This window comes from Vipera berus (assembly GCF_964194415.1).
Source record: "Vipera berus genome assembly, chromosome: 4".
NCBI classification, from domain to species: domain Eukaryota; kingdom Metazoa; phylum Chordata; class Lepidosauria; order Squamata; family Viperidae; genus Vipera; species Vipera berus.
In genome coordinates this window covers 69,153,470-69,434,405 of record NC_138206.1, presented here as the reverse complement: position 1 = coordinate 69,434,405, position 280,936 = coordinate 69,153,470, and the positions used below count along the sequence as shown (strand labels likewise).

The 280,936-nt window shown below is 39.5% G+C and overlaps 3 protein-coding genes across 15 annotated transcripts; 1 reads left to right on the top strand and 2 right to left on the bottom strand.

Moving 5' to 3' along the window:
- Positions 1-37,580: 37,580 nt before the first annotated feature.
- PPEF1 (protein phosphatase with EF-hand domain 1) lies at positions 37,581-85,389 on the top strand (the record flags this gene model as incomplete). The annotated part of the gene is made up of 16 exons (XM_081326370.1): positions 37,581-37,632; positions 41,288-41,415; positions 49,536-49,596; positions 54,467-54,648; positions 56,228-56,342; positions 60,002-60,048; positions 62,951-63,117; positions 65,347-65,383; positions 65,613-65,762; positions 70,018-70,335; positions 70,961-71,146; positions 71,913-72,055; positions 74,107-74,213; positions 82,068-82,231; positions 83,681-83,765; positions 85,036-85,389. 16 exons carry the CDS (start codon positions 37,581-37,583, stop codon positions 85,224-85,226), a joined length of 2,133 nt encoding a protein of 710 aa, XP_081182496.1. The 3' UTR covers positions 85,227-85,389.
- PHKA2 (phosphorylase kinase regulatory subunit alpha 2) lies at positions 82,276-174,354 on the bottom strand. Of its 13 annotated transcripts, XR_014026407.1 has the most exons (37): positions 173,700-174,349; positions 168,894-169,114; positions 163,598-163,756; positions 162,901-162,948; positions 161,763-161,931; positions 161,238-161,320; positions 158,974-159,054; positions 157,351-157,449; positions 156,233-156,379; positions 156,015-156,068; positions 154,482-154,604; positions 153,385-153,480; positions 152,713-152,820; positions 152,171-152,249; positions 149,753-149,887; positions 148,030-148,139; positions 144,380-144,524; positions 142,299-142,377; positions 141,539-141,705; positions 139,403-139,576; positions 134,633-134,721; positions 133,490-133,623; positions 131,105-131,261; positions 129,720-129,799; positions 128,249-128,327; positions 128,007-128,136; positions 118,702-118,803; positions 118,443-118,561; positions 117,266-117,295; positions 114,424-114,477; positions 106,178-106,351; positions 104,810-104,863; positions 101,331-101,531; positions 98,135-98,569; positions 86,108-86,195; positions 85,520-85,698; positions 82,276-83,497 (listed from the first exon to the last, which is right to left on the bottom strand). XR_014026407.1 is itself a non-coding variant. In XM_081327442.1 (34 exons), exons 2-34 carry the CDS (start codon positions 168,969-168,971, stop codon positions 98,396-98,398), a joined length of 3,711 nt encoding a protein of 1,236 aa, XP_081183568.1. In that variant the 5' UTR covers positions 168,972-169,147; positions 173,700-174,350; the 3' UTR covers positions 94,081-98,395. The 13 variants fall into 13 exon arrangements, 4 of the variants coding, with proteins under 4 accessions (XP_081183568.1, XP_081183566.1, XP_081183569.1 ...); XR_014026408.1 differs by lacking the exon at positions 86,108-86,195; XR_014026409.1 differs by lacking the exons at positions 85,520-85,698; positions 86,108-86,195.
- Positions 174,355-185,094: 10,740 nt separating this feature from the next.
- Positions 185,095-269,509, bottom strand: ADGRG2 (adhesion G protein-coupled receptor G2; the record flags this gene model as incomplete). The annotated part of the gene is made up of 27 exons (XM_081326369.1): positions 185,095-185,279; positions 186,000-186,152; positions 187,384-187,485; positions 188,835-189,118; positions 190,274-190,373; positions 191,606-191,874; positions 193,062-193,186; positions 194,495-194,598; positions 194,698-194,737; positions 195,467-195,589; positions 195,681-195,824; positions 197,474-197,630; positions 197,959-198,148; positions 200,721-201,184; positions 202,191-202,257; positions 203,295-203,392; positions 203,511-203,545; positions 204,043-204,082; positions 213,103-213,167; positions 213,553-213,623; positions 214,021-214,077; positions 217,269-217,310; positions 218,717-218,749; positions 218,851-218,898; positions 222,264-222,317; positions 231,452-231,567; positions 269,451-269,509. The coding sequence occupies 27 exons, from the start codon at positions 269,507-269,509 to the stop codon at positions 185,095-185,097; spliced, it is 3,225 nt and encodes a 1,074-aa protein (XP_081182495.1).
- Between the last annotated feature and the right edge of the window lie 11,427 nt (positions 269,510-280,936).

Sequence of the window (280,936 nt, the reverse complement as noted above, 5' to 3'; positions counted from 1 at the left end):
TGCAGCTCCAGTTGACTCCTCCTGTTCCTCCCAAGGCTGTGTCTTTTTTTTCCTCTCCCTCTCCCACCCAAACTGCCTCCTTTTATATCCCTTCCTGTCTCTGCCCCCCCTCCTCCTCCTTTCTCTTCTGGGTGTGCTGGAAGTGCCCATCCTGGGGCCTTTGGCTTGACCCAGCAGCCCTGCAGCTCCTGAAGACTTGGTCACGGAAAGTCCTGCACTCCGCCACTTCGGCTTGTTCCCTCCCCCCGCTACACTTGGCTAGGCTGGGCAGGGTCACGTACCACCTGCCAGGTACCACCAGTTGAAAAGCCCTGACTAGAAGACCTCCAAGGTCCCTTCCAGCTCTATTCTATTCTATGTGCATTGTGTGTGCAATACATATAAAACTAGATCACTGATTGTGTGGCCACAGCCACCATCATAAAATTTTGACACTGCCCTCCTTCAGATATCTCTACTTGTTGGAGTTCCATCTACTCCAGATAAAGAACATATGCTCTTTGTTTTGTGAAGTAAGCAGAAAATGCTGCTACATAGGAACAAGTTTGGCAATTATGGAAAATTTTAGATTATACATTCTTAGAACCTGTAAGATCAAGAAATACATTTTTGACAGCATTTTTATATGTGTAATTCAGCCAGATGCAGTAATGCTGCTGGAATGTACATAAGCAAACATGCTACACTAAATAAAGCAAGATGGAGATTTAACTCATGTAGGCCCAGCTTTGTATCTGAAATTAGACCATGGGTTAAACTGTGATTAAAGCAGATCACCACAGCCTTTTAAAGGCATGCATGGGAATTTATCTTTCCTTGACAATTTTTTCTTCCAACCAGGCATTTTCCATGTATTTCCCTTCTATTTCCATGCTCCCTTCCAGATACATTATTGTTCTCTGATTTATGAAGATGCTTTATAATTGGTTGTACAAGTCTGAGTAATATGGGTTAATAAATTAACTTTATTTATTTATTTATTTATTTATTTATTTATTTATTTATTTATTTATTTATTTATTTATTTGATTTTATATACCGCCCTTCTCCCGAGGGACTCGGGGCGGTGTACAGAGTAAGGTAGGTATACAGTTGAACAATAGTAAAAAACAGTAGTAAAAACAACTGAGACCCCAAGAGCTATCAGGCCAGGCCGGACTGCTGGAACAGGTAAGTTTTTAAGTCGCGCCGGAAGGTGCGGAGGTCGGGGGCCATCCGGATTTCGGTAGGCAAGCAGTTCCAGAGGGTTGGCGCACCCACTGAGAATGCCCTCCCCCTGGGGGCCATTAGCCGACATTCTTTGATCGGTGGCACCCTGAGGAGGCCCTCTCTGTGGGAGCGCACAGGACGGAGGGGTGTTGACGTTGGCAGAAGGTGCTCCCGTAGGTAGTCCGGACCCATGCCATGAAGGGCTTTGTATGTCATTGTTAGCACCTTGAATTTCACTCGGAAGGCAACCGGAAGCCAGTGCAGCTCACGGAGGAGAGGTGTGATATGGGAGTATCGGGAGGCCCCCAAAAGTGTCCGTGCAGCTGCACTCTGCACCAGTTGAAGCTTCCGAGTGGCTCTCAAGGGCAGCCCCATGTAGAGAGCGTTACAGTAGTCAAGGCGAGAGGTCACAAGTGCATGGGTGACTGTACGTAAGGCATCCAGGTCCAGATAAGGTCGTAGTTGGCGCACCAGTCGAACCCGGGAGAAGGCCCCCTTGGTCACAGCTCCTATGTGATCTTCCAAGGATAGCTGTGAGTCTAGGAGGACACCCAGGTTGCGGGCCCTATCAACAGGGGGTAATAACTCATCCCCGATGTTAAGGGATGGAATGTTCTGAGTATCCTGGCTTGCCGGTATGTACAGCCATTCAGTCTTGTCCGGGTTGAGTTGAAGCCTGTTCCTCCCCATCCATTCCTGGACTGCTTTCAGGCAACGGGACATCACGTCGAGGGCATCACTGATGCTGTTTGGAGTTGAGATGAAAAGCTGGGTGTCATCAGCATACTGATGGTACCCTACTCCAAAACCACGAATGATCTCACCCAGCGGTTTCATGTAGATGTTGAACAGGAGAGGCGAGAGAACCGACCCCTGAGGGACTCCGCAAACGAGAGGCCTCGGAGTCGATCTCTGCCCCCCTGCCAGCACCGACTGCAAGCGACCCAGGAGAAAGGAGGAGAACCACCGCAGAACCGTGCCTCCCACTCCCAGTCCCCTGAGGCGCCGCAGCAAGATACCATGGTCGATGGTATCGAAAGCCGCCGAAAGGTCTAATAGGACTAGGACAGAGGAATGGCCTCTGTCCCGGGCCCTCCAGAGATCATTCATCAGAGCGACCAATGCCGTCTCCGTGCTGTAGCCCGGCCTGAAGCCCGATTGGCACGGGTCAAGATAAACCGCTTCATCCAGGACCTGAGGAAGTTGATGCGCCACCACACTCTCAACAACCTTCGCAAGGAAGCGAAGGTTGGAGACTGGACGAAAGCTATTCAATGAGGTTGGGTCCAAGGTGGGCTTCTTGAGGAGAGGTCTCACCACCGCCTCCTTCAAGGAGGCGGGGAAGTGACCCTCACTCAGAGAAGCAGAGATGACCGCCTGAAACCAGCCTCGTGTCCCCTCTCGAGCTGCATAAGCCAGCCAGGAAGGGCATGGGTCCAGTAAGCATGTGGAGGAGCTCAACCTCCTCATAATCCTGTCCACTTCCTTTGGAGTCACAGGATCAAATTCCTCCCAGGTGACGTCGACAAGACTGTCCATGTCCTGTTCCTCCAACTCTGCCCAGTTGGAGTCCAGGCCGGTTCGGATCCGAGCGATTTTATCCAACAGATATTGACCAAATTCCTCGGCTCGACCCTGTAAGGGTTCCTCCCTCACCTCTTGGTTCAGTAGGGAGCGAGTCACTCTGAACAAGGCAGCCGGGCGATTATCTGCGGACGCGATGAGGGTGGAAAAGTAGTTGGATTTCGCCACCCTTATCGCTGCGAGATAAGACCTGGTGAGGATTCTTAGTCGCAATCGGTCGGATTCGGATCGACTGGATCTCCAACGGCTCTCTAGGCCCCGTCTCCGACGCTTCATCTCCCGGAGCTCCGCGGTGAACCATGGGGCTCTCTGGGATCTGCGCCGGGTCAGGGGCCGCAGGGGTACAACTCGGTCCAGAGCCTCCGTGGCTGCCCTTTCCCAGGCTTCCACTAAGGCGTCCACCGAGCTGTGAGCAGGGAGTGCAGGTGGGTTCCCAAGTGCTGCCTGGAACCTGTCAGGGTCCATTAGGCGCCTGGGGCGGTACCATCTGGTTGGCACCGTGCACCCACGGCAGGGGGTGGCAAAGGAGAAGTCTAGCCGTAGGAGGTGATGATCGGTCCATGACAGGGGTGTAACGGTCGTGGAGCCCCCACCGATATCATCACGCCACCGTCCAGATAAGAACACCAAGTCGGGGGTGTGGCCTCCGTCATGAGTCGGTCCAGAAATTATTTGCGACAGGTCCATGGCCGCCATGGAAGCCATGAACTCCCGAGCTAGTTCGGACGATCCTCCCAGGGACGGTAGGTTAAAGTCGCCCAAGACCATGAGTTTGGGGAATTCAACCACCAACCCTGAGAGGACATCGAGTAGCTTAGGCAGGGCTGCCGCTGCACGATTAGGTGGAAGGTATGCCAGCAGCAGGCCCAACTGCGCCCCCAGACCGTATCTCAGAAAGAGAGACTCACACCCGACTATCTGAGGGACGGTGGTCTCCCGCGGGCTAAGGATCTCCCTGATGATTACTGCCACTCCTCCGCCCCTACCATGGGCCCGAGGCTGGTGCAGCACCTGGAAACCAGGCGGGCAGAGGTCAACCAGAGGGACACCACCCTCTGGGCCCAGCCAGGTTTCTGTGATGCAAGCCAGGTCCGCGTGCTCACTCTCCACTAGGTCACGAACAAGGTGAGCCTTGTTAGCAACGGACCTGGCATTTAGGTAGACCAGCCTGAGCTTAGGAGGCTGCACATCTTCGCTCCCGGGTCCTCGGGGGAAGTACAGAGGGTCGGAGCGTCTCACCGCTTTATACATTTTCTATTCAGATACTACCATTTCTGAATTTCAGCAGCCCGGAACTGGTATCCCTAGTTAAACAGCCAAAGAAAACATTTGTCTTTTTGCTAAACAGTACTGCCAAATAACAGATGGAAAGGGAAAACCCAGTAGGAAAAAAAAGTATTGAAATAAATCACATTGCATTGATAGTGTGGTCTCCAACAAGCAGCTGTAGCAGTTGCAAAGAAAATAAAAGAATTTATGAGCCACAGTTAAAGTGTGAATGTTAATTGAAAGTACAGAGCTTTTGCTCCATATATAACCTTTGTAAAATATCAATCTGGATACATGGAAGCAAGAATAATGCTATGTACTATATTAGGAATTACTGATCTATCTGTAAACCATGTGTAAGCTACATTAATTAGAGAACCCTGCAACCAGAATATTAATACCAGTATATGATGATTATTATACATCATTCAAGGGCAAGGTATGGTAGTTTTAAGGCAGATATTTGTACAAATTGACATGCATTTAAGATGGAAAATGTGAGATCTAATCAAAGCAGGTCAAGACAGAAATGTTTATTTAGGAAAATTTTATCTTACAAAGTACTTTGTAGAACATACAACAAGTTGTGAAAAATTTAGAGCAAAAAATGGTTTTCCAAACAAGCGATGGTTCCCATGTGAACTAAATGAGACAACTGTGATCTGATGGACAAATTCCAAAAGATATGGGGAAAGTGCAAAGATGAGAGTGGCTAGCATCTTTAATGGAGTGCTCAAGCCTTGTTGGAAATATAAAAAAGTATGGAAATTGTTGTCATTGGCAATCATCACAGAATGAGGTATTCTGTTGTAGTGTCAACTCTACAACGATCCTAGCTGAAGCCATCTTGCTCATTCTAGGTTGCCACAAAAAAGGGAGGGGGTGCGGAGTATTTTTGCTAGTCTAAACAATTCTGGCTCCCGTGGGAACTCATTCTATTATTTAGCTCGTGGGTTGGGCGTTTTGTTAGAAAGCCCACCAAATTATTTTATTGGGGAATGTAGCTGATTGCATAGTGCTGGGGTGGGAAGTTTGACTTTGTAATAGTGTGATTCTTTGGTGGGAATTTCAGACTTGGTTTCACTTTTGACCGTGCCGATATTTTGTAAGCAATAAACATGTTCTTTGAGGAAATCTCTAGCCTTGGAGTCCTGATTTTGTTGGTCTTATCATCAGAACCATGACATATAGTTGGGAATCTGAACTGATTCTTTTTAAACTCAAACTTAGCTTGGTTTCAGACCCCAAAAATAGACTAGGCCAAGAAATCAATTTCATAGTGTTGAAAGAAAAATCTTCAGCTCCAGTCCAAGCCGGAAATAAGAAAATGGAGCCTGCTTTAGGAAAGACGGTCCAGGTTATTGAGTTGCCAGAAACATCAGTGACACAGCATGTGTTTCTGGGGTGGCTGACAAAATGGAGCTGGGAGTGGGAACTTTTACCTGAGGTTCAGTGTGCCCTTTTGGTATTCTAATGGCAGTGGGTTAATCCTATTATGTCCTAAAGTTCATGTCCTGCTTCTCTGGGACTGTGGCTGATGATTATGTCCTGTGTTGGATTTTTGGATGAGGGGTTGCTGGTTCTAATCCTATCACTCTGCTGTTGTTAGCTATCAAATCTTGCTCCAAGGGATTTTGAAAGTTCCTGTCTTGAATGGGCTTCTGCCAGGTAGTATTTGCTCATGAATGGGGCCTCAGTCTTTCTGAATGGGATTATCAAATCTGCATTTCTAGAGAGCTGGCCTGCTTAGTTTCTGCTTGGATCTATTAAGAAAAACTGGGCCTGCTTTTCTGCCTTTAAGATCCTTTGGGGAAATATAATATTCTGCCTTTTTAATATTCCCCAAAATATTTCCTTCTCTGGAGGGGGGCTGACTTCCCACAATAGGAAAGCTAAAATTCCTGAAGTGTGAGGAGAGTTATCAACACCCTAAAGCAGCTGCCTCAATCTTTTTATCCTGGAGGAACTATTGAAATAATTTTCAGGGTACCCTACATAAAAATCACAAAATAGATGAAAATTCCACAACTCCTACAAACCGTTTTTACAGTGTTTATAACATCAGCAAAATGGCAGGCTGGCAACTGAGTTGTGGTGTGTAAAAAATACCTTCATAGAACATAGAATAATAGAAGTTGGAAGGGATCTTGGAGGTCTTCTAGTCCAGGAGACCCTATACTATTTCAGACAAATAGTTGTCCAGTCTCTTTTTGAAGAGACCAGTGCTTTTTTGTAAAAAAAAAAAAAGATGCTGGAACTCACAAACATCATACAACCCGCCTTGCCTACCCTACAAGGTTTACCTTTCTGGTTGAAAAAAAAACCCTTCAATTTTTAGTGTATCTAAAAGACTAGGATTTTGTTCAAGGTAAGTTAATACTATTAATGTTACCATGCACTGTGTGGCTTTAAATCACAAGAAGGCATTTTATTAATCTTTTGAGACATTTACCACTGGCATACCCATTTAGTTTAATGAGTAGAAATATCAGCTTTCTATGTGGAATGAAATTGGCCCAATAAAACAAAATTTGGTTGCTTGTAAAAGATTGAATTATTTTTAAGAAGTTGTCAAACAAGGTGGAAAAATTTACATTTGGAGTTTAATATGGATATTGACTTGAAACAAATTAAAGTTGAAATTTTGTCAGTGAACAGATTACTTTTAATTTACCTTTAAGTTAAACCCAATTTAATAAATAGGTCTAATTAAACCTCATACTGTAGGTCTATCTTTACATCTGACCAATACATAATTAATATACATTATTATTAATAATAATACCTCCAAATCACAAGACATTGGCTTTATTCTTATTCTTCCCATCTGAAGTTTGAATATAAAGTATAAAAGACTAAAATGAGATTTTCGTAGACATCCCAGCCAAGGAACTGAAACAGCAACGTTTTGCTGTCAGGCAAGCTTCCACACCAACCATGTTTCTTTCCTCTTGCTTTGCCTCTTTTTAACCTCACACCCCACCTTCTGTAAGGGAAGACAAAGGCTCGCTCACCCTCTCGTAAAAGATGGCCTCCATGTGTCTCCCACCACCACCATCGGCTTCCACACCACATGGTCCGACCCAGCCAATCAAGCCACGCTCTGGCTGTGGTACTCTGGCGCCTCATGTCTCCTCCTAGAGGAGGCAGACAGCGCCGGAAGGGACCCCGCTCACACTGTACCGCCAGTGGGGCATTTTCAAAAACAATCAAGGATAGGAAGGGAAACAATAGGAAAAGAATGCAACACTGGAAAATCCATTGAAAAAAGGTGCCGGAACTCTGTTCCAGTGTGTTCTATGACAAAAAAAGCCCTGGAAAAGACTGTGAAATTCATGTAAAATTTCCCCCATTGCAGGTGCTAGCACTCATTCTCTGAACCAGTTAAAGATGGCTGCTCTAAAGTTTGGCAAAGTCCCTGGTAGTAACCACATTTCACCTGAAATGTTAACATCTAATATCAGCTTGTGGGCCTTTGTCTTGGTCTTTCTTTTATAATAGGCTAGACGCGACCCTTGCATCATTATTTCAAATATATTTCCTTATTAGATTCCTGAATGCCTTCAATAATGGCAATATTTCCAATGTATTTGAAAAGTTCTTAAAGCTTCAAGAAGATATTCAGCTGTTACTTTCAGATTGATAGTAGTTCATGTTGAACTGTATAGTACAGTCAAACATCAGAAGATATTCATGTTTTATAACATTTTGTATTATGTCATAAAATGCTTTATGATAATGTTTATGATAAAATGTTTTATAAAATTTGCCAAACTTAAATTCCATGGGAGTTATGGGTCCTGGAGTTTGGATGCATTCTGTAAGTGAGCCCATTTGTCAGGACCCCCCAAAAAATTATTGTTTCTCTATACCTGTTTCTGAATCTGTAACCTTTCTTTGAGGCCTGCCATTCTGTTGGGAGGGGGGAATGCCTTGGGGATGCTTTGCACTGTCTTGCTGTTGTGCCCTTCCCCTAGGGGTTGGAATGTATCACCTTTATCTGAGAGATGGTTGTGCTTGGAGCCAGAAAGAAATGAAAGTGAGAGAGACCTTGAAAGAACATACCAAAGAACCCAGTTACCAAAACAGTACACCATCTGTGGATTGGCTGGAATTCAAATGAACACTGGAATTCTAGGGGGGAGGAGGATTGAATATTGCTTTTAATATACTGCTTTTGGTGGTTTTCCTCAGACCTCGCCTTGTTTTCCCTGCTAGCACTACCCCCTAATAAAAGTTCCTTTTGAGACAATGCCTGTTTCAAGAGTTCTGCTTTCTTGGGTGGCTTAGCTGAGGTAGGTCCTTACATAAGGAGAGGTCTGCATAGTGCCCAGACCAGAGAGGCAGCTGCCCTACTGAGGTGGGTTGCAACCGACATGCCCCTTCCTAACAGCAAAATGAAATGGAGAGCTGGAGTTGAGATATTGCTCTGGCAGACCCTGGGGAAAGCACTTCCAGGTGCGGGGGTTCATCCAGCCTGCCAGAACCCGGGTGGCTGCCCCCGTGCTATTCAGAGAAAAGAATGATGGGTCACTTCATCTCTGCATTGATTATAGGGGTCTGAACACAGTGTGCATGGAGAATATGTACCCCCTCCCCCTAATGAGAGACAAGCTAGCGCACCTGTCAAACGGGAACATTTTCTCTAAATTAGACTTGCGGGAAGTGTACTGTCAAATACGGATATGCGAGGGGGATGAATGGAAGACCGCTTTCAACTGTCCTGTGGGCTGTTTCCAATTCAAGGTGCTACCATTTGGACTGCAGGGGAGGGGGGCTGCTGTGTTTATGCAACTAATCAATGAGGTACTTCATGAGCACCTGTATAAGGGGGTCTTGGTTTAACTTGATGACATCTTAATGTACACCAAGACTAAGGCAGAGCACATTAAACTAGTCAGAGTGGTATTAAATAAATTGTGCTCTGCTAAATATGCCAAGCTCTCAAAGTGCAAATTTCACAAAGACCACATTGATTATTTGGGCTATCAAATCTCAAGCAAAGGGGTGGAGATGGACCTGATGAAAGTGCGAGCTGTACTGGAGTGGGCTCCCCCTTGTACTAGGAAGCAATTACAGAGCTTTTTAGGCTTTGCAAATTTTTACCAGCAGTTTGTTCCTTCACTCCCCATCACAAGTCTCCTAAAAAGCAAAGGCAGGGATAAACCCAAACCCAGCCAGCTGCTGAAATGGACGGGGGAGTGTCAAGTGGTATTTGAGAAACTAAAAAGGCTTTTCTCGGCAGAGCCAGTACTGAAGCACCCGGACACGGAGAAAGCTTTTGTTATTCAGGCTGATGCTAGCGACGTGAATGTGGGAGCGATTCTCCTCCAGAGAAACAAGGAGGGCCAACTGCAGCCCTGTGTTTACACCTCTAGAAAACTGTCTGAGCAGCGGTGGCAGCCTGGAAGAAGGAAGCCTATGCTGTGTGATGGGCTCTCCTGACCTGGAGGCACTTTTTTAGAGGGGAGTAAAATACCATTTCAGGTGTGGACTGAACACAAAAACCTCGAAGCTATGAAAACTCCTACAAAGCTGTCCCCTAAACAAGCACGATGGTCTCAGCATTTCCACCGATTCAATTTTACAATTCATTACCTCTCTGTGGGAAATAATTTTCTGGCAGATGCTCTGTCTAGGATGCCACAATACAATAGTGCTAAATCGGAAATAAATAAACCATTCTTAACTCCCAAACAGTTAGCGGCACCTATCACTACTCGAGCACAAACAAAGGTGAAGGTGCCCATACACCCAGTGGTGATCGAGGAGTTCAAGAAAGCTCTGGAAGCCGATGAGTGGTTTCAAAGTCATAAGAACTTGTGTCTGATAAAAGACATTCTGGCCTGGGTTGGGGAGAAAATATACATTCCAGCAGCTCTAAGGCTGAGAGTAATGCAAGTTGGGCATGATTTGAAAATTGCGGGACATTTGGGGTTCGTCAAAACCCTACATCTGCTTAAAAGGCAATTTTGGTGGCCTTCTTTGAAAAAGGACATAGAAAGCTATGTAGCTAGCTGCCCCACATGCACTGCAGCTAAGTAGAAGCAAGGAAAAGCCCCAGGACTATTGCAGCTGGTAGCGAGCCCTTCAGCACTCTGGAGAGAGAACGTTATGAACTTTATTGTGGAGCTGCCTGAAAGTGTGGGAAATACAGTCATTTGGGTGGTTACGGACCTGTTCTCCAGGCAGGCCCATTTTTTTCCCGTGCCCAAAGATCTCAACAGTCAAAATGATGGCTAAACTTTTTGTGCAGCACATTACCAATTTCACAGTGCCCCACAACATATAACTTTGGACAGGGGGCTTCAATTCACCTCCAAGTTCTGAAGAGCCTTTTTGGACCTCTTGAGTTCTAGTCAAGGGTTATCATCTAGTCTCATCCTCAAAAGAATAGGGGGACAGAAAAATTGAACTCAATTCTACAACAGTATCTAAGATGTTTTATCAACTAACAACAGGACAACTAGACTGAATTGTTGCCTTTTGCTGAGGTTGCTTACAATAATGCTGTGCATTCCAGTACTGGTTGTAACCCTTTTCAGGTTGCAAATGGTTAAACATTTATTCCCATACCAGAATTACCCACTAAGGAACCAATGCGCCAGCAATGTGCTGCAGCTGCCAAAAAAGCCAACACAGTGCTAGGCTGCATTAACAGAGGGATAGAATCAAGATCACATGAAGTACTAATACCACTTTACAATGCCTCGGTAAGGCCAAACTTGGAATACTGCATCTAGTTTTGGTCACCACGATGTAAAAAGATGTTGAGACTCTAGAAAGAATACAGAGAAGAGCAACAAAGATGATTAGGGGGCTGGAGGCTAAAAAATATAAAGAATGGTGTAGTTTAATGAACAGAAGGGCGAGGGGTGACATGATAGCAGTGTTCCAATATCTCAGGGGCTGCCACAAAGAAGGGGGAGTCAAGCTATTCTCCAAAGCACCTGAAGGCAGGACAAGAAGCAACGGATGGAAACTAGTCAAGGAGAGAAGCAACCTAGAACTAAGGAGAAACTTCCTGACAGTTAGAACAATTAACCAGTGGAGCAACCTGCCTCCAGGAGTGGTGAATGTTCCAACACTGGAAGTTTTTAAGAAGAGACTGGACAGTCATTTGTCTGAAATGGTATAGGGTTTCCTGCCTGAGCAGGGGTTTGGACTAGATGACCACCAAGGTCCCTTCCATTATTATTATTATAAAACTTTTATTTATAAAACATGAAACTCAGTCAACTGAACACTCAAATTGACTGGCACCAATGGCTGACACGGGTTGCTGCCAGCATCCTAGGTATCAACCAGGTATCTCCTTAAAATGTAAGATGTTCCGAGTAGCGCAGTTTTTTGTAGCTTTGATGGAGTTATTGCAGGAAGCTGCAGTTTCTTGATGTATTTTGCAAAGTTTTTGGACATAGTTCCCAGTGCCCCAATGACAATGAGAATCACTGTTACACATTTCATCCATAATCACGCAGTTCCAATGGCCAGGCTGCGGTATTTCATAATTTTTTCCAGTTCTTTTTCTTCGACTCTGGCATCTCCTGGTACAGTGATATCAATCAACCGTATGCTTTGGTTCTCTATGAATGCGATATCTGGCGTGTTGTGTTCCAAATGGCGATCTGTCTGTATTCAGAAGTCCCACAAGATCTTCACCCTCTCATTCTTGACAACTTTTTCCACCCTATGTTCCCACAACTTTTCGGACACAGGCAAGTTGTATTTTTTACACAATGCCCAGTGGATTAGTATAGCAACTAAACTAATTAGTCTAGCTTTGTAATCAGTTTGCGTGATTTTGCTGCACTCACATATTAAATGTGAAACAGTTTCAACTTTGTCGTTTCAAAGTCAGCAATTTGGATTGTCAGTAGATTTTTGTATCTTCGCTTTAATGGCATTAGTTTGTAGTGCTTGTTCTTGAGCAGCCAGTATTAAGCCTTCTGTTTCTTTCTTGATGGTTCCCATCTTAAGCCATGCCCATGTCAAGTTGTTATCACATTTTCCTTCAATATTTTTCAAATGCTGTCCATGCAAAGCTTTGGTTTTCCATCTATTTAATCTGTCATCCAGCCGTTTTTCCTTATATTCTGCCTTTGCTTCTGTTATTTTTATAATGCTCTCTGTTTTTACAGCCTGCAGCAATTTTTCTGTACTTTGATTTACATAGTCATTCAAACTTTGTTTTTCTTCTTCTATAGTTTGGTGGATTTGCAGTAGCCGTCTGCCCCCTATTCTTCTTGGCAGGTACAACCTGTCGATGTCACTTCATGGATGTAGAGCGTGGTGCATATTCAAAAGTTTACACGTTTTCCGGTCTAGGTGTTCCTATTATTATTATTATTATTATTATTATTATTATTATTATTATTATTATTATTATTATTATTATTATTATTATTCCCTCCTTGCAAGAGCTATGGATGGCAAGAGCCATGTTTTGAGACTGCCTGTTTCAAGAGTTCTGCTTTCTTGGGTGGCTTAGCTGACGTAGGTCCTTACAACATTTGAGGAATCTTGCTTCAAAAGATTTTGCCCTATGATGCACTGTTTCATCCAGTTAAAGGTTACAGACGCAAGAATTTTAGTATTATATAGATAAACTACCCTGGAAGCATATCCTCACACTAAGGTATGGCCATAATTGTCCACATAGCTCCTGAAGAGATCAAGTTTTAGTTCTACATCACCTGATAGAAATATCGACAAGAATGCCAAAATTTGCTATTTTCCTTGAAAACTGAGTTACAGGAGGCTGAATTCTAGGGAATGGAGTATAAAAGGTTTCCTGTTCAGAAGATATAATAGAGCCAAAAAACTTATTGAAAACAGAAGAAATTCTCAATATTGTAGCAATACAAAATACATTATTCATTCTGGATTTTTATTTCAACTATATCAAAAAGATTCCAAAATTGCTAGTTTTTGGGAGAAAAACCTAGAAAAAGGGAAGAAAAAAGGCTCAAAGTATATTTAACCACATGAAATATTTGTTTCTTATAGTAATGTATATGCCACCTACTCATAGACTCTAGGTAGCTGAAAGCATTACCATGCTGAAAGCATTCAAATCTTGTGACATATAAGATTAACATATGAAAATCCATTTAGCCGCATTCTGTTAAACATCTTCTCCGAAAGCCCTGAAAAAAGGATTGTCTTCTAAAGAACATCAGTGAGGGCTAATAACAGAAGCAAACTATTCCAAAGTGAGGGAATTAATATTGAAAAGGACACTTTTTGGGCCCCAACTCCGATTCTCTAGAAAGTATGTACTTCTCCCTGGTTGAATCGTAAATTCCATCTGAAATAAACCACACCAAAGACAACAAATACTTGAAAGATGTAAGGTTTCACAGGAAACTAACAGTAACTTGACTTGGGCCTATTGTCAACTAATGTTCCCATTTAGGATTAATTTCCTTAATCAGTTGATGACGTTTCATCCAGGATCCTCTGTAGAAATACCTTCTCAAGAACCTTACTAATAAATCCAATCATTAAATATCTAGGACACGTGATGGATTTTTGAGGACGGGATCAAAAATATATCTTCCTCTCTGAAGGATTCACTACCTTCTGTACCCATGATATCTCTGGCCACATATATAACCAGGAGGTGCATAGTCTCACTTTATATCAGTAGTCCCCAACGTTTGCGGCTTGGTGGCCTGGCCTTGGGGGAGGGGAACCAGGCTGCACAAGTAGCGGGTGGGTGTGCACGTGCACATCTTCATTCGCAGAAGTGGTGGGCCGGCAGGCATGTGTGTGTGTGCTGGCCTGCCACTTGCATGTGTGGAGCTGCAATCACACGTGTGCCGGCCCACTTCTTATGCGGCCCGGTTCTGAATAGGCCATAGCTCAGTAGTGGGCCACTGGTCGGGGATTGGGGACCCAATTTACATCGTTATCATCATACAGAGGACTCTGATTGTGTCACAGGCTTGAAAGAAACAAAGATCATCTCACAAAATGCCATCCATGCCATTGTATTATGTCTTGCCCATTGAGCATCCAATACATAGTGACTTTGTTCTCCAAGGGCCTGTCAAATTATCTAAATTGGCCAGGAAAATCTTTCAGGTACATAAAAATTGGTTGTTTTAAGCATTCAAACATAGCCTTAAAATACTATTAAGAGTTCTTTATTTTTTGTTACACTATTTACAAGTACTTCTGAAAACTGCAGATTCATCTTTCTCTTCCTTTTACATATCAGTTTATTTATTGTTTTGATATGAGGGAAGAAGTCTACCATTTTTATGTTTTTTACTGCCTGAGAAGTCCTATGCAAAACATAGATGTCATAGCAATGTAGATTTTGGCTGATGCTTTTTACATACCATTTTAAAATTATCACATAAGGCTACAAGCCAGTATCCACCTTATTTTCCAACTCTGATTAATAAGAAAATTGCACAAAAAATTATCTGCATGATTATTACTTTGATCTATGGTGAATCCTCAGAAAGTGGTTGTGAGCCCTTTCAAGTAAACCAGACAGGAAATGCAACATGAAGCATTAATTCTACTTTATTGAAAGGGTACGTTAACAGAATCTTGCAAGTCTGAAAGTACAAATTTCCCACTACCACTTTTAATTGCTCGATCCATTAGAGTAGATGCATTCTAAATTTCCTTCTCTGACAATTAAGCCACTGGAGTCTCCTGTCTCTCTTGTCTGATTATTTCCTAGGCAGGGCTTCTTCTTCTCTTTCCCCAAGGTCATTCACACATTCCATTATAGTGGTTCATCCATTAATGTTTTCAGTATGTTACTTTGATCTAATAAGCCCCTAAGCATATTCACAAAACAAATGAAAAGACTTATTTACATAAATACTTCATGATTGTATTTAATATTCTTCAGCGTTAGGAATGAAAATATATATCATATGATCCAGGAGACAGACACATGCACGCTTTCCTATTTAAATCAATTCAGTCAAAAGCTTATCTGTAGGTTTTGTATATTAAAACTTGTTATTTTATTTGTCCATTCCCTCATTACATACGTAATGATAGGACTTGATACAACATGTTTCAAATGAACAATAGTTAGTGTTCAGGCTTGGCATTTGGGCACACAACAGAAACAGCACACAATATTGCATTCCATGGTATTGTGACCTTGGTTTTTAATTACTTCAGATCAAAGTTTTCGTAGCTGAGTATGCAGTATCAGCTATTCTTCCATATAGCACAATCAGATTGTAGGCCAAGAATTAATCAAGGGAGATAATTAGGAGAAGGACTCCTCCCTGAGTTACATGCCAAATTTAACTGAAAGCATGAGCAGGCAACTACAAAGAATAAGAGAATTGCCTTCAGCTTATATAAATGACCTGAAAGACTTACTGGGATGCAAAGTTAATACAGGGAGTGATGGGAATGTAGAAAATTATTGCATTACTATAATAAAAGAGTAGTATGCCAATAAGCAATTAAAATAGTTTTTTTTAGCAATGAATGATGAGATAAGACATGACGGGATATTAGGACAGCATTCAGAGCATTACTAGAATTACATGAAAGTAAAGAAAGTACCAGAATAAATTTTAGGGGGGGGAAATTCCCAAATGTTTTGACAGAGGATACCATTAATTTCAGACAAAAGGTTTTGTAATCAAGTACCCAAAGGAAAAAATGTTTAGGCATCGGATCATTAAGGAATAGAATGCTTAGACACTGGAATTAAGATTTTGGATATGTGTCTGTATTTATATGTAATGCATCAGTGATAAACAGTATAAATTTCAACTATATGACATCTAAACTGATTTTTAGAGACCCTGTATTGGTGCTGACCAGTATAAGTAGCCTTGGGGCAAGATTTTGGTAAATGTCACTATTGCACAAAAGGGTGAATTAAGATCAGGAAATGCTTCCAAAATTGAAATGTTTAACAACTTTCTTGAGAATTTTAAAAAAATAAATTCTGCTTTCTATATGTACATGATTTTTTTAAAAAAAAATGTCCTGAAGATGTCTGAAATAAGCCTTAAAAATATAAAACAGAATGTTTAGCTTAGGGATCCCAGCCAGCCCTCTGTGAATGATAAATGTATAATTACTCTGCTAGCTGAAAATGCAAATGATCTGAAAGTTCTATAATCAAAATCAATGAGCAGATTAAAAATGGGACTAAGATTTAATATAAAGTAGAAAGGGCAAAGTGATGTCAACAGCTACAACAACCAACCTTCGGACTGGCAATAAAAATCTGAAGTAGTAGATAGCTTCAGCCTTTTAGGATTATCAAAAGTACAGGGTCCAGCAAATAAGAAAAAACACCACAAATAAGCACTTGGTGCGGTATCAGTGAAGAGCTTGGAAAAAAACATATTCAGACACTGTGACTTTGTCTATAGCTAAAAAGATCAGAACAGTGATGGCATATTTTTTTTCCTGTGACACTCCATTGTAGCAAAAGTTGAGCTTTGAAGAACAGGACAGAAAGTATTTTGACCTTTTTGAACAGTAGTGTTTGGAAGACTCCTGAGAATACAACTGACAGTCATGAATACGAATAAAGGATCATTGAACAAAACAATCCAGAATTAACCTGGTCTTTTATGGTTACTTTACAAAACACAGTTAAAAATGAGAATTCCAAGGTCTAAGAAAAAGTCTTCTGGTCCACCAATGAAAAATGTAAAACTTTGTGTCTAACCAAGGAACGGAACAGGATCATGGATAAGAAGTGGTATAAATGACAATTAGTGACAAGTAAAAATTACACTAAATAATAGAATGCATTCTGTACTGCTTACCTTCAAACCAGAAAAGACACAGAGCTACATTTTTTAGCTGGAAATACATTTTTGCTTGATCTCACCTTCCAGCAGTACCTGCTCACTGAATCGTATAGCTTTCTGAACAGAAGGAAGATTAACTTAAACATAGAGCCATTAAGCACCTTATCCATGTTATCTCTTAGAGGTTTAATTGACTATGGTAAGCCAAGTTCATTTTTGAAGGAATTTCCAAGGGCAATGCTCTTTAAAATGATCTAAACATAAACATGTATACATTGTATTCATCTATTGTAAAAAGAAAAAATATCCACCAATAACAGCCAGACTTATATTTCTTTAGCTTTATTTTAATCTTTCTTGATGTCTTTTCCTAAATGGACACTGCTGTGTACATGATAAAAAGAAACAACTGAAATGACCACGGTGGAATAATCCAATCAATTCATTTAAAAATACATGAAAGACTGATATCATCTGGAACAGGTTAGCAGTTAATATACGTTAAGAAAAAAATTGTCTTCAAATGGCCACAGCATTCATTTGATATGACAAGAGTTACACAGAGACAAAGCAGCTAGTACTTGAATGGGAAATCATCAGGAAATCCAAGGTTGGAAGTTAGAGTGGAAGTTGTAAAATATTCCAAAAGAAAGCACTACTTTGGTAGTGTTACCAAATGACTATATGGACACTTAAGGTTCCCCCGTCATTTCCAACTCTAGGGGCCAGTGTTCATCTCCGTTTCAAAGCCGAAGAGCCAGCGCTTGTCCAAGGACGTCTCCGTGGTCATGTGGCCGGTATGACTAGACGCCAAAGGCACACGGAACGCTGTTACCTTCCCACCATAGTGGTCCCTATTTTTCTACTTGCATTTTTACGTGCTTTCGAACTGCTAGGTTGGCAGATGAGTAACAGGCGCGCCCACTCTGTTATGCGGCACTCAGGATTCGACCCGCCAAACTGCCGACCTTCTGATCGACAAAAGCTCAGCATCCTAACCCACTGAGCCACCATGTCCCTCATATGGACACTTAGGTCAAGCTTAATTAAGAGCATCCTTGCCCTAACCTTATATTCAGTATGTCAGCTCTCCATCAGGCTGGAAAAGAATACACATACATATAACTGCTTCTGTATACAGTTACTGTATATTTTCTAACCAATAATTTGTTTCATTAAACTATGATTTGTGTTATGCCCCAAGAGCCTGGTGTTATTCTGCATATTACTCCAGTCCTTTCAGTCAGTTCTCCTCTACTGAGCACCCTATTCATGTTAATGACTGTAACCATGTACTTCACACTCACATGAACATCCCTACAATCCTCTGGCACTGAATCAGAAATCCAAGTGACAATGGTCTTAGGAATCTTCCATTACAAAATGTTATTGCCTCCTTTTTGAATACAATGGAGCTTCATGTTCGTTTCTACTGTATCATGAGTCAACCATCTAAGAGTTGCCCTTACTTGAAACACAAACATTATTTTAGACCAAAAAGCCTGCCTTGGAATGGTGAGTCAAGTTGCATATTCAATGGCACTCAAATATTTATTTCTCATAAAATTTATTTAATAGTTTTTATTATAAACTACAGTTGACACATATTAAGACATGATTTAGAAGTCACAGAGACTATGTACATCTTATACCAAGGCAAAACAAATATTTAAGAAAACTTTAGCACCTGAATAATTTATAGGGGTATCCAATTTATCATGATTTACTTGCAAAAAATTCTGATGTAAATATTTCAGGGAGCAAAATATGATTGAAATTTCAAGTGAAATCAAACTGAACAACCAAACCTGCTGATTCAAAGGCCCTGTTTATCATAGTAATGCACGTTTACTCAAGAAACAGCTTCAGGGTAGCAAGAAGAACAAATCAGTCAATTCCCAGGTCCCTGATTATTGCAATTATTACAAGGAGAAACTGTTTCAGGCATGGGAGGCAAGCAAGAGATGGATTAGGAAAAAACGGTGTAATTAATCCCTTTGGCAAATCTGAGATGAATGGGAAGACAAGGGATAGGGTGGATGGAAAGGATCAGATCACCAGAATGTCCTTTAGGGAATTGCAAGCTATTGCCAGAGATAGGAAACTCAGTAACCCTGTCCATTTGGTCAGCACTCGACTGGGTGACCCCTAAACTTCTCTAACAACAGGGGGCATCTTTCCAATAGAAGAGAATATCTGTAGCTCAGGGTTAAACTGTGGAATCCTTGATCCTCTCTGTGCCTGGTTGCTTGCTTGCAAACATTTCGTTACCCAACCAGGTAACATCATTAATGGACTGTTGCACATTAGCAAAGCACTGATGGTGCTACTCAACCAAACAACCAGGCTGAGAGCACCAAGGCTTCCACTGGGAGGTCTCCATTCCCTCCAGTAAAGCACGGAATTGTAGCCTCTTTCAGCCTCGAGCACATGTAGCGATCTGCAGAAATCGGTTCCCCACCTCCACCCCCGCATTTGAAATATTGCGTTCCTGGGGGAAAGACCCTTTTTCCGCCTCTGCGCCCCTCAGACGGATAAACTGAGAGGCCGCGAAAGCCATGCAGCGCGCGACTCCCCCGTCCCGCCCAGCACCCCGCCTCCCTGCGCTTTTTTGGACGCGGCGTCCGAGCGCGTGGGCGGCTGCGCGCGTGGGCGGGCGCGTCAGGAAGGCATCTGCCTCCTCGCTCCCGCGTGGCAAACTGCAGCTTCTTTCTCGCGCGCTCGCGGGGAAAGCGACTGCTTTGCGCCGCACCCGACTGGCCCGTTTGTCAGCAGATACTGTCCGGTGCTGCCACGGTTCCGTGCAAGCCACCCCCTTCCGTTCTGCGATACGCCCAGAGCGAAGAACTGGTAGCTTACAAATTCGCACGTTGCGATTGTCATACGTTTGCATATCTCCAGAGGCAAATCCTGGAAGGAAGGCGGAAAGACGACAGCCGTTCAATGCAGGGCTTCTTCCGCCGTCAGGCCTTCTCAACCCGTATTTGCTCCCCCCCCACCTCCCCCGGTCTTTGTAAACGTCTGTCTGAAACGCGAGTCGTAGTGCAAAGATCGTCCATGTTTTGTTGCCTCGGCTCTTCTGGGAGCATAAACTGAGAATGAGCGCTTTGGCCATAAATCAGCAGCCCTCGAACCTCGATGCAATAGATCAGCCGGAATAAAAATGCAATAGTACCAGTTAAATTTGTTGGTGAGCGTGTGTAGAATTCCTACCACTGCCTTAGTGCTTTGACTGGTTTGTGCATAAATTTTGAATGAATGACCGATGATTATTCGTTGCTTCGATCGCAAAAATTTAAGGAAAGGCGGTGCTGGGTGACAAGATTTCTAGAGGAGTAACCGGATGTTGATCGGTTGCCGCTATGGTTTTACTAATCAGATTTCAGGATCCAGGACTATTATTGACGATGCTGAACATCGTGGAGATTGATAAACCTGTGTATGATCCAGCAAGCGAAATATTAGTTCCCTATGGGTAGCGCCGTAAGCAGCCCTTGATCGCTTATGCAGAAAATCTGAGATGGTGGTATGCATTACTAGTTTATTTATAAATGGAATTTGTGTAACTTGTGAACTGCAATATTAGGTTAGATGTTAGAACTGAATTGTACTTGGAACTTAAAAAAAAAAAGGTGGTTCCACTGGGGCTCGAACCCAGGACCTTCTGCGTGTAAAGCAGACGTGATAACCACTACACTATGGAACCTGCACAAAATGTCAGCTTACTTTAAGTCTCCCTATTCTAGGTTTTAAAGGCTTCCCAGTTTGACGTGCTATCTGTTCTAATTTGTACTCTGCACAGCGTTGCTAGCAGCTCTTGAACTTATCTGAGACAATGTTATTCTTAAACAGCAGTCAAAAATTACGTTTAGTCCAAAATGCAGCAGCCTCTATGTTTTGAGGCTTTCAGAATTGGGAGTACATAGCACAGGTTGTGCAGAAGCTGCATTGGTTGCCAATAAATTGATTGGTCCGATTTAAGGTGCTCTTAGGTAGAATTCTTTATTGGCCAAACGTGATTGGACGCACAAGGAATTTGTCTGCGGTGCATAAACTCTTATTGTACATACAAGCAATGGTAATAAAATACAACCATCTTGTTATAGGATCGTTCTTTTTCATAGCAACGCCAACACAGTGGAAAAACCTCCCAGTTTTGAGACGGTCAGCTCCCTCTGTATGGTTTTTCAAAAACTGAAGAATGAGCTACTGTGGAGAGTTTCCTTAATGTGATGTTATTGTATTATTATTGTTGTTATTGTTATTATTACAGATTGCGCAGTTGGAGCTTTTATTTATTTTTTTAGAACAAATGTTTTGAATTGTATTTTCAATGAAAAGCTGGTGAGAATCTCTTTGATTGTGGCAGCACAGAAATATGTTTAAAATATGTATAAAATACTTTATGTACAGAATAAAAATCAAAATGTCTTATTTTTATTTTGCTTTAGATCTATATTTTGCTAATGTTGTATAAGCTGCAGCTTTCCTTTTCTACCCTAATTAGTTGTCTGACTAAAGTAAAGTAAAGGTAAAGGTTCCCCCGCACATGCGTGCTAGTCGTTTCCGACTCTAGGGGCCGGTGCTCATCTCCGTTTCATAGCCGAAGAGCCAGCGCTTGTCCGGGGACGTCTCCGTGGTCATGTGGCCGGCATGACTAGACGCCAGAGGCGCACAGAACGCTGTTACCTTCCCACCGGAGTGGTCCCTATTTTTCTACTTGCATTTTTACGTGCTTTCGAACTGCTAGGTGGGCAGAAGCTGGGACGAGTAACAGGTGCTCACTCTGCTACGCGGCACTCGGGATTCGACCCGCCAAACTGCCGACCTTCCGATCGACAAGTTCAGCGTCCTAACCCACTGAGCCACCGCGTCCCTTTGTCTGACTAAAGAGGTTTATAAATATAATAATCTCTCAATTGCAGAGTAGTTTGTTCCTTCTAACTTCCTTTGAAGTAAGCATAGGGAGGGAGGAAGAGTAAATCTATGCCCATTAGCTTAATTCCATTTGCTTAGCTAGGTGACCAAAATAAACAGGTTTTCAATGAAATGAATAGAATAGAATAATAACTTTATTGTCACTTTGTATGTATACTAATCGGCATACATTAAAATGAAATTTCATTCCATACAGCTGTCAAAGGGTCACCACCTCTGATATACACTACATAAATATGGCAAAAATAAATAAATAAATAAATGATGCATATACCTGCATATATTACATGACACAGAGAAACAACAGTCTAGTTCGGGTTATGTATACATGTGTGTGACGAGAAAAACGAATCTTGCAAGTTCACCAGACGGATGGCATAGGGAACAAAGCTATTACAGAATCGGTTAGTCCTGCTAGAAATACTTCGAAACCTCCTCCCAGAGGGGAGCAACAGAAACAAACTGTGAAGTGGGTGTGTAGGGTCTCTAATAATGCTTTGAGCTCTAAGCACATAGCGCTTATAAGCAACATCCTGAATACCAGGAAGCGAGCTTCCTATGATCTTCTCGGCTGTCCTTAACAATCTCTGTATGGACTTTCTATCTGAGGCACCAGATAGACAGTGATGCAGTTTGTTAAAATGCTTTCAATCACACCTCTGTAAAAAGTGGCCGGGACAGATGGAGAAAGATGTGCAGGAAATGCAGATGCTGGTTTGCACCCTTCACTAAGGACGACGTGTGGAGAGACCAATTCAAACTGTTAGTTATCTGTGCCTCCAGATACTTAATACTGTTGACCACCTCTACAGCTGCATCCTTGGTACTGAGTGGAGTATGACTATGCCAGCTCTTTCTAAAATCTACAATGATCTCCTTTGTTTTATCAACATTTAGAACCAGGTTACTTTATTGCACCAGTCCACCAGAGCCTTCACCTCTTCCCTATGAACATCTTCATTGTCATCCCAGATAAGACCCACCACTGCCGTGTCTTCTGCATACTTCACAATATGATTCGTAGCAGATTTGGCAAGGCAGTTGTGGGTCACCAAGGTAAACAGTAGCTGACTCAGGACACAGCCCTGTGGAGAACCTGTACTCAGGGAGGTGGAATTGGAAACTTTCTTTCCAACTTGCACAACCTGGGGCCTATCAATAAGGAAATCAAGTATCCAATTACATAAAAGAATATTAAAACCTAATAGGCCAGTTTGTTCACCAGATACTGAGGGATGATTGTGTTGAATGCTGAACTAAAGTCCACAAACAGCATTTGCACCTGAGTATTCTTCCCTTCCAGGTGCGTCAAGCTAAGATGAAGCACTGAGGAAAGTGCATCTTCTACAGAGTGGTTCTTCCAATAGGCAAACTCTAATGAGTCAAATGTAAGGGGAAGGCATGAACCATGTAGTCCTTTACCAATCTCTCAAAACACTTCATCATAATGGAAGTGAGTGCAACTGGACGGTAATCGTTAAGGCATGTGACTGCAGTTTTAATATATGATGGAACCACGGCCTGATGCAACGAGAGATTGAAGATGTCTGTGAGAACAGTTGCCAGCTGGTCAGCACACTCCTTAAGTACTCGCCCAGGGATATTATCAGGACCTGCAGCTTTCCAAGTGTTGACTTTTCGCAGGATGTTCTGAACAGCACTTGTATCAAACCTGAACACCTGTTCATCAAGAAGGGGAACAGTCTTCCTTGCTGGTACATTGCATAGGATCTTGAAAGAAATTCTGCACTTTCTGACTATAGGCCCACTTTGTTGATTGTATAGCACACCTCAAATCAGCTCTTGCTATTCTAAGTGCTGCCGCATCACCTGATTTAAAATCTGTGTTTCTCATCTTCAACATTGCACAGACCTTTCGTGACATCCAAAGTTTCTCATTTGCTCGCATGATAATAGACTTAAGAGCACTGACATCCTCCATACACTTTTGGATATAAGCAGACACAGTAGAAGTACACTCGTTCACATCAGTACGTTGTCTATTCGTTGCAGCCTCTTTAAATATGATCCAATTTGTGCACCCAAAACAGTCTTGTAGAGCTTCCATAGCTCCTACAGGCCACACACTCACTTGTTTCTAAGTGATCTCTCTCTAATTAAAAAAAAGGCTTATATGCTGGCATAAGCTTCACAGAGAGAAGATATGAGGAGCCAAAATGAAGGCGAGGGGCAACCTTAAATCCTTTCTCGAGTAAGCTAAATCCAGAGAATTCACACTTCTGGTAGAAAAATCCATGTATTGATGGAAATTAGGGAGGACTGCTTTCAAGCCAGTCTGATTGAAATCCCCTACCACAATAAAATTATGACTGATAAGAATGGTTTGGATACAGAGGGGAAATTAAGCTTAAATAAAAATCTTGAAAACAGGACATATGTGACTTAATAAGATGACTTTTATAAACACAACTGAAATATAAACTGATAAGAAAAGATGCTGTATGATGATGTTACTGTTATTTGTATAAACACAAGAAAAAGTTTATATTTAACTTTATATGTATTGAATTTTAAGAAATTTTTTTGTTTAATCTTGACAAAAGGAGAATATTATTGGATGAAGAGAAGATCAAAGAAATATACAGTCCTGTGAGCAGCGAAGCAGTCGAGGGATTCAGGATGCCGAGCCTTCCAGCTGAGTTTCTTCCTGTTTGGGGACCTTAAATGGGCCAGAAGCTGCCCCGGAGAGGTGGCAATGAAGGAAGGTAGTCCCAGGGATCTAGGACAGATGGCGGTCTCCCCAATTGGTCCAGGAGAAGCCTTCCAAAACCAACAGGAGAAAGGCTAGCTAACGCCATTGTCTAGCCCCAGCTGCAAGCAACGGAAGTCAAAAGCTCTACTTTAAGCTGATTGTAAACAGCGCATTTGAATCTGGGTAAGAATATTGATTTTCTCTATCCTACCTACTTTCCTGAAGAGGAGAATTCCCAAGAAGCAAAAATAAACCTCCAAGAGTGAAGAAGGGAGGGGTTCCCCCCACCTTTTGGCTATTGGAAGCGGCCATCTAATTGCCAAATATGCCTATAAGAGGAGACCCCTGTTTGCTGCTTTCATAGACCTTACAGCAGCATTTGATATCGTAAATAGAGAAATTCTATGGAGTAAATTGACATCTCTTAAAATAGAACCCAGACTCCTAGCTTTGATTAAAGCCCTTTACACAAGTAACTGTTTGAGGGTGTGGTATGGGGTTAATGGGGCTCTGACTAACAGGATTCACACAAATAAAGGGATAAGGCAAGGGTGTATCCTGGCCCCAATATTATTTAGTTTATACATCAATGACTTGCCAGGGTTAATGAAGGATCCCATGGTACACATGCCGATGATCCTAAATACTTACTGTAACAGCTTGCTTTATGCTGATGATATGATTTTATTATCATACTCACAAGTAGGATTACGTAGGCTATTAAGAAGATTCAGCTCTTATTGCTAGGATAACTCCCTAATTAGCAAATCTAAATCAAAAATAAAGATGTTTGGAAGACACCATCAGAGACATAAGTGGCAATTAGAAGGTGAACCAATTGAACACATTAACACCTTTGTATATTTGGGCATAACTTTTTCCAAGACTGGATCTTGGGCCTGCCATCATCAACATACATTTAGAGCAAAAGCCCATTTGAATTTACTGCTCAAACTAAAGAACCATAGTTACCCAGGGTCCCTAGCCCCATTAATTAAGGTTTGTAAGGCTACGGTTAGCACAATGCTCTTGTATGGAGCAGAAATTTGGGGACTTTACTCAACCACAGTCCTAGAACAAAAACAGTCCCAGCATTTGAGATGTATCTTGGGTGTAGATCCAAGAACATCTGCTGCAGCAGTTAGAGCTGAATTGGGAATTCATACAATTCATGCATTATCTAAAATTAGAGCTTATAACTACTGGTGCAAAGTTAATGAAATGGAGACTGATAGACTCCCCAAGTTATGCCTACTAGAGCAAATAAAACTACAATCACAAATCTCCTGGATCACCAAACTAACAAATTTTGTAAGAAGCTGTGGCCTTCCTGTCTCTTGCGTAACAGGAGAACAATCCAAAAAAAGAGTTGCCCAAATAATTAAGGATATAGAAGCACAAACTGATATAGCTATCCTTGGTAAGGTGGGTAACTTGAACTGGCTGAGTAAATACAAACGTACTTTTCAAGTAGACAGTTATTTGAAGTTACAACTGCCAAAACATCTTAGGGAGATATTTACACAAGCGAAATTTAAACAGCTTGACACAATGGCCAGATATGGGAGATTTCATGTTATACCCTACAATGAGCATCTCTGCATTTGCGGAGCGGCAGAGGTAGAAGACCTGGCTCACATCCTATTTGACTGTTGCCTGTATAAGAGGGTGAGAGACAGGTATCTTGGTCTATATACCAAATGAATGACCCATTGGGATCCCCATATCAAAACAACTTACCTTATGTCTGGCCAGAACTTGAAAATAACATTTAACACAGCACAGTCCTTAAACAAAATGGTTCGGTTGAGATCTGCATATGTGGGACTGATTGGGGTAGATTGCAAGGGCAACTCCAAAATATAATTTTATCATATTTTATGTATATTTTAAATTATTGTACACTATTACAATTTCATTTTAGATTGTATTTTATTCCCATTTCATTTTAAATTGTAATTTATTCTAATTCCATTTTAAATTGTATTTTACCAAATTCCGTTTTAAATTGTTTTTATCAAATTTTAGTAACAATTTGTTGCTGGAACTTTGCATTTTGATATGGCCCAAGGGCTAATCAATAAAGACTTATTATTGGCTATTGGAAGCATGGAGGAAAAAGATCAGAAAGATCTGAAAAATGAACCAATGCTGACACCTACTGGTGGATGAGAATTATGATAGTCATGGTAAAATCCAGGGACAAATCTGCCTATGACCTTCAAGGTTTTAATAAAAAACAGCTGTTTAGATAAAGTGAGACATACAAATCTGAGGGAACAGAAACAAAGGGGAAAAAGACCTTTTTTATGATATTTATTTACTTTCTATATCTACAGCAATACCTATGATCATACGGAAAAACCCTTTGATTCAGCAAAGTACATTGATTAAGAACGATACTGGGCAAAAAAAAAAGATTAAGATGGAAACTAAGAAAATAGATGATGGGACCTATCAGAGAGAATACTTAAAAAAGAAGCATTTGTTCAAATATGGTTAAAGAAATAGAAAAATTTTGGAATATACCACTCTAAGTGGGATGAATTATTCAAATAATATAGTATGCTTTTTTCTTTTCTGTAAAAAAAAAGCTGAAATGGCTTAAATAAAGCAAATGTTGTAGATACTTAAATGTATCTAAAGTATAGATAGAAAAGTATTAAAAAATGTTTTGAATCAGAGTCAAGGGATTAGATAACTTAAACCTATTGAGTGGAATGTTTAAAGATTAAATATATTCTTAACTATGGTTAAAAAGAATAAGAAATTGAGGAAATAAATATATATTAACCTAGGAGGGATATATATTTTAAGTAGTATGTTATTTCTTATGTTTCGTTGCTCTTGCTTTCTTTTCTTCTTTTTTGTTTTTCTTTTTCTTCTTCTCTCTTTTCATTCTTTTATCTATTTCTTAAGAAATGTAAAAGTGTGAGATGGCTTACGGTATATGGAAAAAATAGAATTAAATCTGTCAATGTAAATGTAATCAATCGTTGAGAAAATTTTCACTAGTAAGAATATCTAGAATCTGGTGGGAGAAATAAACTAAAATAAGGATTGTAACAGGACTTGTGATAAGGCAACCAAAATGACTGAAAAGAAAAGAAATATTATACTAATATAATTATTATTATTTAGGAATATTGGAAAAAATTATATACTCAATTGTTATTTATCAGAACAATAAGAATTGTATTAACTCAATGTTTGCAAAAAAGGATATTTTGGGGAAAGAGGAAATCAACTGAAATTAATATATGGAATACAGATTATAGAAATTAATTGTTAAGGATTATTTTACAAATGTAACCCAGACAACACATTGTTTACCAATTATTGAGTGATTTATGCTTTGTTAAAAAATCAATAAAATATATTATAAAAAAGAAATATACAGTTAATTAATATATTGATTATGGAATTGTAGAAGTTAATTATGATTGATTGTTTTTTCAACATAGGAACCCAGACAATATTCTCCTAATAAAAGGTCCTTTGGAAGAAACTGCTTCCACGAGTTCTGCTTTCTTAGGATGAGGTATTGAAGTGGGCTTGATGACCAAAAAAGAAAAAAAGGAAAAAAATTGATAAAATACAGGTAGTCCTTGACTTACAACAGTTCACTTGGTGACTGTTCAAAGTTACAAAGGCAGTGAAAAAAATAACATGATCATTTTTCACACTACTGTTTCAGCATTCCCAGGGTCATGTGATTTACATTCGGATGCTTGGCAACTGATTCATATTAATGATGGCTTCAGTGTTTCAAGGTCATGTGATCTCCTTTCGCAACCTTTTGACAAGCAAATTCAATGTGGAAACCAGATTCACTTAACAATCTTTTATATCAGGGGTGTCAAACTCAATTTCATTGAGGGCCACATTAGCATGATGGTTACCATTGGGGGGGGTTTCCTTCCTTTTTCCCTCCCTCCCTGCCTCCTTCCTTCTCATTCCCATCTCATTCCTGCCTTCCTTCCTCCCCTCCCTCTTTCCCTCCTCATTCCCATCTTCCTTCCTTCCTCCCTCCCTCCCTTCCTTCCAGTGATGGCACTTTTGCAGAGCCCTGCAGAATCACCATGATCAGCACCGAGCTCCAGCTGATCAGCGCTTCTGGGTGGCTCAGCAGAAGCACCAGGTTCAGCGCCAGGCTCCAGCTGATTGGTGCTTCGGGTGGCTTAGCAGAAGCACCAGGTTCAGTCCCAGGCTGGAGCTGATCGGTGATTCTGCTGGGATCAGCAGAAGTGCCAGGATCAGTACCTAGCTCCAGCTGATCGGTGATTCTGTGGGGCTCAGCAGAAGCACCAGGATCAGCACTGGGTTCCAGCTGATCAATGGTTCTGCGGGGCTCAGCAGAAGCGCCATGATGACCGTTGGTCTCCAGCTGATCAGTGATTCTGTGGGGCTCAGCAGAAGCACTAGGATTAGCTCCAGTTGATCAGTACTTCTACAGAATTCAGCAGAAGCACCAGGATCAGCGCCAGGCTCCAGCTGATCAGTGCTTCTGGGCGGCTTAGCAGAAGCGCCAGGATCAGCGCCAGGGTGCAACTGATCAGCGCTTCTGGGTGGCTCAGCGGAAACACCAGGATCAGTGCCAGGCTCCAGCTGATCGGTGATTCTGTAGGGTTCAGCAGAAGTGTCAGGATCAGCAACGGGTTCCAGCTGATCAGCGATTCTGCAGGGCTCAGCAGAAGCGCCAGGATCAGAGGCGAGCTCCAGCTGATCGGTGCTTCTGGGCAGCTCAGCAAAAGCTCCAGGATCAGGTTTATACTGAACTAATTTGGGTGTGGTCTCTGAGATTGTACTTGCCAAGATCCACCAGCCTTTGCAAAACTTCAATAAAACCTGTTTTGTTTTCCAACACCTTTGAAGTGGAATTTATTTTATTCCTCACAGTTTTAAAAGGGTTAACATTAAAAGTCACAAACACAGTTTTTTCTACTGCTACCCCTTCCCAGGAACATCATCTCCCTTAAAATCAGATGATTACCAAGGGTATTTGGGATAGGATTGAAATTTGGATTTCCTCTCTGCAGTAAGTGAAGTAGCAAATTATTGACTCAACAATACTTAAATCCAAGTTAGTTACTATTTAGAATCAAACCAATATTGTGGCAAAGATGCAACAAAATGGGGTACTTTATAGCTCTTTCATTACTATACTAAATTGGAGCAATCCTAATTATTTTCATTCTAGAGCTAAAGCTTTGCAAAGCTATGGTTCCAAATATACTTCCTGTTTATTTTCTCTCTGATTTCACTGTTCCCAAATTCTTTGTCTGTATATTTGCAGTCGGGTAAACATCTAATAAGGGACACGGTGGCTCAGTGGGTTAGGACGCTGAGCTTGTCGATCGGAAGGTCGGCAGTTTGGCGGGTCGAATCCCGAGTGCCGCGTAGCAGAGTGAGCGCCTGTTACTCGTCCCAGCTTCTGCCAACCTAGCAGTTCGAAAGCACGTAAAAATGCAAGTAGAAAAATAGGGACCACTCCGGTGGGAAGGTAACAGCGTTCCGTGCGCCTTTGGCGTCTAGTCATGCCGGCCACATGACCACGGAGACGTCCTCGGACAAGCGCTGGCTCTTCGGCTTTGAAACGGAGATGAGCACCGGCCCCTAGAGTCGGAAACGACTAGCACGCAAGTGCGGGGGAACCTTTACCTTTACCTTTAAACATCTAATAAAGTATACTGCAATTCACAAGTGTTCACAAATGTCTTTTAAAGGGCTTTGAGATACTTGCTATTGTTGCTTGCATCAAGCTAAGATAGCATTGTCTCTTCCCTAGAAAATACATTTTTTCTGTTCTTTACTTTGCTAATGTTGTGCTTCTTTTCATAATTAAGCCTCATCTCATACTTTAGCTTATTCTGTGGTTTTTGCAAAGCCCATTTGTGCAGTATCATTGGAACAATGGCCGTGCTGCTGGGAAAAGGCCATTTGGATAGGAAGCAGAGCTTTCTCTCTGAGATTCAGGAAGCTTGGTAACAGAAGTACATTAGTGTGCCTGGCTATCTGAGCTGCTCTTCCTATCCGCGGTACAGAGCCCTTTTTTCACGACTGGATGAGGGAGAGGAGTTGTTTACCTATTCTCTTCTACTGTGCAAAATCTGAACGTGAGATCTTTCAGTATAAATACAAAAGGAGTAGAAGTACACCCGTGAGGAGGCAATTGAAGGGTCGGTTGATTTCATGCCATATTCTATGCACTCTGCCTGGAAAGAAGATTTGTTTACAAAACCTGCTGATGCATTGAAAGAAAGCAGGTAATTTCTGGGTGATGGGTGGGTGGGGGGCAAGAATCTGTTAATGTCTGCTTTTGTGTGGAGGTGGATGGGTTTTATTTTTCCAAACATATCAGCCTATGTTGAGAGAAGAAATATACAGTCCGATAAAACTATGATGCTACACATCAGTCCTAATTCTCTTGCAGCTGAAATTTATGGCTAAATAAATGTTTCTGGGATATGATTTGGATCAATAGAAATCTTGATAGAAGACGATCTCGGTGATGGTGAAAGAAGTAATTATTGTTGCTTTTAATAGGATCTTAAAATTTAGTTGTTAATCATCCCAAATTTGAGATTCCTTTGCATTTCTAAGATGTTATTAGCTTATATATTCAGCTGCATATGCAGGGATTTATCTGCCCACTTGGGCCCACAGAATGCTGTATATTTCATGGCTGTGTTCTGCAGAGGAAGGAATGATAACAGATGCTGCAACTAATAGCACAGAGCAGAAGTTGTGAAAGGGAGTACACCTGCCAGGATGCCCTCTTGTTTGTCACTATTAAAAGACACACCTTTTTCTCTGTTGCATCTGATCATGCTACTCAGAAGAGATCTGGCTTGCAATACAGTACTGCCTCTTTCACTTTCTTTGTTTGAAATCTGACAATTTTTGATTCTCATTCCACACTCTAGGATTCTAGAACTACCATAGAAGGGATTTTGGATCCTTCAAATAATTCTGCCAAGGCAAATGGTTGATTTTTCATGTCTCACAAATCAAGCTATTCTTGAAAACCAAGCAAGAGTCACTGAATTTTAATTCTAGATTTTCTGTGCAAAAAGATGGCGTTCATTAGAACAATAATTAACTAATCTCTTCTCAAAATCAGTGGCATATTTTTTCCTTCCTTCAAGATAAAATTCAATTTGAATTATATTAGTGCTAATATTTTAAAATATGAATATCAGTAGAATAATGTACCTCCAGATTTGCATTTAATTTGCTTTTATTTCAAATTTCATTATGCTTGCTCTCAGGAGCCCTCTCGGGCATAGTCAAAAAAAGTCAAGATGGTGCATAGATGATAGGATTAAATCCAGCTGTTTTACATGTGTCTCATATTTTTAAAAAGAGGCAGGGCTTCAGCTGAGACATTCAGCCTCATTCTAAATTTTATCCCCTTAGAATGTTAACTAATCAATTTCACAGTGAATATCTTTACACATTTCAAAACTAAGTAATCCTTGGCATAACCCAAACTGTTTTGCCCTCATGGTATTTGAGTAGTTGCAGATGAGGTAGATCCAGTATGGAATTCTCTCTCTCTCTCTCTCTCAGTCCAACTTACCTCAAAGGGTTGTTACTGTGGAGAAATTAGGAAGAGGAAAGAGTATTAGGTATGCTTGCCACTCTGGATTATTTATAAAAATAATAAAGGCAGAATATATATTTATTATATAAATAATACGGTAAGTCATGTGAAACAACTGCAATGACACTTTGCACAATTCTTCCCAGAGTTTTAACCCAGTTCCATCATTTCCAGGACCTCCTATGACCCTCAATTTTTAAAGAAATTCTATGTTTGATAGAGATACAAAATATATGAGCATCAGAGGTGAATGCTTGACTATTCTTTGAAAGCCTATAAATTGTGTTTTAGCATTCAGCCTCAATATTTTTTCTTGCCTTGATTATTAATTCATTTCCTTTGTTACCTTTTTTCTAGATAGCTTAAAATCATTGCCTTCCCTTCCTGCAAAAATCTTTTTCCACTCAATAAATAAATTTATAACATTGTTAATTATGGAATTTGGCCTCTCCCTTTGTTTTAATCCATGATGCCTAATCCTGTATCATGTCAGCTTTTTTCTCACCATTGAAAACAATGTATTTTCTATCCTCTATCAATCAAGCAACTTCTTCTGCTATTGACATATTTCACTACAGCCTATGTGTATGTAGTTCTCAAGTATTACTAGAAAGAAAAAAGTATTTCAAAATCATTACAGAAACTTCTAGTCACAAAACATTAAATACCTTTACCTTTACCTTTTATATGTATTGCAATGTATGTAATTTATTATTGTTTTTTCTATTTTGTCTTTAAGAAGGTCATCTGTTTGGAATGGAGTCTGTTTTATTTTGATTTACAAATAAACAGTTTTGGGGGAATACTTATATTAATGTATAGATATAATTGCTTCAAGTAAAAGAATTCTACCAAGCTCAATATACTCATCATATATATATTAGCAGAACTATAACTGGAAATTATTTTTGTTTAAATTAATTAGAAAATAATTGTTTAGCTAAAAGTAGGTAGCTCAAGCCAACTGAAGTTATTTTTAAAACATTATATAATAACTTAATATCCAGAGAGAGAATGAGACAAAATGTTAAATTATTAATTGTATTTATGAATTTATTGAAATTAAAATTTTATTTAAATTTTAAAGCTGCCATTTCATAAGTATAGCATTGCAGTGATTGATCTACAAATCCTTAGTTGCTGAGCAACCTTGTTTGCTGAGACTGGGAGCGCAGCTAGGCATTATTTTATACACGGCAGATTTCTTTGCATTTCTTTTTTGTACATTTAATTTCAAAAATCAACAAACAATTGATTTTAAACATGTTTATCCCACTGATTTTAATTAGTGGAAATGTTTAATATTTCAAGTGGCAAAGTTCTCTATGGAAATAAGGACAGGTTCTGGTTTTCAACAGGAATTCAGTAGGCAGCAGGGCATTGATAACAAAGCTTCCCAATTTAGTTTGGACCATCACTACAGAGCATACTGTATGCTGGGATAATAAATTTGCTCAAAGGGTTTTTAGATACTAGACAACGATTGTCATAAAATATAATTTGAATTCAATTTCCAGGGGGAGCAAGGATTTCTTTCCTTACCTGCCCCGCTTGTTCTGAGGCCGCTTTCTGCTCAACTGCATTGCTCTTGCCAATGGCCCGACCACCCACTTCAGCACCCTCCCTCCCCGAGCCTCCAGTGCTCCACCTGCTGCTTTGATGGCTCTGTTAGAGAAGAGAACTTCACAGCTCTGCCTACAGAGCCACCAAAACTATAGCTGAATGGGCAGATGAGGGGGGAACCTGCCCCACTTGTTCCACGGCATTGCAGTGGTATTGGGTGCAATACACAAGGCAGCAAACAGCCGCATCACACTGAAACCAGCCATTTGCTGCCTCCTGCCCAATGATGCTGCCATGATGCTGCAGAACAAGCCAGGTGGTAAGAAACCGGTATACTGGTTCCTTACCTCTACCCAGCTTGTTCTGTGGCCTCATAGTAGCGGCATTGGGTGAGATGCTCAAGGCGGCAAATTGCCACAGCTGGTGGCAAACGCCACATTGCGCCAAAACAGGCCATTTGCCACCTCACGTATTGTGCCCAATGCCGCTGCCATGAGGCCACAGAACAAGCCAGGAGGAGGTAAGGAACCACTATGCCAGATCCCCCCTCCCCTATTCTGCCTGCCGCTGGAGGGTTGGCCCAGTATTCGCAGCAGGCTGCGAAACCCCAGAGTGTACTGGTTGAGGGGCTGGCAGGCTGCGGCTGCTGACGGACATAGTTGGCCCCCATGCGCTCACTGTGTGCAGGGCTGATGGTGTCAGACAGCCGCCGCCCCGGCCCCTGCCTTGCCTTGCCCTGCTGCATTGACACCCCTGCCCTGCCCCCTGCCTTGCCTCACCTCACCTCACAGAATGAGCCTCCTGCCCACCATCTCACCTGCCAGAGACCCCCTGGATCTCCCCCAACCCTGCCCAGCCCCCACAAGCAATATTGAGTTGGCCACACCCATCCTGGCCATGACCACCCAATCTGCCATGACCACTGCAGCCACGCCCACCCAGTGGGCCATGCCCACCCAGCACCCGATGATAAATAAGTGGGGTTTGGTTGCAGTTTGGCACTCGGTCTCTAAAAGTTTTGCCGTCACTGATCGATGGGAAACAACAATGAAATAACAATATCCCAACTTCCTTTGCAATTTCTACAACAACAACAAAAATCACAATGATTGATCCAGTTAATCTAGATCAGCAGTACCCAGCCTTTTTTGGCATCAGGGACCGATTTTGTGGAAGACCATTTTTCCATGGACTGGGGGGATGATTTCAGTTTTGCTCACTTGCCCATTGCTCACTTCCAGCTGTGCAGCCCGGTTCCTAACAGGCCACAGACTGGTACTAATCTTTGGCCTGGGGGTTAAAGACACCTGGTCTAGATCATGCACCATATATGTATAGAGGAAAATCAGTTGCCTAAAAGAGATGACGGAGCCAATCATGGCTAGGAAGTAGCTCCTATTGCCCATAAAGCAATTCTTAATGCCTCATGATAAATGCAGAGAGTTTTTATAACCAAAAGATTTCTATATCTATGTCATGATTTTCACTTAAGGAGTAGGTTTTATACATTGAACAATAATAAGCTTATTAAATATTGTTGAAAGAAAAATCTTCAGGTGCAGTCCAAGCCGGGAATAAGAAAATGGAGACTACTTTAGGAAAGAAGGTCCAGTTTATTGAGTTGCCAGAAACCTCAGTGACACTGCATGTGTTTCTGGGGTGGCTGACAAAATGGAGCTGGGAGAGGTGGTTTTTATAGCTTCTTGGGCTTTTGTGTTTGGAGTTGTTCCTGTTCCTGTGGCATTGTATTTGAGGCTCTTCCTGTTCCTGCGAATGGAACTTTAACCTGAGGTTCAGTGTGCCCTTTTGGAATTCTAGTGGTGGTAGATTAATCCTATTATGTCCTAAAGGTCACGTCTTTAGATTTTGGGTGGGGGATGTACATTTTTAGAGGTCTTTGTCTTTCTAATCCCATCAGCTCCAAGCTTCCTGGCTCCAGTCTTTTTGAAAGGATTATCAAATCTGCATTTCTACAGAGCTGGCCTGCTGAGTTTTTGCTTGAGGGAGAGGGAGAAGTTTCTGCCTTTTAAGATTTTCTCCCATTATTTCTTTGGGAAATATAATATTCTGCCTTTTTAAATATGCCCCCAAAATATTTCCTTCTCTGGGGGGGGAGTGCTGACTTCCTACAAAATATTAGGACATTCTAATTGATAGTACTGATTTGGTTCTGTCATCTATACAGCAGGAATATATTTCACATTTTTGTTAAGTGATTTTTTTTTAAAATTTTTTATCACAATCACATTAGTTCTAGCAAGACTTGTTTATTGTAACTTATTGACTACCACAGAAAAGCATCAATTAAGCTTCCCCATCTTTAAGAGGTGAGGAATTCAGAAGGCCTCTTGGGTCCTAGAGTACACAAACACCACCTTTAGATGAAGCTGTAAACGTAGTATATGATGACTGCTTTCCAATCCATATACGGTACCTAGTTGCTTATTAATTCCTTCTTCCTGAATCTATTTTGCCTACTGCTTCATTATTTTTCTTAAGGGTTTTGGTAGCATGGCAAAAAAAATAGGACCTCAAACCTTGTTAGATGAAATCCTTTTTTTATTTACATTGTGATGTAATAAGTATGCATGTATAACATGACTGATAATTGTTATGAAGTTTTTTGAGGAACAGAGAAGCTTTGGGAAGGAAACAGTTGATCTTATGTTATTTTGCCGTCTGTGGAAGTGGGAAAAATGTTTTTGTGCTTTAGAAGTGGGGGGGGGGAAAGTAAGGGAAAGTGAGTAACTCAGACAAAGAAAAATATTATTTTTTTAAAAAAATGTTTAGATTCAGCCTCAAAGCAGCAACGCGCTATTTTCAGAACAGGTGTAAAAACCAGTGGACTATTATACAATGTGCTACTACATTATGCTATGGTAAAGGTAGCTTTAAAAATACTAGAGACAATGATAAGTAGTGATTTAGTTGAAGGTACATCCTTACCTTTGCAAAGTAACTAATTAACTTCTTATTGCAGCACTCTTAAATAGACAGGAATTCTCAAGGCAAATTACAGGAGAAACTGAATTTCAGAAGTAGACCAGAAAAATGAGCTTTGAGGTTGCTTCCATTGTCCATAGGTAATTACTAAATTGTGGTGTTGTCTGTTCCTGCTACTGGTCTGATCTGGCAATAGGGTAGCCAGGCAATGTCTATAAACCCTAAATTTGATATTGGTGAGGGGTTTCTGTCCAGCTGTGGAAAAAGCTTAATATTGGGGAGGGGGGGATATGAGGCTTATAAAACAGATGGCAAATGGTATCAGCAAACAGTATGGGCATATCTGAAATTTCTGGAGCTTAAAAAAAAGAAATTGTGAAATGCCCGCATTACAAAATGGTAGGAAACTGCTATCAGATTTCAGCAGTTATAGTCAAAGGGTCTCTGAGCACAGAAAAATAGGACTCTGAGGTCCATATGGTTCTGGGACCACAGGTTGCTCATTCCTGCTTTTATGTGCCTTGGTCACATTTCTCCATTAGTGATCCTATTGAAATACCTCATTTTAGAGATAGACGGGGGGGGGGGGGAATTGAGAAAGCAATCCATTGCCTATATGTATATAATTGTATTGAACTACTACAATATAATTCCATTGAACTTTTTTCCCCTCAATAATTACATGACAATTCTCTGCTTGCCGGATTCTGATCCTGGGATGTAAAGAGACTCATCCATGCTAAACTGACAGGACAATAGCTACAGAACAGTGAGCCCTCCTACTTTCACTGGTGTATGGATGACTCAGGTAATTATGGTCCATTGTGCCTTAGCAGCTGACAATACGAAATCAATGTTCATTGCATTCTTTTTATTAGGGAAAATAAAGAACTGATTCATTACAGCATATTGTTGGATCGCTTTCAGCTAAAGAATTCATCCAGAATGAGGATACTTTAAACCAGCAATCCAGCCTTTACTTTACTGAGTCATGGGATGTGGCACTTCTGGTACAAAAAGCCAAACAAGTAAATCAGAAAAAGGTAAAACTTGCTTGCGCGATACAATGTTCTGTGGCAACAAGTAATACTATTGCACTTTCTTAATTTGTAAGTTTGTGGTTGTACGATTTGCATATGTTTTGTCATTTGTTTTATATTCTGTGTGTAAATATATAACTATCTAGGTAGACCCATCTCTCTATTTTCATACCTTATTGTTTTGAGTGGGATCCAGCATTTCTACAAAGTGATTGGTGGGATGTGAGATATAAAAGATTGAGAATCACTGGCATGTAAGGCACATTAAGATCAAAAAACAGGAGCTTTTACCCAAAGTCCAACTGACCCTGGCTGCTTCGTTAGACAGGTCCACTCCATATGCTTGCATGTAGTCTACATGGGTGACGAAAAATCCCACTTGCTTTGGGTCTCTTCCGTACTTCAAGCACAGGGCTGGGGCCTCAACGCCCCCTGGAGGACGGACCCCCTTGTGGCAAGGGCTATGCTGCCTGAGCGGCTGGTGGTGGGGCTGCCTGGGCGTGAGCAGGTCCAGGTGAGATTGCTGCCCCTCTGGCCTTGGCCAGTTGCATCGTGGTGCCATCTCACACTGGTTCCAGGACCGTTCAAGGCTTGGTTAACTGGGTGAGAAGTTTGCAAGGTATCTCTCAGTACTCTTCAGGCTTGCTCCACTATGTTCTCCTGCTCGGCCAGCTCCCCTTGGATTTCTTCTTCACCCCAATCGACACGCCGTTCGGGCTCCATGGCTTCCCCTTGTGTACATTACCCTGAGGGGTTTTCCCTCTATCTTTTGTCCCCAGGGTGAGCGACCACCAGGGCTTTGGCGCCTCCTCACTGATGCACATGTTCCCCAGCCATTTGCTCCTCTTTTGGGCGATGTAGTTTGGTGGGGGATGGGCACAAGCTCCAGCCTCTTGCAAGCCACTTTCATGGCTTGTCATTTTTTGGCTCAGTCCCCTCAGTAGACATTGGTCTCCTGGTTGACTGTTACAGCAGAGCTTGCCTACTGTCAGATTGGCCACAGCCTGCTCCCTAGGAAAGAACATCTCTTGCCTCCATAGATGCTAGAGAAAAGGTTCTTTCACTAGAGTTGCTGAGTGCAGCACGAGTGAGGCAAGCTCGGAAGAAAAGCCATGTGAAAATCATATATTGAAAGCAATCCCCAATGTCAAAAACCCTCCACCCAGTGAGAGTAGTCCAATCAGGCTCTGTTCTGATGTTTTGGGAACCTGGTGCTGTAATACTGTAATACTTTACATTGGAGCTGTGTTTGTTTTATTCATATAACAAATTAAATATATCATAATAATATCACTTCACTATTCCAAAGGAAAATGTTTTGCAAATGTACTCATCAATACAATGAAAACAGATCCCGTATGCACAGCTGATGACTCTAAAGCTATTGGAAAGGGAGTGGGGAAAAACAAAGAAGACTTCAATGGAATCTCTTCTCATGCTAAAAGTATATATAAGGATTTTCTGTGATTGCCTAATCTAGTCATTCTAAGGTTGCTTGGTACCTGTATGAAGGAAAAGCATGCATGATGTAGTCCATAAGGGTTTTGTAGGAAGTTGCTGTAACTAAATGTGTTTGCTCACCTGGACACCAAATGTAGAAGGAAGGAAAAGGAGGGAGGGAGGGAGGGAGGAAGGAAGATTAATTTTCTCTTTGAAGCCTTTATGTTATCACTCTAACATTAATTTGGATTCTTTCGTTGATTAAATGTTCAGTTATAGCACTTCCATATAGCTCTGAAGAAATTTTCTTTTAATTTAAGAGATATTGTTATTATTTTATTTTTATTTCTTTTACACTGTGTTTTTATTTTCTGTGTTAATGTCAGGACCCACTTCAAACCCACATCTTAAGAAAGCAGAACTCTTGGAAGCAATTTCTCCCAACAGGAACTTTTATTAAGAGCAGTTGATAGCAGGCATACTAGACAGGATCTGAGATTTCCCACGCAGAACGATAGGTTAAAGTATCCCGAAGCAAGACCCCACCCTATAGTTCGTCCGGTCAGTGTGGGACGGCCAATCCCCAGGTGTTAAGTCCATTGTGGGAAAAGGGGAGATAACATTGGCCCGTCTCTGGTTCACACAGCGATGTTCGGGCGGCTCTTCAAACCTTCTTCTGAGAGCGTAGAAATAAGCCAGGCACTGGAGTTTACAATCCTTGTTCCCTCCCTTTTTCTAGCTGACAGTTTAGGGAGAGAAAGTTCAGAGAGAGATATAATGCAGGAAAGCAAAATGTTGCATTGTAGCAGATAGAGGACGCAGAGGCAATAAACCCGCAGGCACATCCCCCCTCCCCCTTGGGAGTATGGCAGAACCCAGGGAGAGGTGAGATTTGATATAGAAATGAAATAGGAATGGGTTCTGACATCTTTATTTCTTTGAGTCACCTTGTGCAAGTAGGTGGCAATATAAATTTTCCAAATAAATAAGTAAATAAAAATTCAAGGTGAACATTAAAACAGAAAAGTCCTCCCAATGACATTACAGGCTGTGTGATTACTTGTTAATGGTTTCCACCCCAGGTGGCTTCTGGATGGAAGAATGCGGCTTGTAGAGTATATTAGAAGAAAAGTGATTGTAACATCTCAACTGAGTTGAGCACAGATAAGACAGGAAAGCTTTAATATTCAAAGAAAATAACAAAATCAAAGGATAGAAAAGCAAAAGGATCATGAGATTAATATATTTTAAAAAGAGGGACAGGATACTAGTCACTGAGTATTGGAAGAGGTGAAAGCAAGGTGTGTGTCACATTCAAATATTTTAGAATTTCATTCTCTAACTTACAGATACTTCAGATCATATCATATGTGATCACAATATTTCCCTTCAACACCAGATGTTTATATGAATTCTTGGAAAGTTCAGCAATAGATACCTGCTGTCTTCTGAATCTTTCAGTTTGCTCCTTCAGGCATATTGAATATGGGCAATTCCTCTTGGGAATTGCTCTGGTGGGCATCATTGATAAGATACCTTGATTTATCATCTTAATAACAAAGCAGTATTTCTATCTGAATGAGAATTGGAATAATGAAATTATGAGCAATGATAAGAGCAATGCTCCAAGGACAACACATTCCTCTGCCAAGAATGTCATAGTAAAGGCAGGTTATAACTTGTTTGATGTGATATGTATGCCTCTTAACAACTTAGTTTGTTCTACACATAGCAACATTTAGTTTTGCTAGCGTTGAATTTAATGATACCTACAGTATATTTAGCTAAGTATTTCTATAACTGTTAGCACCTTTTAAAACGTATAGTACACATTGTCTAGGTTACTAATGTCTTCAGGTTTGAAAAATTAGGAGCATTCATTTACAAAAAGTCAGGTCAATGAAAGCCTTAAGATTCTGTGTCACAGAATTCAGTACTATCTGCTAATCTGTGTATGTACTTTTTACAATGATACAAAGGATCTCAAACGTTATCCTATAAATTATAATAAAATTACCATTGCATTTGAGTTGCAGTGATATTTATAACCTTATTGTTTACCCTTCTGTATTTTACAAGAAACCATGTAATAGAAATAAATGTGAAATACAGGGCTCCATGAATTTCATTCATTTTAAAACTCTAGAGCCAAAAATCTGCAGAAATAATTAGTTGTCGCCAATTAATCTTATTTTGGGGGCACATCCTGTTTTGACAGCTATTAAAGCAGCTATCCTTATTCAAAGATGGTATCGGTCTTACATGGCCCAGCTAGAAATGAAGCGTCGATATTCCCTGACTATTTTCCAATCAATTGAATATGCAGATGAACAAGCACAAATGCAGGTTTGTATTCTACATTTCTTTGCCACAAACAGTTAAATCAAGTATGCCATGTTTTCAGAGGAAGTTCTCTATAGTTCTTTTGTCTCTTAGTTTTGTGTATATTTACACATTAGAAATTGTAGAGAATATTCATAGTTCAGGTTGTTGATTTAGGCAGATGTTACTAGTTTGGTAATGAAACCTCCGGGAGTCAAGCAGTAAGCTTGGAGGACAAACCTCTGCCTAAATACTTCATATTGTTTAAGGCTTGCAAAATAATGCCATATTGTTGGCTTTGTAACTGGTATCTCAGGACAATAATAATACAGTAGAAATATAAATATATAAGTTCATAAATATAACTGTATTTCTACTGTATTATTATATACCAGTCTTTTTTCAAGTGGATTTTAAACAATGCTAGTTTTCATACGACTGAAAACATTTGCCTCTTCCTAAAAGCTGACTTTTTAAAAATGCACACTGGATCCAGGTTTTTCTAGTATTTAATCAATGCAAATGTTAAGGAACTTGGAGCTGGTCTTAAATCAAGTTATGACACTGGCACATATAGCACAGTATTGGGGATGGTTTGCAAGGTTTCAGAAAGGATTTTTTCAGCTCTAATGGATAATGCTGAAGATATAGACTTGGATCTTCTGCATGTGCAGTTCTATCACTGTTGTAAAGATTTAGCGCAAATAAACCTTTTGTTCTTATATATGTTACAGTACTTAAATAATGGAACATTTTAGAGCACAGTTTTAAGTACATGGTAGAATGTTATATTGTATCTGCAATGTGCTTAGAGTTGCACTGTAAAATCTTAGACTGTTTAAAACATGAAGAAAAAATACTGTTGAATTGCCTGGATGGGACACACACTGTCTTTGGACTTGCTCACTTATCTTTTGGCATACATGTACATAGCTCTTCTCCCCGCACCCCCAATCCCCTTTTTTTCCTTTCAAATACAACTTGGGGGTTGTGACTAGACTATGGCAAAGTGAAAACTTGTATTTAGATCTCCCTAGTCCTAATCTTCATTTGTAGGAAGTTGCTGTAAGAATGTAGAATGTTGCTCATTCTACACTCTGGCAGCAATATGAGTTTTCTTTGGGACACAGGAGGCAGAGAGAGAAAGCCCAGAGAAAGAAACATGTCTTTGCTTTATCCTTTTCTCTTCCTGCCACTATTGACCTCCCTTGTAACAAGCAAGCCAATACAGATAGTCCTGGACTTACAACTGTTCATTTAGATCATTAGAAGTTACAACATACTGAAAAAAGTGACTTATGAGCATTTTTATACTTACTACCTGTAGCACCACCCCTGAAGGGACTGCTGAAGTCCGGGTTCTCCTGGCCCTCTTGGTCTGGCTGCTTGGACACCTCTGCTTGACAGAGACACGTGGTGCGGTGGTGCTCTGTCTCTGTTGGCACCAACTCACGTGAGATAATGGCGGTCAGTCTCTCAGCAGGCAGCTCGTGTGAGGTGATGGCGGTCAGTCTCTCTCTCAGCAACAGCTCACATGAGATGATGATGGTCAGTCTCTGGCAACAGCAGCTCATATGAGATGATGGCCAGTCTCTGGCAACAGCAGCTCACGTGAGGTGAAGATGGTGGTCAGTCTCTGTCAACAAGCAGCTCCCATCTCTGGCAGCAACAGCTCATGTAAGATCATGATGGTCAGTCTCTTGCAGGCAGCTCACGTGAGGTGATGATGGTCAGTCTCTCAGCAGCTCATAGGAACACCCCCCCTTATTCTATCTCCTCTACTCTCTCTGACCTTTCCCCACTGAAACCTCCCCTTCTCTCTTCCCTTCTCTCTCTCAAGCTTGCTCTACAGAAACCTCTCTATCTCTATTCCCCACTTCTCCATCCGGCTTGCCTCACCAAAAAGAATAAAAACAAAACCCAGCCAACCTCCTCCCTTGTTCTCCCTCCGTTTGGCTTGCCCCCCTGGAAAAAGGGACAAAAGCTTCTTTTCCTTCAGTCAATCTCCTCTTCCTCTTTAAAAATCCCTCCCCAAGAGCCACGCCCCACCACCAGCCACTGTGGAGACCACCGGAGCTCCCGACCTTTCCACCGAATCCGCAGAGCTCCAGCAAAGCCTCCCAGCCAGCGCTGATCCCAGCCAGCACCAATCCCACCCCAACTCCCCTCTCCACTACACACTCCCCCCCCCAAAAAAATTCTTTGGTCCCCCAAAGAGTGAGAAATGCTTACCAAGAGTCTGGGATGTCCGGGGGTGGATCAGAATTTCATCTGGCAGTAAATACTGCCTCTTCTGTGCTGTGGCTCAGAGCATCATATGTCAGTCTTCTAATTGGGTGTAACACTGTACTTTGGGTTCAGCTGTAATGAATGAGATCCTCCTGGGGCTTTCCACACCCAAAGGTCACTGGGACTGGAAGCCCATTCTCTGGTTCTGGCTGTTGTGGGGCATGTGGAAAGTTACAACTGTCTCCATAAACTTCTCCAGCCCAGGAGCCTCTGGAGCTGGTGGCACTCTCTCCAGTTCTGGCAGCTCCTCAGACTGCTCGTCAGCCTTCCACTAAGGTTCTCTAAGAATTTCTCCCCATTCCCAAGCTTTAGATACAAATTCAGGGGCATCTGGCCTGAGCTGCTCAAGCCCCATCTCAGTGTCTGATATGGGGGGAGCTGTTGCAATATTTTCCAATGACCATAACCAGTTCATACAACTCTCTTCCTCTTCTGTGTCCTCCTCTTCTCCTTCCACGGATGAATCAGGTTGTGCTCGAGTCGCTGGTCTTCTCATTGGACGGAGTTCAGTTGCTTTTGGAGTATATGGCTGAGAGGCTTGTATTGCCTCATTTAGAGGCAATAGATGATTTCAGTGCCATGTGTTCAGAGACCGTGAACTCCCTTTTGGTCGAATCTGGTACACTGGCAATCCATGTAGCTTCTCACTGACATTGTATAACTAAGAATTCCATCAGTCTGCTAGTTTATGCTTCCTAGGAATGCCCAGATTTCTTAGTAATACCCAATTGCTAGGTTTCAAATCTTGAACCCTCACCTTCAGGTCATAATTCTTCCTGTTTCTCTGTTCTCGAACCTCCGAAATGGCTAAAGTCTTCTCATATGCCATTTTCAGATTGCTCCTCAATCTGTCTACATAATTGTGATGTGAACTGAATGAGATTTCGTCCATTGAGATGCCAAATGCTATATCTACTGGCAGTCGAGCCTCCCTGCCAAACATCAGTCGATATGGAATATACCCAGTAGCATCATTTTTCATGCTATAATATGCATGCACAACGGTAGAAATGTGTTGTGTCCAACGTTGCATCTTCTTTGCAATCAGTATCCCTAACATGTTAAGAAGGGTACCATTGAATCTCTCAGGCTGTGGGTTTCCATGTGAGTGATAAGGAGTGGTGTGTGGCTTTCGAATGCCCAGTATGTCCAGCAGGTGTTTGACAAGCCTGCTTTTGAAATCTCTGCCTTGATCGGAATGTATGCGCCAAGGTAGCCCATAGTGTACAAAGAACTTTTCTACAAGAACCTTGGCTACTGTGGTGGCACGCTGATCCTTTGTTGGAAAGGCTTGTGCATAGCAAGTGAAATGATCAGTTACAACCAATACATTTCCCTGTCCACTTGTATCTGGTTCCAGACAGAGGAAGTCAGTGCAAACCAGATCCAGGGGCCCATGACTTTGCAGGTGGCCCATCAGTGCAGTCCTGGACAGTAAGGTCTTTCTTTGGATACAGCGCAGGCAGGATTGACAGAAGTCTCCAACCTCCATCTTCATACAGGACCAGTAAAACTGATCCCTCACTAATTTGGGTTATTGTCTGTCTTAACCTCAAACTCTGCTCGATATAGGTAGTCCTTTAACTTATCTACTACCACCCACTTAAGCACCAGAAACTCCAACTTATGGGTGGGATAGTTCTTTTCGGATGAAGTTAGCCCCTGCTGATATATGCAATGGGCTTCAGGTATTTATCATGTTCCTGATACAGTATCCCCCCCCAAGACCATCTCGACTAGCATCAACATGTAGGGTCTGCATAGGCCAAGACAGGGCATTTGTGAGTCTCTGCTTTAGCTGGTCAAAAGCTTTCTTGAACTGCCTAGTCCACTCTGCCTGAATGGATTCTTGAGACTTCCTGGGTCCCTTATTCTGATGGACCTGGTTCGAATGACCAGACACATCCTCTACCTCTTCATTCTTCAACAGATCATTGAGAGAACAGGCTATCTTCACAAACCCTTCAACAAACCTCTGATAATATGAACAGAACCCTAGAAACAATTGCAGTTCAGCCACATTTTGAGGTCTGGGCCAAGAAGTAACAGCCTCAACCTTTGTGGGGTCAGTTGATACCACTTCTGCAGAGACAACATGACCCAGATATGTGACAGATGGTTGGTAAAATTGGCATTTCTCCAATGACAGCTTCAATTCTTCTTCATGGAGCCTTGTCAGTACCTTCTCCAAGTGCTCCTCATGTTGTTCAAGAGTCTCACCAAAGACAATAATATCATCTAGATAGACTAACACTTCTATCAAGTTCATGTCTCCCACAGTCTGCTCCATGAGTCTCTGAAAGGTTGCCAGGGCACCTGACAACCCTTGGGGCATTTGATTGAATTCATAGAACCCCAAGGGGCAGATGAAAGCAGTTTTCTCCCTATCATCGGGATGCATGGGAATCTGGTGATAACCACTCCTTAAATCCAGCACACTAAAGCACTTTGTTCCCGATAAACAATGCAGTGTATCTTCGATTCGAGGAGTTGTGTACTGATCTGGAATGGTCCTCCGATTGAGGGTATGGTAATCTATACACAGTCTGAGGGATCCATTCTTCTTCCAGACTACAGCTATGGGAGAGGTGTAGGGACTTCGAGATTCTCGGATGATCCCAGTCCTCTTCAATTCTGCTAAGTGCTCTCTAAGGTCATCTAAGTCACTTAAGGGAAACTGCCAAGTCCTCTCTCATAAAGTCTTGTCTCCCTGTCATACTCTATTGCGCAACTGGGCTGAGCAGATGCCTAACTAAATTGGTGTTCATCCCCACTATCAGTGAGCCCTGGCTAGCTCCTGGGGGACGGGTACAGACAATAGCTAGAGTATCAAAGGTTTCTGTGTATCCAGCAACTGAGGGCCCAAATGTCAGCTGGATAGGCAGATACCCATTGTATGGGAACTTCTCTGTTCCAATGCCCCAAATCTTCAAATCGCTCAACTTTCATATGGGTATATGCGTCAGGTGCCTATCATAGAAATCCCGATACAATAATGTCACTTGTGCACCTGAGTCAAGGAGGGCCCTTGTGTAAATGCCTTCCACTTATACTGGCACCATAGAAAAAGGGCCCACTAACTGTTTAGGAATTTTGGCAGTAAGAGATACAGCATCTGGTTTGACAGCCCATGCTTGAGTCGCTGAAGGCTGTTGCTGGAGTCTTGTCACTCTTACTTCAGTAGGCTCTAGGATATGGGAGTCCCTTGCTAAGGGTGATGCTCCCATCACTCCTATCACTGACAGGGGCCTTGGGGGAGCTCTGCTCATGAAAGGTGATGCCCAAGTCTGCCCTTGGTCACCCTTTGATTGGAGCTAGCTAGTATTGCTAGGCACCCAGTTGGCTCCCTCACTGGGACCCTCTGTAGTTTCCCGACTGAGTGGAATTTCCTGGTTTGCGTGACTTTGTACAAGTATGCCTGTAATCTCCTGCACCCCCACAGTTATAGCAGATCACTGACCTTGTTGAGTTGTCAGCTGCAGTGGAAAGGCCCATCCCCCTGCTGACTGCTCTAGCCCAACCTCCATTAAAGGGTGAACCACCCATTGCTGTCCACAAGGCCATCATGTTGGTTAAGTTTGATATCTGAGTTTGCATAGTTGTCAGCTGGGCCTCCTCACCTCCACCTTTCCTCGCTCCTGTGCCTGAGGGCCATTCTGGTGGTGAATCGGCTGTAGCCTCTTTGGCCTCCTCTACCACTTCTGTTTCCCTAACTCTTCTTATGAGCTTGTGATACCCCAGATGTTTCCTTTGGCTTCAGTTTTTATTTTGTTCCAGACTGGATCTGAGACTAAAGCACCCCGTGAAAGTTGCTCCATCTGGGCTCGTTCCACTTCAGCTGGATCTAGCCCCCCCCTTCACAATCTGATATAGTATCTTGTTCAATCATCTTATGTACTCAGACAACCTTTCACCTCTCTTCCGGTACATATGCTCAAAGCAAAACAGTAGGCTAGAAACTGTTTTGGCAGATCCAAATTCATCATGCAATAAAGAGAGGTAATCACGCACAGTGAAATACCCTCGGCTCAGCATTAGGCTTCTGATGGCTTCCACAGCAGGGCCCTTTAAACTTTCTTTGACCCCCTGCTTCTTTTGAGCATCTGGTATATCTCACTCTTCAACTGTCTGTACTGCCTGCTCCATCCAAGTTTCATAATCTTCCTCCCCCTCTGGCACTGGTTGTATCCCTGAAAAGATACGTAATTTCTTGTACCCAGCCCCCGCACAATAGTTGCCAGTCAGGGTTTGGATGGGTGTCAGGCTACCCCCTGGCCTGGGCCGACCCTGCCTCTGCTGCCCCCTGTCTCCTTTTGTAGGTTCAATGTTTTTGCTGAAGGCATGATCCATGTGGTCAGGAATATCACCTTTGCCCTGGTATACTCAGTCAATTGAAGGCTCTCAACCTGACTCTGGAACCCTTTTCTTCCACTCCAAGAGCACATAAGAGTGGGAAGAGTCTCGGTCCACCTTTGTGTCTATCACGTATACCCTCTGGTCAGAGACAAGAGCCCTCAGTGCCTGAAGAATTCTCTCTTCTGGCCAAGCATCCCCAGGAACGTCAATTACTATGCTTGATTACCGGTCAGTCTCTCTCTCAGCAGCAGCTCACATCAGGTGATGATGGTCACTCTCTCTCAGCAGCTCACAGGACACCCCCCCTTATTCTATCTCCACTTCTCTCTCTGACCTTTCCCCATTGAATCCTCTTCTTCTCTCTTCCCTTCTCTCTCTCAAGCTTGCTCTACAGAAACCTCTCTATCTCTATTCCCCCCTCTTCGTCTGGCTTGCCCCTCCAGAAAAAGGGATAAAAGGTTCTTCTCCAACCTCCTACCTTGCTCTCCCTCTGTCTGACTTGACCCTCCAGAAAAACGGACAAAAGCTTCTTTTCCCTCAGTCAGTCTCCTGTTCCCCTTTAAAAAATCCCTCCACAAGAGCCACGGCCTGCCACCAGCCACTGCTGAAACTGCCGGAGCTCCCAACCTCTCCACCGAATCCGCAGAGCTCCAACAAAGCCTCCCAGCCAGTGCTGATTCCAGCCAGTGCTGATTCCACCCCAACTCCCCTCTCCGCTACACACCATTTCAGCATCCCCATGGTCACATGATCAAAATTTAGGCATTTGGCAACTGACTCATATTTATAACAGTTGCAGTGTCCCAGGGTCATATGATCATCCTTTGCGCTCTTCTGACAAACAAGGTTAATGGGGAAGCCAAATTCACTTAACAACCGTGTTACTAACTTAACAAATGCAGTGATTCACTTAATAACTGTGGCAGGAAAGGTTGTAAAATGGGGCAAAAGTCACTTAACAACTATATCACTTAACAACAGAAATTTTGGGCTCCATTGTGATTGTAAGTCGAGGACTACCTGTACAGTGTGTTCTTGCCATACATCTGAAATGACTGCCTGAAGAAACTTTTGAAATGGGGCCAATGGCTACAGGAAATTAGGTGGTGGGGGTGCTGTAGTGCAAGGGCCAAGAGTTGCTTACTCCTGATCTAACATCTGCTCTGTACATTAATCAGGAACAGGGAGGAGTGATAGAGAAGTAGACCAGTTTTTATGCACAGAGTAGGAGTTATTTATATTTACGTCTTTTGAGCTGGAAAAGGTTTCATGCATGCAAGGGGTAGCATTAAAACTAAGTATGATGCTTGGGATTTTGTCAAGCATTCTTCTAGTACAGGGGTGGGGAACATGGCTGGCTCAGGAATTCTGGGAGTTGAAGTCCACAAGTCATAAAAAGGACATGGTTCCCCACCTCTGTTCTAGTAGCTAGATCCCTGGTAAATGTGTAATAGATCAATGATTTTGATTTACAAACTAACAGATGCTTTCTTACTCAGCTCTCCAAATTCTTCACATTTATGCTGGACCATTTTACTCAGACCAATAAGACAGATCCAGGTGAGAATTTTAGAAAAATACTTAATTTTTAATAAACTGCATGGACATATTTTGCTTAGAAAAATGGCAATCTGCCACAGAAAAGTCTATAGGTATTGATACTATTTTTTGTGAGTATCTTCAAAGCCACTTTAGGATCCACACATGCAGATGAAAACTTTGTTTTCCAAGAGTAAAAATCTAAGAATTGGATAAGCACCTGTGCTGTTCCAATTAAATGGTCAATTAAAGTAGGAATCGATTATTCATAACCACAGTGGTATAGCAGAAGAACTAGCACCTTTGCTATCCTGCTCAATGTATTTTTTATATTGATATTCAAAAATTCTAGCTGTTATAAAAGACTTCATTAATCTTAGAATCAATAGCATGTAGAAAATAACAAATATTTTATTTTCATATTCATGCTAAAATATTTTCATGATTATCTAATTTTGAATATGCCTAATGTTCCTGTGAAAAGTTATATTTGGCAATGTTTGTAATTCTGGTTTTAAATATTTTTTCCTCTTAAAAATTATTATTAATGAGTTTTTCTATGTAAACTAGTTATTTTTTCATGCAGAAGAGAACACGCTCACCAAAATTTGAAATGCAACTCCCACTAGTTACAGCTAACGAGACTAATGGAGGGATGCTAGAAATGGTGGCTCACTAACATTTATAGTTTTAGTAAGTTTAGTTTGTGCACTGTAACGGAAATAGGTGTTCTGTAGTGGAAGAAAAAATACTGATCTTGAGAATAATCCTTTTTGCAGTTTCTACAATTAGGGGCAATTCCTGGCAAATAGATGGGGCAGAAATGGAGGTAGTGACAGATTTTATTTTCCTGGGCTCCAAGATCACTGCAGATGGGGACTGTAGCCAAGAAATTGAAAGACGCTTGCTCCTCGGGATGAAAGCAATGGCAAATCTAGACAGTACACTAAAAAGCAGAGACATCACCCTGCCAGCAAAAGTGCGTATAATCAAGGCTATGGTCTTCCCAGTCGCAATGTATGGCAGTGAAAGCTGGACCATAAAAAAGGCTGAGCGCCAAAGAATTGAGGCCTTTGCTGGAGAAGATTCCTGTGAGTCCCTTGGTCTACAAGGCGATCAAACTGGTCAGTCCTAGAGGAGATCAACCCTGACTGCTCTTTAGAAGGCCAGATCCTGAAGCTAAAACTCAAATACTTTGGCCACCTAATGAGAAGGAAGGACTCACTGGAGAAGAGCCTAATGCTGGGAAAGATTGAGGGCAATAGAAGAAGGGGACGACAGAGAATGAGGTGGCTGGATGGAGTCACTGAAGCAGTAGGCGTGAGCTTAAATGGACTCCAGAAGACGGTAGAGGACAGGAAGGCCTGGAGGAACATTGTCCATAGGGTCACGATGGGTCAGACACGACTTTGCAGCTAACAACAAAGGGAGGGAAAAATGGAGGGGGAACAAAGAAAAATCTGGCTGCACAATTGTGAATCTTTGCAAGGTTTCTCAACCTTGGTATAGGTGGGCTTCAACAACCAGATTTCCGAAGGCATCCATGCTTAGCATTGAAGCCCACCTATCTTAGAGTTGCCAGGATTGAGAAACATTAATATATAGCTCTGAACATGCTATAAACAAATATTTTTTGTGATTATATCCATGAAAAAGAATATACATAGTTTATAGTTTATTGAATCTATGTTACCATACAACAATTGAAAAAAGCTGTGCTAGAAGGTTTTCCGGTTTACGTGCATGGTGCTTCCGAACGTGCAGGAACAGTCTGCTTCCTGCCATCCATTTCTTTCTTTTTTGGAGGACCCTGAAAAGGGTCAAAAATCGTCCTGGAGGGGCGATTACCGAGAGGAGGACTTCCCTGCGATTACAGAATGGCGGCAACCCTCCGCTGGAATCCAGGATCATCTCCTTTGGCCTAAAGAAGAGACCAGCCATAAAGATGGCCGATCACTAAGCCTCTCCCTGCCAAAAGCCAAAAGTACTACCTAGCACTAAGAAGCAATCTGGAGGACTTGCGTGAGCTTTTGCCTTTCCTATTCCCTTAACCATCTTCTTGTGGGACTTTTCTGAAAATCTCCTTCCCCATTTTTTGAGAAAACGGTGAATATCTACTTTTGGAACAAATCTAAAAGCCTCAAAGCTACAAAAGAAATTCAATTAATTCAGCAAAGAATTTAAGCAATTTCATCTGTATTTACTAAAAAGCTTCCATTTGTTGCTGGGATCCACTATCATATCCTCTCTCTAAGCTGTAAATTAAAGAAAAAATTTGAACTAATCCTACAAAAGTTCTATATTAATTTTTGGGGGGAAAAGAAAAAGAAAAAAATTCTTACATTGCATGTCATATGTTATTGATGACATCTTGTGGCGAAACCTGGTACAGCAAGTAAATTTCCTTTTTCTGTTGTGAGAGCTGACTGAATAACAGAGCTGTCCTTGAAACAATGCTTAAAGATAAGTGTGGGAACACCTGGCACTGAATACAACTCTTCAGGAGGTGGAAAATCTTTGACTATTATTAAAACAGCCTCCATGGAAGATTTAACTGCAAACAATAATGAAATGGATGAATATATCCCACCACTTGATTATAAACTGATACTGGACACGATCTTGGCAATGACAGAGCAAATTAAATTCTGACTGTAAATGAGGAAATGATAACCCAAAACCAAATAGAAGAAGTGGAAACTAACACTAAAATAGGAGATTTCAAAGAACAACAAAAGCAACCTACAGAAAACCTTAAAGTCCAAACTTTAATGGCAACTACAAAACTTACAAGCCAAAAAGCAACAGCACCTGAAGAAAGCAATACCAAGAGTCAAGACACTAAAGGCCTTCAAATACACTATATTGAGAATTCAACTAATCAAATGACAACCATAATACCAACTACTACTTACTACCTAAGCCAGATAGAATTGGAAGAACAAAAAGATTTGACTGATTTAATGACAATTATATTATATCAACCATCAAAAACTGAATTATCAAAGCAAAAATGCAATGGTTACAAAGGGGACATTTTCCTTGCAAAACTGACATTTGGATACACTCCCTGGATTCAAATAAGGGGTATAGGAAGAAAGGAAGATACATTTGAGAATTTAAAGATGCCAAGAGGGAAGCATGATTGACACAAAAGGAAGGCAATAGTTAGATTTAAAAAAATTGAACTTGTTTATCTTTTGGGATCTTTCTATAGATTAAGGGGAATCTCTAAAAAATATCACTGATTTTACATTTAGCTTTTAGATCTGTAAAGGAAAACAAAAGTAAGCTTTTAGAATATAACTCCGAACTATATTATAGAATTTGGAATGACATATCAAAAGATATGTCATTTTAATAATTGATGTATGGTCAAGATGACTTATAGAATGTTCAGTGGTTACTTTTGAACTATAGTATAGAATCTAGAACTTTATATATAAAATATAGCATTTTAATAATTGTTGAACTGTTAAGACAAAAAATATATTTCTAATAACTGGTGATTTGTTAACATGAAAACTAGACTTTAATGGTAAAACATAAGAATGTTTTGTAATGAACAATATAAGTTTTGTAGACAAAACAATTATTCTTTATTGAAATAGGGAATTGTGGGTTATCCAAAATTAAGCTTTTTCCTATATACTATAGGCTATGCTAGAATATCTTATTGCAATTAGATAAAACTTAAAAACAGGATATTGATATGTATTAGTGAAAATATATTTTGAATTTTGTTGATTGACTAGGTCAGGGGTAGGCAACCTCAGCTCAGCCGGCTCAGGAATTCTGGGAGTTGAAGTCCATGAGTTATAAAAGAGCCGAGGTTGCCTACCCCTGGACTAGGTGATAACTAGAAGTGTACTAACTTGCTTATTTTAACTATGTAATCACTAAGGGAATTAGAGAGGGCATTTCTGTGGATGTAACCTGAACTATTTACAACTGGTTATTTCTTATTTTAACTACCCAACTACCATATTGTTTCACAAATACATGTTTATGTAAATATTAAAAAATCAATAAAACTTGTTTATAAAAAAAAGCAAAAAGAAAAAAAAGCTGTGCTTGACAAGGTAGCATGGAGAGCACTTGCCTATAAAGTCACCAAGAGTTGGACTCAACAAAGTGGTTAAAAACAACATAGTTTATTGAAAGCAGCATTAATTACATCTTGCAATTGCTCTTGCAAAACAACACACTTTTAAAAGACTGAAAAAGAGAACTTTGCATTTCCATTCTTAAGTGCAGTTTAGCCCAACATGCAAAGCAATACAGTACTATAGCTGCTGAATATCCCAAAAGTGCTTTTTCAGGAGGCAACTGGACTCTCTTGTTTTTTCTTTGAAGATGTTTCGCTTCTCATTCAAGAAGCTCCTTGAGCTCTGACTGGATTTATATTCCTTGCATGAAAATGACCAGTTGTCTGCAAGGAATATAAATCCTTCCATTCCCCACCATCCAGTCAGAGCTGAAGAAGCTTCTTGGATGAGAAGCGAAACATCTTCAAAGGAAAAACAAAGAAAGTCCAGTTGCCTCCTGAAAAAGCACCTTTGGGACAATTATGACCTGAATGACTGAGAATCTCCATAGACATTTAGTTAAGATGGCACCCCACTTCCTCTGGCTTAGCCTAGAGCAGGGGTAGGCAACCTCGGCTCTTTTATGACTAATGGACTTCAACTCCCAGAATTCCTGAGTCAGCTATGCTGACTCAGGAATTCTGGGAGTTGAAGTCCATGAGTCATAAAGAGCCGAGGTTGCCTACCCCTGGCCTAGAGTCTGCTCAGAGTAGGAATAAATGCTACATCTAAGCCATTATCTGTGGACATGATTATTAACAAGATAAAATATTTATTAGCTGCATTTTCTGCTTCCTTTATAGAAATCAACTCCCACTTTTTCTCTACTAGTAGTGATTTTGATGCCATATCAATCTCAGATCATGCCATGACAGAGCACGAAAGAATAATACAAATACCAACCTCTTATCCTGGGCCTCACCTTTCTTTTCCTCTCACTGTCACCGATACTGAAGTACTTCTTCAGGCTTTCAAAGATCAACAGGCAAGTTAAGACCAGTGGTTTAATAATTTTAATGCTTTATTTTATAATGTATCATTATAATTACAAAATGGGAAAATGAGGTATCTCTTATGATAGTCTTTAAAGAAATACATCTACCTAGATGGGGTCAAATCAAAGGTAGCTCTAGTACAGGAGTCGGGAACTATGGGCCTTTTATGACTTGTGGATTTCAACTCCCAGAATTCCAATAATAATAATAATAATAATAATAATAATAATAATAATAATAATAATAATAATAATAATAATAATAATAATGGTAGTGGTAGTGGTAGTAGTAGAGTTGGAAGGGACCTTTGAGGTCTTCTAGTCCAACCCTCTGCTCAGGCAGGAAACTCTATCTATATCATTTCAGACAAATGGTTGTCCAGTCTCTTCTTAAAAATTTCCAGTGTTGGAGCATTCATAACTTCTGGAGGCAGGTTCTGGGAGTTGAAGTCCACAAGTCATAAAGTGGCCATAGTTCCCCATCTTTACTCTAGTACATCATAATTTGTGGATTTTTTTCTTTTTCATTTCTTTAGTTCGTTTTAAATCCAAACCATGGACTTTGGATACCTTGATAACCAAGCTGAGACTATTTAGCACTTCATTTTTTTAAAGGAGTGGCTTTTCAACCAGTGGTACGGGTACCACCTGTGGTACATTGGCACCTGGCAGGTGGTACATGACCATCCTAGAAAAGTGGTAGCGGAGGAGGGGAATGAACTGAACCGATGGCAGCACCACACAAGCCTAAGCGAGAGATGGCTGGAGCTGCAGGGGTGTCAGGACTCAGTGGAAGTGCCAGGATCAGCGCCAGGCTCCAGTTGGAGCTTGGCGCTGATCCTGGCACTTCTGCTGAGCCCAGAGGAAGTGCCAATCAGCTGGAATGTTGTAGCGTCTCCAGGGTCTTGTGATTTACATTCAGATGCTTGGCAACTGATTCATATTTATGACGGTCATAGTGTCCCAGGGTCACGTGAAGTGACCAAAACCTGCTGCAACCACCCAGCAGACGTGGGGAATAAAAACCAAACACACCTCCCCACCCTCCACCCCCCGCTGCCAATCCTCCACAAAAGTGCTCACAACAATGAAAATCTCAGGCAGGAGGAAGAGCGCCTCCAGGTGGGCAGGCAGGTGTCTTGCTCATCTGTGGGTTGGGCACTTTTTTCAGTGCCATTGAACAGTCACTAAGCAAACTGTTGTAAGTCGAGGACTACCTGTACATCATCACTTTTTTCCTTTTTTTTTTTTGGTCAAGTTTTTGACATCTTGCTAGGCAACTGGTGGTACTCGGATGTTGCCATATCCTAAAAGTGGTACAATGGGTGAAAAGGTTGAAAAGCCCTGGTACAATACACTGGTTGCAACCAGTATTGCCCAAGTACAGTTCAGAGATCTTTATTAGAATAGCGTTAAAGATCTTGTCCACTTGTTCTTCGAGTGAGCAGGGCCTCTAAATGTCCTCTAAATGTTAAATTTTCTCTCAGACAGACAACATCTTTCTTGCTTAGCTTTAGTGAATGGATGCCAGTAACGTGCTGTTTTTGTCTTCATATATGATACTCTGCAGCAGTTACATGCTCAATATGTGCTTCAGCTGTTTCATGAGACCAAGAAAGTCCTTCAACAAATGCCAAACATCACTTATCTCTCAACTTCTTATGCCAAAGAAGTAACCATCTGTGGTAAGCTAGCAACATCTTTCTTCTGTGAAGCATAGTATCAGGGCGATATAGAATCTGAAATATCTCTTGAATTGGGAGGGCTGTGCAATATTTTTAGCTATCAGTGCCTTTGAGATGATAGCTCCTTCCCCCTAGTACAAATCCTTCCCAATTTGTCTTTATCATTCCAAAAAAGGATTGGTGACTCACACTCCAGAACATATTTTAAGTAAACCAAACAACTTCCTCCCAGTTTTTTTCTGTCAGATGTTACTGAATGAGTCAGTGATCCCACCAGGCAAGCTTTTATGAAAAGAGCTGCAATTTCCATCTGTAAAAAGTTCTTTTGTGCAGTAAATAATTAATTTCAACTCTAACCTTCTCCAGTCTTCAAGAAATGGTTCTGATACATTGTTACCAATTTGAAGGTACCAAATCTGGGCTGCAAAATTCAAGATGAATACTAGATGGGACCAAAGAGTTAGATATCTGCCCCCTAAAGGTTGTCCAGATTTTTGCCATCCACATCTGATCATCCTATTATAATAGAAGGAATGCCTATTAAGAAATGCTTTTTTCCAGAGCTATTAAAATTATGAAAATATATAAAATATTAGGAATTGTAATGTATAAGCTATATTTTAATGTATAGCTAAGAGAAAGGGAAAGTAAAAAGGAGAAAAAGTAAAATTTTCCACCCTTGCCTTCTTTAAATTTTTGAAAAGGCATTGTTTAAGACTTGGGAATTTTCTGGGTCAAAATAGCACTGTTTGGTGACCATAGGCCAATGGTGGTGAACCTATGGCACGGGTGCCAGAGACGGCACTCAGAGCTCTCTCTGTGGGCACCCGCGCCATGCCCCGGAGGTGGCAACTGTTCCTCTTCAACCAGCCACCTGCTAATTCACCGAGGTCCCACATGGCTGAATGCATCCCAGCACGGCTGGTTTTCCTCCCCCCCATCCCATCCCTCCTGGCCTTGCATGCTCTCCTTTTCCCAGGCACGACCCACTGCATCACCTCCTCAGCTGTTGGCCGACCATCCATCTTGGAGGCGGCTTCTTTGAACTGCTGGCGATGGGCTGCGGAGCCCCAGAGTGCACTGGTTGAGGGGCCAGGAGGCTGTGGCTACTGACGGACACTGTTGGCCCCCATGTGCTCGCTGGCCTCTGTGTGCGCGGGCCGATGGTGTCAGGCAGCAGCTTCCCCAGCCCTTGCCTTGCCCCAAGGCAATGGCACCCCTACTCTGCCTCACCTCACCCCACAGAATGAGTCTCCTGTCTACCGCCCCACCTGCCACAGACCTCCTGGAGCTCCCCCAACCCTGCCCACCCCCCAAGTGTCCCTCTCCACAAGCAACATTGAGGTAACCACACCCACCTCGGCCACACCCACCCAATCTTCCATGACCACCACAGCCACACCCACCCAGTAGGCCACACCTACCTGGCACCCAGCAATAAATAAGTGGGTTTTGGGCTGCAGTTTGGGCACTTGGTCTCTAAAAGGTTCGCCACCACTGCCATAGGCCATCCGTGTCTTCTCATTATCATAAATATTATTATATCAGTAAAGATGTAAACATTTCAAGTTTCCTAATCATTTTTACTTGATTACATTGACATAATGTGGTTAAAGTGGTATAAGTACACAGCATTATTGTAGCACACAAATCAATCAAAGCTCTCCAAAACAACTTAAGTAAATCAAAGTAGGTCAAGTAGAAAAAACAGGGCTCATCATGCAACATACAATATAAGCACTGTAACAGCAATTATGTAGGACAGACAAGCAAAAGACTAGCAGGGTATACTTTAAACAACTAGCAGTCAGACACAATGAACATTGAACATTCCTAATCTCACAACCCACAGACAGACTCAATCACAGTTTAAGGGGGAAACTGTGAGCATCCTAGACCAAGCTTAATCCAAAATTGATAGGGAATTCCTGGAACTTTAGCATTTAGACAAATCAACTATCAATAGACACATAGAAATAAACCATATTTACACACCATTCAAATGAGACAATAAAAACGCCCAGAAGGAAAAAAAAATACTAGAGCACATCCTCTCCAGCAGCCAACAACCAGATAAGCAGGGATTAAAATCAGGCAAACAATCTAGCAGAAAACAATACCCAAACAATACTCTAATCAAAGAATTAGTAAGGAGAAAACCACACCACCAAAGTAATTAGAAAGGCAAGCAACTGTATATAAATAGGGAGCAAATTCCCCACTCATTCACAGATATTACTGTTGAAAGAAAAATCTTGATCAGGGTCCAGTCCAAGCTGGGAATAAACAAAATGGAGACTGCTTTGAAAGAAGGTTGTAGTTTATTGAAGAGCAGAACCACAAGACATGTGGCTCTAGAGCATCTGACCACATGGTGCAGGGAGTGGTGGGTTTTTATACCTTCTTGGGCTTTTGTGTCTGGAGTTGTTCTTGTGGCATGAACTTTGACCTGAGGTTCAGTGTACCTTTCTGGTATTCTAATAATGGTGGATGTTAACCCTATTATGTCCCAAAGGTCATGTTCTGCTTCCTTGGGGCTGTGGCTGATGGCTATGTCCTGTGTTGGATTTTTTGGGTGAGGGGTTGTTGGTTCTAGGGATCTTTGTCTTTCTAATCCCATCAGCTTTAAGTTTCCTGGTGCCAGTCTTTCTGAAAGGATTATCAAATCTGCATTTCTACAGATCTGGTTTCCTTTGGGGAAATATATTCTGTTTTTTTTAATATCCCCCAAAATTTCTTTCTCTTGGGGTTGCTGTCTTCCTACATTACCTAGTTGGGTAATGAGATATCTGCAAACAAAAAACAAGCTCAGAAACCACCAAGGACTCCACAATTCAAGCTTACATATACTCTTTTGTTAGAGCAGTGATATATATTATGGATGAACTCCCCAAGTCTGCTTGAGGAAGTTCAACAACTGCAAAGAAGAATAATTATTTTGTTATAACTCTCAGACTCAGCACTGTATCTCCCAATCACAGGAGCAGCTAGCAGACTGAATTCATTGTACTCATGCAATATAAGAATGTTTTACTCAGCTTTTAATCCACTCATTGCAAAGCCACATAAGGAAGCTTCTATTTATATTTTATACAATTCAGTGAGTTCTATTCAGTGACTGCTGTGCATAAGAAAATACCATTATATTTCCTCAAAATGTGAGCCTCTTAAATAGGATGAAATTACAATTGTTCTTGCAAGCAAGCCTGTCCTTGCTAATCCATATGTACTTCATCTAACCGGTGTCCTCATTTGCACAATTATAAGAATATCTGAGAGAGATTACGACCTGCTCTTCAAGCAAATAATAGTTTCCATGGCTGAAATCTAATTAGTGACAAATGAAAGCATCATTTTTATTGAAGCTCAAGCCAAATTTCTGATTAGAAGTAAATGAGACATATCCTACTTCCAGCAAATCCTTTTTAGCTCTCTGAGTTGGCATTGAAATATTCATGTAGTGAGTTTCTTTATGTTGGTTCTTTCCCTTTTGGCTTCCAATTCAAAATCTATTAAAATACACTTGAGTGCCTACATTTGTTCCTTCACATATATATTTCTTAAATATCAGAGAGTTATGATTTCTAATTCTGGCAGCTGATAAGTTTCATCTGAAAGCTTTGTACTATATACAGTACTAAAACTGTTTTTCTTTCTAGGTGATTTACATGGAAAGTTAGATGATCTTCTGCTGATATTCTACAAAGTAAGTAACTAAAACATCGTTGAGTTTTTAAGATAGTGCTTAGCTCAAATGACCTACATACAGATGATCAGCACTTTTATGGTATCAATTATTAAGCTTTGGGCATATTTCCACTGGCACACTGTTAATTATAATTGGAGGCTGATTGAAAGCACTACTAAAGGATATTGGAAAATGTGAAACTTAAAAACAAGGAGACTTTGGGATTCTTTACAAAATGTAAACGGAAGTTGAAATAGCTTAGAAGTTTTCTTCTTGAAAAGAAAAGCAGTTAGAAGCTTGGATGTTGTGAAGCATTTTGTTAAAAGAATTCAGAGTATTTGAACTTATGGGTGGGGTTGTTCTTTTTTGAAAGACATAAATATATAAAGTGGAGGGGCTATTGCTAGATGGATAGGTAAACGCTGTGTCCAGGGCCTTTTGCTCAGTTTTGGGTAATGTGCCAGTTGCAGGCTTACCTGAACCTTAAGGATCTTTGTGCAATAGTCTGTGAGAATGTCCTTGAGAGAAAGGAGAAAAATCCACAGATTAGACACCAGTCAGATAAGAGACATCTTAGCTCACAGAAGCAAGGGAGGCATGGCAAACATCTCGGAAGGGGCTATCCCTACTTTCTTGGACTGTAAAACAAAGTGGGAAGAGATGTACTTTCAGGCTTGCAAGGTTCTGCTTCTTTAATCTTACATAAAGCTAGTATTAATACAGTGTAAGAGTCGTGGTGGTGCAGTGCTTAGAATGCAGTACTGTGGACTAATTCTGCTGACTGCTGACTGCCAGCAGTTTGGCAGTTCGATTCCCATTGGCTCAAGGTTGACTCAGCCTTCCATCCTTCCGAGGTCAGTAAAATGAGGACCCAGTTTGTTGGGGGCATTATATTCACTCTGTAAACTGCTTAGAGAGAGCCTGTAAAGCACTGTGAAGCGGTATATAAGTCTAAGTGCTATTGCTATTGCTATTACTGGTTGGTGCTCTTTGATTGGACTATCTTGAAGGACTGATATCATGCAAAAATAACTAATGTTTTCATTACCATGCACACTGACTACTACAATGTGTTCTACATGGGGCTGCCTTTGAAGAATACCTGGAAACTATGCTTGGTACAAAATGCGGCAGCCTGGTTGCTAGCAAGTGTTAACTAACAAGAAAATATTAGACTTGTGCTCAAGTTCCTTTATGAATGATAGTAAACTTCTGTCTGCAGTTCCAAGTGTTGCTTTTTATCTGAAAAGACCAAAGTATCATCATAGCTACGTTTTCCACTCAGAACCATTCTATCTGGTGTGTACACCATGGGAAAAACTGTTGGTTCTTCCATATGTTTGTAAGCTAAGAGGAGGCTGGAGCAAGGAAACAATGTTGAGGAACAGCCTTCCTTTTCACATTAGATTAGTCCCCCCTGAGGAAGCCTTTTTGCGAACAATTAAGACCCATTTTTCTTTGGTAGTTCAATGATACCTTGCTTTTTCTTGTTTAATGATGGGCTGTTGTACCGTATCTAAAGAATATTAAATTGCATATCCTATTTTATTAGGACAGTAAGGTATTATTTAGGACAGTAGATTATTATAATATTTATTGTGTTTGTGAATATTTTAATATTTATTATTACCCTACAACTTAATATATTTATATGTACCATGGATGTTTTATTTATTTGGTGGTGACACAGCCTTCCATCCTTCCGAGGTCGATAAAATGAGGACTCAGATTGTTGGGGGCAAGATGCTGACTCTGTAAACCACTTAGAGAGGGCTGTAAAGCACTATGAAGAAGTACATAAGTCTAAGTGCTATTGCTATTATTTGATTTTTTATTATTTTTATCTAATGAAATAGGAGCAATCTTAGCTCCACAAACAAGCTGTATTTTGCTGCAAAGGATTTCATTTTCATTCCATTTACAAAGGACAGTAACTAAAGCTAAAGCTGTTACACACTTAAGAAAAGGAAATGGAGACAGGAAAGTCTTATTATAATTTAAAATGGATGGGATGTTTTGCATTTACAATTTAAATTTAATGGCAGATTTAAAGATACTTTAAAAACTAATATTACAACACACATACACACCCCAAAAAACAACAGCTTTTCCAGCCTGGATAAATGTAACTTGCATATATTTTCAGAATATGCTTCATTTGTTATTGAGGACACTTTTAATTCACTGCTCCAATAAGTGTGTTCTGAAAAGTTTGTGGCTTTTTGTACTACAAACATATTCCTAATTACATGGTCAGGTGGGAGCTGACACATGCGTGAGAATGGAAGTATATATCTATCACAAAATATTATTATATTTATATAAAAGTAAAATGCCTCGTATTGGAGAAAAGAAAATTTTAAAATGTCTTCAGTTTCTTGTTGGTAAAGCAGATTCTAAATGTAACGAATTATTGTCATAATAATTTCACTGTAATGACAACACAGGCAATAATATATAAAACATGTTTTAACACTGATTTATATTAGAGTTACTTGCCAAAATTGGCTCAGCTAGGACTGTATTGTCCTATACAGAAGTTGATCCGTGTGCTGAAGTAGGTTGGTGATGGATGTTAATTTATTTTTTATTTGTATGTTTTCAGTTGATTTGTTTTATTTTAATTGTAATGGAGTATTTTATATTATCATTTTTCTTGAATGATCTTGAGTGCTATTTGGAGGGATATATGGATGTAAAAATATTGAATTATCCATTATATTGACATAGAATCTCAAAAGTTAGATAAGGCTATAATGCCTTCATGATTGATATAGCCCTCCTATTATGAGCTCTGGCAGAATTGGAAAAGTATTGCTAGGAAAGAATATTATATAGTATTCTGGTAATTATTGCAGGGATATTTCTATAATATTGCATTGCGATGTTAGCTACTCTGCTGTTTTCTTTTCTTCTGCAGAATGGCCTTCCTTCAGAAGAAAACCCTTACGTTTTTAATGGTGATTTTGTTGACAGAGGGAACAATTCCATGGAAATACTTATAATCCTGTTTGCATTTCTCCTTGTTTACCCTAACCATTTACATCTGAACAGAGGGAATCATGAGGACTACCTGATGAATCTTAGGTATGGCCATTTTTATTCTTTCTCCAGCCTGAGCTCTTAAATATGCTTTCTTTCTGAGAGTTTGATATTAATGTTTTTGACCTAACCATGATTTTCTTGTGTTGGTATTTGAAATTGTATTTTACTATACTTTCCTCATCCCATAAATCTGGCTTTGGTTTTAATGATATGCAGGCAACATAAGACAGACATTTAGCTGGGATGTCTTTATTGCTTCTGGTGGATCTCCTGATTGAAACCTCTTCTGGGCTGATTTCTTCTTTTATTCCACTTGGACAGTCTTTCTCAGTTAATTTCTTTATTATATCAGGACCTCTGTGTCCAAGTCATCTGTCCCATGTGTGAATGCAGTTTGAATGTTTCTCCCTTTAGGCAGTATTAACCACCTGATTTCAATTCAGCTGATATAATTCATCATTGCTTAGATTAGCCCTTTCATGAAATTTTTGTTGTCTTTCCCACATTTCTTTAGCAGTTTCATACTTACATGTATGATTTGATCATCTTATATACTAAGAGAGATGGTGCTCTGAATTTTCTGATCTTTGTCTATCAACTCATCTGAAGGTTGTTCTGGCCTAACTTCATTTATACCAGGGGTGTCAAACTCAATTTCATTGAGGGCCGCATCAGCACTGCAGTTACCCTCAGGGGGCCGGGTGGGTGTGGCCTGGGTGGGCATGGCCTACTGGGTGGGCGTGGCTAGAGTGCATATGGCCTACTGGGTGGGCATGGCCAGCTCTACATTGTTCGCATCAAGGGTGCCTATGGGGGCCTGGGCAGGAGTGGGACAGATCTGAGGGTCTCTGGCAGAAGGAGGGTCTCTGGGCCAGTGCCAAGGCAGCGGGGGCCGGTCCCTCACTGTTTCCAGGATGGCTTTGTGGGCCGCATGAAACCAATTTGCGGGCCGGATCTGGCCCCCAGGCCTTGTGTTTGACATGTCTGATTTATACATTGCCGCATATCTTCACTTATTAGCACACTGGTGTCAAACTCGCTGCATCATGTGATGTGCCATGACAGATCGTGACTTCTTTTTGCATTGCCTGAGCTGGGGTGGGGGCGGCCTCAGTATGATGCAACCGGCCCACGGGCCGACAGTCTGTATTAGCAGAATTTTCATCTTGAATTTCCAAGAGTGGTAATTCTGGTTTGTCAGATTTGCAAATGAAATCTTTGTTCCAGCTTTGTTACAGGCCATTTTCTTTTATTTATTTATTCTGTTGCAGTCTTCTTTCTATTGCTGTATCTTGCACTTATTTCCCGTAGCTGACTATGACTGGTTTGCTCCATTCAGTGCTGAACTTTATATTTCTCCTCTAATCTGGATTTAACCTGGGTTTATACTGGGCTTACCTCTGATTTACCTCTGAGTTCTGGGTTACTTTAGGTCAAAGCTGATTTACCTGGATTTATCTCTGGGTTAAAGATGGTTTATTTTGGTTTACTTGGGGTTTCATCTCTGAGTACTGGGTTTATCTCTGGTTTATCTCTATGTTGAAGCTGGGCCCATAACTTAGAAAATTCTGTTTTATTCTATAGAAATTCTATTTTATTCTATAGAAATTGTACCAGAAGATTACAGGTAGTCCTCAACTTACAACAGTTTGTTTAATGACCATTCAAAATAACAATGGCACTGAAAAAGGTGACATGACCATTTTTCACACTTATGACTGTTGCTGCATCCCCATGGTCATGTGATCTAAATTCAGATGCCTGGTAGCTGACTCATATTTATGACGGTTGCAATGTCTCAAAGTCATGTGATCACCTTTTCCAACCTTCTGACAAGCAAAGTCAATGGAGAAGCCAGATTCATATAACTACTGTGTTACTAACTTATCAACTGCAATGATTAACAACAACTATGGCAAGAAAGGCTGTAAAATGGGGCAAAATTCATTAACAAATGTCTCATTTAGCAACAGAAATGTTGGGCTCAATTATGGTCATAACTCGAGCTCTACCTGTATTATACAGCCATGCAGATTGGTAACAGATGATGGTTACATAGCCATATAGATCAAATAAAATGTACAGTGTACAGTCACCATGAGCTTTGATGGTGTCAACTGTCACAGGAAACTCTCCTCAGAACATAAAGAACCATAGATTATAACCATAGATGCAAACTAAACACTGCCATCTACTGACTGAATAAATTTGTAGTTGTTGCAATGTAAAATGCATTCTAACATGTATTGCAACAATTATTTTTCATTTCAGATATGGTTTCACAAAAGAAATTATGAAGAAATATAAGGTTAGTATTTTATCTCCTTTTGATAAAGGCCATCAAGTTAACAAAGTGACAGAACAGATTGTGCTGTTTTACAAAAATGATCAGGCCATTAGCAATTACTGGCCTACATATGTCCTAAAAATACTTGCTTTCAAATTTGTTCTTGTTTTATTGTAAAACCAAAATGAAGCTGTCCATAGATTCCTAAGGAATAGTTCAAGAGTGTCTAACCCAGTATTTCATTTGACAGACCTATGGGAAAACAATTTTGCATCTTCTACAAGATGTCTACAGTTGGCTTCCTCTTGCTACTATTATTGACAATCAAGTTCTTATTTTACATGGTGGAATATCAGATACTACAGATTTGAATTTCCTAAATTCATTCCACAGAAACAAGGTAGGAATTATACATATAAAAGTATGTTGTTATCTTATTGGTTTTAGCTACAGTCTTGCTCACAAGAAGTAAAATTCTAAATTCAGTGAGCATTAAGCCTACTATTTTGTATGATTAAAGTACTAAAGATAATATATATAATATTAGGATAGGTACATTATTAGCAATTCTATAATTGTATGGATTATTTGTTGTATTATATACACATTAATCTTTGCATTTCATCTTAAAGTGGTTGAAGTCATGTTTTCAATATAAATACTTTCTATTTTTTAATGTAAAGCAAAAATTGTGAGGATGGTGTTAGATTATTACATTATACATATATGTTGTTGTTGTTGTTCTTAGTTGCGAAGTCATGTCCGACCCATCATGACCCCATGGACAATGTTCCTCCAGGTCTTCCTGTCCTCTACCATCTTCTGGAGTCCATTTAGGCTCACACCTACTGCTTCAGTGACTCCATCCAGCACCTCATTCTCTGTCGCCCCTTCTTCTCTTGCCCTCAATCTTCCCCAGCATTAGTCTCTTCTCATTAGGTGGCCAAAGTATTTGAGTTTCAACTTCAGGATCTGGCCTTCTAAAGAGCAGTCAGGGTTGACCTCCTCTAGGACTGACCAGTTTGATCACCTTGCAGTCCAAGGGACTCGCAGGCGTCTTCTCCAGCACCATAGTTCAAAGGCCTCAATTCTTTGGTGCTCAGCCTTTCTTATGATCCAACTTTCACAGCCATACATTGCAATTGGGAAAACCATGGCCTTGACTATATGCACTTTTGTTGACAGGATGATGTCTCTGCTTTTTAGTGTGCTGTCTAGATTTGCCATTGCTTTCCTCCCCAGGAGCAAGCGTCTTTTAATTTCTTGGCTGCAGTCCCCATCTACGGTGATCTTGGAGCCCAGGAAAATAAAATCTGTCACTACCTCAATTTCTTCCCCATCTATTTGCCAGGAATTGAGAGGGCTGGATGCCATGATCTTGGTTTTCTTAATGTTAAGTTTTAAGCCAACTTTTGCACTCTCCTTCTTCACCCGCAACAAGAGGCTCTTTAGTTCCTCTTCACTTTCTGCCATTAGAGTGGTAGCATCTGCATACCTTAGGTTGTTGATATTTCTCCAGGCAATCTTAATTCCAACTTTTGATTCATCTAGCCCTGCCTTTCTCATGATGTGCTCTGCATTTAAGTTAAATAGGCAGGGCGACAGTATACAGCCTTGCCGGACTCCTTTCCCAATTTTGAACCAATCAGTGGTTCCGTGTCCAGTTCTCACTGTTGCTTCTTGACCCGCATATAGGTTTGTCAAGAGACAAATAAGATGGTCTGGTACGCCCATCTCTTTAAGAACTTGCCACAGTTTGTTGTGATCCACACAATCAAATGCTTTAGCATAGTAAATGAAGCAGAAGTAGATGTTTTTCTGGAACTCCCTAGCTTTCTCCATGATCTAGTGTATTTTGGCAATTTGATCTCTAGTTCCTCTGCCTCTTCGAAATCCTGCCTGTACTTCTGGTAGTTCTTGATCCACATACTGCTGGAGTCTAGCTTGTAGGATTTTAAGCATAACTTTACTAGCATGTGAAATGAGTGCAATGGTGTGATAGTTTGAACATTCTTTGACACTACCTTTCTTTGGAATTGGAATGTAAACTGATCTTTTCCAATCCTGTGGCCACTGTTGAGTTTTCCAAATTTGCTGGCAAATTGCGTGTAGCACTTTTACTGCATCATCTTTTAAGATTTTGAATAGCTCAGCTGGAATACTGTCACCTCCACTAGCTTTGTTGTTGCTCACTTCACATTCTAGGATATCTGGCTCAAGGTCAGTGACCACCTCATTGCGGTTATCAGGGACGTTAAGCTCATTCTTGCATAGTTCTTCTGTGTAATTTTTCCACCTCTTCTTAATCTCTTCTGCCTCTGTTAGGTCCTTGCCATTTTGGTCCTTTATCATGCCCATTTTTGCATGAAACGTTCCCTTCACCTCTCCAATTTTCTTGAAGAGATCTCTGGTCCTCCCTATTCTATTGTTTTCTTCTATTTCTTTGCACTGTTCATTTAAGAAGGCATTCTTATCTCTTCTAGCTATTCTCTGGAATTCTGCATTCAATTAGGCATATCTTTCTTTTTCTCCCTTGCCTTTCGCTTCCCTTCTTTCCTCAGCTATTTGCAAAGCTTCCTCAGACAGCCATTTGGCTTTCTTGCATTTCTTTTTCTTTGGGATGGTTTTGGTTGCTACTTTGTTGTACAATGTTGCGAACCTCCATCCATAGTTCTTCAGGCACTCTGTGTATCAGATCTAATTCCTTAAATCTATTTGTCACCTCTACTGTATATTCATCAGGGATATCATTTAGTTCATACCTGAGTGGCCTTGTGCTTTTCCCTACTTTCTTCAGTTTAAGCCTAAATTTTGCAATGAGAAGCTCATGGTCTGAGCCACAGTCAGCTCCTGGTCTTGTTTTTACTGAGTGTATAGAGCTTCTCCATCTTTGGCTGCAGAGCACATAGTCAATCTGACTTCTGTGTTGACCGTCTGGTGATGTCCATGTGTAGAGCCGTCTCTTGGGTTGTTGGAAAAGTGTTTGCTATGACCATCGTATTCTCTTGACAAAATTCTGTCAGCATTTGCCCTGCTTCATTTTGTACTCCAGGGCCAAACTTGCCTGTTATTCCGGTTATCTTTTGGCTTCCTACTTTAGCATTCCAATCCCCATGATAATAAGGACATTATTTTTTGGTGTTAGTTCTATAAGGTGCTGTAGGGCTTCATAGAACCAGTCAATTTCATCCTCTTCAGCACCGGAGGTACTTGGACTACCGTGATATTGAATGGTTTGCCTTGGATTCGAACTGAGATCATTCTGTCATTTTGGGGATTGTATCCCAGTATTGCTTTTCCTACTTTTTTAATTGACTATGAAGGCTACTCCATTTCTTCTGAGGGATTCTTGCCCGCAGTAGTATACCTGATGGTCATCTGAATTAAATTCATCCATTCCTGTCCATTTTAGTTTGCTGATTCCTAAGATGTTGATATTCAGTCTTGTCATCTCTTAGGTTTAGGTTTATTAAATTAAATTAGGTTTAGGTTTATTAAATTTATATGCCGCCCTTCTCCCTGAGGACTCTTGTTTGACCACATCCAGCTTTCCTTGATTCATGGATCTTACATTCCAGGTTCCTATGGAGAAAAAAATCTTTACAGCATTAGACTTTCCTTTCACCACCAAATACATCCACAGCTGAGCATCCTTTCGGCTTTGGCCCAGTTGCTTCATTCTTTCTGGCGCTACTAGTACTAGCCCTCTGCTCTTCCCTAGTAGCATATTGGATGCCTTCCGACTTGAGGGGCTCATCTTCCAGCATCATATCTTTTTGCCTTTTGGTATTGTCCATGGGGTTTTCATGGCAAAGATACTGGAGTGGGTTGCCATTTCCTTCTCCAGTGGATCACGTTTTGTCAGAACTCTCTGCTATGACCTGTCCATCTTGGGTGGCCCTGCATGGCATAGCTCATAGCTTCATTGAATTACGCAAGCCCCTTCGCCATGACAAGGCAGTAATCCATGAAGGGATATACATATATAATGCACATATGTACCCACATATCTATATACAGCATATATGTACATACTCTATACCAGGGGTAGGCAATCTTGCCTCTTTTATGACTCCTGGACTTCAACTCCCAGAATTCCTGAGCCAGCATGGCTGGTTCAGGAATTCTGTGTATTGAAGTCCACAAGTCATAAAAGAGTCAAGGTTGCCTACCTTTGCTGTATACATATCTGTTTATGTACTTTATATATACTGTACATACATATATCAAGTATTGTCTTAAGCAAGTTCTTCAGAAAAGAAAAAAAATCTTTTTAGATGGTGCTTTCCAATTGTTTAGATTAAACTGATGACAAACAAGTTTGAAAGAAATGTTACTGAAAGAACAACTGCAGGTAATTCTATGCAATATAATTCTTTGACATTTCTTTGTCAAAACATAAGAGGGTACATTCCAAAGGTTTGTCTTCATAGTCACATGCATGCATACATACATACATACATACATACATACATACATACATACATACCCTTTAAGTATGCTTTTTTTCTTTGTGTCTCCACTTACATTTGGAATGGGCTCCCAGCATACACTGAAAGAGAGATTAATCTATTGCTGACCAAACAGCATTTGCATATCAATATATATCAATTTATTTGCTCTGAGGATAATGATCATAAATTTTATCTTCATAGTTGAAGTCTTTGCTGAGACCAGTCAAGTCAAATAAGGAAGCAATCCATGAGCCACAGAGAACAAATCTTACAAATCTCACAGAAACAAAAAAATGCAATTCAGGGCAAGACATATCCAAGAAAAATGTAGTAAGTTCTACATTAGCATCCTGTGAGAGAAGACAATATGCCAAGGAAGTGAGTGATGTTAAAGGCAATCTTGATGGCATCCATGACAGAACCCGTTCTAGCCCATTTCAGAATGCACAGTGTCTTAAGCCTTACAACTTGACTACCACAAATGCATCTCCAGAATTAACAGCAAAAGAAAAGGAACAAGTATGCTGAAACTTTATACATAGTCTCTTTTTCCAAAATATGAGTTATAAGGATGTTCGAACTGGTAACAAAATAAAATAAAGCTTTAATTGGGTAACCAACTGCAAGCTGAATAAATGATTTCTACTAGAAATTTGCCACCCCAAATTTGTCTTGTTTGTTTATAACAAATACTTGCATGCTAACAAAAAATGTGGGGTAATGTGCAGCTCCTGTCTTCTAGAGATTCCATTTTTGTGATGATAAAAAGGCCTTATATTCTTATTAATATATCAATAATTGGGCGTCTATACTGTAATTGTCTCCCATTTGGGGAAGTTCCCTCTAGGCACTTTATTTAAACTTTATTTACCACCAGATGTTAGAATCAACTGCTAGAAGATGGGCAGAGTGTGTCAGCATGGGTCTATTTCACTGAAGCTAGAGAGATAATTTTCTCAACTGCAATTATCAAAACCAGACTGCATTGTGATTTAACTTTCTTACCATTCTAATTAGTCCATCAGTATCATAAGTTTCACTGTCATACATATCATGTGTGGGAATCAGTAAAGACATGAGTTCCAGTATTTCAAATACTAGAAGATAATAGGATTGTTTTATGTTCATTCATTTGCATGGAAAGGTGATGGATATTCTCTGGAGTGATCCTAAGCATCAGAATGGTTGTTCACCAAATAAAATTCGAGGAGGAGGTTGTTACTTTGGTCCAGATATTACTGCCAGATTGCTGCGGCGTTATAATTTGAAATTGCTCATCAGGTCTCACCAGTGCAAACAGGAAGGTTATGAGATCAGTCATAATGGAAAGGTAATTGATACTTTAAAGTTCAAATTTCACAAAAATGTTCACCAGCTAGAAAGATTTTACCAGATTGTACTAGAAAAACAGCTCCAACTCAGTATTGATATGGCAATCATTATCCACCAAAAGAGTACCTAATCATATGACAGTGTAATTTCTTGTGTTTTAATCACAATTTCATTTTCCCCCCAATGCAAAATAGAATAAGGAGGAATCAGTACTCCATATTTAGATGGAAAGACTAGCTGAAAAAGAGAAAAATATAGTTATGTTAGTTTTCTGCTTCTGTAGGAAATTGCTATAACTCTATTTGCCATTTTTGTTTTATCCTCTTCCATACATTGGAAAACATCATGACTGCCAGAAGCTTGGATGACTTAATTTTCTTGCCCTTCTTTCAAAACACACAAAATCTCTTCCATATTTGAGAATGTAGAATGTTTGATGAGGGAGAAGCTTTAGATACAAGGAAATGGATATCTATAGTTATTCCATTCTTGATCTGTAGGAGTGAGCTATAATATGTGTACATCAAAACACATTAAAAGATGTGTTCAGAACTAGATTATTTTCACTTTTTAGATACAGAGAGCCATAGCTATGAAAACTTCTTTTTCATTGTTTTTCCAACAAAGGAAAAAGCTACTTATATAGTGCTCACAGTACATAGAATTATAGCATAATGCTTCATTAATTCTGTCATTTGTTCACCTGTCAGTCTGGTTTGAAGCATAGTGTATTTCAAGTGACAGCTGTGTTCTTTTTCAAATAGGTCATCACTATTTTTTCCGCCTCAAACTACTATGAAGAAGGAAGCAATCGTGGGGCCTATATCAAACTAAATCCAGATTTGATTCCTCGTTTTGTTCAGTATCAAGTCAGCAAATCTACACGTAAGCAGACACTTCATCAAAGGTAAGACTAAAAAAGCATGCCTATTGCTTAAAACAACACACATATTTGGAAACAGAATGCTAAACTATCCATTGGTATATATTACAGGTAATCCCTGAGTTATGAGCGTTCATTTAACGCTCATTCAACATTACGTGATGAGTGTCCCCTAGTGCTTACGAGCAAGTCCCAAAGTTATGAATATTGCAGCACCACAGCAGTCGTTTGCTCTTATGAGTGACTGCAGTGGCTCTACAACACACACCCTGGTTATTCCCTTCTTCCCCACTCCTGCCCTGGGTCTCCCTAAGCACCAGGCCATCAATACTCAACCTACAAAGATTGAGATCCTTCACTTTCTTGGCTGCTCCAGGCCTTCGGTGCATTTGCAGAGAATGGAAGCCTAAAGTAACGCAAGATCACGTGAGATCAGTGGGGCGAGATCTCATGCTACTGAACTTGCGTGATCTCATGGTAATTTAGGCCTCTGCTCTCTGCCACAGAGAATAGAACCGAAGCTGGGGGACACTTCCATGTGCCTCCAGGAGCCTGGATTGGGTTGGGAGGCATGGAAGTGTTCCCCAGTCTCAAATCTGGGTGGCAGCAGCCTGGAAAAGGCCTTTGGAGCCTGGATCGGGCCGCCGGGGGCTGTGGAAGCATCCCCCAGCCTCAGATCTTGGTGGCAGCAGGAACTGTGGCAGAGAGGAGACGGATCTTTTCCAGCTGAGTCCAGTGTGACAGGAGGGTAGGGGGAAGCATGCAGTATCTTAGTGGGTCGGGAAGGCCTTGGGGGCCTGTTCCATCACTAGGCCCTCTATGGCCTTCCCCACCCTGAGATATCTCACGTTCACTTAACGAGCGCTTGCGATTTAATGAGCAAGGGACTAATCTGGTTCAAGGTATGAGATTCACTCTACAAGTTTTCAAGTTATGAGTGGAATGGGCAGGCTCCATTACACTTGTAACTCGAGGACTACATGTACTTGATGTCTGGCTATCTTGGAATTAAGGGCCAACCTATGATTTTAATTCACTGATAGCCCAGTGATAGCCCAGAGCTCCTTTAGCTTGTGCCAGAGGCAATTTGGCCCTCCTGCTACCTTTTTTCAAACCTAACTGGCAACCATGGCTAAGAGTTTTGCTTGCATCTGCTTCTATTCCACAAAACTAGCTGTTGATCAGCATTATCAGTATGAAGGTAAAATGCTGTTTGTAGGACTGCCAGAAAAGTTGAAATGTAGGATAGTAATGCTAATAACCATCAAACTCAATTTGTACTTAATCCAGTATAGCCCTTAACTTATTTATGCTTTGTTTCATCCTTATTATCATGGTTCTGCTGCATGTATGTAAATGTGGTAAGCATCTGTCTGTTGAATGTACATGCTTTCTTGATTGGCCACTTTGCTTAGATTTCCTCACTTTTTCAACTTTTTTTTAGTTTATATCTAAAGAAAAAAATATAAATTTATAACATAAAATCTCTGATTACAAGAACTATTGAGGTTATTTTTTAAAAAATAAAATAAAATAAAGAACAGTTAGAATATTATAAAATTTCGAATAAATTTTACCTATGGTGGGAACAGAAAGTAAGTTCTTAATAGAGGTATACAAGATTATGAACTTAAGTAATATTAGAATAAGGTGGATGATAAGATTGAAGAAATTTATTGGCATATATAAATATGTTTAGTGCACAATTGTATATAAATGATATGTATATAAAATGTATATCACACACAAAAAATGATATAAGACAAGAGGTATGTTAGACCGATAACACCATGTCCAAAGTTTTAAAATATTTTAAATAATAAAATTTGTTAATTTTTTTTAAAGAACTATTGAGGTTATATTGCCACTCATGCAGTTGTTTTCCTAAATGCAAGTTTATTTTTTTCAATTTTTCTAACTGGATATGTAGCACTACTCAAGTTTACCACTATGTTTAAGTATTTTGTTTGTTCTCCATATGGGAGTTTCAGAACTCCTAAAATTCTGTACTCTAACATGGACCTGTAAAGAGATTTTGTTGTTCTAATTGCCAGGTTTAATAATTTTCTTTGTAGAGTGACTGCCATTGAGCTTTCTGCTTTAAAGTGTTTGAAAGAGAAACTTTATACCCACAAATCAGACCTCATTGCAGCTTTTACCCAGTATGATCCAATTTGCACAGGTAATGTGATTTGAAAAAGTGTTTCATTTTGTTTGTCAGTATTGTGTTTCCTTTTATGTACAAGCAATTTCATATGTTGCAAGTTACAGGAAGGAAATGTGACAAAGAGCTGTAAAAGTAGCAAATTGTATAACAGAAGAATAGAAGCAATAGATTCTAGATTTGTATGGGACAGATGCTACTATGAATCATTCATAAATGAGGCTGGATTGAGTAAAGATGCAATTTATGGGTGATATCAAATTATTTAGAATAATGGACACTCCTGCCCCAAAAATAGTGCATGAGCTTGGAGGCTGATCAAAATGACTCATGCAATCTTTTCCAGCTCTGTAATTCTTGTTTTTTAAGAATTCCAGTGACAATGTTTCCAGTGTGCAATGTCTTTTCCAGACCATTAGAGAACAGTTAATGCCTAGCAGTAGAATTTAGTATCTCATTACTTGTATTAACATAAGTATATTTACCAAACCAAGGGAAATAATTGTTCCAATTTATTCTGAGAGTTCTGGGGATCACCCTTTAAAAGGGATGCAGACACATTAGAACATATTCAAAAAATGATGGCAAGGAAATCAAGGGACTGAAAACCAAGTCCTATGAAAAGGGATTGAAGGATATTTAGTTTTGAAAAAGCCTAACTGAATATAATGGTGGTCTTCAAACACTTGAAATATTGTCATAGAGAACTTTAAGACCTGTTCTCTCTTGTCCCATAGTGCAGAATATGAAATGATGTAAGTTACAGAAAATCAGATTTCAATTCAATGTTAGAAAAAATTCCCTAACAATAAGAGCAATTCAATAGCATACAACCAATTCCCTGGAAAAGCAGTGGTCTTGTGTTCGTTGGGTGTTTTCAGGACAGGATTAGAGAGATACCTGACTGTCTGGGGAGCTTTAAGTTGGATCCCTGAGTAGAGGACTCTATCTAATGGCTTAAATGGTTATTTCCAGCCTTGTGATTCTAGTAACAATCTGAATAAAATCAGATGAGAGGTAGAGATTCTCCTTCAAAAGAATTAGGAAATATTTTGAGGACAGGATATACCAACAAAACAGCTATTGTGAAAGAGTTACCTGATCAAAAGTTGACTATAATGTAATGTGCTGTAGACAAATACATCTGTGGGCGTATTTGTCTGTGGAGAGAATAGCCTTGCAGGACAGGAAGCCAGGCAACAGTCAGACAAAACCGAACTAAGCCTGGCCCAAGAAAAAAAATTGAGAAAAAATCTCAGACAAGCCTCTCTTTAGTTCACATGAAGATAAAAGGGAGGGAAGAAAAGCACATTCAGATTTGCAAGATACTGTTACAGTAAAAGTGGTACCTCAGTCTGTTTTCCCTTGTAAGGGGCAATACATATCCAGTCCCAAACAGCCATTTATAAGACGCTGAAATAATCCTCTATAGTGCTCTCTCCCACCCAAGCAAGATCTTTCTGGGGCTTCAAGGTATGCAAATACCTATAATTTTAGAGCCTGCCTGTTTTTTAAAAAAAGGAGTCAGGAAGCCTAGTAAGTACTAAGAGACTCAGAGCGCAGTTGAAATAATAGCTTCCCCTAGAACCGTGGTGGCAAACCTATGGCACGCATGCCGCAGCTGACATACAGACCCCTCTCTGTGGGTATGTGTGACATTGCCCCACTCCTAAGCCTTCAGCTGGGTTTTATAAAACCTTTTCGCTTTAGGCCTCTGCCATGTGCAAAAAAAAACAACAACCAAGGTTCAATCAATCAATTTCAACTTCTTACGGGGAAAAAAAATCTTGCCAAGTTGGAATTGATAGAGCTTTTTAGTCCTGCCCAGTCTGCCGTTACCAACACAGCCACACCCACCCAATTGCCCAACCCATCCAATGGGCTACGCCCACCCGGCACCCGACGATACCCGGCACTCGATGATACATAAGTGGGTTTTGGGTTGCAGTTTGGGCACTCAGTCTCTAAAGGTTTTGCCATCACTGCACTAGAAAATAATGAGAAATCAATAAATTATAAGTATCTCCTCCTATCTTCTGTCCAAATTTTGTAAATTGACATATCATATAGTAAAAGTAGCCTGAAATCTTAGACAATTTAGATAAGTTGAAGATCCTCAATAGCTCAGAAGTATCGGCCACACTTGAATTAATTATGCTTCTCCCACTAAGGAGAAACATCTTGCTGTAGAAATGAGATGCCAGTTTCCCTTCCTTCCTTTTCACATTCATGGCCAGGGATATCATTGGAAGAGAGTACAAAGAATCAAGATGTTGCCCATGACTGCAAGATTCATGCTGTGCCCAAAAAGCATGGGGCTGCCACCTTGACCTTTCAAATCCTGCTCTTGGTTGCTCCTGGCTTGGTATTACCAAAGGAAAATTGCTTCATCCTACTTTGTAACCGTTGATGGGGGACAAAAGATCAAAGATAAATACATTATCTCAATATGAACAAAAAAAGAAAAAGCATATGTTGCAGCCCTCTTGAGACTGCAATTAAAGAATTATACGACTCAAAACTCCAATTACCACATAAGAAAAAAACCCTCTGATAATTAACAGCTGCATTTGAAGTCTAATTCTTCCATAGATAAGGAATGTTGAAAGTGCAGAAGAGATATTCTGGAACAATGGTATTGCCAATATGTATTTGCAGGAGGAGCTACCGTATTTCTGTTGAGCATATAGCTAACCAGGTTCTTCTTCTGTGCTCCAATTTTGGTGTAACACTACCCTGAGATAAGTTTTTTTCTCAGACATGTGCTTGCCCCTGATTTTAAATGAAGATTGCTATTGTTGCATTAGTATCTTAAAGAATCCACATATGCCAGTATTGGCTAATTAGGAAAGCATGCAGATGGCATCATAAATATAGATTGTCCACTAACTGGTGATTATTTGCAAAGCCCAATTATGTGAACATACTAATGAACTTAGTAAACTTACAAATGAACTCCTAGATGTACAGAACACCAATCAGTATCCATGAAAAATAGCAGTATTTGCAGGGAGCTCTCTGCAGGTTTCACAGTCCAACAGAGAAGACAATGGTATATGAAATAATATTGTTTTTGTTAAAGGGCTTCTGTTTTTGAGCAGTAGTGCAGCAGCCGATGGATTGTGGGGTTCTGCACCCTACAGCTGATTTCTGCCTGCTAGGGGACCCTAAATGGGCCTGAAGTTGCCCTGTAGAGGCAACAAAGAAGGAAGGAAGTCCCACTGATTGCGGAAAGATGGTGGTTGATCCGATCGGTTTGGAAAAAGCCCTCCAGAAACCAGCAGGAGAAAGGCTAGCTTAACTTCAGAGTCCAGCCCAAGCTACGAGCAACCAAAGCCCAAAAGCACTACTTTAAGCTGACTGTAAACAACATGTTTGGAACTGGGTAAGAACAGTGATTTTTTCTTTTCTACTTGAAAATTGATTTCCTGGAAAGAAAAGAAAAGAAACACCCCAAGAAGCAAAAAGCCTCCAAAAGTAAGAAGGGGGGAAAATTTTGCCACACCCTCCTACAGATGGAAGCTGTGAATTAAACTTTTCAGGGGGAACAGAAATATACTGAAATGAAATGAATATAAGACTTAATTTGAATAAGTTTGAAATTGGTGGAATCTGTTAAGATTTTTTTTTAAAATCATGAAAATAGAAGTAAACAATTGTCTATTACTGACTCGTGCTGACATCTAGTGGTGGATGAAAATATACAACAGCAGTTGCTTTATTACAGGGACTGGCAAAGCCCAGGAAAAGATAACATGGTTTTTGTGACCTTCAATGTCTTAATAACAGATAACCGCTGTCACAAAAAAGAAAGAAAACATTTTGGGCTATCTACAAAGTGAGAATTATAAACTCTAAAAAAAAGAATTGACCTTTCTGGATTACAAATACCAACTCAACTGTGACTTTAAAGCTGTCTGCAGAGAAAGGAAAACCCTGATTTTTAGCTATCATGGAAAACCAGAGATCTGCAGAAAGAATATACCAAGAAAAAACGAATACTTTCTAGAAGATCTATGCTATGTTGCAACTAATCCAAACAACAATGATCTCAAACCAAGATGAAATTAAAAATAACTTTGAAAATATAAACGAACACATCTCCAATTTAACTTTACAACACAAAAAATCTCAGAAAATAAAAACAGAGAGTGAGCAGAAAAAACAGACAACTAAATATGAGACAGAGGAGAGAGATTTCAAGATGGAACTTATCAATAGAAGAAAGTAGGACTTAACCCTGATGGGGAAAAACTTACAGGAAATACTGGACGTGGAAAAGATAACCTATACCCTAAGACACAGGTCTGCAACCCGCGGCTCCGGAGCCGCATGCGGCTCTTTCAGCCGTCTCCTGCAGCTCCCAGTCCTCTGCCATGTGCAGTCCCCCCCCCAAAAAAAGTGGGACTAAAAAAGTTCAACCAATCAATTCAAATATGCAGGGTAGGTGCATATCTTGCCTTGGGTCCACTCTTCAGTCAAACCCTGTTCTGCGCATGCGCACACATTTTCTGCGGCTCCCAGTTTTTCCTTTTGTGAGGGAACCGGTTCAGAGTGGCTCTTTCACTGTTTCAGGTTGCTGACCCCTGCCCTAAGATTACAAAATAAGTTTGAAGACATGAATTTTTTTTTGACAAAATGGATTCTGCCAGGAGAACTACAAGAACTTGAGAGACAAAAAATGACAAATAAAATCAAGAAAGAAAGAAAGAAAGAAAGAAAGGAAAAGATTCTCAAAGAATACGAAGGGGCAAAACCTTCTTATAAAAACATCTTACCTGTTTTGCCTTTTGTACCTGCAACAACACTTTTAAGATTATGGAGTCTTTGATTCAGCGAAGCAATATTGATCAGGAAAGATGTTTGCAAAAAAAAAAGGTTAAAGTGAGAATTAAGACAATCTAATGTCTTAATTCTCACTTTAACCTTTTTTTTAGAATTATTAGAATTCTTCCTGAAAGAAATCACTTCCAATAACTGGCTAAATGGATGGATGGAGGAAAAGTGCTATAGAGAATCTGGGATTTACCAGAGAGAATATTTAAAAATTAAACATGTTTGAATATGGTTAAAGAAATAGAAAGATTTTGGATATAAATGAAGATTAAAGAGGGATGAAGCCCTCAAGTAACATAGTATTTCTTTCTTTCTTTTTTCTTTTGTGTTTTGTTTTTTGACATGAGAAATATAAAACTGTTGGGATGTTTTGTTTTTTTGTGTGTTTTTTAACATGTGAAAATGTAAAAGTGTTGGGACGGCTTGTATGAGAAAAAAGACTTAAATACTTAAAAGGTAAAGGTTCCCCCGCACATGCGTGCTAGTCGTTTCCAACTCTAGGGGCCGGTGCTCATCTCCGTTTCAAAGCCGAAGAGCCAGCACTTGTCCGAAGACGTCTCTGTGGTCATGTGGCCGGCATGACTAGACGCCAAAGGCACACGGAACGCTGTTACCTTCCAACCATAGTGGTCCCTATTTTTCTACTTGCATTTTTACGTGCTTTCGAACTGCTAGGTTGGCAGAAGCTGGGACGAGTAACAGGCACTCACTATTTTACGCGGCACTCAGGATTCGACCCGCCAAACTGCCGACCATCTGATCGACAAGCTCAGCATCCTAATTTTGAGAAAATCTTAACCAGTAAGAATGCTTTGAATATTGTGGGGAAAACAAATTTAAATAAGAATTCTGTAACCAGGATCTATGACAAGGCAATTAGAAAAGAAGCTTTATACTGATTTGGTCGGTGCTTTTTTTGTCATAGAATGCACTGGAACAGTGTTCCGGCACCTTTTTTTGAAGGGAAGAACCAGTTCTTTCTAAGTCACCAGTGCAAGTAAAGCTCTGGCTTGGTGAAAGGAAGCTGCCCGGGGAAATCAGGGGCATTGAAGGTCGACCTGGAAACACTTCCACGGCCCTGAAAGCAGACCCTCTTGTCTGCCTTGGTTCACAGGACTCTCCCCCGCCACCACCTGACCTCACCCCCACATTGGCTGCCAGGGACCAGGACTGGCTCCTGGAGCGAATTTCTTCAAGGGACCAGGTGCATTCCCAAAGCAGCAAAAGAGGTGGCAGAAGACATCCCAGCTCCAAATAAGCACTCTCTCAAAAGTCACGACAATGGCATCCATCAGCTGATGCTGCTCATGTGATATGTACCTTGGAAGCTCCCTAAAGTGATTTCCCCCCCCCCCCATTAAAGGGCTTTCAACTGGAGCTGGATGTGGGTTGCTAGAGGCTTCTGCCAGTCCACCAGAGCTGTGTGAGTTCTGGCACCTGTTTTTTTTTTACAAAAAATCACTGGATGTGGTTATTATTTGCAGAAACATGAGAAAAATGTCTATATTTAATAATAAGAACTGTATTAATTTATGGTTGGCAAAAGAGAATATTATTGGAAGAAGAGAAAATCAAGCAACTATAGACTATAGAATTATAGAAATTAATTGTTATTGTTTTTTAAATACTAACCAAGACAACATGCTGTTTACCAAATATTAAGGGGATTAAGTTAAAAATCAATAAAACATTTTTTTAAAAAAAAGTTTCCCTTGTTAAGAGCCATTCTGATGTTTTCATATTTCCCATCCCATATGAAATAATATTTTTTCAATGCTTCAGATTATGAAATTATATATCCACTATTTATGTTTTTTAAGTGCTGTTCTCCTGCCATTGTTACATTTATTACCCTTCAATATATAGAATCTCTTCAATTACAAATTATTTAGATCTAGAATACATAGGATGGAATTGATTCTGTTGTTATACCCAGGCTCACATTTCCAAAGCAGAAGAGGTTAAGACTTTGCCTAAGGCAAGGTTTTGCTTTTTCTCTTTCTTCTGTAGCCTCCAAGTAGAGGTTGGGGGACAAGACCAACAGAGGATGGAGCAGAGCAGACAGACAATAAAGATGAGCTGTGATTCTAAGAGGAGTAATTGTGAACTCATAATTATCAAAGTTTCTAATTTTTCTTCTCATTCCTCATACAATACCAGGAACAGGTAACATTTGAGAAGCCAGATTTTTGCCACCCTTCCCCCACTAATGGTTAACAGGAGGGAATGGGAAGACCGGAAGCTTAATGTTAAAATCCAATTAACATTCCCAACTTAAATCTTACCCCCAAGTTAGAAACCAGCCATTTTTTTCAAGGAGGGATGACTTTTAAGGAAAGATAGCTTATTGATTCATTAGTCTTACCAACATATCAAAAAGACTCTTAAGAATGGAAATAACCTTGTCTTTGAGATTTTAATTTTCCATTCTCCCCTTTAAGTCCTCCCCCACCCGACAATCAGACATAAACAGACAAGCTGAAACCTGCACACCTTTCATTTCATTTGAGAAATTTCTGATGTTTCATGTTGACAAGAAAAAAAAAGCAAAAGCAAATTAAAACTCAGTGCTGAAATGTAACTGTTTCCCTACCAGATTTCAGTGATGTGATGAGATGTGCTGCAAATAGCATACCAACAATCTGTAGGTTGGTCATCCTTCTCTATTCCCTATTCTACATAGTGTACTTCACAAGCTCTAGTGAAGCTGGTAGAATGTTTGTGTGTGAGAGAGAGGGTGTGTGTGTGTGTGTAGTGGTCCAGTCTTCAGAACAGTGATTTTCAACCTAGGTCAGTTTGATATATGTGGACTTCAACTCCCAGAATTCCCCAGCGAGCATGTCTGGCTGTGGAATTTTGGGAGTTGGTCCACATTTAGAAGTTAGGCACTATGCTTGGCCAGTTTTTATTAAAAAGTAGCCCTGTAATTTAGTTTATTGAAATCTCAATGCTACAATACCTCCTGCAATGATGTTTCAGTTGAAACTGGATAAGGAGCTTCCGTTGAAACATAAAATACTTTTCATTTTTTAACAGGAAGGATTTCCCTTAGCCAATGGGCTTCTGCCATGGAATCGGTTCTGCATCTTGACCTACCCTGGAGAACTCTCCGTTCTCAACTAGTTTGCCTGGCTCTGGATGGAAGTGTGGAATATCTTTCATGTTTTGACAATATAGAAATCATACTACCCATCAAAGAGGTGAGGTGATTTGGAACAAGGATGGTCAACTATTTTTCAGAGGGTCTGAACTTTATTTTGAACAACAGGCTGGACATTTCATAGAGAGGCAGGGCAGGCCAAAATAGTGTGCAGAGACAGAAGGAAAAAAATGTTATTATTCCATTTATTTATATTTAATTATAGTTATTTAAATATAGATATTAAATACAGTTACTGTGATCATGCCCTCTATTTTTATGTATATGCAAGAAAGAAAGGAAATTCAAACATACATGCTTCTCAAAACTGATAAAAACTGGTCTTGTTTTGTATGTTGCAACATGAAACATTAAATCAGCATTTAAATCAGTGTATTTAACAATAGCAAAACATGGGAATATATTAATATATACAGTCCAAATTTTAAAATGGTCCTTCAGTTGGAACTTTCAATAGTATATAATCCTTATTCAAGTACATGTTGAGTTTTCAGATCATTGCATGACTGACAGAAGATACATATTTTTCCAGGCCCTACATGCTCAATAGGTTTTTTTCCTGTCACTTTAGAAATTATAAAAATTCTATTTGGTGACAACCTTTGGATGGGATTTAAAGGGCAGAGTAGTGATCTCAGTCTTGAAGCTCTAGGTTGTAGACCTTAATGTAGGAAATGGCTGAATTAATAGCATTGTAACTTAAAACGGTTTGTATAATACTATTAATTTTATTTAGAAACTTGTAGACACAATTGTGCAATGTGACTCAGTGTACACATAGGGAAATAACTACTAGCATTACTAATCAATGGCATTCTATTAGTTTCTTCCTTAATGAATTTTCTTTTGAAGTATGAAGGATAAAAAGTGGCAAAGTTACCAATAAATAAACATCTGGAGTTATTCTACATTAGAAGTTTAATCTGGAAGCTTTCTTAGGATAATGCATATCTTCAATTAATTTTTAAATTAAAATCCTCCCTCACTCTTTGGTCAGCCTCACTTTCAACTGGTGTTTCTTCTTGTTTTTTGGATTCCGGACCATCTCTCTCCAGATAGGCTCTGTGACTGTCAAAGAACTCCATTGCTTTAAGTGGTGTATCCAGTCTGTATCTTTTAATCTACCCAGTAGATTAAAATCCCTTCTGGAATCAGCCATCTAAAGTTCACTCCTTTTTCAACAAGTTTCTTAGTTAAAAATTGGTAGTCTCTTCAGGCTTCTAGGGATTTGCTTGAGAACCACGATTTCTTTTTCTTTGTATTTCAACGATTCATCTCTTACTTCAGCTGACATCACCAGAAACTCCTAAATTAAAATCCTTTAGAGTTTAGAATTTGCATTCTGGATGTTGGTTTTGCATGAAATAAATTGCATTTTAGAATACATTTTTACAAGATATAAAATAGGTTGCAGTATTGTGATTTCAACCATAGACTCAGTATTGTATATTATTATTTCTAATCTCTCTCTATTTCTGTCTTACTTTAGGTTCAACCATATTTGGTGGAAACTCTGTGTAGATACAAAGCTGATTTGGAGATTATCTTTAATATGATTGACCAAGACCATTCTGGTATGTTAAAACTTTAGCTTTCCAAAAATGCCATAGTAGTGTATCTGAGCCTAGAAAAGAGAGTTACAGATACCATAGTAGGATGAATTAGGGGAAGACGGTCTTGTATTTATTAAATTATCTTAAAATACTTTAAGTTGGCTTTTTTTAATTAAAGGCACTCAAATATTGATTTTCAAGGATATGTGCAGCAGTTGTTTATTTCCACCTAGTGAACGAAGTTAAATCACAATACATAATTAAAAATACAAATTTTAGTTGATTTTTCTAGTCACTTAATTCTCTTAAAAAGTAGTGTCTCTTGATCATGTGATGCTACACTCCAGAGAAAAACTCATTAACATCTTCTTGTCAAATGCCTCCATTTCTCCTTTCCCTCTTTGCAGGTTGGATCCCCAAAATGATTTGGTTTCAACAATATGAAACATGATGCTCAAACAAGCCAAGACAATGGCAAAACAAAGTCTTGATGCAAAACAAACTCCCTGTGTCCTATGTCCCTATCCTGCATTTATAGCAATTTCCTTGACTGATGACTATTTTGACTATTGTGCTACTGATTAGCACAGCATTCGGAAAATAATGGATTGGATGTTTAAAAAAATCCACTGAATTTTTAAAAATAGAATAATAAGTAAACAGTGCCAATAGAGGGCATGTTAGTATGTTGTGGAGTCTATTCTGCACAGATGTTGCAGAACTGGCTCTTTACAGCCTGGACCTTCTCTGAACAGCAGCTATGGAATCTTTGCCTTGAGAGTCACATCAATTTTCTGTACCCATCCAGTCTTGGAAGTTACTGCCCAAAGTTATGAATCAGAATTCTTAGTAGAACAATAATCTCTTACAATCTAATAAAATAACAGGGGAAAAAACTTTTCAATAATTTGCAAAAACCAAACCAAGCCATGTTTTTAGGGTAAAGAATTCCATGTTATGATTACATGTGCAACCTTCCCCCTCAGCCTCAGCTTTCTTATTTTATGACATATTTAATTTCTAAAGGAAGAGATTCTAATCATTAACATGAATTACACAGATTCATGTGAACCTAGCCTGCATTTAGGTAGGAAGGTCCTATGCTTTTTAAAGTTTTTATAACCAGCTTTTGAAATCACACCAGACATAGATAGCAACATGTACAACTGATGTAGCTTGAAGTTCTACATTGTTTTCTAAGTGCATTCTCATATAGAAGTAACATATAGTATTTAAATTCTTTATGCAAATTTGTAGTGCATTTTGTAACACCAGATTTCCCTTTATTTAGGCCTTATTTCTGCTGATGAATTCCGCCAAACATGGAAACTCTTTAATGCACATGTGAAGAATGATGTGAGTGATGAATCCATTGACAGTTTAGTTCGCACCCTGGATTTTAATAAAGATGGTAGCATTGACTTCAATGAATTTCTGGAGGCTTTCCATGTGGTACATAAATTTAGAATTGGTACACAGTAATGAAGTTGGATTTTAGACTCAGTTTTTTTCTGTCATATTTTGTTATTAATGAATTGTGGTCTTAACGTTATGTTACAGTTATCAGCTTGAAGAGCCAACTAGTTGGAGAAAGCCCTTCTTTATATATTAATATTTTATAAAACATGGCAAATTTATTAATGAGAAACAATACAGACTGTTCAAGATGAATTAAGGAATAATTTAAATAATTTAAATAATATTTTTAATTTTATTCTTTTGAAAATCTTTTTCATAAACATATTTTTCTTATACAAGTTGAAGATCATATTTACTGTTTTTCCTAAGTTGGTCTCTTCAATATGTATTGGTTTTCAACTTCCATAATTCTTAGTACATGCATTAGTCATGCTGCTGAGGTAATGCTTAGCAAAAGATATGAACCATGGACATCTTCTCTGATGAGTCATAAACAGTGAAACTGACATTGTATCATCTTCATACCTTGTGCGTTCTTAGGTGAAATTGAGAAACAATTATATGATATAAAATAGCCAGAACCTATTTTAATTACAGAATATAGATGAGAGGAGACATGAAAGATCAGTAGTTCTACAAGTATAAGCATTTTTTTACTATATAACTGTTGCTTACTAGTTTTGACATTACAGAAATTACAAACATATAATTCTTGCTGGTTCCAACTATGGGCTTATCTAATCATATCTATAGTGCCAATAAGCCCCCAGGCAAAAAGTAATAGAAGATGATCGGAGATCCTGCATGACTTTGGTTAATGCCCTTTTAAATCCATCAACCAATCATGTTTATACAGCTAATTCCATATTTCAATTGTAATTATGTAACATTTTCCTTTTTCTGCATTTCTTCATTGGATGTCTCCCTCCCCACTTTTTCCATACCATGTACATCTCTTTTAGTATGTCTTTTTTTCTGAATTAAGAAAACAGAAGTAGGTAGCAGTTCCTCACTGAAGAGTTTCTCCAGCCCCTGCAAGATATTGAGATGAACTCACCAATTATCTTGGCATTTTAATTGTACTCAGTGGTAGAATCAATGCATTGTTCAATTTGGCTTCCTGGAATTACTTCCCTTAAATGTTCACTTCTTTCTTGGCTGCTTTTATGTTTTTGAAAATGACTGTGGTTTTCATGCACAAGTAAAATGTATTTTGTTCCTGAACTATTAGAATTCTTCCTGAAAGAAATCACTTCCAATAACTGGCTAAATGGATGGATGGAGGAAAAGTGCTATAGAGAATCTGGCCCCTGCTATAAAGGAGAGAGGATGGGAGAGAAGGGAGGAGAGGAATTTCTGAAGGCATGTGGATGGGAGAAGGATCACTTTCAGATCTTCAGGGGATAAATTATGTGAATACTATAGTTACTAGGAACGCAGGACTATAAGATTTCTGCCCTACACACCAATTGTGAAAATATAATTTAGATATGTGTACTCTTCATCTTCAGCTCTGAAGATAGTCAAAGAGGTCATTCATAAAAAATGCTAATTTATGTAGCCTGCAATCCTTTATTTTCTTTTGGCATTTCTGTAACCCCTTTTAAAAATAATTCATTTTCAAAACACTATTTGTGGTGTGTAGGTGCCCTCTAGCTGTTACAGCCAGGGAAGTGCCAGGATCTAAGATGATTCAGACTTAATTCATGAATTAATCCAGTTGGATCTAGGAATTGATTTTTTTTAAAAAAAAACATAAGGAATTTAAATTTCTACCTCCTTGTTAATACTTTGTATGAAATTGATCAATTTTTAAAGTAAACTTCAGGAATAGTCATACAATATGAGGAATTTGCAAAACTTCAAGAAGCATACTAAATACCTCCTTGATTAAGCTAGCAAACTTGTAATTAATATCTGAAGGGTAGATATCTCAACACCACTTTCAGTTCCAAAATAGAAAAATGAATAATATAATGAATAATCTCTATACTTACTCTGTGAAAAAGGAATACTAGAGGCATTAATGCCATTTTGGATCTCACTTGAGTTTTGACTTCAAACACTGCTGAAATATTTTATGACATTATCTGTCTAGCAGTGACAGAGGAAATACTGTCAGTGGTTGATATACTTCACTATTATTATACAGAATAACAGAATAACAGAGTAAGAAAGAACCTTGGATATCTTCCTAGTCCAATCCCCTCTACAATTCAGACAAAAGGCTGTCCAATCTCTTCTTAAAAACCTCCAATGATGGAGGTCACACAACTTCTGGAGGGAAGCCATTAAATAAAAGTTATAGGATTAAGTTCTGACTTAAACTCTAAATGTGTACAGAATTATATTTCCAAAGACAGCATGTTTTTGTATGGCAAATTATTACAAGTAATAATGATAAACCATATATATATATATAACTTAGATCATAAAGTTATTGAGTGAACTTTACTTTCACAGGCTTTATAGCTGGTTTTATGGCTAGATTTCTTCTGCATTTAGCTTTTATGTGATTATTTCATTGTGAAATATGCATGTGAATTTGAAGTATCACTATCCAGCAGCCCACTGAATCTGATTATGCAAGCTCAAGGCCAATAAAACTTTGGTAAAACAGACTGTCAGGAACCTCTTCAATGCTTCTTTTTGGGGCTCTGCCATTCTACTGGGAGGGGGAGGATTTTCTCTGATGGGAGGGGGCCTTGTGGCTGTACTTCCTCTACTTTGTTCTTCCTCAACTTTGACCTATCTCTTTGGGTGTGAAAAGGGGAATGGAGTGTGTCAGGGGCCATCTGCCTTATCTTCAGTCCCTTGCGAGATCTGGTGAAGTGCCTGGAAACCATCCCTTATCAGCTGCGGTTCCCATAACAACTTCGCACCTGTGGATTGGCCGGATGTGAATTGGACAGTTCGGCTCTGAATTGGGGTTTTGTGAAATTTGTGCAGGAAACCTTTAGATCTTGTTTTGTTTCCCTGCTATCACTATCTCTCAATAAAAGTTCCTTTTGAAACAATGCCTGTTTCAAGAGTTCTGCTTTCCTGGGAGGAGTGGTTGAGGCAGGACTTTACATTAAGCAAGTTCTGCAAAAAAGGTCAACCCAGATAGGCAACCACCTACTGTGGGGACTGTGCACATCATGTCCCTCCATGGTAGTGAACGAGACCGAGAGTTGGGGAGAGACCCACCCAGAAGAAAGCTCCTCCAATGGATGGAAGAAATGTAAATGCAGAAAGTTCCATGAAGCCGAGATGGTCGGTCGGAGTAGGGAAGATAGGAGAGTGGGAAGAAAAAGTCCAGCAAGTAACATTCACCTGAGGCAGCCGGAAGAAGGGCTGGAAGCAGGAGATGCAGCTGCTCTCCGATGATGGGGACGAATCCGAAGGAGAGCAGGAGTCGATGGACCAGATGACCTCCAAGGTCCCTTCCAACATTATTATTATTATTATTATTATTATTATTATTATTATTATTATTATTATTATTATTATTATTATTATTATTATTATTATTATTATTATCCTGAAGCAAACCGTGCAATACATGGTGGAAGCCTTTCAGGACCTAAAGACAAAGTCCAGGTGATGCAGGAGCAAAAGGAAGGATCAATCGGAAGAAACAGAGTGTGGGGGGAGTGAGTCAGGAGCGACCAAAGCTGCGGCGGGGGCAATTGGATCTACAGAAATGACAATGGCCACCCTGCTGGTACAGCAGCCTGCAGCCCCCAGAGGAGGGAACACCTCACCAGCCCCTAGAGGGAGAGACCCACGAGAGGAACCAAAACTGGTTCCAGTGAAATTTGATGGAGACTCCCAGCAACTGGGCTTCTTCCTGGCCCATGTGTTCACCTACATGCAAGTGTATGGGAGAACCCTCCCCAGCATGGAGGCCAGAGTCAGGGTCGTCACTTTAGTCCTGGAAGGAACCACAGCTTGGTGGATGGTTACCCTGCACAACTGTAATGCACCAGAGCTCCGAAACTTTAATCGTTTGAAGACTGCCTGGCTGATTGGGAGGCACGGGACTGAAGCAAGACTGTGAGGCAGGGGTGTTGACCGGTGGCAGAGTAAACGGAGGAGTTCTGAGACCTGGCATTCTCAGCATTCCGAGACCTAACCCACTGGTAAGCGGGCTGATTGCACCGATGACCATGCCCATAGAACCGTTACATTCTAGGCCAAGAAGGAAAAGTAACCCTGACTGCCCTTTTAGATTCAGGATGCACCAGATGCCTGGTCAGCCCAGCCCTGGTTGGGAAATTAGGGTACGGTTAAGAGAGATTAAGAACACCAATCTCCTTCTGCCAACTTGACGGGTTCATTGCAGAGGGCGTCCCAGCCACACTAGATACAGAAACCCTGGGGTTAATCATAGGGACCCACTCAGAGACTTTAACCTTCATTGTGGCACCTGGAATGGAGTGGCCTCTCATCCCGGGGTTGGCATAGGGCAAAATAAAGTATATTTTTCTATATCTATTAAGATGAGGCAAGGTTTGCTTGTACATTAGCGAAGATGTTTCCACAAAGCGATAATTACATTAACATAGTTTATAATGTTTCTTTCATTACATATTGTCTTTGATATAAAACCATGAATAGAAAACCGCTTTCAACTGCCCCCTTGGATGTTTTCAAGGGAGTTTTGGTGTACCTGGACTACCTCCACTTTGGTGCTGTTATATTGCGGCATTACTTAGTGCAATGCTGAAATAGTAGCAAAACAAGTGTAAAAAAGCACTTATCCAAAACTAGAGGACTAAAATTCTATGTCAGTCCTACAATAGGTTTTTACATTTCAGACATTTGCTTCATATTCAGTATTTTTCTTTTAAAATGTAGGATAAAATAAATATGAATGTGTGTTAACATTCTATTACCTCTGGAAAATAAATTCATATCTACTGTATAGGAAAACTTGGTTGAGCTGCATTTGAAATTCAATGTCTGATGAAAAAATACTATCCTGGATCAAATCAAGACATTTTTTCCCCAGTCATATCAAAGAAGGCAGGTCCTTCTTCATAACCAGTCATTTCAACTGATAAATGAACTGGCCAATTTTGGCCAGCTGATCCTGCCAACATGCTTAATGTGTTGATGTGGTTTTTAAGATGCTTTCTGTTTTACTGTGCTCCAAGTAAGTTTACAGCTACTGTGTTTCCCCAAAAATAAGACCAGATCTTTTTTTTTTCCCTCCAAAAGAAACACCAGGTCTTATTTTCGGGGGATGTCTTACCTTAGGACTGCTGCCTCCCATACCCTGATACCTGTTGTGCTGCTGACGTCTTCAGCGGCCGCTTGCTGCTGCTTGCGGCTGGACACGACATGGCACATAGTGCTAGTGCCGCCGCTCATGGCAGGAGGCTGCATGGTGCTTCGGGCCAGTGCTGCTCATGGTAGGTCATGCAGCACGTTGCATTGCGCCATGACACCTGCGAGTGGCAGCACAGATGCAAAGCACTACACAGCCTGACATGAGTAGCAGCACTGGTATGAATCACCACGTGGCCTCCTGCTGCAAGCAGCGGCACCGGCCCGAAGCATTGTGTGGCCTCCTGCCATGAGCGGAGGAACCGGCGCAATCAGCGCAATGAACCATGTGGCCACAAGTGGCCACAGAACCTGGGCAGCAGCACAACAGGTGTCAGGGCACAGGAGGCCTGGTTGTGGCAGTCATACCAGTAAGGTAAGCAGGTTCAGGGCACATGGGGCACCTCTATCCCCACCCCCACCCTAGCTAGATTTTTAGGCATGCGCCTTGCCCCAATAACTAGGGCTTATTTTTGGGGTAGGGCTTATATTACACCCACCCCCAGAAATCAAGCTAGGGCTTATTTTCGGGGTAGGTCTTATTTTGGGGGAAACACGGTAGTAATTTCTTGTGGAACAGCTTTACTTATTTTTCAGTCTATGCAGATGTCTGACAACCAGAGAAACCAGTTGCCTAAAACAGATTAGAAATAAAGGAACTGACTGACAGCATTCTAAAAATACAAATTCATTATAGATAGATCCCTGCTATGATAATAGTGGAATAGCTACATGCTCTCAAATAGCTTGAGAATAGATATACTCAATTTGGAAAACAGCCTTCACTTCTCCTAACAGTCACTGTTTATTTTTAAAGTTAGATTCCTGTATTATAGTATGAGGAAAGCAAACGTCTGCCTAATATATTGGCAAGTGCTATATATTTCATTCCAAACATCAGGTCTGACTCTGAAATTGAAGTGATGGAGAACAGAGCTATGAATGGGTATGCATCTCAACATGTGTAGGAAGATGGCTTAAGCCAGTCCTGCCAAACACTTGCAGATCAGTCTTAAATTGTGAAAATGATCAAGGTCCATCTAACCTGAACTTGGTCTGTTCAAGAATGTATGCCGTATCCAACTCTTTACACAAGAAAATGAGTGTTTTCTTTTTCTCATGTGAGGCTGTGAAAAATTATCAAGGACAATTCACAGCCTGGTTTAATGGTATGCACCACTCTCTTGGCAAGGTATATTTGACTTTTCTATTGACCTACCTTTGTTCCATAGGCAGATCTCCTGAAACTTGAAGGCAGCAGTGATTAGTTCCTCTCTTACCTCATTTCAGCCAGCACATTTGAACTAATGTAGTACCATTATTTGATTATATGGAAACCTTGACATTAGTGAGTTTAAACCAAAGAACAAAGATTAGTAAGCCAATGGCTGAAAACAAGTAGCTTCATATAAATTGTCCAAGATAAACCATTACCCTGAGATAAGCTCAAAAGTAAAGGAAGTCAGGATATAGCGCTCTATTAAATATCCTAATATTCTTGAAAGAGAACATAATTACCAGAAGTGTAGCTTTCACCTTTTAAAATTTAGAGCTACATGCAATTAAAAGGAGCAGATTGTAGGACAGTAGGAGAGAACTGTAATTTGGCATTTATTTCATTGTAATTTGAGCCAAGGAGATTGATTTTGCTAATATCAGAATTATCTCATATTGAGAGATGGGAGCATGTCAAGACATGCAATTTAATTATAAACAATAAAATATTCAAAATATGAAAAGCTTGTACCTCCAATCTGTATAGATATTATTTTCCCTCATTTAATAAATGTAAGCTTCTCTTATGGTAGGAAATAATAAAATACTGCTAATTCTTGCTTGTGAATGCTCTTGTATAGTTAACCTAAGGTACTAGAGTTCAGCTGTAAATGGTTTTTTCAACACAATACAACTGGATTACTGTAATGAGTTTTACACGGGACTGCCCTTGAAGAGTATCCAGAAGCTTCCACTGGTACAGAATGCAGTGCAACAGACTGTTATGTTTGCTCCCAGAAGAGCTCATATTACATCTCTACTTCATAAGTGCATTGGTTGCCAGTCTGTTCTGGTGTTCTGAACCAGCCCTCTTCTGGCCTTGAGTAAGGCAAACCCCTATTCAGAAAGAAGAGACTGGAGAGCGTCCAAGGCTAAAAGGCATCTGCCAAGATTTAATTACGCAGTTAACAAAAACACTAGAGCTTGTCTTCTCAAGCGGAAAAGTTGCTTTCAGCAACCAGCCCCTCCCCAAACACTCCTTTTATAGAGAGCTCAGGGCGTGGTCTCCCTGTGCCTCCTCCCGAGGAGTCCCACATTCTTTCTTTGTTTGTTCCTGCTCGACTGCCTCCTGCGTCGGGCGTCCTTGAACAGGGCCAGCTGTGGGTCATCATCTTCCGCACTATCGGGCTCACGCAGCTGAGAAGAGGGCCCCGGCTGGGAACTCTGCCAAGCCTCCACGCCATCATCAACCGGTTCGTCTCCCACACGGTCCTTCTCCCCCTCATCTGAGTCATCCGACACATCTGAGCCGGCTGCCGAAACCACAGGCTGGCCCTGAGTCACAACATCTGGATCCAATTCAAAGTGCTAGTGTTGTGATTCAGGGTCAGCCTGTGGGTTCGGCAGTTGGGTCGGACGAATCAGAGGAGGAGGGGGGTGTTGAAGACCTTGCTGAGGGGGTTGAAGATCTTGCTGATGATAGCCCTCAGGCAGGCCCCTCCCACTTGGTCACCATGGAGACCCAGCTGTGTAAGCCTGACAGTGTGGATGAAGATGACCCACAGCTGGCCCTGTTCAAGGACGCCCGACGCAGGAGGCAGTCAAGTAGGAGTAAACAGAGGAAGGCTGTGGGGCTTCTCGGAAGGAGGCAGAGAGAGGCCACGCCCTGAACTCTTTATAAAGGGAATGTTTGGGGAGGGCTGGTTTGCTGAAAGCAACCGCTCAGATAGTGTTTCAAAGCTCCTGTATCTTGGTACGTGTCTTGTTTGTTTTTTGTAGTAATAAATTTGGCAGACGTCATTCCAGCCTCTTGCCGTTTATAAAGGGGTTGCCTTTTCTGCAGGGCCGGTAGCAGGCTGGTACAGAACAGCTAGTTTTAACTGCCCCTTCATTGCAAGGGGATGAATTATGAGGGACCGCCTCTTCCCAATTAGGTTAGTCTGTGTCATTAGATTGGCAAAAAAGGCATAGTGCAGGGACCTACATTTTGTGGATCCCAGGAAGTGGGCCTTCTCTGCCATGATGCTCTCCCTATGGAACATTCTTCCCTTTGAACCTCAGGTTAACTCCATCCCTTTTATTTTGCATGACCCTCAAGAGCTGTTTATGTCACCAGGTCTTTGGGTCCCAGGGAACCAAAGACATTTTAGATGCCTCCATTGTGGTTGATCTTTTTTACTTTCTATGCGTGGTTTGTATATTTTTTAGAGTGCATTTCATTTTTTTTGTTCTTTATATTTGTTATTTTATTGTTGTACATCATCCAGAGCTGCTTCTTGTTAAATGGGCAGCCATATAAAATAAATAAATAAATAAATAAATAAATAAATAAATAAATAAATAAATAAATAAATATTGACTGTTCTCTTAAGATACATACATCTGAAAGCACATTTCATCTTAGTCTTTATTACTTAATCCATTAACAAAATAACTTAATATACACTGTCAAATCACACATATATTAATCAGAATAAAGATACATGGTCCTTTCACAAGCACTATTGTGACCTATTAACGTGCTTTTGTTATTAAAGTAGCTTCAGTTCTTTAAGGAGAAATCCAGAATTTCTTCCAGTTTAGACATACTGTATGCCTTCTTGGAGATAATTGATTTTTGTTTATTGTTTTTGTCTGGAGTTGCAATATTTGAGTTTGGTTGTTTAATAATTGTTGTTTATGATCATATTACAAGAGACTATTGCTCCAAATAGCCAAGTCTGGATTGCTGAGGAATCTTCCTCTTCCTCTGCAGTTTCATGTATCTTTTGAATGAGAGACACCAAAGAGCTACCTGGACAGGAAGACAAGCACCGCAGACAAACCATGCATGGGAAAGTGATCATTATCTCCTCTAATGAGGAACCCCCACTAGTTCCCTGTGACCTATATGCTCAGAAACAAAATAATGTAGCCACGCTTGTAATTTACAGGGCCAGTTAAGTTCTTGATCTTCTATCACACATGGTAGATATATCAGCAGTACATTTTGCCTGATCATCTGTCCTTCAGACAGCAAAGTCCATTCATTCCTCAGTGTTATAGATATTAGGAAATGACACTATTTTTTAACCTCTTTTTGCAATACACTCTGAAGTAGAGACTGTTTCACTTGAAAACTCCTAGCATTTGTGGGTAAATAAGCTTTACTTATGTTGAAACATCCAAGAGAAATAAATCTATTTTGTGAATATCTAAGATATACAAACAATATCCTTTCTAATAAAGAATAAAGGTAAAGGTTCCCCCCGCATATGCGTGCTAGTCGTTTCCGACTCTAGGGGCCGGTGCTCATCTCCGTTTCAAAGCCAAAGAGTCAGCGCTTGTCCGAGGACGTCTCCGTGGTCATGTGGCCGGCATGACTAGACGCCAAAGGCGCACGGAACGCTGTTACCTTCCCACCGTAGTGGTCCCTATTTTTCTACTTGCATTTTTACGTCCTTTCGAACTGCTAGGTTGGCAGAAGCTGGGACGAGTAACAGGCGCTCACTCTGTTACGCAGCACTCGGGATTTGACCCGCCAAACTGCCGACCATCTGATCGACAAGCTCAGCGTCCTAACCCACTGAGCCACCGCGTACCTTAATATAGAATACCCTTATATAATAATTTATTTTATCTCCCCTGACAGGATTTATGATAATTCTTTTCCTATTAATTATTAAATAGCTTTTTTCAATTTATCTGGGTCATTTTATTTTTGAATTGTCACACAATTAGGTTGCATGGATATAATTCTATAACAGTTGTATATATACAATGATGCATTTGCAAACTCCCTGTATTCTGCCTCTGGATCAAATATCCTTTGGGAAGATACTGGAAAAAATAATCAAAAAACAGATCTGTGAACATCTAGGAACAAATAAAGTTATAACTAGTAACCAGCATGGGTTTGTTAAAAACAGATCATACCAAACCAATCTTATTTCATTTTTTGACAAAGTGACTAAATTAGTAGACCAGCAAAATACTGTGGACATAATATACTTAAGGTTTTAATTTTTAATTATTTTGGGGCTATTTAATTTTATTTTATTTTAACCTGTATATATTGTACTGTTTTAATTTGCCCTGTAAACCGCCCTGAGTCCCTCGGGAAAAGGGCGGTATATAAATCGAAATAAATAAAATAAATAAATAAAATAAATAAATTTCAGCAAGGCATTTGACAAAAGTAGACCACAATCTATTTCTTGGTAAACTAGAAAAATGTGGGATAGACAGCATCACCACCAGATGGATTTGTAACTGGCTGACAAACTGTACTCAACAAGTATACCTTAATGGTACTACATCTACATGGAGACAAGTAAGTAGTGGGGTACCACAAGGTTCCCTCTTAGGCCCAGTACTCTTCAATATCTTCATAAATGACTTAGATAAAGGAATAGAAGGGGAATTCATCAAATTTGCAGATGACACTAAGCTGGCAGGAATAGCCAATACCTCAGAAGACAAGCTCACGATCTAAAAAGATCTTGACAGACTTGAACAGACCCTATCCAACAACATGAAATTTAATGTGGAGAAAAGCAAGGTTTTACACCTAAGCAGGAAAAACCAAAGGTACAAGTACAGATTAGGCGAAACCAGGCTCAAAAACAGTAACTGTGAGAGGGACCTTGGAGTCCTAGTGGATGATCACTTAAACATGAGCCAGCAGGGTGCAGCAGCCACCATAAAAGCTAATACCATCCTTGGTTGTATAAACAGAGGCATAGAGGAATCAAAATCCTGTACCACTTTATAAATCTTTAGCAAGACCACATCTGGAATACTGTATCCAGTTTTGGTCACCACATTACAAAAAAGATGTTGAGACTTTGGAAAAAGTGCAAAGAGCAACTAAGATGATTAAGGGCCAGGAGATAAAAATATATAAAGAAGGATTGTAGGATTTGGGTTTGGCTAGTCTAGAGAAAAGAAGGGCTAGGGGTGAAATGATAGCAGTATTATGAATAGCATTCTAAATGCTGCTTAGGCCAGCTTGCTTTAAAGTATAACTTTATTACATGAGGCACTATTTAAAAATACAAAACTAACAGTGCAGTTATTTTAACATGTTCCTAGTACTTTAGCTAACAGTGGTAATCTTACAAGTAATTTCTTATTACTAACAATGAATTGCAATGTTTAACAGCTGTAACTTAGTTCATTTGACATATTTCTTTGTTATTATTATATATATGGAATTTTAAAAGTCCCACAATGGAGGGAAATGTACAAAGAACCTGAAAAAATGACTGATCCCAATAATGTTTTGGACAGCAGGAACAGGCAAACCTATTTGGCAACACTTATTAGTTAAATAAACATTACATATAACAGTAACTTAGTTGCTGGACTTTTTTTTCTGTATAAAAGACCTGCCCATGTTGTAACAATTTCCTACTCTGACTTCTATATTATAAGCTACCTGCCAAGTGGCAAACACTTTTCTGATGCTCAATCTGAAATCTTCCTATAGATACATGTACGCTATCTGAGGAACAATTTAAACCATCTTTAAGATCAGCCTCCGCACAAAAAATTGAAAACATAGCACTTCAATCACTAGTTGTCCTCCCAGTTTACAATATGTGAACACTCAGCAGAATCAGCCAAGCATTCCCAGAAAGCTGCTCTCTTTTTCCTTCTCTCTCTCTCTCTGCAAGATTTTCAGAAGTAGTTTGCCACTGCCTCCTTTTCAGGGCTGAGAGAGTGTGACTGGCCCAAGGGTCCAGCCCTAAAGCAGGACTAGAACTCATGGTCTCCCAGTAAATTTTAGTAATCAATACATCTTAAAGCAGAGGTCTCCAATATTTTGGGCAGTAGGGACCGGTTACGTGGAGAGAGGTTTTTCCGTAGACTGGAAGGGGTGTGGTTTTGTGTGCTGCCTGCATCCCACAGATGGGGCTTTGCTTGTTTGTACAGCCTGGTTGCTGGCATGCTGTGGCCCAGTACCGGTCCACAGACTGGGGGGTAGGACCCGTCTTAAAGCATACATTAGCTGTTCAACCAATGATCAGATTGGGGCAGATGTTCTATCCATGGGTTTGCTGGCTAGAAATGCTTCCTTTTTCACTGCATTATCTTTTAGACTTCCCTGCTTCAGTACTCTCAAATTGTTAAGTACTCATTTCTCATTATGCCATTCCTCTCCATGGAATTTTTCCCATTAATTTCAGCTTAGATTCATGCTAGCTTTAGTAGTGCTCCTCCTCTTCATAAATGCAGAATAGGACTCATTTTATTATGACAAATGAAGAGTTGATCACAATTAGAATCTAGCATTGATATGCTTAAATTAAACCAACAATGCAAAATTCAAAACTTGAAGCAGGTTCATATGTGTCTCTGTGTGTGCACATGTGTATGCTAGAAAGCTATTTCTCTCCCTTGAAATTAAATTTAGCTTTTTTTCCTCCTGCACCAATAAGACAACAATTAATTGCAGATACCTGAGTCCGAGATGATCCAGACAATGCTCTGCAGATCTGCACAGAATTGTGCCTTTGGTCTTGCTTCCAAGCTGAGGCTTTATGTTCATAATAAAACGATGCAGGTAATGTTGAGGTAGCATGAGGAGCTACAGGGAGCCTTCCCCAGCAGTGTCCAGATGTAGTAGGACTCAACCTCCAGAAGTCCTAGCCATTGAGGGCTCAAAAAATTATGATTATAGAAAAAATCCTTTAAGAATGGATGCTTGTATTTTGGATAGTTTACTGCATCAAGCAGCCTGCGCTTGGAAGAAATTCATGGAGATAACTAGCTACTGCTTTTGTTAGATAAGTCATGGTTCCATAAGCACCACTTGGAGCACTGTCATAGAAAAAGTAGCAGATACCTGTGCCTACATCTTGTTCCAAGAAGCCATCAGCTAGTCCGAGGGATTTCTAGGGGAAAAAAGTGAAGAGAAAGAGGTATGTAAACATAAAACAATCCTCAGTTGAAGAATGGTCAAATAGCCTAAAGCATTATTTTTCTGAATAGGAATTCATCAGCTTTAATTTCAAAAAGGGGCTGCTCCTCACTCTTGAATGAGCTGCTGAGACCTGTATGCATGTAGACTTATTCTATCAGGGTCAGTCATACTTTCCCTCCAATTCTACAGTACATTGTCAATTGAGAATAGTGTCAATCAAAGTCAATATGAGTTTGCTCAAGTGCTGACAGCCACTGCAAGGCAAAGGTGAGTCATGCACTTGAAAATAGCAAGAGAGAATGCTGCAGTAGGAAATTATATAGCAAACACCAAGAATATAAGTAGAGAGCTGTTAACCTTAAGGCAAATGTTGTCAGCTGGCGGTAAACTGCAGGCTGTGTTAATTGTGGGTAGCCAGGAGAAAGTAAAGAAAAGGATTATGTGACCTTTTCTGCACTACCACCAGCAGCACTAGTCCTAAATCCCATAGGAGTCTTTCTGCATTTCAGTCATTAAAATATATCCTTTCCCCCATTCCCTGTGATTCAGCCACTAGTGTATTTTTACAATACAATACACTCTCCCAAGTGACCAGAGCTCTTGAAGGCTGTAGCAAGGAATAAATAAAAAGGGGGCTTTCTACCTGCACTACCCAGGATAGCTGGCCTCCTTCCTTAACTATATTTACCCCCACTGGTCAGCACTATGAGATGCAAGGTTGTTGACTGGAGTGGCCACCCCTGCTTTGCCTTTTTTGTAACTAGCTGGTCGTGAGTTTGCATGGTGGTAATAAAGGTAAAGGTTCCCCCGCACATGCGTGCTAGTCGTTTCCGACTCTAGGGGCCGGTGCTCATCTCCGTTTCAAAGCCGAAGAGCCAGCGCTTGTCCGAGGACGTCTCCGTGGTCATGTGGCCGGCATGACTAGACGCCAAAGGTGCATGGAACGCTGTTACCTTCTCACCGTAGTGGTCCCTATTTTTCTACTTGCATTTTTACGTGCTTTTGAACTGCAAGGTTGGCAGAAGCTGGGACGAGTAACAGGCGCTCACTCTGTTACGCGGCACTCGGGATTTGATCCGCCAAACTGCCGACCATCTGATCGACAAGCTCAGCATCCTAACCCACTGAGCCACCGCGTCCCTTATGGTGGTAATAGAGGAGTGCTAATTCCACTGCCCAGTATTTAAAACAGTGGTTTTTAATTTTAATTTTTAAATTAAATTGATAATCTAGTGTGGAGCAGAGAGCAGTGTGGTGGTCTAGTGGTAAACACGGTCACCTCCCACTTGGAAGTTTGAGAGTTCAATTCTAGGTAGCAGCAGATGTTTTTCTTTCAGGGCGCAAAGAGAAATTATCCGCTGCAAACTCCATGCAGGTGTCAGGAAGGGCATTCAGCCAATAAACGCTCAGCTCCATTCAGTCATCTGTCTCTATCCCAAATTAAGGGATTATAAAGTCTTAAAGAGAAAAAATCTACTGTGGAGCAGATGGAATAACAGAGAGACCACAATATGGTTCATAAGATATTCATTTATCATTTAGTTATTTTATTATAATAAAAATAGTCAGTGAAACTCAGGCTGAAGAATGAAGGAATAAATCTGCATGCAGAGGTTTTGTTTTTCTTTTTCAGAAATCACATCAATAGAAGGAAAAAGCCAAGAAATGAAGCCACAATCCACAAACTACTACAGAAAGAGAATTTAAACAGGGTTTACAGATCACAAAAACAAATTTATTTTGGAAAAGGTTAAATAGGAAAAGTTTAAACAGAAATGATTACAATGATCTGTTTAATAGAAGGGTGTATTTTTTCAACAATCAATGGTGAATGAACTATAAATATGGTCATAGAACCAGAATGCAAGAATAATTTAACTGAATAAGATCTAAATGCAAAATTAAATCCAACTTTTTTCTGCATGTGAGAAATGGGGAACCTATGATACTGGGATCATAAAACAAACAAATAAATGGAAGCTCTAAAATAAGCCAGTCACAAATAAGCTAGTCACAGAAGTCAGTGAGGCTTGCGGAGGCTTCCTCTATTACAGGGGTGTCAAACTACCGGCCTGCAGGCTGGACGTGTCAACCGGATGCTGCGCCTACCCCATTGCCAGCAATGGCAAAACCATCCCGATACGTTGCGCGACGTCACGTGATGTCGCGAGTTTGATATGTCTGCTCTATTATCTCAAAAGAATCCAGAAAAAAATTAAAAATCCCAATCAAACATGCATACAGTATATGATTTGCCTATGATATTTTGTATCATCACCTGTTCTACTTACAGTAGGTGATTCCCACAAAATCCATTATATAATATAGATAAACAAGAGCAAATGTACTGATAAAGCTACTAGGGATTTTTTATGTAATGCAGACCCCAAATGTAGCTCTGAATAAAGGCCTGATATTAAAATTTACCATAATCGGGTCCTTTCTAAAATATACACCCTATTAGGGACATTTGGCAATTGTTCTTTTAACTGTCTCATTAAATACCTTGCTTGAGAGAATGCAAGCAAGAAAAGCAGCTGCCAATAAGTCACCTCTCTGTACATTACCCTCAGGATTGAGCAAGCAAATGGGTATTAACAATGGCAAATAGGGTATACTGTATAAAAATGGGGACTCTGCTATGGACCTCCTACCCAAGAATCCTCCCATATTCTACAGCTCACACATTTAGAAGTCTCTTTAGGTAAGAGGAAATCCTCCATTATACCTACCTGTTCCTGAAGGAAGAGGTCATTTGCTATGTGCACAATCCGATCCACATGAATTATACCCCCAATGCTGTTCACATCTATTTCTGACAATAGGGTCAGTACAAGGATGGCCTCCACTAATAACTGTCTGTATTCAGGCTGGGGTACATGGTTCAGCACTGATTCCACATGGACAGCAAACTTAATTTCACAAGCAGTCATCTATTAAGAAAATATGATGTTGGTAGGAAAAAAGAGGAAAGAGAGTAAGATTAACAAGAATGACATCACTGAAACTTCTAAAATAATGTTTAAATGTCAGTGTCAGTGTCAGTCAAATGTCAGTGATACTAGAATTGCGAAGCAGACAAGCCAGTTGGCATAGATGATCTCCATCCCATATACCCTAAGCATCTATTCCAATGTTAGCAGAAGCCTAAGGATATACAGTATATGGTGCTTTTCATGTTGAATAGGACCATATCCGTATATGTGAACAGAAAGAGATACAAACACTATCTTTTTTGAGAAGAAGAAACCTGGGAAATTATGGCATTCATAGAGCACAGTTTTGTATACAGCTGCAACTTTCATTTTAGCAGCTTTCACTTACTTTAGATAGTGTGAGGGCTATACATAATTTCCCTGCAGTCTCAGGGTAATTGAGAACTGGGTTTATATTAGAATGTGTTCTACAAAAACTTCTGCAAGTGACTCTATTGCAATATCTCTTATACAAAAAGACACCAGGAGAAGGTCTATGATGAATCAGTAAAATTTATTTTGAAGCATTTCCATAAAAAAACCAGAAATACTTAAAAAGAGAACTAAAATTAGCTTGTGGTTCAAATTCATATTCATAGAGAGAAGAGAAAGAAGAAACAACCTCAAAATCAAACTGTCAGAATACTGTCAGATCACAACCCCCTCATTATTGCAAGCAAACCCAAGCAATCTCATTTGTGTCAGAAAAATATGGAAATTTCACATGGAATCATTTAGGCTCAGGAGTTCTTGGACTTACTAGGTTTGATTCCTGTTACAGAACAAAATTGAATTCTGTCAAGTTCTGACAGGCCTATTAAATTGATTCCAGGATTTTCAAATCTTCTCTAATTTATCTTCTCCACACAATTATATTACCAAGACAAGAAAGATGCCAAAGCACAACACTGTTTTTAGTTCTTTCTTTCTTTCTTTTTTTGCACGTGTAGAAATAAACTAGCACCTTGGTAGATAATAGCTGGAAATTACTTTTGCCCCTTGGTGGATTCCTGCTCCACCTAAAGCATGATTGGTTGAAAAAAAAAGTACATTGCTACTCTGTTTGGGAAAAAGGCAACACACATCAGTGGGTGAGGAAGGGTAAACAGATATACTCTTAGCAAGGAGCTGCTCGCTCTTTTTTTTTAAAAAAAGTTAAAATGGAGTTGCAAAATAAAAAATATAGAAGCCATTTAAAATTGTAAACAGTGACATTGCGTTTGGACACTTTTTCAGCAGAGTCCAGTCTATTGCTTACAAGACAGGAGTAGTACTGTATGCCCAGATATAATATTTATCTACAAATACTTGGCACCTTCAAAAATATTGTTTAAAAGAAATGGACCAGATTTCTTTCTTTCTTTTTGTGCTAGTATTGTGAGAAATTTGAGGGTTCTTTAACTTGTATGAATTGGTCTTTTCTAGCTATAGATTAGTTTTGATTTCAAATCATAGAACATATTAAGATCATTTTGGAAATAAATATACTATTTAAAGATGTAAGATAGTAAACTATATTTCTAACATACAGAATTTGAATTTTATGTAGAACTTTGGCTCTATTGAGCCTAGGGCTTTACAAAGTGGATAATCTAATATAAATGGAAGGATACTTATTTTCCTAACACTAAGGAAGTGACTCAGGATAACAGAGAGTTGTATTTTTTTAAAGCCTTTACCTTCTGAAAGTCATTAGATGAAGCAATGTTTCCACATAAGCTTAAGGATTAAGTTAATTCTGTATTGCTTCTAAATGGATACTACTGGATCTTTTTTTTCTTTAATATTTTCCTTTTTTGTATATTCATTACATATAGTGTATTTTAGCCATCACAATATACATACCGGTAGGTTCTTCCTTATTGTCCATCCACTGCTATATCTCCCCCTTTCCCTTGATATTATAATGGTTTGTATTTTACTAGTATTTCACTAGTATTAAAAATGTTTCTATGACCCTAGACAACAACCAACTTTCCATTTTTCTTGCTAAAAACTGGACAAATAAATTTCATCGCTAAAATTAGCATTTGCCATGAAGCCATAATTAATAACCCTTGGCAAGAACTGAGCTGCTCAAAGCATACAGCTGGCAATGGATTCTCCTCCCTGCCTCTTCCCCACCCCCACCCCCACCCCCGTCTCCTCAGTAAGTAGCAGGCAAAGGAAAGAAATTCAATTTTTTTTCCAAGGACAGAAAACACAGTAGTAGTAAAAATTGAAAATGCCAAATTATTATGGATGAAATGCACTGCAAGTTTTTTATATCTTACTAAAAAAATAAAATGTGAATACATTTTAGTTTTATGACATAACCTTAAGAAAAAAAATTGCTTTGTAACTATGTGTAACAATTGTTGCACCTGTGTGGGGATAAAAAGGTAAAGGTAAAGGTTCCCCCGCACATGCGTGTTAGTTGTTTCCAACTCTAGGGGCCGGTGCTCATCTCCGTTTCAAAGCCAAAGAGCCAGCGCTTGTCCGAGGACGTCTCCATGGTCATGTGGCCGGCATGACTAGATGCCAAAGGCGCCCGGAACGCTGTTACCTTCCCACCATAGTGGTCCCTATTTTTCTACTTGCATTTTTACGTGCTTTCGAACTGCTAGGTTGGCAGATGAGTAACAGGCATGGAATGCTGTTACCTTCCCACCGTAGTGGTCCCTATTTTTCTACTTGCATTTTTACGTGCTTTCGAACTGCTAGGTTGGCAGAAGCTGGGATGAGTAACTCTGTTACACGGCACTTGGGATTCAACCCGCCAAACTGCCGACCTTCTGATCGACAAGCTCAGCGTCCTAACCCACTGAGCCACCGCGTCCCTTTGTGTGGGGATAGGTCTATCTAAATTAATATGCCTAGGGTTGGATTCTAAGGTTTAATTTATTTATTCACAACTTACTAGCTTCTGCTCAAGAATCAACTGAATAATTAAAAAAAAGAGATGTGGTTCTTTAGGTATACTGAGTGCTAACCTTAAAAAATGCTATTTGTTTCAAGAGACAGTTGTCAGCAATCAATGTGCTTTGAACCAATCATTTTTTTTCACTTGCCCTCCTAATCCTAAATAGGTAAATAATGGACTGAGTAAGATTCAGAGACACACACTTTTCAATATTAGCAAACCCCTACTATTAACTGCAAGCACCAATACTATTAGGCATTATTTCATTTTACCTCATGCTATACTAGGCTTCCTTGTACCACAGTCTCTATAATAAAATGAAAGTTTCTCTTACCTCCCTTGTGGTTGAAGATGGAAGGACATACCCATCAATGGACAGTCCGTGACACTACAAAAACAATACTGCTTTACTATAAAAAAATATAAACCAACTATAAATAAACAAATTAATTACAGGAATTTGTTAAGATGGAGGATGGTTTACGTTCTTTCTAGTATTAGTATCACCAACAAATTTAACACTGGTCTAGTATAACTTTCAAAGAAAACATTTTTATATCAGACTAGAAGGTGGGCATGGGTGGGGTTTTTTTGGAAAAGAGCTTGCCATAAATTCTTCTGGAATGTTTCTTGGATTTCTTAGCTTAGCCTACAGCCTTTGGGTTTTTTGGTGGTCTGTAATCCAAGTGCTAGTAAGATTGCATCCTTTTGGGGAGGGGGAGGGAGTCAATCAAATTTAGCTAAGTGCTACTATCTGATGTAACTAAAGCAATGAATCTGGAATTCTCCATGAAAAGCAGTTTTTTAAACACAAAACCAGCTTCTCTCTCTCTCAGTCATATTTTGTCTATAAAACAAATTTTATATGCTCTTTATGGCACTAAGAGTATTAAGAAGTGGATATTTTGCACGAATAATCAAATCATGATAATTTTAGTGGAATTATTTTTTATAAAAAATTAGCAAACACCAAATATTTTGGGACAGAAAGGGTAACCAGAATAAAAAGTACTTTCAGTTAATTCTGCTAAATATGCAATTTTACTCTGAGAAGTTTGACAAACTTCTTTGTCATTTCATTAGTTTCACTAAGTTCTCATTAAGACATCTGTCATTTTAAAGAGCTTATTGCTGTCAAATGGTTCTCCATTATACTGAGGTGTATTTCGCCTCTCTTCCATTTATTATAAAAAAAAGAAAAAAAGTTTTGACTCTTAACTTTTTACATTTAACCTTACTTTGCATTTTTTCAATGATGAAGATTTTTTTAAAATGTGTAAAAGTGTTAGGGATCAAAGTAACTCTAGTGAAAGCAATTTAAAATTGTGATTTGGTATACCTACAAATGCTTGAATGAGTTTTATCTAGTACACATGAGGATGTACCGTAGATTTTTTTTTTTAAAAAAACAAAACCTCAAAAGCAGAAAATATTCTGAAAATATTTTCAGAAAATATATATATTCTATTTTAATGAACATTGAATTTTTAAATAAAAAGTCAAGTGTGCTTATTTTGTTCATAACTATTTGACAAACACATTTCAAAATATTTCAATATAATAAGTTTAGCCAGAGATTTCACTGACTGTTTTAAGGTTTTTTAAACCAAGTAGCAAGATTCCAAATGTAACAATGCACATTAAATTCACATGGCAGTATTATCAAGCAACATTGTTCTGCCTTCTGGCTTTTTCTAATTACCTTCTGAAGGATCTTCCATACTTTCTGATAGAAACCCACAGGGACTCTATTAATGGCACCATCGAGCCGTCTCCTGCGAAGCCACTGCCCTTGTCGGTCACCCCAGCTAATAAAGTGTCCAACTGACCCAGTTAGGGATGATGTACTAGTAGGAGAAGATGGGCTACTGCATCTCTGTAGAAAAGACAAAATTAATCCCGTAAGGCAACAGAAACACCAATTTCTTAGAAACACCTCTAAGAAGATAGAAAAAAAGAATGCTTGTAGAAACCATTCCTCATCTCTTCAGTGCATGCCCAGCCTATTTTCTCTTGTTGATGCAATCTTTCTTTTCATATGCCTTTTTTAAAAAAAATCTGTCAAGAATTTCTTGCACATTTGTCAGCAACATCGAAAGAGGAGCTAAATCCACAGTATAGATTTATTTATTTATTTATTTATTTATTTTATTGCATTTATATACCGCCCTTTCCCTGAGGACTCAGGGCGGTTTACAGGGAGTTAAAAATCAACCATACAAAAGTTAAAACCAATTAAAAAAGATTAAACCAACCCTGTACAATTAAAAAACCCCAATTAAAATAAATTTCTCCTCAGCCTGGGCCCGAGAGCTCGAAGAGCCAGGTCTTCAGGCCCCGGCGGAATGATCGGAGGTCGGGGGCAGTCCTCAGCTCCACTGGCAGCTGGTTCCAGAGGGCAGGCGCCCCCACTGAGAAGGCCCTATCCCTGGGTGTCACCCGCCGGCAATCTCTTACCGGTGGGACCCTGACCGAGCTAAGTCCACAGTATAGATCTAATATTTATAGCCCCATCAAGTTATCTAATGAGACCGCTGATTAGATGAAAAGACATGGACATTTCATTAAAACCACTCTATGCCTCTTTTTTCCCCCAGCCTCATTCAGAAACCTGAAAACCAATGTGGCTGATGTAATTACAGTAATAGCAGATGTGCTCATGTAAGCTAACATTTCAAAGCTAACATAGCTTTATTAACTATATATAAACCAGCAAAATTAAACTGTAATTTATTTAAAATATTTAAACAGCTCACATACTTTAATTAGTTATGGGAATGTGACATTTAAGAACAAAACATCTATTTTGACCAGTGACTAACATCCTTATATTTCAAAGGTCTATCTGTTAACCTATTTAATACTATGCATTTATTGAAATGGACAACTAGCACAAAAATGGAGAAGCTAATTATTTAAAATGCTTTTTTCCATAAGCCATTGTTTTGGGATTATTGTGCTATTCTGCCACCTATTGCTTTGTATGAGCAGGATAAACTGCCTCACCAAGGATAATAATGGGCTGAGGCTTATTTATTTATTTCTTAATTTATATCCTGCTTTTACTTTGTCCAACTCAAGACAGCATACATAATGCTCCCTTCAACTATTTTCCCCACAGCAATGTGAGGTAGGTTGGGCAAAAAGATACCTAGTCAGTTTCTGTTCCTAAGAAAAGATCCATAATCTCTGTAAGTCCAGCTCCTTAACTGTTAGGCCACGGGTGGGCAATTAATTTTCCCAAGGGGTCACAAGAGGAACTGGGACTGTTGTGGAAGGCCAAACCAGTATCTCCTAATTGTGGTCCCCCCACTCACCCGAAGGCCACACTTCAACTGAGGTGGCCGTGAGTGGCAGAGCCTGGATCCCCTCACATGATGAACACCGCCACCTCCACAGGGATGAGCACTGCCAGGTACAGAAAAGCACTTTCTCTCCTCGCCCCCAGCCGACTGAAGGAGTGCACAGTAACTACACAGAGCCAGATTCAACTTGGCTTCTTCTTTCACCCCCTGCAGCATGTTTATTTATGTTTGATTTCTGATTTCCAACTGACCGCACACTGGACAGGGATAGCCAAAGGGTTGGATGTGGCCCAGGGGCCGTAAAATGCTCAATTTTGCATACTGAATAAAAAATTGAAATAAAACATTTATTAGTCTACCCCTTTTACTAAATCAGGGGAGAGATTCCTAAGTTAAATTTTGATGAGCTTCCAATAATGAAGCAATTACATCATGATAAATATATATCACATTATTTACAAAATATTACATACATTTATTTAGATAAAATATTGATTATAAATGTATATTTCTTTTGTATTATGCATGCTAAAGGTCTTCAGGCATTTTATGAAGAACTCTGGCCCGCTATAGAATACAATTTATAAGGGTGCATTCTTTAGGTGCTGTGCTACACCAGTTAGCCTGGCTTAGCTTAGACCAATGTTTCTCAACCTCAGCAACTTTAAGAAGTGTGTATTTCAACTCCCAGAATTCCCAAGCCAGCTCACTGAGGAACAGCAACAATATAAATCAATATTTTTCAAAATGTTTCACAGAATTTGTAATGGCAGAAAAAAAAGAAGTTTGGTTTCCATTGTTAGAATGTGCATTACATCTCAGATCTCAGTTAACAACCTTTTAGTGTGGCCTCCAAGAATTCAAGATGATATACAGTAAATGATTCTCTCCTCCACAGATGTTAACCTTGAGAAAATCCAATAGCTCAAGCTCAAAGTCTCATGACCAATTTTACATTATGCCATACTGTGACTGTTATCAGAGTATCTGGATATGGACCATACCATCAGCTATTAAATTGCCAACCATAAAGTAAACTTCTTGATAGGTTTACTACAATATGCAAAATGTCAGAACATATATATTAACTATATCATTTATAGCATTTGAAAACTCTTGCATAAGAGCCTGGACAGATGCTGCCAATCAATGAGTTACATTGGACTAGATGGAACAATGAATAATTTGCAGATGTTGCAACTATCTCATCTCTGCACACTTCCTCAGAAATATAAAAACATCCTATGAAAGACCTCATGCTTTGCAAGGCTGATTTATTCTGATATATAGCCTTATGCTTTGAGAATTGAATTACTGATCTATGTTAATTCTATTTAAACCTAGATCAGAGGAGAAGGAAACAAATCCATCCCCAACCCACTAAAGTCATTTGAATGATATATGCTAGGGGTGTCAAATTGCCGGCCTGCAGGCTAGATGCGTCATGCCGAAACCGCGCCGACCCCATTGCCAGCAATGGAAAAAAGTCACGATGCATTGCAACACATCACGTGACATTGCAAGTGTGACACCCGATATATGCTGTCAGATACAAATAGTCCTTGAAGTACAAACATTCGCTTAACAATGTTTTGAAATAATGGCAGTGTCAGACTGGCTACAGCCTGCTCCCTAGGAAAGAATGACCCTTGACTCCATAGGTGTTAGAGAAAAGGTACTTTTACTAGAGATTCTGAGTGCAGCCTGAGCTAGGCAAGCTCTAAAGAAAAACTGTATGAAAAGCATATATTGAAAGCAATTCCCAATGTCCAAAACCCTTCCCCCTGTGAGAGTAGTCCAGTCAGGTTCTGTTCCAATGTTTTTGGGAACCTGGTGCCCCAGGTGCTGCTGTAAATCCCTTTCCCTGGGCTGTTATCCTTGAAGGCAGGAAGGTGTCTTGGTTTGACACTGCTGGTTCCTGTTAGTGTCCATACCCCACAAACTCCCACAACAATCTTTCATACCTCCAGCACTCTTCCCCTCCAAATGCTCCCTCCCCCTTAGTTATGGCAGTTGCTAGTGAGCGTCAAAGAAAGCAAAGATAGGTATCTGACAGGTAGCATCAGAAAGGGTGCTTTACAACCTCTAAAGTACTTCCAACCACTGGAAAACATCACGCCAACCCTTTTGCCACTCACATGAAAGTGCTCTAGGTGCTAGGAACCCGTTCATACTTAAAACTGTCTGCCAAGCGCCCCTTGATCACATGATCACCATTTGCAATCTTCTCTGCTGTCTTCCCCAGAAAGTTAATGGGGAAACCAGCAGAGAATGTGGCAAGCCACTGCCACCTGCTGAAAAGATTCCCCCTTGTGTCTGGGAACTAGCTCAAAGAGCTGCCTCTCCAAGGATTTTAGCTCCCCAGAGATCTGCTCCCCAGGCATGGTGGGGTAGGGACCAGGTCCAGGGCTGTGGCAGGTTTCCACATGTTAGTGGGTCCGGTAGCCTGCATCAGGTCTCCTAGGGACTCCCCCACCCCATGAGGCTCCCCTGCACTCTGCTTAACATCTTATGTGAATGTTTAATGATCACAACTGGTAGTCCTAGGGTTGCAGTTGTTGAGCAAAGCAGCTTTGTTGAGGACTATTCAGCAGAGATGACGACGAGTCACCTTATGGTTCAGTTGAAGTGCCAGTACTGAAGCAATTATAGTCCTAACTACTGGGATTTTTTTTCTTTGTACCTAAAATTGCTAAAATTCTTCTACTAATAAATCATTGCAAATCAATGTTTCAATCTAGGTGAAAGCCTATTCCAATACAATTTATTTTCTGATCGAAAGGAAGGAATTGGGAAAGAAAAGTAAAGTATTCTTCTCTCATATCAGTAGAATTTCAGATTGATCCAGACTGACCATTCACACTGGATTTATTATTATGTAATTTGGCATTATGAAATGTAATAATAATTGTATTAAATCACATTTAAAAAGATTGCCCTTGTGCTCATGGAATTAGGTATTACAATAGTTTCTGATTCTTATTTGATTTTAGTATTTAGATAACTGCATCTTTGTATGTGGACAGAGATTGTGTCAATTTATCCCTGTACCAAATTTGAAAATATTTTTTATTTAATTAATAGAAACTTATTTTCTACTTTTTAATTTTATAAGCATGTGGCAAATTATGAGTTCACATAATGATTCATTTTAATAAAAAAAAATTAATAAAATAAATTTAGATTATATATTCTGGGATTCATTTCTCTGATAGCATTACAACCAATATTACTAATTAAAGAAAGCATGAAGATTAATAGGGAAAATAAATGGTTACTTTACACCAGGGGTGTCAAACTCAATTTCATTGAGGGCCGCATCAGTATTATGGTTGCCCTCAAAGGGCCGGGTGGGCGTGGCCGAGTAGGTGTGGCTGAGTGGGCGTGGTCAGCTCAATGCTGCTCACTCAGCGCAGCTGACTCGAGATACCTGGTCAGGAAAGAACAAGTTGCACCGGCTAATTTGATGTGGGGACAACTCATTGCCCCACAAGCTCTTCACCTCCCCAAACTTCTTCAGCCAAGCATGTGCACACGCACACGCACACAGACTGCATTCCAAGTTTAGGGACTTTTATCCACAGAGGATGGAAAGGGCCTTCTTCCCAAGCCCAGGCATGATTGGTAGTTTGTTAGCTCAGATGTAGATATCCTCCTAGTCTCCAAGCTTGGAGTGTGTGTGTGTGTGTGTGTCTGTGTGTGTGTGTGAGTGTGTGTGTTCCTTCTTCTGCCTTGACAGATCTCTGGAGAGTAAGAGGAGGCAGGGGAGCAGCACTTCCCAGTTCTGCATGAGGGGGGCTGGCCCTTCTTGAAAGGGAATCCCCATTTCCAATCATGCGTGGTCACGATGCTGGCTTGTTGGAGCAGCCTTCCCTCATGCAGCTTCCCTGCCACCTTCTGCTCCTCTCCAGAGATCTTTCAAGGCAGAAGAAGTTGGAGGAAACTGCTTCCTGGAAACTTTTGCCACATCAGCATCATGGTTGCTTTCAAAGGGCCAGTTGCATGTAAGACTATTGTGTTGTATTAGTTCAGAAGTGTATTATGTCTAAGAGTGAGGCAAAAAGGAGTAAAATTTCAAATATAACAAATAAGTTATTTATTTCAAATAAATCTGGAGATCTCTTGCTTGCGGGCCCGGGTTCAAGTGAATGGCAGTTTAAGCTTTGCCTGCCAGATGCCAAATGGTGCTTACCACTGCCTGTTGTGAGAAGGGTCAGTGTTCTGGGTTCATTTATGCTGATGCATGCTTTAGTTATGTGGTTGGGGGGCACAATGGTATCCGGCTGCCTTTTTTTATTTTTTAACTACATTTACATCTTGCTTGCATAAATATAATGCCCTCTCCCTTAGCAAGTAGGGGGAACAAATGGCTGCTTTGTAGTTCCTGAGGTCCCATCAGGTACATAGTGTTGAGAAATGCTCCTATTTCACTGCAGCAATTTAGACATTCAGAACACAGAAGAGGAAGCCCATGAATCAGTTATCATCGATTAGATACCTTGAAGAGCGAGAAAAGGCCCTTTGAGCATCCTTGGGAAAGGTCTGCAGCTGCCTTTGGCTGGAGAATTGGGTGGGGGGGGGGCTCATCTGAATCCCAAAGGTAAAGCTCTGCTTGGAATTAATTGGGTATTCCATTGGATGGTAGGCCAAGACTCGCTAATAACCTGTCCCATATAAGTTTGAAAGATCAGGTGTTGGAATTTGCCAAAAAGAAAGCCTAAGTAAACTGATACGGTTGGGCCTCCCTGGCTGCAAAGCCAAAGGTAGAGTTGGGGCTTTTGCTGTGCAGAACTGCTTTTATCCTAAAGACTTTCAGGTCTCTAGAACAGACTAGAGTAGACTGTAGCTTGCTTTTGAAAAGCCCCAAAGGGAACACAGCAGTAAAAATCTCTGCTGGGCCTCGGAATGCCGTCTTCCTTCAGGAGCTTAGCTGGTGGCACACAATGCCTGCTTAGCCCCTAAGAGCCGAGGAAGGTGTTCCTTTGGGCCACCACTCTCCCCTGCCCCTGCGAAAGCTGTGCTCCACGGGGATCTGAGAATGGTGCCTAGCTTCTAAGTTATTATTTAAGATTTTATTTTGAGGGGTGCCTTGTTAAAATGACACGGGCTCCTCTTTTTTTTTTGCTACCCTGTACTCTGAATATTTTTTAATCAAATATTTAATTTCCTGATAGCAGAGTAGGGAGCTCTTTCAGTCTGCTCAGGAGATTGGATCTTACAGCTTGGCCCCTTCTTAGCAACATATCTATATTCTGTGCCGCGCCGAGCCGCTGGTTGACTCTGGCGGCATCCCGGAGCTGGCTCGGCCTCAGCTGATGGGCCGCGGTTCGCAGGGTCCACTCATCGGGCTGCCAGGCATGGCGGCAGTCCGGCGTTTGCGTTTTTTTGTGTCGAGCCCCGTGGGCCCGACACACAGGAAGGTGGGGAATGCCGGAATGCCGCTTCCCTACCAGCCATTCCCGTGGGTCTGACACACACACATATACACACACGCACGCACGAGGGGGAGAAACAACGCCGGACTGCCACCTCCCTAGCAAACCTCCCCTGCGGGATGTGCTGCCAGGAAGCTGAGAGAAGGGGGCGGCAGGGGCTTGCAGAGCCGCTCCCTTCGGCTCCTATTCAGACCAGGCAGCTGAGAAAAGGGGGTGGCAGAGCAGATCCCCATACGGGGGGGGGAATGCCTCTGGGTCCCTGCACAAACAGCGACAGGGGCAGTGCACCAATGGCTTGGACTTGTTGCCAAGGTCAGCAGGCCTGGCAGGCACCACAGGGGAATCTCTTGTAAGGTCTGCCAGCCGCGGCACGCCAAAAGGCAGGGGCTGACGGGGAAGCTTCTAAGACCCCTGTGGACCCCCGCCCCAGGCTAGCAGAGGTGGCGGTGCAGCAGGGCAAGGGGAGACCTGCCGGGCAGGGAAGAGGCAGGCCCCCCGGGGCACCCCAAGACTGGCCGCCCCCACCCGCGCAGCAGGTAGAAAAAGGGCCCACTCACCTTTCCAGTCCTCCAGTCTCTTCCTCCGCTGCCCCCATGTGCAGTCTGAAAAAGCAAGTTCAACCAATCAATTCAAACTTTGCAAGGGTTTTTTTGTGAGTAGTTTGAATTGATTGATTGAACTTTTTGAGTTTCACTATTTTTCCCGGAACTGCACATGGTGGAGGAGGACTGGGAGTCGCAGGAGACGGCTCTGGCCAATGAGCTGTCGAGGGGCTAATGAGCTGCAAATGTTGCTGGGCTCCACCAGCCCACGTGCACTTGCCTCCTACTGAGCAGGTGCTCAGCCGGGCCGGCGCCAAGGTGGTGGGGGCTGGACCTTGGTAATTTCCAGGAGAGTTGTGCGGGCCGGATTCAATCGTATGGCGGGCCATTTGTGGCCCGCGGGCCTTGTGTTTGACATGTCTGCTTTACACAATTTTGTCCCTTTTCTAGCTTTTGTTACTGGAAAATCTACATGCCCTGTAATTCCAATCACATGATGTATATAATACATCATAAAAGCTTAATTTTTAATTAATAATTTGTATGACTTTCACTGTAAAGAAAAAGATTACAATATCTTGAGAAATTAAGGCCAGGTGATCTTAGCTATGTGCCTCTCCATAGTAAGGGAAAAGAGAGAATTTAAGTTTCTGAATGATGGATTACCATAGACCTGGATGAATACATGCTGCTGGATGTGGAATGGCCCCCATAGAAGAACTATAAAACAGAAATACAAAACATATTAAAATAATCAGTAGGTAAAATCAACAAAACATAGATAAAATTACTAGGCATTAAAAAAGAATAAAACTCAAAACACTCATTTCTCCCTTTGCTAATGTCTGCTAAATGGTTACATTACTGTACTTTCAGTAGTATTAGAGAAAACTGAATATTTTCATTGTGCCTGAATGAAAATATATTCTATTCTGTTTGACATACTTCTGGAATTTCTGTCCAATACTGTTACTGAGAATACTGATGTACCAAATAATGAATGAAATCCACAAGCTTTAAAATATGAAGCAAATATGCAATAAAGATCAAAATCTTGGCCTATACCAAGAAGATGCATGCAAAAGCAATGTCAAAGACAAGGTTATTGCAAAAATTGAAGTTAATGGATCACTTTGCTGAAAATGCAAGGGTTAAATAAAATTATTCATATATATGTGTGTGGTGTTGTTTTATCCATGTTATAAATCGTATGAATCTTCTAGGAGTGCAACAGTATAAAAAAGTAAATCATTTCTGAGAAGCCGCTTTCTCTTCCTTTTCTGCAAATACCAATTCGGTGCATCTTCTTTCGTGAATTTTAAATTCACAGAACCACAGAGAGGAATTCATTTTCTCCATATTTAAACTCTAGTTTTGCATGTTCTCCTTGCTGAGTTTCTAAGCTACTTATTGCTAAATGCAAAACGGAAAGACTAGATTCCTGGAGAGGGATTTGAGAAGGCCTATCAAACTGGCATAGAAGTTTGCATCTAAAATACTATTTCTAATTTTTGGAAAAAAGGCCAGGACACAAATATATTAACCAACCACCAATTTGCTGCAAAGCAGTGGTATCTGCATGCAGGAAATGGGAGGGTCAAAGAGATGAAAGCAGAATCACAATTGCCCCCTTTGTACATCATTCTGGCAAAGGCAGCAATTGCCTCGCAGGGTCTGTTCTGGCTTTCGAAGGCTGTGATTAGGTAAGTATGAGTTCCATCCTGAAAAATCCGGTTTTGGGATTTGGGGGCATCCCATGGTGAATGATGAAAGAAGCACCCTATTTATTCTTTAAAGACTAAAGCTTACAGAAATTTAAAGCAAAAGATATATTCACTATATAGGTTTTCACCATCCTTCCCTAAGTCAGTTCATTATTTATTATTATTAAAATTTATATATCACTCGACTCCCAATAACTCTGAGAAGTACACAAGTAAACATTCTTTTAAAATGAAGATAAATCTAAGTAAAACTTCAAAATTCCAAACTTGGATCTGTTGTACTCCTGTTAAGTGTCCTGACCTTCAAAAATTCATTCTTTTACAACCATACCATCCCACTAATCAGTTTATACTGTAATACAATAACACCTGTAACGGAAGACTTCTAATGGAAAATTATTTCACAGTAAACAGTTAATATACTCAGAGAAGTGGAGTATAACCTGGCCACATATATTTTGAGATTTGTTTTTTAAAAAAGAGCATTACATAAGCATCTGTTAATAGTGTTATAGGAAAAATAATTCTAGGTAGGACTGCTTCCTAATCAATTCTAAAAATCACGATTAGGTTGAGGTACATCATTTCTAAACAACTGGACTTGTATGTAGGAAAAAATGTCCTCAACTTATAGTGGCCATTCAAAATTATAACTTCACTGAAAAAAGTTACTTATGACTGTTTTTCACTCTTCTGACTGTTGCAGCATCTCCATGGTCATGTGATCAAAATCTGGATGCTGGTTCATATTTATGATGGTTGCAGAGTCCTGGAGTCATGTGATCACCTTTTGCAACTTTCTGACAAGTAAAGACAATGGGGAAGCCAGATTCAACCATGTTACTAATTTAACAGCTGCAGTGATTCACTTAACTGCTGTGGCAAGAAAGATTGTAAAATGGGGCAAAACTCACTTAGCAAATATCTTGCTTATCAAATTTTGATAAGCTCAGTTGTGGCTTAGTTGTGGTTGTAAGTCGAGGACTACCTTTAGTTAAAGGACAGAATACGCCAAGAAATGTCAGATTCAATTCTTGAAGTTCTCTGGGTAAGACTGATTAGACCTTGTTTGAAATCTGCCAGTCAGTGTAGATAATAGTATTGGGCAAGATAACCCCAAAGAAAACTTTCTTTATTCCCCTGAGGGGGGTATATAAATATTATTAAATAAATAAATAAATAAATAAATAAATGTCTAATAATTGAGATAGTGGTTCTAAACAGTGTAAAACAAAGTTGTTAAGTTGTATTTATTTCCACTATCACTTTCAAGTCGGGAAAGTAGTAGTAAAAAGACATAGCAAATACAGGGACTTCAAAGAGCTCTGGGTGGCTGAATCTCTACTTCTCAGAGAGTCAAAAGACAAAAGGAATTCTTGATAGTCCTGGCTTGTTAATTGGCCCTAAATCATACACATGTTTTTCTAGTCATCTTTACCCTTTTCATATTTAAATGTGCAAACACATAGTGAAATGGCACTGAGAAAATTGCTACTATAGTATGATAGTCCTGCTATGCTACAGTAACAAATTACAAAAATATTATAGATTCAAGAAAACAGCCTTGAATTAGTGAATCTGGAAACAGTCTGGAGCCCACATAAGCAGAGCAAGCCCATAAAAGCTTCATATTACGCACGTGCCTCATAATAATGTATTAGTAATTTTACTAATAATTTTTGATACTTTATTCCGTGCATCTGCAAATGCAGCTGAGCGATACCACAGAAAAGCATGCAGATTTAACAGCTTCCTGTGCATAGATAGATGATGGTTCATTTCACCTGTTCATTACTACTCAGTCTCCTATGTTTCTAGAAAAAGGGGGAAAAACCATTGTCAATAGTTATATTAATAATGGTATAAATATTAAATAGTCTAGAATTATGAATAAAGCTGGTACAATAAGTGCAACCTGCAAGTTACTACTATCATTTCAGAGATATCACAAGTACTTTTCTTTAACAAAGTATTTGTTAAATAATGATAAATGGTAAACTTCCCTTTTTCAGTTGCTCATGCAATATTAAGCATTGCTCCAGAAAGCCCATCAGCCTGAAGAGACTGTGATCAACAGTGGCATTCTTATATCATCATTATCACTATTTCAATTTTTCACACACTCATTTCACAAGTCCTTGGGTAAATAAATTTGGCCTAGTGGTTAAGGTACCAGCCTAGAAACCAGGAACCTGTTGAAAGCTGGCTGGGTGACTCTTGGCCGGTCACTTTCTCTCAGACAAACTCACTTCACAGGGTTGTTGTGGTGGGGGAAATAGGAAGAGGAAAGAGCATGAGGTATGTTCACCCCTTTGAGTTATTTATAAAAATAATAAACATGGGATATAATAATACATTAAAATATATAAAAAATAATCACATACGACAATGTTGGTGTAGTTCCAAATCCTTGGTGGATGCAGTAACTAATATACAATCCTGGGAGCCCAGGAAAGATATATACAAAAATTAAGAAGTGCTTAGGTCAAAGTTACTGATGGGTTGTAGCAGTGCTTTTTTTGTAAAAGAAAAAGGTGCCAGAACTCACACATGTCATACAACCTGCCTTGCCTACCCTACAAGGTTCCATCCAAAAAAGGTGCCAGAACTCCGTTCTGAGTGTTCTATGAGAAAAAAAGCCCTGGGTTGTAGCCACCATAAAGTAACAGTTTTCTCTCTTAAGGTGCTTAAAGAGAGCCGTGGTGGTGCAGTGGTTTAGATACAGTATTTGCAGGCTAATGCTGCCCAAAGCCCTGGAGTTTCAATTCTGGCTGGCTGAAGGTTGACTCAGCCTTCCATCCTTCCAAGGTCAGTAAAATGAGGACCCAGATTATTGGGGGCAATATGCCAACTCTGTAAACAGCTTAGAGAGGGCTGTAAAGCACCATGAAGCTGTCTGTACTTAAGTCTAAGTGGTATTGCTATTGCCTAAAGCTAAGCAAAGAGGAAACATGTGTTCACCTGCTTCATCTCACTCTTCAGCCTCATAATGCCACTTCTTTCTGTCTTTGTGGCTCCAGTGTTATCCACTTCATGGATAGATATAGCAGGGCTGGATGTAGAAGAATCAAGAGGACGCACTGAGAAGAAAAAGGAAAGATACCAAAAAAAAACTTTTTAAATACATAAAAGAGGATTTTTAAAATAAGAAAATAAGAATGCTCTGTGTGTGTGTGTGTGTGTGTGTGTGTGTGTGTGTGTGCATATGTGCATATATTACTGCTCCTTTCGACTCCAAATTCTTTTCCACTGAGAATATGATGAAGGAGATTTTTCATATCAAAGGGACTCAGATTCATTAAGCTTTCAGATGCTTCTTCACCTGTAGGGGAAAAAATAAGACCCTAAATTTCAAGGGCAAGTAAAATGAATGAAAACATATTCTCAAAATCATTCATTTTGCAGGGATAAAGTTGCTATTGCTCAGCTTAGTAAAAGTATGATGAACATTGCAGTCAGTTCCTTATCCTGTAAAAATCAATAGCTAGTGCAATTATTTTCAGGAAGATAATTTTAACATTTTTCCCCACTGTTATCCTGCCTATAATTCCATCATAAAAAAATATCACGTTGTGCCGATGAGGCAAAGTACTACTCTTCCCCCTCCCCTGACTCAAACCCATATCTCAAAAGAGTATTTCATTTTTGACACCTAGAGCTTAGCTTTTTATTTAGCTATAGTGAGGAAAAAAATATTTGATCCTCTGCTGATTTTGTACGTTTGCCCACTGAAAACAAAATTATCAGTCTATAATTTTAATGGTAGGTTTATTTTAACAGGGATGCGGTGGCTCTGTGGGTTAGGACGCTGAGCTTGTCGATCAGAAGGTCGGCAGTTTGGCGGGTCAAATCCCAAGTGCCGCGTAACAGAGTGAGCGCCTGTTACTCATCCCAGCTTCTGCCAACCTAGCAGTTCGAAAGCACGTAAAAATGCAAGTAGAAAAATAGGGACCACTACGGTGGGAAGGTAACAGTGTTCCGTGCGCCTTTGGCATCTAGTCATGCCGGCCACATGACCACGGAGACGTCCTTGGACAAGCGCTGGCTCTTCAGCTTTGAAACGGAGATGAGCACTGACCCCTAGAGTCGGAAACAACTAGCACGCATGTGCGGGGGAACCTTTACCTTATTTTAACAGTGACAGAATAACTATAAAAAAATCCAGAAAAACGCTTTTCAAAAAAAGTTATAAATTTATTTGCATTTTAATGACTGAAATAAGTATTTGACCCCTTCGCAAATATGACTTAGTACTTGGTGGCAAAACCCTTGTTGGCAATCACAGAGGTCAGATGTTTCTTGTAGGTGGCCACCAGTTTTGCACACATCTCAGGAGGGATTCTGTCCGACTCCTCTTTGCAAATTCTCTCCAAGTCATTAAGGTTTTGAGGCCGACATTTGGCAGCTCGATTCTTCAGCTCCCTCCACCGATTTTCTATGGAATTAAGGCCTAGAGACTGGCTAGGCCGCTCTAGGACTTTAATGTGCTTTTTCTTGAGTCACTCCTTTGTTGCCTTGGGCGTGTGTTTTGGGTCATTGTCATGCTGGAATACCCATCCACGACCCATTTTCAATGCCCTGGCTGAGGGAAGGAGGTTCTCACCCAAGATTTGATGGTATGTGGTATGTGGTCCATCATTCATTTGATGCTATGAAGTTGTCCTGTCCTCTTAGCAGAAAAACACCCCAAAAGCATAATATTTCCACCTCCATGTTTGACAGTGGAGATGGTGTTCTTGGGGTCACAGGCAGCATTCCTCCTCCTGCAGACACGGTGAGGTAAATTGATGCCAAAGAGCTCGAATTTGGACTCATCCGACCGCAACAGTTTCACCCAGTTCTCCTCTGAATCATTTAGATGTTCACTGGCAAACCTCAGACGGGCCTGTACATGTGCTTTCTTGAGCAGAGGGACCTTGCAGGGGCTGCAGGATTTCAGTCCTTCACGGTGTAGTATGTTGCCAATTGTTTTCTTGGCGACTATGGTCCCAGCTGCCTTGAGATCATTGACAAGATCCTCCTTGTAGTTCTGGGCTGATTCCTCACTGTTCTCATGATCATTGAAACTGAGGTGAGATTGAAACACGAGGTGAGATCTTGCATGGAGCCCCAGACTGAGGGAGACTGACAGTTATTTTGTGTTTCTTCCCTTTGCAAATAATCACACCAACTGTTGTCACCTTCTCACCAAGGAGCTTGGCAATAGTCTTGTAGCCCATTCCAGCCTTGTGTAGGTCTACAATCTTGTCCCTGACATCCTTGGACAGCTCTTTGATCTTGGCTATTGTGGAGAGTTTGGAATCTGATTGATTGTTTCGATGGACATTTTACTTTATTTTATTTTACTCATTAAAATGCAAATCAATTTATAACTTTTTTGAAATGCATTTTTGTGCATTTTTTTTGTTTTTAAACCTACCATTAAAATTATAAATTGATCATTTCTTTGTCAGTGGGCAAATGTACAAAATCAGCAGGGGATCAAATAATTTTTTCTCTCACTGTATATAGCAAAATATTTCCTGTACTGAAGCTTTTCTTGGACTATTTCTGAAAATGGAATTTGGGGCACACGGTATCAACCATAGAAATCCCAATGAAAACTATTTAATTTGACTGTTTTATTAGACAATCTGTTGCAGTCTTTGTCAAACACATGAGAAGCTGTGAGATACAGGGAGAAGTAGCAAGCCAATGGATTTTTTTTCATGGTAAAATATGAGACATACACGACACGTAGAATAACTTTCTTCAAATTGGTGCTCTCTTGTGTATGGATTACAAATTATTTCTAGTTATGCTTTGCTATCTGGGAATTAGAGAAGCTGTAGCTTGTGAAGGAGAATATCTGGTTGCAAAGATTCTGCAGGAAAAAAAATGAGCTTGTAATCCTGTGCATGGTAAATCCTCTCTAGGGGATATGAGCTCTTATCTCCTTGGAATTTCAATGCAATCCATTTATGCATTTAGCTGCAAACTCATCCTGATATTGAAAAAGAAGCCATATTATACGGATGAAAGACTTTAAGTTCTATAACAGTTATTATATAATTACTGGATTGTTTTTAATCTATGTAATAATTACACTAAGATAACAATAAGATAATAATAATAACACTAAGATAATAATTACACTAAGATAATTACACTATTATAACTCTAGCCATTATATATCTGTGCTCCAGGTTATAATAGGTCATTTATTTTATTTGCTCAGAAAAATAACCAATATAAAGGCAAATATAAATCCTAGCAATAGAAATGTCAGATTTTATAAGTTGCTTGAAATTATATTCTTTGAAGGAAAAGAGAAAATTAACAGGGGAAATTGATTCTGAGTGTAATCACCATTGGGTCACATGCTCACAAGGCAAGAACAGGCAGTATCAAGGGATCCCAAAAAATATCTTGTCAATTATTTATTTTATTTATTTATTATTTAAATTTATATACCGCCCTATTCCCGTAGGACTCAGGGCGGTTTACAGGGAAATTAAAAGTTAAAATACATCACATTAATAGTGTAGGTTAACAAAAATAAAAAAGTGAAGATGGCCAACTGAATAGATCCCTGAGGGGATTTTCCCAGGAATGTAGCTGCTTCAACTATTAACAGAAGGAACTAGCATTCCTTTAGTTTATATGACTCTCCTGAGTTAAGGAGAGTCCTAGAATTACCCCTCAAGAGCCTCCAATAAAGCAACAGGTCTGCAAGTAGCTTCAGGTGCTGTGCTTCAAAGTAGCTTGTGTGCTGAAAGATGAGGGGGGGATGTAGGGCTGCAATCAGTTTGTGGTTGAAGAAGCAACAGTTTTGGGATTTATTTTTCAAACAGACAGTATGTTGTACATTTCATTTCTTAATTTTTAAGGACTATTAATCTTTATTAAGCTAAAAGATTCCTTTTTGAAGATCTGTGCCATTTTGGGGATTTCTTCTTGTTAAACAACTGCTTAGGCTGCTTAGACAAGGTAAAATAAGGAAGTGTGAATTATCTTTTTAAAAAATTGATGAGGAAATATAAGGGCAGAAAGTTGGGTTTTAGTTTATTCTTTTTAGTAATTTGTAGCTTGGTCTGCTGTGGATGACTGAAACTAAAACTTTATTTTTATGATTCCTGATTGGTCAGCAATTCTTAAATGACTTACAAAAAAGCTACTCTTTGACTAAAGAAGGAGTAAAGAAAATGGAGGAGCAAATTATTAGAGATGTATTTGAAAAATCTTTAAATAAGATATATCAGTTTATTGATCAGCTATGTTCCAAGGATTTTAAAAAGACTATTCAAACTACTTCAGAGATGCAAATATGTGTAGAAAATCACCAAACCACTGAGGCAATTTCACAAGTAGCTGACAATGCAGAGGAGTCAACTGTAATTTTAGAATATAAACCTGACACCAGTTTTTATTGTGATGGCTAAATAAAAGATTCCCAACACAATTGAAAGAAGAGCTCCAAGAAAATTTGCATGTTTTAAAAGGACAAGTTTTAAAAGGATCCTTTCCTCGTAGATATTAACAAGGTTGAGAAATCCTTGAGAAAAACAGAAGCTTATAACTACTTGACAAATATTCCGGAGAAGAAAAAGATTTTATCCCATGAAGACAAACTGGAAGGAGTGACTTAAACTTAATGAGTCAGTTAGAATTAGGATGGATTTCCATCGGTTTGATATTTATAATTGAAAGTCTTAATCTAAAGTTTGAAAATGTATTTTTCTTCATATGTAAGACTTAAGTAATTCCTAGTTTGTAAAATATTATTGAAAGTGTATTTGAAAATATATTAAGAGAAAGTTAAAGAAAAAGATATATTAGCTTAAAGAAAAATCTAGACCTTTAAAAAGGATGTATACAAGAAGAAAAATTATTCTATGAGGGTAACTTAGAAGGAGTGTTCTAAATTTTATGAGTTAATTGTAGTTGGAATTTTATTGGTTTGAAAGTAAACTTTAAAATGTGTATGCTAAGAGCAAGTTTTTTAAAAAAGATGCATTAGAATGTTTTAATTTTAGAAATGTTCTTAAAGAAAAGCTTAGTGTTTAAAAGTGGATGAAAAAATATTTTCCCTTTAAGGTTAAATAATCTGAAATACCATAAATTTTGTTAATATAAATGGTGATAGTTTATAAAGATTATTAAGTGCAAATAGAAATACATATTATTTCAACAGAAAAGAAGATAAAGCAGAAATGGTTAAATTGGTTGTTCTATGCAAAGAAGAGGATATATTTATACTTTTTATTTGGATATCACTTCTGGATTTTGTGCTTCTGATAAAAAAAATGAAACTTTAACTTTGGTTTTGCCTATTAGATTTGTTGTTATAGAAATGGCTAGTTATATACTAATGTGTAAAAGTAAAAGTTGAGTTGTAATGTTATCTTATACTGTGCTAAAAAGAGTCGGAAGTCAATGCCTTTTTCTTTCTTCCCTTGTATCTCATATTTTCTTTCCCTTTTTTCGTCCCTTAATTTCCTTTTTTTATTTTTCTTTGTATTTTATACATTGATAAAACAATAAAAGGTTTATTGCAAAAAAATAAAATAAAGTATTACCTATGAATGTATTACTCCCTTAATATACCGTATATACTTGAGTATAAGCCGAATTTTTCAGCCCACTTTTTGGGCTGAAAAACTCCACTTCGGCTTATACTCCAGTCAACAAAAAAAAGAACTGTCCCTTCGTTCGGAACAGGCTGCTGAGAGTCCAGCGTTGTTTCTCCCCCTCGTGCGTGCGTGTGTGTCAGACCCACGGGAATGGCTGGTAGGGAAGCGGCATTCCGGCATTCCCCCCTTCCTGTGTGTCGAGCCCACGGGGCTTGACACACAGAGAAACGCAAATGCCGGACTGCCGCCTTTACTAGCCATTCCTGCGGGTCTGACACACACACACACACACACACACACACACACACACGAGGAGGAGCACGAGGGGGAGAAACAACGCTGGACTGCCGCCACCTCTGCCAGCCCTGCAAGCCTCTGCCGCCCCGGCGTTGGTGGTCGAGCTCTTCGGAGCCGGCAGAGAATCTCCCGCAGGAGGAGGTCGCGGCTTTCTCTCTTGCTTCGGACTGCAAGGATTTAAACTCCAGGAACAAATCCCGATGGAAGTTTTTTTTAAAAAAATACTCCTCCGGGTCGGACAGGGGACCGAGGCTGAGGTCTAGGGGTAGTGGGGGGGGGGTCGCGGACATAGATGGGCTCAAGTGGAAGCCAAGCAGCCCTCCCGAATCTGGGCTTCTGGACGGAGCAGCCGGTGGTGCGTTTCAAAAAGCAGAAAAGTTGGATTTTGAACATTTCAGAGGCCGTGGGTCAAGCAGGCTACGCTTCCCCGGGCGCTGCAACGGCACCCGTTTTCCCCGGTGAGTTTTCCCTACCTGGCCCCTGCAGAATCGCGGCGGCACCCCTGGAGAAGCCTACCCCGAGGCTGCGGCCGATTTTTCCTTCTCCAGGCCTCTGCCGCCCGTTTCTGTCTGACACACACACACACACACACGCACGCACGAGGGGGAGAAACAACGCTCTGGGCGGCAGAGGCCTGGAGAAGGAAAAATCAGATTACCCCTTCCACACGTAAAACTTCCAGTTTAATTACAAAGGAAGAAGAGAGAAACTTAGATCAACAGCTCACCTTCCTTTTCCTCTAGGTTGCAAGGGGAAAAATAAAAATCAAAGATCCTTGGAAGTAATGGTTGGAAAAGTTTGCAAGTCTTTGGGAAAGTTCAAGAAGTGAAAGGAATACCCTCCTCTTGAAAGACCAGATAAGGCAGACAGGGAGATGAAGAGTTCAACCGAGTTTCCTCTTTTGTTCAGGCATCTGCACCCGCTGCTTTTAAACTCGCCGGGCGCTGCAACGGCACCCGTTTTCCCCGGCGAGTTTTCCCTACCTGGCCCCTGCAGAATCGCGGCGGCGCCCCCGGAGAAGCCTACCCCGAGGCTGCGGCCGATTTTTCCTTCTCCAGGCCTCTGCCGCCCAGAGCGTTGTTTCTCCCCCTCGTGCGTGCGTGTGTGTGTGTGTGTCAGACAGAAACGGGCGGCAGAGGCTCGGAGAGGAGTTAGGGTACACCGGGACTCCCAGGCGCGGACCCGGGTGTCCTTTTTCGCAGCTTGCCAAGCGGTCGGGAGCCGCGACTTGTTGCTTCTGCGCGACTCTTGGGAAGACGCAGAGGGTCCTCTGGCAAAAGCAGATGCGCCCTGGCCGGCCGGGCGCTTCTTTGCTTTCTTTTCCAATCCCCTCCCCCAAAATGTATTGTGGTCGGTATTTGGCGACCGAGTCCAGTGGCTTTTGCTGCTCCTGAGGAGGAGGAGGAGGAGGAGGAGGAGGAGGAGGAGGAAGAGGAGGAGGACAGGTGAAAAGGCCGAGGCTTTGTTATGCGCTGGATGCTCTGGCTTCCCCCCCTCCCTGCCTGTACAACAGGTAGCGATGTCAGAAGCCGGGAAAAGCAGCGCGCCGAGTCCCAGCCGAGGCGACGCTTTTGTTCTCCTCGCCTGGATGCGCTTCCAAAAGTGAAAGGAAAGAGGCTTCACCCAAAACTTGCTTCCCGTTTTCCTCCCCCTCCCCCCTTTTCCCTTTCTCCCTCCTCCCAGCGCGGCGCTTTGAGTAGTAGCCCTTCCACTCCCCGGCTCCCATCCCGGGTTCTTGAAAGCCCCGGTTTTCGTCCTTGGGTACGGGAAGAGGACTCCCGGCGCCCACCCGGCCGAATTGCGAGGGGAGATCGTTCTCCACGCCTGTCAAAGGGGACCCAAACAAAGAGGTGCATTTGCCGGAAACAACGATCGGAGGGATTCTCCTTGCCTCCTCCGCCTCCATGAAGATTTGTTTTTCTGGGAGGCTCACTTAGAGGGAAGTTTTGAACTGGAAGCCAGGGATGAGGCGAGAAACCAACAGCCTGCGTCCGTCTCTCTCTTTATGTATATTTCTGTATATATCTTATCTCGGGATCTAGACCTTTCGAAGGAGAAGGGGCGGCTGGAGTTCGTGAGTTGCTGTGGGACCCAAGGGTTGGGGGAAGAGAGATGGGAGGGAAAAGGGGAGAAACCTGCCGCTGGCTAGTTCTTTGTCTGATCGGGGAGCCTGAACAAAAGAGGAAACTCGGTTGAACTCTTCATCTCCCTGTCTGCCTTATCTGGTCTTTCAAGAGGAGGGTATTCCTTTCACTTCTTGAACTTTCCCAAAGACTTGCAAACTTTTCCAACATTACTTCCAAGGATCTTTGATTTTTATTTTTCCCCTTGCAACCTAGAGGAAAAGGAAGGTGAGCTGTTGATCTAAGTTTCTCTCTTCTTCCTTTGTAATTAAACTGGAAGTTTTACGTGTGGAAGGGGTAATCTGATTTTTCCTTCTCCAGGCCTCTGCCGCCCAGAGCGTTGTTTCTCCCCCTCGTGCGTGCGTGTGTGTGTGTGTGTCAGACAGAAACGGGCGGCAGAGGCCTGGAGAAGGAAAAATCGGCCGCTGCTTCTTTCCGCTGTGGAAAGAAGCAGCCTGCCTGCTTCTTTCCGCTGCGGAAAGAAGCAGGCAGGCAGGGCGCGGAGGTCCGGAGGTTTGGGCACCTCCCCAAACGTCGGCAGGTCTCCGGACCTCCGCGCCCTGCCTGCCTGCTTCTTTCCGCTGCGGAAAGCAGGCAGGCAGGGCGCGGAGGTCCGGAGACCTGCCGAGGTTTGGGGAGGTGCCCAAACCTCCCCAAACGTCGGCAGGTCTCCGGACCTCCGCGCCCTGCCTGCCTGCTTCTTTCCGCAGCGGAAAGAAGCAGGCAGGCTGCTTCTTTCCGCAGCGGAAAGAAGCAGGCAGGCAGGGCGCGGAGGTCCGGAGACCTGCCGACGTTTGGGTGGGTTTGGGGAGATGTGCGCGCACCTCCCCAAACCTCCCCAAACTTCGGCAGGTCTCCGGACGGCGACGGCTTGGGAGAGGTGCGCGCGATCCTGGAAGCACCGAAGCCTCGGCCGCGCGCAAGTCCTCGGTAAGCTCCGGGCGGTCACTTGCTTCGCGTCTCCTGAGGGAAGGGGGGGTGACTGGAGCGGGCGTGTTTCCTCGCCTGCTGGGCGCCGCGATTTGCCCGGGGAACGCGCGGGCCCCGAATGGCAGCGTGGAGCGAGGAAGCGGACAGTCAGGGCTTCCCCGAGAGCCGCGGCCACACAGGGTATTCCTGTGTATTCAGGCTTGCAAAATGGCGGATCGAGCCTCTGCTGGCGGCAGAGGCTTGCAGAGCGCGGATCCAGCCTCCGCCGGCGGCGGAGGCTTGCAGAGCGTGGATCCAGCCTCCGCCGGCGGCGGAGGCTTGCAGAACGGCGGATCGGCTTATACTCGAGTCAACAACTTTTCCCAGTTTTTGGGGGTGAAATTGGGGGTCTCGGCTTATACTCGAGTCGGCTTATACTCAAGTATATACGGTACTTTCTACTGGCCTTTACCCATAATCTTTTTCAGTATACTTATTATATGCAAATCTTCTATTGTCATCCACCTCTGAAATATACTTAGAATCCCCTCTTTTATTCCAGAGTAATAGGAAAGTAGCCTTACCTGAACAATTCAAGCTGCGAGCAAGTTCTGTTGCCATCACTTGAATAATGAGCCCAATGCGGAGTCTGAGCATTTCTGCAAAGAGACTAGGTTGTGACCGGACATACATGGCCAGGTACACTATAATTTCCTGCCAGGATTGGGGAAGAGAAGAGAAATTGATTTTAGAGATCTCTATCCACACAATGGCAATAATAAAATAATTTATTCAAAAACATTAGCAAGGCTTTTTTTCATGTTACCTGTGTAAGGACTGCAATACTGATATCCTGACCACTGGCTTCATATATTAGTTTGGTCAGTTTTTCAGGAGGCAAAGGTCTATGGAAATTGAATTTATTAAAGGCATAAGCAAAAATCTGTCAGTAACTCTATGGCTATTTTTCAAGAAGACTTTTCAGTACCGTAGCCTTATAAATTACTCTCCCAAATTATCAGACTGCAATTTTTATTAGACGGCTATAAGTCTAGCAGGCTGTGTTGCTTGGTTTTAATCTTTTTTGCCCTCTAAATCAGGGCTTTTCAACCAGTGGTACGGGTACCACCTGTGGTACATTGGCACCTAGCAGGTAGTACGCGACCATCCTAGAAAAGTGGTAGTGGGGGAGGGGAATGAGCTGAATTGGTGTCAGCACCAGACAAGCCTGAGAGAGAGACGGCTGGAGCTGCAGGGCTGTCAGGGCTCAGCGGAAGCACCAGGATCAGCGCCAGGCTCCAGCTAAAGCTTGGCACTGATCCTGGCGCTTCTGCTGAGCCCAGAAGAAGCCCTGATCAGCTGGAACGTTGCAGCATCTCCAGGTGATTTAGATTCAGATGCTTGGCAACTGATTCATATTTATGATGGTCATAGTCTCCCAGGGTCATGTGAAGTAACCAAAACCTGCTGCAACCACCCAACAGATGGGGGGGAATAAAAACCAGACACCCCACCCCACCCCTGCTGCCAATCCTCAACAGAAATGCTCACAACAATGAAAACCTCGGACAGGAGGAACAGCGCCGTCAGGCAGGCAGGCAGGTGTATTGCTCGGCTGTGGCTTGGGGGGCACTTTTTTCAGTGCCATTGTAACTTCGAACAGTCACTAAGCTAACTGTTGTAAGTCGAGGACTACCTGTACTTCATCACTTTTTTCCTTTTTTTGGATCATCAAGTTTTTGACACCTTGCTACGCAACTGGTGGTACTTGGATGTTGCCATATCCTAAAGGTGGTACAATGGGTGAAAAGGTTGAAAAGCCCTGCTCTAAATGAGTTGTAAAAGAAAGCCTGCCTTCATGCAGCCTAAGATTGGAGAAAAGTAAACTTGCAGAATAAATCTTTCCCTATCTCTACCAAATGACTAACACCTGTTTTGAACTCATAATTGTTCCTGAATCCCAGGACAGTTAATAAATCTGAAACTGTAGAATACATTGAAAAAATCCTCCTTTTCTAGAATTTATTTTTTATTCAGTTACATGTAGTTGGGGAAAAAATGGTTCCATTCTTTCAAGCTTTTCCTGACTATCAAGCCACAACAGTGCTAATGAAAAGGACCATTTTTGCTATTATATATTTAACAACCTGACTAAAATCCTGTACGATCTCAGACATGACTCATGTTTCCTAAATTAATAGTTTTACTACTAAAATACTTTCTAAACAACCTTATAATGTAGCTGTCAAGAAGTATGAAAAATAAGACATTGGTTTAAGATGGAGAGGTTCACATACGCTATAATTGTTTTTTCACGGGGCTCAGGTGGGAGGCCAACTGTAAGTTGTTTCTGGTGGGATAAAAGATCTGTACAGGCCTGGCACACAACAAAGGAAAAAAGAAGATTCAAGTTATTAAATATGCAGTAGCAATTGCACTGGACTTAAATTTTGAAAAATTGATTTAGTCATTCCATATCACTAATGTCAACATGAAGACCAAGTCCATATTCTTCTATCTTTGCATCTGAGATAGAAAAACACAACAAGATTATCTCTCAATGTTTCATAGGGAGGTCCAGCAAAGGTAGCAAGGGTTTTGTTCTTCATCCAGTTAGACTGGATGCAGAAGAATGCAGAAGAACATGCTTGCCAGCTCCCTCGCAAGTCAGAAGCAAGCATTATAGAACCTGCTGACATAAAGCACCATTTAGAGTGCTATTCATAATACTGCTATCATGTCACCCTTAGTCCTCTTTTTCTCTAGACTGGCCATACCCAATTCCTGCAACCATTCTTCAAGTTTTTGTCTCCAGGACCTTAATCATCTTATTTGCTCTTCTTTGCACTTCACACTTTTTCCAAAATCTCATCATCTTTTTTGTAATGTGGTGACCAAAACTGGATGCAGTATTCCAGGTGTGGTCTTACTAAGGATTTATAAAGTAATACTAATACTTCATGTGATTTTGATTCTATGCCCCTGGATGTAAAACCTTGCTTTTCTCCACATTAAATGATATGCTGTTGGATAGGGCCCATTGTTCAAGCCTCACAAGATCTTTTTGGATCCTGAGCTTGTCTTCTGGGGTGTTGGCTATTCCTGCCAGCTTCGTGTCATCTGCAAAACTGATGAGTTCCCCTTCTATTCCCTCATCTAAGTCATTTATGAAGATATTGAGGAGTACTGAGCCTAAGACAGAACCTTGTGCTACCCCACTGCTTACTTTCCTCCATATAGCTGTCGTACCGTTAAGGATGATTCATTGAGTACAGTTTGTCAGCCAGTTACAAATCTATCTGGTGGTGATGCTGTCTACTCCACATTTTTCTATTTCACCAAGAAGTAGGTTGTGGTCTACTTAGTCAAATGCCTTGCTGAAGTCTAAGTATACTATGTCCACAGTATTTCACTGGTCTACTAATACAGTCACTCTGTCAAGGAATGAAATAAGATTGCTTTGGCATGAACTGTTTTTAACAAACCCATGCTGGCTATTAGTTATAACTTTGTTTCTAGATATTTTTTCCAATATCTTCCCAGGTAAATTACTACTTCTGGCCATTTGAACAGGGATTCTCTGTAAGGCTTGAATGCGTGCTACAGGGGCAATTTTTTAAAAAATAAAATGCTCTTCAAAGTTGAGAGAAACTGAAATGGAAACAATGTATTTGATCCATACCTCAGCCAGAACTTCAACCTTTTTTTTCAGTATGCCAGAAATGTAGCGGATGAGCCCCCATTCTTGGTTTACGCCTGCTTTGCTGTACAATTCATTGAGGAGGCAATGAACTGTGACTCCGCACTGGCCATAGAGATGTGTTTCCCAATCAAGACCTCTTACAAAACAAAAAATATCATAGTGGTTATATATCCTTATTTATTTTTTTTAAAAGGGAAGGTGGATATTGTAAGTCATGGGTGTCCAACCTTTTGGTTTGTGTGGACTGCACTGAGTGAAAAGGAATTGTCTTGCGTCACATATAAAATATATAATATAGTTAAGGTATAAAAATCACATAATAATGTTAAAACATTATGATCTTGTGAGGCCACATTACTAGCTGTCCAGGGCCACATGCAGCCCATGGGCCATGGGTTGGACATGCATGCCATGGGTTGTATGTGTATCAGTCCTGACTGAATTGCCAGAAGTTAGTAAAAGTTCCAGTCTTCAAAGCAGTTCTTGATTTAAGAACTTAAAAATTCAGTGAAGGTTACAGAATTACAGGTAGTCCTTGTTTACTGAATTGGTTTTGGGAAAATGGATGCTCATCAACACAGTTGATATGTGAATCCCATGACAGAGAGAGATAGAGACAGACACACAGATACACACACACACACAGAGAGAGAGAGAGAGAGAGAGAGATCACTGGTTGCTGCTGTGTTCAAATAAAGTTCTCTTGTACAGGTAGTCCTCGATTTACAACAGTTCACTTAGTGACAACGGCAATGAAAAAAAAAGTGACTTAGGACCATTTTCATACTTATGACCATTGCAGATTCTCATGGTCACATGATCAAAATTCAGACTCTTGGCAACTGGCTCATATTTATCATGGTTGCAATGTTCTGGATCCTGTGATCACCTTTTGTGATCTCACAAGCAAAGTCAACAGGGAAGCCAGATTCACTTAGCAACTGTATTACTAACTTCACAACTGAAATGATTCACTTAACTGTGGCAAGAAAGGTTGTAAATTGGGGCAAAATACACTTGACAACTGTCTCACTTAGCAATAGAAAATTTGGGCTCAATTGTGGTTGTAAGTTGATGTACCTGTACAATGTTCTGTGCCTGATCCATTCCCCCCCTTTTGTTTTGCCTCACAGGGTGGAGAGATTGCTTAAACAAACTATATTTTCCAGAGTTGTTTTTCTTCTGTATTATACCATGTCCCTAAAAAGTGCTAAGAGCAAGTTAACAAGCTCACTCTGTAACCTTAATTAGTTGATTAGAATCTTCCCACCAGACCATAGTTTCTTAGTTTCACACTGAAAGCTTCGGCTACTGTGGATGTGTGCTTATTGGTCAAAAAGGGATTTTTATTACTATTTATCACCACTGTATTTGCAAACAGTTGCTATCCAAGGCAGTTGCTAAATAAGGACTATCTCTACTGATTCAAAATTAAACAAGCATTTATTATTATTATTATTATTATTATTATTATTATTATTATTATTATTATTATTATTATTATTATTATTATTATTATTATTATTATTATTATTATTATTATTATTATTTATTGAATTTATATACCGCCCTTCTCCCGGAGGACTCATTTTCTTTGTGCTTGCTCAAAAGACTTTTGCATGAAGAGTTTTAAGCCTTTAAAGCTTAATTTGTAAAAACAAATAGCTGCTCCACTAATGGCAGTTTGTCTTGATAATGAAATAATAATTTGACAATATGAATATGGAATACCAAGTGAAAACCAGATGATGTGTCAGATGAGTTTATTGGCACAGGTAATCCTCAATGTATGGTACAATTGAGCCTGGAATTAGAGTCATAAATTATTGCATTGTAAGTCATGGCATCACAAGACTGGATTCAAATTTACAACAGTTTTTTACAATGGTTGTTAAGTAAATGCCACGGTTGTTAAGTGAACCCATTTTTGCTAAGGGGCATTTTATGAAAACATTGCAAATCATGATCACATGATTGTGGGATACTGGAAATGGAGGTAAAGGTGAACTGGTTGCCAAGCACCCAACAGGTGATCATGCGATTGTGGGTGTCTATGCAGCCATCGTAACTCCAAAAACAGATCATAAGTAGCTCTGGAGAGGTCCATTGTAACTTTGTGAGGCAACCAGTCATAAGTCAAGGACTACCTGCATTATTAACTGGAAGTAAAATAAGCAATACTAACAGGAATTTCAAGATTAGAATTTCAGGGACCAGGAAATACAAGGTTATAATATAAGACTAAGCAGGATAGAAACAAATGGCAACCTCACATAAAAATCAGTACAGCTGAATATTTCATTTTCTGGAATATCATTTTAAAAAATAAATTAAGAACAGTCCATAGAACATAAAAAAACTTACTTTATTAGATATAAGATGTATAATATATCTGCCTGGTCATGTAAAGTAGGACATTCTGTTAGCTGCCCAACTAATTTCTCACAATCCAAATCACCATGAGCATCCTTGGGCAAATGAAGAGCAGTTTTAAATTCCTATTAATCAAAACAAAATACAAAAAACTTTTTGGGAATATGTAATTTACCTTAATTTTCCAAATAAAGTAAAAAATTATTTAACACCCCCCCAACACACATGAAATGACAAGTCAAAAGGAGGACATATAAGGATACATGGTTGAACATTCATCATGAGTGCACTCAAGGCAATGCAATATACAGTATATAAGCATTCCTATAATGCTCAGATATCTACTATGTTTCTCTACTAATCTCTATTTATTTAAAAAGCATCAGGTCACACCAACTGTGACCTGGTGCTTTTTTTTAAAAAAAAAAGATAAAATCCCTTGCAAATTATAAAATATACATATATTTTGACTGATTGAAAAAACAACATGGGTTATAACTGACAAGTATCTGAAAACTTGGTATACCATGTTGACGCTATGGAACTAAGGCTAGAGTTAGATTTTAGAAGATAACATTGGCAATTAAGTTGCAATCAATTAAGACATAAAGGAACATAACAAGTTGTGAAAGATAAGCTCCAAAATAGCAGAGATGTACAACTTAAAGGATGTATGTCTGTATTTGATTTCTAACAACCTCCAATATTATTGCCAGAGATTCCAATAGCTGGTATCAAATAGCAGTTCTTAACATATTATTAAATCCTGACTGACCATTCTTACTATCCATTACATATGCATTCACAAAATGGCCCTCAAATGCCACATAAAGCTAGCTAACAAAAGTGATTCCTGCTTGGGGTCAAGGGCTGTCTCACTATTTTTATATGGTTAGGTCTCACATCTGGGTGGAGCCAGAGAAAAAGGATATAATCAAAACATAAATTAGTTTATCAAACAGATATTTTCCCCTCCTATCCTTTCTTAAAGCCATTAAATTTAAATGTATAGCTGCTGTGTGAAAGTCTACCTCTGTTCCAATTGTACATCTTCGACTTTGATAAATGAATTACAGTAATTTATATAACTAGTAAATATAATATTTTCCAAAAGGAAATAATAGAACTTCTTACTTGCTCCACTTGTGGATGAGGGGAGTCAACTAGGTTCAGAGATTTCCGGTGAGTGTTTAAAACTTTTGTAGGCAAGGACATTGAAACATCTGGGGAAAAATAATGTAAAGCCATTTTACAGATCTGCTACTGTACAAATCCAAATGTTGATGGAAATCAAAATATAAATGATACTGAGGATCAGTTACAGTATAAGCAAATGAATTTAACCAAACTCCAAAGATCTTTTACAAGAAAGCTGGCTTGTTATGGAATAGTTTGCCTTGTTGAAAGAGGAGAATATATTGTCATTTCTAAAGTAGATTTTCATAAAAAGAAAAGGCTGGATGATTCAAAGTTTGGTCATACAAATCTGTAACTTCTATTTAGATTATTATCAATGTTCTTCTACCTAGAGAAAAAAAATGCTAACACTTGTGTTCAAATCCAGAAAGATATATTGACATGAGAATATTCCAGTATCAGCATATTTAATAATAGCCAAAATGTTAATTCCTAAATGTATGAAATTTTACATATGCCCACTATTTCATGTCCATGTGATATAAAAATGTACAAGGTTGCACATGCAGATATAATAATAATAACAAGAACAAGAACAACAACAACAATAATAATAATAACAATAACTGTCCGTATATATATCCAAGATATTGCAATGGAGTTTGGCTTGGACAAATGTGCCACACTTATTCTCAAACAAGGAAAAATAGTGAAAACTGAAGGAATCAAGATGCCCCACAAAAATAAAATTAAGAGTCTGGATGAAGACGATTACTACAAATACTTGGGTATCCTTCAAGCTGACAACATCAAGCACACTGAAGTCAAGAAAAAGATTACAGGTGAATACATCAAAAGAGTGAAAAAGATCTTAAAGTCCAAACTCCTCTGTCCTGGTCCTATTAGATCTCTCAGCGGCTTTCGATACCATCGACCATGGTATCCTGCTGCGGCGTCTCAGGGGGTTGGGAGTGGGAGGCACCGTTTTACGGTGGTTCTCCTCCTATCTCCTGGGCCGCTCGCAGTCGGTGTTGACGGGAGGGCAGAGATCCGCCCCGAGGCCTCTCATTTGTGGAGTTCCTCAGGGGTCGGTTCTCTCGCCCCTCCTGTTCAACATCTATATGAAGCCGCTGGGCGAGATCATTCGTGGTTTCGGGGTGGGGTATCATCAGTACGCTGATGATACCCAACTTTTTCTTTCTACCCCGAACCAACCCAGTGATGCCCTCGCCGTGATGTCCCGGTGCCTGGAGGCGGTCCAGGTCTGGATGGGGAGAAACAGGCTTCGTCTCAATCCCGCCAAGACTGAGTGGCTGTGCATATCGGCATCTCAGGTCAACCAGACTATTCCATCTCTAACGATGGGGGGTGAGGTGTTACCCCCCGTTGATAGGGCTCGCAACTTGGGCGTCCTCCTGGATTCACGACTCAATTTTGAAGACCACATAGGAACCGTGACCAGGGGGGCTTTTGCCCAGGTTCGCCTGGTGCGCCAGTTGCGTCCCTATCTGGACCGAGATGCCCTACGCACAGTTACTCATGCGCTCGTGACCTCCCGTTTGGACTACTGCAACGCTCTCTACATGGGGCTGCCCTTGAGGACCACTCGGAGGCTTCAACTGGTGCAGAATGCGGCCGCGCGAGTTGTAATGGGGGTCTCCCGATACTCCCATGTAACACCTCTACTCTGCGAGCTGCATTGGCTTCCGGTTGCCCTCCGGGTGAAATTCAAGGTGCTGGTCATTACCTATAAAGCCCTACATGGCTTGGGTCCGGGGTACTTGAGGGAACACCTGCTGCCAGCATCAAGTGCCCTTCGTCCAGTGCGCTCCCACAGGGAGGGTCTGCTCAGGGTCCCACCGGTAAGAGATTGCCGGCGGGTAACGCCCAGGGATAGGGCCTTCTCAGTGGGGGCGCCTGCCCTCTGGAACCAGCTGCCAGTGGAGCTGAGGACTGCCCCCGACCTCCGATCATTCCGCCGGGGCCTGAAGACCTGGCTCTTCGAGCTCTCTGGCCCAGGCTGAGGATTAATTTATTTTAATTTGGGTTTTAGTTGCACAGGGTTAAATTTAATCTTTTTTAAACTGGTTTTAACTTTTGTATTTTTGGTTTTTAATTCCCTGTAAACCGCCCTGAGTCCTCAGGGAAAGGGCGGTATATAAATGTAATAAAATAAATAAATAAAATAAAATAAACTCCATGGAGGAAATACTGTGAAGGCAATCAAGACCTGGGCAATTCCAGTCATTAGATACACAGCTGGAATAGTGGACTGGACTCAAGCAGAACTAAAAGCAATGGATAGGAAGACCAGAAAAATAATGACAATGAATCATGCCCTTCATCCATGCAGTGACATTGACAGACTCTATCTACCAAGGCAAATAGGTGGACGTGGAATGCTGCAAGTACATCAGATGGTTGAAGAAGAAAAAATGGCTTTGGAAGATTATCTGAAGGACAATGATGAAGATGCACTGAAATTAGTATATCAGGAAGGCTTACTGACTACTGGAGAGACCAAACTGGCCTACAAGAAAGACCAAATGAAGAACAGAATAGAGGCATGGGAATACAAAGCACTACATGGCTAGTACATTAAAAGAAAAAAAAATAGCTGGGAAATCAGATAATAACAAGACCTGGCAATGGCTAAGAGCAGGAAAGTTGAAGAAAGAGACTGAGGGACTAATTCTGTGTGTACCAAGCCTTAAGGACAAATGCATACAAAGTCAAAATTGAGAAGACAGTAAGTGCCGCCTATGCAAAGAAGCTGAAGAAACAGTGGACCACCTGGTAAGCTGCTGCAAGAAGATCGCACAGACTGACTACAAGCAGCGGCATGACAAAGTAACAACAATGGTGCATTGGAAGATCTGCAAGAAATATCATTTGCCTGTAAGCAAGAACTGGTGGGATTATAAAATAGAGAAAGTCATAGAAAATGATAAAGTGAAACTGCTCTGGGACTTCAGAATTCAAACAGACAAGCACTTGCAACATAATATCCCAGACTTAACAATTGTCGATAAGAAAGACAAAAAAGTCTGGACAGTGGATGTGGCAATGCCTGGAGACAGCAGAATAGACAAGAAAAAACTGGAGAAGATAACAAAATACAAAGACCTACAAATAGAAATAGAAAGACTGTGGCAAAGGCAAGCAAGGGTAGTATCAATAGTAATAAGTGCCTTGGGTGCAAACAACTGGAGCACCACTTGAACACCATTGGCATTGACAAATTCGCCATTAGTCAATTGCAAAAGGCAACCTTACTAGGAACTGCTTCCATCCTGTGAGGATATCTATAATACCATCAAACATCCACATCTGCCTATCCCGGGTCCTTGGTAAGGACTTGATAGGTAGACAAAAATGCCAAATCCAGTCTGAACATCTCGCTGACTGTGCAACAATCAATAATAATAATAATAATAATAATAATAATAATAATAATAATAATAATAATAATAATAATAATAATAATAATAATAATAATAATGTTGGAAGGGACCTTGGAGGTCATTTAGTCCAATCCCCTGCTCAGGCAGGAAACTTTATACCATTACAGACAAATGGCTGTCCAGTCTCTTCTTAAAAACTTCCAATGCTGGAGCATTCACCGCTTCTGGAGGCAGGTTGTTCCATTGGTTAATTGTTCTAACTGTCAGGAAGTTTCTCTTTAGTTCTAGGTTGCTTCTCACCTTGATTAGTTTCCATCCATTGCTTCTTGTCCTGATTTGGTTAGGACTTTTATGTGCTTACTTTACTGTCACAGATTCTAACATACCATGTTATCCAGACCAGAAACTGTAGTTCATCACAAATTCTAAACCAATGTACTTTTTAAAAATTTTACATGTTGAATTACCGAAATTGTATTATAATTAACATTCTCTCCTCAAGGCAAAACAGATTCAGGGAATCTGGAATGAAAAACTGCTAAAGAGAATAGGAAACGGAAGGGGTGGTCAAGTCTAGAGGCTCATTTTGGGGCTTTCTCATAGTGGTAAATCATGGCAGTTTTGTGTGCTAATAGAGCCATATAATTTCCCAAATACTGAACCAAGAATTGTTATAGTTTGCGCTCAATTTTGTCCTGATTTTCCCTTTACTTTTAAATTTTAGCACTTCATAAATAACTTACCTAACCAGGAAATCTCTGTCTCTAGCCAAAATAATCAGAGGAAATATTTTTGACTTTTTAATTAGTTGAAACTTTTCTTCCTCCACCTTTATCACAATGTATTTTGTTGCTTAAAATAACATGATTCACAGCCTGCTCTATTCATCAATCAATACAGTAGTCTCCAAATGTTGGATTCTTATTTCTATCTGTACTTACAATATACTTTTTTTTAACAATTTATGACCAACTGGGCAAATTTCCCAATAGGCATGTACCATGATAGTGTCTGTTCTATTAACTGTATGTTGGGGGCAATAAGCTGACTTTGTAATAATGCCGCTTGGGGGGGGCGAAAGCCCTAATAAGCAGGCATATACGTAGAATGAAGGCTATTGCTAAGCACATTGATTTGTGCTTTAGATTGTAAGCCGCCCTGAGTCTTCAGAGAAGGGCGGGATATAAATGGGATTAAAAAAAATAAAAAAATAAAGCCTTAGTTTTTTGGAAAAAGTGTTGTAATCTTACTAAAATAAGTTTATTTCACGTGAGATGACAGATTTTTGCAGAAGCAAGCTGACAGCATTTACAGGCATTCCATCTGTTAAATGACATAAATTTAAAGTGTTATAAAAACTTACTTGGAACATCCAGTCCCTTAGCCTTGGCCATGATTGATAGTATTTCTCTAGTAGAATGAGCAGCACTGAACACGTAGGATGAGCCTGTGCCTTTTGTGAGTGGAGGCAAGTATGATTTCAGAGCAGTACTCTGTAATATATTGTTTATGTACTGGTCCAATTCATCCTGGCTTTCTGTCAAAAAACATTTTTAAAAAGCTGTTTGAAGTAAAGCATTTATGCTTCCACCCAATTAACTTTATATTTTGTCATATAAGTCTTCGACTTACGACCAGAACTGAGCCCAAAATTTCTTATTTTTTTAATGTTTTGTTGATTTTTTAATTTTACATTTAAGTGGCAGCTTAGTTAATCGATAATTCAATGACATACAAGTATCTTTAGTACAAGTCTCAAACTACCACATCAGATATTTCCTCTCTTTCCCCCTCTTAGTATTTACTGTCTCATGTTTAAACTAATACGATTCTTATTATACCAATTAAATAAAAATAACATTCTTACATTTATCAGTAATTATACATATCCTGGTTATTTTAACGTTCAATCTTTATAGACAATATATGTCCTAATTAGTTTTTCACAATTTTTAGTTTCCCATTAATATTTAAATTTAACATTTAATATTTATAATTTCCAAGTTTTAAGTAACCCAAGTTCCCTTTATGACAATTCATCACAAAGTCTAATATTCAGGATACACGTCTTTATCTATTTGAATATATTCTATTTCTCACCATCTTACATCATCTAATTCTTATTTTCTTGTTTTAGTATTTTATTAATTTTACATTTGAGTATTTAAAAAGCAACATGGTGACTGGTTAGTCAATAGTTTTCAATAACAAAATCTTTAGTACAAATCTCAGGTTACAACATCAGATATTTCTTCTCTTTTTCCCTTAACATTTACATTCTCATATTCAAGCTAATACATTTCTAATTATATCAACTCAATAAAAACATCATTATTACATTTATCAATAATTTTTTTAGCATACATATCTTAATTACATCCAATCTTCATAAACAATCCATATCCTGTTATTAATTTTTACTCAATTTTTAATTTCTCATCAATATTCTAATTTAACCTTTGATATCCATAATTTTCAGACTTTGGGTAACCAGGGTTTCCTTTATCTCACTTCGTAACAAACTATAAAATCCAAAATAAATAAATAAATCTTCAGACTCTACGAATACACATGTAAGATGTTAAAATTAGTGACTGTGCATACTCTCAATATTTAAGATTTTTATATTATTATAACTTTTCCAGCCTCAGTTTTTCATAAATAGGTAGCCTCTTCAACTATTCTGTTATACATGAAGGCCCAAATTCCTTTTTAGAATATCCAGACATCTGGTCCCTCTGCAGTTAAAGAACTTAATCAACTTTTAACAAACCACACAAGTGTACTTGCTGAAATGTATTTTCTGATATATATATATTTTAGTTTTTTGCTCTTTATTAATATTATCTATCAAATCATTTCCATTTGGCCTGGCATGGACTTAATTTAAATTTTTAACAAAGCTTGAAAAAAAAATTAAACAAAAAAAACATATTTTAAAATAGAAAAAAATTGAGGTAATTATAGCATAATTCAGTTTTAACTCCTCTTTTAAAATTAAATGAAAGAACCTCTCTGATTTCCTCAGAAAAATTCCTCCACTGATATATCCTAGAGAGAACTTTGTCCATCTTTCTGCTAATAAAGCCTTTCTTGATCCTTTCAAGTAGCTCTTGATTACAGATTCATTTGAGAGACGAAGGGGGGGGGGCATTTAGGGATATTATGTCTCCAAACCATTTGAGGATTTATAAGTTATAATTCTACCTATATAATTATAGTTAGAAATGAATTGACAAGTTTATTAACATAATATAGCCAACAAACTCACATCAGAAAACAATCCAGTGTATGCATTTTGTACTTACTATAGCTCCTGAACACTCATCCACTCATCTCAATTGTAGAACATGTCATAATACTCATTAAGGCATGATTACTGTGGCTACATATCCAGAAAGGGCATGTTTATCAACTGTGGCCAAAATTGCTCTTGGTTACTATTTGCAATTTCTGTACATGGATATACTGCTCAAATGAAATGAAAAGACATCATTACCTTTATTACAAAAGTCTGCATAATCTTCTAACTCATAGCCACTTTCAGGGCTAGAGTAGTCTTCACTTTGATCATCAAACAGCTTGCTGTCACAATCAGGATCCAAGAAGCTTAGGTTTGTATAGAATGAAGTGGTCAGAAAGTCCGAAAGTTTGCCCAACTTCACTCTGGAAAAGAACAGATTGAAGAGGAAGAATACATATTTGTTACACACACACACACACACACACAAAATATCTATGCACACATACAAGCACACAGATACACGCAGGCACACAAATATATACATATATGCATACTGTTGAAAAGAAATTCACAAGTACCACACTGTTCAACAATTGATAAATAAATGTTTTTTTCACAAGTATTTGAATCATGATGGATAAGCAACCATATTAAGATATATTGTTCCATAGCCAGGCGCTCAGGAAATAAAGATGCCCATTATCATCGCATCTTCTTTTTACACTCTGCAGAGTCATCTGTCTCCTTGCATTACCTTATACTTCCAAACTTCCTATAAACCTGCAGCCTAATTTATTCATTAACCCCTTTTATACTGAATTTCTGGAACTGAAAAATATTTTAAAATATACTGAATACTAAAGTAGCAAATGTAAATACAAACAATCCAGCATTTATACAAATTGTACAGTAACATCCAATCAGAAAAAAACATTAGGCAGAAAAGTTTTACCCAATAATCAAAAATAGGAAAAAGGAACTCTCTTGGTTATTTGTAATGCACATCAATGCTCACCTTGCTCCTCCAAAATATCCATCTCCAAGCTTTCTTATGGTGGCAAGAATTGCAGGATCAATATCAGTCCCATCATCCACTAAAATAAATAAACAAACCAACCAACACATACTTACATATATTTTTGAAAAATATTTTTAATGATTCACTTAAAAAGAAAATCCAGTATGAAAAGTTTTGGCTTAAGCAATATCTAACCTAGATTGTCTATCATTCTGATCTTCCCTTCACAGATGAAGAAAAGCAGCAACACAGCACGTGTAGGCAATTTTATTCACCATACAGAGACATATTACATAGATATTAAGCATTAGGGCCGAAATCTTGAGTTCAATTGGATTATGGGTTTTCCCAAGAGTGGGAGGAGGGACTGTCACGTATTTCATAACTCACTGCAAAAATTATTCAAATTCTATACTGCATATCCAACCAAGAAACGAGTCTTGGGTTCACCTCAGATAGTTTGATAAAATCATTTACACAGTGTGCTTTAAAGAAGGCAAAAACCATGCTGGTGTCATTCAAAAAGAGCTAAAAAAAATCAACTGATAATATAATGAATATATATATATATATATATATATATATATATATATATATATATATATATATATATAGTGTGTGTGTGTGTATGTATATATATGTGTGTGTGTGTGTGTGTATATGTGTTAAATATTTGTCAAGTCATTTGAATATGCCTTGCTAATTACGGTAACTCTTTCTTTCCTGTTTTGGCCTAACTCAAGGCTATCCACAGGATATAGTCACAACTTATGACAGCTCATTATTTCTGTAAATTATTCAAATTGCTAATAAAGAATTTTAGGGAGGCTGAAATGATCATTTCAAACTTCTTATGTTCTCATCAGTCAGTCATACCCTTTTTTTTAATCTGACATACAGCTCACAAAAGCTTATGACTTTTAATAAAATGTGTTAATTGGAAATGGTGCCATCACACATCCAATAATATGTTTCTAGTTATCAAAAGGAATATTGTGGAAATGGAAAAGGTGCAGAAGGCAAACAAGATAATCAGGGATCCGATATACAGTATAAGGAAAGGATGCAACAGCTTAGTTTAGAGAAAAGATTCTTTTAAGGAGATATTATAAAATTATGCATTATAAGAAAATGGTGACATTTTTCTATATCATTCATAATACTGGAACAAGAAGCCACCCAATGAAAATAACTAGTAGATGATTTAAAAGATAAATACTTCTTTACATAGCATGTACTAAGTTATCTTGTGAAATATACTGCCTTTCCCAAATGCCAAAGATGCTGAACAGGGGCTGTAAACTAAAGCAATATCATTTCCCTTTGTTCTTAGGAATAAGGAGATCAAGCTGTGAAAGAAATATCTTTGTCCTGTTATCTTTGTTAAAACAAAGCACCCTTCAAAGAATTGCAGAAGTCTCCTTGGAAAAACCAAAGGAGGTTTTTGCACATGCACATCACCCACATAGAAGCCTCATCTGGCTTTGATGAACACTGCTGGAGAACACTAAAGGACATGCTAAGAGATCAGCATCTCTTCCTACATTTTCCTCTAGCACACAACAGCCGATGCATCTGAGAAAACCTTCAGCTTCTAACTTTGTTGAAATCCAAGGTTATGGTGTGAAATCAGTAAATGTGCAAACACTTTTTCTAACTTTTCCAGTGTCAGAGGTAAGAGAGAAGAGAATATTTTAAGGCAACAAAAGGGCTTTATTGAAGCAAATCATATTGACTCTTTGCTTGGATGAAGAAAATCATTTTCCCTGTCCTTTGTCAAGTTGACAATAAGTCACTTTACACAGGACTATCCTAAATGATTTGCAATGAGTATTTTATTTCTGTGAATTCTATTATTTTAAACTGTTTCTTCTTAAGAAAGCCAGGCTAACAGCAACCTATAACAAAATCGAATTTATTTTCAATAGTAAACCAATATTTCCAAACATACTAATTTGTTACTTTGTGTCTTCATGTTGGTACCAAGTAGGGAACGTTGCTTGAAATCCAAATGCTAATATTCCATATTATATGAGCTTAAACATTTATAAAAATACCAAATAAGTTTTCTTACTGACCAAGCATTGTACTGGTGATTGGGAAAGTAAGAATTGGTCTTCCAGTCATTCTCCAACAGGAAGTTAGATAAGCCAACTCAGTTCGTAGCATCTCCACAATCATCCGATTGTCTAAAGCCAAGTAGAAGTGATGCTGATCCGTAAACTATGAGGAAATTCAAAGTATTATGCATTTAGAGTTGGAATCCCAAATCTGATGTCTTCCAGATGTGTTGGATTACTACTCCCAACACTGCTGGACAAAGTACATATTAGCATCAGACTTATAATACGTAAGGTCTGTATCACAGCTTTCATCAACTCACACTGGGACTGATGCTTAGTTAAACATCAATGGCCTAATTATAAGCATTCAATATTTATTTATTTATTTATTTATTTATTTATTTATTTATTTATTTATTTATTTATTAATGGGACTTATATCCCGCCCTATCTCCCGAGGGACTCAGGGCGGCTAACAACAACAAAAATTAAAGGTCTCCATACAGTAAATTAAAATTTAAAATTGAAATAAATTAAAGATTAGAGTTAAAATTGTAAACATAATTAAAATCCCTGTCAGTCCAGGTCAGCCAGGTGGAAAAGGAGTGTTTTGAGGTTGCGGCGAAAGGACTGGAGATCTTGGGCCATCTGAAGCTCAGGGGGGAGCTGGTTCCACAGGGCTGGCGCTCCCACAGAGAAGGCTCTTCCCCTGGGGGTCGCAAGCCGACATTGTCTAGCCGACGGTACCCTGAGGAGGCCTTCTCTGTGTGAGCGTACTGGGCGATGGGAATTCGTTCCCGGTAGCAGATGGTCCTGCAAGTATCCCGGGCCTAAGCCATGTAGGGCTTTAAAGGTAAGTACCAGCACCTTAAATCTCACCGGAGGGCAACCGGTAGCCAATGCAGCTCACGCAGGAGGGGTGTAATATGGGAGTATCAGGGTGCTCCCATCACTACCCGTGCAGCTGCACTCTGCACCAGTTGAAGCTTCCGGGTGGTCTTCAAGGGCAGCCCCATGTAGAGAGCATTGCAGTAGTCTATACGGGAGGTAACGAGTGCGTGGGTGACTGTACGTAGGGCATCTCGGTTCAGAAAGGGGCGCAACTGGTGTACCAGGCGAATCTGGGCAAATGCCCCCCTAGCCACGACTTCAATATGATCTTCAAAACTGAGTTGTGAATCCAGGAGGACGCCCAGGTTGCGTGCTCTATCAACGAGAGGTAATATCTCTCCTCCTATAATCAAAGATGGAACCTCTTGGACTAAACGAGATGTCGGTACGTAAAGCCACTCAGTCTTGGCCGGGTTGAGCCGGAGCCTGTTCTTTCCCATCCAAATCTGTACCGCTTCCAGGCAACGGGACATCACATCGAGGGCATCACTGGGTTGGTTCGGGGTGGAGATGAAAAGCTGGGTATCATCAGCATATTGATGATACTTCACCCCGAAGCCACGGATGATCTCTCCCAGCGGCTTCATATAGATGTTGAACAAGAGGGGCGAGAGCACCGATCCCTGAGGCACCCCACAACTAAGGGGCCTAGGGGTTGACCTCTGCCCCCCTGCCAACACCGTCTGCGAACGGCCCGAGAGGTAGGAGGAGAACCATCGTAGAACGGTGCCTCCCACTCCCAACCCCTCAAGACGATGCAGATACCGTGGTCGATGGTATCAAAAGCCGCTGAGAGATCTAATAGGACCAGGACAGAGGAGTATCCCCTATCTCGGGCCCGCCAGAGATCATTCACCAGCGCGACCAATGCCGTCTCCGTGCTATATCCGGGCCTGAAACCCGATTGGTACGGATCCAGATACTCAGTTTCCTCCAGGACCAAAGGGAGCTGCCGTGCCACCACGCTCTCAATGACTTTCGCAAGAAAGCGAAGGTTGGAGACAGGACGGAAGTTGTTTAAAATAGCTGGATCCAATGCAGGTTTCTTAAGGAGGGGCCTTACTACCGCCTCTTTCAAGGCGGCAGGGAAGTACCCTTCACTCAGTGAGGCATTGATAACTGCTAGGAGCCAGCCTCGTGTAACCTCTCGAGACGCATAGACCAGCTAACCCATTTGTTAACTTCCCACTTGGTCCATTGAATTTTATAGGGAATTCTCCCTGAAAATGCTTTTGATACTAGTTACCACAACAATAAGATCAATAATTGGATTAGAAGACCTTCAAGTTCCCTTCCAACTCTGTTATTCTTTAAGTTCAACATTTGGATTATAGCCTAATAGTAATTTACAAGGACTAAAATTTGGAAACAGAATCCCTCAAAATCATCCTACTTCTAGGTAAATCTCAAGCTAGGACAGAGAAACATTTGAGCTATACATATGCACTACTTCTGGCTGGGTGCAGGAAACTGGAAGGCATGATTCCAAAATTATCAGTTTAGTTTTGAGGGTTGCTCACATTCGTGTTGGAAGCACCTAAGGCATTTTCAGGTTGAAAGGATTAGTCGGTGACATCACCATTGCCCTGGGAGACTCGGTTGAGGACTCCATTCATGTCCCCAATAATGTGCCTATTGAAGTTTTATCTATCTATCTACTTGTGAATGAGGGTTTAAGAATTTTGGGAATGGAACTAGGAGTTAACTATGATACAAACCATTACCTTCTCAACTTAAAATAATCTCCAAAATGCCCTGAAATACAAATATTTTGCTGCAGAATTTCAGTATAATGATTTTTAGATACTTAGAAGCCAGAAGTAAGGTACAAGAATGCATGAAGTATGCCCACATTACTTGAGCTTGGTGGGATTACCTGTCTCAGCCTAGTGTTACTGGTGGTTGTATTAGTTGTTTTTATGTAAACCACTTCATGAAATTTCTAAGATGATCAAAAAAAATGCATATCACAGTTATTTTTTTTTATTTTAATCCCATTTATATCCCGCCCTTCTCCGAAGACTCAGGGCGGCTTACAAGCTTAGCACTAGCCTTCATTCTATGTATATGCCTGCTTATTAGGGCTTTCAGCCCCCCCCCCCCAAGCGGCATTATTACAAAGTCAGCTTATTGCCCCCAACAATCTGGGTCCTCATTTTACCTACCTCGGAAGGATGGAAGGCTGAGTCAACCTTGAGCCTGGTGGGACGCGAACCTGCACTAATTGCAGGCAGCTGGTGTTACTTAAGGAGGCATTAGCCCACTGCTCCACCAAGGCTCTAGTTATACGTTAGAAGTTGGCAAAGAAGTAAAAGAATTATGGTCAGGCATTTTATTTTTTCTAATTAATGGTGATAACAACCTGATACCTAATGCACAGACCAGAATCACTTGTCAGGCCAGATTATACCATAAGTACTAATAAATAAAATTAAAGTTATTCATCAAATGAAAGGAGGATTACCAGGAACTGCTATGCTTCCAAGCCTTTTGCACAAACCTTCGAGTAATTTTCGAGTAAGAGCAGTCAACAAAACATATGTAGTACAGTATGAATTTATTATTCCTTTTAGGTTTGTGCCACTGGCAAGACTAGGATTATATAAGTGGAAGTTAAAGTTTCTCAGTACTTCTACTTTGTCCTCCTCTACATAGCTCTACACAGCTTAAATAAAGATTTTTATCAGTTCAACCTTTGTAATATCAGTTCCAAAAGCAAGTAGAATAGAGCAGTAGGAAGGAGCCAATGTTCTTGTTGATATTTGCAAAATTACCTGAGGGGTAAAGGTAAATATTTGGTTTCTTATGATATATAATTTGGATGTTCCCAGGACACCAATATGCCGATAAGGCCTCCCACTCAACTTCATGTTCTTGTTACGCCCTAAATGAAGCAAACAAAAAACATCCCAAAGCTAATATTTGGTGTCTACTTGTATTTATCACATTCACATCTTAGAACTGCCTATCTCTGTCACAGATGGACTCTGTATATTATATATTGTTATGCAATTCAAATGTTTCATCTCTATATTCTGATACTTTAAGCAAGTTTGGCTGTACCCTTCACAGCTGAGGGTGTGTTAGAAAAAATGGATGCTAAGCTATCGTTTAATTGTGGTTTATTTACAAGTAATAGTGACTTGGTTCACACATAAACCATAAGCTACAACACTGTTTTTCAACCTTGGAAACTTTGTTTGAACTCCAACTCTCAAAATGCTAGCATGTTGGCTAGCGAATTCTAGGAATTAAAATCCACACATCTTAAAGTTGCGAAGATTGAGAAACACTGAGTTACAATTTCTCCAACTTGCTCAAAATTGTCAACAGAAATGAACACTGCCACTCGAGATTACCTAGTGTTGAACTGTATAGAATAATTGTGAGATTATATAATAAAGGCACCTGGAGTTTAACTCCTAACACAGTTTTCTCAACAACAGTATAGAAGAGTTTGTCCAACCCAGGATATATTTCTCAAATTTCCTAGTAGTCTCTTCTGCAGATGTTAATCAGTCCAACAGTTCATCATTTTAAATCAACCATGGTGGCATAGATGCTGCCACCTGCTGGGGGGACTAGAAATAAAATTAGTGTATATTTCCCAACTCAAAAGGAACTCTTCCAATATAACTGTTAACTACCACTCAGTATGTTTATGGAGATTCAAAAGCTTCTTGGATGAGAAGCAAAACATCTTCCTCAAGGAAAAAACAAAGTCCAGTTGCCCTTTGAAAAAGCACATTGGAGACTTCCAGTCAGTTTGGGGCAAAATAGACAATTTTTTGTAAGGGCTAAGAAGTTAAGGCAACCCAACTGTGTCTTAACTACATTTCAATCCTGAAAAGAAACCGGTCTGACAATGTTTTCCCTATGCATTTCAAAAGTGCCTTGGGGGCCACAAAAGGGTGCTTGACTTCTACCCTACAGGAAGGTCATTTTTGTGTTAAGCCATGGCATGTTTTAATGGTTTGTTAAATATACAATGTAACAGCAGAAGCCATAGAAGTTGCTATTTTTGTAAGAATAATAAAGCAACATCCAGGTATTGGATCAGAAGAGACATCACAATGCATCTAGAAAAGAGGTGGGCCTTGCATTGCCATGCCACACTGCCTCTTTTGTCATTCTGAAACTTGTTTGACCACCCCTTCCCCACCATTGGTGCCAATCCAAAATCAGACAAACCATATCATAGCTTAGCAAGATGGGTGAATCTTGCTTTTTGTAACAATACAAAATAAACACATTTGTTATCACAGGTAATGCAATAATTCCTTTAATATAAGAGTACAATTCAGTTCTGAAATCCTAAAAACATGCAGTTGTGCTTCTTATATCAAAAACTGAACTTTATAAACCAATACTGTCTGTCAGTATTTTTAAAAATAGCTTACTGAAAAACAATCATTAAAATTTATTTGAAAATGTCTCAGTGGCGCAATGCTGGAAAAGTCCAATAAAATTACTCAGTTGTTTTTTAATAGCACCTACCAAGCTTGGCATAAAGATTACTCAGAATCCGAGATGGCTGCACTCTGGTGGGACTCAGATCAGCAATGCTTTGTACATTAATTCCATGATGTCGTAAGAGTTGCTTAATTTCATTTGTTTCTGCTAGAACGTTTACTATTCAGAAAACAAAATGAAGAACCACAATCAAGGATGACAATTACTTTTATTTTTCTGTGAACAGAGCATAATCAAAGAGGATCTTCAGTAAAAAAAAAACTTTTTCACTAGACTAGTGTTGGACTAGTACAAATAAATGGAAATGATTGCCTATCAGAATGACACTTTACTAGGTTTGTACCAAGCATTCCAAATGGTCTTATTATAAAGCATATTAGAATAGGCACAGCACCTCTTCTCAGTATTTTAGCTACTTTAAAGATTCCCTGGTTCTTTACACATGCATGTGCATACCCAGATAACATCATTTCTAGCACATCCAGCAGTGCAACTAGACACCTGCAGGCACAGACACTGAGGGATACCTTTTGGCAAAGTTGTGTAAGCATCCAAGAATGCAGCTGCTTTAATGTTTCAAGGAGAGGGGCTTCACAAAGCACAATTCTATACAGCACTTCACCTTTTCCAAAGTTTTGGAATACCTAGGTATTAAAAATGATGCAATAGGAACTTCTGAAGAAATGGGCTTAAAAAGTCCCCAGATGGCAGTTCCATTGCACAACTGAGTGAAGCCCTGCTCTTTTTGTCTTTGCGTTGGCACTGCACCCACATACAAATAGGAAAAGTTGTGACTGAGTGGTTGTGACTATATCTTGGTGCTATAACCCTGACTCTGCTATGCATCAAAACAGTCTGATTTTTTTCTGACTTTTGTACAAGCCTGAAAACAAGCTGCTGGTGTTCACTCATTCACTCATTAAAAATTATAATAACTTTTAAAGGAGCAATACCTTCTTTCAATCCCATGTCTAAATCTGTGAGAGATCTGATTACTTTAATGAACAGCAGCTTGTAGAAGGTAAGAAACGCTTTTTCCTGAATCCTTGTGAAGCCATTTTATAACTGAACTAGTTACAACTAGTGGCCATTTTTATCAGACTGATACCCATTTTTGTCCTTATCCTCTGCAGCTTCAATCCAGAATTCTTACAAAGTCAGTAAAGCAAAGGCATGGTATAAAAAGACTTCTAAATATTTTCCCCAATATGTAAAAAAGATCTAAATAATAGGCATTTCTGAACAACTTAGGTTCAACCTATATTTTAAATATTATTAATGACTATGATTAATTGCTATACATATGGATTTGCTGACTCCGGGATTTGGGAAGGTACAACATAATGTGATTGAATTTCATAATTAGTACTAAGAAGCTCCTCTGATCCCAGCGTAATTTAATAAACAGTAAAGCATTTCAAACTTTATTTCTGCTGATGACTTAAACTACCATTTGAGTTACAGTGAAGTGATTCTTGGAACAAGGTGACATGAAATTGCTAAAAAATATATTTTAAACCATGATCAAAGTAAGTTGACCATGACTCTTTAAGAATATGTTTTTGTATTTGATAAAAATGAATTTCCTTAAAAGAGTGACAGAAATTGTGATGGTATCCAAAAGTTCTGCTTATCCAGGTTTCTCAAGTTTCCTTGCTTCAATGTCAAAAGCAGTTTAGACTACATAACACAGTAAGCATGTGTAGAAATACGACATCATTCTGAATAATGATCTTTTACACTACAGGTAGTCCTCGACCTACAACAGTTCATTTAGTGACCGTTCAAAGTTATAATGGCACTGAAAAAAGTGACAGTATGACTGTTTTTCAGTTACAACCTTTACAACCTCCCTGTGATCATATGATCAAAATTCAGATGCTTGGCAACTGGTTGATAATTATGACCGTTGCCGCATCCTGGATCATGTGATCACCTTTTGCAACCTTCTGATAAGCAAAGTCAATGGAGCAGCCAGATTCACTTAACAATCAGGTTACTAACTTATCAACTGCACTGGTTCACTTAACAACTGTGGCAAGAAAGGTCATAAAATAGGGCAAAATTCACTTAAATGTCTCACTTAATAACAGAAATTTTGGGCTCAACTGTGGTCATAAGTTGAGAAATACCTGTATTCACAATGCTGTGAAATATCTACTAAAAGGAACAATTAAGAACTCGATGTGTGGATGCCATGAGGAATCAAAAGATACAGGGAGTGTGATAATTAGGAAAGTGTCACACATTTTGATAGCTGAACTGCACCAGCACTTGTCTCAGCAACAACCTGAGATTTAGTGACATGTCTTGTTAGTTGCCGCTACCCTTCTATACATATAACACCTCACGGGTAGAAGTGACAGCCTTCTATTACATTATTTCATTTCCTTCTCCACTTTTCTCTACAGAGTTAAAAATTTCACATGAATCATCACCAACCTTGAACAACCACATCAGGCTTAAAAGCTGTTGAAAACCTTCTATTCAATGGATCAATCTCACCCACAGCCAAAAATCCCTAAAATGAAAGAAAGGAAGAAATGAGGCAGATTTCAGTGGTGATGATAATAATGATAATAATGATAACAACTAGCATGGGAATTTCAGAAATATATAAATTCATTAAGAACTATATCAGGTGTCCAGTAAACCATGTACAATTCTCAGCTTAATGGATAAGGCCTTTGGTCTATTTTCAAAAGACCTCAACAAGCAATTCCAACTTATAGAAATATTCTAGCCTGCTGAAGGAGCAGAGGTCTCTGCAATGAGAGGGGCAAAGGGGGGCAAAATGGCACATGTGAACATTCTATGTGGGATATCCAATGGTGGTCATGCCTGCCATTTTGGCTCACTTGAAGACATGCCTAAGAAAAGGTAAGGACAAAAGGGAAAAAAGTGTTGGAAAAGACATAGAATAAAAAGGATCTTTACAACAACAAAAAAACACCACCACACAAATTGTATAAAAGAGGACGTACCTCTGCTAGGAGGGCAGAAAGAATATATAATGACTGGCCCCAAAGATGAGGAAGTTTCCCAGCTGGAACACGATCCACTGTGTGAGGATTTTCATACTCTTCACTCACCTGGAAAACCAAACAGTGAATGAACACTGATTCATATGAATTTATTCACAACTTGTAGATGCTTAGTGAATAAAATCTAGAAAGCTTTTTCTCTTTTAGCAAGAGTTTATTTGGCAATTACAAGCAGGTTTAGAGTATGCTTACAGCAAACCCTCTATTGACAAGTACTTTTAAAATATTCTTCAAGACTATAATCTTTGCTTGCAATAAATGAACAAAGAAACAACATATAAAAGTTATTTGGTATAAGGTGTAAAATACACTAGCCCATCTATGGAAATGTTAATTTATCCACAGATTTTTTTCCCAATTTTATAGAGAGCATATGATATTCAGGCTCAAATTCAGTATGGGAGAAGAAACACTTATTTTGATAGCAAAATTATTAGAAGCCACAAACTGCAGTGGAGCTTCATCTCTGTTATATCCACAAAAATTCACTAGGTAAATTTGGATCAGATTTATAGAGAGATTATGTAAACAGTAATCTATCTACAAATCAAGGAAGAGCATTTTACGTCATAAGTGAATTATTTACAGATTAAGGCAATTTGGGAGGAAGACCTTATCTGAAGGAACTGCATACAGTTCTGGCATCAGAAGAATTCCATTCTTTTTTCTAATAAGGATCCCTTCCAAAGCTTCTCTGTATTCCTGCACCTAGTAAATACAAAATAAGACTTTTACCATGCAGGCTCCTATTTCTAGGAGACAAAAAAACAACAACAAAGTGAACAAAAGGAAAAGAAAGTGGTGAGATAGTCAGACATATAATCCAATAAATAAAGAACTATGTTCAAATAAAAGGGGGGAAAAAACTAAACAGTACAGAAACAACCTTATTCTCCTGAACAAATTCTAATAGTGAGAATGTTGACGTGTTGTTGTCAACAAAGATTGCTTTGGCTTTATAAGTCCTCACCAATGTTGAGCCAGAGAACAAATTTAAGAGAGCAAAGGGCCTGGCTTTGCAACCAGGTAAAAAGCACTTTAGAGTAAGAGAAAGGTGACATTTATGCTTGCTACATTTAGAAACTCAGTGCAAGAGTTGAGACTGAGGTTTCTGCCACCTGATGTGTTAAGATTTTTTCACTTACAGGGGATTTCTCTTTGATTTTTTTTTAGACTAGACCACCTAAATCAGGGGTGTCAAACTCAATTTCATTGAGGGCCGCATCAGCATTGCGGTTGCCATCAAGGGGCCGGGTGGGTATGGCCAGGGTGGGTGTGGCCTACTGGGTGGGCGTGGCTAGAGTGGGTGTGGCCTACTGGGTGGGCATGGCCAGCTCTACATCGTTTGCATCAAGGGTGCCTATGGGGGCCTGGGCAGGAGTGGGACAGATCTGAGGGTCTCTGGCAGAAGGAGGGTCTCTGGGCCAGGGCCAAGGCAATGGGGGCCGTTCCGTTTCCAGGATGGCTTCACGGGCCACATAAAACCACTTCGCGGGCCGTATCTGGCCCCCGGGCCTTGTGTTTGACATGTCTGACCTAAATCAACTCTTTTCCAGCATATAGAGACCAGGCCTGGCCTCGCTGCAGGTGTTTGGGGAGAAATGGTGTATGTCTCTCCGTGTGTATGCATGCACATGCACTTTAGAGCCCATCCTTCCACTATCCTTTCATCCAGAAAAAAATGATCCCAAAAGTTTTATTTTACCTACCTGAATTCTGTCATTATTGAACACTCCATCAATTAAAAAATATGTCCAGAATACAGGCCATTCACATTCTATGTTCTCAAATAACTTGAGTTCAGCAGGATCATAATGTAATCTGTTTGGATCCTAGAAATACATTAATTGCATAGTTTATTGTTACCATTTCACTTTATTGCAGAAAACATTCTGCCACTATTAAAATTAACATCCTATCGACCTCCAAGGTCCTAAGGAGTTTTGCCTGATGAAATTTTCACCCGACATTTATATGTAAAGTAATCAAGCCTTTTAAAAACACCAAGAAACTGAGAATTCTGGAGGCTTTGTCATCTATCCCTCTAATTGCAAGATGTTTGGAAAGAGAAAGGATAACATGTGAGAGAGAAAAATAATCCTCCAAATGAATTGTGTCAATAGGACAGATTTGATTTCTAGGAACATGGTCTCAACTATCCAATGAATTTCAGCTGGCATAGAATAGGCTGCATCTTATAAGGAATAATACATTTTTATTTCAGTGCATAGTGAGCCTGATCAAGAGGGCTTTCAATTTAATCCTGTGGAGATTGTAGATAAAAATCCTGCAAAGAATATCTCACTTTAGAAGGAAGTGAGAGTGCTGCTGTGTGGAAAATATTCTGCAGCACTTTAAGTTAATGACTATATCCTGGCACTCAGAGTATAGAAAATAAACAAGATAAATGGGATGCATCAAAAATAAAAGGAAGAGAAAAGAATCAATAAACCTGTTGTTCATGAAGAATATAAATCAGGCTTGTCAAACTCGCGACGTCACGTGAAGTTGCGCGACATATTGCGACTTTTTCCCCATTGCCAGCAATGGGGTGGGCACAGTTTCAGTATGACACATCCAGCCTGCGGGCTGGCAGTTTGACACGCCTGATATAAATGATCAGAAACATAGGTACTAAGAAAAAAGATTGAAGGAATGTTTAGCTTTGAAATGAAAAGGCTGAAGGGAAGATATGACAGTATTCATCAAATAACTTGGGTCAAAACCTGTTCTCAGAAGAGTGGCAGCTAGCTGTGGCCATCTCAAAATGATAGCATGTCCATTGTGACATCATAATGAATGTTTTGCTATGTTTGGTGAAAATGTGCCAGGAGTGGAGTTTCCAGTACAACATTGTGATGTATTTTGTGTTACTTGCTACCATCCCTCGTCTGTTCCCATTTCTCAATATTGTCCTTTGTTGCTCGAGTAAGAAGCCAAACTCCTTGAATGAGAAAGGAGCTGTGACCCATTTCTCCGAGAAACTTAACCTTCATTCAATAAGGTTAGTTTCAATAAGACAAACATCAACAATGGTACTGAAATTTTAAAATGGGATCTCTAGTCCGTTTATTAGACCCTGCTAATTTGTTGTTAAATATCATAATGTATATATCTGTACTAATATTTTATAATATTCCAATGTTTAATGTTTATTCGGAAGCTAGGCACAGTCCATGTAAAAATGATATAACATTGTTATTTATAAAGTTGTAAAGCTTAGAAAGCTTCAGCAATCCAACCTCTCTTGGTGTTTTATAGCCATCTCGGAGGAAACGACAGCAGCCATAACGCCCCTGTAAAGATATAAAGTGTTTATGATGCAAGAATTGTTTTATATAGAATTATACTATTCTTAATCATACCGAATTAACCTTATCCTTTGGAAACAAGCAAGGTTGAACATATTACTCAAAAAGAAATTATTTTATTTTATTTCAAGCCAAAATTAAGGACATACTTGCAACTTGGTGATAATTTCATTTTTTGTTGCATTAACAATATTCATATCTTCTATGGCAAAGGCTGGATAAGAAATAATGGACAAAAGGCCAGCATCAATCTCCTTTGATGTGGATGCCCTCGGTAACATGGAGTATAGAATAGACTGAGCAGGACATACATAAGCAGCATTGAAAAACAAGAAAAAACAAAGATAAAAAAAGCATTAGTTTCATTCCAAAGTATATTATCAGATGTAGAAATAGTACTAGTTTGTATTCTAAATTGTTATTAACAAGACGGTCTCCAAGAAATTATCTTCCAATACATCCATGCTTGATTCTTCCAGCAACAGCATAGGACTGTTATTAATCAACTGAAAACCATGATCATCAGGAACTTGATTCAATTACCTATGCAATTTGTAAATGTATGTGCATTCCATAGAATAGAATAACAGAGTTGGAAGGGATCTTGTAGGTCATCTAATCCAACCCCCTGCTCAAGCAGGAGACCTTATACTATTTCTGAGAAGTGGATGTCCAGTCTCTTCTTGAAAGCCTCCAGTGATAAACAACCTGTAACGTCTGAACTCAAGCTGTTCCATTGGTTGATAGTTCTCACTGTCAGAAAATTTGTCCTGATTTTTAGGTTAAATCTCTCAATTAGTATCCATCCATTGTTCCTTGTCTGGTCTTCTGGTGCTTTGGGAAATAGGTTGTCCCCCTCTTCTCTGTGACAGCCCCTCAAATATTGGAACACTGCCACATGTCACCCCTGGCTCTTCTCTTCACTAGACTAGCCATGCCCAGTTCTTGTAACTGTTCTTTATATGTTTTAGCTTCTAGGCCCCTTTGTTGTTCTTAAAAAGAGAAACTGGCAATAGATCTGGGAGGTAGATTATGTAAAACTGATTATAATTAATTCTTCAAGTCATTTACCAGATGCTGCTTTCACGTATGGAAGGAGAAGATTGAAGAATATAAACATTTCAGAATACATGAAAGAAAATTCATCTTTCTCTCCTCGCGTCCCTCCCCTGACGTCACTTGACTTCACATGCATTGTTTGGTTAAGAGCTTTAAAGGGCTTTGTTACAGCTTCTTGGATATCCCAATGAAAAAGACTCAGATTTACCTGACAATGTTCAACTTCATCTGGGAGTACATGAATAACTGACTTATGTCCTCCTCCAGCTCCAAACAGGTCCAGTTCATCAATTGCTTCCAAAGCAGCCTTCAGAAAAACATTTGTCAATTCTTATTACTAGAAAAGGAGATTTAACTCATATGCATATTATCCCTGAGCCTGCTTGGTGTAGTGGTTAAGGCAATAGGCTAGAAACTGAGAGACTGTGAGTTCTATTCCCAGCTTAGGTACGAAGCTAGATAGCCTTGGGTTACTCATTCTCTCTCAGCACTAGGAAAGAAGCAGTGAACATAGAACATAGAATAATAGAGTTGGAAGAGACCTTGGAGGTCTTCTAGTCCAACCCCCTGCATGAGCAGGAGACCCTGTATCATTATAGACAAATGAAATCAATGATGCAAAACAAAGCATTTCTGAATGGCAAAGCATTTCTGAAGAACCTTACCAAAAAACACTTTAGAGATTGGTCCAGGCAGTTGTCAGGAGTCACGACTGACTCAAAGGGACCCCTTCTATCTATCTATCTATCTATCTATCTATCTATCTATCTATCTATCTATCTATCTATCTACACATACATACGTGTGTGTGTGTGTGTGTGTGTGTGTGTGTATAGAGAGAGAGAATTTCAATTTGGATGAATTTCTCCCAGAAATTAAATTAATAAATAAATAAATAATAAATATAAGTGAGGATAGGGGTGCTATCACATATTAAATAGTGTATGCATAAACTATTAAAATAATTAAGTATTAAGGCAGTGCTAAGCATTCCAAAAGAGATATTTTGCGACTAGCAGGCATGAATTTAAACCATTTATTTTCAAATCATTAATGCAGTCAGAATAATGACCATCAGAACCAATTTCAAAAGCAGTTGCACAAGTCTTGCAATCAACTCAGCTGTATTAATACAAGAGAAAGATTCATCCACAGTATTATGCACTGTGAAACAAGTTTTTAATGCTTTGTCATATTAAGTGTTTCCAATACTTAATTTTAAGTATACATTTTTAAATATTAATTTAAAAAACAATTTTTTCACAAAAACAGGTGGATCTAGAAATGATCTTGTTTTCTTCAAGGTGACTCAATTTAGTATCTTTATACTGTCCCTGGTTGATATGTACTAACACAACTGCCATATAGTGAAAATATCAGCTTTAAGAAAAACAAGCCAGTTTATATTGAGGTATATTAGCACGAGCATCTTCATTAAATTGTGTTTGGTCAGAACGGTCAGTTGCAAGAGGATCTATGGTTAGTAATACTTCTATACATTTTGGAACTTTGATCCTGCAACTAAAGATGTGCAAAATCCAGTTTCTTGATTTCCCTATCCCCAAAACCTCAGCTGATCCTTATCCACTGGCTTGTTTGCATATATTTTACTTTCACAGCCAGGAAATTAATCAAGATCCTTATCAAATCAATAACAAATCTATCAGTTACTACAGTATTTTTTTATTTCAAAACTAGAAATAAACGTGAATATTCAGAAATAAGCTTTATTAAATTCAAGTCTATAGGTATAGGTTTTTAAGTTTCAATCAACTCACAAGTAGCTGTGATTATTTCTGATCTATTTATAAAAAAACAGAAACATTCCTACTTTTGCCATTCCAACAGAGCTTGCATTCAACTCAGGAATGCCCTGATTTGTCTTATCACCACGTTCCCACATGCCATAATCCTGAAACAAAACAAGAGGAAAAAAGCAAGGGCATTTTAAAAACACAGATCCAAAAATATGGAGAAACAGTAATAGATTGTTATGAACAACATGGAGATGCCAACCAAGTCAATCAATCTGAAAATTGTCATTTTATAGGTTCTAGTTCAAATTATGTACATGGGCATATCTGCACGAGGAGCAGATGAAAAAATATGTCTCCTCAAAGACATTGGCTCCCCACATTCCATTGACCTTAGGACAAATACTCTGAGAAAAGAAGAAATTAAGGAAAAAAGAAAGGGGGAAAAATAGATGGAAGCAGAATCAGGGCTTGGTTATGAACATCCTGCTAGGATTATCTCTTTTTAACCAAGCTCTTCACAATAAACATGGAAAGAGCTTATTTAGGAAGGTTTTAAGGGTTGGTTTAGTAAGGCTGACTCTATGGATTTTATCTGGAATTCTCTGAATGTGGCATTTTGGTTTGAGAAGGAAATTAACATTTAAAGTCCTCCATACATGCAAGACTGCATCATTCATAGTTCACCCCTTGTATTCCAGAATTGGAACAAGATTTGTGACATTCTGCATTTCTGGGATTTGGACAGTAGGACCCAGAGCATGTTTCTTTTTATTTTCCTAGAGGTGGGCTAAAGAGATATCTTAAGTAGGGTAGGGTGGGGTAGGGTAGGGTGGGATAGAATAGAATAGAATAGAATAGAATAGAATAGAATAGAATAGAATAGAATAGAATAGAATAGAATAGAATAGAATAGAATAGAATAGAATAGAATAGAATAGAATAGAATAGAATAGAATAGAATAGAATAGAATAACAGAGTTGGAAGGGACCTTGGAAGTCTTCTACTCCAACCCCCTGCTTAGGCAGGAGACCCTATACCTAAATGGTTGTCCAGTCGCTTCTTAAAAACTTCGAGTGTTGGAGCATTCACAGCTTCTGGAGGCAAGTTGTTCCACTGATTAATTGTTCTAACTGTCAGGAAATTTCTCCTTAGTTCTAGGTTGCTTCTCTCTTTGGTTAGTTTCCATCCATTGCTTCTTGTCTTGCCTTCAGGTGGTTTGGAGAATAGCTTGACTCCCTCTTTTTTGTGGCAACCCGAGATATTGGAACACTGCTACCATGTCACCTGTAGTCCTTCTCTTCATTAAAGTAGACATACCCAATTCCAGCAACCGTTCTTTATATGTTTTAGCCTCCAGTCCCCTAATCATCTTTGTTGCTCTTCTCTGTACTCTTTCTAGAGTCTCAACATCTTTTTTACACTGTGGTGACCAAAACTAGATGCAGTATTCCAGGTGTGGCCTTACCAAAGCATTGTAAAGTGGTGTTAGTATTTCACTTGATCTTGATTCTATCCCTCTGTTAATGCAGCTTAGCACTGTGTTGGCTTTTTTGGCAGCTGCAGCACACTGCTGGCTCATATTTAAGTGATTGTCCACTAGGACTCCAAGATCCCTGTCACAGTTACTACCATTGAGTGAGGTACCACCTATACTGTACCTGTGCATTTGGTTTTTCTTGCCTAAATCTAGCACCTTACTTTTTTCACCATAGAATTTCATTTTGTTAGATAGCACCCAATGTTCAAGTCTGTCAATAGCCTTCTGTATCTTAAGCCTATCTTCTGGAGTGTTGTTGGCTATTCCTGCCAGCTTGGTACCATTGGCAAATTTAAAGAGTTCCCCATCTATCCTCTCATTAAATTCATTGATGAAGATGTTGAAGAGTACTGGGCCTAAAACAGAGCTTTGAGGTACCCTACTGCGTACTTCCCTCCATGTAGATGCAGTTCCATTGAGAACTACCCGATGAGTGCAGTTGGTCAGCCAGTTACAAATCCATCTGGTGGTGATGCTGTCTAACCCGCATTTTTCCTATCTTATTTAGTAGTAGGTTATGGTCTACTTTATCAAATGCTTTACTGAACTCCAAGTAAATAATATCCACAGCATTCCTCTGATCCATTAATTTTGTCTCCTTGTCAAAGAATGCAATAAGATTTATCTGGCTGGTGTGATCAGTTTTTGACAAACCCAAGTAGCTAAGAACTCTCCAAGTGGAGAGATTAAACAGGATAAGGAGATGACTATTGTTATTAACTTAGAATAAATTTCTGATAGGGAGATTTCAAATGATACAAACTCTCAATTTGGAATGCCCATGTACAGTAAATACTTACAGCAACTTTATAGGCAGCCTCGATGTAAAATACAAGATTCTGTATAAAGGCCACTTCATCAAGTGTGAAAATAATACGCAATCCTGATTAAGAAAGAACCATTAATAAGACATTTAACATAAATCACATACAATAAAATGAACTACGTGTTTTTATTCCATTCATTTATCATTCTTATAAGAAATTTCTCACATAAACAAATTTTAAAAGAAGCATGGGCATATAGGTGCTTTCCTTAAAATACAATTCTTTGCAAAACAACCTATTTACAATTCATACTTAAACCCAGTTAAAATATTTCAGAAAAAAACCCATATATGACCTTCTCAAGGATGAGGAAGACTAAGAATTTTAGACAGCTACTAGAAGCATGAATAGTAACTTATCCATATCTGCTTATTGAATATGGCAAAACAATAAGTCAAATATTGAAGTTAATTATTTTTTATACAGCTAGCTGATTATGACAACATTTAACTCTCCTCAGAAGATTCCAAAGGTCACTATTATTATGACATAGCTTACCTGATGCTATCATCTGAGCCAGGAAAAGAAGGTAAAGGGAAGTAGCATCTACTTGTAGATGCCCCCACTTGTCATCTGCAACTACTGTTCCACAAGTAGCCGTATTATATTTGGCATGCAGGCAATCCTTGGTACTCTGAGTGTGCTTGAACTTTTCAACCTTATCTACCTAAAGAAATCAGGCAACATTCCAAAATCAATTTTCGAAGCATAAACTTTCATAATTATAATTTTGTCTCAGGACTCAAATTTTCACACAGTTTAATTTCAGGAGATTTAATCAACAAAACTTTAATAAAATATTGTATGTACATGTGCGTACATCTTTGAATCAGTTCTGACTCTTAGCAAGTGCCTGGACTAGTCCTTACAGAGTTTTTTGCTAAATTTCAGGAATGGTTTGCTACTGCCTTCTTTCTAGAGGGAAACTGACTTGATCAAAGACAGATAAATTTAATAAATAACTAAATGTCAACAGCTGGCTTTATGCTTAAGGCAAGACTAAAAGTTACTAGTCTCCCCATTTCTAGCCTGGTACCTAAACCGCTACACCAAATTGACTCTTTCTCATTCTCATTTAAAACATTTATCAAAACCAAAATTTAATTGAGCAGATTACTTTTGAATGGAATCATTCAATCTAGTGAGGCAGCATATTACTGCAACAGTAATACCTTGTTTTATTTAAAAAAACACACAAGAACAACTGAAAGCTTAACTGGGAAATCCATCATTGTGTAATCAGGTATATATTACATCACATTGGGATAACTAGCAAAAATACAATATTTGGAACTAGCAGAGTTAGGTAGTATTCTTAATTCTCAGCTGCTAAACAGGGATATAAATTACTCTAAATGCGGCCAATACATCATGCTGGAATTGAAAATTTTGGTCAGATTTTTTGGGAGGGAGGGGAACCTTGTGACCATTTAAAGTAATACTATAAACAGATATATTACAGAAACTTAATACATTGTGTATAACTCTTTCCCATTCCAAAAAGAGGAGGAAGGGAAATCACACTGTCAAAATTCAGCTCTTTTCCACAATCTAGAGGGATCCTAGTGCTACTAAATAGTGTTCAAAACTCAGTCACTTATACATTAAGTTAATAAAGATTTGTGTTGATTTTTACCTGTCTCATCATACATTGTAAGAGCCCCCGCATTAGTTTCACAACATTCTATGGAAGCAAAAGAAAAAGAAAAACCATTACTATCCAATTTAATTTTTAGAAGGTATACCTCCAGTATAACTAATAATCAATGCTTATACAAAAATTGAATATCTAGATCTACGCATTTATATACGGTGTTTTAAAACTCTTCCAGGGTTTAAAAAAACATTTGTCTTAGATCAGTGGTCCCTAATCTTTGTGGCTTGGCAGCCCAGCAAGCGGTGGGCCAGCATGCACGAGCACACAGTACGCACACAAGTGCCCACCAACTGCCTTTCCTTCAAGTTGAGCTACTCGTGCGCAAGCTCACTCTCTGGTATAGCTCAGGAGTTGAGGAGCTCTGTCTTAGATAACATTTTGACATATTACAATATTAAAGATATGCTGTCAATTTATGTGGTTGTAAATTAATCAAGATATCATATAATTAAAAAAGATGGCATGCCAAAAGCTTTAAAACAAAGTTGTTTTTATTCAAAAATCCATGTTTATCTTTTTTCAGTTCTCAAGTTTTAACATTACTTCCAAATTAACAGATTCTGTGATATATTTAAAATGAAGGGCACATTCTTAGAAAAGCACTGGTGATATTTACCTATCTATATATTTCACACACTGTATATGGAAATAAGTGTAGTAGCAATCAAAGGTCTACCTGTTCTAATTCATATGCTTTGGCTTTATCTTCATCCCGGTCTGCATTCTTTCTGTAGGCCATCCCTAGGCCCCAGACAGCCAAAATGCTGTATATATTATCTCGTACCCAAGCATCTTTTTGTTCTGTGCTGGCAGAAAGTAGTCCTGTAACTGGATTCTAAATTTTAAAAAATGAATGGAAGAAAATTAAGAAGCATTTTATTAAACAGAACAGAGAAAGTTACTGTTCCATAGTGGTTGAGGAGTAAAGCTGAGTATTAGGAAGGTGTTTTTTTCCCCAAATGTAATCTCTATAATGAAAGTAGATGGCCATGGGCACTCTATTTAATTAACCAACATATACAAAGTCTATTACGAAACATTACCAGCTACGTTATAGGGTTACTTTAAAATTTATTAAAATGAAGAACACAATACATTTTGAGACAATGACCACAAGATCCCATTTACTTCCCTTTGGTGAACAGGAAGCTTTTACACAAAATAAAGACATTCTAAGTTGCCATTTGATAAACCTCACCAGATTGAAGTATGAGATTGCAGGAAAACGAGCAAAATGCAAATCCACTATGATAAAGGCAAGATAGTTAATTCTAACACTGTCATTTTGTCTAAGACTTTCTGTTGACCATGCAATATTAGAAGATACTAGACAACCCATGACCCATTGGATCATCACTTCAGAGAGATTTCCTTACCAGACTCCCGAATGCCTTTAGTAATGACAAGAGCTTCTAATGCACTTGAAAAGTTCTTTAAAATTCAGGGAAATATTCAGAGATTGAAAGTTGCACAGCTCTATAGATGCCACATTGCAATACAGTAGTCCAATTGGGAAGTGATCAAAGCATGACTGACATAAAGGGTTTCCCTGTCTATGTATGGCACTACTGGTACATGAGATGAATTTGGGCAAAATACATTCTGATCACAGCTATTACCTGCAGTTATGTTCAATTAAAACATGACAACAGCTAATGTTTGTGTAGTATTATTTTAAGCAGACTGTGTTTTTCTATTGTTGTTTAGAGCGCATTTTATGGCCAATTCATGCAAAACTCCACGTAATCCCAAAGGGTTCACATACTTTTTCTTGCAACTGTATATATATTTGTGTGTGTGTGTGTGTGTGTGTGTGTGTGTGTATGCATATATGTATGTATATATACACATATAGATACATATACATATATATACACATAATATATGCATATGTATGTATATATACATGAACATGTACTTGTGTGTGTTAAAAAAGCTTAGCTGTCCCTGTATTCTTACATACACACACACACAGTGTATGTGTCTGTCTATCTAGGTGAATATCTGTAGCTCTGTAACAGAAGTGAAATTGTCACAAAACATTATTTTGTACATTGTCTTGAGCAAATACCTGTACCTTCTAATCATACATAAGTGCATGATGTTGTTGTTAGTTGTGAAGTCGTGTCCGACCCATCACGACCCCATGGACAACGTTCCTCCAGGCCTTCCTGTCCTGTACCATCTTCTGGAGTCCATTTAGGCTCATGCCTACTGCTTCAGTGACTCCATCCAGCCACCTCATTCTCTGTTGTCCCCTTCTTCTATTGCCCTCAACCTTTCCCAGCATTAGGCTCTTCTCCAGTGAGTCCTTCCTTCTCATTAGGTGGCCAAAGTATTTGAGTTTCAACTTCAGGATCTGGCCTTCTAAAGAGCAGCCAGGGTTGATCTCCTCAAGTGCATGATATGTACATTTTAAATATAGTATATATTTATGATTGAAGAGGTTCTTAAAATAGATCTAATTCCAGTGAGTCTGATAGTGTGTGTGTGTGTGTGTGTGTGTGTGTGTGTTTGTGTGTGTGTGATGAGGGTGAAAGTTCATTTTCCAAGCTTGTGGGTTGGTTTCTGAACGTTTCATTACCAGGCTAGGTAACATCTTCAGTGGAGTTTAGGGGATGTCAGTGTCAGCTTTTTTCTGTTAATAAGGGCTTCAGGTGTAGGTGTATCAAGTGAGGGTTCTGTGACAGTCTTGAGATGGGGCAAGTGTAAGTCATCACTGAGTCTTGAATACACAAGAACGGGATCCCCTTATCCCCAATTGTGTCTCTGCCTGGAATACCGACATACAAACTAGCAAAAACCCTGTAGAGGAAACTCAGACATCTGGTCAATGACTCAAACCGCTCAATAAACTCCCCAGAACAATTTCTCCAATGCATCAAACATACCAAGATCAACAAGGAAGAAATTCTGGTCTCCTTTGACATCACCACTCTCTTTACCTCAACTGACATCGACCTGGCTAAACAAATCATACACCACCTACTCACTAAACACTATACCCACAAAGATGATGCCACTACAGAACATTCCATGTCCACAGAAGCCATCATGAAACTCCTACGCCACAGCACATACTTCAAGTTCAATGGGAAAATCTACAAGCAAGTACAAGGCACCCTGATGGGATTACCCATATCAGGCCTAATAGCAGAAGCAGTCACACAACGACTCAAATCCATATCTCTATCCACTATCCAACCAAAATTCTAGACATGCTACATCAATGACACCTTCATCATTTTCAAACACTCCCAAATTGAAGAAACATACCAGCTACTTAGTAACATATTCCTTGGGATCAAATTCACACATGAAGAGGAAACAGACAACTCCCATTCCTTGACATCGACCTAAGGAAACTGGACAGTGGAGAACTGGAACCCCCTGTTTACTGCAAACCTATGCACACGGACCAGATCCTCAGCTTCACAGGCACCCCACTGCACACAAAAGAAGCTGTGCACAGACTCTCTTCAGAAGGGACAGGACACACTGCAGCACCACAACACTAAGAAAAGCAGAAGAGAAACGACTGTTCAACATCTTTCTCTGTAATGACTATCCAAATACACCCAAACTATAACACCACAAAGCCAATCACCACACAAAAACTAACCCCACCATACACAAAACAGGTGTCAAAAATGACAGCCAGAATTCTCCAAACTCTAGGAATAGCAATAGCCCACAAGCCCACAGCCACATTCTGCCAGGAATTATCCAGAACCAAAGACAAGATATAGAAGGATGAAAGAAACAATGTAATCTACAATATAAACTGTAACCATTGCAACCAATTCTATATGGGACAAACATCACATCAATTAAAAACCAGGATCCACAAACACTGGCTGACAGTCAAACACCACAATCCCAAATCTTTAATCTTTACCCACACCGACACCAAACAGCACCAGTTCGATTGGAGCAACACAAAAATCATTAGCCACACTACCACCTGCCACACTTGTATCAAAGCCTGGCACTCCACAAGCAATTCCATCAACTTGCACATCGACCTACAACCAGCCTATGAACCTTCAGAATCCAAATCAACTGCAAAGCCAATCAAAGACAGCACCGACCCTCAACCAACCCATGCAAGCCACCCTCCCACCTGCAGTTCATCTCCCAAAGACCCTGACCTGATGTAACCTCCCCATCACAAGACTCAATGATGACTCACACCTGGACCATCACAGGACTCATCACAGATGCTCACTTGACACACCCACACCTGAAGCCCTTATAAACAGAAGAGGACTGTCACTGATATCCCCTAAACCAGACATGTCAAACTAGCGATGTCATGTGATGTCACACAACGTATCGGGACGGTTTTGCCATTGCTGGCAATGGGGTGAGCGCAGCTTCCGGATGATGCGTCCGGCCCGTGAGCCGGCAGTTTGACATCCCTGCCCTAAACTCTGCTAAAGATGTTACCTAGCCTGGTAACGAAACGTTCAGAAACCAACCCACAAGATCAGAGAACGAACCTTCACTCCTACTCACACACACACACACAACATTACATCAGATTCATTGGAATTAGTTCTATTATAAGGACTTCTTCAATCATAAATATATACTATATTTAAAGTGTACATATCATGCACATAATTATGTATGATGAGAAGGTACAGGTATTTGCACAAGACTATGTAGAAAATAATGACATAGAGGTAGAAATAACCCAAAAAAACAAAAGCAATGCTAACTGTTATACTAACAGAAGTGAAATTGTCACAAAACATTGCAACTAATCCATTCTCCCACTTTTTTATTTAAACCACACCTCAATGTAGTTTGATATTCTGTAGCTATAAAGAATGCTCAGTAAATAGTAACTTGATACCTCAATCCTTTTAGGTATTTGGCAAGGCTGGAATTCTAAAAATAGGTTTCCTCAAATCTACTAATACTCCCTCTAATGTATTTTTGTTGCTGCTTTGGATACATAAATAAGCAATAGCACTCATCATCTGACTACCTGAATCAAACAGGAATGAAGTTTAACCTGTGAATTTCTTACTAGACAGAGCACTCAGAGCACTTAGCTATTTTTTTAATGGAAATGTTACATTCTATAAGCATATTTATAGCAACAGTCTTTAAAAAGGCCTTTAACTCTTCTTAATCATGCCATTTCTGCTATCAGATTTCCATTCTATGAAAGCATCATGTGAGATAAATACTTATGGATGAGGCAGTTGCTCGTAAATGATTCCTGGACACTTGGATAGGAAAACCAGAGAGAAGCCTGGGGAGGGAGTAGGACATTCTTCCAGGAACATCACACAATTTATTATTGTCAGATGAACAAAAATGATAGGAGCAAGGAGAAGACAAGCCTAGTTGGAAGGGGAAGCTAAAAGAACAACAAATATCTGCCTAACTACAGACTTCAGAAAGATCACAACGGTCTATGATGCAACCACACAAGTAGAGACCACATGCCATACTTTATTTTTCAGGAACATGCCTTTTCATTCTAAACCATTTAAAGCTTTTTCAGCTGCCTCAAAAAACTTTGGAACAGATTAGTAGAATTGCTCAGAAATCTACAAACCTTCTGATTCTAACCAAAGATAAATGTTTCTTGTACTATGTTGGCACTTGTTCACAAACACCTATCCATATAAAACCAAAGGTTCAGATTTCTTTAAAAATAGGGGAATTGAACTTTTATCAGGCTGCAGAATCCTTTAGTTAAAAAAAAAATCCCAGAAGCGCCGATTAAGAGCAAAGACATAATGATAGAGAATTAGCTGAATTCAAGTGGACTCTTTTTTCCCCTTATTCTAATAGAACGCTAATGATGTTCTCATTGGCTATTGCTATTGCCATGCAATAGGGGGAAAAACAATTCTACATAGCCCTAAATATCTCACACAGTACATTTATTTATAGAGCCAACAAATCTAGAGAGATGAGCCAAATTATAACCAGTAATGTACTGTACTCACCTGATGATTCAAAATTGTCTGTTGAACAAGCCGAGCGTAGCCATCTAGGCGGACTCCAGAATTGCTCCTGCTCCTCATTTCCAACCTCCTCACAATCCCTTACGAAACATGAAAAATGTGGCTGGATGCTGTGGAAGTTGACAGAGCCGCTTTCTTTCTCTCTAGCATCCGTTAGCACATGTGGTTCATTCACTCATTAGCATGAGGAACCGCAATTCTTGCTGGCAACAGGCAACAGGCAAAACAAACAGCAGCTATTAACAAGCAGATAAAGTTTCCCCTTTAGCCTACATACCAGGTGCAGTCAAAATGACAACTTGCAACTTATATGTTGTTTAAAATTATAAATTATCACAGCCTTTTTCTTATTTTCTTCTTGTGATCACAGGAGCATAAAGATCTGACAATGGTTTGTGAAAAGAACTGTGGTTTAATATACAATGTGAAACAATATTCAGGAACATACAGAACACAAGACAGTCAATTACATTAAAACGGTTGAAGTGAACAAGCAGGTTCCAACAGCAATTCACCTCAGACACAGTCTCTTAAAGGGATACTACCCCCAAATACTCTGCTGACTCTGCTATCACTTCTGCCGGTCAGCTACTAAATCATAATTACCTTGCCACTCCTCCCATTTAGAGCTGAACAGCTGATAATCCGAATGCCTTTACCCAATTTTGATGCTTGTCTGAACTCAAAGGCTTTGTTAATAATATCAGCCAAATTATTTTCAGAGGGGCAATGCTTTAACTCTATTAGTTTATTCTTTACTGCCTCTCTTACATTGCAATAATGATATCTGTGTTTACTCCTGCTTCCAACTCGTCCTGTTGCCATTGTTATACATGCAACATTATCTTCCCATACTGATATAGCCCCTTTTTTGTGGCTCAGTGGGTTAGGACGCTGAACTTGTCGATCGGAAGGTCGGCAGTTTGGCGGGTCGAATCCCGAGTGCCGCGTAGCAGAGTGAGCGCCTGTTACTCGTCCCAGCTTCTGCCAACCTAGCAGTTCGAAAGCACGTAAAAATGCAAGTAGAAAAATAGGGACCACTACGGTGGGAAGGTAACAGCGTTCCGTGTGCCTTTGGCATCTAGTCATGCCGGCCACATGACCACGGAGACGTCCTCGGACAAGCGCTGGCTCTTCAGCTTTGAAACGGAGATGAGCACCGGCCCCTAGAGTTGGAAATGACTAGCACGCATGTGCGGGGGAACCTTTACCTTTACTTATACCTGCAAAATGCTAGAAGTGAGGGGAGGAGAGAGATGGCTCTCAATGTTCTCCATCAATGTGAGAAAAAGGACTAGGAGTGACATGATAGCAGTCTTTCAGTATCTCAGGAGCTGCCCCAAAGAAGAGGGAGCCAAGCTATTCTCTAAGGCACCTGAAGGCAGGACAAAAATCAACGGATGGAAACTAATCAAGGAGAGATGCAACCTGGAACTAAGGAGAAATTTCCTGACAGTTAGAACAATTAACCAGTGGAACAACCTGCCTCCAGAGGTTGTGGATGCTCCATCATTGGAGGCCTGGTGTCTTCATGGAATTCCAACAGGTTGATCTCCACCTCTGTGGCCATATGGTACCATGCTCACAGGTTGCACTGCACCCCCTGGGCAGGTAATCCTGGTTCAGCTCCTTGTTTAACCCTTCTCTAAAATGATGAATTAGCAAGCATTAAGGCCAGTCTTCTAAGTGGCTGGCCAGGCAGCGGAAGTCTTGGATGTACTCTGTCACCGGTCATTTTCCTTGCTTTAGGGAACAGATATGGGCTTCTGTGTGTCAAGCCACCATAGGGTCCTCAAATTGCTCTCGTAGAGCTGGCATAAAAGCATCCAGGTCATTCAGCTCTGGGGCTTCATCACGCAATGACACCAATCACTCTCCTCCAGGTTGACTGCTGTGACATGGATCCAAGTTGCGTCATCTGGGTACAGTGCTCCTCCAGTGCTCTCCTCCAGGTTGACTGCTGTGACATGGATCCAAGTTGCGTCATCTGGGTACATCGCCCCATAACATTCCATCTGGTGCCAAACTTGAGCAAAGACATGGGCTAGGTAACTTGGGACTACTAAGGGGGGGGGGGCTGCTGATCCTCCCATATTAGAACATATCCAGGAGGTGTAATGTCAGTTGTCGCCACCAGTCCTTGGACCCTGGCTATGAGTGCTTGTGCTACGGCCCCAACCATTGGTGCTGCCAGTTGCAGTGGGGAAGGAGACATGACTGCTGCTTGTGTTGGGGCTCTAGCCACAGCTATGGCTACTAGTGCAATCAGCTGAAGTATAGGGGGAGGGGGAATCGCCAGGTCCATCAGGGTTTTCATGGCCACTAAGCAGGCAGTAGCAGCCACTGCGTCCTGGCGTCATTGCTGTATGAATCTCCATCCCTCTGAACTTCTCTCTCAACTGTTCCATGGACAGGCTGTGACCATCAATTGGGATCTTCCATTCAGTGGGGTCATCCCAGTTGGCTAATCATCTCACTTGCCATTTATTGCCTCAGGCCACAAAGACCCCCGTAGGGAGAAGAGGGTCTTCGGCCTCTGGTGCCTTACCTATGTTCGTCGCCCAGCGGGCCTTCAGCCCTGGTAGGGGCTTTCTTCACTTGCTGCTTTATGGCTGCAAGTGGCTGCTCAGACCTCTGTTTTTTGCTTCAGGGGAATATCAATAATTTGCCTCCATGCTCCAGCATGAAGCAGTGCCGGTTCCTCCCAAGCTGGGATTTCTCCTGGCTTTTCTCCTCCGTGTCTTTGGCTGTAATCTCAAGGTTGACCTCCTGGTGGAGTCCAGGTAGGCTATTACTGAGAGAACTGGTTTAATGTCCATCATCCTGTGACATTTTTTTTTCTCCAAGAGTATACTTTACTGAAAAGCCACGTGGGTATAGAAGTGGAAAAGGCAGTTCTAACATTTCGTGCACGAAAGCTTAAGATAAATTCCCCTTTCCCGCCCCCATGGTCCTCTCACGGTCCTTTGTCCACCAATCAGTTCCACCTGGGGTGTTTTGAGAACAATCTGTTTGCTTTGGACATTCCCAGTGTTGGTGACCTTGGGGTGGAACTGTCTCTGGCTCCAGATGCACACTTGCATTCCAGAGTTTCCCTCCCAAACCACCCTCAGATTCCAATGCCTTCCCTTCCCCCTCCCATTATTGTTTTTTGGTTGCAGGCAGGCAGTGTAGCAAGTCAACCATGGCAGTTTAGTCTCCAAAGAGTAGAGGTGATATAATTGAAAAGATAATTTTGCTGTAAGAGCAATATTTTGTCTCTCCCCCCCCCTTTTGCAGGATAAAGAGGGGCTTGTGAAAAAAATTTCCTACCTCCAGCCTTAAAATCCCACCAACCCCCCAAATCGGCTTAAATTGAACCCTTAATACTATGTATTAACTTGATGTCCTGGTCCACACTACATATTAAAACATAATATGGTTTGCTTGTTTTGGCTTCGCCATAGTAGTTAATAAACCATGGTTTATAATTTGTCATGCATGAACATAGGCTCCCTAGAACCCTTCTTTGCCTAAAATGTTATAAAATATGTTTATCAAGTAAACATTAGAGCAGGGATGTCAAACTGCCGGCCTATGGGCCGGATGTGTCAGGTGGAAGCTGCGCCACCCCATGTCCGGCAAGGGAAAAAAAGTTGCAATAGGTCGCGACAAGTCACATGACGTGGTGAGTTTGAAATGCCTGCACTAGAGCTACTAGATCCAGGCTACAAAAAATTATCATGACCACCAGATGGGAAGAAACAGATACAAAATACTAAACAATTGCTGCTATCTTGGGCCATCTGATCTTTTGAAATACAGATCATATATATGAAAATATGAACAAAGAAAGCAATTGTGCATTTAAACTGGCTGCAATTTTATACAAACTATATTAAATCTATGACAGTTCTATTTTCTATCTATCTTCTATTTATGCTTCTATTAGTCCAGACAGATCTGAAACTTATTTCTGCAAAATGCAGCTCCAAAATTAATCAAAATGTAGAAACAAACTAGTCAACTGCCTAGGTTGCTTACATTCAAGATTTATCTTTTTTCCTATATGTGAATCTAGGCAGCCATTTCCTGTTTTCTGGAGCATGCCTTATAAGTAAGAATGTGAACTTTATGTTTACCACATCAAGCACAATAGTGTTTGTTAACTGAAGAAAAAAACACTAATTTTCTATTTGGAAGCATTTTAGATAAAAAGTCATATTACTTTCTGTACCTTTTCACTTTTTTAACTTTAACATGAGTATTTTACAATGTGATGTGTAGATCTTGCAAGGAATAGCATGTTAGTTATATAATAAAATGAAAACTACAAGATCCAGATTTGAAGACTTAATGTAGCCTTTTCTATCTTGCACATTCCTCTGCTGATGCATTGGTCTCTCTTGATTGAGAATTTATGGGAAATTCAACCTAGCATGTCAGAAAGGGACCAGATCACCATAAAATGGTGAGCATTACAATTTGTGTAGAATGTGATTAGGAGAGCAAAAAAGACTAAAGACTTTGTGACTTAATATTAAATCATATTACTTCATTACACATTACAGATGTATGTCCAGGGCTCTACGATGTCCTCCAATGCCGAAGTAAAAGTGATTCCAAAACATTATGACACATACATGAATAGTTAGATAGAAACACAAATATACGCAGGAGGACTAGGAAGAGGTCCCAAGGTCATCGAATCTGGCTCTCAGTAGATTCTTATTTGATACTTCATCGCAAACAAACTAATCCCTCTTCCTCATAACTCCAATGCGCCATAGGCAGAGATGCCGATCTTACCTGCCAAAGACTGACACGGGCTCTCATTTTCCAGCTAGCAGCAATCTGCTTCTCGAAGCTATTCTGTCGGAAGGAAATATTCTTCGCCCCCCCCCCAAAAAAAAACCTAAAACCAATCCACCAAATTCTTGCCCAATGTTACAATCGATGTTGCTTGCCCTCTAAGAATCCAGTGGCTAGTTTGCAAGGTTGTAGCAAGGGAATCTTTGTTGCCGGTCACAGGGTTTCGCGTGGGGGGGAGGGGGTTAGAAGACTGTTCCTGCGGGAGCCCGCGAACCTAAACATGCTAGGCGAGGCTAATTACGTCCACACACGTCACCAGGGCCTGAAGAGTGTTCCTTCCTCATTAATAGACTCTTTACAGGATCCGCAAAAGCCGGAACCAAACGCCATCTCTTTTCTTAAGAGGCTCGCGCTTTTAGCCGCGTCCTGAAAGCTCAGTAGAGAGCCTTAAAACTTAAGATGTTGGCATCGTTCTCCAGATGCGGGCAGGCGACGGGAAGAGATTTTATTTGGTAACGTATAGGCTCAGCGTAGGGGAAGATCGCCCTTCGTTTTATTTTCAGCGTTATGTTAAGGTTTCGTTATGAGGCTATCAGGAAGCGAGCGGCTGCAGCCCGCCTTTACTTTTGCGTCAGCAGGATCCCCGGGAGCGATTTGGCGGTTCTGAAGGTCAAAGTTGTGTATTGTGCGTGATTGGCTCACATAGAGTTAACAAGCTTTAAAGTGCGTTTAAAATTACTGTGCTGCTAAAAAGATAGCTATGTTAATACTATGTAAAACATAACCGCGAATAATTCTAAAGCATTTGGGCGGATAACTTTAGACTTCAGACTGAATGTCCTTAGGTAACCCTTGGAATGCATATTTATTTTAAAATTTGACAGCCATATTTTAACTTTTTACCAATTCTGCCGTGTGGTATTTTAGACACTAGAATCTGCAGAGATTTGAGAGATTAAAGTCCTTGTAAAGCCAAATCATATTCATTTTGTAGAATGTGTTTTTATAAGTATCCATTTTTATGGGTGAAAATATTTTGAATATAGAGATAAAACATCTATGTCATTATGATATGTTCACCAAAACACATTATGGTATCTTGGCTACTACTGGGAGACATTTTATAATACTTAGATATATCCTTCATTTCATGCACACTTAAGAGTAGTTCAAAGGAAAATAATTCATGTTTATTTTGTTTACAGGAAACAACTGAAATTGACACTGGGCAATATATTTAGTATGATGACAAAATAATAATCCTCTATTGTGTATGTGTGTGTGTGTATGGGTTAAGAAATAGCTCAAAATTAAATCATTGCAAGAATATAAAAGTAAATTGCTTATATTAAAGTATCAGGCATGGATATAATTGCAGGATGCAATTAAGACTTCATCTCAGCAGTATTAGTTGTCAAGGTAATTATAATTTAGTAGCTGACTGGCAGAAGTGATATATAGAGAATGAGTCAGCAGAGTACTTGGGGATAGTCTCCCTTTAAGAGACTGTGTCTGAGGAGAATAGCAGTTGGAACCTGCTTGCTCACTTCAACCATCTTTGTATTCTGTATGCTCCCTAAATATTGTTGTTTCATATTGTATATTAATCCACAGTTCTTCTAACAAACCACTGTCAGATGTTTAAGCTTTGGTGTTATCACAAGAAAAAAATAAGCAAAAGACTACAATATTTCTAAACAACATTAGTTGCTGAAATGGAAAATAGTACTTGATTTTCTATATTTAAAAATATTGATCCAATTTTTAAAGAGACTTTTTGCCTTCAATCAGATATGTATTTCTTAAGAGGAAAACAAGAAAAAGAATCTGTTTATATTAACAAAGCTGGTGGATTTTCCTAGTATCTAGATATGCATCCTTGGAGAGTAGAGAACTTTCTGAGATCTTGATAGTCCTAATAACAAGATTGCCTTGCTGTGGAATTTTTAGATTTTCCCCCACGTCTTGGAAAATACCATATTAGATGAACAAATATTTTTGTAGTGCTTAAAGCTAGAATATTTATCTTGAATCAATGTCTTACCTAGAGCTGCCTTTGTCCCATCCAAAGAGATGAAAGGTGGGTAGGTGGTATAGATACAAGGCATATACCTTTAACCTGAGCTTGAGAACAGACATAATTTTTCTCTGAAAACCAAATAGGATTTCTTTTTCCATACTTTCTGCCACTCCACCCCCAAAAAAACCATGGAAAATATTCATGGTTATCTAAAGCACTGGTGTCAAACTCAGTTGTGTCACAAGACATATCATGATGTATCATGATGATTTTTGAGTTTGACACCCCTGATGAAGCTTTGATTGACCTATTTGCAATTGGTTGTCCAATTAAATATAACTTGTGGCAGCTATCTTAGAACCTGCACTCTTTCTGACATTTCTGACATTTATTTAAGATTTATGTTACACTTTTATATTAGAAATCAACCTTGGGTTTGCAGCAAGATTGTCAGTTATATTTATCAGATTTCAGGGTTGATTTTTTAAGCTTGGTAATACTGAATTGGATCCCAGCCCTTTCCCAACTTTTTTTTTTGCATGAGGCAAACTAGATCTCCAAAATAATTTTTAGTAAAGCACTGTTGAATAAAGGTTCAAACTGTGTATGTGTTATATATTTCTAACTATAAACATTTTAAAAGAATATACTGCACAATTTTCTAAATAGAAGAGTAAATTAACACTTTAAAGTATTGCTGAAATCTATTAATAAACTAGAATAAATCTTAATATGTAATTAAAGGCATATGCTGTTTTCATTATTTTGTATAAGTAGAAATTAAAGCAATTTCATGTGGGACAGTGTTCAATTTGTTATCACACATTTTGATGTTTAAGGAAAAAGATCAGATCTTTCATAGATTTCTCTTCCAAATATTTACATCTTTTATCTTTATATGTTTTACAGTAGATTGTAAATCTGCATGCAAGAAGTCATCTTTTAGGTAGTTTTTAAACAGCAACAAGGATTCAGGGAGAAATTTATCAATTTACCAACAGAGAAGAGATCAAGGCTGGCTTCATGTGAAAATACTATCAATTTCTCTTGTCTCTACTCCTTTTTTTCTTGTTAAAAAGTATCTCTGGCAGACCAGTCAACTACCCAACTGTGCTGCCCATAAATAGTGCATTTTGTTGAACGATATAGCCCAGCTATTGTTCATTTATTCTTGCTTGCTTTCTGTATTATCTCCATTATATTCTAAATTATGCTGACCAAAGAGAATGTTTCTGTTACTTTAAACTGTGTTGTTCCAATAAGATAGAGACTGAGACACCTAGCTTATTCCTTTGATCAAAAGAATAAACCTATGTTTATATCAACTGCCTCATGTTCAGAGTCTCATTGGGATTTATTTGGATTCTGAGCTGAAAAACCTTACAGTTTTTAAGAGGATAAAGGGAAAATGTACAAAGTACTTCTGAACAAAATATTGTCCCGTTATTAAAATGAAACCAATCTGGGTTGAGAGTTGAAACAAATACTTCAGGTAATAGCTACAGTATATCATGACATTTTCCAAAGGAAGGAAACTGTAGGAGAAATTGGTTTCTTAATGATCACTTGAGATGGACTCGGATTTGTAGTTTCCAAAAAGATGGTGTGGGAAAAGATCTGTAGTATTTAAACAGACCCTTCAGCAAACAAAATGCACTATGTATAAATCTTTTATGTATAAAGATTATATTTTAAAAGATAGTATTTTGCTTGATATCTACATTCCTCCCTTTTTTTAAGGAAAATAGAATGCTTTCTATTTTCGAACTAATAGAGCATATTCTTCAGGTAGTGGCATCAGGGTTAGGACCTTAGCTGGTTTATCTTGCTTTCCTGTTGCTATAACAGTCATGCCAGAAATTGTGCTAGCAACAATTGATCTTATTAAAGGTATTAAGCAAGGTAATAACATTAATCCTGCAAAGGATAGAGCTATGAGGAACAAAATTCTTTTCCAATCTCCAAACATCCCTCCAAACCTTCCAGCAGAATCTAGAATTCCATCCTAGGTTTGGACAGGCACATGGCAAGTTTCCTTATTCGGTCTGTGATATCCTCAATTACTTTTGCATTATCATCAATCTGGATACAGCAATTAGTTAATTTTTCCACAGACTCCTCCTTCTTTGGCTAGAAGATAGTCTAGAGCCAATCAATTTTGATAAATAGCAGTCCTTGTCTGAGAATTAGTTTTTGCCAACATATTAATGGCGGAAGAAGTTTTATTAGTAATAATTTCCAAAACTGCTTGTAATCTAATGATTCTATTTAGCATATAGGGTTTGATATCCCCACATACCATCATTGACTCAAACTGCAGAATCATACATTTGAATGATCTTTTCAGGGGGCCACTCCTTATCTCTTTCCCAATCACCTATACCACAAGGTATTTCTCTTTTTGCTCTTCCCAGTTCATTATTGTAACCCCATGTTTTTCTCCTTGTTTGAGGGGTAACAAGAAGAAACTTGATTTGTTGGTTCCCAAAATACAAGCTCCTGTCTAGTTTAAAAGTAGCTGAGTATATGCCCTTCATCTACAAATCAAATACCAATGGCCAGGTGTGACCCATGGAAGCGAAGGATTTCCAGGATCATTCCATATTGATCCAATAGTTCCTGTGTTGACGAATTAAAAGGATTAGAACTGGACAAATTTTGGTTGACCACCAGGAACATTTTGTAGACTTGGTGTGGTTGTACAACCATCTAGATTCACAGGCCAATTCTCCCATTGGTTCAAGATACAGGGAACCAGTTGTTCGAACAAAGCACCTTTCTCCTACCACAGCACTTTGCAACACCCATGGAGTTGGTCTCTTGCCAATCTTCCCATGTGAGGTTAAATGAAGAGACATTGGCAGTGGACATTTCTTTAGCTTCCCAAGGCCATTGTTCTCCCATATTGGTTCCTCCACAAACATAGCAGCTTGTTATGTTTACACCTGCACCAATTCTTTCTGCCAAATCAATGAACAATTTTTTGGTAACTGGAGGTATTTCAGTCTTTTGCTTGGTAGGTTTTAGGTGTCTCTTGTAAACAAACAGTTTTTACAATAATTCTTCCCAAAGGGTCTCTATCTTTTTTTGAGATCCCTATTCCAAGAAGGTAAGACTTTGTGGGTGGATCTTTGAAATGTAGGCAAGTAGAGGTGCATGTCCTTAGAGCACAGTGAGTCCAAGTAGCACCTGTCAGGTTAAACGAAACTTGATTCTAAGTATGGTCAGTGGGAGGACCTTTTGTCATTTTCATGTTTGATGTATACCAGTAGACAAACTGATCAGGTGTGACTCCAAAAGCACATTTCTGGACTTTGGTCAAGTATAGTGTGATTATTCCCCAGATATGCATATACAGTATCCATGCATTGGAAGTGTACCTAACTCTTTGGAGTTAGGTAACTTGGTTATTTCTGGAACAGGTGGCATATTGTGTCTGGTTATATATGCAGGTATTTTTTATTCCCTGACAGATATAATCAGAATGGTAAACCAAAGTTTTAGTAATTTTTGCTCCTGTACGAATGGTTTTTATACACTTTTGACAGGATGAGTTGTCATCTGATTTCACACTTCTCTTTGCTCTGTGAGAAACATGAAATTGCAAAGCACACTTGCCTATCCACCCCCCAGTCGGGTGAAGTGTGGATGTCACTGTTCCACACTGGAGGGGAAAGAGGATGGCAGGTTGCATTTTCAGGAAGGGATGGATCCTTACCCTCATAGTGCGAGCTACCGCTCTGCATAGGTATTTGGGACAGACAGTCATTAATCAAAGTCTGTTCCCAGCAATTGCATTCTCCTGTCTAATGTGGGTGTGTTCTCTGAGTGATCAAACTTCCATTCATTCTTGTTACTATTCATTACATATGAACATTTTCCCATTTTCCTTTCCCGGATGCGTTGTCCTGAAACTGCGCCCACACCATTGCCGGCAATGGGGTAAAAATCACAATACGTCATGTGATGTTGCGGGTTTGACAGTTCCCACTCCCCAAGTTCCTCTTTTATGCAAAAGATAATGAGACATTCCAGGTCTCCAAACACCAAGGTTGATAAAACAAAGAACGCCAGTAGAGCCCTCCTCAGAAGTCCGGGAGATTGAGTTCAAGCTCAGGCTCAAAATCATTAGAATCCCTTTCAGATGGAAAATCCTGAAAACATAGTTTGTAGTCATTGCTGGTATATTCTTCATCTGATGGGATATGGAGTCCTAAATGACAAATAAATCTGGCAATGCCTTTTATGGAAGGGAAACAGCAAAAGACGTTGGAAAATGCAGCACTTTTCTGTTTCAGTACTGTATATCAAGGAGCAATAATCCAAAGCAGTAAGCAAATTGCGATGAAGGTAAACAGCAAGGAGTTAGGAGTCAAGGTCTTCAAAAAGATCTCTTGGTGTTGCTGGTGTTTGTTGCAAATGTAGCTTCAAATCAGTGATGGGTTGACACTCCCACTGGGGCACTGGAATCTTCTTTAATCTGTAAATGTGGATCCACACCTTGATGTCTTCGACTTTAGCAACTGTGGGTGTGCTGAGGAGAACCTGGCAAGGATTTGACCATTTGGCACTGGTTGCGCTCGGGAAGAGTTCTTTTACTCAAACCCAGGCTGGACACACAGTGGCGCTGTTGTCACAGGTGGCAAAGCATCCTGTACCTATTTGGAGATATGCGACAAAACCTGGGCCAGTTGCTGCAAATATTGGGTTATATTTATTTCTCCTTCATCTCTTGATATTGATGGGGATGAGAAAGGTCTACCATAGAGCATCTCAAAGGGTGACAGTTTCCACTGTCCTTGAGGTAATGCCCTGATATGAGTTAAAGCAATGGGCAAAACCTGTGGCCAAGGCAGATGGGTCTCTTGGCATAACTTGGTTAAATGGGTCTTCAACGTTCAGTTAAGACATTCTGAAATCAATGATGCCTGGGGCTTGTAACTAGAATGAAGGTACCAGGTGATTCCTAAGTATTTTCTAACTTCCTGGACCCCTTGGGATATAAAGTGTCTGCCATTGTCAGACTCAATACATCTTGGTACTCCAAATCTTGGAATAATTATTTCTATCATGATCTTGATGACTTCTTTAGCTGTTTGGGTTGAAGGGGGTATAGTTTCTGGATATCCAGTGAACATGTCAGTTAAAACCAAAAGGTTATTCTTTGCTCCTTTCTTAGGCATTTCTGTAAAATCAACTTGCCAAGCCTCTCCTGGATAACAGGTGATTCTGATATGTCCTTGTTGGATTTTGGCTCCCACTTTAGGATTATTCCTTTGACATACTTCACACGGATCCATTATTGTCTTACGCAGTCTTTTTACATTCTCAACTTTGTACCTTCTTTCTAACCATCTTTTCATCACTCTTGGGCATGCGTGGGTAGCCTGATGAACTCTTCTCACTATTGGCCTGACTAGCTGTCTAGGACTCTAGGCAGCTGTACTTTGTCATTTACTACCCACCAGCCTTCTTCCCATCCACATATTGTAAAAGTGTTGTAAGTAAAGAATCAAAGTCTCTTAAATCTGCAGACAAGGCAGCAGCAAAGGCTGTAGGGCTGTTTTTATATCCTTGTGACAGTCTAGTCCATGTCAGCTGGCAGTGACGTCCATTGTCTGGGTCTTTCCATTCAAAGGTGAAATAATCCTGTCACTCTATGGCCAAGGGGATGCAGAAAAAGGCATCCTTTAAGTCTATTACTGTGTACCACACTTGGTGATGTGATAGGGTGGTCAAAAGGGTGTAAGGATTGGCCACCACAGGGTGGAAAGCTTGAATTCTAATGTTTGCCTCTTGGAGGTCCTGCACTGGTCTTCACGTCTCATCAGGCTTTGGGACTGGAAAAATTGGAGTGGATCATGGAGACTGAGTTTTTCTGAGAATGCCAAAATTCAAAAAGGTTTGAATATGTTCTTCTATGCCAATGGAAACCTCTCTTTTTATTGGATATTGCCTTATTGAAACAGGGGCTGCATCAGGCTTCAGTTTTGCCAAATGAGAAACAGCAAAATTTAGCATATCCAGGTGTTCCCTGGTACCATATGGAAGGGTTAATGAGAGTCTGAAGGTGGCTTAGAATCCTGAAGACTCGGGAAGCACAAATATACCTGAACAGGGGAAAAATGTAGCTGAACTCCTTGAGGGGAACACTTGAGGGTGGCTCACAAGTTTCCTAATAGATCTCTTCCTAACAAATTAATAGGACATTGAGGCAAAATGAGAAATGAATGGGTTACGCTGGGACCATAGATCCCTTTAACTTCGAATCCTCCACTTTGTTTGGCAGTTTCTATTTTCCCCGTAACACCTACTATGGGGGTATTTTGAGTAACTAGACATAGCACAGTAGGGTCATTGAGGACGCTGTAAGTTGCCCTAGTGTCAACAAGAAAAGATTGGAATCCCCACACACACACACACTTGTAACTCCACCAGAGGTTTGGGGATAGAAACTAATCCTTCAGAGCTCTGTCAGTATAGTTCTTCTTGTCTTACAGTCATCTGCCTCTGGGGAGGGCCTGGGGTTGGCTGGAACTGAGGCCATTGTTGTTGTCTATTGGGCTGAGGACTTTGGTTATTCAAGGGGCATTCTTTCTTTCAGTGTCCTATCTGTTTTTGCATTGGGCACATTGGTTTCTCTCTAAATTCCCAAGCTGTGGTTTGGGGGGTCGTCTCTTAGGCTATGACTCTAATGCAACTGCTAGGAAGGTAGCCTATTTCTACATTTTCTTTTCTTCTTCTTCTCTTTCCTCTCAATGGGAATAGACAGTAAAAGCTGTTTGAATCAGGACCTTCAAAGATTGGGCAGTTGGAGCATCTAATTTTTGGAGTTTCCTCCTGATATCAGGGGTGCTTTGTTCCACAAAAGTCATTTTCAGAATGACTTCATTCTGAGGGGTATCTGGATCTAGATCAGTGAAGCGTCAGAAGCCATCTTTTAAAAAGATCAAAAAGTCTGTCGGGCTTTCTTTTGGCTCTTGCATGATTTGGTACACTCAATAAAAAATTACACTTTTTGGGACTCCTTTCTTTGAGACCCTGAATGATGGCTTCTTGTGTCTCCCTCAAAACATCCATGCCTATAGAGTTATTGGCATCTATTTCAAAATCTGGAACCAATATGTTTGCAGGTTCTGGCCGGCGTGCCAACGGGAGATTGTTAATGGCTGCCCACTTGGCTTTGTAATGTTTTTCTGCAGCCTCCAAAACCTGTTGCTTGTCTTCTGGGCCCAGGAAGGCAGTGAGCAGGGTATGCAGGTCAGGCACAGTTGGTCTGTGGGTTGCCACAATCCTTTGAACCCATTCTACATATGCTTGAGGGGCTTCTCTATATGGGGATATTTCCCTTTGCCAATTGAACAGATCATTGGTTGTAAATGGAGTGTGAACATAAGCAAGATTGTCTCCCATAGGCAATTGCCTTAAAGGTGCCAATGGGGGGGGCGTAGATGGCCCATCAAATCCTCCATAATGTATTCCTTTTTTGGTGTTAGGGAACTTAACTTCCCTCCCTTTTTATTTGCAGCTGTAAAGGAGCTTGTCGGGTCCTCAGAGCCTGCCACTTCCTCATAGGGCTGAGGAAAGGTGGGGTGGGTGGGTTAAAGAGGTGGAGGACCTTGTGGCAGTGGTGCTGGGACTGGAGGATTAATTGCTTCTGAATTATAGGGGGGTGGGGGTGGGAATTCTTCCTCCAGTTGGTCCTCCAAGATTTTGTCTGACAGCTTTTTCCTCCCCCTTTCAAGCAGGGCAAATTTTAGATGACATAGATCTGGCAGGCTTAAGATGGCATTGTTTTAAGGTGTCTTGTCTCAGTGCCAAACTGAGGAAGAAACCCGCATATAATTCTTCTTCTATTCTTCCTTGGGCATTGAGATATTCAGTCAAAGTGTTAATTTCTTCTATATTCACAGAACCTTCTTTTGGCCATGGCAAAAATTGAGATCTAAGGAAATATGAGGGCCAGATGATGGTGCAAAAGGTTTGAAGTTTGCTCATGATAAGTTTGCTCTTATCTTTATTGCCACCGGGGCTTTTAAAGCTTCAGTTACTAAAAACACATTCTAACGGAGTGCACTCCTTTCCTAAGGTGGTTAGACCAACAATTTTGCTTTGCCTGTTCCCTCTAACCCTGTTTTCTCCTGTCTTGTCCTTAAAGAGTTTCTCAGTCTTTTTCTGTCAAGATCAAGGCTGTCTTTGTGTGTCGGACTAGACCCTGCCAGATACCAGCCTGAAACCTGTTCCCAAAATCAACAAGCACTCTCCCTGCCGCTTCAGAGCAGACCTCTAATAGGAATTTCTCTGTCTCACTCTCTCATCAGTTCAGAAAAATTGCACTCCCCCCTTAACAAAAGTTATACTCACCACCACATAGGTCTCCCTTTTCCCACCAGCTAGATTATCAGAGCCTTGATTTAGCCAGGGCTTTCCGGTTTACTCACAACGGAGTCCTCCATCGTTGGTAGTCACGAAATTACCAGGGGCAATGGCCCTGAGAGCGCTCTTGATGTTGGGATTGTCGGGTCCAGTTTCCTCCAGGAGTTTACAAGAAGGCTCTCTGTCGTATCCAAAATGTTGACGGCCAGTGGGGGCTGAATGCAAGCCATCCTAAGTTCTTCCCCCCATCTCAGTCCCCCCTCCCCGAGATCAAGCAATTCATAAGGAAGTTGAAACACTGATAACCAATAAAGCAAGCAGCTTCCATTGTTGTATAATTCTTATTTACAGGTAGATGGTTTATTTAACTTTACCATTTTAAAGCTATTTACAGATATAGATACAAATAGTTTGTATGCCAGAATAATAAAGCATTCCATGTTTGTACAATAATTACAGTAAAACTTCAAAAGTAGACTTATTTTTGTACAAAGGAATATTAACATTAATTAGAAATAAATATACACTTATTGGATAACCAAAAGACAGTTTTCTGTATATAAAAATATTATGTCTGTGACCACACCCTGATAAAAGGAAGTTATAATACCATGTACATTATTCAGAAAGTCAGTATTAGCATCTTTTCCAGAGTTTAGCTTATTTGTATGTATGTTAACATAGCATTACGGCATTGTAGTTTGAGCTATTTTTAACTCTGTCAAGTATATAAAAAAACTTTTAAAACTCATTTTTGGGGTGGGAAAAGAACAAATATGCAATTGTTCATGTTTTGCAACCACAAAACTAGTTTTAAAGTATGTTGTTAATATCTATCAATGGCATTAAGAAGAGCAATAATATTATAGAGTCTTTGACCTCAAAGTTGAAGTTTTGCTCCTGTACATTACATGACTTTCTTTTTCTTACATTATGGGTAACAGTTAAAATAAACCTGTATATTATTTGGTAAAATAATGGAAAATATTTTAAAAATCATAATGGTTCCATAAATTGCAGGCTCTTTTTTTTTGAAGTCCTTCTCAGTGAAATGCAAGACTTTTTATGGGATATATCATTGTTTTCATGAAAGACATGCTGTTTTACTGAAAACTCAGGAAGCTGGACATCATTATTCTGTACATGGAAAGAAACACCATTTTTTTCCAGGAAGATATTTCCTGAAATGTAAAATTAAAAGAAAAAAGTTTATTACAATGTAGCATACTGGGCCTCAGTACTGTTTTCCTCTGATGTGATAGGTACACCTAATCTTATTTATTTAGTTATTTATTAATTATTAAATTTGTGCCCCTGATTCATAATGTCTACTGATTACTAAAACTAAACAGCCTGTGAAAAAAGGTCATGTTTTCTCCCCTGTAATATAAATGATTAATCAGGGCTGAACAAACATTTCAGAGTCAAACGTGGCAAAGGCACTCCAGAGGACCTGGAGGCATACATGTAGTACTTTTCTGCAACCCCTTAAAGCAGTTGCCTCTTTCCAACTGCATATTCCTTGGAAACATGCATTTGGATTAAGGGGTTGCAGGCAGATGTAACATGGTTACATGGTTCAAACGCTCTTGCTGCTTTCAAACTCAAAATACTGTCCTATCTTATTAACCGTGCTAAATATGGTGGCAGTACATAGCCAAGATACCATAATGCATTTTGGTGAACATATCACAATGACACAGATATTTTATATTTTAAAAAATTACCCATAAAATTTGATACACTTATAAAAATGCATTCCACAAAATAAAAATGGTTTGGCTTTACACGGACTTTAATCCGGCCCTATCACATAACTGACCCATTCTTTAATCTATCTTATTTTATACTGCCTACATTAAACATATTGTTGCTTATAAAGAATACTTTAACATACGTACCATTACTATTTGAGTGCACAGAATAATCATTGCTCATTAGCATTGATGTGGAATTAGTAGAATTACTATTGGATTGTAAAGAATGTGAAGAATTGGATACACCTTGATTAATATTCTGCTTCCTTAAGCCATTAGTAGCAGTTCTACTCCAGTCTATAGTAAAAAAAAAATTACATAACATAGTGTGGTATATATTAAAGTCAAAATAATAAATTGAAATTTGTATCTAATTTAAAGATTCCTAGTAGGATCTGCAGGATTATCCTACTTTTGTCAGAATGACAAAAGCAGGTTTGTCCAACAATGGCGCCCACTCTTCCCTTTTGTGTGTGGTGTATATACATTATACAGAAAAGGGGTGTCATCTTTAATCAGTCCTGACCTTGCTCCCCCTTTCCAGCATAAGTATCCCAGCAAACCAAAACTGCATCAAAATGGTAATATGCATGCAGTCATGTCATGGTACAAATTCCACCCCATCCGATGGAAGTATTTCTGCTTTTTTGCATCATGATACAATTCATCACTTGTTCTGCTTACTTCCCCTGGCATCTGTGTTCAGGAAGAATCAGATTAGCTGTGTTTCCCTCCCATCTTTTGAAGCTAGCTTTTTTTGAGGTTGGGATATCTGAAATGCATAAAGTCCCAAATACAACATGTAATAAAAAAGGGGTGAAGAACTCAAGGCTCTAAATTACCTTACTCCATCTTACCCACAATCCAAATCAAAATATAAACAAGCTATTTAGCTATTTTTCCTCCCATAATTTGTAATAATAAGAAAATAAAATGGCTCTGGAAGAGAGCAGAGAGACCCAACTGATTTTCTACCCTCATTTCTGCCTTGCTGCTATAGCATTTTGACCTGAGGAAAGAAATGCTGGGTTGCTCTGTAATTCTACTTTAAAGTCCATGCCAACATAGAGCTAAGAAAAAAGTGTATACGGATATCTACAATCATAAAAACTAAAAACTGCATGCATTTTCTTCAATAGCAAACAATATATTATGGAACAAGTTTATTTGCCTTCAATTGCCACATTTATTTGAGAAAAATATAAAGTGAGTAGAAGAATCAATAAAAAACAGTTATTTATACAATATTCCCCACCTTCTGCCTTCCACTAATCCCATTTCTAGCCCTGGCTTCCAGCTATACTTGCTGAAATCCATTTCAGAAAGGGGTGTGGGGTTGGGGGGGGGGGAAGAAGACTCTGAAATAAAACCAGATGGGATCATGGAAAGACATAGAGGGCTGAGGTTTCAACAAAAAAAAAACCAGTTTTATACTCAAGTAACAGAACTTCAAATCATTGTGTCTGTAAACTGCAAAACTAAATATAGTCTTTTAATAAACTAAATACAATAGTCTTTTAATATTTACCTGAATTTTCAGCCAGCCGGTATTTTCCACAACACAAATATCTTCTCCACTGTTTGCGAACATTCTCCTTTGCAACACAGTAAAAAACAAAAATGAAAAATCCTGCAAAGTAATGTTTAAAGGAAGTTATGATATTTTACTTTAAGAAAATAGATACAATTCAAACCCCATTTTTTCAGAAATTATTTTACCTTTTAAAAATCTGCTACATGAGGGCAATTTTGCATAACACAGATGCCAGCATGCCTGTATATGCATGCCAAAAAATAAAAATGCAGGTAACATTCATATCCTCTGCAGTTCATAGAGCAGAATGAATGCAGATAGTCTTCATTTAGTGACTGTCTCTAGCAACTGTTCATAGTTATAACAGTGATGAAAAAGTAGCTTTGTGACCTATTTCATATACTAGGGCCTTTGCTTTAAAGCAAAGGAAAGCTGAAGTAGCATCATAAACACAACGGTGGTTTCATTTAGTGATCGCTTTACTTAACAACTGAGTTCCAGTCCCAGTTCTGGTCACTAACTGAGGACTCTGTGTATGAATTTGCCTCTTACGAGAGAAAGTGGAAGTCACCTTTCAATTCCTTTTGTAACATTTCCTTAGGTCAGTGTTTCTTAAAACTTTCTCACGACCCCTTTTCATTTTTAAAATTATAGAGGACCCCAAAAGAGCTTTTCTTTACGTAGTTTATATTTCCTAATATTTAAAATATTAAAAGTTAAAATTGATGCATTTGCTGTTATTACCACTTCTTGCAATTGTTTAATGGGATTTTAATACTATATTATTTTTCAACATAGACTGGCAAATGATTTTGATTTTGCGGAAGGGTATTCCCCCCCACCAGGGTTCCTAAGACTACACTTTTAAGAAACATTGCCTTAGGTGCTTTAGATTCTCTTCTGTATTTTAACCCGAGAGTTTTTTTCATTCATTTGCTGATTCTAAATTTAAGGGGTCTGCAAGAGGAAGTGTCAAAGAAAGTAAAAGTGGCAGCTAGGTTTGCTCAATCAACATCTCAGCCCTTTTGTACATGTTTTGACCTCAGACACATGTAAAAATGGATGGGATTTTGATTTTGTGGTGATGATTACCACACTGACTTTTTCAACTCTTCCTCAGAGACAGCCATGTTAAATATTTATGAACAGTTTTGACAGCGTTTGCAATATAATAAAATAACATTTGTTTTACTATCACAGCATCATGCTTTTCAAAAATGCCTTAGTTAAACATCAATATTACTAAGCGGTGCTTGGCTTATGTGATTTACTGTTTTGAAAAAGATTTATTTAAATATAACTTAATGCAATTTAAAGCTTATGCAGAGCTGATTGGGTTAATTATTTTATAGAATGATAAAGCAAAATAATAAAATAGGATGAAATAATTCATTTTTGTACAGTTAAAGAGTATCAGTCTATTGTGAGATACTTAAATCACATACCTTGCAAAGTATTAAAAATTGCAAAGAGATACATAAAAATAAGATTTACAGGACCCCATGCAAAAAAGGCAAATCCCCAAGTAATTCCCAATAAGAATGTAAGGCCGGCAACACTCCTGAGATCTTGTATACTAGTTTTCCTCTGGGCACCAAGCTGCTTCTTCTTTTTGATTCTACAAAGCTGAATCAGTACTACTATGAACATACTGATGTTCAGCAAAAATATTGTACAGAAGTATCCCACAACTGTGATGTAAAATACAATGTCATTCTTAATCCAGCAGCTAAAATACAAAAAAATAAGGTATAAATCAGTTGAAAATGAAGAGACCAAAATTTAGATCCAGCAAGTCAGCTAACTAGACCCATTAATTGAAATTAACTGAAATTAATAAGTAGACAATATGCATTCCTTAAAGATATATCTAGCTTAATCTAGCTTACCTGATTTAATGTACAATTTGAACCATTATTGCAACTCATGAATCATATCTACAATAAAACCTTTTTTTTAATATCCAAGGTAAGCCTTATTTAAATTTTATCTTTTATCTTTTTATTTTTATACACGTAAGTGCTAGAGAAGTTGTTACTATGTTGATAACTAATACCATAGAGCAGGGGTGTCAAACTTGCAACGACACATGATGTGTCGTGACTTTTTTGCCATTGCCAGCAATGGGGTGGGCACAGTTTTGCTATGATGCATCCGGCCCGTGGGCTGGCAGTTTGTCACCCCTGCCGTAGAGGGAACTTTGTGAGCTTTTCTCTTGGATTCTTAGCAAGAAGCCATTGTTGCTGTTGGACAGCTGATCATTTTTTTCCACAGATCAGTTGGGGTGCAGCTCAAACAATAAAACTCATTTTGCAATTTGTGATACTGGAGCTTTGGTATTCTTGAGGAAATTTACATCAGTCTTTTGATTCCCTGATCTTTTCCCTTCACAGCTGCCAGGCTGCTAAAGTATCACAATGTCCCCATGACGTGCTTCCGAGTAGTTTTGTAGCTAATGACATGGACTGTTTTTTTCATGACTTCACTGCAAAAAGTAAATACAGTGAAAGTCAAGGAAGGGAATCACAGAGATGCTGAGGTTGAGTTTGGCCCTCCATGACTACTCATTTGAAGATGGCTTGTTGTCTCTGTTCATTCTTTTTACAACAGTTGTAGCAACAACAATAATATAGTGTTACCAGACTAAGTCTGAAAGTTTGAGAAATATTTCTGGAAAGACAATGGAGAGTGGCTATATAGCAGCAAGTTTGCTGTGGAATTCTGGCAGTTGAAAACAATACATCTTTAGCTGATATATAACAATGTCCATCATATGTATTGTAGAGAAATTTAAAAGACTTGTGTTTTATAAGATAGGAAACAGGTTTCTTGCTACTATTTAATACGTACAAATGTTTTAGATGATTGCCTAAGTTTTACTTACAATTCATCTGATGAGCCATTGGGAAATTTTCCATATGATCCAAGCCCATAGTTATATGGAGATACTGCTAGTACAATGATTACTACTATGGCTGGTAACCCTGAAAAATCAAACACCAGCTTGAGAATATGGGTGGCTATAATACATTTGAACAAATAAACAAGTATAAATTACTTAAGAGTTGGCAGTGGGATTTTCAAGAAACAGAAAAAAAATTTCCCAGTGGATTTCAAAAATTCATACCATTTCATTTCGCTATCTCAATTTATCCTATAGATCTGGAATGTTTTATAGATAGGATGATGTTTTGAAATCTACAAGGAAATTATTGTAACTGTCACTTATATAGGTCTTTTTCCAAGAGCGCACACTAGCTAGCAATATACAAATATCCTTCCATTTGAATCATATTTAGGTACTAATTAAAAATTTCCTTTGAGTATTAAAAAAAACTTCCTTTTAAGATATCTAGATTGGTGTCTACTAACAGCAGTTTTATTTGCTGGACCTTCACATGATTGCTACCTAGGATACAGAACCCGCTCCAATAGCTTAGTATGTAATTTGGTCTGTTCTACAAATCACCCCCATATAGAAGTAACACTCATAAATGAGGACCCAGATTGTTGGGGGCAATTAGCTGACTTTGTAAGAATGCCACTTGGGTTGGGGGGCGAAAGCCCTAATCAGGCATATACATAGAATGAAGGCTATTGCTAAGCACATTGATTTGTGCTTTAAATTGTAAGCCGCCCTGAGTCTTCGGAGAAGGGCGGGATATAAATGGGATTAAAATAAATAAATAAATAAATAAAAATAACAGAGAAGCACAAATTGCAGAAGGTAAAATCTGAAGAGTCAAAAATGTGATGGGAGGCTAATATGAATGTTCACTTATTTACCTAATATAAATTACTTAAATTTAGCCTTTGCAAAGTAGGAAGCATAAGAAATGCCATAAGAGATTCTATATAAGGTATTAACAATGTTAGTATTATAAGCTGTTGAATATTATGATATATATATATGTACTTTCTTAACGTATTGGGTGATAAAATACACTGGAAGGGAACGTGAGTTGCAAAGGTTAATAGTGTGTCTCAAAACCAAGTGTTTTCGTAAATATTAGCCCTGTTCAAACCAACAGTATACAATATAGTGATGTATAAAACAGAAACAATATAATCCACGAGGCTGAAGCTAGTTTTCATGAAACCTAACTGCCCATAACTTCTCCATATTGATAGTTCTTGTCCACTGGAATAAATAAAAGTAAACTGTAGTCTTTACAATATAAATTCAGAACATACATATATTTATATATATACTTACCCCAGCCAATAATGCAGAACTTTAGAATATATTTCCTAACGTACGTATTGAATACTTTCACAAGGGCAAGATACATATGAAAGGCTTCAAGGCCCATCCAGGTGAAAGAAACCAAAAGAAAATAATGAAGAAAGGCAGCAACTGAAATGCACAGACCCTGGATCTCATACAGAGCAATCCAAGAATCCAGCAGGAAAACCAGGTTTAAAAGAAGTAGAGCAATGCAGAGCTGGATAAGAATTTTAGATGGGTAGTCTCTTCGGATTTTCCTATAAACTCAAATAAATTAAATATGTAAGATGACACCTTTTTTGATACATTTAATAATATACAATATGGTGCAGGCAATATTTATATTGTTTTAATCTCTTAAACAAAAAATGTAACCTTTTTCAAATGCTGTTGTAAGATCATAGAAGCATGAGAATCCTTGCAATTTCCACCTGAAATTACAACTTTCTACATTATTTATTTTTTTACTTGCATGACAAGCTGTAAATATGTTTTTCTAATAATGGCAAGTTAGTAAATTATAAAAGTATAATTACTGAAGTACCAAAAGTTATTACTTGAAAATTGCAGGAACAAAATCTCTATAATATTTTGCTAGTAAAATATAGAGAGAAACCAGAGAATAAAAAAACAAGGAACAGGGTTTTTTCCAGGTGAAAAGGTATTAGGTGAGGAAAACCTTGAATAGACCCATGTGAAATCTGTGTCAGGACCCACCCCAAACTACGTCTTAGGAAGACAAAATTCTTGGAGTCTATTCCAAAAAGAATCTTTACTATGACATGCTTGGTTGTAGGAAATGAGACAGGACTTAATATTATCCCACGAAGTAAACCCTTATAAAGAGTTCCCGTTTTAACCCCCCTTAACCCCATTTGGTCAGTCCCCCATCCTTTCTCTCGTATCATCCATCTCGTGGGAAAAAGGAATTTAGGACCCTTCCTGTTTATTGCTCTCTTCCGTGACAAAAGCCAGATGCTAGCCCCCCCCTTTTGTTTCCCCAGTTCAAAAGGCTTCTCCTTTCCTTTGAAATGCCTAATACCGGTTCAATACACATCTATTCTCTTCTCTTCGGGAGATGGCAGAATCCATGGAATAATGTTTGAAACATTCCATTTATGAATATGATATAAATGGATTCTGACAATCTGTGAAAGGAAAATCTGTGGAAGCCACTCATTTAAATCACTAAATCTAGAATCAAAAATTCTAGGATATGTTGATATATTTTTTTATTATGAAATCAATTGAGAAAATCAGTTTGTCTTATTTGACATATTGCTTTTCCATTTCTACACTTGGCTTCCTAGCTAAATAAAATGGTTGTAATCTAAACTTCTTTTACTTTTCAGTTGTTATTTATAAAAATTCTTTCTCAGGCTAATCAAAGATGCCTTATAATATCATAAACATGCCATATAATTTAGCATAGCCAAATACGTACTCAAATGCAATGTAGGTAACAAGAGTCACAGAAAGAAAAATAGCTGAAAGTCCACAACCTATGTAGGTGATGAAAGTTAGAATTAGCACTTGAACTGGAGATATAGTGGGGTTTCTTGATAAATCCTAAACAGAAAGAGAAATATTTTTTAAAAAATCTTATTTAAATTTTAGCAGTTTGTCAATATACACAGCTATGTGTATATTTGTGTGTATACATGTACGCTATATCCATTAATTATGTGAGTTGCTTTGAGTTATAAATGTGAGATATGAATTAAATAAACACACACAAACATCTATATACTACCAAAACACTCATGTTTGTAAACTTTAAATGGATAAAATGATGCATCATAAGGCACCTTTTCACCTAAGGCAGGGGTGTCAAACTCGCAATGTCACGTGACATGTTGCGATGTATCATGACTTTTTTCCCATTGCCGGCAATAAGGCGGGCCAGCAGTTTGACACCCCTGACCTAAGGTCTCTCAAATAAGTTAACTTACAGAATGCATCAAACATCTGGGACCAATGATTTGTGGAATTGAAACTAGACAAATTTTATTAATATTACGATACACAAAAATGATCATAAAGCATTTATAACATAATATAAAAAGTCTTAAAACATTTCTCATGGTCAACTCCTAATGTTTGACTGTGTTATGTTATTAAGCATGGGTTACTTTCAAGACAGATACATCTCTGAATATCTTTCTAAATTTTTAGGAACTTTTGAAGTACACTAGAAGCTCTGCCATTTTTGAAGGCATTGCGATATCTGATTAGGAAATATCTCTGAAACGACGACCAAATTGTTTACAGGTTACATGTAATCCTCAATTTACAACAGTTTATTTAGTGACTGTTCAAAGTTACAATACTGAAAAAAGTGACATGACTGTTTTTCACATTTACAACCGTTGCATCCCCATAATCACATGCTCAACATTCAGACACTTGGCAACTGAGTCATATTTATGATGGTTTCGGTGTCCCAGGGTCATGTGTTCATCTTTTGCGATCTTCTGATAAGCACAGTCAATGGAGAAACCAGATTTACTTAATCGTGTTACTAATTTAACAACTGCAGTGATTCACTTAACCACTATGGCAAGAAAAGTTGTAAAATGGGCAAAACTCACTTATCAAATGTTTCACTTAGCAACAGAAATTTTTGCTCATTTTTGGTTGTAAATTGAGAACTATCTGTATTTACTATATGTATACATTTGAACCATTTCCTCTGCCTGCCCACCTCCTATTCCTGAATCCAGAAGCTTTATATTTTAAAACTTATTATAATGGCAACCTGTGAACCTTGAAGTAAGTTGCCTTTTCTCCCTTTCAATCCGACATTACAGCCACTGAGAAACTCTTAAGACACGCTAAGCCTCTATGCAGCTTTTGCTTAGATAGTATAAGCATTACCAGTAATATGCCAAAACTTGTCAGGTGATTGCAGCTACAGATGGTTTCATTCATTGTTCTTTCTTTTACCACACAACCTTCAGAATTCCAACTGCCTTGGCCATCTGCCAAATATTAAAATACTTCTATTATCATATTATAAGCAATATAGTTTTTAACTAGCTTAGTTGACATAAATGAAGTCATATGATTGTGAAACATACCATTTTTATCCCAGAAGGCACATCTAACAGTCAGATTCGCCTGATTGGAAGAGGGGAAAAAAGCTTAGCTACATATCACATGATTCATATATTAAAAAGAAGTACCACTTGTTTGCTTAGATGTAGGTACATCTATCACTTCAGACTGTTCCTCTAGAGCAGGGGTCTTCAAACTTGGCCCTTTTATGACTTGTGGACTTCAACTCCCAGAATTCCTCAGCCAGGCACGCTGGCTGAGGAATTCTGGGAGTTGAAGTCCACAAGTCATAAAAGGGCCAAGTTTGAAGACCCCTGCTCTAGAGCTACAAGGAATTATAAAATACCACAGAAACTCCCTACAGAGTTTGCTCAGGTAAGTCCTCTGAATCAGGGCCCTAATTTATTCCTGTTTTTACAAATAGAAAGTACTAGTACAAAGAATAAATCATGAGGAACTGAGTGTGTAGGAGTGTTCTGGATATCTGTCAAAATATGCAAAACATCAAGCAGATTTTGAACCTTATACAAAAAGGCTTATAAAATCTCTATTTAGTAATGCAAAGAAAAATTAGCAGAAATGGACCTTTTTTATTAGTAGTATAAATATGGATCTGCAGCTTCAGTTTGAAAGACACATCTGCCTACATTATGTCAGAATGACAACATAATTAGGTAAATTGTACCTAGATTTAAGATTATTCAGCTAGATTAATAAAAATATCTAAATATTCAGGTAATTAAAATGATTAACTTCTGAAATAAAGCATAAGGAAATAAAATATAGTGGTACCTGATTAGGCCTGATATTTTGTAGCGTGATAGTCACATTTGTCTTCAAGTTGTTGACTGAAAGGTTAGCAATACTTGATGATATAACGTAACTGAACAAAGAGAAATTTTTCTGTGTAGAATCCTATGAAATACAACCATGTGTGTTCTTATTAATTAAGTATAATTTTGATTGCAAGAAAAATTTCAAGCATGCTTTGAAACTATAAAAATACCTGGAACAGAGTTGTTTTTTTAAAAAAGTTAAATGTAATTCTAGAAGCTATATGCTTATCTTGAGGTTTCAAATCTGCCATTAATGATGATGGAAGTGTAATGGCTCCAATAATCTTTGATGGCACTTCAATTCCAAGGATAGCCTTTTTAAAAAAAAGAAAAAAAGAACACATTGTTCCCTAAAAATAGATAATTAATCTATATGCTTTGTGCTTTGTATAATAGATCAACATTAATGTAATAAAAACATCCATGCTTGAGGCATGAAAAGCAGGCACATAATTTTGTTTATTTTCATCCCATCTTTATTATTTTTATAAAAAAAATTCAAGGTGGGGAACATACATAATATTCCTTCTTCCTCCTATTTTCTCCAAGGCAAGCCTGTGAGGGGGGGGTTGGGCTAAGACAGGGGTAGGCAACCTTGGCTCTTTTATGACTCATGGGCTTCAACTCCCAGAATTCCTGAGACAGCACAGCTGGCTCAGGAATTCTGCGAGTTGAGGTCCATGTGTCATAAAAGAGCCAAGGTTGCCTACCCCTGGGCTAAGAGAAAGTGAGAGAAAGTCACCCTGTTGGCTTTCATGTCTGAGGCAGAACTAGAACTTATGGTCTCATGGTTTCTAGCCTGATGTCTTAATCACTAGACCAGACATGTCAAACTCAAGCCCTGTGGGCCAGATCCAGACCGTGTTGTGTTTAGATCTGGCCCACAAGCAGACTAGTAGGAGGAAATGACTTTTATGTAGTGCGGTTGTGAGCTTGCATGAAATTTGTCCCTGACGCAAACGCTGATTACAAAAGTGAGATAGCAATAGTTAGGCTACAACAATTGCTTTTTGTTCCAGTTACAGAACCTCTCAATAGGTTTTTCAGATTTAAAAGTTTATGTGTTATGCTCAGTGCTTTTTTTGTAAAAGAAAAAGGTGCTGGAACTCACACATGTCATACAACCCGCCTTGCCTACCCTACAAGGTTCTATCCAAAAAAGGTGCCGGAACTCCGTTCTGAGTGTTCTATGAGAAAAAAAGCCCTGGTTATGCTTATTGCCACTCTTTATAGCAGACAAAAAGTGCACCATTATATTAGTAGCCATTCAAAGTTACAATTAATCTCCAAAAAAGGTACTTATGACCTGGATTTGAAATTTCAATGACCAGGCCCTACCCCAGTCCTGTGACGGCATTTTTAACACTCAGCAAGTTGCTTGCATTTACAACTATCTGCAGTGTCCCACAGTCACATGACTGCAATTTACAATGGTTTTTTTTCTGGAAACTGGTATTTGGTTTTGCTTAATGGCAAAAATGTTTGCTTAATGACCATTGCATTTATTTGATTATCATCACATTTGCTTAACCACAGCAGATAAGGTTGTAGTCAGACATGCTCATGTGATGACCCACTTGAAGACGGGCACAAGTTATAATTGTAATTCTGAGCTCAATTATAGTCATACATTGAGGACTACCTGTATTGCATTCTTTAGAAACAAAAGCCCAGCTGGGGCTACTTAAATAGACATGCAGGATGTATTCACAATAAAGTACACCTATACCTGCCTGCATCAGGTTATACAATGTACAGATCCTATACTTTTAATTTTAAATTATTTTAAAGCCAACCTAATTAAAAATGGGCAAAAATCTAAACGAGTTGTATTTATCTGCTCTTCTGATACATCTTTAGCTTTGGAGACTTTGGATTTACTAACAAATTCTATACTCAAACTTATAAAGAGTGTTACTTAAAGCCCTAAAGAAATTTAAAAAATAAAAAAAATATGGCTTACCTCAAGATCTGAGGAATGTTGAACAGCAAAAGAAACTTTGCTAAAAGAGCTACTGTTGACTTTCAGGACAGCCAGAGCCAAAGTAGGAGTGGTAAGATTAATGGATGTTGTTGAGAATTTCAATTTTAATCCAATTACATCCACAATATTTAATATTCTATTGAGATAGTAATATAGATAATTACTTGTGTGATTTTTATTATCGATTTTTAAAAGTACAATAATTTCATGAAAACGTGTCTCAGTTGAATTACATTAAAGTACAAACATGTTCATAAATTACTATGAGAAGTTAAATTTCTTGAGAAAAATATAGTTTCTCTTCTATACCATCTCAAGAGGATCATGTGAAATATATTTGGAAAACAATGAAAAATTACATTTCAAAGACTTTAAAAAGAATCACAGGACATCTGTAAACACAACGTTCATTTCAAGAAAAAGATTTTATACAGAAATATGTTTCTTACATTATAGACACATACCTTTTAGACACTGGATATATTTGTGATTGGGGCATGCTTAGAAGGAAGCTAACCCTTTCCAGCATCGACTGTCCAAGAGATGGTGCTATTGTTTCTGCAGTTAAGTAGCCTTCAAGCTCAGAAACTATGCTGCTGACATTGGAGGTATCAATACTATTGGTAGTGCTTGAATTATTATGAGAGATTTGCTCTGAAAAAGATAGAGAGGGGAAAAACAGCACTTTTAAACAAGACTGAAAATTGGGAAAATGAAATATTCCATAAATATTTGGGGTCTTTTGTTTCCTTACTTGAATAAAAAAAAATTGGCATGGGCAAAATACCATTAAAAAACTTCAAACCGTTATATATGTTTTGTTTATTAATGCAGTCCTTTGAACACATTCCCTTTAATTCATAGTAGAATCTGATGCACGTGTATCTTTTTTTGGCATGAGTGCAGTGGAGGCCAAAATCAGCTCGATGAATAAATCACCACTGGATGGAGGACAGATACAGAGGAGAAAAGATAACATTCTGTCAGGTCCCCAAATCCTTATTGTCTCCCTGTCACATATATATTCTTGTGCTTTGCTTTAGGGGCTGCCATTTAGTTGAGGGGAGGGGGGTTATTTGCTTTTGCTTGGGATTACTTTCGCTTTCCGCTTTTCTTCATCTACCTCTATCCACTTGAGAAAGGAATGTGTCTCCCTTATCAGGGAGACGGTTACAAAGAAAACTGGAGAAGACCTTGAGATGCACACCAACTGTGCCAGTTACCTGAACATCTTTGCCACCTGTGGATTGGCTGAATTTCAAATTGACATTATGACTATGGTGGGAGGAGGAATATTGCTGGTTTAACTATACTGTTTAAGCAGGATTTTCTCCTGTGTCTCCTCTTGAAAAGACTCTCTTACAGTAGAGACCAATGAGTGGTTTCGAAACCACAATAACCTGTGCGTGTTAAAGATGGACTAGCATGGATTGGGGAGAAACTTTATGTTCCAGCAGCTTTAAGGCTTAAAGTAATGCAAACAGGGTATGACTCAAAAACTGCTGGACATTTTGGATTTGTAAAAACTTTACATCTCATTAAAAGGCAGTTTTGGTGGCCTGCTTTGAAAAAAGACATAGAAAGCTACGTAGCCAGCTGCCCCATGTCTGCAGTGGCTAAACGGTGAGAAGGAAAATCCCCAGGATTGCTTCAACCAGTAGCAAGTCTGTCAGCACCTTAGAGAGAGAGAGAGATCTCTATGGATTTTATCGTAGAACTGCCTGAAAGTGATGGAAACACTGTAATTTGAGTTGTAACAGATTTGTTCTCTAGACAAGTGCATTTTATCTCATGCCCCAAGATCCCAACTGCAAAGACCCTTGCCAAACTCTTTGTGCAGAATGTATATTGTTTCCATGGGGCCCCACAACATATAATTTCACACAGAGTGGTTCAATTCACCTCTAAGTTCTGGAAAGCTTTTCTGGACTTGATGGGTTCTAGTCAAGGGCTATCATCTTCGCACCATCCTCAAATGAATGGGGGGACAGAGAGAGACTGAACTCAGTTCTAGAACAATACCTGAGATGTTTCATTAATTATCAGCAAGACAATTGGTCTGTCTTGTTACCATTTACTGAGGTGGCTTATAACAATGCTGTGCACTCCAGTACAGGGTTTATTCCATTTCAAGTAGCTAATGGTCAAACATTTGTGGCCATGCCTGAACTTCCTATCAAGGAGCCTGAAATCCCCTCCTTGCAAGAATGGATTAAATAGTTACAAAATACCTGGTCAGTAGTCAGGAAAGCTCTGAATGAAGCCAGAGAAGCCTATAAGGTTCAGGCCAATAAACGGAGAATGGAGCAAAAACCATATAAAGTTGGAGACCAAGTATACCTCTCCACAAAGTATTTGCAGTCTTTACAGCTATCTAAGAAATTAGGCCCAAATTTGTAGGATCTTTCCCTATCAAATGCATCATCAATCCTGTGACGGTTGAATTAGACTTGCCAAAGAACCTACGGAAAATCCACCATTTTCCACTGCAGTTTACTCAAACCAGAGGTCACTTCTAACCTTAGGCCTCCTGCCCCTCAGGCACCTACATCTATCATGTTTGAGGGTGAACAACACTTTGAGATTAAGGACATTCTGGACTGTCAAATACATCATGGGGTGACACAATATTTAATAGCTTGGAAGAATCTCCCTTTTGCTCAGAATGAGTGGGTGTACAAGAGACATGTTAGAGCCCCTAAACTTTTAAGATGTTTCCATTTTCAATATCCTGATAAGCCTAATTAATCTGTATATATTGTTGTTCCCCTCCCCTTTTTGTCTTTTATGTGGATTTCTCGTTCTTTTAGGGGGGGTACGTCAGGTCCCCAAATCCTTATTGTCTCCCTTTCATATATATATTCTTGTGCTTTGCTTTGGAACCTGCCATTTAGTTGGGGGGAAAGGAGGTTATTTACTTTCACTTGGGATTACTTTTGCTTTCTGCTTTTCTTCATCCACCTCTGTCCACTTGAGAAAGGAATGCGTTTCCCTTATCTGGGAGACAGTTACAAAGAAACAAAACTGGAGAAGACCTTGAGATGTGCACCAACTGTGGCAGTTTCCTTTCGAGACAATGCCTGTTTCAAGAGTTCTGCTTGTGGTTGTGTGAAATCAAAAGCACTTCCATTTCTGAAATATGCACAACCCTAGTACTTCCACATACTAATGAAACTTCATGCATATATCAGGGTCACAATAGAAGTTCCATTTAAATCAATGTTACCTGTGCTTTTTTTACTTGGTCCTCCAATATCATTAGTGTAGATCATGGAAGAAGACATAGACATGATGGCCGAAGAATCTGATGTTGTATGCTGAGCATTAGATATGGTAGATGTTGTAGGATATACTTCAGGAAAAGTAGTAATATGCTGGATAGAATGTGTTGTAAAATCTGAATTAATTGTTTCAACCAGGGTTGAAGGAACAAATATATTGGTTGACTTTGTAGGAAATTCAGAAGAAAGCACTGTAGTTTGCTCAGTGGAAGGATTATGAGTAACATATATATTAGAAATATTTATTGTTGCAAGCTCAGTGAAAGGAGGTGTCAAAACAGTTGTTGATTCAGAGGATGATTCAGAGGAAAAGGCTTCATGCTGCATTGTAAAAGAGGAAGGACCTACAGGTGAAACTGGAGAATCAGGAGTACTATGACCATTACAGGCAATTGGTTCATGAATATCACTATAAGAAAAACAGAATATTGGCATCGATTTAGTTGCAGCTTATACTTTTAAAAGGATAAAGAAAAATCCAAATCTTTGTCTGCCCCATCTCTTCAAAGAATTTGATTATTATAATATTTGCTGATTTATGCTTTTATTTTTACTATTTTTAATGAATGCTGCACAGTGTTATGGTGTTGGACAGCTTTCTAAAATTAATAAAATATGTTTACCATTAAAATAACCTAAAAGTCTATTTTTGCATGCTTTCAACAGCATTCTTTACTACATTTAATCATCAATTCTCATGTCAAGGGGTTTGGTAAAAATATATACTAAAGAATTTAGCTTTTCTATTGTCTCTTTTGAGTAGCACATACAGGAAACAAAAAGACTAAAACATTTCCTCACTACACAGTCAATACCCAGATAAGCAGGAATAAACCCCAGACAAACAACCAGGCAATAAACAATACCCTGATCAAAAAACTACCAACTCAGACAATCAAGTAAGCAGTAACCAACAGCCTAAACAAGGAACTACCAAGGAGAAAACAATACCCCATTAATAAATAAGCCGCTTTAAAACAGAGAGCAAACCTCATTCCTTTCTAGCACTGAAAATGTTACTTAGTCCAGTAATGAAACATCTGTATGCAGATAACAAAGCTCAGAGAAGCACCAAACTCTCCACAGTTCAGTCATGAGCTACATGTATTCTATTGGTACTAACACTTGAAAAATATTCTGTCATCATACCAATTCTTCTCAGATATATTTTGAAAATTATGCTTAATATGCAATCAACTATTAAAGACTTAATTTTATCTTAGAATAGCAGTTACATAGGACTGTCTATTGGGTAAGAAATTATCTCACCTTTGTCCCATCATCAGTTTATAAGACTTTTATAGTATGTTACTTTTTCTATTTTTTCCCCTCTCAATGCTAAGAATTATGGTGCACCAAATAATGAGCATGACAAGTAAACTCCAAACTTTCTAAATAAAGCAGGTTACACTTACCACTGAAGACGTTGCAACTCTTGGGCATTTGGACAAGAAAAAGGCTGCATGGAACAGCAGCATGATTCTGTAAACAACAAAGAATTATATGCACATACAGTACATATTAGTATTAATTAGTATATTGTTGTGAAGGCTATTAAATCCTTTGATGGACTAACTTCTATTTGTCCTATAAAGTATTAGTCTTACATAGGATCATTATGCAATCACCATATCATGGAACTTCACAGTGAAATTCCTTGTTTAGAACTAGCTAGCTGTAATGTCTAATAACAACTACTTAGCCTTCACTGTGCATTAGCTTGTGATATCTGCATTATGCAATTAACATCACTGTTATTTACTATGTCCACTATTACATCAGAACTCATAATAAAGTTAGCCTTCACAGATGAATCAAATGATTTGCCATCATATAAGATCAAACCCACATGTTTAATGGACAGGTTTGCAAGAGGAAAGCCTCAGCAGTTAATGGGCTGTCTTCCACTTTACTCAGGGCTCTTACGCCTTATGTGTACTGCAGTACACACAAAGACTTTTATCCTGCTGTCATCTGTACTGAACTGGCTGGAGTCTTCAGAATATGACATCATTCAAATGGTGTCAATGGACAATGGGGTTATATCTCTGTTACCAGGGAAGCAAGGAAGCTCAAAGATGGAATATTTCAATTGGTGTCATGTCTGAATAAAGCAAATTTCTGTCTAAAGAATAGACCTGTGCAAATAATTAAACAAACAAAGCACCTCTTTGGATTCACTCTTTGTAGGCATAAAAATTACAGTCATTTGAAGGTTTGACCCAGCTGCTCCAAAACTCTTTCAAACAGCTGGATGACTTTGCCCACAGGTGCTGTGCTTTGCTGAACGATTTATACAAAACTACTAAACAGCACTACAAGTATGTTTTAAATGATATTCATAATTAAAAGAACTCAAAAATTATGTGATAGAACATGCAATCTTGAAATAAAAATCCTGTGTTGGGAGACTTCTGATAGCTTTTTCATCATCTTAGTTTCAAAGATCGGGACAGATAAAACAAGCACCATTGTTACCAAGTAGCTCTAGAACAAAATTCTATTCAAAATTTTCTTACCAATTAGATTTAGTTCTGCTTTTTCTTCTAACTCTGATACTATGTTGCTTATATTCATTCCTTTCTCCAATTTTATTATAAAAATACAGTTGACTATACTGCAAAGACAAGGAAAAAAGCTTAAGATTTTTTATTATAACTGCTTCTGATTAAAACTTCCAGTATTCTTAATGCAAATATAATGCAATCATATTTGAGAAATGTTATAATACAAACCTCTGGTTTATGTCATTACACTGAATGAGAGATGACTACAAGAGAACAAGATACAATGAAAGTAAATTATTTGGTTCCAGTGACATAGGCATTCTATACAGGTAGTCCTCTACTTACAACAGTTCATTTAGGGACCATTCAAAGTTACAACATCACTGAAGAAAGTGACTTAGGGCCGTTTTTCACACTTATGACTGTTGTAGCATCCCTTGGTCACATGATCAACTACTTGGCAACTGACTCATGATGGTTGCAGTGTCCCGGAATCATGTGATCACCTTTAGTGACCTTCTGACAAGCAGAGACAATGGGGAAGCTAGAGTCACTTAACCATGTTACTAACTTAACAACTGCAGTGATTCACTTAACAACTGTGGCAAGAAAGGTAATAAAATGGGGCAAAATTCACTTAACAACAGACTCGCTTAGCAACAGAAATTTTGGGCTCAATTGTGGTTGTAAGTTGAGGACTACCTGTAATAAAAAAGATATTTACATATTTAATTATAGTATTATGTTATAGATTACTTACCTGACTTAGCCGTTGAAGTGTTTTATTGAAATCTGAAATACTAAAAGACATTTTTAGTTTCTTAATTAAAAGTTCCAGATTTCATTTTCACTAGGAAACAGGGTGGAAGCCAATTAAGTTCCACCAATTTCTCTGAACATGCAGTCTTACCATCCCCACATCTCATCCAATCCTAGGAATCTCCCCATTCTCCACAGCCAGAAACTATATGAGGACTGGGGGGAAAAAACACTGGGCAAGTGAAGTTCCACTTGCAGAATGATAATTCCAACTAGCATAATTGCATATGTATATTATAGGAAAGCAAGCTACAAAAATTAATTTAAACTATATCAATATTTATAATCATTAGGACAAATATGCTTCTATAACGGCAAAATCCTGTGCCACTAACGCCACATGAGATTTCTCAAAGAAGCACCTTTCCTATTTATTGCAATTATAATCAGCAAGTTTGGAGCAGATAAAATGGTGACTAAACACTCATGACACATTATCTTTTCACTCCAGACTTTCCCAATTAGCTTTAGCCACACTCTTCCACTTCCCCATCTGCATGTCAATCAGTCTACAAGATATAAGAGTCCTGAAATCAAAAAAAGTATGCATGCTTGGGACTTCTGGTTTCTCATAGCGAGATGGGCGCAGGAAGACAGGGCTCTGCTTACCATGGCCAATTTCACCATGCTGGGGACCCAAAAAGAGTCTAAAGTCACCCTGGAGAGGCGACAAAGAAGGATCATGGAGAGACAGTGGTTGATCCTTTTGATTCAAGGAAACCCTCCTAACTGGCAGGGGAAAGACTGGCTGCATTTATGCGGCCAAGTCAGAAGCTACTGACAACTGAGGAAAGCACTAATTAGCAAAACCTGAACATCGTGGCTGGAACTGGGTGAGAACATTATTCTTTCTCTATAACTTCAAAGGAAGAAATGCACCACCTAAGACCTTTTTCAAAATGGCAGAAGAAATTTGTATACAGGATATCTGGAGAGAGAAAAATCCAAAAAAATCTCAGAATACATTTTACTCAAATCATGGTCTAGAAGTGACATGATATGGCTATCCACTGAACTAAAAATGAATATACACGAGACTGAGATAGAAACCAATATATGGGCAGACCATAATCCATTAAAGATGACCTGGAGAGGAACAAAGAAAAAACTCAGATGGTCTCTGAATCAAGCTTTATTAAAACAGAAAGAATTTACAAAAATAGCACTAAAGGAAATGGAATTCTTTTTTAAAGAAAACAAGAAAGAAGAGACATCACTTCAAAACATTTGGGACACGGCCAAAGCATACTTTAGAGGTTTAGCCATAATGTATATGGCAAAAAAGAAAAAAGGAAAAATAACAACAAACAAAGTTAAAGGAAGACCTTAAGAAACTGGAACTAAAATTACAAATAGACCCACAAAAGAAAACTTGTAAAAAGCAAATGGAGATAATAAAACACAAACTAAACTTAATAGAAGCTGAAGAAATGGCCCAATGAATTAAAAGGGCAAAACAAAACTTCTTTGAAAATGCTAATAAACCGGGTAGATGGAGAGCTTATAAATTGAAAAAAGGGGAAAATGATAAATAAACTACAAGATGGGAAAGGATGTCTACAATTTCAAAATGAAACAATAAAAAATAAAGAATTTTATGAAAAATTATATGATATAGAAGAAATCCCTAAGAAAAAATAATGCGATATATGGAAAAAACTAAATTACCAAAAATAGCTGGAAATTTTAAAAACATGTTAAATGAAAAAATAACAATGATAGAATTGTTGGAGGCTATAAAAAGACAGAAAAATGACAAGACTCCAGGAAAGGATAGATTAACGGCAGAGTTCTATAAATGTCTACAGGACACATTAAGCTTACCAATGAAAGAGTTTTGCAATGAGATTCTATCAGAGACCAAAATACCAAACACCTGGACAGAAAGCAACATTACTCTAATTCCAAAAGAAGACTCAGATTTGATTCAGATAAAAAAAAATATAGACCAATATCACTATTAAACGTAGATTATAAAAAAATTTCCTCGGTAATAGCAGAGAGATTGAAAAGATTATTGACTGAATTTATTCATCCAGACCAAAATGGATTTCTACCCAAGAGACAAATAAAAAACAACTTAAGAATTATTTTGGATACATTGGAATACTGTGAAATGCATCCAGGGAAACAAATGACACTAATTTTCCTAGATGGACAGAAAGCTTTTGATAATGTAAATTGGCAATTTATGAGACAACAATTAAACTGTATGGACTTTGGAGAAAAATTTATAAATATAATTAAAACAATATAATCAGCCAAAGTAATTGTAAATGGAGATTTTACAGAGAATGTTAATATAAAAAAGGGTACAAGACAAGGGTGCCCATTATCTCCATTGCTTTTTTATACTAACTTTGGAAGTGTTGAATAGAAATGTTAGACAAGACCCAGAAATTAAGGGAATGGAGATAAAAGATGAAAAATAGAAACTGCGGATGAGTTGGTATTTATACTTGAAGAGCTCTTGGAGACAAGCCCTAAATTACTGAAAAAGATAAAAGAATTTGGAGAAGTAGCAGGATTGAAAATAAACAGTGAAAAGACTAAGGTTATAGTTAATAACCTTACAAATAAACAAAAAAGTCAACTGTCAGGAAAAATAGATCTCCAGATAGTCAAGAAAGTTAAATACTTGGGAATATACCTCACAGCAAGACACGCAGCAATAAAAGAAGACAATTATATAAAACTATTAAAACAAATAAAACTAGACCTAGAAAATGGAAAAATTTACAGTTTTTAATGTTAGCAAGAATAGCTATGGTCAAAATGAATGTTTTACCAAAACTATTGTTTCTATTTCAAACAATATCTATAAAAATAGAGAATTTTTTTTGATGAGTTAAACCCATTAATTTTTCCCTTCTGGCAAGGGAAAAAAGCTAGAATCAGATTGAAATTGTTACCAGAATTTAAAGAAAATGGATGCTGGGACCTCCAGACTGGGTTTTATACTACCAAGCATGTGCATTAATATGGTTAAAGGAGGGAGTTTCCAGTGACGTTGCAGCAATGCAGGTGCAGGGGAATGAGGCTCCGTTCCCCAAGCCTGATTTCTACCAATACTTTGTAGATCATGGGCTATGCAGTCAGTCAGAAGCTGCTGATTGTTGGAGACAATGAAAGCAGAAAGCAAAACAGCTGATCCGGGTGAGACTACTTTCCTTACCTCTCTACAAGTGAAAAATACTGGTTCTGGAAAAAAGCACCCAAAAGCAAGAAGTCCCCAAGCTTTAGGGAGTGGGGGATTTTTTTCTCTACCCCTCCCTCCTGAACTGTAAGCGGCGGTTTAAACTTTGGGGAAATTCAAACTGACTTATAACAATATTGTGAAGTCAACTGAGGGATAAAAGAAGGATAATTTGGGAAAGTTTTGCATTTTTTTTTATTCCTTGTTTGGAAACCATTGGATTTTAACTTTTTAAAGTTCGGTGGGAATCGAATGACATCTAGTGGCAAAATTGAGAACTACATTTAACCTTGCTTTTTTTAAATCTTACTACGGTAAGTTGTTTTGATTGGAGCTCTAAAACTTGGCTATATGCCCAGACACAGCTTCTAGTTTAAACTTTTTGGTGTTCTTGGAATCTATAGTCCTGAAGATTGTGGCTGGAAAAGAGAAGATTCTTTTTGGATTGCCCTTTTCTAGAGGATGGATTACAATTATAAATAAAAATTGTTTTTGAAGTCATCTGACTTCCATGGACTATAAATACAACTTGACCTGGAATTTTTACAAGCTGTTTTGACAGAGTGAATAACAAGAAATTACTACTAATACAACACTTTGGATTACAAATTTTTGTATATTTTTTCCTTTTCCCCTTTTGTTCTTTTTTATTACTTTTTATTATTTATTATTTACCTCTCCTATTTATTAGGAGCCTATTGGATTACAAATTCTGATTTACTTGGTGGATTATAAAGTATGATTAAAAGATAAAGATGAGCATCCCTAATCTATCTAAAGTTGGAAAAAAAGTAACCTTTACTCCCTCTTCTGCTTCTGCAAGTCGTTTATCAGAGATCAATTTATACAATGCTCCAACAAGAAAAGGTGTATTGTTGCATGAGAAACTTTAGATTCCATCTGACTTTACTGCAGACAGCAAAAATACCTTTAGCTTCAACTCAAATGAAGTTGAGAGTTTTTCTTCCCTAGGGAATCAGACTGGGGCAGGTATAACAGTCTCATTTCTTAAACAGTCATTTGTTGTTAGATAATTCTTGCTTAGGCAAAGCAACAGTTTTCCCAGTGAATTTAGCTTTCAAGTATCTCCATTTTCTACAAAGTGAAAGATAGGATTCAGAAAGAAGAGAAATGGAGGAGATGCTGATTAGAGGAACAATCAGGTTCTAAATATCCAAAATCTGGAGACAAAGATAATTTCCAATTATAATGAACTCTGAATCTGTCCTGAAACTCAAAAACCCATATAAGGAAATAATTAGTACCTACTTTCATTACCCCCTTCATGGATTACTGCCTTGTCGTGGCGAAGGGGCTTGCGTAATTCAATGAAGCTATGAGCTATGCCGTGCAGGGCCACCCAAGACGGACAGGTCATAGCCGAGAGTTCTGACAAAACGTGATCCACTGGAGAAGGAAATGGCAACCCACTCCAGTATCTTTGCCATGAAAACCCTATGGACAGTACCAAAAGGCAAAACGATATGATGCTGGAAGATGAGCCCCTCAGGTCGGAAGGCGTCCAATATGCTACTGGGGAAGAGCAGAGGGCTAGTACTAGTAGCGCCAGAAAGAATGAAGCGACTGGGCCAAAGCCGAAAGGACGCTCAGATGTGTCTGGTGGTGAAAGGAAAGTCCGATGCTGTAAAGATTTTTTCTCCATAGGAACCTGGAATGTAAGATCCATGAATCAAGGAAAGCTGGACGTGGTCAAACAAGAGATGACAAGACTGAACATCGACATCTTAGGTATCAGCGAACTAAAATGGACAGGAATGGGTGAATTTAATTCAGATGACCATCAGGTATACTACTGCGGACAAGAATCCCTCAGAAGAAATGGAGTAGCCTTCATAGTCAATAAAAGAGTAGGAAAAGCAATACTGGGATACAATCCCCAAAATGACAGAATGATCTCAGTTCGAATCCAAGGCAAACCATTCAATATCACAGTAGTCCAAGTCTATGCCCCAACCACCGGTGCTGAAGAGGATGAAATTGACCGGTTCTATGAAGCCCTACAGCACCTTATAGAACTAACACCAAAAAATGATGTCCTTATCATCATGGGGGATTGGAATGCTAAAGTAGGAAGCCAAAAGATAACTGGAATAACAGGCAAGTTTGGCCTTGGAGTACAAAATGAAGCAGGGCACAGGCTGATAGAATTTTGTCAAGAGAATACGATGGTCATAGCAAACACTCTTTTCCAACAACCCAAGAGACGGCTCTACACATGGACATCACCAGACGGTCAACACAGAAATCAGATTGACTATATGCTCTGCAGCCAAAGATGGAGAAGCTCTATACAGTCAGTAAAAACAAGACCAGGAGCTGACTGTGGCTCAGACCATGAGCTTCTCCTTGCAAAGTTTAGGCTTAAACTGAAGAAAGTAGGGAAAAGCACTAGGCCACTCAGATATGAATTAAATCATATCCCTGTTGAATATACAGTAGAGGTGACAAATAGATTTAAGGAATTAGATCTGATAGACAGAGTGCCTGAAGAACTATGGACTGAGGTTCGCGACATTGTACAACAGGTAGCAACCAAAACCATCCCAAAGAAAAAGAAATGCAAGAAAGCAAAATGGCTGTCTGAGGAAGCTTTGCAAATAGCTGAGGAAAGGAGGGAAGCGAAAGGCAAGGGAGAAAAACATAGATATGCCCAATTGAATGCAGAATTCCAGAGAATAGCTAGAAGAGATAAGAATGCCTTCTTAAATGAACAGTGCAAAGAAATAGAAGAAAACAATAGAATAGGGAGGACCAGAGATCTTTTCAAGAAAATTGGAGAGATGAAGGGAACGTTTAATGCAAAAATGGGCATGATAAAGGACCAAAATGGCAGGGACCTAACAGAGGCAGAAGAGATTAAGAAGAGGTGGAAAAATTACACAGAAGAACTATACAAGAATGAGCTTAACGTCCCAGATAATCACAATGAGGTGGTCACTGACCTCGAGCCAGACATCCTAGAATGTGAAGTGAAGTGGGCCTTAGAAAAGCTGAGCAACAACAAAGCTAGTGGAGGTGACAGTATTCCAGCTGAGCTATTCAAAATCTTAAAAGACAGTGCAGTAAAAGTGCTACACTCAATTTGCCAGCAAATTTGGAAAACTCAACAGTGGCCACAGGATTGGAAAAGATCAGTTTACATTCCAATTCCAAAGAAAGGCAGTGCCAAAGAATGTTCAAACTATCGCACCATTGCACTCATTTCTCATGCTAGTAAAGTCATGCTTAAAATCCTACAAGCTAGACTTCAGCAGTATGTGGATCGAGAACTACCAGAAGTACAGGCAGGATTTCGAAGAGGCAGAGGAACTAGAGATCAAATTGCCAACATACGCTGGATCATGGAGAAAGCTAGGGAGTTCCAGAAAAACATCTACTTCTGCTTCATTGACTATGCTAAAGCCTTTGATTGTGTGGATCATAACAAACTGTGGCAAGTTCTTAAAGAGATGGGAGTACCAGACCATCTTATTTGTCTCTTAAGAAACCTATATGCGGGTCAAGAAGCAACAGTGAGAACTGGACACGGAACCACTGATTGGTTCAAAATTGGGAAAGGAGTCCGGCAAGGCTGTATACTGTCGCCTTGCCTATTTAACTTATATGCAGAGCACATCATGAGAAAGGCAGGGCTAGATGAATCAAAAGTTGGAATTAAGATTGCCGGAAGAAATATCAACAACCTAAGATACGCAGATGATACCACTCTAATGGCAGAAAGTGAAGAAGAACTAAAGAGCCTCTTGTTGCGGGTGAAGAAGGAGAGTGCAAAACTTGGGTTGAAACTTAACATTAAGAAAACCAAGATCATGGCATCTGGCCCTCTCAATTCCTGGCAAATAGATGGGGAAGAAATGGAGGTAGTGACAGATTTTATTTTCCTGGGCTCCAAGATCACTGCAGATGGGGACTGTAGCCAAGAAATTAAAAGACGCTTGCTCCTGGGGAGGAAAGCCATGGCAAATCTAGACAGCACACTAAAAAGCAGAGACATCACCCTGTCAACAAAAGTGCGTATCGTCAAGGCTATGGTCTTCCCAGTTGCAATGTATGGCAGTGAAAGTTGGACCATAAGAAAGGCTGAGCGCCAAAGAATTGAGGCCTTTGAACTCTGGTGCTGGAGAAGACTCCTGCGAGTCCCTTGGACTGCAAGGCGATCAAACAGGTCAGTCCTAGAGGAGATCAATCCTGACTGCTCTTTAGAAGGCCAGATCCTGAAGCTAAAACTCAAATACTTTGGCCACCTAATGAGAAGGAAGGACTCACTGGAGAAGAGCCTAATGCTGGGAAAGATCGAGGGCAATAGAAGAAGGGGACGACAGAGAATGAGGTGGCTGGATGGAGTCACTGAAGCAGTAGGCGTGAGCTTAAATGGACTCCAGATGATGGTAGAGGACAGGAAGGCCTGGAGGAATGTTGTCCATAGGGTCGCGATGGGTCGGACACGACTTCGCAGCTAACAACAACAACAACTTTCATTACTTTAATACACATTTATTTGGCAGTTTCTGTTTGTAGTTATTGTCTTTCCTCATTTTATACTATATTTCACTTTTCCAGTTAATTCCATTTTAAATGTAGAAATTTGGCTTGTTTTAATAAGGGAATTTCTTATTACAGTAAAATGTGTGCTTCAGGGTTGATGCAGCATTTTTCTATAATTCTGTACTAGGGGCAATTAAATCCAGAGATCTTTCTGCCTAGTATGCCTAGGGCTGGGCTAAAGGCAGAAATCTGTGTAGAAAAGCTGGAGAGGCTAAGAGGCAACAGGAGGTTTAGACTAAGCAGCGGTACCTTACTGGAATTATCTGTCAGGGAGATTTTAAATTACCGCCAAAATCCCTGTTTGTGCCCGTGTGTATGTGGAAATGGAGATGCAGGTGCTAGCGTGAGTGGAGGGAATGTGTACCCATGCATGCATACACCAGTCAGCCATTTCCACGGCCCACTGGCCAAGAGCCTGCAGCCCAGTCCCAGGCCGTTGACCATAGGTTGGGGACCCCTGCTATATAACAAATAGCACGAGCATTTGTTGATGAGAGTAGAAGAAATTGTTCCTTAAGTATTACTTTAGATCTCTTACATTGCTCCATCCCTAAACCAGGCAGGTGTGCTAGTTTCAATGTGAATTCCATTAAACTGTTTATTTTTTTATTGCTAATTACAAACTTGTAAGAAAAGGTAAAATATCTTTCCTTGAAGTCCAGGATTCTATACCATTGTTTAAGGTTTTAAAAAGTAATTATTTTAGGAAGAACTGTGCCCTCATTTATCATTTCAGTTGTTTACTGGATTGTAAGGAACAGGAGAAAATAGCCAAAATTTAGGAAAAGTAACATTCTTCCATGATTCAAGAAAAGTAGGTTAGGATACCAAGTAGTTTTTTAACAGATAACTATGAAACTATATATGCAGACATTGCATAGTAGTTCCAAACAAATTAGAAAAGGACCATTCAGTGAAAAATGACATAGCCAGGCAGAAAACGAACACCAACACACCAATCAAATACATATAAAAGTATGGTGAATATCTGTACTGAACATTGCATATTAGCCCTGCTGATTTCACTGCAAGTAAACTAGTATAGTGGATAATCTCCCAAAGGAATTGTGATGAAGAGACATGAAATTAATTTGGCAGTATGTAAATAGATTGTAGCAAACCCGAAGTGATAAATTTAAAAAGTTTTTTTTTCTTCCAAATGTATTAAAACACAAAAGTATTTTAAATATGACTTGCATGCAACAGTGGCAAGGAAGAATATATTTTTAAAATACTCACTTGATTTCTGGTTGGGTTGAATAAACTTTTAACTGGTACAGATTAGTGTTATTGCCAGGATATCTCTAAAAACAATAAGGAACTCATAAATACATTATACTTTTATATATTGTCTGCATCCAGAGAATATAATGGGCATAGCAGCATAATATGGCCTGATAGGGCACAGATTATTAATTGTTATTCATAGCAAAGAATGTACTGTGAATGAAACCTAACAAAATTTTAATTACAGAATGAGTAAATTATAATACAAAGCAATTATTCCATTCCAGGTGACTAAGCAGAGGTAAATTTATTTTCAGTGCCATTTATCACTTACTTTATGCCTAGACAGTTAATATCAACTGTAATTCTTTTATGCAACGTTAGGATTGTGACAATGGTTAATAACCCCAATAGAAAACTGAAGTTTGATCACAAAATAACAACAATAATAAGGACTCTTACTACTGTTATGTTATATGAAGTATCTGAATTGTTTTCACGAATTTGAAATTTCAAACTGCCCATGTAGAAAACTGAAAAAGAAGGGAGAAAAAAAAACTTTTGCATTAGGAATAATTTTGGTTTAGAAATTAAAACATATATTTTAGAAAAATAAGAAAGCATATATCTTCTCTTTTATTCTTTAGTTTCCTTGTGTGATTATACACTGGTATTCTGTCCTTTGCATAGAAAGAAAGTTTGAGGATAAATACTTCTATATCGTGTTTATCCTGGTTTAGTTGTGACAAACTATAATCTGTTATTATAAGAACCAGCTCTCATGATCACATATCCTCCTTTGTACATTTTCTGTGCAGAGAAGCAAGGCAAGAAGGACCTTTAAATCTAAAACAGAACTGAATCCAAACAACACAATAGTCTATTAAACATATTTGATATCAAGTAAAAAAAAAAATAAAAACCACTAACCTGAGTCTTTACAGATATCAGATAACTTACACACTTTCTTATGTAAAATGTTTGCTCCTACAAAACACGAATAAAAAAGGAGTTTGCATTTTTATATAATCTGTACATTTTTCCTAACTTAAAATAGCTCCTAGCATAGAACCAAAATATGAGTGCTGCATTTGTTATTTTAAAAAATAAGCTAGGTCCAATATTATAAATCCAGCTAAATATATGAATTCCAAACTCAAAAGAATGAAATTGCTTACAAAAAAATAAGAGCAACAGGGAAAATTATGGTATCTTGGCTTACAAAGTTGTCTTTAGATTAAAGATTCTTATTTATACAAAACAAAGTAAGCATGCTGGGATTTAGTTAACACTTGTAAATTTTGGGCAAAATGTGTTAAAATGGAGTCTTAGCAGGGAATGCTTCATGTAGCATAAGATAACTGAGACTCATAACTACAGTACCTGACTTTTTTAAACATTAGCTTCAGTTAGCAGAAGCTCTTATAGGCATAGGAAATCAATATTTATTGGCCCATCTGTTAACATCATATGAATGATTGCAATTTAGATTGTAACATGAACATGTGGTAAACCTAATGAATTAATGACATGAGGTAAAAATGAAATAAAATTTAGACAGACAGAATATTTTTCTGACACTAAGAGATGGAGGACAAAAGAAATAGAACTGAATGGTGGCCTTGTTTTTGCAGATGTTTGCTTTGAACACAATTTCAGCCTATCTACTGATGCATTCATATGCAAAGGAATTAATCTAACTTCATGGCTGATTTAACTGTTTATGATGAAATATCAAAGGATTTAATAAAGGCTGCAAAAGAGATGAGAAGTTCTGAATGCAGAACAGACTTTTATTTGATAACGTGAGTGGATCTGGGAAGAAAATGGACATGAAGTAAAGGAGAATGATATATGGAGTCATTGCAGAAAGAGAAAGACCATATATAAAAGTATTAGAAGACAGAAGAATCCTTCAACAAAAAAATAAATAAATTAAGGAAAGATTAAATTGAAGCTCCCTGGAAAAAAAAGAAAATAATTCTTTTATAAAAAGTCCACAGAAGCATATTAATGTAAAGTATATTTGTATTAAACAAAGTAGAGCAAGGAAATTTATTTTGTTTAGCCCAAAGTACATTAAAGGGAAGTATAAAAAAGATGCTTGGTGGAATGATGAAATGAAATTGATTGTAAATGAGGAAAATTGTATATAAGAAAATGATTCCTCCGTCATGAGAAGCAACCAACTGAGCATTTGGAGCATTTAACAATTTTATTTCCTCCTGACTTTTGGTAGATTTCCTTTATAGCAGATGTCATGAATTTTATTTGTTATGCCATCCTTGTTGCCATGTAATGAGCAAGCAACCTAAACTAATGCATTACCTCTTCTTTTTTCTAAACAGGATTTTCAGACATTGAACTATGCTGTGTCAAAGATTTAAATGCTTCTCTGTTTGTAAATGATACGCTTTTTAAGATGGTTTACCTAATTCCCTGTTGTGGCATTGCCTCTGCCCTGAGATACTCATCTGCTAATTCAACAAGTTTTCTAAAGTCCAATGGTGACCTAGCCCGAGACTGTCTTAACTACATATTCTGTACATGGGAACTCACAATTTCATTTGTTGGTTTGTTCATTCATTCATTCATTCATTCATTCATTCATTCATTCAAGTGATGACATGATGTTCCAATATCTAAAGGTTTATGACAAAAAAGAGGGGTCAACCTATTCTCCAAAGCACCTGAAGGCAGAACAAGATGCCATGGATGGAAACACCAAGGAGAGAAGCAACGTACAACTAAGGAGAAATTTCCTGACAATTAGAACAATTAATAAGTGGAATGGCTCGCCTCCAGAAGTTGTGGATGATCCATCACTGGAGGTTTTTAAGAAGAGATTAGACAACCATTTGTCTGAAATGGTATAGGCCCTAGGGCACAGGTCTGCAACCCGCGGCTCCGGAGCCCCATGCGGCTCTTTCAGCCGTCTCCTGCGGCTCCCAGTCCTCTGCCATGTGCAGTCCAAAAAAAAAAAAGTGGGACTAAAAAAGTTCAACCAATCAATTCAAATATGCAGGGTAGGTGCATATCTCGCCTTGGCTCCACTCTTCAGTCAAACGCTGTTCTACGCATTCGCGCATGTACGCGCATGTGAACACATTTTTTGCGGCTCCCAATTTTTCCTTTTGTGAGGGAACCGGTTCCAAGTGGCTCTTTCACTGTTTCAGGTTGCTGACCCCTGCCCTAGGGTTTCCAGCTTGAGCAGGGGGTTGAACTAGACCTCCAAGGTCCCTTCCAAATCTGTTATTCTGTTATACTGTTATGGAATTTACTAGATTGAGAAGAGGAGGGAGAAGCAAAAAAATATATATAGAGAGAGTGATAAGAGTGGAGACTGGCAAGTGGAAACCAGCTTTTCCAAAGCATCATTTAAACATTTAATAATTGTTCAGCTTCATGGTTGCAAAGTGCTATGCCAATTAACTTTTAATTTGGAAAGGCATGTGGAAGAAAACTTTGTGTTTAAATCCATGTTGTGTGGGCAATCAATACTTGGGAACAGTCCACCTACAACTGCACTTAAATAATTTTAATCTATACTGCAATAAAGATTCTGAATTTACTGAGCTGTGTCTGCCAGTCTATTCTTAACCAATCCGAGAAATTAAGCTACACTGTGAAGTGTTAGGATTTATTGTGATTTATTGTGGAGTCCTAATCAAGGGTTCCTGATATCAAGATGGTTTGAAAAGATAAAAAGAAATGGAGGGATATAGTGAATGGTGTTGGTGTAAACTAAATTTAGTTAAACTGCTTTTTCTTTTCCTTTTCCTATCTTCAGGTATTACAATGTCCACTATCAAAAAAAATTCACTTTCTTATTGACAATTGTTAATGTGTTAAGGAGGGTGGGTGCTTTGGCATATAATATACCAGATTCAACTGTGGTTGAAAAGAATAAAGTATGGATAGTTGATGTGGTAATACCATGGTCCATAGCAAAAAGCCTTGAATAGCAGTTAGTTAGAAAATACATTCATTGGCAAAATTTTCATTTCTTAGTTATAAAAGGCCACACTGCTTTGATCCACACATAGACTAGTGATATATTTTAGAGCATCCTAAGTCTCTTGGGAAAAATTTGATATGAATGAAAATCAACACCAGCTAAAGAACTGGCAGCAGTGAATTCACAATGTTATGTATCATCATCATAATAATAAACATACCATCTATTTTTGAAAAGTCAAGTTCCATTATATTTGTTGTTTCTAAGGAAAAATGAAATGAGTTATAATGTTTAATAAATTATACTGTACATTTCTAGAATTATATAAAATTATACTTTTTGTCATACAATATTTTCATTTACAAGGATATACTAAAATATCATTAATATACAAACATATTTATATATAACATTAATAATATATATTATTAATATATGGTTATTATACTGACATTAATATTAAATGTAGGAATTAAGCTATTTAAGCAGATTGATAAGATATTAAGGAATTTTCTATGGGAAGGGCAATCCTTAGATACACAAAAATGTGGAACGCAACTGTATCAAGAATTATACTGGAAAGAGAACATGATTCTAAATTTATAGTCTTGAACTATGTGTTCACTTGGTGCTTTTGAACTGGCACTTTATTGAATTTAGTCTAATTTATCACTGTCTATTAAGGTTTAATGGTGTGTTTAAATTACTGAGCTGAAAGTTTATTTCATATATTTCACTCATATATTTTTGCTGTTTCCTTTTTCCTTTTTGGGTGTAGTGTATATTTCTGTTTTCCCCTTTTTTCTATTGTTCTTTATGTTGAAAGAATAACAAATTTTTAAAAAGTTCTATCAAGAGACTTGTGGCTTCTTCAAACAATTGTGGTGTACCATCCCAACTTTATAATGGATTGTGATGATTGGCTATTCTGGTAAACACAATGAGCTAGTATAGAGGTGTTCTACCACCATTTTACATTTTCCTTTGGCTTTGGCTGTTTTGCGTGAAGAATATGCCAAACAGAAATTTAGCCTTATGGAGAAAATACCTCTATTAGCATTTTAAAGATCTGCAATTTAATTATTAAGATCTTTCAGACTTTCTTTGTTTTTGCTCAGTTCCAAGAAAAATGTGTGATTATATTTTATTTTCTGTCTTTAAATATCATTTTCTTTCTCCAGATTCCACTGCAATTTCCTTATTACCTCTTGTTCAAAATATTGCACAACTGTGCCATTTACTTTACAATACCTTTGTTTTTTTCTTTCACTTAAGGAGACCCAAATTTATTGACTGAATTGCTGCTTTACAGTAATAATTCAATCAATCTAATTTCATCTCCATTACTCCTTAAGACAGGAATCCCATTATACTAAACAATGTCAGTTATACTGTATATAATTGGGTCTGTTTTATTATAGTTAAATACCAGCCTATCCCTTGGTTAAAATCATATTGATAATGGTTCATCAAGAAAAATGTTGCGCTGAAGCGGCCTGAATATTTCTCTTCCTGAAAGGATAGTTTATAGGATGATTTGGTATTTTGTTTAATTTGGTATTCTATGGTACCATACTGCTTTAAGCCAAACAGTTTTTAATCTATTTCTACTGAAATTAAAAGTGGTACAAGATGTTTTCTACATAATTATAAGCAACTCACTCTTACCTGCAGTATCCAGAGTTCCAACTGAAGACAAATCTAAGAATACAAAAACACAAAAGTTAATACAATAGCAAAAACAGAAGAAAAGTAATAAAAACTAAACCTACTCTATGTCAATTTTTTAAGGAAAATCTTGCCTGTAGCACTGTTAGGAAAGGTGACAAAACTGACAATGGATGAATCTGCTGTAAATAAAGAAACAGTTTTTATTTATTTAAAAAGCAGAAGAATAAAAACAGCCATAATCTTATATTTTTTATAAACTGAAATGTGATTTTTCCAAACTTTCTCATAAGAACTCAGTCATGGTTTAGGGAATAACTCTGTCAACTGAGTACAACAAAAAACTGTGGCAAAAGACAAGGAAAAGTAGAAATGTTACATTAATATTCTTTGTTACTTTAGAAAACAGAACTAGAACCAGTAGGGTCTGGTCTAAACAGTAGGGAAACAGTTTGTTTCAGCTTTAGGACAGGATAGTTGAAAAAGGGATTTCTGGAGCATAGTGATGTTACTGCAGAAGCAAGTTTTTCAATCCCATTTTTGCATTCTGAGGTATTTTTTTACAGGATGAAAATAAAAGCAGAAAGCCAGGAAGGTAAATTGTTTTTTCTATGTCTTTAACAATCCTCAATGGCATGATGTATGGGGAAAAAAACCTCACAAAATGGCCAAATGTTGGCAATGAGAATTGATTTGAGAACTGATTTGCAACTATATAGAAGCCAGTCTATGAGAAGATATTAAAGGTGAAAAGGGAAGCTATTTTTTTCCCAGAGGCCTTGCACTCCCATTCTTATTCTTATTTTTGAAAAACAAAATGGCATAATTTCAGTGGCAGCATACGCTGCTTACCTTAATTTAGGAGAACCTGTTAACAACAGAATTTTGACTGTCCTAGATGATGCTCATCTCTAAAGCAAAGCTTACAAGACTACAAGTAGTCCTTGGCTTACAACAGTTTGTTTAGTGAACGTTCAAACTTACAGCAGCACTGAAAAAAGTGACTTATGACCATTTTTCACATGACTGTTGCAACATCCCCACGGTCATGTAATCAAATTCAGATGCTTGGTAACTGACTTATATTTATGACAGTTGCAGTGTCCTAAGGTCATGTGATTACCTTTTGCAACCTTCTGACAAGCAAAGTTAATGGGGAAGCCAGATTCACTTAACCGTGTTACTAACTTAACAACTGCAGTGATTCACTTAACATTTGTGGCAAAAAAGTCATAAAATGGGGCAAAACTCACTTAACAACTGTCTGACTTAGCAACAGAAATTTTAGCTCAGTTGTGGTCATAAGTCAAGGATTACCTGTATTTAGTTGCAATGTAGATCTTATGCTGATTAAAGGGCCAAATTAAAAGACCTACAATATCTAATATAAATGAATTTTATAAAATATAAGCATATTTGTCAACATATGATCATTTATATGTAGGGAAAAATAGTCTTCCAGACACCCAGAGTCATGTTGTATTTTTCAGATTTCTCTCTAGATATTTATAGAATGCCTAGGGGAAAAGGATAGCAAACCTATAGCCTGTGGGCGCTATACAATCCTGTGGTCTTCTCGTCATGCTCCTGAAATACAGTGGCAATATTCTGCCATATTTAGGCAGAGATCATATTGAAATTATTTTACAATAAATTTGCAACAGTATTTTAATTTCCAATTCCTGGGGCAATGGGGGGGATTGAAAATCCCAGCTTTTTCCTTTTAGATCATTTGGCCTAACCAATTTCACACTATCACTAAGCCAGTTAATGTAATGTCCCATACCCTTTGCATCATTGCTTCACTCATTCATTTCAGCCCTTGGCACTAAACAAAAACCATATGTAGGCATCTGTGAAATATAGCTTGGTAAAGGGCATCAGGTCTCAAAATGGCTTCCAGTATTATTTATAATTTTAAACTGCAACACTTGTTTTGAAGCTGTCTTTCGCAGTACTCTTTTCAAACTTGGATACTGTCCTATCTGTAAACAAATCAATAGTCTACAAGGACAGATTACTTATCTAGGGTCTGTAATCTATGCTCTTCAAGCAGAAATTAGGTCTCCAGTTCAGCTCTATTGAGCTGCTGCGCTATCAGCCCTCTCTACCACTCTATCCTGAAGAAAAAGGGCAGTTTGGACAACCATGGGATCTGGCAGGGTGAGAGCTGTGAACCATAAACACAAAGCTTTCACTGTGTCCCTGCATAACAGATGCAGTGCCCTTGCTGACCTTAATAGGGACACTAAGGAGACAAGTCAAGGTAGTTGTGATGATGATAATTCAAACAAGGAGGGGATCATGGTCCGAGATGAAGAACTTGTTTTGGACAGGGGAAAGTGTGAATCAGGTAATACACATCAGTCACACAAGAAGAGCAAGGCATCCAAAAAGAGAAGCCACCTTCTGGTTGGTGATTCAGTTATAAGGGATGTAAATTTAGGAAAGGATACAGAGGTTTTGAAAGAGGTCAGTGTCTTCCAGGTGCTACTGCCAGTAGGGACAAGAAGCATATTTTTAAGATAGTTAAGATAAGAATGCCAGCACGGACTGTGATGTGGATGCTATTGTATATCTTGGCACTAACGATCTGTCCCAAAAAGATGTACTCTCTGTGCAGAATGATTTCCAGAGCTTGGGGCAGGAACTCAGCAGAATAGGCTGTAGGATCACTTTTTCAGAGGTCTTACCAGTGTATAAGGAGCAAAATGGAAAAGGCCAGCGTATAGCAGAATTTAATATGTGGCTAAAGGAGTGGTGTAAAGGAGAAGGCTTTTGTTATATTAGTCACGATGTCTGCAGCTGGTCCAATGAAAAAATGTACAAAAGAGATGGTTTGCATCCATCAAAGAAAGGGACTGAGTTACGTGGCAATAAATTCACAGATTTTCTGGAGAAATATTTAAACTGAACAACAGGGACAGTGAGTTAATTGATACAGAACATTTCTGTCCCCAGCAATCTAAAAATTATCAGTGCATGTAACTTAGAGGTGTGTGTGGACAAGAATATCAACCTAGCTGTCAAGCAAAATCAAGCTTTTAATAGTGAGTGCCACACCAAGTGCACTAATCAAACAGGTGGTAAGAAAATAGGGTTATGGTTAGGAACTTCAGAATGCTGAATGTATTGAATAGCCTGATATCTGCAAATATCTATACATCTGCTGCTTCCTAACTCAGAAGGCTGCACACAATACAAGTTATAGTTCTGAAAAGCTTTGCTGGCTTTGAAGACTTTGAAGGTATTAAATGTTATATTAAAGGAAAGCTAAGTAAGAGGCAAGAGAGGCAGTGTGGTATAGAGGTTAAGGCACCAGATTTAGAAACCAGAGACTGTGAGCTATAGTCTCACCTTGGGCACAAAGCCAGCTGGATGACTTGGCCCAGTCACTTTCTCTAAGCCCTAGGAAGGAGGCAATGGTAAACTACTTCTGAAAAACCTTACTAAGAAACGCACTGATCAGGCAATCTCCAAGATGTGAATACAATTGAATGGAAGAAAATTTTAAAAAAGATAAAGAATGTGTATATAAGTTTCTTACCTGTTGTGCTTACAGAAAAGTTTCTAAGGTTTGGTGAGATACTTGTATCACTGGCTGTAAAATATAATATATTCTCAGATTAAAATTAAAAGCATTGCATTTAAAAATTGTCCAACAATATTTACATTCCCTACACACCACAAGAGGGCAATACAAAGCTATTTAAACTTATTACAGCTGCAAAGAAAATTCTAATAATTCTGAAGTAATAAATCAGAAAGTATTTTTCCTATCAACTACTCTTTCATGGGCAGAATGCATAGAATAAACTGAATAAAATATTGAAACAACTAATTATATTAAATTTTCTGTTTCTTACATCTATTCATGAGCAAAAAAAACCCAACCTCTCTATGTGACAGGCAAATGACAGTAAATAAACCTGTTAAAGAGCACAGTACATTGGCTCTGTTTAGACAGAATATTAAATTGTAGTTTAGTGTTAGAGAAACAAGGGTAAATAAGCCAGGAGCTCACATGTATTTGTGGCATAAGTGCCTACAGCTGGTTATGGTAATGCCAGTAACGAAACATATCTTGTGACACCATAAAGCAAGCTCTGCACTTTCATACTGTACTTGTGAGGCTTCAGGCAGGTATTTCAGGGGTAGAGTTTGTACGGTGATATTGTGACACATGTTTTGTCATCTGCCTCCCTTGGTGTTTTTTTTTTGGTGTTTTTTTTTTGGATACCCCTAGATTAATGTTTCTCATAGGAGGCTGGGAAATTCTGGAACTTGAAGTCCGTCCATTTTGAAACTGTCAAGAGGTGAGAAACACTGCCCTTGATTGTCAAAAGAGAAGGCTGGAAGTACTTGGTAAACTATAGACCATAGTTTATCTGAACATAAGAAACTGATTAGATAGAACTCTTAATATCTTCTTAAGGGCATTTGATATTATGCATTTCTCCCAGTTTTCTTGATTCAGCAGATACTTTGTCAGTAAACACTACAGCAGGGGTGTCAAACTTGCAACATCACCTGATGTGTAGCAACGTATCGCAACTTTTTTCCCATTGCTGGCAATGGGGTGGGCACGGTTTCACCATGACGCATCCACCCCACAGGCCGGCAGTTTGATACCCCTGCACTAAAGTATAGAAAAATTATAATAACCTCATCTGGGACAGTACCAGCAATTAACACCTGACAGAATGTCTCTTTCTCTAAATTGACCATAATATCTACTTTTAAAAAAACAACAACACTAGATCTAGCATTCTTTTAAAAAATGACTAAACATCTGTTCCAAAACTGCACTAAGTTCATGCATATAAGGAATCCCCAGAGAGATGAATCTGTGGCATTCTGATGTCTAACTTCTTTACCAGCCCAGGCCATGGGCGGCAGGACCCAGTGAATGGCAGGGAGGGGGCATGCCCAATCGCTTTAAGCAACCAATTAAATCTAGGCAAACTTGGTACCTGAGCATATCATCATCAATATTGTCAACCAGGTTTTGCAATTATTTCATATTGCAAGATTTGTGTTGAAACAAGATGGAAAGAACACTAAAATTGGAACAGCTAAAGATGATTTTAGTTTGCCTTCTCAATAGGCTACAGCTGAGTTGAAAGCAATCTCAGATAGATACCTTTTTAAGTACCCCTAGAGAAATATTTAATGCTGCAGTTTGTAAAGTATTTATATATGTTCTCTGAGAATTTCATTTTACTATAATTTATCTGAATCAGACAATTTGAAACTGGTTTGTAATCCTAACTTCCAATGGCACTTCCAATGTGAACATAGTGATTAATAGTTGTTTTAAAGGCACTCCAAAAAAGCTTATCATTTTGTCTTGATAATGTGAGGAGGAGTATGACAGCTCAACCCAACTTATTCTGAGACCAATTTCATTTTGTCCATTATTGTTCAGCAATATATTGGAACAGGGCCACTGACTAATTTATACTAACTGATTTGAAATTGATTGGTTATGATATCATTTGGAATTAGAAAAAGTAAATTCTTAAATGTATGTTTTTAAGATATTATCCGCTAAGATTTTAAGTCCGCTAACTGTCGTGGAAATTATTTTGGTGTAAATATACATAAGATTGCATTCTAATGTCATTTAAGGATATTTTGGTGATATTTACTTTCCACATTTTTATTACTGATGCTCAGGGAACTAAATATTGACATACCAACAGTAATACACTCAAACATAAAAATAGTGAAATAATGCATCAATAAGCTCAGATTTTCAAATGCTTATTTGAGTCATAAAAGGCTTTCAAACTTTTGCAAAATTAGAAAAGCTAGAATCTTTTCTTAGATTTACAAGGTGAAATCAAATGAATGATTGCTAATCATTACTAAACACTAATTTGAAAGAATGCTTAGCTATGCTATTAGTGAAGGAAAACTGCTTTGGATGCACAAGTCTTTACTTTTAAGATACTGGGTGCAAGCCTTAATTCAAGTGATCATCCACTGTTTAAGCATCTTCAGTGAAGGTTGAGAAGAATTTGGTGAGCAGCTTCCTAAAATTTGGAAAGTATCTTGGCACGAACATACCATTAAAAGAAAAAGGATCTACCCAAAATTAATATAACTGAATCCTGTACATATTTACAGACTTTACATACAAAGAGTGCTATGATTGACAATATTCAACTCATTTGTTCTTGCATTCAAGAGCAATTGAAAAGGGCACATGACAATAATGCTGAATAAAATAGTAACAAAGCATTATCACAATTCATATCAGTTTCCCAAAATTTGTTGCCTTAATCTTCCCCAAGTTGTCTGGCTGAAAACCTACCAGTTATCAAGTCTAAGACACTGGAAGAATGTATGATGAAAATTGATTGTATCTATGAATTTATAAACAAATCCAAGTGATAGTTTTTAGCTTATTAGATACAGATGCAAATCTGCAAATCTAAAGATCCAATCTCTGAAGACAAGTTTAAAAAAACAGTTTTCAAGCTGAGCTTGGCTCTTGGTGATTCATGATGTTTTCTTGGCAACACTACTGTTTTTTTCCTTGGGTCCATAATCAAAGTATCTAAACATAATTCCCTTGATGCTGAAAATCCAAGTTTGTTGTAATTTATAGTTTTACATTAGAATTACATCCCATAAAAAGTTCCAGGTACACAGGTTATTTTCTGTAGCTACCAATGAAAGCAAAATCCTTACAAATTCCAGAAGACCTCTGAGGTTCATCCATAACAACTTAACACCTTTTACAATCATGCTGTCAACTCAACAAATGAGCACGGCTGTAGCCATTTTCCATATTCATTTTCAGTTGACACATAGAATGGAGGGAGGGGGGTTGCCAGGTGCTTCGCTAGTCTAAATAAACGTTTATCCCGTGGGAACCAAGGTCATCGGATGCTCCTGAGACTTCAAGCTGGGTGTTGTGTAAAAAGCCCACCAAGAAGATGTATTGGGGAACGTAGTTGCTTGCATAGTTTAGGGGTGGGATTTTTAAAACTTTGTATTGGGGAACTGTTACGTGTGTCTCCATACTTGGTTTCACTTTTGATGTGCCAATACTTTGTAACTAATAAATATGTTCTTTGAGGAATTTCCAAGCCTTGGAGTTCTGCTTTATTTATGTCTGTCTGAACCAAGACATTAAACCAAGTCTCTTAAAACTTCATTTTCTCAGGGTGCTGGGATGGGATGACTCTAGAGAGTCAGTCTGCAGTCCACAGTCCCTCGCTTGAACAACTGAAAGAGAAATTCGGCTGGCTGGAGGTAAAGGATACTATTCCTGTTGCCTAGGAGGTGGGTGCCAAGGAGGAAAATGCCAAGAACTACCCATCTCTTTCCCCCTTCCCCTCGCCGGAGTTCCAGCCCAACTGCTGGGGCTCATGCTGCTTTGCTCTGCCAATCACCAATTTACTCAAAACAGAAAAGGAGGGGGGAAATCCAACTTTGTCAGCCATTGCAATGGTCATTAGAGTGCCAGGCAGCATTCGAAAAACTAGAGACTCTTTGCAGCTGAACCAGTTCTTAAGTATCCTGACCATGGACAACATTCAAGCTGATGCAAGTGACATGGCCATGGGTGCCGTTCTCTTACAAAGAAATAACAGAGGGGAGTTACAACCTTGTGCTTACACTTCCCGGAAATTAACTGACACTGAAAGGTGGACAGTTTGGGAGTAAGAGGCTTTTGCAGTTCATTGAGCATTGCTGACATGGCATCACTTCTTGGAAGAGGGGGAAATACCTTTTGAGGTATGGACTGGTCACAAAAAATTGGAAGCTCTCAAGACCCCCCCATAAATTATCCCCGAAGCAAGTTTGGTGGGCTTAGTACTTCAACTGTTTTAATTTCACTTTAAAATATTTTCCTGGTGGTAAGAACTTTTCGGCTGATGCCTTGTCTAGAATGCCCCAGTTCAAGAGCCACCAAGAGGAATTAATTAATTTCATTATTCCTCTGCCACACTCTGCTTCTCAAATAACAACCAGATCACAGACATACAGACCCCCTGCTGGTCCTGACGATCGCTCACTAAAGGAATTGAAGGAGAAATTAGACACTGATGCCTGGTTTACAGATAACAAATCTATATTAACCTTAAGGGGAGGACTAGCTTGGAAAGATTCTAAGTTATTCCTCACAGATGGCCTCAGACTCCAAGTCATGATGCTAAGCAAGTGGGTCACTTTGGATTTTTAAAAACATTGCATCTGGTATGGAGGCAATTTTGGTGGCCAAGAATGAAAAAGGACATTGAAAGTTATGTTAAGAGTTGTGCCACTTGTGCTACTATGAAGTGGTGTCCTGGAAAACCACCAGGATTATTGCAACAAGTTGCCAATCCCTCTCAGCCTTGGGAGGAGATAGCCATGGATTTTATAGTGGAATTACCTGAGAGCAAGGGAAACACTGTAATATGGACTGCGATTGATCTATTTTCCAAATGGGTGCATTTGCATCTTTGTGACAACCATGATGTGGATGACTGAGAATCTCCATAGATAACTATTCAAAAACTATCATTTGAATTTCTTTTTGTTCCTTCTAACTACAATTACACATGACTAGGGTTTAAGAAAACAACCCAATTCAAAAAGTCCAATCTTTTGATTAATTGCAGCTACACATAATCAGAACTTAAGAAAAATAGGGAGTAAAGTTTTTGTGCTGCTCCTCACATCTAGGCTGGAGGAAAAGCAGAGTATATCAGCCTAAGTTTTGTTATTGTAAATACTAAATTGTAACCAAAACATGCTATCACAATCTTTCCTCTATTTAAATTCAAATGTTTTGGTAAGCCATAATTATTTGACTATAATCTATTAGACAAGCCACATTTCAATAGAATATATTTATAAACACTGAAATCTCACAGTGTGGGATACACACACACACACACACACACACACACACACACACACACACACACACCCTATTCTAACCTAAAAGTCCTGACTACTTAAGAATAGACAAAACTATGCGTAACAAAGACCACAGAGTCAATCTCTCTAGTTAAGTATTTTTAGCAGGAACTTCAACATAAAGAATACATAAGCAAATTTTTAAAAATTAAATTATTTCAGCTTTTCTTTGAGAATTAGCTATATGAACAGTTATGGCTCCTCCTCTATGGCTCCTCCTAGAGTTGTAGCAAATTCTTTCCACCTCTCACCCTTTTGAAATAAATATATTCTGATTTTTAAAAAAAACAACAGAGCGCTATCATGCTTGCAAGTGCTGACTCTTCCATTGCTTGTCCTAGATTTCTAAATCATCCCAGTCCCCAGAACTGGCATCATGGAAAAGTAAGTTATTTTTCCACAGGAAAAGCTACACTTCATGGAGCACAGGCAATCTTGGATCTCCTGTATAATCTCAGAATGACACCTTCAGATTGGAAAATATATTTTTCCTACTGTTACCACAGGCCTAAGGAAAGATTTCCAACAACAACGGCTACAAAAGAATCCAGCTTCAACCCACTTGCCTTGCTTTATGAAAGCCATCAGAACTTTGGAAGTTCACTCCTGTCCTAAATAGGTTTTCTTAAACAAATACCCCATTGAGATGTCACAAACGTTGAATAAAAATAACCACTTATAAGCATTTTGTTCAAATTCTTTTGGTTAATTCTAAACCGTCTTCTTTTCTATAGAACATTTCCATAATGTTCTAATAGTTTTGTTAAGAAAAATTACAAAAACATCCTGCATTTTCTGGGTTTTCTCATCCAAAAGAAATGGAAAACTTCAGGAAGTAGGCATAAACTATGGTATTTTACATGTTATTCTCCCTAAAAATTAGATTATAGATTAACAAAAATATCCCACCATACATTCCAATAATACTATCACTACTCCACTGCTCCCAAAGTTCAAACACCCAAAACAGAACCAGTGTACAATCTGGAGGGTCCTTCTGGAGTCAGCTCCTATTCAAAAAAAAAGATGGATAGGAGAATGTTTTTACAGATTTGTGTTGTGCACCAATCTCATCCTGGACCAATAGGCTCAGCTCATGGTGACCACACAAATGGACTAATGCAGTGCATTTTACATGGGGCTATCTTTGAACAATATCCAGAAGCTACAACTGGTTCAAAATATGGCAGCTCAAGTAATTATCAGCACTGCTTAATCTGCACATGCTACACTTTTGCTCATGAATTGCATTGGTTGCCAGTATGCTTCCAGGTTCAATTCAGAGCGCTGATTATTTCCTACCAGTACCAATGGACCTGGGTATTTGCAGGACTGCCTCTTCCCTGTTCAGTTTACTCATCCAATAGGATGGGAAGAATGATGCTGGAGGAATTCTTAAATTTTGTTGCAGTGTCAGCAATGTTTCATTTATTCATCTCTGAGCTTAGTGTATGTTTTTATCTTTTATTGCAGACTGCTTCAGTCTTCAGAATAAAAGAATAAATCTTTTGTGCTTCATAGTTTAAACTAAGATTCTCTGACAGTCTTATTCATCTATATTTCAAATGGGAAACTTTTTGGTGATCAAGAACCATATTTAATGTTTTTGGGAGAGATTGAAAGTTAAAAAGTGAATGGGGCTTCACCATCCTTATATGGAGGACATTTTCATTAGAGTGTGGGATTCTTATTTAAGTACTTGCATTAGGGCTTACATTGAAGATTTCATGATGTTTTTCACTTTTTACCCTTTTCAAAAGAGTAAGAAATCCTGCAGTCAGTTTTCATCACTCCTGATTAGGAGAACTTCAAGGGCTGCCTTAAATGGGGCACTAATCAGTATTGAACCACGTTTAATAACAAAGAGACTGAAAGAGTGTTAACATCAAACTTATATTCACTATTTATTCCCCTTCATTATAGCTGAATAATTGAAATGATAAATAAAATCATTTCTCAGGCCATTAACATTACACAGGAGGAAAAATAGGGCCTACTTATTTTCCTTCCAGAAATCTTCAACTGCCGTCTACAAGTTGAAGGTAATCTGCAGAAGCCCAGAAGAACTAGTAAAGACTTTGCCTCTGCCTCCTTGGGCACCCTGGAACACTCTTCTGCCATGAAGAAAGGCAACATGTTTTCAGAAAGTTTCCATGCTTCACACCTAGACTGTCAGTATGGTAGATATGAAACCATCTGGCAGAACTGTAGCTAACAGGAGGTATTATGCATCACCTGTTGCAATATATATAAAATGCCTGAAGAAAAGGTTTGATTCTACCTCCTTAGAAGAGCTCAGCAACTGGAAATGATGTAACAATATCTTATTCTACTATTGATAGTATCACAATCTAAATTTGGGGTCTCTATATGGCAAACATTTGTTAAGAACTTCCTCAAATGTTGCAAAAACCAGCATACGATTTAAGGGAAATTGAAGACTTCCAACGATATTCTCAGAATCATACATAGAAATTAAATATAAAACCCTTTAATATGGTGTTTTATATCTCGAAGCATGGGTATAGATATTCTAGGTGACAAAGTTCAGATTTTGTTACATGACACAGTTCTGTCCTGAGCCATCCTGAGCTGTAATAATAAAAAAGAATTTTTAAAATAATTAGGCATAAAATTATTTGTAAATCATTAAATTATCTGTAAATTATGCAATTTATGAATATATGGATTTGGGAGATTATTTCCAGAATCATTTGAAAATGAACATTGTATGTAATGGATGTAAACATAAACAGATGTGTTTGAGTCTAGAAGTAAAGATTTCCGGAAGTCAACTTTCATCTCTGATGACTTTGTACATCTGTCCATGCAGTTTTCCTGACAACACAGAATTACTTTGACACTTCCTTCTTCTGGGGCTTTTATTTTCCTCTTCCAAACTGAAATATCAACTTGGATGGTCAACTCCCATCCAAGGATCAATGGGTCCAACTCCATCTTGGCTGGGTTAGGGGAATTCAGGCAAGGCAAACTAGGTGCTAACTCCTATTGAAACATATCTGACAGACATGCTAATCAGCCTGTCTAATCCTTTACCTTGATATTTCTCCTCAGATATCTGCTCATTGGGATTGCAAAGCTACCTTAGAACCTGCCAAGAAAGAGTTGGACTCACTGATTCTTGGTTGGGATCTAATCTAAATTCTAACTAAATCTGCCCCCACTTCCATGAAGAGGCACTATTCTAAGTAAGTGTGTTTCTGGATGTTATTGATTTTTATAAGGTTTTGAGCATTAGTTGTCCATAAATGTATTCTTTTGTTCTTGCAACTGTTATAATATTCCCCTGCTATTATTTTGTTTTTATGAATATAAAGAATATGGAAAGAATCAAGGGCCCCAGCAACTAGTGAATAAAATATCAGTTATATACCTGTCTACTAGGTGGACATATTCCTTTAAGAATAATTTCAGAAAATTTCTCCATTCTACAAATTCTGATTACCACGAATTGGAAATCATAAAATTCCATGTCTTCAAACACATATTTTAATTAAAGTGAGATTTAAAATCTGTGATAAATTTGCTGGCTGTATTTTCCTCAATACGTAAACCATGAAGCTCATAACCTGAACCATGATCTTGATGAAAATATGTATAAGCAAGTATTAGACCTTTAAATATATTATAAAATATAGACAAATATACTGGTTATGCTTATTATCTTCTGTATAGTTCCTATTTCTGCACCTACTTCCCTTTCCATCTGCTATGCTACCTAGCTTAACCACATCCTCTAACCATACATTTAAAGGGACAATGATTAGAAGAGCAGAGAAAGAAAAACCTTACCTCTGCCAGAAGCCAAAATTAAATGAAGCAACAGGAGACCAAGAGAAACCTTGACGTTTAGTAAGCATTCCCATACTTTCTCCATGAATATATGGCTCACTTTACAGGCTGCCATCCTAAAAGGTACAAGATAAACAATTAGCTACATGTATAAATGAGGAGTTATACAAGCAATCCTCAGCTTACAACCATTTGTTTAATAACAATTCAAAGTTACAATGGCACTGAAAAAAGTGAGTCATGACCATTTTTAACACTTAAGACCATTGCAACATCCCCAAGGTCATGTGATCAAAATTTGATGCTTGGCAACTAGCATGTATTTATGATGGTTGCACTTCCAGGGTCATGTGATCTCCTCTTGTGACTTTCTGAAAAAAAAAGTCAACGGAGAAACCGGATTCGCTTAATAGTTGTGTTACTAACTTAACAACTGCAGTGATTCACTTAACAACTGTGGCAAGAAAAGTCATAAGATGGGGCAAAACTCACTTAACATCTCGCTTAGCAATGAAAATTTTGGGCTCAATTCACATCATAAGTTGAGGACTACTTGTACCAATGTTTTTAGATTATGTTTGATATGTGTAACAGTGATTATGACTCTCTGGAAAACTGCCTATGTTTCATTATCCTGCTCCCTATTATGAACTGCTGGAAAAACATTACCAAACCTTTGTTCAATCACATTGAATAATAATAATAATAATAATAATAATAATAATAATAATAATAATAATAATAATAATAATAATAATAACAACAACAACAACAACAACAACAACAATAATAATAATAATAATAATAATAATAATAATAATAATAATAATAATGCAAAAAGCCACACTGAACTTGAATCAATACTCAATGCAATTCAACTGTTTAGCAGTGATATCAGAATGAACTTTGGACTTGGAAAATGTGCTATATTATCCATGCAACAAGGAAAAATGGGAAAAATAGAAGGAATAGAACTGGGAAATGGAAGTATTGTGAAAGCACTAGCAAAGGATGACGGTTACAAATACCTAGGCATATTGGAAGCAGATAACATCTTGAATGGAAAAGTCAAAGAGTCAACGCAAAAGGAATACATCAGGAGAGTCCGCAAAATACTAAAATCAAAGCTGAATGCTGGAAACATAATTAAAGCCATTAACACATGGGCAGTCCCAGTGATGCGTTACCCAGCTGGAATTATCAACTGGACTTCAACTGAACTGGAAAACTTAGACCAGAAAACGCATAAACCTTTGAATATGCACCATGCTCTACATCCATGAAGTGACATCGACAGGTTGTACCTGCCAAGAAAAATAAGGGGCAGAGGCTATTGCAAATCCACCAAACTGTAGAAGAAGAAAAATGAAGTTTGAATGACTATGTGAATCAAAGGACAGAAAAATTGCTGCAGGCTGTGAAAACAGACAGCATTGTAAAAATAACAGAAACAAATGCAGAATATAAGGGAAAACGGCTGGATGACAGATTAAATAGATGGAAAACCAAAGCTTTGAATGGACAAAGCGTGAAGATCTTGTGGGACTTTCGAATACAGACAGATCGCCATTTGGAACACAACACGACAGATATCGCAGTTGTAGACAACTGAAGTGTACAGCTGATTTATATCGCTGTACCAGGAGATGCCAGAGTCGAAGAAAAAGAACTGTAAAAAATTACAAAATATCGTGACTTGGCCATCAAAACTGCGCGATTATGGATAAAATGCGTAACAGTGATACCCATTGTCATCGGAGCACTGGAAACTTTGTCCAAAAACTTTGCAAAATACATCAAGAAACTGCAGCTTCCTGCAATAACTCCAGCAATGCTACAAAAAACTGCGCTACTTGGAACATCTTGCATTTTAAGGAAGTAACTGGTTGATACCTAGGATGCTGGCAGCAACCCGTGTCAACCATCAGCACCAGTCAATTTGAATGTTCAGTTGACTGAGGTTCATGTTTAATGAATAAAAGATAACAACAACAACAACAACAATAGAGCTGGAAGGGACCTTGGAGGTCTTCTAGTCCAACCCTCTGCTCAGGCAGGAAACCCTATACCATTTCAGTCCAGTCTCTTCTTAAAAACTTCCAGTGTTGGAGCATTCACAACTTCTGGAGGCAGGTTGTTCCAATGATTAATTGTTCTAATTGTCAGGAAGTTTCTCCTTAGTTCTAGGTTGCTTCTCTCCTTGATTAGTTTCCATCTGTTGCTTCTTGTCCTGCTTTCAGGTGCTTTGGAGAATAGCTTGACTCCCTCTTCTTTGTGGCAGCCCCTGAGATATTGGAACACTGCTGTCATGTCACCCCTCATGTCACCCCCCCCTTCTCTTTGTTAGACTAGACATACCCAGTTCCAGCAACCGGTCCTTATATGTTTTAGCCTCCAGTCCCCTGATCATCTCCCTTGCTCTTCTCTGTACTCTTTCTAGAGTCTCAACGTCTCTTGTAAATCATGGTGACCAAAAATGGATGCAGTATTCCAAGTGTGGCCTTGTAATTTATGCAGAACAGCAGTAAACTCAACAAATTGATTGATTCAATATCTGATACAAATGGATTGCATCAAACCCATCCGCACCAGCCACCAGGACATTTATATACTACTCCTTGCAGCTTCTCTGTAACATTTGCCTCCCCCACCCCCACCCCCAAGTACCTGAACTGCAAGGAAGGCAATGAGCTCAAATATTTTTTATTACTTTATCAAAAGATAAAATACAGAAATACAAGAAAAATGAAGATGTAGTGTATGCCTTTAAAGCATACACGGAAATGTCAGCACAGCAGGGGGATGGACAGCTCCAGGCTATAACCGCTTTGGCGGGAAAGCCTGAATAGAGCGAGTCGTTGACAGCCCCAGGGCATGGTCAGCTCTGGCGGGAAGCCAGGGTTTAAATCCATTGGCCACCTGCACTGGCGGGAAGCCCAGGTTTAAATCTATTGGTCACCATTCACCTGGGCAGGTATAAGAGACGCCAGGTAACCCCTTTGCTCCAGCTTCATTTCTGACTCAATAAAGAAATACTACCCAGCTCAAGTGTCCGTCTCTCCGTTCAACCAACCACGCGACTTTGCAGAAGATAATGGAAAAAGGGGAGGAAAGGGGAAAGAAAGAAAAGGGTAGGGGAAAGGGGAAAACAAAAAGAAAAGCACTGACTTCCAACTTCCAAAAGAAAGGTTTAAACTAGGCAAAAGAGACAAAAAGTGCTATGGATCTGATTTTGCGAAAAATGAATTGGAAATCTTACTGTGTGGTAATGATAAACATATTATTGCTAAGGTTTATAAATTGTTATTGAAGTTGAATTTGGAGAATGAGCATGTAAAGCATTGTACGATTCAGTGGGTAAAGAACTTGGATATAATGCTTGAACAATGGGAGAATATGTGGATGAAAGGTTTAAAATTCACATGGAATTATAATTTAAAAGAAAATTTTTATAAGGTGATGCACCGTTGGTATCTAACACCAGACAGATTGTTAAGAATATATAAAGGTATTTCAAATGAATATTGGAAATGTAAAGGTAAAGAAGGAACTTTTTATCATTGATGAAGGAAATGTGACAAAGCAAAGAATTATTGGAGTAGGATTCACATTTTAATACAGAAGATTTTTAAGGTGAAGGATAAAAGGATAAAACCATAGGCTTTTCTTTTAGGTTTAATGGATAAGCTTGTAAGCTGCCCTGAGTCTTCGGAGAAGGGCGGGATATAAATGGAATTAAAATAAATAAAATAAAAAATAAGGATTTTTTTTTAAAAAATGGAACTTTGATATTATGTATGTTAATGGCAACAAGAATACTTTATGCACAAAAATGGAAGGATACTTTGATTCCCACCATTGAGGAATGGCTGCAAAAGTTGGAGTTAGCAGAGATGGCTAAATTGATTGCTTTGATTAAAGAAAGGAACACAATTAATTTTGTTTCTTCTTGGAAACTGCTTTTGGGCTTTGGGCTTGAGAGAGAGAGAGAAAATGAAACTTTCATTTTGGGTTTGGCTGATTAGATAGGTTTGTTCTTGTAGAAATAGCTAGTATACATTATCATATGATAGTAAAAAGTTGAGGTTTTATGTTACTACCTTATTGCACTATAAGAAAGGCAATGGGAAGAACTGCAGTACGTCATTTTTTTTTTATTTTTCAGTAAGCTTGATATCTACATGTAGAAACGATTGCCCAAAGATAATGTCAAACAGCCAAAGGTTTATTATGATCCTGCAATCAGTCAATTAGAGTGTCTGTTGTACAATAGATCAATTCTTCTCCTAATCCATCTATCTTACTTTAAAGCTCTTTTAACCACTCCTTTTCAGTTACCTATTACAATTTTGCTGAATCTCTTTGCAAAATTTTACTTGTTTGCTTGACTATAATCACCCAAAGCATTATCATTATTTATTTATGCTGGAGATTTAGTCTACAATGAGAGGAGAATGAAATGGTTCAAGCTATTCTTAATTGCCAGCTGCAAGCCAACTTAAACAATCTTAAATGTTCTAAATTTGCATTGCCCAGATGCTGCAGAAATTGGCAAGGTGTTGGACCCTGTCAACTAATGCATACCTGAGGAAATGCAAATTCTAGGCTCTTGGCTAGAGAGACATGGTTAAGCATCTCAAATGCATTGTCCAGAGATCCACGAGATGTAGAGATATGAATCTTTCCCATTTTTATAAAATAAACCACATTATTTATACAATTTCCCTTGGTTAAGATTCCATACCTATGGGATGGGTAAAGACTTCATAAATTTTGCAACCATTTCCTTTGCTAGCAGATAGACAAGAACAAATCTGAGAATTTCTCTATGAGCCTAGCTATCTTTGTGATGAAAATGTCATCCCTAAATTTGTCCTCAAGGGAATAAAATAGCATGACAGCTTGTCGTGAAAATTCTTCTTTTTTTGGATTCTTCTGGCCATTTTCTTGAATTCAATAATGAGTCCTTCAGCAATACATTTAACTTCTTTGCAAAGACTTGGAAAGGAATCATTCATTGTCTTCCAAGAAACTCATTATATATTGCATTCTTTCCTCCATGGTAAATTTGGATCCATGGACATTTGTTTTGAATATTAGTATATCGCAATATCTTGTAGTATATTGTTGTGATAATGCCATAACCACTCAGTGAGACTTCAAACATCACTGTGTGTCTGCCTTCGAATCCAAATCTTTCTAAATGTGGAAGATTAATTAGTGCTCCTTGATCGTTTATCACAAGGAGAACAGCATTAATTCCAGAATACCATCTACTTATTAAAATGGAATGGGAAATGGAATATTTTTGGCACTGTTTTACTAGAATGATGGAAATGCCCCAACTTCTATACATTTTCTGCGTCGCATGAGAAAGAAGATCTTCCTTCCCCTGTCCTTACCACTTTCTACAGAGGGACGATCAAGAGCATCCTGTCGTACAGCATCATAGTCTGGTTTGGAAGCATTACTGCTTCATACAGGAAAGTGGTGCAGAGAGTGGTGAGGATGGCTGAAAAGATTATGTCCTTCCATCCAGGACATAGCATATAAGTGTTCCTTGAGCAGGGTCCGCAAAATTGTCTGGGACACTACACATCTTCTTCACGACCTGTTTTTTTTTTGTTACCTTCTGGAAGCAGGCTTCATAGTATCTGAAGCAGAACATCCAGATTCAGTCACAGTTTTGTTCCATACAGTATTAACCTTGTGAACTCTAAAGCTTCCTCCTTCCGTTACGTATTCAAGATGGACAATGATTAATATTTATATGTACTTATATGTAAGGGTGTAGGTCTATACATATGTTGTATATATTATGTTTAAATGTGTTTATGTATGTGTACATTTTGAGAGCAAGCAACTAAATTTCATTTTTAATGTGTGCCTTTATGCCCACAGTAAAAAATGACAATAAAGGTTATTTATTTTTTAATTTTTAATTTTTATTACATTTATATCCCGCCCTTCTCCGAAGACTCAGGGCGGCTTACAAGCTTAGCAGTAGCTTTCATTCTATGTATATGCCTGCTTGTTAGGGCTTTCGCACCCTCCAAGCGGCATTATTACAAAGTCAGCTTATTGCCCCCAACAATCTGGGTCCTCATTTTACCTACCTCGGAAGGATGGAAGGCTGAGTCAACCTTGAGCCTGGTGGGATGCGAACCTGCACTAATTGCAGGCAGCTGGTGTTACTTAAGGAGGCATTAGCCCACTGCTCCACCAAGGCACATTTATCTATTAGCCAAAAACTCTTTGACCTCAGGAGTCTTTCCCAGGCATGTACGCCATAATTTCCAAGAGTATGTAGCAGAAGGTAAAATTATGCCTGAGGATTTTCACTTAGATAGTTTTCATACCCTTCTGTGCCCATTTCCTATTTGTATCTGAAGCATTATCATACCCTTAACTCTTATAGCTCAGTCTTATTTTCTGCCAACATCTCCTTGAACTGTTCAACAATGTTTTCTCATTTGTTTTATAATGCTTTCCTGTACAATCCCATAGGGACATTTGTCCTTGACATGTTAATGTTGATTCTTAGCAACCACATAGAACTTTTCCATGACATTCTGTTTCTAACTTGGTCTTTCTGGTCTACCAACAGTGCACCTACTGCCATTGTAACTTGTGTCCATCCATCTTGCTGCTGGTTGTCCTCTTCTGCTCTTTCTTTCCATCTTTTCCGGTGTTAAAGCCTTATCCAGAAAGCTGGGTCTTCGCATAATGTGTAGAAGCAGGATAATTTGAGTCAGGTCATTTGTGCTTCAAGTGAGGATTCTGGGTTGATTTGTTTGATGATCCATTTGTTTGTTTTCTTGTCTGTCTGTGGTATTTTTATGAGACTTCTCCAACACCAAAGTTCAAAAGCGCCACACTGTTCCTATCTTGCTTCTTCAAAGTCAACTTTTGCTTCTGTAATGTGTCACATGGAATTCCATTGCTTGCATGAGTCTGATTTTTATAAGTACTCCTCCAATATCCCCACTTAAACAGAGTCTTCTACCCATGGCCTCAGAAACACATGCCTCAATTTTTTGGATAAAACGCACAAAAACAATAGTTACCAATTTCATTTGTTATTTAATTCAAACGAAAGCAAACTTCTTTATCTTGGCCCAATCCAGTTTTGACATGTGCCTCCTCCAACACACCTTCTAAATATGCTTTGCCTGAAAAAAAGTCATGCACCCTTCTCTTAGATAATTTTTTTGTTTTTATATTTATTCTGCCCAAACAGCACAATTCATTTTATTCCTCTAACTTGGAGATAGAAGCACTACCTAATCAATCTCAAAGCAACTTGATATTTAATATCCATCCATTTTATTTTTAGCTCACAATTAATGCTGTATATAAAAAGCTTAATCTATGCACAGAGAACTTTTTCTTCTCCAAGAAGTAACTGATCTCAATATATTATACATAAAAGCAGTTCATATTTCCACTTCAAAACCACATCTGTCAAATACCTTGTCACTTTACAGCAGGGAACATTCCAGAATTTCTAGAACTCAGAGCTACTTAAGGCATCAGGGAAAGGTTGTTAAATTTCAGCTGCCGGGGCATTATGCAGTATGATCAATAGTGGAGAGTGGCAGAAGTTGTAATGGAGGAGTGTGCATTTCATACCACGCTTAGGAGAAATAAAGTGAATCTTTTCCATAACCAATAAGTTAATCCTTTCCATAAGCAATAAGAGTTCTTCATCTTTAAGCTGCTGTCTAAAAACACAGACAGCATATTTCATTTCTATGTTCTGGTAGGATATTGTAGGAAATGGTGTTATGGCTTTGAGTCAGTTCTGCCATTTTTCAGCCTGCATCTTTTTTTGAACAGAACATGACATTTACATGAAGTATTGATTCTGATCTTGTTATTTTAAGTAAAAGTTGCATGATTAATTTCTTACCAAAGAATAATACTTTTTACTGAAGAAGCATGCTCATATAAATCATTCTTAGGCACTTGTTTTAAAGCTTTAATCCATGGCAGTCCACCCAGTGGTGCAGTGCTGGAGGTATAGGTGGTGCATTCACCCTTTCTTTCCTTGACCTCAGTGGCTTTCAATACCATTAACTATGATATTCTTTTGGGCTGACTTAAGGAGCTGGAAATGAGCAGCACAGTTTTGTGCTCCAATTGGTGTTAATAGGGAGCAAGAAGTCCACCTCACTGCCAGTGGTGGGATTCAAACAATTGGTTCTCTGTGTGGATGCCACTTCCGGAAGTCCATTCTGGGTCTGGGCAACAAAAAATTAGCTACCAGTTCTACCGAACTGGTGCGAACTGGCTGCTCAATGCCCTTCTTTGTGAATGCCACAGGGCTCAATACTATCTCTGCTCCTTTTTAACATCTACATGAAACTGCTGGGTGACATCATATGTCACCATGGGACGTGGTATCACCAATATGTTGATGATAGCCAGCTATATATCTCTATCCCAGGCGAAATGAGTGATACAGTGGATGTCCTTTGTGATGTTTGCAGGCTCTGGAGAACAACAGATTTCAACTGAACCCTGATAAGATGGAGTGGCTGTGGGTGGGCGCCTCTGTATCCAGGAGTTCCTCAGGCTTGAATGGGGTTGGAGTACCCCAGACAAACCCAATGAATAACTTGGGGGCGGTCCTCTTGGACTCATGGCTCCTGCTCGAAAAGCAGGTGGCAGCTGTGGCCAGGAGGCCTTTGCCCAATTTGATGTTGTACGGTAGTTATTTCCCTTCTTGAACAGGGAGACTCTGCTTAGTCACTCATGTCTTAATCATCTCCCAACAGGACAAGTGCAGCATGCTATTCATTGGGCTAATGTCATGGTTCCGACAAATGAAACTCTTCAAAGAACTTCAAGGCATTGTTTACCTTAAAGAACCTTTAATACAGTAGTATAGCTTCGGCACATACATGGTTGAAACTGAAATCTGAATTCCCCTCCCCTAAACACATAGTATCAAAGCACAATTCACTCGCCTAATTTACAGTCATAAATCACATTCTCCAATTAGTTTGAAATGCAAGCTTTCCTTCCCATTCTCCAACTTGCCATTTCTTTATCATCTCTTATTTTAAAACAGCCTTGAAAAATGCTCTACTGCTATGTTATTATGTCTAACCAATCCCCATACACATTCTTCCTCTCCCCAACATCATCTAATTCTAACTCTAAAAGTAACACACAGGTTAAAGAGAAAATGGGTGCATCTTCATATATTGTCAAAGCAAGAACATCCAATGTTAGCAGCATTGACAGCTATCCTTGAAAAGTATACAGAGGTTTCAGCTTCGGAACGCAGCCCATGAGCCATATTGGGTGCCCAAAGAAGGACACATATAATACCCTTGCTCTGCAGACTGCCTTGGATGCTAGTTTGCTTCCAGGTCCAATTGAAGATGTTGGTTATCATCTATAAAGCCATACATGTCATGGCACCAGGCTACTTAGGAAACTGGCTTCAGCCCATCACAACAGCCCATCCCACTTGATCAGGCAGGGAAGGTATGCTGCAGAACCCATCAGTCAAATTTTGACAAGTGGGATCTAGGAAGAGAGCTTTGTCTGCCACTTCCCCTGCATTATGGAACATCCTGCCCACAGAGGTGAGGTGGGCCCCCGCTGTCCTGGTCTTCCATAAAGGGGTCAAAATCTGGCTCTGCAGGCTGGGGGGGCACAGAAGACCATGCAACCATCCGCTTGTTGGCTCCATGAGCACCTCCCCCACTTTCATTAACTAAAGTTAAATGGCTGTTTTAGAATTTTTTACCTTTCTGAAATGTTACACTGTCTTATTGCTGTCTTATAATTTTAAGATTTTCAATCTTAAATTAATTTTAATATTTAATGTTAATTTTATACATTATTTCATGTGTTAATTATATTGTACACTGCCCAGAACCCCCCTTTGAGGGAGATGAGTGGTTTAGAAACATGAAATATAAATACATAAATGAGTAATCTAAACAAACATAGATCTAGTTCAGGATACCCAAAAGCATTTGGGCTTTTCTTCCCCAAAGGGTATTTTTAACTTGTCCTGCCCACAAACCACACTGCATTACAAATTATTTTGAAATAAAAGGTTTCAACAATAATTTTCCATGTTGTTCTAATCTGTGATAGCCAGTCAGTTCCTGAATGGGATCAGAACTGACAAATGGATCATGTTAACAAGTATAGTACGCACAGTAACATAATTTAAATTATGTAAACAAAGCAAACTCTTTGTCTAGTACGAAGCTAAAAATAATTCAAAATATTTTCCAGATAGTCTATAGCAGGAGAGGTCTGATCATGCCTAAACATCAGCTTCTTTTCACAGAGATGACAATAATGCTTCTTACCCTCCATGTATGCTAATTGCTATTTCTCTTTCAAAATTAAACAGAATCCATAAAATTTCATCCAACAATTAATGTGCATCCTCCTAGTTATCCTCAATACTTTCTATGCTTAACAGTGAATCTTCTTCTTCTCTTTTCTTCCTCTTTTACGCTTTTGGGTATTCTGGCTCTTGATCTCCATTAATCATCCACTTTGGACAACTTTGTCATATACTATCTTTGATAATCTCCTGAGCTAGTATTTATCTGTAATTTTTCTTGTACAATCCCCACTGGGCAATTGTTTCAGATCCTTCACCATTCTATGTTCCAAACTCTTTGGTCTCTCATCCTCTTTCCATGTTCTGCAGTCTATCGATTCTAAGTTTTGTTCCCTAGTCTTTCTTGTTTCTCCTCTCTTCTTTGATTACATTTATTGTTTCCATTTATGTTGGTTTTCATTCTAATAATAATAATAAAGTTGGAAGGGACCTTGGAGGTCATCTAGTCCAACCCCCTGCTCAGGCAGGAAACCCTATACCATTTCAGGCAAAAGGCTGTCCAGTCTCTTCTTAAAAACTTCCAGTGTTGGAGCATTCACCACTTCTGGAGGGAGGTTGTTCCACTGGTTAATTGTTCTAACTGTCAGGAAGTTTCTCCTTAGTTCTAGGTTGCTTCTCTCCTTGACTAGTTTCCATCCATTGCTTCTTGTCCTGCTTTCAGGTGCTTTGGAGAATAGCTTGACTCCCTCTTCTTTGTGGCAGCCTCTGTGATATTGGAACACTGCTATTATGTCACCCCTCACCCTTCTCTTCGTTAAACTACACATACCCAATTCCAGCAACCATTCCCTATATGTTTTAGCCTCCAGTCCCCCAATCATCTTTGTTGCTCTTCTCTGTACCCTTTCTAGAGTCTCGACATCTTTTTTACACCGTGGTGACCAAAACTGGATACAGTATTCCAGGTGTGGCCTTACCAAAGCATTGTAAAGTGGTATTAGTACTTCACTTGATCTTGATTCTATCCCTCTGTTAATGCAGCCTAGCACTGTGTTGGCTTTTTTGGCAGCTGCAACACATTGCTGGCTCATATTGAAGTGATTGTCTACTAGGACTCCGAGATCCCTCTCACAGTTACTACTTTTGAGCAAGGTACCACCTATACTATACCTGTGCATTTGATTTTTCCTGCCTAAATGTAGAACCTTACTTTTTTCACCATTGAATTTCATTTTGTTAGATAGTGCCCAGTGTTCGAGTCTGTCCAGATCCTCCTGTATTTTAAGCCTATCTTCTGGAGTATTGGTTATTCCTGCCAGCTTGGTGTCGTCTGCAAATTTGATGAGTTCCCCATCTATCCCCTCATCCAAATCGTTAATGAAGATGTTGAAGAGCACTGGGCCCAGAACAGAGCCCTGGGGCACCCCACTACACACTTCCTTCCATGTAGATGCAGTTCCATTGAGGACCACACGCTGAGTACGGCCTGTCAGCCAGCTACGAATCCATCTATCTAACCCACATTTTTCTATCTTATCAAGTAGTAGGTTGTGATCTACTTTATCAAATGCCTTACTGAAGTCCAAGTAACTTATATCTACGGCATTCCTCTGGTCCACTAAGTTTGTCACTTGGTCAAAGAATGCAATAAGATTTGTCTGGCATGATCTGTTTTTGACAAACCCATGTTGACTTTTAGTGATGACTTTGTGGAACAACCTGCCTCCAGAAGTGGTGAATGCTCCAACACTGGAAGTTTTTAAGAAGAGACTGGACAGCCATTTGCCTGAAATGGTATAGGGTTTCCTGCCTGAGCAGGGGGTTGGACTAGATGACCTCCAAGGTCCCTTCCAACTTCTTCTTCTTATTATTATTATTATTTTTAATCCCATTTATATCCCGCCCTTCTCCGAAGACTCAGGGCGGCTTACAATCTAAAGCACAAATCAATGTGCTTAGCAATTATTATTAAGGTGTTCGCTGATTTGTTGTTTGATTATCTTTTCCAGAATCTTCCCAGGTATTGAGGTCAGGCTGATAGGTCTGTAATTTCAAACTTTCCCAAGCTTCTTGAGTTGTTTTCCCCTTTAGGATTCTCATCCATGGAATTCTTCCCAAGGTCTCTCTAGGTTTATTGAAATTAGCTCTTTTAAAGTCCAAGACTCTAGTTTGGCTGTGTTCTATTGCTTGTGCTTCCAGAATGTTGAATTCTAATATTGCATGATCACTTCCCCCCCAAGGTTCCTGTGGCTTCGACATTTTCTATGTTTTTTCTATTCATCAATCTACTTCCCTCCCAATTCAAGACATAATTTCTAGATTTCCAAGCCAAGCATTAAAGAAAAAAGAGCTATTAGTTCTACTGAAAGCAACAGAGATATCAAATGTATAAGGTTAGAGCACAGAATTTAACTGTCTTTGATATGTGTGGATGAGTAGAGGGGATTTGAAGAGATCAGAAGTAAGCAGCAATCCTTAACAATTCAGAGTTGATGAATGTTACTTTACTATCTATATCACTACAGCTTTACTTCCTTGACTATATTACTATAACCTTTCTTCCTCGAATGTCACAGCATGGCAACACACTCTTCTTTTCAGAAGCATCTTGTGAAAATATTTTTAATTGTTTACACTGACTTTCTGCCAATTCTCAAAAGCAGCACAATACTTCTAAACCCTTATCTCTCTACTCTATCATAATATAGCCTTGATAAAAAGACCTTTGCTCCTCCAGTTTCATCCTTATTGCCTAGTTTGCATTTTCTCAAACAATTCCATTCTTTTTCTTTTACTTTCTCTTCAAGATACCTGCATCATACCAATTTATTTGTCCTCCAAATAATTTTACCATTATGGTTTTGCAGCAGTCCTGTCAGAACCCATAGTAATAGGTTCTCCTTTCTGTCCTCCCCCTTTTTCCTTCTCTTTTCCTTTTTCCTCATCTTTCACCTTGACCCGAATCTCACTCTCTTCTCACTCTGGGTTCTTCCATAATCCTAGGGTGGAGGGGGAGTGCTTGAGGGCTATTGCCTTGGGTTTCCTCTATCACTACAATACAAAGTAATACTTTGCTTTCCTGCATTATTCTTCTGTGAACTTTCCCATCCTTTAATGTCAGCTACAGAGAGAGGGAGAGAAAGGAATGTAACCTCCGGCAATTGGTTTATCTCTACGCTCCCAGGAGAAGGTGCGAAGAGCCGCCTAAACATCGCAGCTACAACCGGAGTCTGCCTGATGTTATCTCCCTGTTCCCACAAGGATCCTGACACCTGAGGATTGGGCCATTTGAACTGACCGGATGAACTATGGGTGGGCTTTTGCTTGGGACACTTTTTACCTATCGATTTGAGCGGGAAATCCTCAGATCCTGCTTAGTATACCTACTATCAGCTTCTCTCAATAAAAGTTCATTTTGGAAGAATCAGTTTTCATGAGTTCTGCTTTCTTGGGATGAGGTATTGAAGTGGGCCCTGACAAGTCCAGTAATTCCTCTTATCCTGATGCAGGAAGGAGTAATTATGCTGGTGAAAATTTAAGTCCAGAATCCAAAAGCTAACAGATTCTCCAATCATTCCCTAAAATATTGGTGTACTTTAGTATTAAGTAAAGTATTTAAAATATTAAATAATTAAGCGGAATAAAAGTATTTTATTTGCAGGAAACTTTCTGGCTAGTTTTGACAAAGAAATATGCAATTGAGGATATCTACTCAAACAACAGAAGATATTGACAGAATGATAGAAAAAAACTTAATGATATTCTTAGTAGTCTACATAAAATACTACATATCAAATTAAAATAAGAGTGCAAAAGAGAATAGTAGCATGCTACCCTTTGAACAGAATTTCCAAAGTCTAATTATGGGAATTAATCTACTGCCATGGTGGAAAGGGGCAAATGAAGAAATGCCTTCAGTTCACCCTTTTATATTAAAAAAGTAAATAACATTTTCATTTTAGAGCATTCCATTACATTTTTGATGTTTAGCAATGAATGTAAAGGCACACCCAAAGCTGATAAAGAATAGAACCAATTGGCCTTTTGTGTTATTTTTTAAAAAAATATGTAACATTCTATATATATGAATAAGCAAAAATTTCATATCAGTGTCAACTATGGCAATTCAAACCTTGCCATAAAAGTAATAATAGGTATATAGGTGTCAAAGTTTCTTCTGAACTGGAAAGAGTTAATCCAAAGAACAAGTCTGATCAGAGTCCTAGTTAGTGGTCCTTAAGAAAGATGTTAAAATTACAACACAATAATTCCACAAAAAATATTCTTTCAAATGAGAATCTAAAATTACAATATTCTAGTCTGTTTTTTCATACTTTTTTGCAGCAACAGGGAGCATGCTGTCTATTTTGCGAAAATAGGGCAGTCTGTATCTATTTATTGTTTTAGTAATTGCAGGCTAAACTTAACAGTGTGTGAAATTACTCTCAAAAAGGGTTTATAAAAGCTCAGATGCAAGGAAGCATTTTAGACCACCTTGCATGTTATAATGATGAACACTAATTCCTCTTGGCTTCAAAAGGCCACTTTTAAGCTTCTTCCTAATCAATAATGTTTAAAGTGCATTTGGCTTTGGGTCATGACCTCCAATAAAACCTTTTTGCTCATTGGTAAATATCCTTTTAATAATTAGTATAGTCAATGAATATGTATACATTAGACATATATATATAATAACACATAATCAAAGACAAGCAATTTTATACTTTTGAAGTCCTGGGTACTTTGAGCTTGGTTGTTCGCTTGAAGAGATGACCTTACCTGATTTGATAACATTATCAGTACTAGTGAGTGAAGTTTGCTCCCTTATATACAGTAGCTTATCCTGTCAGTGTTTATTTTTTATTTATTAAATTTATATGCCACCCATCTCGCTATCCAGAGTGACTCTGGTTTGTAGGGGGTGGCTTTCTCCTCAATAGTTGCTTGATCAGGACATTGTTTTGTATTTCACTTGACTGTTTTTATATTTCACTTCAAAGTTTATATTTCACCTACTGTAGTGATAACTAATCTGAAATTAATGGGACTTCAAAATGCATTTCACTCACATTTTTCTGGTAATGAATAATTTATTTCTCTTTCATAAAGAATTGAAGTTGTATTACATCTTATTGCCAATACTTCCTTTCATCTTACCCTTAAACATACTGAAAAACCTGTTCAGCTAGACATGTTATCTATATTAATCACTTATTTCTATTCATTAACCAAAAAATGGTAAAAGGAAACTGAAAAATATGTTGCCTTTTTCAGAAAGAAGCATTAGATTCTCCTTTTGAACTTTCCCTCAGATGGAAACCCGAAGTAAGCCATTCTGAGATAACTATAAAAGAGCAACATACTGCAAAGGAAGCAAACATATTTCAATCCTTTCGAATCAGATTTCTTCCTTTTTCAATTTTCTAGTTTCAGTTATAAACTCATCTTGGTGGAAATGAGAAACAAATATCTATCTCAAGTTAAACATGCAAAATACTGCCATCACATAAGCTCATGGGAAACCATTATACCAAATCAGGCCACGAACTGATAGTAGAGTCTATCCTGGATTTCAGAAAAGGATTAAGCCACACTTGAGCATACCAGGATGGACCCAGAACATTTAACATATTATTGCATTTTCCCCAACCCAAATAACTACCAGGATCAATGAATGAGGATCATAATATTGTGACTGTGGGTTCTTTTACATAGCTGAATACATTTTAGGTATGTACCTCTGACTTCAGGTGCATGTTTCAAGGATGACTCCAAGACCGTACCGAGTTGCTTCTCCCATTTTGCCCTCTCCTTCAGCTGACTCACGTCAATATAACAGCAGCCATGTCTAGTCACAAAACCTGTATGCCACATGGAGTCATATTCTTCTCTAAACAGTTACAGGATGGACTATATGTCACATCCATTCCAGCTGAGATCACTTTGGTCTCAATTTCCAACTAAAATCAGTGACATGAACATGGTTCAGTTTGCTTGGATTACATTTTTAGGATTCATACATGACAAAGCTAAGCACTCGTTGAATATGATCCTGATGTAAAAAGTGGATTCCATAAGACTGGTTTTCTAGTAAAGGGTGATTATGATTGCAAATTCAGTATTTTTAATTCTATCCCACTAAAAGTTAATAGGACCCACTGTATAAATAATAGGCACAAAGTAACCTATTATGTCCACAAAGAAAAGACTTCTACAATGCTTCAGTTACACCAGGCACACTTTATATTTACACAATCAAGTTGGCTTCTACAGAGCTAAATAGACTTTTTTCTCCCCAAGCATACCATAGGGCTATTATCAATATTGTTTCATTCAGGTTATAGTTAGTGGACTGCTCAGATTTTCCTGACTAGTCCCACGCTTTTAGCAGTGTCCAAACAACAAGTGTGATGAACTTCCTTCTGCCTCTAAAGAGTCCTAAACAGTCAAAGGCTTAATTTGTATATTTTTGAGCATGGATTATCCCTTTCTTTCAAATTCCTCTTCATGTCTACGAAGTTGTGGCTGTGACATTTTTTGCCATAAGGCAGAGCAATCCTTACACCTGTTATATATTCTGTTTCCTGAGTGTGGGTGGGAGAAGAAATGTATTTCTAATGACTTAAAGCCAGGGAGGGAGAAACCCTAGCGAGAGCTATTGCTGTCGCTTTCAAGTGCAAAGTTAATACTTTCTCCACTCACCTTCCTCCTCTCTCATTGCTCGAGATCTACCATCTGATGGATGGAAAGACCCAGTGAAGGAGTCCCGGCCTCTTGGAAAGGCAGAAAGAACCTGTCCTGCTCCAACCCAATCGGAGATCTTCAAAGCCAATCTTTCCACTCCGGTGATTCGCTTTGCCTATTTCCTCTTTAAAGGCAGTCCCAAGAACTCTTTTTAAGAAGAAAAGAAACGCCCCCTCCCCTACAGCTGCAAAATGGAACTCAGGAGCAACTTTCTCCCGCGTGCCCGGCGTGCTTCGCCTACCCCTTCGCCCCGCGGACGCCAGGCACCTAACATTTCCCGGCTCACCTCAGTCAGGCCGGCGGCGAAGCCCGACGCAGTGCCCAGACTCGCGGCCAGGCGCTGGTGGAAGCGCGATCTTCCTCCTCTTGTCCCCCTTCGCTCTCCCTTCTTCTTCTTCGGGGCCGCCCAGCGGCCCGCTCCCCAGCCCCGCTCCCTGGCCACGCACTTGGCCGACCTCTCTACCTCGAACCGCGACACCCCCGTTCTGGGTCGGCTGCGCGGGGCAGGCAAGCGACCGCTTTGAAGGGGAAGGCGCAGCGGCAACCGCCAGGAGGAGGGAGCGCGGGCGGGAGGAGGAATCTAAACGTCAGGGAACTCCTTGGGAAGTGGCGTGGCGGGAACGTTGGTGGTTCCAGTTTTCGAATGAAGTATCTACTTGCGGGCACTTTCACAACAAGCCTCGCTAGAACAGCGAGAAACATGGCTTTCGCCAAGCCAGATTTTCCCGCCTGGCAACTGGTCGCCGGGATAGCCACTATTGTTTACCGGTCCTTTCTCCAAACCGCAAGACTCCGGCGTATATTTGTTTAAAAAGACCGTCCAATGATGGAAGCGCGTGCCTTAACTCGCTAGTTTGTCATGGAAGGTCACTACGGATGAGAACAAACCCTGGGGTACCAGAACAACGTGGCTCAGTTGGCGCTGGGACAAAAAAAAACACCACACGCACGCACACCCAAGTTTCAATAAGCACAGTAGCTGGAAAGCAGAGAGATGCCCATGCTACGTGAGCTTTCTCTTCCCAGAGCTGTTTTCTTTGAATTACATCTAGGACCAGCTGTTAGTTGGTGTGAGGAGTCCTTAGTGCTCTCTGAGCTTGCTTGTTACCCAAACTAGGTAACATCATCAGTGCAGCACCAAAGACCCTCATTTCAACCCTGAGCTACAAATATTCCCCTTTTGTCAGAATCCATTTATATCACATTCATAAATGTATGTTTAAAACATTATCCCCCCCATGGATTCTGCCATCTCCCGAGGAAGGAGGAGCGCGTGTGGATTCAGCCTGCCTTAGGTTATTTCAAAGACCAAGGGAAACCTTTTGAACTGGGGGAACAAAAGGGAGGGTTAGAGAAGAAAGCATCTGGCCTGTGTCTCCATTTGAATCTGTAGAGGAAGAAGGCAATAACCATAAAGATTCGAAGTTCCTTTTTCCCACGAAAGGCGTGACACGAAGTAAAATGATGGGGGGCCGACCAAATGGGGTTGAGGGAAGGGGGGTTGAAGCGGGAACTCTTTATAAAGTTTCAATTTGTAAAACAATACCAAGTCCTGTCTTGTATTTCCACAACCAAGCATGTCCTAGTAAAAATTCCTTTTGGACTAGAACTGACTCCAAGAGTTTTTGTTTTCCTAAGACGTGGATTGAGGTGGGTTCTGACACCTTTATTGTTAGTGGAGTCAAGTCGTGGTGAATTTCTCTCTCTCTCTCTCTCTCTCTCTCTGTGTGTGTGTGTGTGTGTGTGTGTGTGTGTGTGAGTGTTTTAAGCAAAAGCAACATTTTTTATAATGTGCTTCTGTATATTAAAGTAGAATTTTATAACATTTATGAGACTCCCATAACTCCTAGCTATAAATAACCATTGGAATTGAAGGCCAGCAAACTCAAAGGTACCTGTTTAGGGCAGGAACATTAAACATTCAGTCAACATTTACTCCCATTGTTGTAGTAGATTCCTTTATTCTTGACTTATGTAGAAAGGTTTCGTAGACCTTATTCAGTTGGTGATTTATTCATCTCCATAACACGGCAAGACATCTTTTTGTTTGTTCACTATTGTTACTTCATATACTCTACTTTCAATAAATGTCTTGTTTTTTTCTGGATATAAAGCAGTTTTAACAGTTGAATTCTGCAACTCCTACCCTGTTCTAGGGGCTGAAATGTGCTGAATTAGACCTGTTCAGAATTTGTGGCTCCATTTGTTTTTTATTTAGGCAAGATGTACAAATTTAAGAAGTTATAGAGTAATTACAACTATTTTGAAAAATTTCCTGTAGCATGAATGAAAATTAAATATTTGGTTGATCAAACTTCATCTTCTAAATTACCCATTTTAGAGTGTGATTTAAAAAAAGTTCAAAGAAAACTAAGGATTTTACTTTAAGGTACTGTAGTGTAAGTAACCACAAGTATGTGTAGTTGCATGAATTAGGTTAACTAGATCAGATGAATAGACTGATTTTCCAGCTGTTGTTGGATTCAACTCCATCATTCTCAGCCAATATAGCTAGCAGAAATAATAGGAGCCGTCTAACATTATTCGGAAGAATAAAGAGAATAGCCCCTTTACATTATGTTACATAATTGAATTTGGCACAATTTTGGAATAGAGACATCTTTAGTTTACAAAATAATTATGAGTGCCTGTGTACATCTTTAAGAAGAGATTATACTAGCTCACATCCTTTTATTTTGCTTTTCACTGATTGTTCACACATCTGGATTGCCTAATGTTGACATTGTTCAATAACTATTAAAAATTTCTGTGTCTTCTTGATCCTGGAATTGTGTTCACATTAAAAATATACATGTGTACATCTCAGTATATATATTGGTATGAGATAAATTATAGTGATAAGTATGAATGTCGTGAATTTGTAGCAACTTGAATATGTGTCCACCTATGCATATATTCAGTTACTAATTTCTTTTAAAATTGTTCTAGGTGGAGAACTGGGGAAGGCACTTTTCAGTTACAAAGAGGTTTAGAAAAATATGTTGTGCAATAGAAGATAAAAAAATGTGGGTTTTTTGTTACACTTACTACAACTTTTCTCCTCTTAAATATGCAGCGGTAACAGTTAAATCAGTTTCATGGAAATTTTCCAAGAATCTACTTAGAATAGAAATTCAAGTAAAATGACCTAAAGATGCTCCAATTGTTTCAGTACTGTCATGGTAATCCTAAAATTGTTCTGCAATCAAGCAGGAAAAACCAGTACAGAGGCTATTGCAGTACTCTATGGGAATGAATTTGGGGAAGTTCATATCTTCAGTAAAAATTCGTATCATCCAAAGTATATGTGTGTAAGCCAGATAAATAATGTAATTGAACAATGTGGACAAATATTTTAACTTACATCCAGTATGATGGATATGTTGGCTATGATTATTTTGCTATATAGTTATTTATTTATTTATTTATTTATTTAGTTATATTTATATACCGCCCTATTCCCTGAGGACTCAGGGCGGTTTACAGGGAATTAAAAATCCAAAATACAAAAATTAAGAACCAAATTAAAAAATATTAAATTGACCCTGTAGTCGATTAAAAAGAACCCCAAATTAAAATTTCTCCTCAGTCTGGGCCCGAGAGCTCGAAGAGCCAGGTCTTCAGGCCCCGGCGGAATGATCGGAGGTCGGGGGCAGTTCTCAGCTCCACCGGCAGCTGGTTCCAGAGGGCAGGCGCTCCCACCGAGAAGGCCCTATCCCTGGGTGTCACCCGCCGGCAATCTCTTACCGGCGGGACCCTGAGCAGACCCTCCCTGTGGGAGCGCACTGGGCGAAGGGCGTTTGATGCCGGCAGCAGGTGCTCCCTCAGATATCCCGGACCCAGGCCATGTAGGGCTTTATAGGTGATAACCAGCACCTTGAATTGTAAGTTGTAAGGTTTATTAATTATGTTTGATCAAATAATAAGTCCCAGAGATTAAAAGCCAAGCTAATTCATATTTCAAATTTTGTCTACTAATTGTAAGTTGGCAGGAAAAGTTTAGCTACCTAAATAAATTTTGAATATGCATGTATACCTTGTTGTGTATCTTTGTGTGTGTGTGTGTGTGTGTGTGTGTGTGTGTGTGATTGTGTGTATTCTGTATCTGTCTTTATATATACTCTTTATACACTTTATACTTCCATTTTATAACTAAGGTTAAACAATAAATTATTAAACAAATGAATATGCTAAAGCTTTTCTGCTTTTCTCTTTTTCCTAAAATAGAAAAATGTGGATTAGACAGCATCACCACCAGATGGATTCCTAGCTGGCTGACCGGCTGTACTCAGCGTGTGGTCCTCAATGGGTTAGGGTTAGGGTTACATGGAGGGAAGTGTGTGGTGGGGTGCCCCAGGGCTCTGTTCTGGGCCCAGTGCTCTTCAACATCTTCATCAACAATTTGGACGAGGGGATAGATGGGGAACCCATCAAATTTGCAGATGACACCAAGCTGGCAGGAATAGCCAACACACCAGAAGACAGGAGGATCTGGACAGACTGGAACACTGGGCGCCATCTAATAAAATGAAATTCACTGAGTGAAAAAAGTAAGGTTCAACATTTAGGCAAGAAAAAACAAATGTACCAGTATAATATAGGGGGTACCTTGCTCAATAGTAGTAACTGTGAGAGGGATCTCGGAGTGACTAGTAGACAATCACTTAAATATGAGCCAGCAGTGTGCTGCAGCTGCCAAAAAAGCCAACACAGTGCTAGGCTGCATTAACAGAGGGATAGAATCAAGATCACATGAAGTATTAATACCACTTTACAATGCCTTGGTAAGGCCACACTTGGAATACCGCATCCAGTTTTGGTCACCACGATCTAAAAAAGATGTTGAGACCCTAGAAAGAGTACAGAGAAGAGCAACAAAGATGATTAGAGGTTTGGAGGCTAAAACATATAAGGAACGGCTGCTGGGATTGGGTATGTCTAGTTTAATGAAGATAAGGACTAGGGGTGACATGATAGCAATGTTCCAATATCTCAGGGGCTGCCACAAAGAAGAGGGAGTCAAGCTATTCTCCAAAGCGCCCGAAGACAGGACAAGAAGCAATGGATGGAAACTAATCAAGGAGAGAAGGAACCTAGAACTAAGGAGAAACTTCCTGACAGTTAGAACAATTAACCAGTGGAACAACCTGCCTCCAGAAGCAGTGAATGCTCCAACACTGGAAGTTATTAAGAAGAGACTGGACAACCATTTGTCTGAAATGGTATAGGGTTTCCTGCCTGAGCAGGGGGTTGGACTAGATGACCTCCAAGGTCCCTTCCAACTTTACTATTATGATTATGATTCCTTCTTTTTTTATGTTTGTGAGACAACTTCAGATAGGAGAGACAAGTTTTCTCTTCCTTGACTGTCAACACTGAGTTTAATATTTTATTAGGAATAAAAGAAATAATGTTTGATTAAAAAACTATGGTTTATTAGATTAAATCAGAAACAAACTGGATATTCAGAGGATTTCCAGGAGAAGGAGCAGCCACGGAGATACTTAGAGCACTGCTGAAGGAAAACAAAGCAGGAATCCAACCAAACACAGATAAGGGCCTTTCTTAGGCATTATCTTATGGTGATAAGAACAGCAAAACGTAAGAGTGAAGTGGTGGGGGGGCTCATTGTATTCACAGAAAGCCAGCTGGTGGCCTTGTTCAGGGTGAATCAATTAGATTTGCTCAGAGTTGGATTCTAATTATACAGATCCTATCTATTGAAGATCTGAGGGACAGTCTTGTCTGGTTATCTTGGAGGACTTTGCATCTGTTAGTTGGCAGAGTCCTTGGGACTGTGAGTTTGTTGTGGAGACAATAGGCCAATCTACTCAGAAGGTAATTATGGCATGGATGACTGTAAGAAGAAAAAAAAAACCTAGTTCAGGAAAGGATGCAATTGACACTCAAAATGAAGCCCCTTAGCTTGCAAAGGTTGCGCCAATGCCTCTTTTTTGATTTCCCTATCAAATACGCCAGAGACACTACATACTAAGACAGAGGCTCCATAGCATTATTTGATTGGCTAGGAAGAGATATAAAGCTGAGTATCATCTGCATACTAACAATTTCTTAGCTTGTGCTACTGCATAACTTTACCCAACGGTTGCAGAGAAGTTAAACAGACATGGGGATAATAGCATCAAGCTCTGAGGCACTCAGCAAGGCAAGGACTATGGGCTAGACTAGGGGTAGGCAACTTCGGCTCTTTTATGACTCGTGGACTTCAACTCCCAGAATTCCTGAGCCAGCCAGGAATTCTGGGAGTTGAAGTCCACGAGTCATAAAAGAGCCAAGGTTGCCTACCCCTGGGCTAGACCTCCCCACTCCCATATCAACACCATCTGGAACCAGCCCTAGAGGAAGGAAGCAAAGCAATACAATTCATGGCCACCCACTCCCACCCCCTGAAACTAAGCTGGAAGGGTACCATGAAACAATACAATTTTGGCTAGATTGTCCCTTGATTAATGTGCCTCTTGAGTGTGTGTTTATGTATTGTAAAGGATATGCAAATTCTTTAAAATAGGCTATATCAGCACATTTCCATATGAATTTGAGATACAAATTGGTTATGCTCATACTGAAATGCAAACTAAAATGCATTCAACTTACCAACTTCTCTGTTTCTGAGGCATGACAATAAATTAAAGGTAATATTTATCAGAAAGCAGTTGTTTTCAGTTTCCTTGCATGTGGCAGAACAAGAGGAGCTTGAAATACATCTATCCTGGCTTATTTCCAAACCACACTATCTAGGTATGCTTTTTAAAAAAGGTCCACACCCTTTAAAATCAATTCAAAATGTGCATTGTGACAATACGGTTCTGCTTTCAAATATATTTTGTTGAGGAAGATTCTCATAAATCTATTTTAGTAACATCTGATTTAAGTTCTGATGACTTTGCAAGATATTGTCTGATTAATTCTGGAAAGGACCTCCTGAGTCAGTTTATTTGCTTTTGACAAAGTTAATAAATAGATATACGGTTGTCATTGTCATTCAGAAGAGTTCATTGGAGGTTTTGTAAGCCTAAATGATTCAATGGACTTTGGAGATATGGTAAGTAGGATACAAACAATCTGGACACTTTGATGTTAGAGGAGATTCTGAGAATCCTAGAAACAGTAAGATTATCAAACGAACCAACTGTAAATCCTCACTTGAGGCACAAATTACCAGGATCAAATTATCAAATTTCCAATATATTATGCAAAGCTGGCTCTCTGGAGTAAGTGCTAATGCTAGGAAAGATAGAGGAAAAGAAAATTGGAGGACAACCAGCATAAAAATGGAAGGACTCAGTTACAGCAGCAATTCAAGTTTCGAACTTAATGCTATGAGAACGATATAAGAGGTTCTATATTAAAAAATTTATCTCATGAAATTAAAGTCCTGTATTGTTTATTTTTAATATAGCCAAGGAACATAAAAACTGCAATCCAAAAGGATGTTATACTATCCTTATGTAAATGTTACTCTTCAATATATAATAATGAGCAGAGTTTGCAATAAGATTTGAAGTACCATTTTGAAATTAATACTGATGTGCATATACATACAGACAGACACAGACACACAGACACACACCACATGCATACATACATACATACATGCATACATACATATAGTTTCATCATCATCATCTTAGCTATTGTCTATTCACTGCAGGATGAAGGCCTCTTCCACATGTTTCTAACCTATGCGGTCCTGAGCTTTCTTTTGCCAATTGTGCCCGCAATACTTTATTTTTTTTTTATTTTTTATTTTAATTCCATTTATATCCCGCCCTTCTCCGAAGACTCAGGGCGGCTTACAAGCTTAGCAGTAGCCTTCATTCTATGTATATGCCTGCTTATTAGGGCTTTCACACACACCCCAAGCGGCATTATTACAAAGTCAGCTTAATTGCCCCCAACAATCTGGGTCCTCATTTTACCTACCTGGGAAGGATGGAAGGCTGAGTCAACCTTGAGCCTGGTGGGATGCGAACCTGCACTAATTGCAGGCAGCTGGTGTTACTTAAGGAGGCATTAGCCCACTGCTCCACCAAGGCTCTTTTACTTGCTGATATTGTCGATCCATCTTGTTTTAGGTCTCCTTCATGGACGCTTTTTACCAAGTGGGATCCATTCTGTGACTGCCTTGGTCTACCTGCCATCAGTTCTTCTTGCTATGTGACCACCCCATTTCCATTTCAATTCTTTTACTCCAGACATGTCAAACAGAAGGTCTGCAGGCTGGATCAGCCTGCAATGGGCTCAGAGTTGGCCCATGGGGCCGCCCCAGAGACAGCGAGGGACCGGCCCCAGCCGCTCTGGCCCCACCGCACCCCAGCATGACTGGGCACCCACCTGGCGTACACATAGGAGGGAAGCATGTGATCCAGCCTGTTGGACGCGCTGGGTGGCCCATGGCACCCTGCCCCATCCCAGCTGCAGCAGCTACTTGCAAGCAAAGACAGATGGTTGGGCCACAGCAAAGCATCCCAGCTGGTCACCGTCACCACCACACTGCAGCCCCTGCACGCTTGGCCTCTACTGTCCAACCTCGTCTTCCAGCAAGTGCCACAGGAGCTCAAAGGACGGGCTGGGCACCTGCTGCCCAGGGCCTCAGACAGCCAGTGCTGCCATCCAGGGGCCTCCCACATGACCCTTTCTTGCCACAGTTGTTAAGTGAACCACTGCAATTATTAAATTAGTAACACGTTTGTTAAGTAAATCTAGTTTTCCCATTAACTTTGCTTGTCAGAAGATCACAAAAGGTGATCACGTGACCCTGGGACACTGCAAATGTCATAAATATTAGTCAACTGGGGATGCTGCAATGTTGTAAGTGTGAAAAGCTGTCATAAGTCACTTATTTCAGTGCTGTTATAATTTTGAACAGTCACTAAATGAACTCTTGTAAATCAAGGACTACCTGTAATGCCTCAGGAAAGATTTGAATTTCATGATGATCATTTCCAGTAATTTGAAACTAAGCAGTTCTGTTTTATAACATACTAACATTGACCAAATTGTGTACCAAAAGATGTAAAATTTAGTTAACAGCTGGAGTTTCTGTTACTTGAATCAGCTGTATGATTTTCCTACATGTTGCTGCATGTCAGCAATATTAACTGTTGTAAGGGAATAATACCTCATCAGACTTGATCAATGGGGCTATATGGGAATGACTGGTATAGCTTGTAGCTTGTGATTGGGATTTGCAATTCATCTTCCAAACTACGCTGAGTCTTATGTTGATGGAATGTTTGTCACATTGTCAATTGTGCCAATTCCATTGCTATAAAAAATAGTTGGAGTACAATTTATTTTAATGAATACAAGGTAGATGTTTGTGTTTTGAGGTTTTGGGAGTAAAGATAATATCCCAGTAGATTAACAACTGTATCTAGAATTCCCATCTTCCCCATAAAATGCAAAGGAATGATACCAATAGTTGATTTTTGACTCTTGCTAAATGTTTTTCCTCTTCAATCGTATCCTTAATGCTATACAGTAGGTTACTCTATTTTTATGTATAGCTTTATTAAATTAAAAAACCAATGAAATCCAAATTAACATAAAGGAAAGGGAGAAGGGAATAAAAGGGAGAAGTTAAAAGGTGCCAAAAATGCATAAAATAAATATAAAGAAAAAGTGACCTTTGACTTTTGTCAGTACAGAGAAAATACAATAACCTCTAAATAAATAATATCAATACCTGAAAATGTTTAAAATATTAATAACCAATATTTGAAAAACCAATAATCATATAATCTTAGTTTAATTTTAATTGAACATGCAAAAACATAACTGTAAATAAATCATAGCCATATATTTAACAATCCATAATATTTCTCTAGTCAAATCTAATCCTCAAATTCCAAAGTCAAATTTTCTTTTATTCCTTATCCTACCATAGGTTTTTCTAGGGCATGATTCAGGTAAATATGCTAATTGATTTTCTTCTTTCTGAAACCCAAAGAGATGGTAATCCTAAAAAAAGGTACATTTTTATTAGACCAGCACCAAACAGCAATGTTTTAAAGACAATTACAAGTGCTGAAAGGCTGATATTATCACACACCCAAAATGAAAAAAGAATGGAAAAATTGCCAAAGTATTACAGCTCTGAACACCTCAGTAGTACTAAGAAAACTCCAGCACTTCTAGATATGAACAAAGTATTTTATAAACACTTGTCAACATTTCTATTCCACAACATATTTTTAAGGAGTTGTAACTTAGTCATAAAAGTTTATTCAGGGTGGACCTTGGCAAGGACCTTTTCATTTTGGAACATAGACCATTTTGCAAAATCAAGGTCCAAATTGTATGTAATGTATCTTTAAATACTTAAAAAATAAACATTTTTTCTAAATATTTTTTAAAAATGAAAAAAATGATTTTTTAACAAAAAAAATTAACATTTAACAAGAATAAAATGAATGCCATATCAGTAATGATTTAAATATATTACATATTGCTATATGGAATATATTTAAATATATGTAATATATTTAAATATAGATAAATATAGATCCGGAAAATGGAGTGACAACATCAAAGATACAATACAGCAGCATCAATTAACAATAGTTGAGACCGTCAGAAGAGCAAGAGCCAGAACTTTTTATCTTCCTTGACACTTAAAGTGTTAAAAGAGGAAGAGAAGAGGAGGAGGAGGAGGAGGAGGAGGAGGAGGAGGAGGAGGAGGAAGAGGAGAAGAAGAAGAAGAAGAAATATTGCTGTAATAATTAGCAGTAATAATAATTATTAGTGAACCTCTATATGCAGGTGTGCATATATTTACAATACCTTCATATTATCCATCATCCTGCTCTTGTGCCACAATGCTTAGCCGTAGCTTTTAAGAAGATGATGTACTACCTCCTAGTACTGTTTTTTTACACTATCTGTTATTTCATTCATTTTCCACTTATGTACATACTTTAATAAAAAAACACCTTTTTTAAAAAAAATAAATCTTTATTTACATTTCGTGTTAAAAACACACCATACACCAACAAAGACAAAAAAAACATTTACAATATACAGAAAACGAAGAAATCAAAAAATTGAAAACCATTTCAAAAATTTCAAATTATATCTACTTCTAAACTAACAATTATATTCCACTCATTAAGTCTCTTATAACTATCCAACTCCAAAGCTTATTCATTAACAAAAACTATATCACTTCATTTTTGACCAACCTCCAAGCCATCCTCATTTCTTTAATCTTTTATCCATCCAAATATACCATTTATTCCATGATAGAAATGCTGGTGTCTCTTTTTTACCCTTCAACTTCTTGGTCAATGTGTCTGCTTCTGCACAATCAAGTATTCTCCTAATTATAGTTTCATCCGGCGGGGTATGATTTGCCTTCCAAAATTGAGCATACCCAATCCTCTCCTCCGTTAGGATATGTAAAACTAAATACCATATTCCCTTCTTAATATTTCCAGGGCTGGAGCCAAGCAGATATGTCTCTGGTTTAAGATCAATTAAACACCCTGTGATTTCCTCTATCCATTTTTGGATCCTCGTCCAATATCTAACCACTTCCGGACATGTCCACCATAAGTGATAATATGTGCCAATCCCTTTACCACACTTCCAACAATCGGCTGACAATCCGGGGAACATTTTGGAAAGTCTAGCCGGAGGGAGATGCCATCTATAAAGCATTTTGTATATGTTCTCCTTATATGACGTGGAAACCACCAGCCTCATATTAGTCCACCAAATCTCTTCCCATTTCTCAAGTGGAAGTGCATAACCAAAATTCTTCCCCCAGGCAATCATTGCGTCTTTTACCACCTTCTCCCCTACTACCCTAGTTAGCAACAATTTATAGCACTTAGATATCATCCCTTTCTCCAGACCCAGCAGAATCTTATCTAATTCCTGCAGATTCAGATAAATACCCCTTCCTTCCTTATCCTTCTTATACCTTGACTGGATCTGCAGGTAGGCCCACCACTCCAGCTGAAACCCTTGCTGAGCCAGATCTTGTCACATTTTGAGTTCTCCCCCGCTATCTAAGGGTTCTTTGTAAGTTGGTCTTCTTCCCTTCTTGAGTAGGGTCGGATGGGTCAAGGCTTCCAAGGTTGATAACCAACATGGAATTTGCACATAGTACTTGGCCCTTATCTTATCCCAATTCCGAATCAGTATATCCCTTATGTAATGACGAGTAAACTGTATGCTTAGAGGAGTACCTTCCCACCAAAGAGCTGCATGCCATCCCTGCAGCAAATCAAATCCTTCCAAACTCAACAATCGATTATTCCTTAAACTTATCCATTCCTTGCCCCAAACTAAGAGGGCAGCCTGATAGTAAAGTTCCCAATTCGGTAGGCCAAGGCCCCCTTTTTCCTTAATTTCTTGCATCATTTTTTTTCCAATCCTGGGCCATTTCCCCTGCCATACGAATCTAGAAACTACCCCCTGTAACTCTTTTAAAAATTTCATCGAAAGTTTAACCGGTGCTGTCTGGAAAAGAAAATTCCATTTCGGCAAAACATAAGATTTCACCGTGGTTACCCTTCCTAATAATGACAACTGTATCCTACCCCATTTTCCCAAGTCCATTTTTGTTTGTATCAGTAATTTAGAATAATTATCCTCCCTAATACTTGAACATCTTCTCGTCAACCAGATTCCTAAATATTTCACCTTCTTCATGATTTTAAACCCTGTAATGTCCTCAAACATCTGTTTACTTCTATTCGAAAGATTTTTCATTAATATATTGATCTTATCTTTATTTACTTGTAGACCAGCGACGTTTCCAAATTCCTTAATCCTTTTTAGTAATTCCATGCTGGATTCCAGAGGGTTTTCCAAAACGAAGACCATATCATCTGCAAACGCCTGCAGTTTATAAATTTGGTCTCTTATCTGAAGCCCAGTAATTTCCTCATCTTTCCTTATTATTCTCAATAGGGGTTCTAAGGTTAGAATAAATAAAAGTGGGGAGAGTGGACAACCCTGCCTAGTGCCCTTACAGATATCAAATTTGTCAGTTAAATTCCCATTTATCAACATATGAGAAAACATATGAAAGATCTATTTAATGAAATTTTGGATGAGGCTATAGTCCCGCAAACTTGGTTAGAGGCAAATATTAGTTTGATTCCTAAGGATGACTTCCCTTCGAAGCATATTAAAAATTATAGGCCAATATCCCTTCTTAATTCAGATTATAAAATAAAAAACACCTTCTGGTAATCTTTATTCTAGGAAGCATCCACCTCAAGGGTAATTGAGCCATCACAGATCAGACTTAAACTTTTCTGATTCCGAGAATAATGTAGCAGCTTATTTGCCTATCTGGACTGAACATCAATGGAAAACAAAGCTACCCTTTCTCATCTTACCACATACATTCTTCCTGGTCCTGCCACTGCTCGGGTTTCAAGGTAAAAAATATTGCAGATTGTGGTTTCTGAGAATGTAACCAGCAGCAGATTTTTTGCAGATGTGAAAGATCAACAGAGGGAGTCAGTTTTTTCAAAGTAGCTGACCAAAGATATTCCCTCACTCTCCAGATCATAACTAATTTTGACATTAATTCAATATAGCCCCGGAAGCCCTACTTTTGTAATTGCACATATTTTGGATACTATGGATTATAGGAATTTTAGCCTAACTCATCTATATTTGTAAAGATTGTATTCAAATATATTGTTAAATGCAGAGCTGTTCTGTCTCTGACTCTTCAATGAATTAGCATGAATTACATCTATTATCTTCTTTTTTGAGTTGAATGCCTTCTGCATACCCATGCCAATGCTAAATGCAAATGAAGTTTTAAACCCCTTATTATCAAAAAGATTTTCTACATGGCCTCCTCAAGTTCAAATAGAACTATAGGGAAAGGACCAATGAACTAAGTACCCATTGGTACTTAGATGGAAAGCTGAGCTGAGCCCCCGGGAGGATCTGATTAGTTTTAAAAACTTCCTCCAGAACATAGCCTCTAAACCGCCTCTGTCTGATATGATTTTTGTCGGTACTCCATGCAGCCGGTAGATGTGCTTCAAGAATAGTTTCGCCAGCTTGTGGGCAGAAGGAAGACCAGGGCAGGTAATAAAGTGAGCTTGTTTGGAGAAAAGGTCAATAACAGTCCAAATCACCATATTCCTGCCATTTTCAGGGAGCTCTGCTATAAAGTCCATTGCCAGGGTCAGGATGGCTTGGCAACTTGTTGCAGTAGCCCAGGTTTCCCTGGCCTTTTTTTATCACTGCACATATTGCACAGCTCTTTACATAGCTTTCAATATCTATTTTCATTCCTGGTCACCAGAACTGCCTCCTCACCATGTGTAAGGTCTTTAGGAATCTTAGGCATCATGGCTTCTTTGTAGGACCTGGACTCGGAGAGTGTTGGGAAGGTGCAGTTTGGAACCCTTCTATGCCAACCCATCTCTAGAAGTCAGTAGCTGTCTGTTGTCCTTAAACCATGAGTCAGATTGCAATTCAGTCCTGAGTTTCTGGGTCAGATTGCTGCTTGACTCTGCTGGCTGTCTTCGAGCTTGTTACCTAGTAGTAACTTGAGAGGCTTTTTGAGGAAGGGGAATGATAGCATTGACTATTTCCTCGTGACTGCTCTTGTATTGTGGTATCCTGGACAATGCATCAATTAGAAAGTTTTTTTCCCCAGGGATGTACTTTAGGATGAAGTTAAATGGTTAAAGTACTGTGCCCATCGAACTTGCTTTCTGAGGGGTCCTAAGTGCCTCCAGATTTTTATGATCAGTCCATACTTCAAATGATACTTTACTCCCCTGTAGAAAGTGGTGCCAGGTTAGTAATGCCCAACAAATGGCAAAAGCCTCTTTTTCCCATACAGCCCATCGCCTCTCAGGGTCGGTGAGTTTCCTGGAGGTGTATGCGCATGGTTGCAGGTTCCCCTTTCTATTTTTCTGGAGGAGAACTGTGCTCACAGCTACATTGTTAGCATCCATTTTAAGTATGAATGGCTCTTCAGGATTAGGGTGTTTGAGGACTGGTTTTCCATGAACAGCCGTTTAAGTTTTTCAAAAGCCACCTAGCACTCTATAGTTCATTCTAGAGGTTGATGTGGATGGGGCTTAACTCCTCCTTTTCCAGTTTTTAGTAGTTCTGTAACTGGCAGGGCTATTTTGGCAAAGGAGGAGATGAACTGCCAGTTAGACGTGCGCAAATCCCAGAAAGCTTTGTAGTTGCTAATGAGTTCAAGGGGTTGTCATTCCAGGGTGGCTTTAACTTTATCAGGGTTTATTTTCACCTTCACCATCACCAACATAGGGAGCAGGTAGCTGGTCTCCCTCAGCTGGAGTTCCCTCCCCTTCATTTAGGGGAGATGAGACCTCGACGGCTTGGTTCTGGCATGCCCAGTTTGATTTCTCCTGATCCTTCTGCTGAGGCTTTCTTGGCTTTGCTGTAGTGGTTGGGTTACTTCTTGGCTGGGGAGTGGGTGCTAGGCATTCAGCTGCCTGATAGCCTTTCTGGCTGCATCTGAAGCATTTGATAGGGGAGACAGCAGGAGCAGTAGGAAAACCAGTCACTAGGGTTGCTGCTGGCCCTCGACTGAACTAGCGCCTATCCTGGCCTTGTTTTGGCTTCAACTTGGGAGCACTGGGCTTCTTATACCTCTTTAGGTATAAGAATACCATTCATGGATTTGATCAGGAATTCCCCTGTAGGTGCATGCTTGGAACAGATTGTGGTCCAAGTCCTCTTTGAAGTGGTGAATCAGCAGTCATTCTGGCCATTGCCTTATCATCCCTGCAACCTTCTGGAATTCCTGAACATACTCCTTCGCCGGCTGGCCTCTCTGCTTCAGGTTGTGTATTTACACCTCAGCCCGCTGGCCTGGGACTCATCTTCAAATCTAGCTCTTAAGTCCTCCAAGAAAATGTCAGTGTTTCTCAGTTCCAGTGTGTCCTCATCATGGAGGCTTGTCACCCACTCTGCAGTTTCCCCCTCCAGGTTGGCTGCCACTGCATTCACCATGACCCCATTATTTGGGTAGTCAGGAGCATAGTGGTCCAGATGAGTCCACACCTGGTTCAGAAAGAATGAAAGCTTATACAGGTCCCATCAAAAGTAGCTCTCTTCGGTGGTTAGTTTGTGGGGAAAGGAGGTGGAGGTGCCCAATGTCCTTGACACCAACCGTGGCTGGGTAGTAGGGCTATGGTTGAGGTCTGGCCCATCCATGGAAGCCCCTTGGCTGCCCATCTGGACTCACAGCTCACTGCTGTCACAGGGGACTTTGCCTGGGTCCCAGGCTTGATGCTGCCACAGGTCAGGGAGGCAGGCAAGCCGCTAAGGCCATGGTAACTGGGCTCAGGCTTCAACAAGCTGGGAATGGCTGGGTTGTTTTGACTGTGGCCCCCACCAGGGTCTCAAAACTACCAACTGGATTTGCTCCCAGGTGGTCAAATTTCTCCCTCGGCCTCTCGTCCAAGTGGCCATGGATGGCTGTCAGGTATCTCCATTCCCCTGACTCACCCCACTATGCTCTCCATTTTGGCATGAGGGGCAGAGAGCCCTGGGGGAAGCTTTTAGTGTCTTTTTGTGCCCAGTGTCTTCCTCCTCTCAGTAGAGGTCCTTGATGGCTAGGGCTTCCTCCTGTGCCACTTGCCTTTTGATCCTCTCTGTGCAGACTTTCTGCTTGCCCCCCCCAGTGGAACTTTGTCCAGGGTTTGGGCAATAACCCATGTTCCATCGGCTGGGATTAGCAGCCACTTCCTCTTTATTCCCCCATCTCAAAATCTTCCCTGAATCTTTACCATCCTCCTAAAAGGATTGGATAGGCAGCCAGGGCTCAGGACCCTGAAGAGTTGCTCTTTAATAGTCATCTTATTTCAGAGCAATAGAAAAAGTGAGAGTTGGTTTAATGTCAGGGTTCCAACTAATGATCCCAAACAAATCAGAACTGCGAGGCTTGAAATTTCCTCAAAGAACATGTTTATTGGGTACATTATATCGGCACATTCAAAAGTGAAACCAACTCTAAATAATTCTCACAGATTCAGTGTAATTAAATGTAACAAGTCCCTTCCTCCCAAATGTCACAGATCATACTGTCCAATTAGGGCAATTGGCAGGCTCCTTGTTACTCAACCCCTTCTTCCTCTGACACCTGTGGAGATGACCTTGGTTCCCATGGGATCACTCTGGGTTGTGTCTGGCATACATCCGGCCTCATTCCCCCCCTTCCCCCCATCTGTGTGGCAACTAAGAATGAAATAGAATGGCTTCTGCCAGGTTCATTAAAGAAGTTGACATCAACATTTTGCATATTTTTGATAACCTTTTGGATGTGTTGCCTTATGAAGCATTTTTTTCTTTCCCCCACATTTTGGTATTGTCCTTGAAATTGGCAGAATTCTTATTTAATAGAATATAAATTGCTATTTTACTGCAACAGATTTTTCAAACCCCATTCGATTAAGTAAATTTATTTCTCATTAGATGTGGTGCACAGATTTGAATTGGAAGAATTAAATCACATAGTACATTTTAAACATAGATAAAAAGAGATCATTTTATATGATACTATCATACTTTTCAGTAGAACTAATTTACTCTATATAATACACTCTACATAAGAGTTTTTCATATGAGAGTGGCATTCATATTTTATGCACAAAAGGCAAAAATGGTTATAAGGTAAAGTGAACAGTTTATAACTTTCCAGATTTTGATTAAGTAAAATTGTCACATTTCACTACTAGGGCTATATAAAATTGAACCTGAGCACAATGATACTCCCAGGATTCCCCTGCCTTCATTAGAACATCAAAAGTCACATCATTAGCCTTATTCCTTTGGGGTATGCATGTGATATCACAAGACATATAGAAGAGGTTGTTAAATCAGGATGCTGCAATGTGTGTTTGTCATCTTTCATTTGTCTGAGTCCTTGCCTCTGGAGGCAAAAGTGTTTCTCATCCTTGTATATACTGTTCTATAAACAAGAAATGTTAATAATAGAAATGTAGAAAGATTTAGTCTTAAATGACAACCATATTCTAGATTCAAGTTTAATGTTAAATGTTGGAGATGATCTAGGAAAAATTGGAATTGCAACACTGACTTGTGGTAGATATTTTGTTCTTTGTGGCCTTTTGTTTCTTTGTTATTATTTTGTATTATTGTTTTATTTTATATTGCTGTTATAGTTTAACTTTTTGCCACAGAAAAGAATAAATCACTCAAAGTAACACATAAGCCTCACTAAATAAATAAATAAATAACAAGTTTAATGTTTTACTAATATAATTTTACAATGCAAAACAATTCACAAAATGCTACCGTAAATCAGAAAGATATTGGAAAAGGATATTGATGTACTTTTTCTTAGAGTGATAGAGGGATCAGAGTAAGTATGGTACAGAATAGGAAAATATGTTTCCACACACAATAACAATTTCAATTTGTAGCCCTTCATTATTTCTATTGATGTATACAGTTGTTCTGCTGAAGTTTGGGGTTTAGATATTTTTTTTTAATTTAAGAATTGGCTATCAAAGTTTGTTATTTGCTGTGTATCTGAAGTCCTTTTAGTCCTTATTGCAATTCTTATTACAGATAATTACAACAAAGTTAAATATACTGTATACTTTATGAACTGGGTGTTTTGAACATTGCCTCCTAGATTGTTCTTTTCTAGTTCATTGCACTGTATAGTTATATTGCAAATAATAAATGGTTTAAAGGTGCTACCACTGCAGGCAATATATGTAATTAGATGCACAGTTCAGTGGTGAGATTCAAATATGTGAACAACTGGTTCTCTAGGTGGATGCCACTTCCAGAAGTGCATTCTGGGCCTGGGCAACAAAAAATTAGCTACCGGTTCTGCCGAAGTGGTGCAAACTGGCTGAATCCCACCAGTGGCACAGATGTCTGGCTTCTGTTGATCTGTGAAATAATTTCCCCTTTTTTACTTCAGTTCATGATGGCTCCCACTCCATGCTGAAATTAAGATGTGAGATCCATGCAATCCATGCAAATCACTATTTCCTTTTGCCATCTATGCCAATTGCAAATTTATTGCTGAATTCATTTACATGTAGTCAGGTTATAAGATAGGGAAATGTGCCATCAGCACTTTAAAGATTTTTTCTTTTAAGAAAATTCCAAAAGACCTTCCAATTTTATCTCTAATAAATTAAGTTTAAAAATACAAACATATCTTTAAACTTATATTTCCTTGTTGAGTGATTATAAATATGTGTTGTTTCCTCTATATTAGGGTCTTGCCCATAGAAAGCTGAACATATCCACATATGCTTGACCTACCTCTTCAAACCCATCATAAAGAGTTTGGAGAATGAATTACCCTTAGGTCCTGTTTGAGTAGATAAAGTGAACTTTAAAATCTCTCTTACAAAGTTTTCTCCAAAAGTGCCAAAGAGGTACTTTTTATAAACAATATATGCCTATTTTTCTTCCTTCTGATCCATGCTATTTTTCTATTCACCCTCTCTTAGAATACAACCCTATTTTTAAACCCTTTTTAAATCTCTAATTGTTTCTTTCAGGTAGTTTCATCTGATCTCTTTGGGGAAAACATAAAAAGAGCATGAGAGCTCCAAATGTGAAACTTTATGCTAACAGGATTAAAATGGAATAAAAAAGGTTTATGACAGCTAACCTTGGTGGCAGATGGTTTAAATCTTCTCTTTGTTCTGTTATTATATAACTGTAGGAGGTAGAAGAATTTTTTAGAATTTGTTTTGTGTTTAATTTTAAACCCTTCTTTCATATATTAGCAGCAGAAAGATAGCATAAGAATAGCCATATCAGATTTTATCCTGAGCAGCAAGAACATCAGGAGACAGATAAAGTCCGATGTGTAGACTCTTCTAGTTATGAGGACATTTCTTTGCACACAACCAAATATGCTTAGCAACCCCCTAAGGAAGTTTGCTGGGATAATATTTATTTAGCCTCCTCCCAATCTCTACTCCCTTTTCATCGTCCCATATTTTCTTTTTCAACTCTAAAAGAGAAAGGGAGCCAAATAAATGATAGGCTGTTACTTATGTCATGCAACAATAAGTGGAACGCTGCAGTGTTGCAAGGCTCTGACAAGCCCAGATCTTGCCAGCAAAAGAAGTGAGAACTTAGCAGTATTTGCTGCATTTCTATTAAAAATAAAAGCAAATGTTGGCCATGTTTCTGTTGCTCAATGCATTCTAGCCCAGGATTAGGATCATGATAAAGAATTGGGAAGACTTTGGAACCAAAATGTTCTCCTATACTTCCCAACTCTACAACATTCCCATTTGAACAGTTCCTATTTTTTTGTTCTGTTTTATTTTATTTTATTATTTTTATCCCACCTTTATTATTTTGAAAAATAACTCAAAGCAGGCCCTCACCACCCAAAAAGATACCAATGCTTTTCTTAGCTCAAAATAGTCTGTCCTGTATTAAACCATAACTTAATTCACCCAGATACAACCTTTCAGGGCCCGTCCGACGAGTCACCAAAAAGAATGAAACCGGAACGGGAGCTGGTTCTCCTAAGCCACGTTTATTAGCCTCATAAACAGTTGCTCGAAGACAGACGAAGTCAGCGTTGATTCTACAGCATAATCAACGCTGCTAAATAGCCGGCAAAGCCAACACCCTCCACCACACCCTTAATTATTCCACCACGCCCACACCCTACTTAACCACCACCCCCCATGGTGTCCACCCTTTGGCACCCGCCCCACCACCATTGCAGCCGGTAAGCCACCCCCCAGCCCAAACCACCCTCCTTTCCCCCAGAGCTCCGCATATTTTCATTCCCCCCCTCATCTCTCCAGTCCGCCGTGAGCTGTGTCCCGAGCCCCTCCCTAACTCGTCGGCAGTCTCCACCACCCCCTGAGTCATCCCGGCACCCGTCCTTGTCCTGCCGCTTGAGTGCTGGGTGTCCACCGGCCACCCCACCGAACAGCCGCTCCCTGGCCCTCTGGTCGGCCTCGGAGGCTGTCAGGCCGTGTCGGCATTCTCGCCCTCCCTTCCAGCCCCCGACAGTCAGCTGGCCGCTCCATGGCCTTGCACGCCAGCCACGCTCCCTCCCGACTCGCTGGTCGCTTCCGGGAGCCGGCGAGAGCGGCGCGGCGCTGTGGGACGTGTTGGCGAGCGGCCCCCAGGCTGGGAGGCTGCAGGTGGTGTCACGACGTCGCCGCTCTCCGTTCTGGGCGCCACCGAGGGAGGAAGAGTTAAGAAGAGGCCGCCGGGAGTCTCTGGAGGCCGGTAGGGTGCTTCTCGGCTTCTCCGGCCGTTGGGAGGGCGGTTGCTGACGCGGGCGCCGGCGGTTGATTTCGGGGCCTGGCGGGGCGCTCCACGGGCGCCGGCGGTGGTTTTCGGGGCCTGGCGGGTCGCTCCGCGGTCCCTCCGAATGTCGGGCATGCCAGGCCCGACATGCCGCCCCCCCTACCAAGGGTCTCCCTGCAGATGTAGAGAACAAGGTTAAAGAGTCATTCACTCCGCATACCCCCCCTTGTCCCCTACCTCCCGGTCTGCTAGGGTGGGCACGGTGGAATGCCCGGACCAAACGTGGAGCATGGACGTCTTCCCGCGACACCCACGTTGCCTCCTCCACCGGGTACCCCTTCCACCGAAGGAGATACTGTATGGCGCCCCTCCTCACCCTGGAGTCCAACACCTCCTGCACCTCATACTGATCAGCGTGAACTGGTCCGGGACCCCGCTCCCCTGCCGCTGCAGTAGCCGCTGGAGCAGGTTTCAGCAGGCTACTATAGAACACCGGGTGGACCTTACCCAAGAACTTTGGCAACCGCAGCCGCACCGTCACCGGATTTACCACCTGCACCACCCGGAACGGCCCAAGGTATTTGGGTCCTAGCTTACGGCACGGGACCTGTAACCGTAAGTACTTGGTGGACAAGTAAACCAGGTCCCCCACCCGCGGTGTAACAAAAGGTTTTCATTTCTTGTCCGCCTGTGCTTTGGTCGCCACGGCGGACCGGTCCAATGCTTCCTTCGCCGCCCCCCAGGCAGCCGTGATTTGACGCATCCAGTCCTGCGGTGAGCACGAAGACCCCTCCTCCTGGAGGCATTCAGCGAAGGGGACAAACTTGTGACCGGTAACCACCCGATATGGAGAGAAGCCAGTACTACTATGGACCGCATTATTGTACGCTACTTCAGCAAGCGCTAACAAGTCTACCCAGTCCGTCTGCCGAAAAGAAACATAGCTCCGTAGATAGCGTTCAACAGCAGCGTTGGCTCGTTCTGCGGCCCCGTTGGTGCTGGGGTGATAGGCCGTACTCAGCCCCTGCGACGAGCCGATATGACGCAGGAACTCTCTCCAAAACCGAGCGGTGAACTGCACCCCTCTGTCTGAGATTACACGCCGCGGGACTCCATGCAGTCGGTATACTTGCGTGAGAAACAGCCAAGCTATCCGACGAGCTGATGGCAACCCCTTACACGGAACAAAGTGTGCCTGCTTGGAAAACAGGTCGACCACTGTCCAAATAACGGTGTGACCCTTGCTCTCTGGGAGGTCCACAACGAAGTCCATGACGATGTCTTGCCATGGCCGAGTCGGGTCAGCTACCTGCTGCAACAACCCCAAAGGCTTCCCAACTTGCGGTTTTGTAGTAGCACAAACATGGCACCGCCGTACATACTCCTCTATGTCACTCTTCATGCGGGGCCACCAGAATTGACGACGTGCCAGATGTAAGGTTTTCACAAACCCGAAATGTCCTGCCTGTTTGGTGTCGTGACACCCATGCAGAACGCGTGGTCGCACAGTTTCAGGTACATATAATCGTGTTCCATGCCACGCCAGGCCGTCCCGCATAGTTAATAGTCCCGGATTACTCCGTAACCAGGCGTCCTCCTGCAGGGCCCTCTGGATGGCCCGGTTCAAATTCTCCTCCGTCACCTGTCCAGCACTCTCTGACCCAGCCCCCTCCTTCACCAGTGTCGGGATGAGCGCCTGCACCACCTCCTCCCTCTTGCTGTCAAATTGTGGCATGCGGGATAAAGCATCCGCCAGAAAGTTCCGACCCCCCGGCACGTACTTCAGCACAAATCGGAAGCGACGGAAGTATAATGCCCACCGGACGTGCTTAGGCGACAGGCGGCGAGGGGTCTGTAGGGCCTCCAAGTTTTTATGGTCCGTCCACAGTTCAAATGGATGGGAGGCCCCTTCCAGGAGGTGTCGCCAGATCTCCAAAGCCCAACGGACCGCAAAAGCCTCTTTCTCCCACACCGCCCAGGCTCGTTCAGTGGGAGTCAGTTTCTTAGAGGCGTAAGCACACGGCTGCAGGACCCCGGAACTGCTCCGCTGCAGGAGGACGGCCCCAAGAGCAACATCGCTCGCATCCGCCTGTACGACATACGCCAGTTCGGGGTCGGGGTGACGCAAAACGGGCTCTTTAGCGAAGAGGGACTTCAGTTCCTCAAATGCCCGCTGACACGCTGTGGACCACTCCAATTTAAGCCCTGGACGCGGGCGTGTCTTTAATTGTCGTGTGCGCAGAAGATCTGTTAACGGCAGGGCGATGGCTGCGAAGCGTGGGATGAACTGTCTGTAGAAGTTGGCAAAGCCAAGGAAACTTTGCAACTGTCGACGAGTCCGCGGAGCCTGCCACTGCTGAATGGCGTGTACCTTTCTAGGGTCCATCTCCACTCCTGCCGCCGATATACGATACCCAAGGTAGTCCAGCTGGGCCCTATGGAACTCACACTTGGACAGTTTAACATAGAGCTGCGCTTCCCGCAGTCTTGTTAACACCTGGCGCACAAGGAGTACATGCTCCTCCAATGTGTCCGAGTAAATCAGGATGTCATCTAAGTACACCAAAACTCCCCGATACAGGAACTCATGCAGGACCTGATTGATCAATTGCATGAATACAGCTGGAGCTCCCTGTAGGCCAAACGGCATCACTCGGAACTGGAAACTACCAAGGGGACAATTAAACGCAGTCTTCCACTCGTCCCCAGCTCTGACCCTCACCCGGTAGTAGGCTTCTCTCAGGTCTAACTTGGTGAATACCCGGCCTGTTGCCAAATGGGCCAACAGGTCCTTCATCAAAGGAAGGGGATAGAGGTGCTCCACGCACACCGCGTTAACCCCTCGGTAGTCCACACACAAGCGCAAGCCCCCATCCTTCTTCTCGCGAAAGAGCACTGGCGCCACCACCCGAGACCGTGCTGGTTGGATAAACCCTCTCTCCAAGTTCTTATCTATGTACCGCCGTAACTCCTGCATCTCCTTCGGGGACATGGCGTACATACGGGGCTTAGGCAGTCTGGCACCAGGTTCGAACTCGATGGCACAATCCGTCGGCCGGTGGGGTGGTAACGAATCGCACTCCCGCTCATCGAAGACGTCCATTAAATCGGAGTAAACTTGGGGTACATGCATCTTCGAGTCATCCGTGACCCCGCACACCTTGTCCCGCGTCCCCGTGTCCTCCGGCCCCAGAAAGGAATGGTGGAGAGGGGGCTCGGGGCCCAGACCCACCCGAAGATGACGACAACCCCCCTCCCACCAAATCGTGGGGCCCCATTTGTCAAGCCACATGAGGCCCAGGATAACAGCTTCAGTCATAGAGGGCACCACAACAAAGCGCAAAGTCTCCCAGTGGGCTCCCAATTCCAGCCGGACTGGTTCGGTAACATGGGTGATAGGAGCCCCCCCCAGGAGCGACCCATCCACTTGCTGGAAGCGAAGGGGGTTTACCAGGTGTCGCAACCGGATACCCACTGTAGCCGCTGTTTTCCGGTTGATAAGACACCGGGTGCTCCCTGAATCGATCAAAGCCCTAACCGCCCGTCTCTGCCCAGACACGGGGCTCACCAGTACCACCGGGAACATGAAGGGACACACCGGGGCGCTTACCATTGGATCCTCCTCCGACTCCAGATCCTCAAGGTCTTCTGTCGGCGTGGGCTGGGCAGTTACGGGTCCGGTCGCCAAGGGAGGAGTCGTCACCCGTCGGTTGTCGTCAGCTGCCTGATAAGCAGTTCGGGACCGCTCCGAGGTCTTCCTAGCAGGCAAAGCTCGTGTCGAGGTCGCAGGGGGAACTATTCGGGCTGGCGGAAGCGGGCATTCAGCCGCCCGGTGACCCGGCTGGTCACACTGGAAACACCTAATACCAGGCCGTGGCGGCTGCACAGAGCGAGTTTTGGTCGCCGGCAAGCCAGGCCGCTCCTCCACCTTCGCTCTTTCGGCCGGCCGCCGGGCTCCAGCCACCCCCTCAGACCTTCCTCGAGTATCCTGTAAGCCAATGTCCAACTCAACAGCCACCCGAAACCAGTCCTGCAAACGGGCCGGCACCCCTCTTACCACGCAAGCTCGCCACAAGGCACTGTCTAGCCCAGCCTTGAAGTGATGTACGAGAAGGCGTTCTGGCCAGGACCGTAGCCTCCCGGCCACCTTCCGGAACTCCCCAACATAACGCACCGCCGGTTTTCCTTGCTGGCGCAGATCCAACACTTCGGCCTCGGCGCGGAGCACCCGTGAGATATCCTCAAAACGGGCCCGTAGAGCCTCCAGGAAAAGACCAAGGTCCCCGAGCTCACGGGCATGATCGCCGTACAGGTCAGCCGCCCAGGCCGCGGCCTCTCCTTGTAGACACGCTGTCACAGCCACTACCATCGCCCACTGGGACGTGTAAGCCGGCCCGTACTGGTCCATATGGTTAATCACCTGGCCCAGAAACATTGCCAGGCGGTCTGGATGACCATCATAGACCGCGGTCAGGGGCGGAGGGCCCCACGCCAGCCCTGGACCCCAAGGACCCAGCGGCATCCCCTGGGTTGGAACCCCTCCATCTGGTCGTGACGGCTGCTGTCTTGGTCTTCCGGCCATGCTATCCCAAGGAGCCGTGCCGCTTGGTACCGCCGTTGCGGGAGCCGGGACCCCGGGACCTCTGTGAACCTCAGGTTGACGGACCGGGCCCTGGTACCTCGGGCTGTCCATACGGAAACGGGGTGGGCTAGACCGCCGAGCGGGGCCACCTGGGAGGGACCACTGCCCCTGGTCCGACTCATCTGGAACAGACCAGAACCCAGGCTCCCGCCCCCTCACTTCCCCGAACCGCTCTCTGAGAACTTCCATGGTACGGCTGCCCGGAGCGGTGGAGTAGCTCCATTCTTCACCGCTGTCCTCCATGAAGCACCGCTCCCTCCACTCTGTAGACGCACCTTTGGGCCGGGTCGTCTGGCCTTGGCCGAGCCCTCTATGATCCCCATCGGAATGTGTCCACCGATCACTGCTGCGACCCCGCATTCCAGCCTCCTGAAGCCCCGGACCAGGGCCGTCGAGTGGGGGAGGCTTTTCCTTCCGCCGCACCGAGGGCAATGCCTCCTCCCCTACCTCTACCGACTCCAAGAGCCCAGCCGCAGCTCCAGCTTCCTCCTGCTCCTCAGCCAGCGGTGCAGGATCCTCCGTACCTTCTGCCATAGCAAACACCCAGGGAGCGCTCTCCACAAAGAGTAAAGCATTCTTCCTCCTGTCCAAGGTTTTCATTGTTGTGAGCATTTCTGTTGAAGATTGGCAGCGGAGGTGGGATGGGGGGTGTTTGGTTTTTATCCCCCCCGTCTGCTGGGTGCTTGCAGCAGGTTTTGGTCACTTCACATGACCCTGGGACACTGAGACCATCATAAATATTAATCAGTTGCCAAGCATCTGAATGTAAATCACAAGACCTTGGAGATGCTGCAACATTCCAGCTGATTGGCACTTCTGGGCTCAGAAGCGCCAGGATCAGCACCGAGCTCCAGCTGGAGCCTGGCATTGATCCTGGCACTTCCACTGAGCCCTGACAGCCCAGAAGAAGCACTGATCCTTGCGCTTCCGCTGAGCCCTGACAGCCCTGCAGCTCCAGCCATCTCTCGCTCAGGCTTGTGCAGTGCTGCCACCGGTTCAGCCCATTCCCCTCCCCGCTACCACTTTTCTAGCATGGTCACATACCACCTGCCATGTGCCAATGTACCACAGGTTGAAAAGCCCTGAGCTAGAAGAGGGGACAGCTTCCTCTTAATAATAATTCTCTCTTATCCCATCCCACCCCCACCCTTTCTGTCTGTCATTTCCCATAAAGAAAATAACAATTTGCCTTTCTCTGACAGTAGCCTGCTTGCTATGAAAAGCTTAACAGAGTGAGTTAAAGACAAAGGTTGGGAATGATGCATAAGTTGGCTTCTGACCTTCATGCTTATATGGGGAGATGGTCGCATCCCAAATAAGCAGTTTTTGTGGGTAGTTGCATGGCAGCACAAGAATTCTTGCTGGTGAATATATTCACAGAGGTAATCAACTGAAAGATTTTCAAGGGACAAATAAATACACAAAGGGAATCAGTTGCTAGCAGTGACGAGCACTGTGCATTTAATTATCATGTTGGGCATATGCACTGTTTGTTCAAGATAGTTCCTTAATCTGCAGAAGGAAATTGCATTTTAAAACAATCTCATTATTTGTATAATGTTAAAAAAAATAATCTTGCACTGCAGTGTTATCAACAGCATTACATATTTTCAGCAAATTTTGTTCAGGCCTGTTTGGGTGTTGCTTCTTCTATCTAAATAGCTGTCTTATGCTGTCAGTTCAAATTCCAAGTCACTGCTGGATACAAGCTTTAATCATTCTTCACCATGCTATCATTCATGTCAGGAATCTCAGATGATAAGTGCTTTATGTTTAGCTTATCTAAAAATCATAATGTTATTTTGTCAAGAGAAAAATATTTCTGGAAAAGTACAGCTCAACTCATTATATTTTAATTGTGAAACAAACCAGTCCTTCAATTCCCATAAATATAATTAGAGACAGAAAAAAAATGTAAAACTGTAGAATCCTGGTTAAATATTTAGTTTGTTGTCTTTTCAAACATTATTGCCATATAGATTCATTCTGGGATTTTCTTGCTAACCCCCATCCAACTACTAACCAAATCTGACCCTACTTAATTTTTTCAAGATCAGCCAAGAAGAGCTAGATTATTGTTACCTGTTTTGACTAGGGATCTTCATAACATTTTGAAAACATAACTGTTGAAAAGGGCAACAACATTGAAGAAACACAGTCAGATAAACGTTTGGTTTTCATAAATACTTGGTCTGATTTATAGGTTAAAAGAATATTATTATTATATTTTATTTTTTGCCATCATCCTCTTCTCCACTGTCAGACTCCAAAAACCAAGAAGGATATGTTGAGTTACTTCAAAGCATTTTCCTTTATTGTTCCTCACCTATGGATAGAAATCTTACTAAACTAAAGCAAATTACTTGCATCATTGAAGATCTACTCTGAGAACTTCTAGGGAGCAGCCATCTTTTGTCCTCTTTCTCCCAAACTACCTAAACTTCACTGTCTGTTGTTCCTCTGGAATGCAATCTCTCTGTCCTGGGAATCTGGACTATATTCCATCACCACTGCCATTAACAGATGCCCTATAGCAAAGAAAGACAGCACATACACATTATTTTTGCTACAAGTCTCAGAGCTATTCCGTCCCTAACCATGAACATGTTTCAGTAAGGTTTTTCTGCCCAGACTTATACACTGCTTCATAGTGCTTTATAGCAGAGGTCCCCAACCTTTAGGGTACCAGGGACCTTTTCCGTGGAAAGAGGTTTTTTCATGGACCAGAGGGGGCATGGTTTTGTGTGCTGCCTGCATCCTGCGGATGGGGCTTTGTTTGTTTGCATGGACCAGTTTCTGGCATGCTGCAGACTGGTGCTGGTCTACAGACTGGGTTTTGGGGACATCTGCTTTACAGCCCTCAAATGCTTTGCAGAGTCAACATATTGCCCCCAACAATCTGGGTCCTCATTTTACCAACCCTCGGAAGGATGGCAGCAATTTCTGATAGCAGTCCAACTTTGGGTACACAAACCAAGCAGAGTGGGAGCCATCTCTGATCACAGGAGCCTTCTGAGATTGTCAACTAACAGCTATTATTTAGTGGTTAACCAAGTTTTATTTATTCACATACTCTTTTAGGGATTCGTGTTACCACAATTTTTAAAAATCTAATGATTTTAATTTAAGGCTGTGGGAATCAGTTAGGTGTAGTGATTAAGGCATAAGGCTAGAAAATGAAGACCTGAATTCTATTTCTGCCTCAGATACAAAGCCAAGCTGAGTAATCTGGGGCCAGTCACAACACTCTCAGCCCTAGAAAGAAGGCAATGACAAACCACTTCTGAAAAACCTTGCCACAGCAGTCACCAGGAGTCGAGAAGGCACCAGATAATGCATTTTCTGTAACTCTCACTAGTGATGTCTACAATTTGCAGCTGAAATCTGTTTGCCCAATTCCTGATATATTTTCAACATATGTATTTATTTGACTTCCCCCCTATTTTCTTAAAGCTCAAAATAGCATGCCTAACTGTCTCCATTTTTTCCACAACAATAAACTTGGAAGCAGTTTGGGTTAGAGCTGAATCTGGACTTCCAGAGCCTACTGTAAAATTTTAACCATTTCATACAATGACTCTTGTTGTAATATTAAATACACTGTATATTATTGTTTGTTTGTTTGTTTGTTTGTTTGTTTAAAACACGTACATAGCCACCCATCTTATAACAATCTCTGGGCAACTCCCAATAGAATTCCAATAGAATAGTCTCAATATATGTGAGAATATAGAGAATATATGTGAAAATTGCTTCCAGATTTTGTGCTTGCAATGGAAAAAAAGTGAAACTTTGATTTTGTGTTTGCTGATTTCATAGGTTTGTTGCTATAGAAATGGCTAATATATACTGTTGTGTAAAAGTAAAAAGTTGAGATTGTAATATATATTGTAAGGTTTGAGACCAAAGTCAAAAATAACAAAAAAAGCTTTTTTCAACATTTAAAAAACAAGAAAAAAGTGAAGGAAATGATTGGTCCATTAGTGGGTGAAAATGGCAAGAAGGTGACAAGCAACAGGGAGAAAGCAGAACTATTTAACTCGTTTTTTGCATCTCTGTTTACACAAAGGGGAAAAAAGACCAAACTATTAAAAATAGTGCCATAAAAAACAGAATAGAAACACAAGTTAAGATAGGCAAAAAAATGGTAAGTGAGCACCTGTCCAGCCTAGATGAGTTCAAATCACCAAGACCAGATGGATTACACCCCAAGGTTCTCAAGGAACTGGCAGATGTGATCCCAGAACCACTGAACTATATTTTTCAAAGATCCTGGAGCACTGGGGAACTACCAGAGGACTGGAAAAGAGCTGATGTAGTTCCCATCTTCAAAAAAGGAAAAACATGGATCCAGGAAATTACAGACCTATCAGCCTGACCTCAATACCTGGGAAGATTTTGGAAAAGATAATCAAACAACGAATCAGTGAACACCTAGAGACAAAGTCATTACTAAAAGCCAACACGGGTTTGTCAAAAACAGATCATGCCAGACAAATCTTATTGCATTCTTTCACCAAGTGACAAAATTAGTGGATCAGTGGAATGCTGTGGACATAATTTTCTTGGACTTCAGTAAGGCATTTGATAAAGTAGATCACAACCTACTACTTGATAAGATAGAAAAATGTGGATTAGACAGCATCACCACCAGATAGATTCGTAGCTGGCTGACCGGCTGTACTCAGTGTGTGGTCCTCAATGGAACCACATCTACATGGAGGGAACTGTGTAGTGGGGTGCCCCAGTGCTCTGTTCTGGGCCCAGTGCTCTTCAACATCTTCATCAACAATTTGGATAAGGGAATAGATGGGAAACTCATCAAATTTGCAGACGACACCAAGCTGGCAGGAATAGCCAACACACCAGAAGACAGGCTTAAGATACAGGAGGATCTGGACAGACTGGAACACTGGGCACTATCTAACAAAATGAAATTCAATGGTGAAAAAAATAAGGTTCTATATTTTGGCAAGAAAAACCAAATGTACAGGTATAGTATAGCTGGTACTTTGCTCAATAGTAGTAACTGTGAGAAGGATCTCGGAGTCCTAGTGGAAAATCACTTAAATATGAACCAGCAGTGTGCTGCAGCTGCCAAAAAAGCCAACATAGTGCTAGGCTGTATTAACAGAGGGATAGAATCAAGATCACGTGAAGTATTAATACCACTTTACAATGCCTTGGTAAGGCCACACTTGGAATACTGCGTCCAGAAGAGACTGGACAGCCATTTGTCCGAAATGGTATAGGGTTTCCTGCCTGAGCAGGGGGTTGGACTAGATGACCTCCAAGGTCCCTTCCAACTTTTATTATTATTATTATTATTATTATTATTATTATTATTATTATTATTATTATTATTATTATTATTATTATTATTATTATTATTATTATTATTTTATTCATAAAACATGAAACTCAGTCAACTGAACACTCAAATTGACTGGCACTAATGGTTGACACGAGTTGCTGCCAGCATCCTAGGTATCAATCAGGTATCTACTTAAAATGTAAGATGTTCCGAGTAGCGCAGTTTTTTGTAGCTTTGATGGAGTTATTGCAGGAAGCTGCAATTTCTTGATGTATTTTGCTAAGTTTTTGGACATAGTTCCCAGTGCCCCGATGACAATGGGTATCACTGTTACATGTTTCATCCATAATCGTGCAGTTTTGATGGCCAGGTCATGGTATTTCATAATTTTTTCCAGTTCTTTTCTTCGACTCTGGCATCTCCTGGTACAGTGATATCAATCAACTGTACGCTTCGGTTCTCTATGACTGCAATATCTGGCATGTTGTGTTCCAAATGGTGATCTCTCTGTATTCGGAAGTCCCACAAGATCTTTACCCTCTCATTCTCGGCAACTTTTCCACCCTATGTTCCCACGACTTTTCGGACACAGGCAAGTTGTATTTTTTTACACAATGCCCAGTGGATTAGTTTAGCAACTTGGCCATGTCTAGCTTTGTAATCAGTTTGTGCGATTTTGCTGCACTCACATATTAAATGTGAAACAGTTTCAACTTTGGATTGTCAGTAGATTTTTGTATCTTCGCTTTCATGGCATTAGTTTGTAGTGCTTGTTCTTGAGCAGCCAGTATTAAGCCTTCTGTTTCTTTCTTGATGGTTCCCATCTGAAGCCATGCCCATCTGAAGTTGTTATCACATTTTCCTTCAATGTTTTTCAAATGCTGTCCATACAAAGCTTTGGTTTTCCACCTATTTAATCTGTCATCCAGCCGTTTTTCCTTATATTCTGCATTTGTTTCTGTTATTTTTATAATGCTCTCTGTTTTCACAGCCTGCAGCAATTTTTCTATACTTTGATTTACATAGTCATTCAAACTTCGTTTTTCTTCTTCTACAGTTTGGTGGATTTGCAGTAGCCCTCTACCCCCTATTCTTCTTGGCAGGTACAACCTGTCGATGTCACTTCATGGATGTACAGCATGGTGCATATTCAAAAGTTTACGTGTTTTCCAGTCTAGGTGTTCCAATTCAGCCAAAGTC

Coding starts and splice junctions, on each gene's coding strand:
- PHKA2 (XM_081327442.1), bottom strand. CDS start 168,971: ATGAGGAGCAGGAGCAATTCTGGAGTCCGCCTAGATGGCTACGCTCGG. Junction 153,481..154,481: donor TCAATAATGACAGAATTCAG/GTAGGTAAAATA, acceptor TGTATTTACTAG/GTGCAGGAATACAGAGAAGC. Junction 106,352..114,423: donor TGTATTCATCCAGGTCTATG/GTAATCCATCAT, acceptor TCTTTTCTACAG/AGATGCAGTAGCCCATCTTC.